Consider the following 288,358-nt stretch of genomic DNA (forward strand, 5'->3'; position numbering starts at 1 on the left):
CTATGAATATCCAGATTGAATTGAGACACAACAATATCTCATCGAATTTTGAGTGTCTGACTTCTCGCCGGTAGCGAATAGGATGATTTTCGCTTAGTGTAACGACTATATAATGTTCAAATACTGCGTCAGTGCTAGTTATATAATATGGAGGTACTAATGACATGTCGATTATGTTTTAACTTTAATTTTCCATCAACAATAAACTATCGAGTTTCTAAAGTTATGTAGTGCTATTCCCAGCCTTTGGTTGATTTCCTGGGTATGAGTTCCTCCTTGCATTTGACCGTGTGTGTACTTTACTTTCGTCTTCGGCACCGTGGCCTTCTGCCTGACATTGTACTGCTAGCCTCCACGGGCTGCTTTCGTCACATCAGCCTCTTAGTAATACGGCGGATGTACGCACATCATATAGGATTTTAAGTCTTACTTACACGGCTATATACAGCTGACGTCTACTGATTCATGTAATGTATCCTATGGGGTGTTATCCGGTAAGCTATTTTTGATGGTTCTTCCATTCTCGACGTTTAGGTTCCATACTGCAGTATTAATTTTTGGATATTTTCTCGTGACATACAGTACTTTCTCTAAACGTTACTTAACTTTTAGGCGTTTTATACCCGTTTTCCAGATGCTGGGACACCGAAACTATCCCTCCACATTATGAAAATATAACCATTGTGAGTACTACTCATTGTTTTTATTGAGTGCCACCACTGTCTATAGTTCCGTACTTCTACCCTTTCATAATATTTCACAGAGTAATTTTTATTCTAGGTGAATAACATGAAGATATGCCTTTACATATGTGAAACCTGTAGTTGCGAATAAAGCATCATCATACGTCTATGCAGCTATTGGAAACATCTAATTATTCTTGAAGTTTTTAATTATTATGATTTTTACTATAATTAAAATGGTTGAGTGTTGAGTATTTTTGATTGTTATTCATAGTGTCTGTGAGCTGTGTTTGCCGCCCTCAGAAAGTTATTTGTACTAATATACACGGTGATTCACGAAGATATGCAAATATTTTAATATGTTGTTCTGCAAGTATAACTAAAGAAAAAAGTTCATATAAACATAGGTCCGCAAATGTTTAGTTACGGAGTTACGGCTAATAAAAGATTTGGCCTGAAATTTAGCAATTTCGCTAATATGAAGCCATCGCAAAACTGTAGTAAAGCACGATTTTCATTTATTTTGTTGTTATTTATCTGGTGAATCTAATAAAACATGTTTCAAAAGTGTATCTGCAGTAATTTTCCAGAACATCCACAGAAGCAAAGACGTAATTTTGTAAAATTTTAAATTTATTAACTACTTGGCCCAATTTGTTTTTTAAATTCCAGACAACTGCACAATGTTGTACACAGAAGTTGTAGAGAATTTAATTTTGGAAAACTGATAGTAATAACGTTAACTGAAACTGTATGAATGTGTCAGATAATCTGCTTTCATTAGTACAATAGCACGCGTGAATTCGCATTAAACCGGAGAAAACAAAGCTTACTGTTAAGAAATTTATACAGTGTACATACAATTTCACAATAAATGTTCAAAAATGTCTCCACTGAGTTCAATACATTTACCTGCACGTGTACGAACAGATTTTGTTGCTCGTTTCGGTTTCACAGGGTTGTTCTTAATTCCGTCCATTGCTTCTCTGGATGTTCTGGAAAACTACTGCAGATACACGGCTGGGACATGTTTTATTAGATTCACCAGACTAATAACAACAAAATAAACGGAAACCTTGCTTTATTTAAACCTCGTACTGTCTGTCGACGGCTTCATATTGGTGAAGTTGCTAAATTTCAGGCCAAATCCTTTATTAGCCGTAACTCCGTAACTAAACATTTGCGGACCTATGTTTATATGAACTTTTTTCTTTAGTTTTACTTCTAGAATAACATATTAAAATGTATGAATATCTGCGTAAATCACCCTTCCCTCTGGCACTCCTGAAATTACTTCTACGTCGGCCGATAAATCTCCACCCCAGCTAACAGGCTTGCCGAGACAAATGTTATTCGGAAGTCAAGAAATACTCCAGCTGTTTCACTACGTTCAGTAATAAAATTGTTCGTTGTTTAATTTCGTTCATACTCCTGCTTTTACGGTACAGTGTGTCGCACTTATCTTGACCACCACAAACAGTTTATTTCTCCAGTAGCAAAATGAAAAGAGCTATCAAGCAAAAGTTGTTTGGCTACCAGTGACACGTTAACCAGCATGACTGCCTATCTTGTGCCATTGTTCGTTACGAAGAGATAAACAGCAGCACGTCTATTTAAATACATCCTATTCATAATGCCATGGCTGACAATTCGCAAATAGAATCACACTGTTCCGTTACCTTACATTCTCCAAAGACAAGTGGCATTTCTACCTTATTTTCGTTGGCATACACTGTAGTTACACAACTCTCCAACTGAAGACATTTTAGTGAATGATCAGTGTGCATTTTCCTTGTGTTTCCATTTGTTTTCTCGGCAACTCTAGCTAATGGACGAGTGACTTCATCCCGCGTACCTGCGCTGTGCACTGGTAAAGCAAAGTTATGTTACTTTTACATCTACGTCTATACTCTGCAAGCCACTTTGTTTGTGTGTGGGGGAGGAAACTTTTTCTACCACTGTGACTTCCTCCTTTTCTATTCCTCGCGAACAGTTCGTTGCAAGAACGATCGCCGGCAAACCACTGTGTTGACTCGAAGCTTTCTAATTTTATCTTCAAGATTTTTTTTTTGCGGTATATACGATGAAGGAGGCAATATATTGGTTGACTGTTCTAGGAGTGTACGCTCTCAAAAATGTAACAGATAAGTACACTGTGATGCAGCGTCTGCCACTGGTGTTGGTTGATCATCTTAGTGATGCTTCCGCATTTATTAAACGAACGTGCTGCTCTTCTTTGGATCTTCTCTGTTTCCTCTATCACTCCTATCTGGTACAGATCCCGTACTGACGAGCTATATTCAAGTATTTGTGGAATGATCGTTTTTTGTAAAATATCTTCCTCTTTGATGGATTACATTTCCTGAGTATTCTTCCAATAGATCTGTCTTGTACATGTCTGACTGTTGTCTGATCACATTTCTCAAAAAAAGAAAAAAGAGAGGCGGAAGGCTGATCGACTTTTGTTTCAATGCGAATGCACAAATATCGTCCGATCTCCTAAGGGAATCAGAATTTCCGAGTAGTGAATTTCATGGACGACGGTCGCTGGAAATTTGTGTCGATCAGGAACCGTATCCGGATAGCTTAAGCGGTTAAGGCAACCGCTCTTGAGAAGCGGTAAATTCAGGTTCTAGTCTCGATCCGGCACAAATATTCTTCTTTCCCCATTGCATTAACACAATACCTTGTGCTGCTGGCCGTCATGATTTCCCACCCACCCTGTCCCTTTCCTGCACTACATGTTTCCATGGATCTAAGTCTGGCATCTGTCTTTCCTGCAATCAGTTTTATGTGGTCGCTCCACTGTAAATCGCTCTGTAGGAATACTCCTGGATATATTAGGGATACGTCTGCTTCCAGAGATATTTCTGCACTCGTGTAATCATACAGTGATGGGTCTCTTTGTCTATGTACACGCAGCAAGTTATATTTATTTACGTTAAGAGTTATTTGCCACTTCCTGCACGAAGGGCCGACCCCCTTCAGGTCTTCCTGCATTTCGCTACCATGTTATACCGTTGCGACTTATCTGTATACAACAGCATCATCTGTGAAAATACCGTTGGAACTTCCGATGTTGTCTCCTATGCCATGTACGTTTTTAGCAATGGTATGATATGTGTCTGTTGAGGTCTTGGGAAGAGGAAGTGGAACTCCGAATAAACATACAGAGTACTGTTTAAAAAAGACTGTCCGCAGCTCGTGGTCATGGGGTAGCGTTCTCGCTTCCCGCGCCCGGGTTCCCGGGTTCGATTCCCGGCGGGGTCAGGGATTTTCTCTGCCTCGTGATGACTGGGTGTTGTGTGATGTCCTTAGGTTAGTTAGGTTTAAGTAGTTCTAAGTTCTAGGGGACTGATGACCATAGATGTTAAGTTCCATAGTGCTCAGAGCCAAAATAGACTGTTATTCTCTTCGTAACGAACAAATTTTCGAGAAAGGCAACCACACTGGTAGCTAAATAACATTTTCAAAATTTCTTCAACTCCATTAGAACGTATGGCACAGCAACAATTTAGCCGAGCAGTGTAGGGCGCTGCAGTCATGGACTGTGCGACTGATCCCGGCGGAGGTTCGAGTCCTTCCTCGGGCATGGGTGTGTGTGTTTGTCCTTAGAATAATTTAGGTGTGTGTAAGCTTAGGGACTGATGACCTTAGCAGTTAAGTCCCATAAGATTCCACACACATTTGAACATTTTTGAACAGCAACAATGTGTAGAATATTTCAGTAAAAAATCTTGTTTGCAACTTATTCCTTTAAGAACTCCGCGTTTCGCCTTCGTGGCCATCTTCAGATTATCTGAAAATATTATCTTAAAATGAGACGTAAATTGAAAATTTTAAAGTAATCTGAAGATGTCCCAGGAAGGCGAAACGCGTTGTTAATAAAAGAGCCAATTGCAAGCAATTCTGTTTTTAATTAGAACAACACTTGCTTCATGTATTTTTTGTTTTGCTTCTGGGCAATAAGTTATTTGGAGTATTCGAGGTAAGTGGGACAGCCTATATACGGCTTCAGATCCTTTGCCAGTGTCGGAAGCGTACGTTACGGGTAGACCAAGCGTTCGACTAAACCCACATCGTCCGTTTGACCTGCAGGCCGGCGGGCGGAGTACTGCTGGTGTATAGGAGTGGCAGCGAAGAGAGGCTGGTGAACCTTGGAGGGCGAGGTGGCCGTACATCGCTGCCGCCCGCGGCGACCACCGCCCACCCGCAACGCCGCGCACACACACACACACACACACACACACACATTCCTTATTAATTGCGCTTACTAATTACGCCGTCATTTTTCACCTGCTAATGAAGTTTATCGTTCGAGTCCACATCGATCTCGGTCCCACGCTCCCGCGGCGGAGTCATCAGTTGAACGTGATGGCCCTCCAGCCAGCCCACGGACTCTGAGTAGCGTAACAAGTTAGTGGGTGGTTCCACAGGACCAAATACACGTGCAGCGCCGTGCCTCTTAACTGTCTGGACTAACTGCGTGAAGCATTATTCTGCCTTCCACCGTTACGTTCGTACTAATTTACGGAAAGTCGTCTAGACCAGATGATATATCTGCTTATATATTAGGTTCCCAAGCGAAGTCTTACACGTCTTCCGCAGTTCTTAATCCATATAAACGATTCATAAGACAATCTGAGCAGCTTTCTTAGGCTGTTGGCGGATAATGCTGTCCTTTGCCGTCTAGTAAAATCACCAGAAGATCAAATCGAGTTACGAAATGACTTAGACATGACATCCGTGCGGCGAAAACAGTGGCAATTTGCCCGTATGGAATAAAAATCGTGAATTCCTCCACATGATTACTAAAATAATCCGTTAAAAATAAAATTGTATGGATGACTGGCTTGGAGACCCAGAGGCGTGTAATTGGAAAGCTTTATCCTTTGCTTCCCAAAGTGTGAAATTTGTGTGTAAAGAGCATCTGTAGATGAGTGTAACGGATTTGTGTGTAGCGTGCTGTCATAATGTGTTGTGCGATGATAACAGAAAGGAGAGAGTGAAACCAGTTGTCAGTAAAGTAGTCCCCTCCTTTATGTTAGGACTCTCTTTCACCTTATACCGAAGACTATGTATAGCTTAGAGTTATCTGTTACATAAATACCGTGCTTATCTTTGACAACGCCATGCACAAAAACATAACTGAAGTGTTTATAAACATGTGTGTGCAAATGTACATCCTGAATGAAGTGACTTGTACTAAAACGACGGAGGAAAGAATTTTTGCCGGTACAAAAACGTTAAAAATGCTTTCCTTGGATGACTTGGTAAGTTTATACTGTTCATCTTCCGCTATGTTGCACATATTTTCCGCGTTCGACTTACGAAGTTCATAATCTAGCATTAAACCTTTTCGTGACAGGAATATGCATTTCACCTCATTCAGTAGAAGAAATAAAACATGTATTAAGACAAATTGCATCTGACGATGGACCGACAGGGTCCGAAACGGATCGTGTAGTTAATAAAACACGAAAAAGATGTGACTGAAGGTGTTGTTTAATTCACACCTCCACTCTTTTGAATACAGTCACGTTTTAAGCTGCAAAATATGGATAAAATAAAAAAAGTTTTCATTTCAGATGTGTAACGCGTCCACGTCTGCTGAGGGAAAGAGAAAAGTATCATAGTTGCTTGTCCCGGTATACAATAGGATAGACAGGATTCCGTGGACTGTGTCAGACGATCACCTGATGTTGTAATGCATTAGCACTGTTCTGTGCATGCAGTATACTTGGTTCTATTTTGTTTTGGAATAATGTAAACACGTAATCTTTAAGTGATAATACAAACAAATGTGCTTAAGCGATAAATGGATATTTCGTTATGTTTCCTTTCGAATTGTTACCTAATAACTCAAGTGGGTCATGGCTAATTCAGTTCTTCAAGCAGAAGTGGATGGGTTAAACGTCTGAATAGAAACCGTTCTAGGGTTGCTACTTAGAATATTACGTTTATGTACTCACTACCGTCTACAAGTCCCAGAAGTTTGTAACGGGGATTTCCGAACACCTTGTATGTATGACACCTATAGATAAATCCAGCTGTAATTTTACAGTTAATATAATTCCATTGTATCCTGTAATTATATAAGAAACATTCGGGTTGTAACTTTCTACGGGAATGGACTGATAAATGAAAACATTAAAAATGAAATAAAATAAAATAAATAAAAAATAATCTGATTTCGAACAGGGGGCGCAAAATTAAGATGTCGTGACACTTTTTTTTGGGCAGGGAGGTGGGAGATGGGGGAATGGTTGCAGGGGTAAACTGGGCAGAGGTCATTTTACGAGACCTGGCCGCAGTGTCTCCGTCGCCAAACAGGAAGAATCGGAGGGTTTAAATGGTCACAGGTTAATGCTCATTTATTTATTGACAAAAAATTAATTCGCGTGTCCGTGACGTGTGTCTCTCGCCAAGAATTTAAATTCCACGAATGCCGCCGCCCCCCCCCCCACCCTCATCTTCATGGTACGTTTTCTCGTAATGTCGTGTAGCTACCGTTATCTGTTCAATGTTCTACATGTGAATGTATCAAACTCATCTCCTGCCACGACTGATACAGCTGCGAGGCGGATCGCAAGAAGTTCGAAAAGTATTGGTTGTACTCAGGGTTATTCACAGTAGGACAACGGCGATCGTTTAAAAAGTTCCAAAAGATCATGAGACCTATGACACCACCTCCAGACAAATAATAAATCGTATGGCCTCTGATCCACGTGACGGAGTTTTGTTTCGTAGCAGTTCACACATAAATCCTAGGATAACAACCAGCGTCCGGGAAGAGGAAAGTGCCTGTATCGATATATGCGGCAAAAATTTGACGCACAATATACGACATCTGCTCTTCCCGCCAACAATATAGCTGGTGTTCGTTTCTATCCTGAACGCTGCAATTCACAATTAACCCACTGCGCCACCATTTCGTCTGAGGATAAAGCGCGGTAAAAGGCACCTGCAGTGCCTCGAAAATTTTGACCGTCGTTTTCGAGATAGCCTCCTCACACAGTATGTAGGCTCAATTTTCACGATCACACCAGTGTCAATGGACGTACAGTTTAGGCCAAACTTGTTCTTGCATTCCTCAGAAAGGTGTCGTGTATTATATCTAATATAGAGGAAACGAAACTATTAATTCAAATATACACTCCTGGAAATTGAATTCATTGTCCCAGGAGGGGGAAACTTTATTGACACATTCCTGGGGTCAGATACATCACATGATCACACTGACAGAACCACAGGCACATAGACACAGGCAACAGAGCATGCACAATGTCGGCACTAGTACAGTGTATATCCACCTTTCGCAGCAATGCAGGCTGCTATTCTCCCATGGAGACGATCGTAGAAATGCTGGATGTAGTGCTGTGGAACGGCTTGCCATGCCATTTCCACCTGGCGCCTCAGTTGGACCAGCGTTCGTGCTGGACGTGCAGACCGCGTGAGACGACGCTTCATCCAGTCCCAAACATGCTCAATGGGGGACAGATCCAGAGATCTTGCTGGCCAGGGTAGTTGACTTACACCTTCTAGAGCACGTTGGGTGGCATGGGATACATGCGGACGTGCATTGTCCTGTTGGAACAGCAAGTTCCCTTGCCGGTCTAGGAATGGTACAACGATGGGTTCGATGACGGTTTGGATGTACCGTGCACTATTCAGTGTCCCCTCGACGATCACCAGTGGTGTACGGCCAGTGTAGGAGATCGCTCCCCACACCATGATGCCGGGTGTTGGCCCTGTGTGCCTCGGTCGTATGCAGTCCTGATTGTGGCGCTCACCTGCACGGCGCCAAACACGCATACGACCATCATTGGCACCAAGGCAGAAGCGACTCTCATCGCTGAAGACGACACGTCTCCATTCGTCCCTCCATTCACGCCTGTCGCGACACCACTGGAGGCGGGCTGCACGATGTTGGGGCGTGAGCGGAAGACGGCCTAACGGTGTGCGGGACCGTAGCCCAGCTTCATGGAGACGGTTGCGAATGGTCCTCGCCGATACCCCAGGAGCAACAGTGTCCCTAATTTGCTGGGAAGTGGCGGTGCGGTCCCCTACGGCACTGCGTAGGATCCTACGGTCTTGGCGTGCATCCGTGCGTCGCTGCGGTCCGGTCCCAGGTCGACGGGCACGTGCACCTTCCGCCGACCACTGGCGACAACATCGATGAACTGTGGAGACCTCACGCCCCACGTGTTGAGCAATTCGGCGGTACGTCCACCCGGCCTCCCGCATGCCCACTATACGCCCTCGCTCAAAGTCCGTCAACTGCACATACGGTTCACGTCCACGCTGTCGCGGCATGCTACCAGTGTTAAAGACTGCGATGGAGCTCCGTATGCCACGGCAAACTGGCTGACACTGACGGCGGCGGTGCACAAATGCTGCGCAGCTAGCGCCATTCGACGGCCAACACCGCGGTTCCTGGTGTGTCCGCTGTGCCGTGCGTGTGATCATTGCTTGTACAGCCCTCTCGCAGTGTCCGGAGCAAGTATGGTGGGTCTGACACACCGGTGTCAATGTGTTCTTTTTTCCATTTCCAGGAGTGTATGTATTTAACAAAGATGTTCAGTTTGTGGTGGTGGTATGTAACGTAGGTCCAATTTCGGTTCAGAGACATCTCCATTAGTTCCTCACACTAATCGAAGCATTTCTGCAAAACGTTCTGCTTGGTGTAGCGCAAGTACTGCTCAGTTTCTGCCTTGTGTTTGTCACAGTCTCTGATCTGTTCGATTTATATAAAACTTTATACTGCGTAAAGTCCTTGTACAAGATCGTAAAGCAGTAGGATGAATTGTTCCTTATTAATGCGAGGAGATTCACTTCATTTTTATTAGTCCTTGTGTGATGTTCATAAAAATCTCCTGTAGAGTGGAATCATCTCGTCGTAATGGACCTAGTCAATTTTTTTTAGTAAGTTTTGCTTAATTTAATATTTCTTGGCATCCATTACTCTTTCTCTACTGCTCCCCTATATTATTTCTTTCAACTACTCCTGCCGGCCGGAGTGGCCGAGCGGCTTTAGGCGCTACAGTCTGGAACTGCTCGACCGCTACGGTCGCAGGTTCGAATCCTGCCTCGGGCATGGGTGTGTGTGATGTCCTTAGGTTAGTTAGGTTTAAGTAGCTCTAAGTTCTAGGGGACTGATGACCTCAGAAGTTACGTCCCATAGTGCTGAGAGCCATTTGAACCATTTCAACTACTCCTGTCTGTCTGCTAATAACGTCTTATATCTGGAACACGGATTTTTACATTGTGTAAGCAGCAGGAATAAAATACTGGGAGCAAGTGGGTATCCAAACTTGTACAGAAACCAAACTGCAGTTATCAGAGTCAAAAGAAATTAAAGAGAAGGAGAAACTGAGAACTGACTGAGACGGCGTTGTAGCCTATTCCAAATCGTCTTCGAGCTGTACAATGAGCAAGCGGCAAGGGAAAACAAGAAAAATTTAGAAAATAAATTAAAGGTCAAGGATCAGAAGTAAAACCATTAAGACTGATGATATTGTAATTCTGTCGTAGATGGAAAAGTACTTAAGAGGAAAAGCTTAATTGAATTTACAGTGTAATGTCTTGAAAGGAGGCTATAAGATGAACATCATTAAAAAATAGAATATGGGTAATTCAATATAGTCAAATTAAAACAGTCGCTGCTGACGGAATTATTTTAGGAAATGAGAAGCTGAATGTATTAGATACTTCTTGCTGTTTGGGGATCAAAATAACTGACGATGGTAGAAGTAAAGAAACGAGGAACAGCCAGAAAATCTTTTCTCAAAAAGAGAAGTATTTTAACATCTAATATAAATTTAAGTGGTAAGATATGATTTTCAAAATTGTTTTGCCCTTTACAGAAGTGAACCCCGCACTTCCAGCAGTTCAGACAATCCGAGAATAGAAGCTACTCAAATGTGGTGCTGCAGATAACTGCTGGAGATTATATGGTTGGATCGGGCAACTAATAGAGACATAATGATGCGAATTGGAGAACAGAAAATTATGGCAAAAGCTGACTAACATAAGGGATCAGTTGATAGCACACTTGCTGAAACACCAAGGAATAGTCAATTTGGTAACGGAGAGAAGTGCGAGGAGTTAACATTGTAGAGGAAGCCCAAGGGTTGAATACATTAAGCAGGTTCAAACCGACGTAGGTTGAAATAGTTGCACTGACAAGGAGAGGCTTACACGCGATAGACCAGCGTGGTGAGTCGCAATTCGCAAGTCTTCAGACTGAAGACTGCAATAAGACCAACATCAATAAATACGTTTGGCTGTCAAAGTCTCTCCTTCCTCAATTGGAAGAAGGAATTTCTCGAAAATAAATAAATAAATAAAAAGTATGCAATACGTAGTCGTGGTTGGTTCAGTCTCCCACACATGCCTGATCGGAAAGACGAAAAGTTGTTAAAAACTTTCACTACACGACTTGTTCATGACTTTATCACCCGTAAATGAAGTTCGAAAGTTTTTACTAACGTTCCATCTATGAGTTAATATGAAGGGCGATCAAAAATTTCCGTCTTACGGTGTTACTACAGCACATACACAAAGTGGCGTGATTGCGATTTGGGTGTATGGGCACAGACATATTGGTACGAGATTAATGTGGCATTAGTGTCTTTCCTTGGCTGCCGAAGGACAAGCTGTGATAGACATCTATTCAAGAATGAAGAATGTACATGGGGTACCAAGTGTGCCGAAAGCCGCCATTGTGCAATGGTGCCCCAAGTTCTGTGCAGGTCGCGATTCGACCAAGGCGCCGATCGATCTGGACGGGGAGTCACATCCATCTTTCCGTGCGAGCTTTGATTTCCCTCATTTTATTATGATGACTTTTTCTCTCTCTGTAGGTCGCAATCGGAGGAGAAAGTTGGTGACTGAAATTTCGTGGCCGGTCGCTGTGGTCGAGCGCTTCTAGGTCCTTCAGTCCGGAACCACGCGGCTGCTACGGTCGCAGGCTCGAATACTGCCTCGGGCATGGATGTGTGTGATGTCCTTAGGTTAGTTAGGTTTAAGTAGTTCTAAGTCTAGGCAACTGATGACCTCAGATGTTAAGTCCCATAGTGCTTAGAGCCATTTGAATCTTTTTTTTTTTTTTTTTTTAATTTCTTGAGAAGATTCCGCAGCAACGAAAAACGCCAGTATCATGTCAGTGACATTCCATCCCCTACTTCGCGATAGTACAAAACGTGCTGCTATTATTTGAACTTTCTCGATGTACTCAGTTAACCATATCTGGTAAGGACTTCACATCGCCGGCCGAAGTGGCCGAGCGGTTCTAGGCGCTTCAGTCTGGAACCGCGCGACCGCTCCGGTCGCAGGTTCGAATCCTGCCTCGGGCATGGATGTGTGTGATGTACTTAGGCTAGTTAGGCTTAAGTAGTTCTAAGTTCTAGGGGACTGATGACCTCAGATGTTAAGACCCATAGTGCTTAGAGCCATTTGAATCTTTGTTGTTTTTTTTTTTTTTTTAATTTCTTGAGAAGATTCCGCAGCAACGAAAAACGCCAGTATCATGTCAGTAACATTCTATTCCCTACTTCGCGATAATACAAAACGTGCTGCTATTATCTGAACTTTTTCGATGTACTCAGTTAACCATATCTGGTAAGGACTTCACATCGCGCTGCAGCACTCCAAAGGAGGACGGACAAGCGTGTGTAGGCAGTCTTATTAGTAGATCTGTTATATTTTCTAAGTCTTCTGCCAATAAGAAACAGTCTTTGCTTTCCAGAATGAGATTTTCACCCTGCAGTGGAGTGTGCGCTAATATGAAAATTCCTGGCAGATTAAAACTGTGTGCTGGACCGAGACTCGAACTAGGGACGCGTGTCCCGAGTTCGAGTCTCGGTCGGGCACACAGTTTTAATCTGTGAGGAAGTTTCAGTCTTTTCTTTGCCTTCCTCACTACATTTTCTGCGTTCTTTCCCATTTAAGTTGTTCGTAACTGTAATTCCTAGGTATTTAGTTGAATTTAAGGCCTTTATATTTGACTGATTTATGGTGTAAACGAAGTTTAACAGTTGATGCCAACTCAAGTGCGAGGCACTCGAGCACACTCCCTATAGTCCTGATCTCTCTCCATGCGATTATCACGCGTTCAGTCCCTTGAAAAAGGTCTTCAAGGGTCGACGATTCCTGCCGAACGAGGAATTGTAGCCGGCAGTTACGGACTTCTTCACGCGGCAAAACACGATGCTTTACCATAACGGAGACGTTCAACCTGCTTGCGTCGGGGAGATGATTGCCTCAGCGCTCACGGCGATTTTGCCAGAGTGGTATACCGATTTTAGTTTGCACAGCCCGCAAACGGAAACTATTTGATTGCCCCTTACACAAGTGCAATACTGTAGCATATAGGTACCAGAGTAGCAGTATACAGTATATGAAATAAGATGCCTCTTTATCGTACAAGGTGCGATCAAAGAAGAGTACAACCAATTTCATATAGCAGTGCGGTTGGAAATAGTACATGGTCACATGCAGTACAAACTGCAAACATTTTGCAGAAGAAATTCTGATATTATTGACCTAGGTCGTCAGCATAAGTGTTAGAAAGATTGAAAACACACACACGCGCCCACTCACACGCCACTCACACATTTACATACACACATTTCAAAGTCTCATCGGAAACACCCACTCTCCATGTAGCCACACAGAAGCTCACTTGTGAAGGTGACAGTAATGCAAATGGAATCTAAGACAGGAATCTTTCTCTAGAGTAAAATGAGTCTTTAAGTTCCCCCTTCTCGAACGTGCGTGGTAGATGTCTGTAGGCGGTGGCGGTAAACATTCCATTCTAAGCTTTTGTAATTTCTTTGAGCTCTTCTTTAGTTCCTGCCTGCAGTGTACTTAAACTAAAATGGTTTAGTTTATTGCTCGTATTTTGGCCTCCAGAGTACATATTGTTTGAGAGTCTCTGTCTACCTAGGTGTCGAACTTAACCATTTCTTTTACGACAACCTTTTCTGTTAATTCAGAGGAAGGTAACATACTAACAAAATTCCTCAAATAAGTTCATTAATCAACTGCTACATACGATAAATTATGAAAATTTCTGAATAACCATGATTACCGTCATACGCCATCGTTGTTTTGCAGGTTCGTTCTCAGCAAACGCAGAAAATTAGACTCCTCCGTTATAGATTTCCAGATAATATTTTGCTTCTAATTAAAGAAGTATTAAATTTAGTTAATTATGAATAGAACTTTGCGGGCAGTAATTATGGAGATGCAACTACTTACTTGGAGAAAAATTTGGAAATTTGTGGTAAGTTCTATGGGACCAAACTGCTAAGGTCATCAGTCTATAGGCTTACACACTACTTAATCTCATTCAAACAAACTTACGCTAAGGACAACACTCACACCCATGCCCAAGGGATGACTCCAGCCTCCGACGGGGGGAGCCGCGCGATCCGTGGCAAGGCGCCCCAAGACCGCTCGGCTATTCCACACGGTTTAGTTGGAGAAATACGAGCGACAAATTGGTCAGTACTTTGAAGTGCATTTCCCCGTAACACGTTTTCGATTTTCACGAACTTTCAGATGGTAGAGTGTAATCACTTTGCTACTCTCGTTTCAGTGGCTGCAGTTCTGCATCCCAGTTTCGTCGAGCCAGGGAGGCGTAGTTGTTAAGGCTCGTTTCCGGAGGTAGAAACGTTATCAGACATCCATAAAGTAATTTCAAGGAAATTTTTCTTTATTTATCTCAGTCCTATGAAGTTTTTAATTTCCTTTGTCATCTTTCTGCGTATCAGATTTGCCGTCCGTCTCTACTCACTTCAACGGCGATAAAACATTAAATCGTGCAGCATTCTGTGCAAGTAGTGCCCTTCAGATCGTAAATATTTGAAGACAGTAAATTTTTGTGTACCACAACATGCAGAAAAAAAATACCTCTATGCATTAACAGCATGGATCGAACGTTTTTCGTTCAGACAACCTGCACACCAACGAAGAAAATACAAGCTCACCGACCCGGCACAATGTAAGTCCAACTTACATACGTAAAGTAGTTATAGCAGACTTTATAGCATCACTCCTACTGTGACCATAACATAATTAAAATTATAAAATGTAATTTTGCTGTAGAATAAGTAGTTTGAAGTAATGGAACCGATAGCCCGCCCGTCTAGCCGCGCGGTCGGCGCGCTGCTTCCCGAGGTATGGGTGCCGTTCCCCGGCACGAATCCGCCCGGTGGATTAGTTTCGAGGTCCAGTGTTCCGGCCAGCCTGTGGATGGTTTTTAAGGCTCTTTTCCATCTGCCTCGGCGAATGAGGGCTGGTACCTCTTATTCCGCCTTAGTTACACTATGTGGACAATTGCTGCGCTAACACTGTCTTCCACTGGGGTACTGAACCGCACAGTAACCCTGGATTCGGTGTGTGGTGGGTGGACTGTGGGGTGAGTGGACTGCTGTTACCTGTTGTGGGGTTGTGAACTACTGTGGGCTACGGCGGGATGAAGCCTCTCCGTCGTTTCTAGGTGTCCGGTTCAATGCAAAATACACACAATGGAACCGATAGTTTTCATACATGCAGTACCTGGCAAAAGAGGTGAAGCACCCAGAAGGGAAGGAGCAAACGAAATGAAATCTCACGGGTTGAAGGTGTACGTGATGCTATTTCTGCGTTTACGAAATCGAGTCAAATTTGCAAAGAACTTGGCATTAGGAGCCCAATTACCAGTGCGACGTTTCACCACATCAGACCTGGATGCATGCACCAACTTGGTTGGGAAAGGCGTTATAAATCGTTGTATCCTGTTCTGAGGCAAGATGGCCCACAACTGTTGTAACTGGTTTCTGACATCCTAGGTATTAACAATATAACGATGTAACAGAGTTGACCCCCGAGCTAAGTACACACACGTTCTGTAGGAAACTGGTCTGGGGGTCTTATTGGCCACGGAAGAGCCTCATCATCCCGCAGACAGTTAATAGAGACGTGTGTCATGTGAGCATTCTCCTGTTCGCCCCACTATACTGTCGCATGAGAGGTGATACAAGAAAACACAGGATGTCCATAACGTACCGTTATGGCGTTCGAGTTCCATCAGTCACTACAAGCCGTACTTGAACTCATACCCGGTGGCTGCCCATAGCTGATGCCAGGAGTAACACCACTGTGCCTCTCCAAAACATTGGGACAGTGGGATCTTTTGCCAGGTCGCCACCATACTAGCCAGCGATGGTGATCTGAGACGTCATTGATCAGTAGCCCATGCTCGTTGGTCATGCCAGTCCAAACGCAGCCACTTTTTCACGGATGGTGGCCTAGCATGAGACGGTGTATGCCTAGACTGGCTTCTATAATCTCGGACCAGTGGTGCAGGATAACACCGATTGTTACAGGGGGTCCATTAGTTATTCTCGAATGGCAGGTGCAGATGTGAAGGGGTTCCGATGTGCTTGGTGCTGAATGTATAGATCCCTCCTCGAGGTGGCCAGAGGGGATCGACCGGCGCCTTTCCGGAGAGCATAGCTGCCCAACATCGGCCCAATGTCACATCAGAAATCGCGAAGAACCAGGATATTGCACGATTCAGCCAGCTGGCCAAATCGAGACCCATAATGAGACAGCTTTCAAACTCTGCCAGGTGCTGATAATGCTGTCTCACACGTATACGTGCGTCTCCGTGTCCTTCACTTATTGGACTGAACACACAACTGAAGGCTGTAAGAAGGTGACAGCATCACTTCATTCATTAGAGAAAAACAGAAAACTATTTCCTCTCGAACTTAAAAAGACACCAGTAGAGCCACTAACACTCCCAATCATTGATTATGGTGATCCTGTTCTCCAAGGACTCTCATATGAGAACTCATGCCGTCTGGAAATTGTGATAAGTGCTTCTGTGCGATACATTTGCGATGTACTCTGTTTCGACCATACCACTCCTGTCTATTAACAGTTACCATGACAACGTGTCGCTAATCGTAGAGACTATCATACTCTGCGATTACTGCATTGTCTTCTCAGTCATTTCATACGTTCCTATCTATCTTCAACCCCTACACTACTTTCTGGACAGTACAGCACAAATACTCGTTCTCAACAACACTCCTATGTTATGTAAATCATTTTCTGTAGCATGAAGCCGGCTTTGGAACAATGTTGCTCAGAAGATGAGAGAAATTAAAATCATTTCAAACATCAAAAGACAGCTAATAGCCCACTTTCTGTCACTACAGCTATCTCTTCTTGCAGTTCACTCTCATCAACCGTATCTCTCCCTCCACTTTTCCCTCTCCTAGTCTACAGAGTTCACTATTGAAATTCTTTTCTTTACTAGCAGCCATAGTTATTTTAATTTCAAACCTCTCCCCTCTTCTCTTAATACCAAACAAGGCTTCAGAACTACATAACTAATCAATATCGTTCTTAATGTCTCCATTGCTTTATTGTTATCGTTAGTGTTGCTATTATTACTATTGTCACTGTAAATAATTACTTTTTATTGATAATGCAAATTGAAGTCTATGTATTAACTAATTAATATCACCCATTATTTTATCATCATTATTAACGTCACTGTTATTATTATTGCCAGTTATTCTTTTTATTAATAACAAATTGGTGTTATTGTCACTGTTATGTAATATTTTCCGAATGTGTTGCTCCTGGTCAGGTGTAACACAGGGCCTTAAGGACCGAACCTGGTCAGGATAAATAAGCAACAAATAATAAATAATGTATACCCTACCAGGTAACAACAGTAAGCTTTAAGAACATTAACTCACTCTGGTGAAAATTCTACCGGCTCAGAGAACTGAAACAAGTTATTTAATACCTGCCAGTGTTGTGTACATGTAAGAACTTACAGTGACGCCCGATCATGTCCTCTGCCTGCTTTACTTTGTCAGGTCGTGTACGAACGAGATAGTTGACTGTTGCACATTTGAACCGTGCTGCATCTAGTCGAATTAAATCAGCTGGTACTGAGGGAGTTAAATTGGGCTAGTAGGTGAGTTTTGCTATTTCGGCAGCAAAGTAACTAATGATGGTCGAAGCAGGGAGAATACAAAGTACATACTGCCATAGCAGGAAAAGCGTTTTTGAAAAAGACTAATCTGTTAACATGGAAATAAGTTAAAATGTTAGGAAGTCTTTTTTGAAAGTAGCTGTCTCGAGTGTAGTCTTGTATAATCGTGAAATGTGCACAAGAAACAGTTTCCTTAGGAAGAGAATAAAAGCTTTTGAGATCTGAAGCTACAGAGGAATACTGAAGATTACATGTGTAAATGGAATAATGAATGATGTACAGAACCATGCGAGAATTGCTGACTAATGCTATGAGTGATTCAATGGTTAGAAGATGAGTCAGCCTGTTCAACATGATCAAGTGCACGATGAAGAACTAAGTGGACGCCCGTCTGTGGTTACTGATGAAATGGTTCACACAATTGAAGAGAAGATTAAGCGCAACAGTAAGTTTACACTCCGTGCCCTTGCTGTGGAAGTTGCACATATCTTACGATCACTAATTCATGAAATAGTTACTGAAAAACTGAAATTTCGAAAACTTTGCTCACGTTGGGTACCCAAAATTCTTACTGAATAACACAAAAAACAACGGATGGGCACTGCACTTCAGTTTTTGACACGCTACAGTGAATAAGTTGATGGTTTTCTTTCTCAGAGACACGGGTGATGAAGCTGGGGTGTCGTACAACACCCCTGAAACAAAAGGCAATGGAATGGAAGCACCCTTTATCCCCACGAAGGTTCAGCCTAAACAAATCTTGACACCTCGAAAAATCACATGCCCCGTTTTTTGGGACAGAAAAGGCATTTTGCAGATTGATTACTTACCACGAGGCCAAACAATCAATGCACATGGTTACTGAGAGACCATTAAGAAATTGCGCCGTGCAATACACAACAAGCGCCGAGGATTACTGTCAAAAGGTCTTGTTTTTTCCACGATGATGCCCGACCTCACACGGTGAATGTGACCAAACAACTCTTATGGGAATTTCACTGGGACGCGTTTGATCATCCTTCATACAACCCGGACCTCGCTCCTAGCGACTTTCATCTCTTCTTACACCTAAAATCTGTCCTTGGTGGTCAACACTTCAACGATGACGAGATGGTTGAATACACAGGCGACAACCTTTTGGCAGACTGTTAGGTTCTTCGCAAACATTTCGGCTGAACTTATATCCATCCAGCTTTAGCCAGCTTTCAGTTCCTATAATGATTTGAGCATCAGTGCTTCGTATTAGCGCTTGGAGCTCTGGTAATTTCCCAACACAGCTACGACAATTTACAACTGTTATACTGATGGTTCCTGCATCTACGTTCTTCCTGTGTTCGGCCTGCACCCTTTGTGACTGAAGCCCTGCTTGTGTTTTCCCGAGACCCTCTAACCTAAATAACCACTCAGTACACTCCACACAGCCCCTGCCATCCGTGCAGCCGCCTTATGCGTATAGTGGACACCTGACCAATTCAGCGAAACCCGAAACCCAACCACCCTTTGGCGCAAGTCGAGTAATCTGCAGCCTACACGGTCGCAGAACTGTCTGAGCCTCTGATTCAGACTTTTCACTCCGCAATCGGTCCTGTCGGCTATGCTGCAAATGGTCAGCTATGCTTTCATCTTGCAAGCAAGACTGGCGGCCTTTACCACTTCTGTTAGCCGCTCGAAACCAGAGAGTTGCAAAGTGACACAAAAACTGGTACCGACGTGAGCAACCTCCTGCAGTTGGCTGCATCCTGCACTCTTCACGGCATCCGGGAAGGCCCGTTACACATCTGGAATGACACCACCTGGTATGCACACGGAGTGCACAATGGTTTCTTTCCCTTCTTGGCAGCCATGTCCCTAAGGGGCTCCATAACGCGCCAAACGTTGGAGCTCCCAATTACCAATAATCCCACCCTCTGTGAGTGTCCGGATCTTACAGGCTGAGATATTTCCTCTGAAACAGGACAGGCGACAGCATCTGGCTCAGTGTCAGCCACAGACAGCACCTGGAACCTGTTTGTCAGACAAACCCGGGGGGGGGGGGGGGGGGGGGGGACTTACGTGTTGCCGCCTGGGAAGTCTTTCGCCCCCTGGTACCTCCCGGGGCGACCTGGCGACATCCCACTCGACCACAGGTGAGGGGTCAACCTCAGTGCGAGCAGTAACTGGGTTGGCCACCTGTGAGGACCGATTGGAGGACTCGGCCGTGCTGGACGTCCTTTGGATCCGCATGGCCGGCCTACAACAGTGGTGCCCATCCACTGCAGCCTCAAGCTGGGTCACCGAAGCCATCACAGCCTGAAGCTGAGAGCGAAGTGTCACCAACTCGGCTCGATCCACACACAACAATCGCAGTCCCTGTCCATACTAAAGACTGTGGAAAACTAAACTATACAGATAAACGGACTATGGGCACGTGCTGCGGAACTCTGCTGTAGAGCCTGACAAAACGTAGGAACTGTGTCTAATAAATTAGATCAATACGTAACGATTCAAAACCTACCTGCCGAAGCACTCAGGTGAAACTAAATAATTCGCTCCTGATTAGGAACTTGTAATATGTCACAAAATCAGTTTACTTTCCGACGCCAAAGGAAACGCGAGAACTGTGGCTATTAGATATTACATGAGCACGCAGAAACTCAAGAAGCTAAACGCTTAAAGCAGACAGATGATATTATAAAATTCGTTACTCGTTAGGAACTCGTGAAAGTCACACAATCGGTTACTTCCCTGTTGCTGCTTGTGTCTCCGCCGGCTGCTGCTGCCTGATTGAAATGGCGTTGTGGCTGAACAGATGGGAACCTCGTAAATCCTCGAAAACTAGATGTGATTAATTCCTTCCGCTGATGAATGAATTTAAACACCATTACGAGAATGGTGTTATGGCTGAATAGATGGGAACCTCGTTAATCCTCGAAAACAAGATGCGATTAATTCCTTCCACTGATGAATGAACGCCTGCTCATCCAGTCTCCAGTCAGGAAGGGCCCAGCATTCTTCCGACATCAGCTTCAGAGAGAAGCGTAAATCAACAATACATGTAAACGACGATGTACTCACACGCGAAGGAGCCGAGCGAAGGGGCGAGCTATCTTTACGACTGCACTTTCCGTCGATATTTCTTTTTTGCTTTCACGAATAATGGCAGGAAACGCCGATCGCCGTAATTGATTTCATCAATTATGCGGCATCGGCGAGGAGCCACGGAGCATGCCCGGGCCCTGTTTACAGGCCCGTTATGGCGACCGCGCGCAGTTAGCCCGCGCTCGTATTAAGCCATTCCGATCCCTGGGAACACTCGGCTACCGACGCGTGCGGCGAGGACGCGGCTACACCCTGGCCAGCTGCAGGTCGGCTAGCGAGCCACGGCGATGTCGTCAGCGCGGACTCCTTCGTCAGGCGGCGCACGTACCGCGACTTCCTCGCACGGGCGCGCTGACACCTTGCAGAACCGGTACGCCGCGGGACCGCAGCTGCGACGCGCCGACACCCCGAGCGGATAATTAGGCGAGACATTCCCGGCGCGGCAACAGGTTGAGGGACAGCTGGCCGGGTGCGGAGCTGCGCTGTCGCCGCTCTGTCGACGTACCTTTTTCTGCAAGTATTAACTCGTTCGACTGCATTCTTTTCAACTATTAACTGTGCTGCCAACATCAAATTGCTCCGAAACGATCCGCTACAAACTACAAGACCCCTATATTAAATCACTCAACAAATATCACTCAACAACCTCCGCAAGTTTGTCAGTAGCCTTTCGTTTCCTTTTCTTTTTCCTTACACACTACTTTAAAAATCAGTAGAAGACGCTGGGAACCTACACTGAAGCAGCTGCAGCAAAAATTTTGGAAGGAATCAATATAAGTAAGAGTGCCAAAGGAAACCTACTGATAAACGCAGAGTGGACGGATCGAAATACAGGGTGATTCAAAAAGAATACCACAACTTTAAAAATGTGTATTTAATGAAAGAAACATAATATAACCTTCTGTTATACATCATTACAAATAGTATTTAAAAAGGTTTTTTTTTCACTCAAAAACAAGTTCAGAGATGTTCAATATGGCCCCCTCCAGACACTCAAGCAATATCAACCCGATACTCCAACTCGTTCCACACTCTCTGTAGCATATCAGGCGTAACAGTTTGGATAGCTGCTGTTATTTCTCATTTCAAATCATCAATGGTGGCTGGGAGAGGTGGCCGAAACACCATATCCTTAACATACCCCCATAAGAAAAAATCGCAGGGGGTAAGATCAGGGCTTCTTGGAGGCCAGTGATGAAGTGCTCTGTCACGGGCTGCCTGGCGGCCGATCCATCGCCTCGGGTAGTTGACGTTCAGGTACTTACGGACAGATAAGTGCCAATGTGGTGGCGCTCCATCCTTCTGAAATATGAATTGTTGTGCTTCTTGTTCGAGCTGAGGGAACAACCAATTCTCTAACATCTCCAGATACTGTAGTCCAGTTACAGTAGCACCTTCGAAGAAAAAGGGACCAAAAACTTTATTGGCTGAAATGGCACAGAAAACGTTCACCTTAGGCGAGTCACGTTCATACTGAGTTGTTTCCCGCGGATTCTCAGTGCCCCATATACAGACATTGTGACGGTTGACTTTCCCGTTAGTGTGGAAAGTTGCTTCATCACTAAACACAATCTTTGAAACGAAAGATTCATCTGTTTCCATTTGAGCAAGGATAAAATCACAGAAATCGATTCTTTTAATCTTATCAGCTGCAGACAGTGCTTGAACCAATTTCAGACGATAATGTTTCATAACTAACCTTTTACGTAGGACTCTCCATACAGTTGATTGTGGAATTTGCAGCTCTCTGCTAGCTCTGCGAGTCGATTTTCCTGGGCTGCGAACAAATGCTTGCTGGATGCGTGCTACATTTTCATCACTCGTTCTCGGCCGTCCAGAACTTTTCCCTTTACACAAACACCCATCCTCTGTAAACTGTTTATACCAACGTTTAATACACCTATCGAAATGCACGCTGAACAACTGTCGTCGATTCACTTCTGCCGTACTCAGTAACACAAAAAGCTTTCTGTTGAGCGGTCGCCATCTTAGCATCAACTGACGCTGACGCCTAGTCAACAGCGACTCAAGCGAACAAATATACTACTAAATGAAACTTTATAGCTCCCTTAATTCGCCGACAGATAGTGCTTAGCTCTGCCTTTTGTCGTTGCAGAGTTTTAAATTCCTAAAGTTGTGGTATTCTTTTTGAATCACCCTGTACACTGAGGTGGGATACCTCCTGATTTGGTGTCGGATCTCCTTTTGCTCGGTATACTGCGACGCGACAGCCCTCGCCCCAAGAACCGTAGACCTTGCCGTTGGTGGGGAGGCTTGCGTGCCTCAGCGATACAGACAGCCGTACCGTAGGTACAATCACAACGGAGGGGTATCTGTTGAGAGGCCAGACAAACGTGTGGTTCCTGAAGTGGGGCAGCAGTCTTTTCAGTAGTTGGAGGGGGCAACAGTCTGGATGATTGACTGATCTGGCCTTGTAACACTAACCAAAACGGCCTTGCTGTGCTGGTACTGCGAACGGCTGAAAGCAAGGGGAAACTACGGCCGTAATTTTTCGCGAGGGCATGCAGGTTTACTGCATGGATAAATGATGATGGCGTCCTCTTGCTTAAAATATTCCGGAGGTAAAATAATCCCCTATTCGCATCTCCGGGTTGGGACTACTCAGGAGGTCGTCGTTATCAGGAGAAAGAAGAGAAATTTGTTAACATCGAGTATAGATTTAAGCATCAGGAAGTCGTTTCTGAAAGTATTTGTATGGAGTGTAGCCATGTATGGAAGTGAAACATGGATGATAAATAGTTTGGACAAGAAGAGAATAGAAGCATTCGAAATGTGGTGTTACAGAGGAACGCTGAAGATTAGATGGGTAGATCACATAACTAATGAGGAGGTATTGAATATAATTGGGGAGAAGAGGGGTTTGTGGCACAACGTGACTAGAAGAAGGGATCAGTTGGTAGGACATGTTCTGAGGCATCAAGAGATCACCAATTTCGTATTGGAGGGCAGCGTGGAGGGTAAAAATCGTAGACGGAGACCAAGAGATGAATACACTAAGCAGATTCAGAAGGATGTAGGCTGCAGTACGTACTGAGAGATAAAGAAGCTTGCACAGGATAGAATAGCATGGAGAGCTGCATCAAACCAGTCTCAGGACTGAAGACCACAACAACAACAGTGCGACAGCTTGACGTGGCCATGATGCAATAAGTCGTTGGAAGTCCCTTGCAGACATACTGACCCATACTGGCTCTATAGCCCGTAATCACGAAGCTGTTGTCGGTGCAGGATTTTGTGCACGAACTGACCTCTCGATTACGCCCCATAAATGTTCAATGGGGCTTACGTCAGGCCATCTGGGTGGCCAAATCATTTGCTCGAAATCTCCAGAATGTTCTTCAAACAAATAGGGAACAGTTGTGGCCCGGAGACATTGCGCATTGTCATCCATAAAAATTCCATCGTTGTTTGTGAGTATTAAGCTCCCAAATCGCTGAATATAGTCTCCAAGTGGCCAAACATAACCATCTCCAGTCAATCATCAGTCGGTCCAGAGGACCCAGTCTATTCCTTGTAAGCACAGTTCACACCGTTATGGAACCACTACCACCTTATACAGAGCCTAGTTGACAACTTGGGTCCATTGCTTCGTGGGGTCCGCACCACACTTGAACCTACCATTAGCTTTTACCAACTGAAAGCTGGACTCATCTGACAAGGCAACAGTTTTCCGGTCATGTAGGTTCCAACTGAATTCGTCACGAGCCCGGAAGAGGACCTGTAGACGATGCTGTGCTTATACGAAAGCGTGCTGTCTGTTCTTTCAGACACCACGCAGAATCCGCATCTGTGATACATATTATGTAAATTTAAGATGGATGGGAGGGAAAGGAAAGGAAAAGGAAGGAACTGTTGATGTCAATTGCATCGATATTTTATGCAGAGTCAGCGGCGACGAGTGAAAATGTGTGCCTGGCCGGGCCCCCAAGGTAGTTGGTAATTGCCTTAACCAATTGTCGGAATGGCGCAGTGGTCGACGGCACTACCTAGTACATCGGAAAGGGGATTACTGAAGATGGGGATACAACCCGCCGGCTTTCATCAATGACGTCAGAAGTTACCAGAGATATTACATTGCACAGATTTAACAGCACAGCCGAATGTCAAATTAAATACCTTTCAGCCACCTAGTTTCCAAACTTATGTTATTTGGCTACCAGTTTCGGCGATTTACTACGCTATCTTCAGGCCCCTGACCGACGTGTAGCAAGACTCAACCTTGGTTCTGATCAAAACAGGAGCCACCATTACTGGCGTTAGTACATTTCTGCTTGCTATAGCGATACCTTCAACTGTCGGCAGATGATGATTGAGCATATCCAACATAAGAAAATGAAGAATGGTGCGCCGACCACAAAAACACCAAATCAGTACCTTAACCACCCTGACCAAACCCACCCTTTTCATTATCAAATAACCCCGCACCCCCCCCCCCCCCCAATCACGTTTAAGGAAACACGTGAACAGGCAATATGTACCGGGTACACTACGCCTCCAAGAACAGTAATCTATATGGCTCTGTGGTGTCGAGATGCGTCTTCCTCCTCCTCAGAACAGATTTTATGGCTGACCAATACTCTTTGCACTGTGGTACAAACCTTCGTAGTTGAACTTCGGAATTCAGTGTTGTGATTCACGACAAAATGCTGAAAACCCTATTCCCCAAATCCCTATAAGAAGAAAACCCATATGAAATAGATGCAAAACCCTTCACCAGTACTTTCTTCGTCCGATTAGGAACTACTTTAAAAACTACATCATCATACTCTCGGCCTGAAATTACAGTACTCCCAAACCCACAATCCCACCGCAGGTTCCCCCTTTTTGTACCTGGTTTTGGCACAAGCAGACACATTAATTTCGACGATAGCACCCCCCCCCCCCCCCCCCCGCCCAAAGGCCTCTGTATTTTTATATATTCCCCACATACTTCTCCACAAAAAGAATACCCGTCTAGAACGGTACGCTCACTCACACGACATGCATGTATACACAAAGACACAGTGCAAGAAGTCCATGATTACATCGAGCAGATGTAATTTCGATGGATTGTTCACGCGCTGCCTGCGATATGTAAGCTATAAGAGAATCTGAGACCAAAGAGCAGTGTTGACTGCAGTAGGAACTGTGTAACAGTAAGTAGCAGCTTGTAGTCTGGTGTATCGTGTTTCTGGGCCGGTCGTGATGGAGCGATGGCGGATCCTGAGCGTTGTAGTATAAGGTAAAAGCAGCCACGCGCATATGTAGTATTGTTATATCAAGTCCCATGTAAATGTTTAAAAAAAATCTCTAAATAATAATTTTTCTCATAAAAAATAACTTTTGACAACCATTCATTTCAATTTAAAGAATTTACTAATTTCTCCAATCCTTGATCATCCCGATTATAGAAAGGAAAAATCAGTTGTTTCGTTTTATACATGACAAATCTATCGGGCAGCATTGCACAGAGCTGCGCCAGAAAAATTTCTTATAGGAGGAGATATACACGCGTTATCCAGCGACCTAATTGAGGTAAGATTTTTCAATTTATTCAGAATGAATTTTCAGGGCCATGACGCAGCACTGCTGACGTCCAAAATTTACCAGGTTAAATTCACAGTCAATTATTGAAAGGTTATAAGTGAGTGGCAATTTTATTGAGAGATTAGTCGCATTTTATTATTGATAGATTACGCAATTTTTCTGTTAGTAGGTCACGCTAAATGTCAATGCTATACATACACTGTTGGGTAGTTACGCTAAATGAGAATATTATTTATATTATTTTTTGCTGTTGGGAGGTTACGGAATAAATCTGCTGGAAGCTTACACTAAATGTGTATGATATAAATAATTATTGCTTTTACTGTTGGGAGGTTACGGAATTTATTTTGTGGGGAGGTTACACTTGTCGACAACCGGCCAGGATCGTATTTTCTTTGTGAATTTCTGAGTAGTAGTCAGATATATATCTGCTCTTATTTACCTAATATTGAACGTAGTTTACATCTGGCGCAACACATTTACTAACTTGTCACTCTTTCTTTCACAGATCATCGGCAATTTATTGCTCTTTATTGTTATTGTATTTGTTCCATTTTTGCCTTGTCCTTGTTTGATTTTGTGCTTAACTTTGATTTGTGAAAATGCCGCGAAGAACTGCTACCAGTACATCGCGATGTGCAGTGAGTGAAAAACCCGACTCGAATAATTTGACCGATAATACTAGCGACACTCAGTGAAATAGCGTTAATCCTCTAATTACTGATAATCAGTGCGTGTCGATCACTAGTAATGATTTTGATCCTAATGATGAACAAACAAATTCAATTATGTCCACAGTAAATGTAACAATTGATGACGGGGCACGTTCCGTTACAATGAACGCTGTCCAGTTTGACACGCCTGATTTGCAAAATTTACGTAGCGAACAGATAATTGTTTCTAACGAAGGTGACCAATATACACAAAACACGTCAGATTTATTTGATTCCGATGTAGTGGCCAACAGTGCACATCCGATTAGCGAACCTTTTCGTGAATCAGACAATGACCAAATGGTTATTCAAAACGTGTCACATGCAGATACACCATCACACATCATAGAAAATAGAGTCGCTACTTTTGGCATGGATCAAGTTATGGCAGTATTGCTACAACTTTATGTAAAACTCAGACAGTCGAATGAAAAACAAGATAACAATTTCAAACAACTTAATGAAAAACTAGACAACAATTCCAAACAGTCGAATGATAAACAAGACAACAATTTCAAACAACTTAGTGAACAGATTACAGCCGTTGCCGTGCAATGTCATGATACTAAAGAACAATTACGTGAGGAAATTAAGGCTTGTGCTAGGAACAGTAGTGAAGAAATTAGATCTGTGACGCAAGAATTAAGTAATACACATGCAGCCACAACCAAATTACTTAGAGATGAAATTAGTGCAGTCGCTAAACAATGTTCTGAAAACGCAACACAGTTACGCGACGAATTTAAATTAATGTCATCAGAACTTTCACGCACACTGGATGGGAAAGTAGACACGAAATTTGAACAACAAAACAGCCAAATGGACGAACGTTTTAATCATCACCTACAAAACAGTGAAACGCGTTACCGTAAATTCATACAGGAACAGAACAAAGTAAAGAAACAAGTCATGGAAACAATTACTGCACAGAGACAGGAAGATACGCGTAAGTTATTTACGAAAGCAAAAATATACGTAGACAACAACATTGCTACAATACCAGACGAAATCAATACTATTAAACAGTTGAACACTGAATTGCATGGTGAAATATCCGATCTAAAAACAAAAACAGATAATAATATTCAGACTTTGGAAAATAAATATACAGTAGACTTTCAGACAATGACCAACAGACTAGAACAATAAGAATTAATACAGGATCCCGATGCCACTAAAGCAGACGTTAAGAAATTGAACCAAACCACCCGTAAAATCCAAAAACAAATTAATGTTTGTGACACTAAAAATGACGATCAGGTAGAAGCACTGACTGAAAAATTTGATGAATTGGCCAGTCGTATTGACGTTATCGAAAACAACAATGATACCAAATCAGACGATACGTCACCAATTTCTTTCAATCAGACACCCGAATTCCAAAATTTACAGCAGACAATCAGTGAGATAAGTTCGTCCAATAATACATTGCGTAGAAAAGTGTCGCCTTTACAGCAAGAGGTGACAGAAATGAGAAATGTCTCAGCCTGTAACACGACACAGCATACGCCACTCTCCGAACATTTCTCACACTCACACAGCCAATATAATTTAGGTAATTTACAGAGTACGTGACTTAGATTCCGAACAGTCACAGACAAACAGATTAGCATACAATCCTGAACCTGTTCAGACATTCAGAGACGAAAATTTTGATTACAAGCACTTTCTATCCGTTAAGAAATTTGAAGTATTTAAGAATGACAGAACACAGATATACTTTTTGGACTGGATACATCAATTTGCTTTTGAATTTTCACCGGCATTGCCTGTAATGCAGAAACTAAAATTTATTTGCAGCGCGTAAGACACCTCAGGGGATTCATTACACTTCGATGAATATGTGCCGTAGCGTGCACAGGGCCCTGAGCCGTAGTAGTGCTATTTCTTCTTTAGTTTTCTGCACTGCTGCCTACCCTTTCACTATCCTTTATATCTATCAAAACAGCTCTTCAACTATCGATCTATCTAGGATTAAGAATGAGTAAAGAAAACCTGATATGACAAGTATTACCCGAAGTGACAGTTTTAATTTGACACTCCCGAAATGACAAGAAATACCAGCATAATTTTAATAACAGACAAAATTTTAATCATCAGTATGCACAAAATTTTCAGCAATCGCAGACACATTTTGGCAACAATAGAGGCTTTTCCCCACAACATCAACAAAACCAGTAGGTTAGCATAGCTAACCAACAATGTAGTCTGCAAGGTCAACCAAGCTTTAACGTTTCGCCGCCTAAACGTATAGCGTCGGCTCCACCAAATAGTAACGCACAGCAACAAGGAAATCACTACGTACAGAAAACACATCATTTCAACTCCTATCGCGATGCGCCGTAAAGCAATGGTTATCATGACAGACGTAAAAGTAATGAGCACAGTTTTCTGCGCAATAGTCGGTCTTACCAGCAGCAGAATCGTCCGCAACAACAGATTATCATGAATGAACCAGACAGTCGGTATCATCTCGAACCTACTACGTTAGGAAGGAATAACAGAACAGTACAAATAGTCGAAATGCCACAGCATCCTCCCGGTAGTAACAGCACGGCAGAAAAATTTGACTAGATACAGTACAGATTGCGTCTTCCAGCAACGTAAGCAATACTTTTGACACACAGACTCTTGTTCACGAAAATGTTATTACTTTTGACGACATCCGAGACACTCTTTTGCATAAAAAACCAGTTACTCAAAAAAACGTTTCCCACCCTGTCATTGAAGTAAAGATTGGATCATCCACATTTTCAGCAGTAATCGATTCTGGATCACCTATGTCAGTTATAAATGAAAAAACCTACAACGAATGCAACAAAGAGAATATTTATACTAAGTTACCATTAGGCAAAACTAAAGCAAAAGGAGCAGTATCTGGTAAAGGAGTAGATGTAAAATTACAGACACACTTCTCATTTTGTATTGCAGGTCATACGTTCCACTCAAATTTTTGGATTGTTCCCTTATTGACAACAGACGTTATTTTAGGTACGAATTTTCTGGTATAACATGGCGGAATTATTGACTTTCAAAATTCCTGTTTAATGTTGAGAATGTACAACTGGCATTAGAATTTCAGCACGCTTTATCTGCAGATGAACAGGCAATTAACCGAACACAGGTCTTTTCTAAATCGGGTAACACGGACTGTCATTCCACATTGTTCACAGATACGTAAGTACACAACTATAATACACCAGACGAAGCGGACTATGACGCTATGCAATAATTTCTGATTAAGTAAAACAAAGCAGTACAAATACAGACGACGAACGCACTCAACTACGCAATATCCTTTTACAGCAAGCTCCAGTTTTTGACAACTTCCCTGGTACTATGTCCGGTTTTATGTATGAATTTCAAGTTAAACAGCACGACACGTTTAAAGCCAAACATTATCCCATTCCATATATTCACAGAGAACAAGTTAAGAAAGAATTGCAAGCTATGCTTGACCAAGGAATTATTGAACCGGCAGTTAGTCCGTACATAAACCCGCTCCATATTGTTAAGAAAAGGGATGGCTCACTTCGGCTCGTACTTGATTCGCGTCACATCAATGACATTATTATTAATGAAACAGATCGCCCTCAAACACTAGAAGAACTTCTACAGAAATTTCATGGTACTGCTGTTTATTCCACATTAGATTTAAAATCGGGATTTTGGCAAATTCAGCTCCATCCGAACTGCAGAAAGTACACAGCATTTCTCTGTTTTGATGATTGTTATCAGTTTTGCAAATTACCGTTCGGTTTAACAATTTCTTCAGCAGCGTTTATTCGCGGTTTGAATACTATACTTCCGACAGAATTAAAAGACAGAATCACAACATATGTAGATGACATTCTTATTGCAGAAGCTAACTGGTCTGAACACAGTCTGATTCTTGAACAACTGCTGCAAACTTTTCGTGCACAAGGACTCACCGTTAATCTTAGCAAATCGCACTTTGGCAAAACTTTCATAAAATTTCTTGGACATGTAATTTCAGCAGAAGGCATTGCGCCTGACCCGGAAAAACTTCAAGCTTTACGTGACATTACTGTTACAACGACGAAGAAACAACTACGCAGCTTTTTGGGATTAATTAACTATTTCCGTAAATTTATTCATTACTCTGCTTTAGACACCCCTAGATTATGCCAATTGACGGGTAAAAACGCTATTTGGTCCTGGGATAGACAAGCACAGTCTGAATTTGTCGATCTAAAACAAGCTTTGTTGAACGCACCACTTTTATCACACCCAGATCCTACCAGAAATTTTTCCATTGACACCGACAGTTCTAACACAGCTTTAGGCGTACACACTTTTTAGAAAATTGAAGAAGACGGTCATACAGTAATTAAAAACATCGCCTTTGCAAGTCGGATTCTGTTACCTGCTGAACGCAATTATTCTGTTACAGAGCTCGAAACATTACGTGTTGTATGGGCATTTACCAGATTTAGGCATTTTCTTTATGGAAGACATACTACCGTTTACACAGAGCTATACAGTTTTTACTTTCAGCTAAATTTACACATGACAGGTTAAGCAGATGGAAACTTTATTTACAGGAATTTAATTTTACAATTGTTTACATTCCCGGTACACAAAATGTTGTAGCAGACGCACTATCCCGTTCTCTCAGCAACAACTTCTGCCAAGCAAATTTTAGCGTCATGTATATGCAACAAGTTGCATTCGAAAATTTTATTTCGGCATCATTACGAGACATAGCACAAGAGCAGAGCAAAACAACGTGTGGAAAGAAATTAAACACCTATGGCAAGATAGGAATAATGTTACCATCAGAAACCATTACACTGTACGCAATAACATTCTGTTTCGCCGCTCTCACCCTGACAGCAACAATTGGTTACTATGCATTCCTGACGAACTTGTTAACAAATGAATTTGGTATACTCATTTAAGTTACGCACATTATGGAGCCAGAAAATGTTTTCTTATACTGAGACAGAACTGTTATTTTGCGAACATGGAGAAACGTATTCGACGAGTTTTAACGTCGTGTGAAATCTGCCAGAAAGCTAAATCAGACACGACTTCACATATTCCTCCGTTACATCCCATTGTACCCGTTAAATTGAGACACATCGCCACCGTAGACATTTTTGGTCCGATTCCCAGATCTAATAGAGGTTTTTGTTACAATTTTGTCGCTGTTGAACTCACTTCGAAATTTGTTACCTTCACTCCGTTACGCAAAGCTACTGCTAAATCTGTTTCGAATGCATTCGTAAAACATTTTCTATTTCATGTAGGGCATGTATTGAAAGTAATTTCCGACAATGGAGCACAGTTTCGATCTGCGATATGGACACGTATGTTACGAGCTAGAAGCATTTCTCCGATCTACACTCCTGGAAATTGAAATAAGAACACCGTGAATTCATTGTCCCAGGAAGGGGAAACTTTATTGACACATTCCTGGGGTCAGATACATCACATGATCACACTGACAGAACCACAGGCACATAGACACAGGCAACAGAGCATGCACAATCTCGGCACTAGTACAGTGTATGTCCACCTTTCGCAGCAATGCAGGCTGCTATTCTCCCATGGAGACGATCGTAGAGATGCTGGATGTAGTCCTGTGGAACGGCTTGCCATGCCATTTCCACCTGGCGCCTCAGTTGGACCAGCGTTCGTGCTGGACGTGCAGACCGCGTGAGACGACGCTTCATCCAGTCCCAAACATGCTCAATGGGGGACAGATCCGGAGATCTTGCTGGCCAGGGTAGTTGACTTACACCTTCTAGAGCACGTTGCGTGGCACGGGATACATGCGGACGTGCATTGTCCTGTTGGAACTTGCTGGCAAGTGCCCGGCAAGGTAAGGTTAGCAGGTCGCTTTTGTTGTCGTCTTATATCAGACAGTGCTCATTTTCTATTTTTTGGTGTATGAATGATTGTTTTCCTATCGAAAGTAGAATTTTTGTCTGTATGCACTATGTAATCTTTAAGATATAACAAACACCAGTTGACTTTGAGATTTTTCCTTATGATAACTCAATATCTTGACTATTCTACATTTTTGCTGCTACATTATGATACTGTGTGTACATTTCTTTGCACTAGAAAACTGTCTATGTTTTTGACATAATACGTTTTCTGTCATGCTATGCTGTATGCTTAGTTATATCACTAGAAACAAGTTTTTGTTTAATGGGTATACGATTTAAATGCAAGATATTAATTCATATTCATTATTTTCAGAAAACAATAACGTGTAAAAGAAATAAATTAAATAACCACAGTGGTTTACTATGAAATGGAAATTTCACCTTCGGAATGAACGAAAAAAAATGTAATACCTCGTCATGAAGAGTAAATGGATCAGAATTAACAAGCATTAACAAGAATATACTATACACACTGTATAATAGCAGTCTTAACTAATTATTTTTCTTTCAGAATACGAGGCGATTGATGCAGGCTGTCAGACAGAACGACACATGTTAATTTTAGTAATGAAATATGCTATAAGTAAGAAACTCTATAATATATGAAGTAATGAATGGTAATGAATAGTTTTATGAAGTGAATGGTAATATGAATATGGATAATGAAGTGTCTATTTTTTGCAGATGATGATAAATGATGATGAATAGTTATATGAAGAATATGGTAATATGGATAATGAAGTTTTTCTTTGCAGATGATGATAATGATGAAGCTTATATATTCTGTATTAGTTAAGAGATGCTATGTAGCTATTTAAGTGTTTGTTGCAGTTCCTTTTGACAGTATGTCTTATGTCGCATAGTATAATGACTGAAAGTTTTGGGAAAGACAGCTAGAGTAGATACATATTAAGTACACGTTTCATTACCTGTTAATTGGAAGTTTACTATTTTTCAGCATAATATACATTTTTTCTTTCAGGTCAATAATCCATTTTGTATTTTTTCCAGGAGAAGCTTTTCATGATATTAATATGCTATAAGCATTTACTTATTAAACCTGTTCTAGTACTTATATTGTTTTGCCCAGTTGTATGTATCATTCATGAATGTGATCACATATACTCTATTTGTTTCATTACCTTGCTACAGCTGACTCATGACGAATGACGTTATTAATCCATATTTCCAGCAATAAGTCAAAAGCAAATATTTTCATGACCCAGCAATTAATTATCGATCCCATCGCAATGCATTGCTAGCAAAAAAATTATTACCAGTCACAATTATTACTAGTATACAACTAAATAATGGTACAAGTTTAAGATATATTTCTAGTCCTAAAGATAAAGCAAATTTCTCTGATGTATTGATTCCATTATTTCTATGTATTATTGGACTAAACACCTTAAATACTAGTTCCAATGTCTTACATTTTAAATATGTCTTATGTCACTTACATTATATCGTATATAAACACCAGTAACTCGATGCTGCACTCAATAACTCCTATTTTAAATGATGACTTGTGAATAACACTGAATAATGTTTTGTAACACTATATGAAGACTTTGTAATTGGCCAATGAATGCCAATAATTGCTGTAATGAGTTGTCTTATGAATGCTAATGATTACTGTAATGTGATGACTTATGCATAAATGCTGTGTCAATAATTAACTCATTTTGAATGATGAGTAATGCATAAAAATGCTTTGTAAATGGCCAATGAGTGCCAATAATTACTGCAATCAGATGAGTTATGAATAGTGTTTTGTAATACTCAATACTTGCTACATGTTTAGTAACTGGCAAATGAATGCCACTGATTGCTGTAACAAGATGACATATGCATAAATGAATGCCACTGCTTACTGTAATGAGATGACTTATGCATAAATGCTATGCCAATAATTACTGTAATAAGATGACTTATGAATACTGTTCTGTAATACTCCACACATACATAGAAATGTTTAGTAACTAGCCAATGAGTGCCAACAATTACTCAAATCGGTTGATACGCTAGTGTAATTCTGAATGATGACTAGCATAAGACTTAATGTCCTTCACCATCTGACCCAATTACCAGCAATTACTGCAATATCCGTATGTCCTGTCCAACCTCATGATCATGGAGCACTATATTTGGTTTTTGCACTAACTCTACGTTGATGTAAGAGTATGGATTCTACAAGAATGTGGTGTTGACGTACCAAGCTGTCCACCACCTTGAACAATGGAGATGTTATTATGGGCCTACTGTTTGGTGTTCCTAATGTACTACCAAAATGATAACAAACAATACTGATGCAACATTTCAGTGTCTTGGCTACACTGATAAATGCTTCATGAGGAGAACTTCACATTGTCGCACTTGGTGTTGTGCTTCTGTAGAAAGATATGGACTTTCAGTGGAGCTATGTACAATCCACTGTGCGACAATTATGATGCTATCCTACCCATTCCTTTCCTAGTTATTGTAAACTGTTAGAGACTTATACAGTGCGTATGCACTTTATTTCATTTCCTGATGTATTCAGTTCTTGCAAAAATGCTAAAGACTTACACAGTGCATGTGCACTTCATTTCATTTGTTAATATGATCAGTTGTACAAAATACGCTAAAGATATTTACAGTGCGTGTGCACTTTATTTCTTTTCTTAATGTATCCAGTTCTTGTAAACTGCTAAAGACTTTTATAGTGCGTGTGCACTTCATTTCATTTGTTAATATGATCAGTTGTCCTAAATATGCTAAAGATTTTTACAGTGTGTGTGCACTTTATGTCATTTGTTAATATATTTTGTACTCATTGTGTATACATTTTGACATTTCTTAATATGTTCTGAACTTAGTGTGTGTGCACTCTATTTCATTTCTTAATATATTCTGCACTTATCAGTAATGTATATACTCTGTGACTGTAGACTTAGTAACTAAATAGATTATAGAAAAATTTTTTGCTCTTGGCAAGTCCAATTGACTCACCATCGCTGACAAATTTTTGACCCCCCCTCCCCCCATTTGGGGGTTATGTAAGAGGTCCATGATTAAGGAATTCTTTGCTAGCGCACTCGAGCAGATGTAATTTCGATGGATTGCTCACGTGTTGCCTGCGATATGTAAGCTATAAGAGAATCTGAGACCAAATAGCAGTGTTGACTGCAGTAGGAACTGTGTAGCAGTAAGTAGCAGCTTGTAGTCTGGTGTATCGTGTTGGCTGGGCCAGTCGTGGTGGAGCGATGGCGGTTCCTGAGCGTTGTAGTATAAGGTAAAAGTAGAATCGCGCATATGTAGTATTGTTATATCAAGTCCCATGTAAATGTTTAAAAAAATCTCTAAATAATAATTTTTCTCATAAAAAATAACTTTTGACAACCATTCATTTCAATTTAAAGAATTTACTAATTTCTCCAATCCTTGATCATCCCGATTATTGAAAGGAAAAATCAGTTGTTTCGTTTTATACATGGCAAATCTATCGGGCATCATTGCACAGAGCTGCGCCAGAAAAATTTCTTATAGGGGCAGACATACACGCGTTATCCAGCGACCTAATTGAGGTAAGATTTTTCAATTTATTCAGAATGAATTTTTAGGGCCATGACGCAGCACTGCTGACGTCCAAAATTTACCAGTTTAAATTCACAGTCAATTATTGAAAGGTTATAAGTGAGTCGCAATTTTATTGAGAGATTAGTCGCATTTTATTATTGATAGGTTACGCAATTTTTTTGTTAGTAGGTCACGCTAAATGTCAATGCTATACGTATTTTCACTGTTGGGTAGTTACGCTAAATGAGAATATTATTTATATTATTTTTGCTGTTGGGAGGTTACGAAATAAATCTGCTGGAAGCTTACACTGAATGTGTCTGATATAAATAATTATTGTTTTTACGGTTGGAAGGTTACGGAATTTATTTTGTAGGGAGGTTACAACAGGATACCTCAAACATAACAGTACGTAGTTATCATCGTATTCCTCAAGGCCAGCCTCGATTACTCAAACTCGAATTCTCGTCGAACTGGACGCCATACTCGACCTTTGGTACACCTCCATATGAATAAATCATGAGTACAACGCTGTGACATTCTTATCAGGCTCATATGTTCGCCGCACTCACGACATCGAACCTAATCAACAATAAGACCACATAATTTAAAAAACCGAGTGGTTGTCATCGTATGCCTGCTTTAAGTCTCCATATTCACAGTAACAGATAATTCTATACCTACAAAAAAAATCAAAAAGAATAAAATGTCCAGAATGAAAATCAATCCTTCCAGTTTATCTCAAACTCACTAAGAATGGAAATAACTACCGAATGAATTGCAACGAGCAAATGATTTAAATTAATACAAGGTTCAAAAATCTTACACAATGTCTAGCCCAGTCTTTTTAAAAACACATTTATTTAATTTAATTTACATTGATAAGGCTTAGCCATAAAAGATAACCGATTTATTATCTATGGCTCGAAAATAAAAACATAAATGGCAGCGAGTAAACTATGACGCCATTGGTCAAAACCGACGTGTTGTATCCCATTCGTCAGCTGACCCTAGAAAAGATGAGAGGTTCCTGTTGTGTCTTAAGGTCAGGACGTAGACGAAGAAGTCAGACTTGTACTTTGTCAGTGTAGCGGTCATTTTAGATTGCCTGTAACGGACGTCACATCTATGCTCTTTGTGTTGTTTAGTGACGGCGGCATCCATGATGCCTTTTGATATTGTGGACGAGTCAGTGAAGTTCCTCGCGGACCGAGCTGGGGTCAGTTCTATGCGGTCAAGCAGTACATATCGCATCAATGTCAAATTTTTGTAGTTCATTTACGTATTCGTTGTATTTAATATATTTAATGTCTTAACATAGCTACTTCTGTATTGTTTCTTATATTTTATACGTCTATTGATAAGACTTATTAGTATAACTGGTTTAGCCGTTGAAGAATTTACGCAAACATTTACTGGAACAAACTTTGCAGCTCATTTCTTACAATTGGACCGGTTACGAAGTACATTATTTCAAATTCAGTTGCACACTATCGTACGTGTGCCGTAACAAAACTAATATGTCAAACCTCCATCAATAAATCGTCTTCTGGGATACATCTGTTGGAAGCAGATTTGTACAGATCTCTGATAGAGGTTATGCGGAAACACATACTTGACTGAGTGCTGGAGAAAGTTATATTGCAAACATACGATGGCTTGTACTGGAAAAAAAAAAGTTACGTGTTTCTAAACCGGCCGCACTCTACGGATGGAGTAAATGAACCAACTTATCGTAAAGCAAGTAAGTTCTGTATACTAAATATAATATCTTCGTCAGACGTATCTGGTCAGGTTACTTACTGGAGCAGAAATTTCTTGCCACACTTAATACAGTACACCATTCCCGATGAACAGTTCTCCACACATAGAAAAGTAACTTTAGAGGTGCTCCCGCGAACAGTGATAGCATCATTATCGTTCTTGTTATACTGTAGTGGCACCCCGAACAGTTTTATGACGTCGTTACCTATGAGGAAGTACTGCACGATAGCCTGGTGGCACTCAGCTCTTAACGGAGAGGAACGTAAAGTTATGTCCTCGGAGGAACATAATAATGTAATATAGTACTAGGCGATTAGTGAGTGACAAATTGAGACCGTCACGTCATTCAGGCGCCTATAAAGTACATTTGAAAGGTTGTTACAGCATGAGAAGTGGCAGTTTTGTATGCGATATTGGCAACAGATAACAGTTTTCCTAACTGCTTGTGTGAGGGAGGTTCTCTGGATTCTAAAGTTTATGTTGTCTAGTAGTCAGTCCACGGTCGAGAGGAAGACTAGGTCGTCGAATGTGGTTGGAAGCAGACGTGTGCACTGGTGCAGGGGCCTAATTTCGTAATGCTGTTGCTGCAATTTGGAATTTATCAAAGAAGGTAATATCTAGATGCATGCGCTAGCTTTGCATAAAATGGGATGTCGTGATTATGGGGCATTTTCTGCTTTATTTTGTAAATTTTCGTAACTCGCGTTGTTTGAATATTGCGATATTGTTTCATTGTCTCATAGATGGGAACTCAGGAAAAGGATATATCGCTCTTTACCGTTTTGCATGATTAAATGCTGATAATAAATTTTGTTTGAAGAACAAAGTTTAATTCATAGTTTTGTTGAAGATCTAATATTGTAAATTTACTTTTTTTCCAAATTTCAACTGTTTTGTTAATAACAATGTCCAACAATTCAGATATTTTCAAATTTTGTTTCTGCCAAGCAATACAAATTTGAAACGAAATTAGTTTTCAAGTTATTCGACACTGATACTCCAGATTTCATTTGCCATTCAAAAGTTTTAGAAGAATAGTGATTCGGAATCGCACTGCAGTTCACGAGATCCAGCTGTTAACTGTAAGCTGGCACGTAATATCTTGCGTAGCACATGGCAAGATTATTTTAACAACGGCAAAGCAGCGTGATTTATTTCAGCCAGACAGTCGCAAGGCACAGAATAGATATGCGTTGTCACACAGGTAAGCCGAAGTGATTATTACGGCCAAAATTGAACAAAAATGGTTCAAATGGCTCTGAGCACTATGCGACGTCTGAGGTCATCAGTCGCCTAAGATTTAGAACTAATTAAACCTAACTAACCTAAGGACATCACTCACAGCCGTGCCCGAGGCAGGATTCGACCTGCGACCGGAGCGGTCGCACGGCACCAGACTGTAGCACCTAGAACCGCACGGCCACTCCGGCCCGCAAAATTGAACATTGTTGAGGTACGTGGGGTACAGTGATTGTATTTTCGGATTACATTGACAGTTCAGTGTTGATTATCTCAGTGGCTGTATAACTGTTTTTCATTCGAAATGTAAGCATTGAGCGTACATATAAAGTTTGCACAGCAATATAGTTACCATATGTGGTAGGTCAGATACGCATTTTTCTTGAGAACTGCGTACAGTGTATGTAACTATGCACGTAGGTACTTTAAACACAGAACATCCATATGAATGGAAGCACTAGTGAAGTTACATTACGTACACAGTCAGATTGAAGATCAAAGGTTTCATTGAGATGCAAAACTAAAAACCCTCTGAGGAAAAATTAGACTTAGACACGCACATTGAATATTAGTCGCAACATAGAACTTATACATTGTGTAAGGAATGAAATAGAACGACCACATGATCTTGGTAACATGTAACACACATGAGAGTTTTCTAAACACTGGTAAGACCAGTAGTAATTGGCATACATAGAAGACAGGACTAACAGGGAGCATCAAGCGTATGTAACAGAAGGAGGAAGGAAGATTAGGATTTATCACGAGATCAATAGAGACGGTGCACTGCCTCGGATTAGGGAAGAATGAAGAGGGAAACAAGCTGTCTTCTGACCTGAGGAACCATCTCGACATTGAAGAAAATGGCAAACGAGTTCATGGCTCATTCTCAAGGGACTATTTCTCTTGAAGGAGGATGAAACAGAAATTTTGCTAAATCTCACTCCAAAGACAGACGTTGGACATCTCGCGAAGAACTAGAGCCCTTATGGAGACTTCCCAACAGTAGTTTCTCCCACGCAACATTCGCGAACAGAACACCGAAAGGAATGGACTGGATAATTTTGGTACCAGATTTACCCACACACCACTCCGTAATCTGCATTGCGGAGTAAAGATGTAAATGTAGAAACTAATTTTACAGTTTTAAGGAACTGTTTTTCAGAACAGACTACTAATCGTTATCTTGAGGCTGGCGATGAAAATATATGACTAATAACAGCACGCATAGAACCATAGAAACAATTATTCTGCAAGGCTCCCATCTGAGAATAGTTAGGAAGAAGGTTTCTTCTTCTCGTGACTAATTTGGCCAACTGTGAACCATGTAAAATTGTCACTCAGATGAATCGTTCTTTCGAGTGATGTACTTCTTCAAATCTTTCCCATACGTTTCATTCTATCGCTCTGCTGTTGTTTTTGTTCCACGGTGAAGACTCTATCACGTTCCCTCTCTTTTTCTCAAAAAACCCTTCAACCCTTTGTATTTTATTCAGAATTTTTCTCTGTTTTGAAAGTGTTCTTCAGTTATGTTCATATCTTCCAAACCCTTTTGAGAATCTCTGCTCCACTGATTTCTGTTCTTTTAGGAAAATTACTGATGTTAATTTGTTGTCCTTTAATCTTTTCGGATGTCCAAAGAAACTCACCCGCCTTCTCACCATTTTATCTTAGCCTCTGCGTCGTCAATATTCCGGTCTGCTACGGCTGAGCATCACAAGAGAGGATGTCTGGAAGGTAGGAGACGAGGTACTGGCAGAAGTAAAGCTGTGCTGGCGGGAGTTGTGCTTGGGTAGCTCAGTTGGTAGAGTACTAGCCCGCGACTGTTCATACTTTGCTCAAAACACATCGTAGCCCCTTCACGTCTGCACCTGCTAGCTGACAACAAGTAATGGACTCCATGCAGTATTCTGTGTCGTCTTGCAAAGTTGTTCAGTAATTAGCAACAACAGGATTTAGAAATTGAAGTCCCATACGTAGGCTGCCGTTAACCTCACAACACAAACTGCTACGATCTGAGTGTTGCCGTGTCCAGAAAGCATGGGCTGCTGGTGTTCAGTGATGAATCGCGATTGTGCACTATCCCGGATGACTGTTCACGAAGGTACGAGCAAATGGAATATGTTCCCAGATATTTGAGTGGTTCGAAGAACCCAGTATGTTGTCCTCAACGGCGAGTGTTCACCAGAGACAAGCATATCGCTAGAAGCCCCTCAGGAAAGTGTGAAGGACCACTATTATTTATACACAACTGATCTGGTGGGCACTGTGGGCAACAGTCTGCTGTTGTTTGCTGATGATGCTGTGATGTACAGGGAGGTGTGAAAGTAGAATGACTCTTAAGACGATAAATTTCTATTTGGTGCGATGAATGACAGCTAGCTCTAATCGTGGAAAAATGTAAGTTTAGGCAGATGAATAGGAAAATCAAACCTATAATATTAGTAGTTAGTGCGGGTTGCATACATTAGGGGCAAGTATACACTCAGGGGCAAACCTATTTTTCTCTTTTGATTGACAGGTAATGATCCCCTGGAGATAATCTACCCATTTGATTGACAGGTCCTTATCCTACTGTTCCCCCCTCCCTCCCACTCAGCCCCCCCCCCCAACCCCTCAGGAAACGTCCAACCCACGCCCTTCCCTTCGCTGATTCAGGTACACTTTCAGGTCTGAGTTATTCGAATAGTTCTCACTCTTATCAATTTGATTGACTACTTACTTAAATTGTTCAATTAATTAACTCCTCCCATCTGGTAACCCCCAACCCCTCTCCCCCTCCTCCCCTCTATCTGAAAATTGGTGGCAGTGTGTTGGAGAGGATTTTCTCAGGCGTCAAGTATGAATGAGATGTCGTGCCTCATCCTTTTGTTCGAGGATTAGTGTCACAACAAATCTGTCAGTTACAGGATCCGAACGGACACCAGTGCACCCCAACTCCTGGCAGCATATACATTGGCGTTCTGTGTGGTCTAGTGGATGGCACATGCTTCATGATGGAAAGATTTTTAACTGTGTAATGAGGTGTGATAGGTGTTTCATGACTGTATTCCTTGTGTGATTGGAACAAAAGGAAATACTGGTGATTTGATTACTTCTTACAAGACCTGCATCTTCCCAAAAAGCAGAGAATGATGAGCAAGAGGAATCCAACTTCTGCATAGTGAATTTTTTATAAGTAAACATTATAGCCTTGAATTTCCTGTCATGAGATCCTTCCTCTCCACCACAGAGCCGCCAATTTCGAAGTAAAGGAGGGGAGGGGAGAGGAGCGAGGTTTACCAGAGGGCAAGGGTTAATTAGTTGATCAGTTTAATTAATCAAACTGATGAGAGTGAGAGGGGGCTATTCGAATAACTCTGACCTGAAAGTACCTGTATCAGCGAGGGGGAGAGTATGGGTTGGAGGTTTCCTGAGGGTTTGGGGTTGAGGGTAGGGGTGGGGAAACAATAGGTTAAGGACATGTCAATCAAGAGGGTAGATTATCCACAGGGGGTTATTACCTGTCAATCAAAGGAGAACAATAAGTTTGCCCCTCAGTGCATACTTGCCCCTGATGTAGGCCACCCACACTAACAAAATGCACTGAAACAAAGCTTGCCCTATTACTAATATTCGGATACAGTATTAGTAGTGTCCTGCTTCACTGAGTCTTGTCGTTTAAGTATCGGGGTGTAACGTTGCAAAACAAAATCAAATGGAGCGAGCATATGAGGACTGTGGTAGGACAGGCAAATGGTCAACTTCGGTTTGTTGGGAGAATATTAGGGGAGAGTGGTGTATCTGATCTGATCAGGAGATCGCATATAAGACGCTAGTACGACCTGTTCTTGAGTACTGCTCGAATGTTTGGGATCTGTAGCAGGTTGAATTAAAGGCAGGCATCGAAGCAGTTCGTAGGGGGGCTGCTAGATTTGTTACCAGTAGGTTGGAACAACATGTAAGTGTTATGGAGACCCTTCAGGAACTGAAATGGAAATCACTGGAGGGAAGGCGACGTTCTTTTCGAGGAACACTATTGAGAAAATTTAGAGAATCGGCATCTGAAGCTGACTGTAGAACTATTCTACTGCCACCGACATACATTTCGCACAAGAACCACAAAGATAAGATACGAGAAATAAGGGCTCATACGGATGCATATAGACAGTCGATTCTCACTCGCTCTGTTTGCCAGTGGAACAGGAAGGGAAATGACTAGTGCTGCTACAGGACACACTCCACCACGCACGTACAATGGCTTGCGGATTGTGTATGTAGATGTAGATGATCATCGACAGCGAGTGTGGCCGTCTGTGAGAGGTCACATTCTTCCAATGTTTTGGAAAGGCACAGCGAGGTTACTCTTGATGTCACGATGTAGGAAGCAATCGTCTACAGCTTCAGGTGAAGACTTTTAGTGATTGAGGGGACTCCTGACGAAACAACGGCAGGTCACGGACATCCTGCGTCCTACTGTGTTACCTCTCGTGCCACAGCATCGTGGTGCCATTTTTCAACCGAGCAATGCTCGTCCATAAATGGCAAGCATCTCTGTCAACTATCTGTGTTCAGCCAGCTAGATCCTTAGATTGGCCGCAGATAGCACATGTGTGTAAGCAACTCTGGCTTCAACTCCGACAGAGTGGTAGAATCAGGGACGTCAAGGATCAGTGATAGCGGTTGGGGCCAGCTGGTCTCATGAAAGGTTGGTTGGTTGGTTGATTTGGGGGAGTGCACCAAACAGCCAGGTCATCGGTTCCCTTATATGCAGTCTGTTCAGTAAAGAGCGGTCGGCATCACGTACAAATGGCAAAAGATCTCGCCTTAGTTCTTTCACAGCCCAACAGAGGGGACCTTTGTCTTTCATGCTGTCTCCATAAAACATTAGTTTACTTTAAATTCTTGACTGAGATACACAAAAAGAGACATGAGTGCAGCGTATGCCTCGCGTTTATTAAGGATATTTGATGCCAGCTGCCAAACGTTGATTCATCTACAAAAATGAATATTGGATATTGCAGGGGAACAATGATCCGAAGCACCACAGCAAGCTTTGCAGTGACTGGAAAAGGGAGAAAGGTGTGCGGGTACTGGATTGGCCCTCATAGTCCCCTGATGCTAATCCTGCTGAAAATGTACGGTCTTACATTAAAGAAAAGCTGCAAGGGAAAGAAAGATCTTCACTTTGAAACAATTATTGTCAACGCAAATTCGAAACATCTGGAGATTTCTTCCACGGGAATACGCGTAAAAGCGTGCCTCGAAGATGCGGTGCAATTATCGATGCTGCGGGTGATGGGACATGTTATTAATTGTAATATATGATGTGTGCATATGTTTTAGTTTGTTGTCAAATACATTTTTCTCCTGATTAACTGGACCACGATCTAACTTAACAGACTGTAATAAACCGGTGCGGCGGTTTTTCCAATCTTGGAAGCACTTTCCGTTATGTTCAGCTGCTTCACCAATTCTGTTTTCAATCTTTTGTATGTCCATCCTTTTAGCAGGAGGTCTCTGGGACGACTGCCGTTTACTATCATGACAAGTAAATAAAAACACCTACAGCCGTCCTTATGATTTTATTTTGTCGCTACCAGTTTCAACGCTTCAGTGCGTCATTTTCAGGCTGTTTTTGATGCCATACAGGTTGATATGATCCTCATGCATAACATATCTATTGTCAGCATTACTGGATACCCAGATAATGCGTCAGCATTCCGACCTGTATCGCATCAAAAACAGCCTGAAGATGACGCACTAAAGCGTTGAAACTGGTAGCGACAAAATAAAATAAAATCATAAGGACGGCTGTAGGTGTTTTTATTTACTTGTCATTCTGTTTTCACGTCACCAGTGATGGCAAAACAACGTCTTTCACGGTTCTCTCCGGCCTCACGAATAGAAGTCACAAGGGACCATTTCCGATGAATACGATGATTTAAGCGACATAACGGTTTTGTTTTCTGGCAACAGTATTATGAGCAAGCACTGAGGTGTGAGCGGGAACAAGTTCCGCGACTAGTTTTCGCACAATTCTGGTCATTTTCTTCGGACTGCTTCACAGAAACAGCACATAACCGCCAGGTAATACTCCTTATTGGCCGTACGATCATAAGGGAGTAACTCATGATGATTATCCCATTATTATCGAAGAAAACGATGATAAGAAACTTCACATGTGATTGAACTTGTCGATCATTTTCCGTCTTGGCTCTTCAGGCAGTTTCCACTGGGGCGATTAGGCCTTGGTTTCGACGTTGTCCCCTTACACCCATGTTTCGTCATCTGTTATTACCTTCTTTAGAAGTTCTGAATCGTTGTCGACTTCATACAGCAACTCGTGAGGGATGTCTACGCGACGTCGTTTTTGGTCGATATCTAACAATTTTGGGGAAAAAAAACTTTGCTACTATTCGTTTCATGGCCAAAACAGCCGAAAAATTGCTTAGTATGAGCCAAAGGTAGTACCGACATCGTCATAAACCTTTCTGATGATGACTCGGCGATTTGCCAGAATGATTTTCTTTACTTCTTCCACATTGTTGTCAGTAAGTGATGTGCTAGGGCGTTCAGGGCGGTCGTTGTCTTCATCACTTTTTCGACCCTCTTCGAAATGTTTGTACCTCTGGTAAACTCTTGTCTTACTCATAGTAGATTCGTTAAAAGCCACAGTCAACATTTGGAATGCAGGGCTACACTTTATCCCACTTTCCAGCAAAATGTAATGGAAATTCTTTGATCCGCCTTTTTTGGAAGTAAAAATTCGCCGAGCACTCGAAAACAAGTAGGGCCTATTAAATTTTCGACTGTCGACAATGAACTAAATGCTGAAAACAGCTGAAAACGCAAAACATAAATCAGGAACACGTGTACCAACAACCCAAAAAGTTTTTTGAAAATCGGATGTATAAAGCTCGCGAAATTAAAAGATTCCCGTTACTTTATGACCACACCACGTATCCTCTTAAACCCTACAATTTTCATTTCGTTTCCTCGTTCTATTGTGGGTGCTTTAGCCACCTTCTTTTTCAGGGAGTGTATTTCTTCTACTTAAGGGGCAGTTTGCCATCTTTGGCCCGAAAAAAGCATGTTCTTTGAGAATTTTTTTCTCAGTATAGATATCAATGTCAGATTTGGTCAAAATGTTTATAATATTTCTTTTACGAACTGAAATTTTGTTCGACCGGAAATGTCGAGGAACAAAGGCGAAGCCGGCCGGAGTGGACGTGCGGTTCTAGGCGCTACAGTCTGGAGCCGTGCGACCGCTACGGTCGCAGGTTCGAATCCTGACTCGGGCATGGATGTGTGTGATATCCTTAGGTTAGTTAGGTTTAATTAGTTCTAAGTTCTAGGCGACTGATGACCTCAGAAGTTAAGTCGCATAGTGCTCAGAGCCATTTGAACCATTTTTGAACAAAGGCGGACGTGCCGTCGGAACGAAACAAAATTTCGATGTAGACCTCCACGAGCGGTATGTCACACTTCAGCTGGCTCTTCTGAAATCAAAATTGAGTTGACGTTAGTGAAGTATATAAGACTCTTTAGGAGTTGTACCTCACTTAAGTTATTTGGACCATAGGAAACAAAATGGCGGCCACTTGAAAAAATAGCGTTGTTTTCATCGATTTTTCGAATTCGTCGGCCAAGTAAAACTATTTATAGTTGATGGATCAGAATAAAAATGGTACTCCTCGTAGATAATTTAGTTAGCTTCGTCGGAAATAAAGAATCCTGCCAATTGGTTCAGTAGATTTGAAGTTACCATACCGCACGACAAAAAAAAGTAATTTCGAGAAATCTGCGTTTGAAGTTTTGACTACATATTAATGCAATATTGTGCAACTTACGTTCAATCTGATATTTCGGGTCTCTAAACTAGTCCTTCCTCTTCCTCATAAAGGACGTTCTGCTCGATCTGGGCCATCCTGCGCTGCTCCAGAGCCGCTCGTACGGCCGGTGACAAGCGGTTTTCGGCCGTTCGAATCCGGTGGTCGTCCGAATGCTTGGCGAACTGCGTCGAATAGAGTCCCAGGGTGACATCCATCGTTGTCATGGTCTTCAGAATTGCTGAATACCCTTCGTTGAAGCTGCTCCCTGCCAGGAAAGTCGCAATCTCCACAGTCTTCGCACCAGAATGCAAATGCTTGGGGGCTAACTTACAAACACTCGCGTTCAGGCTTTCATTTGAGTTTTGTATGTTTCCTCCCAAGCACCGGTACAATAACTCGTCCTCAGAAAGAAAAAAAAACTGGTGCGTGAAAAAGAGCGATTTCAGGTTGTTGTTGTTGTTGTGGTCTTCAGTCCTGAGACTGGTTTGATGCAGCTGTCCATGTTACTCTATCCTGTGCAAGCTTCTTCATCTCCCAGTACCTACTGCAGCCTACATCCTTCTGAATCTGCTTAGTGTATTCATCTCTTGGTCTCCCTCTACGATTTTTACCCTCCACGCTGCCCTCCAATACTAAATTGGTGATCCCTCGATGTCTCAGAACATGTCCTACCAACCGATCCCTTCTTCTAGTCAAGTTGTGCCACAAGCTCCTCTTCTCCCCAATTCTATTCAATACCTCCTCGTCAGTTATGTGATCTACCCATCTAATCTTCAGCATTCTTCTGTAGCACCACATTTCGAAAGCCTCTATTCTCTTCTTCTCTAGACTATTTATCGTCGAACGATTTCAGGTAGGGGCATTTTTTTTTTTTTTTTTTTTTTTTTTTTTTTTTTTTTTTTTTTTTTTTTGTGCTCAACATTTCCGTTCCGTATTCGGAATAGCCTTTGCAGGGGTGGATTCTAAACACTTTTATGGATCAAAATACGCAATTTTTAAAAAAAATCGATTTTTGAACCAAAAGATAGTAAACCTCCCCTTAAACGTGGGAATGCACTCTGCTGCTTAGGGCGCTTGCAGTTTTGTAAATGTGGAAAAAGAGTTAACACAGAGCAAAGTAAAAGAAAAAAGTACTCTGCAGTGATTTGCGCCGTATATATTTAGGTGTACACGTGGGCGCAGACAGGATGTTTGTCGTGGTTTTTGGGCCTGTAATGTAGTAGACAAGAATACGGAGAAGCGTGGGTGGAGCTACAGCTAACTACACGGGAGAGGCGCGTGACAGCACTAATGACACATCCGTCGACTAATTGTAAACATAAGTCTCGCCAAGGCCGGGTGCCCGGTTCCCGCGTCCACCTCCGGCCGCAGTTGGCGTGAGTTACGCTCGCCATCCATCACACCCGCTGTTGTCGCGTTCGCCGGCGTCCCCTATTACAAGCGCGTCCTTTTAGCACCGCGGCGACGCTCCGTGCGGGCTTGACGCTCGGCCCGCACCTAGTAAGATCCTCAGTCTGCACGACGTGCGCGGAGGAGTTGGGGGGGGGGGGCAGGGGGAGAGCGCATGTTAATGGATTGTAAGTGAAACGTCCGAACATAAATCCGGCACCTTTGAACCGGTGGGAAGAGACGCCATAAGTCTCGCCGGCCCGTATCGCCACCGCGGGCCCGGCGTTGGCGGCGATAACTCAGGCGCATAACTGGCTCCGCGAAAGCCGGCGCCGAGAGCTCCATTCAGCGACGCCTTATCACCGCACCGCACCTCACCTCGCTGCACGCTGTGTACGCCAGATTTACGCCGGCTGGCACCGCCGCAATTAGACTCAGGCGCTGTAGTGCGGCTGGATGCAAGAGTGTCAGATAGCGCCGCGTCTCCTTTACGTATTTTCCGCGCGCCGGCTCCGTCCGCTCCGACTGCGAGGCGGGCGTTCAACTAGCGACTCAATCAGCAGCGGCTGTGTCCCGCAGCGTCAGGGAGGCGCTAACGGTAACCGTGTTCCTACCAGAGGTGTATAAATTCTGCTTTCAGCCTGCCTGCCCCTATCTCCGCCGCAAGCAGCTCGACCTGTCGCCGCCGAGACACAAGAGTACGTGTGCACTGAGGCACAGTGGTCAAAGTAGGCCAACTCGGCTTTCCGCTAGCCTAGCAAGTTTGCCGGGACCCGTTCAGCAAGGTGTACCTGACAACAGGTACAACGCAACTGCAGAATGGCCACGTATATCAAATTTGTTTGTGTGGCCATCCTCCGCAGCAAGCATATAAATACTTGAATGAGAACTTCAGTCTGCAGCGGAATGTGCCCTGATATGAAACTTCCTGGCAGATTAAAACTGTGTGCCGGACCGAGACTCGAACTCGGGACCTTTGCCATTCGCAGGCAAGTGGTAGAGCACTTGCCCGCGAATGGCAAAGGACCCGAGTTCGAGTCTCGGTCCGGCACACAGTTTTAATCTGCCAGGAAGTTTCATAGAAATACTTGTTTTGCAAATAAAACTGCCCGTAATGGAGTCGCAATATTTACGTTGTGAAAAACAGTCTACGACGAAATAGTTGTATAGAGTGACAAAATGTCTCAAATGGCTCTGAGCACTATGGGACTTTAACTGCTGAGATCATCAGTCCCCTAGAACTTAGAACTACTTAAACCTAACTAACCTAAGCACATCACACACATCCATGCCCGAGGCAGGATTCGAACCTGCAACCGTAGCGGTCGCGCGGTTCCAGACTGTAGCGCCTAGAACCGCTCGGCCGCAACGGCCGGCGAGAGACAAAAGAACAACAGTCTACCAAAAAAAGAGTGAGAAACATGGGGAACAGTGTGTGGAAGGTGAGAACACAAAGATGTGATTATATGGCAGTGATAAAAGCGGTAGTGCGACCTCCAGACCAGATGTAAGGAAACGCAGATCAGCAAATCTTAAGTAATTACTGTTTTTACAAAAAAAAAAAAAATGCGAAGTGAACTGTTTAATAATCTAAAAATAACAAAACTGTATCGATATAGATCCCACCGATGATCCCTTATAACCGGAGAAGGCGAAACGTATATGAGATAAATAAAGTAACTAGCAGGAGGAAAAGGCAGTTTTATTTACAAAACAAGCAGCCAGGTATATGTTTGCGTAGGTAGTTTCACTGCAGCTCACTTACCATAACGGTGGGAGCAACAAAATTAACAAACCAAACGTAGACCAGATTGAAGATAAATTAAGAATTGAGGACTATATACCAGCCACGAAATCCAACGCAAGTCTAGCAAGGAAAAAGTTGTAATGTGTATATGAGGCAGCTTCAGATAAATCGACCGTTGTCTCGCAGTACAAATTGCGTAAAAAGTTACTAAACACTTATTCGGGAACCTCGAGTAAATTCGACCAGCAGTTTCCTCGCTCCATAAATATTTCGAAAGAGGACAAAGACGGAGTGGCTGACAAGTGTTTGGAAATGTGTGCTGCCGGCCGAAGTGGCCGAGCGGTTCTACAGTCTGGAACCGCGAGACCGGTACGGTCGCAGGTTCGAATCCTGCCTCGGGCAAGGATGTGTGTGATGTCCTTAGGTTAGTTAGGTTTAAGTAGTTCTAAGTTATAGGGGGCTGATGACCCCAGCAGCTAAGTCCCATAGTGCTCAGAGCTAATTGAACCATTTATTTGAAATGTGTGCTAAGTACGTGACGCTATTTAGCAGTAAATACGCCTTCTAAATTTAGGACTAACATTGATCGAAATAGGAAAAAAGTGTGGCTCAGTGGATATTAAAAACCACGTTATCGTGGTATGGAACGTAATGCTAAGAAAGCTTATTATGAAAGCAAAGCTTCTTCTTTCAGACATTTACTTTTTAGATTAACGTAACATGAAGAACGTGTTTGCTAAAATGCATTTGGGGAATTGAGAATGAACTATTTTGGACATTTAGAAGGAATGCAGCGAACCTGTGATACACATCCTGGAAAAAGAATTAAAATTGATGTAACAGGTGTCATATTTAGCTGGAACAGACTAAGCTTGAAGAAAATAGACTTTCAAGACATTATTCAATTGGCGTTGGATTATGATATCTTCAGGTTCTTAGATGCAAAGGATCTCGACTTTCAAAGATGTTTCTCAATACTAGAGGTGACCTGATGATGGACCGAATCGAGAATAGCTTGTTTACTGTTCGAAAGAGGATGAAGTTGCAGAGAAAACCGTTCATATCGAAATAAATAAATAAGCCCGAAATACTCCGGAAAGGTTATAAAATCTGCCACTTTCTGTCCTACAATAATCCAAAATGAATATACATTTCATTGAGCCTTGTCTTGTGATACTTGGATAATTTCATCAACTTCTGAACCCTACTGATAACACTTCAATGAAAGCGTACAGAATAAACTGCTACGTAGCGTAGCACCGTGGGAATACGGACAGACAAGCGAGACTCGTATAGCCTTCTTGGGTTGGGCGTAACTTTGCTTGAACTGGAGTAGAGCAGTTTGTTCTGTTCTGCTCATAACTTGCGGCAGTTGGTGTATGTAGCTACCAGGTAAGCATGGTCAGGTTAAAGCAATGTCAAACCTGTTGCTGTTGCATGGTGCCTGCAACCTATATGGGCTACGCACTGGGTTCAAAAAATGGCTCTGAGCACTATGGGACTCAACTGCTGTGGTCATTAGTCCCCTAGAACTTAGAACTACTTAAACCTAACTAACCTAAGGACATCACACACACCCATGCCCGAGGCAGGATTCGAACCTGGGACCGTAGCAGCAGCGCGGCTCCGGACTGGAGCGCCTAGAACCGCACGGCCACCGCGGCCGGCGCTACGCACTGGGAATGCAACGCCCACATGATTCGTCACTTTGCATGTTTGAATAATTAATTAGAGCAGTAATGACAAGTATCAGCATGGATTTGAACAAATTTGCAGTTCATCGCGCTGTGCTAACAGAGATGGCTAAGGGATGAGCAATGAGAATATGCTGCACTGCGTGAAGTGCGACTGATTGTCGTGCGGTTTGCACTCAGGGTGCCGGTATCGGGAAGCCAGCAGCACGTCAATCCGGAGGTCGAACTTTACAACCTCCAGCACACCAGGGATGTTGGCACCGCCAGTTCGATCTCCAGCGGCAGAACACTTCCAGGCAAGCAGGGTGTCTCCCCAAAATGAATAACGCAGGAAGACGCTGTTTCCCCCTCGGCCGTGTCGCCCTGGAATCACAAAAGTGGCGCAGGCGACACTACCAGCAAGGACTGTATATCGGAGAATCCCCCACTCCGTAATTTTTTAGCGTGGGGCAGGCGAGCGAAATGTGTCCGTTTGGACGCTGGCGCCAAGGAAGCGTCTGGAAAGTTCTTCTGACGAGCGACGACTCCCACAGGCGACCGCGATTGGCCACGTCGACGTGACGTAAGCGGTGTTCCCCGCACATTCACAGTCGAGTGGGAGTAGCGCTCAATGGTGAAAAATTGGTTAAAATCTTGCGTTTGGACAGCCACACCAGCGGAGCGGCATGCCGCACTTGGTTTCTGGTAGACAAAGGACACTTGCATTTCAGCATCCGTCCAACAAGGACGCCGTACTCTGTACCGGACGATGCAGAGTGATTACGGAGTAGCTATGTACCTAATCCAGAAACTCGGCTAATTTCGCAGGATTATGTCGCTTATGCACGCCACTGTGGTTGCAGAGACATCACACGTGATCGGCATAACACGACGAGAACAGCCCGCTGGGGACCCTGCCGTGTAGCAGAGGAGTAGAATAGGTAATATACGCATCTTCGTCCGTAACATGGTCAGCCTTGGAGTTTACAGAAGTTCAAAAAATGTTCAAATGTGTGTGAAATCTTATGGGACTTAACTGCTAAGGTCATCAGTCCCTAAGCTTACGCATTAATTAGCCTAAATTATCCTAAGGACAAACACGCACACCCATGCCCGAGGGAGGACTCAAACCTCCACCTCCACTCCATGACTGCAGCGCCTAGACCGCTCGGCTAAGCCCGCGCGGCTTCACAGAAGTTAAACGGGTGACTATGTACATAAGCTGACATGCTCATGGTGCATGGAGGGAGTAGGAAGAATGCAGTTAGTTCTTCTACGGTGTATAGGACAGGATACAAGTGTCGGCGTGCGAACTTTTCAGAATACGATATCTCGTGAACGACTCGCACTAGAATACTTCAATAAACACTATTGTCATTTTAATTTAGTCTGTTAGTGTCAGCAGGCTTCGTTCAACTTAAGAAATGTATGCACGCACAGGAAATATACTTTCTATATGTTATTACAGTCTGTTTATTGGCTAAAAATACGAGCCAGTGACTACCAATCCATCCTGTAAAAACACACATCAACAGCACTTTCCATTTCCGCAATATCTGCGGTGATTCTGTGGTATCAAGCAGGCCTGAGTGTCCGAGCGGTTCTAGGCGCTGCAGTCTGGAACCGCGCGACCGCTACGTCGCAGGTTCGAATCCTGCCTTGAGCATAGATGTGTGTGATGTCCTTAGGTTAGTAATGTTTTAACTAGTTCTACGTTCTAGACGACTGATGACCTCAGAAGTTAAGTCCCATAGTGCTCAGAGCCATTTGAACCATTTGTGGTATCAACGTTCGATACCAGACTTGTTAGGGGTTTCAGTTATCGACCGCGATCCGTATTAGATCCGCTGGATCCGCTAGCTGAGACTAGCGCCTCTCCGCGGCTTACAAGACGTCTCTAGCGTGCGCTAAGCCACTCTTGCTCGGGACGCCAAGCTGATAGGAAGCAACCTCTAATAAGGCGCTTAGTTAAAGTACGCCCTATGTGATGCCTCTATAGCTCTCGGTTTGTAATTATATCCCTCCTGACTGTTAAGACTCCTGTACCACCTGCTAAGTACGTTATATTATTTTTTACCAATGACTTCTAATTATTTTAGTCGTTGTAGACCCAGACCATGCAGCCAGGTCCTTACCGACTTCACTGACAAACCTGCTGCATATGCAAAGAAGATTTTTGTATGTTTCTATTTAGCATTGGCCATCAGTTATTCACATTGGCAACGATTCGTTCGTCGTCATCACAATAGATTCACTCCGCATATCCGATGTTTACATAGCCCACCGCGCACTTGTCTTCTGTGTCGGTCCGTGCGACTCCCCCCGTCGGAGGTTCGACTCCTCCTTAGGGCATGGGGGTACGTGTTGTCCTTAGGAATAAGTTTGTGTTAGATTAAGTAGTGTGTAGGCTTAGGGACCGATGTCCTCAGCAGTGTTGTCCCATGACACCTTACCACAAATTTCCAAATTTTGTCTTCTGTGCAGCAAGTGGATAGTGGTCACTCTCAATGTTATCAGTAGCGGTATGCGCTGATGCGGTCGTCCGCAGGAATATCTGTGAATATGCGTAATAATGATTAATTTTTTTGTTATAAGTTAACGGAAAATGTCAGCATTACGATTTCCGTGTATTTGAATTACGTGGTTTCGACAGTAATTGTTATTGTTTTGTGTCACTAGCATCACTCACGCGGGACGGAATGCTACTACTTCTATGTGCAATCCTCAAGAGGGCAGACGCGTAGTTTACTTCGGTAGGGGATAAAAATAACGTGCTTTTCCTGCTGGTTTTCCGCAACTTTTATACGTATATCCTGCTTCTGTTGTGACACTAGCTAACTTAACTGCGATTCCTTCCTGTTTCGTTTGTGGTAAAGATGGCACTTACGTAATTCCCGAAAACTGGCACGAAGCTATATGTAGGCTATCCCTGACACTCCATCTACTGGAGTCACCTCCTCTGCTCTGACTTCTGTTTGTGTATCGCATTCGCATATGAAAGAAATAAGTTTATGTGTATAATCAATGAATCTATCAAATCTTCTCCTAAATACATGCAATGCTTAATACACTAAAAACTGTAGCACGTCAATATGATTTAACGACGTGATAAGTTATTGTACATTTAATAAACGAACTGCTTGATTAACATTTAACAGTATGCAAAATCTGCCGATAACTTGTAACGCAACTTCATTTGACTTCCAGATGTTGCTCAGATGCTCCACAGGAAACTACAAGAAATCAGTTACAGTAATTACCACAAAGAGTTGTAACTTATGATACGCATAAGGGCTGTGACAGGCTATGGTGCATTTGGATGTGGTTGTATTCGGCCTCTTCATTCTTAGTCTATAAGATGTAAATTACGAGATCTGACATCAGCAGACGAAACTGCAAGCCACGAGCACGTCTATCGTCAGAAGACCGGAGTACATAAAAATAAGTTGTTTTGTTATTGTTGCGATTTTCAGCCTGAGTACTGGTGTATGGCAACCCTCCTCGTTAATTTATCCTGTGCTCTTCATCTCTGCGTGTGTGGTCTTTCAGCCGATCCGTTCTTTTAGTCAAGATGTGCGGATAATTTTTTGCCCTCCCATTTCGATTCAATACTTCAGCATAAGATATGCAATCTGCCTATCTAACCTCGCCTATCTACACTCGCTGTAGCACACCATTTAAAAAACTTCCGTTTTTCCCTTGTGAACTGTTTATTGTCCACATGTCACTTCCATACAAGGCTACATTCCATACAAAATGTTCCACAAAAGACTTACAGAATTTAAATTTATATTCGATGTTTACAAATTTCTCTTTTTGTTAAAAAATGATTTCCTTTCAGTTCTTTCTACTGCGGCCATCGTCACTTAATTTGCTACGCAAATAAGAAAACTCATCTACTTTTTTGTGTTTCATTTCCTAATTTAATTCCCTCATTATTGCTTGATTTAATTCGACTACATTACGTTACCCTTGTGTTACTTTCGTTGATGTTCATCTTATTACCTCTTTTCAAGACACTGTCCATCCCATTCGACTGCTGTTCCAAGTCGTTTGACGTCTCTAACTGAATTACAATGTTATGGGCAGACCTTAATTTATTTTCCATGATCTTTATTTACTTTATAAATTTTTATTCGGTTTTCTCCATAGCTTGCTCAGTGTACAGATTGAATAACGTCGGGGGTAGGTATGAGCTCTACCTCGCTTCCTTCACAACTACCATCTGTCTAACATATCCTTCGACTGTCATAACTGTACAGTTGTTTCTGTACCAGCTGTAACCTTTCGATCCCTGTATTACTGCATTTTTCCCTTCAGATTTTCAAAGGGAATATTTCAGTCACCGTTGTCAAAAGCTTACTTTAAATCTATGAATAGTGGAAACGTAAGGCTTTCTTCTTCCAACTTTTCTTCTGACGTAACTCGTAGGGGAAATATTGTCTCTCGTGTTTTTCCGAAATCAGCCTCTACCAGTTTTTCCATTCTTCCGCAGTTAATTCATTTCAGTAATTTGCAAGCATGATTTATTAAACTTATGGTTCCTTAATATGCACATTTAACATATGTCTCATTAATAATTGACTATTGCATTCCTCTTTAAATCTGAAGATATTTCGCTTGTGTCATATATATTCGTATCTTGCGCACCAGGTGGATTAGTATTGACTGACTCTTCCACGGATCTTAATAATTCTGTTGGAATGTCACCTGCTCCAGGTACCTTACTTTCACTTACCTGTTGCAGAGCTCTGTCGAAGTCTTCTCACAGTATCACATCCATCATCTTATTTTCATTTACTTCCTCTTCACCTTTCCATGACATTGTCTTCAAGTTCGTTTTCCTGTTTTTAGTCCTTCTAAATATTCCTTGCACGATTCAGTCTTAGGAATGGGTTGCTATCTGGGTTTCTACTATTCGTGCAGTTGTTTTTATTTTCTGCGAAGTTTACTATTTTTAGTATATAGGTGATATCTATCTTTTCGAAAATCATGGTGCTTTTTCAGCTTTGCATCTTTCGCCTAGCCGTTTCTGTTTTCTCACGTTGCACTTCATGCCAATCCAATTTTTGAGGCAACTGTATCCCTATTTGCCTGCTCCCTTTGTCAATGTTATTATATTTTCTCCTCTCGTAAATTAAATTCAATATCTCGAGTTGTATTTCTACAAAATAGTGATATCCTCGGATGCGGACGTAGATAACAGTCTTTCAGATGTGTCTGCGAGTAAGAAAAGTACGGATGCGATACGGATAACATACCTTTTATCCGGGCAGCTATCATGTAGCCTCAACCACGTGACTGAATAATGAACATGGTGGAGCGCTAGGCGAGTAAAAATGAATCGTTCCTTTAATTAGTACTACACACCGCTAGCGGTCGGAAGGCGTACAGCAATGCGCGGACCCGAGACAAACTAAGTGTCGTAGATACTGTTTGCAGATTTAACCCTAGATTACTAAACCCTTGTACAATTTTCAATTGCAGTTGGTACCAAATTCGCGGTTCCCGACAGTCTGGTGTTGTCAGTATAGGGTGTAAAAATGGACACTTTGTACTTGTTTTGTACGTGACATACCACTGGAGTACTTACAGATGTAATTACCTAGTCAAAATTGTGTTCTGCCTTACCACAGGTCTTGTCGTGGGTGAAGCCCGTCAGAGAGGTCACCACATGAGCGTCTAGGGAAGTGATTCCAGTGGTGGTTTCCAATTGCCTTCCACTGATGACGATGAAATGATAATGAGGATAACACAACACCCAGCCCCTGAGCGGAGAAAATCTCCGACCCAGCCGGGAATCGAACCCGGGCCCCTTGGCGTGACAGACCGCCTCGCTGACCACTCAGCTGACGGGGTGGACAATTAACTATAGCATAAACTATAAATTACGACTTGCTTTGAATAAAATAGCGGCCAGTAAAATTTACGATGGATTAGTAACTATGTAAAATTTTGTCCCTGTTGGTGTTCTAAGGTCATTAGGAAAAGGTTTTTTTTTTTTTTGGGGGGGGGGGGGGTCAATTTTCTGCGCTGCCACGGCTTCCAACCACTCATCATTAGGGTTGACTGACTCGCTGTGTTCAGTGAGAAGGAATTAAACTTATCACCACTCCGAAGTCAATAATTAAAGCCCTACAGAAGCCCATCAATTTCAGAAAGTTCCCGTCGTGCGACGGCTAACAGTTCATACACCGAATCCACCTGCGTCTTCGCATCCTCTGCCGATCATTTGCGAAACAGCAGAACAGGATAAGTGTTCAACGCCATTAGTTTCCAAGACACGAAAATAGATACACTCAAATTTCGAATGGAAATTACTGGCCTCAGTTAAGCCACGACAAGGCTGTCTCTTTCTTTCAACTCCTCCTCCTGTTTGCTAATGTCTAAGAACAAATTTAGTCCCGTGTACGGGAAAGCATTTTCGAATGTCATGTAGGCTCTTCGTAAAGTAACATAAAGATGCACGATATGAATGGCTGAGAGACCCGAAGGCCAGGTTCAGCAGCCTGAACTTGAAAGGTTTTTTCCATCCTTTCCGGTCGCAGGCACCTTTCCTTTGCGAAGTGTGAACGTTGTGTTGTTTAAATGTAACTGTTAATAGTAGGTGACTGTAGTGGGTGTGTTTATAGTAGTATCATATACAGGGTGTTACAAAAAGGTACGGCCAAACTTTCAGGAAACATTCTTCACACACAAAGAAAGAAAATTTTTACTTTCCATGTTAGAGCTCATTTTATTACTTCTCTTCAAATCACATTAATCATGGATTGGAAACACACAGCAACAGAACGTACCAGCGTGACTTCAAACACTTTGTTACAGGAAATGTTCAAAATGTCCTCCTTTAGCGAGGATACATGCATCCACCCTCCATCGCATGGAATCCCTGATGTGCTGATGCAGCCCTGGAGAATGGCGTATGCTATCACGGCCGTCCACAATACGAGCACGAAGAGTCTCTACATTTGGTACCGGGGTTGCGTAGACAAGAGCTTTCAAATGCCCCCATAAATGAAAGTCAAGAGGGTTGAGTTCAGGAGAGCGAGGAGGCCATGGAATTGGTCCCCCTCTACCAATCCATCGGTCACCGAATCTGTTGTTGTTGAGAAGCGTACGAACACTTCGACTGAAATGTGCAGGAGCTCCATCGTGCGTGAACCACATGTTGTGTCGTACTTGTAAAGGCACATGTTCTAGCAGCACAGGTAGAGTATCCCGTATGAAATCATGATAACGTGTTCCATTGAGTGTAGGTGAAAGAACAAACTAAAATGAACTCTAACATGGAAAGTAAGCGTTTCCGGACAGATGTCCACATAACATCTTTTCTTTATTTGTGTGTGAGGAATGTTTCCTGAAAGTTTGGCCGTACCTTTCTGTAACACCCTGTATGTGTTGGATACTGATGACAGAAGGGAGACCCTGAAACCTGGTGCCCACTCTTCTGGAATAGCACCAAAGGGGCCTGCTAAGGTTAACATTCCCATTCGCCGTATGGATCACAGACAATAGTGTAGCTTGCCTTCATGTCATGAGACACTGAAGATGGCTTTGGAATTTAATCCAGAGTACTGGCGCCAAGACTAATGGTCTCTCGTCTGCCGTGAGGACAAAGGGACAACTGCCAACAGTGCGTGGCGTACCCGGACGCTCACCTGTCTTAAGTTCAGGCCACTCCCGACGGTCCTTTACTTCTGTGACCTGACGCGATACGGTGTACCCAAAGCGGCCCGACCGTTGACTAGGCTCGTCGTAACGAAAAGATAACCACGTTGTTGACGAAGGATCACTTACCCCCTATTTTATCAAACACTATAAAACATTAACTCACCGTACAGCGCCCGCGGCTTGCCAACTCATCTCACCAGACTGCAGGACGACTTTCGACTTGAGCTCCAAAGCTACTCCACGAAATTATTTTAATACACTACTGTCCATTAAAATTGCTACACCACGACGATGACGTGTTACAGACGCTAAATTTAACCGATAGGAAGAAGACGCTGTGATATGCAAATGATTAGCTTTTCAGAGCATTCAGACAAGGTTGGCGCCGGCAGCGACACCTACAACGTGCTGACATGAGGAAAGTTTCCAACCAATTTCTCATACACAAACAGCAGTTGACCGGCATTTCCTGCTGAAACGTTGCTGTAATGCCTCGTGTAAGGAGGAGAAATGCGTACAATCACGTTTCCGACTTTGATAAGGGTCGGGTTGTAGTCTATCGCGATTGCGGTTTATCGTATCGCGGCACTGCTGCTCGCGTTGGTCGAGATCCAATGGCTGTTAGTAAAATATGGAAGCGGTAGGTTCAGGAGGGAAATACGGAACGCCTTGCTGAATCCTAACGGCGCCGGCCAGTGTGGCCGAGCGGTTCTAGGCGCGTCAGTCTGGAACCGCGCGACCGCTACGGTCGCAGGTTCGAATCCTGCCTCGGGCATGGAGGTGTGCGATGTCCTTAGGTTAGGTTTAAGTACTTCTACTTCTAGGGGACTGATGACTTCAGATGTTAAGTCCCATGGTGCTCAGAGCCTCATTCTCCTCAAAAGAGAAAATGTTCCCGTTGGGAGCAGCACCTTACGAACGCTATAACAGCTTGAGCAGGGAACTGCCAATGTAAATGCATACAGTCTGCACCTGATTCTGACAGGCTGGAATGCCTGAAAATAATTTGGTGGAGGTTTTGGGACGACGTGGAATCGGGGAGTGACCTATCAGCAGAAGTGGTGTTTTCGCAGTATAGCTAGGAAGTCTGCAGTGGAAAAAATGGGAGTTTACCGCTCCTGGTTGTCACCGAAGAAAAGCCGACGGAACGATGCGACGGATGGGACATGGTGTAAGTGGGCTGCTTCTGTGTTGGCAGCGCTGTGTAGCGCTTTGCATTGGATCTCTGACTGCGCTTTCCTTGCAAGAGACTCTGTGGCTGGTCGGACTCGTTGTTGGAAGTTAATCGCCAGTAGTGGTGGGCAGTTGGAAGTTAGTCGCCAGCAGTGATGGAAGTACTGTTGAGCAGTTGGAGGTGAACAGCCAGCAGTGATGGATGTTAAATGTGAGAAGTTACTATTGATGGATGGTAGAGGTCTGAAGTGTTAGCGTAGTCTAACGATCTGGAAGTATCCGACTTGGAGACTGAAAATTATTCATGATTATATATCTTTGTACTGGATGTCAATGACGATTTATATTCGTGTTTGAACTGGATGTCACATTATTAAGGTAAAAAATACATTATTTGGTTTGCAACAAAATCTTTCCTTCGCTAACCACGTTCCTATTAGTAGTTAGTGGCTTTAGTAGTTAGAGTCTTTTGTTTAGCTGGCAGTATAGACGCTCGCTGTATTGCAGGAGTTCCCATAGTGAAGATTTTTATGAGGTAAGTGCTTCATGAAATGTATAGGTTATTGTTAAGATTTGTTTTTAGTCAGGGCCATTCTCTTGAATTAATTATTTGAAGTCAGGTTATAATTTTTTGAGCAGTCAGATTGCGTTGCACTAGAATATTGTGGGTCAGTGGTGACATGATAAGAGAAAGTAAAGAGAAAGTAGGCTCAGTAAGTTCAGTTTTATTCAGCTGTTTCAGAATCAAATTACGTAGAAGTTTCATCTTCTCAGTCACTGAGCAATTTAAGTACAGACACACACACATTAAAAAGAATGCAATGGTATCTATCGCAAACAAGTTCACACAGACTTACATCTGCAGGCCAAAAGCACGATAGTGTCTTTCCCTCCCTGGTACACCGAGTCTCACGTCCCGACGGATTGTGAAGTTAGCTGCAACGCCTAAGAACGGTGTTCCCACAGAATAGGCTTTTTTTCTAAGAAACAAGATACAATTCCGAGTGCAGGGGTGTAAATGAAGATGTGGAGGCACCCACTGAAACGGCATTCTTGCCGTATTTTGGAGGCTTATCTTCAGGATTAGAAAGAACCATCCAGGGACACGGCACTATGTTCGTTTTTCATCCATAAGCAAAATTTGGAATGTTGTGTTCGGTCAAGGTTGATCTTGGCTTAGAAAATACGGCGTGTATAAGATCTCACACCAGTGTGAGATATGTTGTACTGGACAGACATGTCCCACGGTGAGCACCATGGACATACACACCTGGGCCAGCCTGATAAATCACCGGTAGCGGAGCATTGCCTGAACACGGCACAACACATGTTTTACGACAGGACTCAAGTTTTATCTGCAACATCATCGTTCCGGGATTGTTTCTTGGCAAGCCATACATGTTCTTGCGAGAGATAAGCTTATCAACAGTGATGCGGGATTTGAACTAATTTCTGCCTGCAATTCAGCACTGGCTGCCATTAAATTAAAACAGGAGAAATAAGAACCTCCAACTCATGACCCGACGCAGCCCATTGCAGGGGGTAAATTCAGCTTTTAAACACAAGACTGTACGGAGGCACAACGAGTGGCAACTGCGCACGAGCGGCTCACCTCCCATCGGCTGCCGTTTTCATCCAACTGTAAGCGCCTTCCAGTGCATGTTAATTCCTGCTCATAGCGTAATAAATTTCCACCCCTCCGCTCGATTATCGCCAGTCGCGGCTCGCAGCAGACAGCACTAGTTGCCACCACTTGAAGACGTTGGCCAGATGTTTCGATGAACTGTTGTGAGTTCAGTACAAATTTATCAGGCGGAAAACCCGAGAAGCGTATTTGCATAATATGAATCCAGGATGGGCCCACCTTTTTGCAAATACAGAACTGCGATTTTGCTTTAATACCCAAACATGCTTCACCACAGTTGTGGCACCGTCAGTGAGTTATTTTATTTTCCTGAAATTCATACATACAGATTATATTTAGGCTAGAAAATATGACACATCAGGTTTTCTTGATCTTGGCTTAGAAACTAAATATGAAAACACCAATGGAAAAACAGGATTAGTCCATTTAATCAGGAAATAAGCTTATGGCACATTCTTATGGCCAGCCGTCGGTACTAAAAGGCAGATAAAATGGCTTTCACATACCGTGCCAAGTTATCGAGGTACAAAGGCTACACTTTTAGTGGCAACGGAAAGAAATTTCTAACTCGATTTTCTCACGGAAAGAACGGGGCAAGTACAAGGTTTGCTTCCGCTGTTTCCATTACACCTGGTAGATTAGCTGGTTTGCGACTGTTAACGTGATAGATCGAGTTTCGTACTCTGTGTTGTGTCCTTATAGTAAAATTGTTTAGATTGATGTGCGATTATAGTGTGGTCCTCTTAGGATCTTAAAAATGTGTGGGTCATCGTAAGAAAAAGGTGAGAAGCCATCTGTTAATCAGTCAGTTAAAAATAGAAATCGGTGTGGCAGAATGAGCAATGATTGTAGGGACCTTAGGAGAATGTCTCATGAGTTAGGCAGTGACTGCAAATATTCATTGTTTGAGTTTTTCAAATAAATCATACCCCACGAAAGGGAACAGCTAATCAAGAATTTAAATTTGTTAGGTAACTGGAATGAGCTATCCTCCTATATAACCAGCTTAATTTAGGTGATATTACATGCTCGTAGAAAGCCTAGGTATGACGATTCCACAGGCAGAGATTGCTCATTCCGATGCACTGTAAGAATCAAATGGCTCTGAGCACTATGGGACTTAACTTCTGAGGTCATCAGTCGCCTAAAACTCAGAACTACCGGTACTTAAACCTAACTAACCTAAGGACATCCCACACGTCCATGCCCGAGGCAGGATGCGAACCTGCGACCGTAGCAGTGGCGCGGCTCCGGACTGAAGCGCCACCGCGGCCGGCTTTGAAACTATCCAAAGAAAGAAAGGTAGCCGTCATGAACCACACAGATGAATTTAAGGGAAGAAACAGACGCTAAGGCACGGGAAAGACAGACGGAATTTTGCCTCCCAGAAGAGATATCGATAACAAAATGCCATGAATTATAAAGGGTGAGGCAGGAGGAAAGGTACATGCTTTGAGGAGTGATAGTATTAGTAGTTCTGAACAAAAAATTTACTATGGAAATATGCCCTATTCCGAATGGTTTGCGAGATAGAACACATTAAAATCTCTTTTGTACATTTTTCTTGAATAACTCGAAAATCGCACACTGCAGCGAAGACGAGTCACAGTAAAAAGTTTAACTATGAAGATGCCTAAATAAGGCGAAACGCGTCGTTGAAAAATAAAAAAACTAAAATTGCAACCAAGACGTTTTTTAACCAATACTGTTAAGCACTGGTTTGCTGTATACCACACATGGATTGGAAGAATTTCTAACTACATTAAATTTCCCACAAAAAAGGTCATAATCATTTTTTTCTGTAGAACTAACGGTTTGTGTGAAGACTGCGCGAGAATGTTGAAAAACTCGCTCCATGAGCATGCGCTGTAGCTTACGTAGGTTTTGTAGTCCATTTTCAGGTAGTAAGCTGAGACGAACAGTTTTATCCCGGCCACTTGTGGTCTGTCAAGTCGGGGCACTACCTCAGATTGGCCTACAAAAACTACGTAAGCTACAGCGCATGCGCGTCGAGCGATTTTTTCGATATTCTCGCGCACTCTTCGCACAAACCATTAGTTCTAGAGAAAAAAATGACTAGCACCTTTTTCGGAGGAAATTTAATATAGTTTAATTTTGTACTGCGACACGTTTACGCTGGAGGGTGCGGTTTCCGAGTTATTCAAGCAAAACTTACAAAAGAGATATTAAATGTGTTCTACCTCGGGAACCATTCGGAATAGGGCATACGTCCATATGAAGTTTTTTGTTCAGAATCACTAATACTATACCCTCAAAGCATGTACCTTTCCTCCTGACTCACCCTGCATGAAGAGAAATAACCTGAACTTCCTGTTGCATATGAGACATGACAGAAAATATACTACTGGCCATTAAAATTGCTACACCAAGAAGAAATGCAGATGATAAACGGGTATTCATTGAACAAATATATTATACTAGAACTGACATGTGATTACATTTTCAAGCAATGTGGGTGCGTAGATCCTAAGAAATCAGTACCCAGAATAACAACCTCTGGCCGTAATAACGGCCTTCATACGCCTGGGCATTGAGTCAAACAGAGCTTGGATAACGTGTACAGGTACAGCTGCCCATGCAGCTTCAACACGATACCACAGTCCATCAAGAGTAGTGACTGGCGTATTGTGACGAGCCAGTTGCTCGGCCACCATTGACCAGACCTTTTCAATTGGTGAGAGATCTGGAGAATGTGCTGGCCAGGGCAGTAGTTGAACATTTTCTGTATCCAGAAAGGCCCGTACAGGACCGGCAACATGCGGTCGTGCATTATCCTGCTGAAATGTAGGGTTTCGCAGAGATCGAATGAAGGGTAGAGCAACGGGTTGTAACACATCTAAAATGTAACGTCCACTGTTCAAAGTGCCGTCAATGCGAACAAGAGGTGACCGAGACGTGTAACCAGTGGCATCCCATACCACCACGCCGGGTGATACGCCAGTATCACGATGACGAATACACGCTTCCAATGTGCGTTCACCGCTATGTCGCCAGACACGGATGCGACCATCATGATGCTGTAAACAGAACCTGGATTCATCCGAAAAAATGACGTTTTGCCATTCGTGCACCCAGGTTCGTAGTTCAGTACACCATCGCAGGCGCTCCTGTCAGTGATGCAGCATCAAAGGTAACCGTAGCCACAGTCGCCGAGCTGATAGTCCACGCTGCTGCAAACGTCGTCTAACTGTTCGTGCAGATGGTTGTTGCCTTGCAAACGTCCCCATCTGTTGACTCAGGGATCGAGACGTGGCTGCACGATCTGTTACAGCCATGCGGATAAGATGCCTGTCATCTCGACTGCTAGTGATACAATGCCGTTGGGATCGAGCACGGCATTCCGTATTACGCTCCTGAAGCCACCGATTCCATATTCTGATAACAGTCATTGGATCTCGACCATCGCGAGCAGCAATATCGCGATACGATAAACTGCAGTCGCGATAGGCTACAATTCGACCTTTATCAAAGTCGGAAACGTAATGGTACGCATTTCTCCTCCTTACACGAGGCATCACAACAACGTTTCACCAGGCAACGCTGGCCAACTGCTGTTTGTGTATGACAAATCGGTTGGAAATGTTCCTCATGTCAGCACGTTGTAGGTGTCGCCACCGGCGCCAACCTTGTGTGAATGCTCTGAAAAGCTAATCATTTGCGTATCACAGCATCTTTTTCCTGTCGGTTAAATTTCGCGTCTGTAGCACGTCATTTTCGTGGTATAGCAATTTTAATGGCCAGTAGTGTATTTGAGTATAAATTCGACTTTGGTTTGAGGAAAAATCTGTTTCAAAGTTAGGTAAACGAAGACTGTTTCGTAAATAATTAATTCTTCGGGTATATTTTCAGACTTCCTGCCAATATATTATGAAAAAATGCAGATGTTCAAGAACTTAACAGTTTCGTGGTCACGACACAAGAAATTTCTATTACCGTCTACTACATGACGTACCAAATTCCAAGACTAATAAAAGGTATCGCCAAAGCTAAACGACAGAAAGATGGTTAGTACGAAAATGCAACAAAAAGTGATGAGTTTTTCCACATTCTTTTCGTGGTTATAATATGCCTCCTTCGCGTGTTTTACCTTTCTCTTCATATAATTTCAGTTGTTGTTTCTTCTCTTATAGTTCTTCTACACTCATTAAATTTGGCATCTTAATTATATTGCTTACACTCGACTGGAGTGTCATAAGCATTTTTCTGTAGTCCTGAAAGTTTAAATTTCCAGTACCGAAAAACAAATAAAGTTTCACTTTTCCCGTTTTTCCACGGGGTCTAAATATGTACTTTGCCTTTAATTTTACATTGTGTGTGCCCTGTGGCTGCCAACCGAAAAAGCACAAGCCTAAAATAGCACTCCATGTCATCTGCAAACATATGCGATTTTAGGATATCAGTTGCGTTGAGTTTTTGTTTATAATCCATCCTTTAAAATATATAATCCGAAAAATCGTGGTGTGTGCCCCTTTTTAGGCTTACTATTGCTGCATATGGCTTGCCTTAAGGTGTGGCTGGTTTTTATTTGCATGTTTTTTGTTTTCTTTGTGTAGTTGGACTGACCTGTGGACATCGGTGATAATTTTGTAAAGCTTTAGTACGGAGAAACCGTATCATGTAGTGAACAAAATCTTATCGTTTTTGAAGCCACATCAGCTCGAATAAAATTCTCCAGTTTTCGATGATGGAGACAGCCGTACAAGAGAATTTTAATCGAATTGGCACTACAGAGATATGTAAACAGGCAGAATACAGTGCTGAGGTCGGCAAAGCCTATATTAGACAACAGGTGTCTGGCGCAGATGTTAGGTCGGTTACTGCTGTTACAATGGCAGGTTATAGAGTTTAAGTGAGTTTGAACATGGTGTTATAGTCAGCACACGAGCAATGGGGACACAGCGTCTCCGGGATAGTTTCAAATTGTATCGAGCAAATGGACGTGCTCGCGTATGATAACAATTTCATGAATCCATGTACCCTGCATGTCATCAGGGGACTGTTCAAGTCCGCAGCTCGTGGTCGTGCGGTAGCGTTCTCGCTTCCCACGCCCGGGTTCCCGGGTTCGATTACCGGCGGGGTCTGGGATTTTCTCTGCCTCGTGATGACTGGGTGTTGTGTGCTCTCCTTCGGTTAGTTAGGTTTCAGTAGTTCTAAGTTCTAGGGGACTGATGACCATAGATGTTAAGTCCCATAGTGCTCAGAGCCATTCGAACCATTCGACTGTTCAAGCTGGTGGAGACTCTGTAATGGTGTGGAGCGTGTGCACGTCATCGGGGGACTGTTCCAGCTGGTGGAGACTCTGTAATGGTGTGGAGCGTGTTCAGTTGGAGTGACATGGAATCCGTGGTAGTCTAGATACGTCCGACACGTGACACGTACGTAAGCATCCTGTCTGATTTTCCCGTACGACAATTCACGAGTGTACTGCGACGATCAGGAGTTCGGTGAAAGATCAAATCTCCAATAACGCCACGGCTTGAAAAACATCTTGCAAGAACGGGACCAACAACGACAGAAGAGAACTGTTAAACGTGACAGAAGTGCAGCCCTTCCGCAGATTGCTGCAGATTTCAATGCTGGGCCATCAGTACGTGTGTGTGGAAACCATTCAACGAAACATCATCGATATAGGCTTTCGGAGCCGACGGCGCACTCGTGTACCCTTAATGTCTACACGACACAGAGCTTTACGCTTCGCCTGGACCCGTCAGCACCGACATTGGACTGTTGATGACTGGAAACATGTCGCCTGGTCGGACTAATGCGTTTCAAATTGTATTGAGCAAATGGACGTGCATGCGTATGATGACAATTTCATGAATCCATGTACCCTGCATGTCATCAGGGGACTGTTCAAGCTGGTGGAGACTCTGTAATGGTGTGGACCGTGTGCAGTTGGAGTGACATGGAACCTGTGATAGTCTAGATACATCCTACAGGTGACACGTACGTAAGCATCCTGTCTGATCACCTGCTTCCATTCATGCCCATTGTGCATTCCAGCAGAACAATGAGACCCCCTACATGTCCAGATTTGCTACAGAGTGGCTTCAGGAACACTCTTCTGAGCTTAAACACTTCCGCTGGCCACCAAAGTCCCCAGACACGAACATTATAGGACATATCTGGGATGCCTTGCAACGTGGTGTTCAGAAGAGATGTCTACCTCCCAGTACTCTTACGGATTTATGAACAGTTCTGCAGGATTCATGGTGTCATTTCCCTCCAACACTATTTCAGACATTAGTCGTCTTCATGCCACGTCGTGTTGCGCACTTCTTCGTGCTCGTGAGGGCTCTACACTATATTAGGCATGTGACCCAGTTCCTTTGACTCTTCAGTGTCCGATGAAGCGTACCTTCTAAGACACACACAGACATTCATACAATATATATACATATACAGGGTGGTCCATTGATCGTGACCGGACCAAATATTTCACGAAATAAGCATCAAACGAAAGAACTACAAAGAACGAAACTCGTCTAGCTTGAAGGAGCAAACCAGATGGCGTTATGGTTAGCTCGCTAGATGGCGCTGCCATAGGTCAAAGGATATCAATTGCGTTTTTTTTAAATAGCAACCCCCATTTTTATTACATATTCGTGTAGTACGTAAATAAATATGAATGTTTTAGTTGGACCACTTTTTTCGCTTTGTGATAGATGGCGCTGTAATTGTCACAAACGTATAAGTACGTGGTATCACGTAACATTCCGCAAGTGCGGACGGTATTTGCTTCGTGATACATTACCCCTGTTACAGTGGACCGATTACCAATTGCGGAAAAGGTCGATATCGTGTTGATGTATGGCTATTATGATCAAAATGCCCAACGGGTGTGTGCTATGTATGCTGCTCTGTATTCTGGTCGACATCATCCAAGTGTCGGGACCGTTCTCCGAATGGTTACGTTATTTAAGGAAACAGGAAGTATTCAGCCACACGTGAAACGTCAACCACGACCTGCAACAAATTATGATGCCCAAGTAAGTGTTTTACCTGCTGTTGCGGCTAATCCTCACATCAGTAGCAGACAAATTGCGCGAGGATCGGGAACCTCAAAAATGGCGACGACTTTTAACGTCGTGTACAGTTCTGTCACTGGGCACAAGAGAAAGTATGGGACGATGACATTTTTTGCACGCGTTCTATTTAGCAACGAAGCGTCATTCACCAACAGTGGTAACGTAAACCGGCATAATATGCAGTATTGGGCAACGGAAAATCCACGATGGCTGCGACAAGTGGAACATCAGCGACCTTGGCGGGTTAATGTATGGTGCGACACTATGGGAGGAAGGATAGTTGGCCTCCATTTTATCGATGGCAATCTAAATGGTGAAATGTATGCTGATTTTCTACGTAATGTTCTACTGATGTTACTACAAGATGTTTCACTGCATGACAGAATGGCGATGTACTTCCAACATGATGGATGTCCGGCACATAGCTCGCGTGCGGTTGAAGCGGTATTGAATAGCATATTTCATGACAGGTGGATTGGTCGTCGAAGCACCGTATCATGGCCCGCTTGTTCACCGGATCTGACTTCCCCGGATTGCTTTCTGTGGGGAAAGTTGAAGGATATTTGCTATCGTGGTCCACCGACAACGCCTGACAACATGCGTCAGCGCATTGACAATGCATGTGCGAACATTACGAAGGCGAACTACTCGCTGTTGAGAGGAATGTCGTTACAGGTATTGCCAAATGCATTGAGGTTGACGGACATAATTTTGAGCATTTATTCCATTAATGTGGTATTTACAGGTAATCATGCTGTAACAGCATGCGTTCTCAGGAATGATAAGTTCACAAAGGTACATGTATCACACTGGAACAACCGAAATAAATTGTTCAAACGTACCTATGTTCTGTATTTTGATTTGAATAACCTACCTGTTACCAACTGTTCGTCTAAAATTGTGAGCCATATGTTTGTGACTATTACAACGCCGTCTATCACAAAGCGAAAAAAGTAGTGCAACTAAAACATTCGTATTTCTTTACGTACTGCACGAATGTGTAATAAAAAATGGGGGTTCCTATTTTAAAAAAACGCAGTTGATATCCGTTTGACCTATGGCAGCGCCATCTAGCGGGCCAACCATAGCGCTATCTGGTTTCCCTCTACAAGCTAGACGAGTTTCGTTCTTTGCAGTTTTTTCGTTTGACGCTTATTTCGATAGATATTTGGCCCAGTCACGATCAATGGACAAGGTAAGGAACAGAAAAGGGCCTATAACACTACCTTGGGGAACGCCAGAAATCACTTGTCTTTTACTCGATGACTTTACGTCAGTTACTGCGAACTGTGACCTCTCTGACAGGAAATCACGATTCCAGTCTTATAACTGAGGCTTATTTCGTGAGATATTTGGCCCAGTGACGATTAATGGAGCACCTTCTATAATCAGAAAAATATAAGGAAAAATCCCAGTAAGGATGCCACAACTTTGGTGAAACATATTTGGGTATTAAAGCAAAACAAAATTGTGTACTTGGAAGAAAATGTCCCCATCCTTAATTCATGTTATTTTCGGCAAACACGGTAACTGAGCGTCCCGCCTGGATATCTGCCCCCCCCCCCCCCCAAAGTTCTGTAAGTCCCTCCAGATCCTTGAGCTTCATGCACTCCGCCTCACCTTCTGTATACGCCTCTCATCCCCTGCGCAGATCATCCTCTACGACCTGATTCCTTTCCCCCATCTGCTCCTATTCATCGAACATGTCCGCATACTCTACAGCTCCCACCGCCTTGATCCCCCTCACCCCCTGGTTGCTCCTCTCCTCTCCCATCCCCGCCCCCTGCCACGTCTTCACTGTTGTGTGCCCCCTACCCTCCATCTCTACACCCGTCATCAACTTTCCCAAGGTGGCTTCCATCAACTCCCCCTCCTGGATGATGCCCTCTCTCCCTTCATTTATCCCTTCTATCAACTCTGATCCTCACCCCCCCCCCCTTCCTTTCCTCCGTCCCTTCCTGGGCTCCCTCTCCCCAGCCTTCCATCCTCTTTTTTCTCCGCCTAGAATCTCTCTGCCCCCCTTCTCTCCACCGAGTGCTTTTGCATTTCCCTCCTCTGCCTTTTCCCATTCCCTCTCGCGTCTGCCCTGCCCCGCCCCCCCCCCACCCCCTATGAGTCCTCTACCTCCTTTGGTTCCCCCCCCCCTTTCGTTTTTCCTCTCCTTGTTTTCCCCCTCATCTGTCCAGGTCACCCCCCCCCCCCAACTGCCCTTGGCTATGGTGTGTCATCTTTGTGCCGACATTTTAGTGCAGTGTTTACAGTGAGTGTTCAGTGTTGTGTCTTTTCCGAAGTGTTGTGAACGGAAATCATACTATAGCTGGATGTGATTTTCATATCTCTTGCGAACAGAAACCAGACTGTCGCCATGTTTTTTAATTGTCTGCCCACTATTTTACCTGTCTGCTTCCTGTGTATTTTATTGGCATTGCCAACCCTATGTTTTATGTTTTAACTTCCTACAATTTTCCGCCGTTTTACAATTTAAGTCACCGTTTTATCGCCTGCTTTTATTGTTTCTTATCTTCTTCTCACGTTTTAAAAAGTCTGTAGGCTGAAGAGCAGCGTACTAAGCTGCTGCCATCCCGCCCCCTTAGGGGGAATCGAAATTCGATAAAGGAAAAAAACACGGTAACTGAGCTCAAGATTCCAATATGGTGGTAGGGTTGGGGTTGATTTCGGGGGAAGAGAGCAAACTGCGAGGTCATCGGTCTCATCAGATTAGACAAGGATGGGGAAGGAAGTCGGCCGTGCCCTTTCAAAGGAACCATCCCGGCATTTGCCTGAAGCGATTTAGGGAAATCACGGAAAACCTAAATCAGGATGGCCGGACGCGGGATTGAACCGTCGTCCTCCCGAATGCGAGTCCAGTGTGCTAACCACTGAGCCACTTCGCTCGGTCAATATGGTGGTGTCCTCGCAGTTGGTGTGTGAGTTTTGTTGCTGGTACCCGCTGTTTTGGAGCCGCAGCCGCTTAGAGGCAGTAGCTGAAGGTCAGGCTGGCGGTTCGTTAACTCTGTTGCGCACGTGTCGGTCCGGCCGGAGGCGGCGCCGCGACGCGAGACAAAGGCGCTCTGCGGCCGGCGCCCGTGGATGAGGCCGCTCGCCCGCTCGGCCGCTCCCCTCGCCTTGCTGTCCGGTCCGGTCCTCGCCGTGGTGGGTGCGGCCGGGGCCCGCGCCTCAGCGCGGCGGCGCCACCGCGGCCTCAGTGCCGCCTTTATTTGAGCAGTGACTGTGCCTGCCTGCCTGCCTGCCATGTGTCAACAGCCGCGCGAGCTGAGCTCGGCTGCCCGCTGCTGCTACCTGCGTAGCCCGAGGCGCAGCCGCCGCGAGATAAGGCCGCGTGGGAGTGCGGCGCCGTTAAATCGTCTGCACCCGTCCTACAAACACACAGTAAGCTCACACCGACACAAACATTTAGTCAGCTCCGTCCTGCCAGAGTGTTACACCACCACCAGCATCGGTAACAGATGTGCCACAGGCAGAATGAGATTTTCACTCTGCAGCGGAGTGTGCGCTGTTAAGAAACTTCTTGGCAGATTAAAACTGTGTGCCGGACCGAGACTCGAACTAGGGGGCTTTGCCTTTCGCGGGCAAGTGCTCTACCAACTGAGCTACCCAAGCACGACTCACCCCCCGTCCTCACGGCTTTACTTCTGCCAGTACCTCGTCTCTGCAGGGTTCGCAGGAGAGCTTCTGTAAAGTTTGGAAAGTAGGAGACGAGGTACTGGCAGAAGTAAAGCTGTGAGGACGGGGCGTGACTCGTGCATGGGTAGTTCAGATGATAGAGCACTTGCCCGCGAAAGACAAAGGTCCCGAGTTCGAGTCTCGGTCGGGCACACAGTTTTAATCTGCCAGTAAGTTTTTTAACAGATGTGCCATAGATGGACACACCGAGCGACGTGACGCGGTGTTTAGCACACTGGACTCGCATTCGGGAGTCATTTCCATCCGTCATTTCCTTAAATCGCTTCAGCCAAATGCCGGGATGGTTCCTTTGACAGGGCACGGCCGACTTCCTTTCCCAACCTTCCTTAATCCTGTGGAACCGATGACCTAGCTGTTTGGTCCTCTGCCCTCAAATCAACCAACCAACCAACCAACAACCATAGATGGACACACTTCACTATGCATCATCAACAGTAACGGCAGGCAAACTCTGCAGGCAACCATATGGTGCAGGTGGAGGGTACCTTCTACATGTACATCTACATACATACTTCGCAATCCACCAAACGGTGCGTGTCAGAAGGTACCTCGTACCACAACTAGCATCTTCTCTCCCTGTTCCACTCCCAAACAGAACGAGGGAAAAATGACTGCCTATATGCCTCTGTACGAGCCCTAATCTCTCTTATCTTATCTTTGTGGTCTTTCCGCGAGATATAAGTTGGCAGCAGTAAAATTGTACTGCAGTCAGCCTCAAATGCTGGTTCTCTAAATTTCCTCACTAGCGATTCACGAAAAGAACGCCTCCTTTCCTCCAGACACTCCCACCCGAGTTCCTGAAGCATTTCCGTAACACTCGCGTGATGATCAAACCTACCAGTAACAAATCTAGCAGCCCGCGTCTGAATTGCTTCTATGTCCTCCCTCTGACCTGATAGGGATCCCAAACGCTCGAGCAGTACTCAAGAATACGTCGTATTAGCGTTTTATTAGCGGTTTCCTTTACAGATGAACCACATCTTCCCAAAATTCTACCAATGAACCGAAGACGACTATCCGCCTTCCCCACAACTGCCATTACATGCTTGTCCCACTTCATATCGCTCTGCATTGTTACGCCCAAATATTTAATCGACGTGACTGTGTGAAGCGCTACACTACTAATGGAGGACAACCTACTGGGTTCTATTACTTAAGAAGTCTTCGAGCCACTCACATATTTGGGAACCGATCACATATGTTCGTACCTTAGTTAGGAGTCTGCAGTGGGGCATCGAGTCAAACGCTTTCCGGAAGTCAAGGAACATGGCATCCATGTGATACCCTTCATCCATGGTTCGCAAGATACCATGTGAAAAAAGGGCTAGTTGCGTTTCGCAGGAGCAATGCTTTCTAAAGCCGTGCTGATGCATGGACAGCAACTTATCTGTCTCAAGGAAATTCATTATATTCGAACTGAGAATATGTTCGAGAATCCTGCAACAAACCGATGTTAAGGATATTGGTCTGTAATTTTGAGGATCGGTCCTTCTACCCCTCTTATATACAGCGTCACCTGCGCTATTTTCCAGTCGCTCGGGACCTTACGTTGGGCAAGAGATTCGCGATAAATGCAAGCTAAGTAAGGAGCCAATGCAGTAGAGTACTCTCTGTAAAACCGAATTGAAATCCCATCAGGACCTGGCGATTTATTTATTTTCAACCCATTCAGCTGCTTCACAACCGCAAGGATGTCTATCACTATGTCCTCCATACGGGAATCTGTACGAGACTCAAACGGCGCTATGTTTGTACGATCCTCCTGCTTGAAAGATTTCTCAAATGCTAAATTTAAAATTTCAGCTTTCTTTTTGATGTCTTCCGTTGCCAGGCCAGACTGATCAGTGAGTGACTGGATGGAAGCCTTCGTCCCGCTTACCGATTTTACGTAAGACCAGAATTTCCTTGGGTTTTCAGCAAGAATTTTTGCTAAGGTATGACGGTGGTAGTGGTTGAATGCTTCGCGCATCGCTCTTTTTACAGCTGCACCAATCTCTACTAACTTTTGCCTGTCCTCATTCTCCCGATGTTTCTTGTACCGCGAGTGCAACTGCCTTTGCTTCCTGAGCATTCTCCGAATTGCGCTGTTAAACCACGGTGGATCTTTTCCGTCCGTAACCCTCTTTTTCTGCACCTTGTACCACTACTGGTCATTTTATATCCTGCTTCACATGAAAACTGAGGGAAGGAAAAACAACTGTCTGAATGCCTCTGTATGAGCCCTAATTACCTTGTCCTCACGGCCTTATGCGAAATGTATGTCGACATAACCGCAAATGTCGGTTCTGTAAACGTTCTCAACTGAGTTGCCAGAAAAGGACGTCGTCTCCCCTCCACAGATTACCATTTGAGTTCCAAGCGTTTCTGTGATGCTCACGTGTTGTTCCAACCTGCCGGTAATGAATATGGCAGCTCGCTCTGAATTTCTGTGATGTTTTCCTTTAATTCGACCTGCTGGCGATCCCAAGTGCTTGAACAGTACTTGCGAAAGGGTCGGACTAGTGTTCTATACACCGTCTCCTTTATTCACTGGCTACACATTCTTTCCTCTTCTCTGTTACCTACTCGAGTTCGCTTTCGGCTCTTGTTAACTTCACGCTACCTGCCACATTCCCGATGGCTGTGACCCTTCACCACCTTGGCTTCCTGAGCGTCCTGTGTTCACCTTGGCCTTCATTCGCTTGCTGAGGACACTACTCCTGCCTCGCTCTGTCGGCTGCAGTTTCACGACTTTCGCACGAAACTTCGCGACAGTAACTTTGTTTAGACTGATAGCTCTCGGAGAGTCCGTGTTGTCGAGTTTGCCTTTGTCATTGGTACCGACGTTTTTCGGAACCGGCTTCCGGGACGCTGCTGAATATTTACAGCAGAGTTCCTCGTCCTCTATCAGGCCACGCAATACATCCGGCGACATAGGCTTTTTAGTTGCGTCATCTACTCCGACTCTCTCAGTGCCCTTCAAAGCCCCTGTGTACTGTACACCATCCATCCCTTAGTGCAACGCATTCAAGAAAGCTCTCACTTGCTTATTCTTGATGGAGTCATTGTGATGTTTATGTGGGTTCGTGGTCACGTCGGTCTGAGATGAAACGAGGCCGCTGACGCTGCTGCCATGGCTGCAGTCCTCGTACCTCGGCTTGCTAGTTCTTACACTCCCTCCGATTACCTCTGTGTTGCCGCCTGTCAGCAGGTGGTGTGCCACTTTGGCATCACCACTGGTCCTCCTTTCATGAGAACAAGCTCCGAGCTATTAAGCCGCTCCCAGCGGCTTGGACGACCTGCTCTCGGCCCTCTCGCCTTGAGATCATTTTAGCTAGTTTGCATATCGGTACTCTTCCTTTTAGCCATCGCCATTTATTAAGCGGTGCTCCCCCACCACTTTGAGCTCATTGCCCTTAACGTTTGACGGTCCGACATTTCCTGATGGAGTGTCCTTTCTTCCAACGACTTACGTTCTGCTTTGTGTTTGCCGTCTGAGTTACCGGCCATTTTAGCGAACGATGAGCAGCCTGTCGACAGCGTTTTACTTTTTAGTAGGCCGTTATGACCGAGCGGTTCTAGGCGCTTCAGTCCGGAACCGCGCGACCGCTACGTCGCAGATTCGAATCCTGCCTCGGGCATGTATGTGTGTGATGTCCTTAGGTTAGTTAGGTTTAAGTAGTTCTAAGTTCTAGTGGACTAATGACCTCAGATGTTAAGTCCTACAGTGCTCAGAGCCATTTGAACAATTTTTGAACCTCCGTTTCTCTATGGCGTATTTTATAGACCTTTCTCCACGTCCTTTTTTTCAGCTGTCTTCTCATCCGTTGACTGGGATTAACGTGTTGTCGATTTTAACTCCTCTTTTTGTCTTCGTGTTCTACAGTCCTGACATGGGCGCGTATGACCCTAGTAGTTTTTGCGCCCTACTAGAAAACAAAACAAAACACATGTTTCTCTCTCAAAAAACTGAAATCGACCATTAGCCTTACCTACTACTGGCCGTATGTGCTCGTTTCATTTCGTAGCGCTTAGCAAGGTTACTCCTAGATATGAGGGTTGGAACTTAAATAGTGGCAACTATTTATTCACAACCGACGCAAAAGAGTTACATGTTTGCACTTGTTACTGCCCTTCAAAGTAGTCACCAGCGATGTGTAGAACCCGTAATTGCTATGTGGAAGGCGTAGTATTCCTTCTTATTCGGAATCACATCAAAGTCACAAGGACTTAAGTCCGGGTTCGAACCCTGCCTCGGGCATGGATGTGTGTGATATCTTTAGGTTAGTTAGGTTTAAGTAGTTCTAAGTTTTAGGGGACTGATGACCTCAGAAGTTAAGTCCCATAGTGCTCAGAGCTATTGTGAACTTAAGTCCGTGGAGTATGGTGGGTGGTACAGTACTTCCCAGTCCCATCGCCCGAACAGAGCAGCCACAGCTTGCGCTGTATGCCCGCCCATTGTTGTGCAAAATGGTGGGTGGGTTGCGCGGGAAGTGTCGCCGCTTCTTTCGCAAAGCGGCCGCGGACGGGTTTCTAGTAAGATGTGTCTTCCGCTAGAGAGGAGGGGGTCCAGGATCGGCGCCGGCGCCCGCCGCGCCAGGGAGTGCCAGCGGGTCCGCATGAATCACGTGGCCAGCGCCGCCGCCGCCGCCGCCGCCGCCGCCGCCGCCAGCGCTCATGCATATGGATAGGCCGCGGGCGCCCGCCAGGTAACGACCCGGGGTAATTCTCCTAAACCAACAGCACGTCGTTAAACTAACGCCAAACTGCCAGCCCGATTGGTCGCAACTCCATATTCGGCCGGCGTGTGTCCCTCCCATGCCGTCCGCAGCGGATTCCCGCCGCGGGTTACCTCCCGTCCGCTCGCAGGTAAACGCAGGCTGCATCAACAGTCGAGAAACGTCAGGTCGCATCACCAACCGCACGCGCCTGTGTGCGGGTCCAAGTTGCTCTTAAGCCGAGCGACGTGGTTTCACGAGCACACACGTAAAATGGAAATCTGTGGTAAAGTCTTATGGGACCGAACTGCTGAGGTCATCGGTCCCTAAGCTTACACACTACTTAAACTAACTTACGCTAAGGACGACACACACACACACACACACCCATGCCCGAGGGAGGACTCGAACCTCCGACGGGGAAGCTGCGCGGACCTTGAGAAAACGCCCCAGACCGCTCGGCTACCCCGCACGGCGCACACATGTATCTTCATGCTCATGAAGAGGAAGAACAGCCATGTTATATTCGAGTAAGTGTTAGTGGTGGGCTGCTTGACACAGCCAGTTCGATTTGACATCTAGGAGATGTGAAATAGGACGAGTTATAGGGAAGGCGAACGGTCGACTTCAGTTTGTTGGGAGAATTCTAGGAACGTGCAGTTCATTTATAAGCGAGACCACGCACAGAACACTTATGTGACCCTTTGTTTGGGCACTACTTGAATGTCTGGGAACCCCACAGGTTGCGTAAAAAAGAAAGACCCTGAATCAACTCGGAGGCCCGTCGCTAGGTTTATTACTAGTAGGTTAGATCGACACGCGAGTGTTACGGAAATGCTGCAAGAACTCAAATACTCTTCAGAAAGTGTCGACAACCCGCATTTTCGACAGACTTCACAAGGATCGTACTACCACAAACATACCGCAAGGACGAGCTAAGACAAATCAGGGATAGTGCGGAAGCATATTCCTTCAGACAGTCGTTTCCCCCCTCACCCCAGCTGCGATTGGAACACGAAAGGGAATGACTAGCAAGGGTACAGAGTATCTTCAATCATGCATCCTACGTGATGGACGTATGCAAAATGACGTGGCGATGTTGTCCTTTGTCCCAGACAACAATTAAAAATCTTGTACTGCCAGTGTGTATTAGGAAAGAATAAATAATGAGAACGGACTGCGTAATAACAACTGCGTTTTATTGGCAGGACATTTAGAAAATGTAACAGGCCTACTAAGGAGACTGCCTACTCTACGGTTGTCCGTCCTCTTTCAGAATATTGCTGCGCGGTGTGGGATCCTTACAAGACAGAACTGACGGAGTACATCGAAAAAGTTCAAAGAAATGCAGAACGTTTTGTATTATCGCGAAATATGGGAGAGAGTGTCACAGAAATGATACAGACTTTTTGGGCTGGAAATCATTAAAAGAAAGGCATTTTTCGTTGCGACGGAATCTTCTCACGAAATTCCAATCACCAACTTTCTCCTCCGAATACAAAAATATTTTGTTGACACCGACTTACATAGGGGGGAACGATCACCAAGATAAAATAACGGAAATAAGAGCTCGTACGGAAAGATATATGTGTTCGTTTTTTCCGCGCGCTATACGAGATTGGAATAATAGAGAATTGTGAAGGTGGTTCGATGAACCCTCTGCCAGGCACTTAAATGTGCTTTGCAGAGTGTCCATGTAGATGTAGATGCATAACTCGTGAAAAGCATCCATGAATTTAGAAATGCATGGCATGAATCATTCATGCAAAAGTAACCACAAACTAAGAAAAGCAAAATAGCTGTCACATGTCATTATGAATTATGCAAAAGAGTCAAGGATAGCTGCGTATTAGACCAGAGAAGTGAAAGTGAGACCGTGGAAAGATGTTAAAAAGACATGTACGAGACACTAATTACATTCAAAAGAAAACCAATGCAGCATTTTGGGCGGAAAGATCTCTGAAGTACGGGACATGGCGAGGTAATGAGAGAAATACTCAATGAAATAAGACGTCATGAAAAAATTACGTGGCTATGTAAGTGCAGTATTTGAAGTAAGAAAGATACTGAAATTAGACAATCATTGTAGTGTGTGCCAGTTTCAACAAGAAGCGTACATTCAGTCATATTCGCCAGTCACTTCTGGAACGTATTTCCAAAGCAATAAAACTAAAGCATGGCAATATATTTCCCCGTTTGATACATTAAGTGAAACGTGTTGAGTGGATGGCAAGGCTTTAGAAAGTTATAAAAATTACAGCGATTGGGAGGAACCATTTTCACACAAAAATATTGCCCAAAGAATCTTCATATGACCGAGAAGTATTCACTGCTTATACTAGCCCCGTGTACGAGAAGAGACGCCAAGATCGACGATTTTATTGAAAGTCACTGAGACCGTAATCTGTATTAAGACGATCCAGTGAAGAGTAGTGAGTTAATCGAAATTTGTTCAGTAGACTCCAAATCACAGTGGTAAATACTGCTAGCTTCAGGCCACGATATATGCACTGTTTGGTAGATAAAGTGAAGTACCGAGAAGTTAGGGGTCGTTTACCAATTCATGTTAATAAGCATACAACAACTACTATAATTCAGAATAAAATCTGATTAATAGGATAGAATTGAATACCTCGGAATGGTGTTTTATTATAAAATGGTAAAATTATTAAGATTCTAATTTATAAGAATATTACGACCACCTACCTGATAGCCGGTCGCTGGAGGAAACTGGGACCGCATCTGCTCACCCAAGTTACCTAATTCTCGTAAATTCCGGGGAGGGGAGCGATGGGCTCTGAAGCCACATTCAATTACATCCCAGATGAATTCTATCGGGTTCAGATCTGGCAGGTTTGGGGGCCAGCGTATCAACTGGAACTCGCCTCTGTGTTCATCAAAACACCCCATTGTGACACGGCGCATTACCTTGCTGAAAAATGTCTCTGCAGTAAGGAAACCTGACCCTCATGAAGGGGTGAACATGGTCTGCAACTAACCGCTTTGGTCGTCATGGTGCGTTGTACGCGGTCCGCTGGACCCATGGATGGCCACGTGAATGTTCCCCACAGCATAATGGAGTCGCCGCCAGCTTGCCTCCGTCCCGCGGAACAGGTGTCAACAAGCGGTTCCCCTGGAACGGATTCGTGCCCTCCCACCAACGTTCAGTGCCGATGGTGACGTGCGCATTTCAGCCGTAATTGCCGATGTCGTGTTAATATTGACACACTCATGGGTCGTCGGCTATGGAGGCGCATCGTTGGAAGTGTTCGATGCACTGTGTATTCAGACACACATGTGCTCCTCCCAGCATAGTTTCGCTATATTTCACCCCCTATCCTATTTTACCAATCTGCCCAGCCTTCGGCGCCCAACATCTGTAATGAAGTGTTGCCGCCTGTACCGTTCAAAAAATGGTTCAAATGGCTCTGAGCACAATGGGACTCAACTGCTGAGGTCATTAGTCCCCTAGAACTTAGAACTAGTTAAACCTAACTAACCTAAGGACATCACAAACATCCATGCCCGAGGCAGGATTCGAACCTGCGACCGTAGCGGTCCTGCGGTTCCAGACTGCAGCGCCTTTAACCGCACGGCCACTTCGGCCGGCCCCTGTAACGTTCCCTGGCAGCACACACACTATTAATAAACTAAAATTTAATTGTACTATATACGCCGCTATGAAGCAATTTGTATATGCTGTAATTATTTAACAAAAAATATTATTTAATTTTGTGTAAAGGACATTCGTTATTATTGTAATATTTTCTGTAGTAATATTCTCGATGTATTTATGATTGTAATTTTTCTATACCCATAATGTAATTACCAAATGTGTCAATATCTGCGATAGCAAAAATGTAAAATACAGCCGCAGATTGCAAAGAGACATTAACGGTTGATAGTGATATAAATAGGAATGTCCATTATAATTATCCGGGCTGTTATGCCGTGGTCGGTTGACGAATTCTGTGTCGATTCCCAACGTTTCGTCTCCGACTGCGGGAGACATCTTCAAGGGGTCCGTAGCTCAATGGAAGGTCCAACACACCCACTGGCTCGCTACTAACTGCCGCTAAATTCCGTGTCCGCGCGCTCCCACGCCGCGGCGTGACGTCACGTGTTTTGAAAACGTCAGTGCAATTGGCCGCTGTCCGTCGCCGTCGATCGCCGTTGCCATCACCCAGCAGTGGGCGGGTGGTACACATCTTCTTTAACACCGGCATCCATATGCCGTTTAATTTCACACCCTCCTCCTTACGGTTGAAATTATTAGGGTGTTTAGCGATTTCGATTGCCTCCCTGTAGAGCCTTTCGTAATATACGCTTGTGGCCGCTAGTACTTGCGTCTCCTCGAAACGTTGTGAATCGACACAGAATTCGTCAACCGACCACGGCATAACAGCCCGGATAATTATAATGGACATGATATTTCCGGCCGTGAAAGTCTACATTTTAGTCTAAATAGGAATACATAGTGTGCATTCTTTGTCTTCTTCCTCGATAGCTGAGAGAGAGAGGAACCTGTGACGTAGCATTTTATGAATGGGTAGACTTCATCTGTCTGTATCTAGATTTAGCCGCCATTAGAGGAGAAATTACAAATTAATGTAAGTTGAATTATTGTTGTGGTCTAAATACATTATAATTTATCAAAAGTGCGTATTAATAATGTAAATTAGCTTGCCCATGTCATCTATAATATTTCTTTAAAGAATTTTCAGCATTTTTAGCAATTATCGCTGGTGTTGCTGGGCTGTGCCGCGACCGAACGATTTGCAGCGGCGGCACATTTAAAAAATTGTTCCGGTAAGAAAAATTAACCAAACCCGTAAATCGGGAGCAGATAAAAATTAGCAGTGAATTAAGAAAATGTTTTTCTTTTACGGCGATCCTGAGACTGACGGAATTTATTACTAGTTTCACATTTGTGCATTCATAGGCGGATAGTTAACGTTGAAATTTAACAGTTTGTTGGTTCTTTCAAATAACTTAAATGTATAGTGAAGTGTGTTTTATCAATGATAATTAAACGTCGGCTTGGCAATATTTAACCATTTTCTGCTAATAGAGACAGTCTTGTGTTCCATAGCTAACGCCGGGAAAGAATTCAGTAAATATTAAAAAAAAAAACACTGCATTTAGAAAATGTGTGCCAAGGCCGAATTATGTAAAAGATTTAATTCTCAACTAAATATTCTTAATCAGTTAATATGAATTCATCAGCATGAGAGAGTTGACTAAGTTCACGTAATTTTAAATGTACTTAATTCTGTCTAAATGAATTTTTATTACCACACGTAAATAAGAGGTTCTACAACAAAGTTCGTACTGACTGAAAGAAAGATAAAAATAACAAAAAACAATGAAAAAGGGTAAATATTTTTTTATTTAATTTCATTAAACGCCCAATAGCACGAAGTCTGTACTTGGTTTCACCATGGTTTCGCCACGTGTTGAAGACACGCACCACAGCACTCCTCCAACACCAGGAATACGTGCGGTTTCCGAAATGCTCATGCCGAGCTCCCAGCCCATCACAATCTGCCCTCGTTCAAACTCAGATAGATCGCGCGCCTTGCCCAATCTACGCACGGGCAGAACGCTCATTGATACTATACGCCCGTGCGTGTGTCTGACTAGCAGTCATTCCGCGTCAGGTGACGCTGCTATCGCCTGGGCGGGTTTAAATCGAAACTTGTTCGGTGGTCATAATTTTCTGGCTGATGTATGGTTGGATGCCAATATAACTTCGTACACATACACGCCATCGGCGTATGTCAGTGATTAAAGTTGCACTTCCTTGTGAAAGACAGAACAGAGATCAGAATACAGTAGTACTGTTCGTGGTTAATGTTTTCACCAGGCCTTGCATGGTTGAGATTTTTAGAATGGGGATTTTCGCAAGCACACAGCGCCAGAAGTATTAGCACAGTATGTGCTGGTATGTTTCAAAACCAAGTAGAATGGCCTAATTACTAATGTCTTCAGTACTTGGTGTGATAATATGAAGTACAGCATGCAACAAATCAACCACTGCTGGGTCAGAAACTGCAGAGATTCACAACGCAACAATATGAGTGTGAGGGAAATTATATAGTTGTACAACCTCTACGTACCAGCCTTATTCTGAGAGTCGATTGATTAAGGGTGCACGAAGTAGAAGATGATTTTCTTGAGAGTGGTACAATGGAGGCTAGAGGGTAACAAGTTAAAAGCCCATGAAATGACGTACAGGCATCATAGTGACGAATGTGAAACGAAAAGAAACAATTCTATTTGACAGAGTCCGATCAGTATTGAGGAATCCAGGTATATACTACAACATCCTACGTATCGCCCCCACAAGGACTGTGTACAGAATATTTGACTGATTATAGCACCCACAGAGGCATCTGAGAAGTCACTCTTACCACGCTTCGTATATGAATGGAATGGTAACAAAGTGGAAAACAAACTAATCCGTGCAGCTTCACAGTGGTTTGCAGAGTATAAATATAGTGTTGACAGGCGGATACTGGTAATTTTATAGCAGAAGAGGACATAAATTGCAACATACGAAGAAAGATACTGAGGACGCACTCAACAACAAATAATTACGTTCACAACTCCTGCCGTAATCGAACTATTACCTCAAAATAGTTGTTGACGGTAATGACCTATGAAACAGTTCATTCTAAACAGAAACCAGTACGTTTTATGTAACGGAAAACATATCACAGACACAAGCCGTTTAAAATCCTTTGGTTTCATACACTTCCGACAAATGTCAGATTTTGCCGTCCTTGTTCCAGCTAAGTTGCCGGTTTCACTGTTGAAGATATTACTGATGCACTTCCAGCTTTTCTTGTGCTAATGTCAACCTAATTTCAGGGAAACGTAACAAATTTGGTATCAGTGTTCTAGTCGCCAATTATACTGGAATAACAAGTTGTACTTAACTATTGCCACAATTTCATTACATTTATATCTTTGTCTAATGAAATGTGAGTATGTAGCTTGATAACGCGAAAATCTTATCGTTGTATTCCACATTCATGAAACGCTGCCAACAATGGCTGTTAATTCAGTAGTGCATGACTACGCGTACAATGGATATTACCAACAGACCAAACTCGTTTTTCTATATCACCACAATAAACGAATAGAGTACATAGTTGTTTTTTCTCACAATTACATGTGAAAAAAGTTTACAAAAACGCAAATAGTACGTTAGAGTAGTAGGACAAAGCCGCCACCACCCCACATAGCAATGTTCCCAAATTTATTCACGATGGCGGATCCAAGATGGTGGCTATAGATAAGGCAACGTCGCAATGACATCATGGCGAGAAGTTCAAATTTTGGCGAGAAAACAGGTCAACTTGGCTACCTCTACTAACCTAACCCCCTCCCCTCCCCCCTCCTCAAGAAAATGGCGGAAAGCTCAGATTTTGATGGGGAAGATAGGACACTTGGGCTACCTCCACTAACCTAAGAAAATGGCGGGAAAAAAGTTCACTTGGGCTACCTCCACTAACCTAACTCATCCGACTGCCACCTCTTCCTTGGAATTGGTGGGAAAAGGACTCAGCCTGTGCTCGGCTGCTGGACAGGATGGGTGTAAGTCTTTATTTTGCATGCTGTATTAATTTCAACAATGGGAGTTGTCATACACAGTAGCTCCATCCAGTGTGTTCACCATGAGGTCTGGAGTCCAACTGACCTAGTACACAGCAGCATTACTAGAGGGAATTGTCGTCCCTTCCAAGATGGCGGTCTGCGGGAAAAATGACAGGGACCAATAGTAACCCTTAATCCAGTCATATGTTAGACTTCAGCCAGTAGAATGACAGTATCTGGTAAAATCATTGGAGGGGGGTATAGGGCAGGCTCAGCAGCTCTGGGACCTCAGTCTCACTCAGTCAACCATCAGTAGCAACAGGAGAAGAAGAACCATGAAGCGTCAACAGCAGTCGCAATCCAACACAGCCCTGCAGATCAGGAAGAAGCGGAAAGATAAGTACACCTTTACACATCTTTGTCTGTGGTTAGCATTATTATTATTATTATTATTATTATTATTGGTTGTTTTTGCGTCTTGGTCCATAAGTAATGATTCCTCGTCTTTGTTCAGCTGTAGCCGTCGACGCGCGCAAGCCTGCAGTGTCTAGCACCGACATACCGACCTCTGCCACGTCCGGACCTGTAGCAACCTTGGCTTCCATCTTGTCGAGACAATGCCTGGAATGTCCTGTGGAGAAAAAATGCATTATGTCAAAGTAATCTTCTGTCCACCTACAAAGACTTGTGCTCTTCTCGGTTTGGCAAAGGATGATTTGGGATTACAGAGGACTGGAGCCTAAGCGTCGTACATGAGCGCCACATTCGCCTTTCGCAGCTGAAAAGTCAGCCATAGCCGAGCAATGTCTCTCTACAGGACATTCCATGAATTATTCAGCCACGGAAATTTTGGCATCGTCGAGATGCTGCTGGATTGAGTGGAAATATGATTGGCGGAAGATTTTATTAATCGCGTTGGCGGCTATTCAACTGTATAAGGCATGGGTCCTGTTGATTTTCTTAAATTTATTGAGAAAGCAAACATCTTATGACTGATGACAGGTCTAACGACAGATGGTTCAAATGGCTCTGAGCACTATGGGACCTAACATCTATGGTCATCAGTCCCCTAGAACTTAGAACTACTTAAACCTAACTAACCTAAGGACATCACACAACACCCAGCGATCACGAGGCAGAGAAAATCCCTGACCCCGCCGGGAATCGAACCCGGGAACCCGGGCGTGGGAAGCGAGAACGCTACCGCACGACCACGAGATGCGGGCTAACGACAGATAATGTTATTAACATTGACATGCGAATTTTAACTCCACGAGTGCGCATTCCGACAGATAGTATTATGGATGCGCCTGCGCAGCGTAGATGGAGCAATAATCGAAGATAGCATAAGCTTGTCATAGGTCGCTCATATACCGGCTGCCTTTGCGCAAGCGTCTCCACGCCAGTTTTTGGTATAAAGTTAGCGATGTGAATTAACGGTCTCCAGTGACAAACACCCTTCTGGAGATGGTTAATGGTTGGCAGCCGAAATATCGTGGCTGCAGTCCCGAAACTTCATTGAATACTCTTTACGCCGGGAAAATTTCAAGAATCGAAATAGTTAAGCCGTCTACATCGAATGCTGTCTACGATAATGTGGTCTAGATGCGAAAGGACATGTGCACCACTTGGTGTTGTCGACACCGAGCAGACGTCAGAAGAGAACAAGTACCAGCTGAAGCGCAAAAGGCTGTGTCAACAACTGGCCTCTATCGAGCGGGCGCGCTGACGCCACGACCACAAGTGTTGAGCTGACAGGACGCTCAGCGGAGGATCAGAGAGATGCGGTGAGAGGACGGCCGTGGATGGAGGCTTCAGTGGGGGTGGAGGTGTGGGTGGGTAGCGGGGGAGGGGAGGGGGGGCGGTGCCCATTGAGGCTGCGGAGTGAATAGCGGCGGCCGCGCCGGTAATAAAGTTTTCCTTTGTGCCCGTCGCCGGGGATGAGTTGCGGCCGCGGCGGCCGTCCTGATTCATGTTCACCTCCAGCTCGGGGATAAATCACGGCCGCCCGTGAAGACAGCGACGTGCCGGCCACAGTCCGAGCGCTGTTCTCCTGCGTCTCCCGAGGCGCCGGGAAGGGGGTGGAGAAGGAGGGGGGGGGGGGGGCAGTGCCGGCCACGGCAGCCGGGCCTGGCCATCCCGAGGCCAGGGGCGGCACGCAGGCAAATCGCCCACTCACCGAGCGCGCGCGCTCCGACGAGTAGAAGGGTTCCCGTCCCACTCAGTTCAGACTATTAAGTGTTTGTTCGCTTCTACCAGTTAACCCTCACCCCCGATTCTCTGAAAAATCGAACTTCCACGTAAAATAAATAGCTTCAAACGCCTACATCTACGCACCACAAACCACCTTACGCTGTGTCGCGAAGGGTACCAATGTCAGGTGACTTATTCCTGCTGCAGTCGCTCATAGTTCTCAGAAAGAACGCTTGCTGGTAAGCCTGCGTGTAGCTCGAATCTCTCTAATTTTATCTTGGTGTTCTTATCGCTAGATATACGCAGGATCAATCAGTGTATTGCTTGACTCTTCTATGAACGCACCCTATCGGAACTTTGATGGTAGACCATAACATGATGCAGAACGCCTCTCTTGCATCATCTGCCACTGTAGTTGGCTGAGCATTTCTTTGACGCGCTCGCGCTTACTTTAAATCTGTAAAGAAACATGCTGTTCTTCTTTGGATCTTATCTCTAGGTCTCCATCACACCTATCTGGTCCAGTCCCATACTGACGAGCAATATTCACGTATTGGTCGAACGAGTGTTTTGTAAGCTACTCGCCGGCCGGAGTGGCCGAGCGGTTCTAGGCGCTACAGTCTGGAACCGCGGGACCGCTACAGTCGCAGGTTCGAATCCTGTCTCGGGCATGGACGTGTGTGATGTCCTTAGGTTAGTTGAGTTTAAGTAGTTCTAAGTTCTGGGGGACTGATGACCTCAGAGCCATTTGAACCATTTTTTTAAGCTACTTTCTTTGTTGACGAACTGCATTACCTGAGGATTCCTTCAATGAATTTCAGTTTGCCATCTCCCTTACTCGCGATTAATTTTATAAGGTAGTTCCATTTCACATCGCCAATAATACATTAAAGGGTTTTTCTGTTTATGTATTCGCAATACGTTGCATTGATTTACGTTGACGGTCAATTTCCTTTATATAACGTGTGGTTATAATTTAAAAAAATGGCTCTGAGCACTATGGGACTTAACATCTGAGGTCATCAGTCCCCTAGAACTTAGAACTATTTAAACCTAACTAACCTAAGGACATCATACACATCCATGCCCGAGGCAGGATTCAAACCTGCGACCGTAGCAGTCGCGCGGTTCCGGACTGAAGCGCCTAGAACCGCTCGGCCACTTCGGCCGGCGGTTATAATTGAAGTTTCCCTATTTAACACATTATAACACAGAAGCTAATTACTATACGTCAAGTAGAAAAAGTTTTATAAATGTTTGAAATTATGTGTAAAGTTTACCAGAAGGCCTTAAGTGTCTTGTTCTCAAATACTGGATGGATAGAGACTCGTTAATTTTCTCGCTGTGAATTGAACTGGCTCAAGAAATATGCACAGTTCTAACTATAGTAGTTGATTCATATTATTAAACGTTCAACGCAGAATTACACCTCGTAATGAGTAGATTGAGATATCATTTTAAATTTTTAAACTGGCCGGTGATTACGTGAAATATTGATAATCAAAATTTTACTACCCCTCGAAGCTATTAGATAGGCAACCTGCAACTAGCAGCCTGCACTGTCCATCGGATTAGCCAGTTAGACTGGAGTACTCACACGGTGGTGTTGCCGAGTTTGTGCCTCAGGAGGGAAGCGTACACTGTAACGAATCTTTGATTTTATTCTTATTTCTTACGTATTTGATACATACCTAGTATAATAAACGCTGCTCTAGTACCATCCGTTTCCGAGAAATCAACGTTCAAATACTTAGGAGCCTGCTGAATGCCGTACGGAAAATGGCCGTGGGGGTGAAAAAGCAGTATATCTCACGACTTGAGAATACCCATACGTTAGTTATTCAGTATCCGAGAATGAGAGTCGTCAGAGACTTGCAGTGAGAGACTTGCAACAAACTTTACAAATAATTTTAAGTTTTTACGAATATTTTTCTCGCTGATGTCCACCTCGAAATGATAAAAGGAGAAAAGTTGTCGCTTATTATATTTTCGCTGTTTACGCACTAAAGCTCCCACATGAAGCATGACCTTTTAATTTACTACTTTTTTACTACTAACTGTATTCGTGATTCGCTTTGCAGACAGTATGAACCAGGAAAATTACATTACTGTGTGGCAATTAGGTAAGGGGATATGACGTCATAAAATTGAATGCGAGAGAAACTACTGCACATACAAGACGTTAAGTTTATTACTTCGTTGTTACTAATTCTATTCGCAACATATTTCGCAGATAGTATCCACATATACTGATAAGCCAAAACATACACTATGTGGTCAAAAGTATCCGGACACCCCCAAAAACATGCGTTTTTCATGTTAGGTGCATTGTGCTCCCACCCGCTGCCAGGTGCTCAATATAAGCGACCTTAGTAGGCGGTATACATCGTGTGAGAGCAGAATGGGGCGCTCTGCGGAACTCACTGACTTCGAACGTGGTCAGGTGATTTGGTGTCACTTGCTTCATACGTCTGTACGGGAGGTATCCACTCCCCTAACGTCCCTAGATCCACTGTTTCCGATGTGATAGTGAAGTGGAAATGTGAAGGGACACGTACAGAACAAAAGCGTACAGACCGACCTCGTCTGTTGACTGACAGAGAGCGCCGACAGTTGAAGAGGGTCGTAATGTTTAATAGGCAGACATCTATCCAGATCGTCACACAGGAATTCCAAACTGCATCATGATCCACTGCACGTACTATGACAGTTAGGCGGGAGGTGAGAAAACTTGGAATTCATGGTCGAGCGGCTGCTCATAAGCCACACATCACACCGGCAAATGCCAAACGACTCCTCGCGTGGTGCAAGGAGTATAAACATTGGATGATTGTACAGTGGAAAAACGTTGTGTGGAGTGACTAATCACGGTACACAGTGTGGCGATCCGATTGCAGGGTGTGGGTATGGCGAATGCCTGGGGAACGTCATCTGCCAGCGTGTGTAGTGCCAACAGTAAAATTCAAAGGCAGTAGTGTTATTTTGTGGTCGCGTTTTTCAGTGTTCTTTAAATCAATTAACGCCTGTGTCAATTATTCAATCCAGAAGGCTACGGCTGATTTCCTCGACCATGTTTGTCAAAATCAAGCTTGTGCTGCGTACCTAATGGCTGCAATGTAGATGGGACGTTAAGGACTACTATTTGTTCGTTTTCGGGGGCATTATGCCCTATTATTGAAAAGGTACGTGCCTCATGCACTAAACGGATAGCTAAACATGGAATCTAAATCATGGCGCAAATTTATTTTTGTGGTGCCGAGTTTCAAACTGCGAAAGATAAAATGTCGAAAGACTAATATGGAAACTCATTTCAAAATTTTAGATAAGGCCGCCTGACAGGTAGCTAAGGTCAGACCACCTCTAATATTTCTATCCTTTTTTACCAGCTCCCAGTGCCTGAATACGTAGTCAACTCTGACGTGAAAAAAACCTTAGAACTTTTCTATCATTGAAGATTTAACATTGATCAATGTAAATTACGAGAAATGAGAATTAATTTTTCTTTCTTTACGCCGTTAGAGTCAGCAAGTGGATCTATAAGAGATTCAAATTAATTGCGCTGCATCTCCGCCGTAGCAGACGTACGTTACCATACCAGAGACACTATTTATTGTCTTTCATAAAACATCGTATTTAAAGACTATTATACTGAGGCGCTACAGATTTATGCAATCAAGAAAACTCAATTCTATCAGTATCTGGTACGCTGCTGTTCTCTTGTTGAACAAAATAATGGGTTTATGGAAGTAAACTGACGTAACAGATCCAGTCAGGCCAAGGAGGAAGATGGCAAAGGACTGCTACAGAGATGTTCTGTGAAAACGTTGTCTATGGAACTGTGCGTATGGCCGGCCCGCGTGCACGACAGTTGATGTCGTCATAAATTAGAAGGCTCCCGCTATGAAGCGGCGCTTGGCCGCGGCAACCATGTCAGGAAAGACAGCTACATAAATGTCCCGCGGCTTTATAGCGATCGTTAATGCATTAGGATCGCTTAATGAAGCTCTTTAAGTCTGCTGAAATTGAGTGAAAGTGCCCGACGACGCACGCGCGTAACGCTAATGGGTTTCATTTCGATAGTCCTCACATTCTTACCAAGCGAAGTCATTTAATGTGAAGTTGGCTATCACAGCACATCCTTCGGACGAAAAAAATTATAACCACGTGAAGATAGTTGCAACCGCTAAGTGTCAAATGTCCAAAGAAAAACGAAATATGGATTATAATGGTGGACTGAGAGAATAACATTTATATCGCGCTGTCAGCATGAGGTAGGTGTATCTAACTTAAGCCAAATAACTTAAAAGGCATTGTAGTGCCATTATGAAATCACTTCTGTATCGGTATTTTTTCTGTAGCAAATTTATCGTAATAAAACATATTAAGATGGCATACAGTCTTTTTTATTTGTTTTATGTTTTATTCCATAGGGTCGTTGTTACCCAGACAAACGATAAACGAGATTGTCTCGTAGATAAATGAATAATGATAAGAAATATTGAAAAAATAATTAGAACAGTGGTTTGGTTGTACAATATTTACGATATTGACTCCGACCAATAATAACGCCCAGGAAAAGTGAAAGGGGAATGCCATTGACAGCATTAAGAACTACTCCATCATTTGGCTGGAACGGTTCAGAAGAATCGTGGGAAACAATAATCAGATAGGCTTCACCAGGTAGACATCTCGAGTGCTCGTTACAAGAGCAGTACTCCGTATCCAGATAAACAAGTTAGTCATATATTACCCGTAGGTGTTCTGTTTCTAGCGGCTGGTCCCGGCGGAGATTCGAGTCCTCCCTCTGGCATGGGTGTGTGTGTTTATCCTTAGGATAATTTAGGTTAAGTAGAGTGTAAGCTTATGGACTGATGACCTTGGCAGTTAAGTCCTATAAGATTTCACAAACATATTTTTTCGGTACTGTTTCCAACTTATTCCAGTCTCTTACTAAACAGGAAAACTAATCAAATTCATCTATAGTGCAATATCAAAGTAATTTCATTTACATGGATGAAGGTATGGGCGCAAAGTATTAAATGTAAAACAATATTTTTGTGACAAATTCATTGTAATAGTACCCACAGAAATTGACTATAAGCATTTTTAGTTTCCTTTTTCATGCGTAAACTGAATACATTCTTGGATGAACCTATTCGTTATCAGTTAACAAAGCTGTACGTGAGAGAAACATGGCAATCTCAGATTCACTCCTCAGCATTTAACAGAATGACACTCTGTCATGTTGACGATGCTCCAGATGCCAAGCATCACTTGTTCAAATAAAGATATCGCTCTTATTATCTTTCTTGTAAAGGGTCCTGGCAATAGCATATTTCAGTCTCCCTACAGACATCCGTTATGGTGTTGATGTTTGGCGTATACAACTAAATACATTGCGCTGCAGGGGATGATTAAAATTTTGCAGGAGAATGAAATGAAGAGTGAGGTTGACAACAAGTTCCCAAATATAGCATGGAAAAAAGTTTGGGAAAATACGAATCTCCAGATACATTCAAGCAAAGTACAATATCTTGTTACAAGGCTGTAAATAACGTAACAAAAAAAAAGGAGAGACTTGATCGGATTGGACCCAGTGGAACAGACAAATGTCACAGACGTTTATTAAACGATACTGCAATTCACAGATTCAGGTCTGGATGTCATTTGGAAAATTGGATATGAATGAGGAGGACAGCACTCCTAAGACGAATATCTGAAACCCAGACACAGTCATCTGAAGTACTTTGGCCTCACAAATTGTTTTTTTTACAAAGGACAAGAACATCACAATAATGTGGCTGATCGGGCAGTATGCATCTTATATAGTTAATCATTATGAAAAGTTCAGTTTCATCGATTTCAAGTTATACATCGAACACGAGTATTACAAACTTAAATATATTAAGGGTCATAAGAAAACATTTGGTAACATGATGAATATGGCTTGTAACAAAACGGAAATAGGATGCAGAACTGTCTTAACCTTATCTTATGACATCATGTTGACAAGCAGGAGACTATTGAGTGAGGTGAAGCACGATGGGTGCTTCGAAGGCCCCATGGCCGCTACGGGAGCCATGAAAGCACATACAATGCTTTGAAAATGCCAACGAGGAACTGAGCAAATGCAGATTGATGAAGCCAAACTTAAGTCAATGAAAATAGCAAACTTAAGAGATTTGTGTGTACTTTAAGTTTTATTTTACGTTAAATATTCGTTCTAATTTAAAATGTTCCTACTAAAAATATCAGAGAAGATGAACCGCCTAAAGCGTACAGCCACTGAAAGTTTATATCCTCGCTTAAACCACACCACTTAGAGTGAAGTGTCGGAAAAGGCATAAAGATATAAGACAGAGCGTAACAGACTTCACCATCTGTACGGACATAACCGCCTACACAGAGACTGGAGCTAAGAGAAATCTTCCTGAGATGTAAATATAATTTGCATACAATATATAATGCTTATAGACTCCGGATATGGCGTGCTAGACTCAACAACCTACAGAACATGGGCTGTCTTAAAGAAACTGTAGTATCTGGTAAAAATCAGGATTCGAAAATTGGAAAACCCTCTAGATTAAGGAGTGGAGTAAAAGGAAAGAAAGAACAGAAGTATGTATGGCAAGATGGAACGTCCCTCGAGACCAAATTGACCCGTGAGTCTTTAGAGGGGCAGAGGGCCACAAACTATGCAACACTTGTTCTCTTGCTATTTTGTTTCTGACAAGATGTACACTGGAAGATCTTGGTTTCGCCACAGACAATGCTGTCGAACTTACAAATTTCTCGACTGGAAAAAATTGAATAGGTTTTCGCATATTAATACCGAACGCTTAGATGTTTATTTACTGTCTCTGTTCCTAAAATGCTACAATCGCCCGCTCCTATTATGGGTTGCCTAGCTACCGGCATCTAGGGGCAAGAAACATTTCAATTGTAGTATTTCATATAATTATTGACCGAACTTAAAAATTTAAAATGCTCTCACAATGTACTCAGTAAGAAGCACAATCTTACAAAAAATCTTTAACACATTAAGGCAATTAATAAAAGTTACAAACTTCGTATATGTCTTAAGGCAGAGTAACCCACAGTGGTCAAATTATCCACACCAGACAGCATTTATCCAGTATTTTAAAATTAGAGATCTTAGCGACTTCCAGAAAACCTTAAACATAATTTCAAACATTCTCTAAACATTTTCTTGCCTGCATTCCCAAAAAATAATGAAAAAATGTTCAAATGTGTGTGAAATCTTATGGGACTTAAGTGCTAAGGTCATCCAGTCCCTAAGCTTACACACTACTTAACCTAAATTATCCTAAGGACAAACACACACACCCATGCCCGAGGGAGAACTCGAACCTCCGCCGGGACCAGCCGCAGTCTATGACTGCAGCGCCCTAGACGGCTCGGCTAATAGCGCGCGGCCAAAATAATGAAAGGGCAACCGTTTACCGGTTATTGAATGTTCGTTGTTCTTGCGGTAAAACTTCATCACCGGATATTAATTTTTACTAACTCTAGCATTCCGAGAGGCATGACGTCATCAATTGTACCGTTTGCCAAATTATGCAATAAATTGGAGAGAACCGTCGAAGTTGCAATATTAATTTCCTTTATTGCTTGATGACTACTTTCGAGTCTAATCTCAATATCAAATCATTCTGAAAAACAGAACCCTATAGTAAGGGCTGTGTACTTTACAAATCTGTGTCACAGTACAAAGATAACTGATAACAACTGGTATGTACCAATAAGCTAAGCAATAACATACGTTACGACAGCCACGTGACTGTTCATTCTAGTTAGACGCTTGTTGTAAAGCAGTACAGGGCTGAACTTCACTCACCTAACTGAGACACCGAAGTGAGGAAGATATTAGGAAGACTAGGACAGGGAGCGCGTATCGGAACTGCACCATCTAGCAGCAACTTATTTTACATATATTTTTCTCTTTTTTCAGATTTGTACTAAGTGTAGAACGCCTTTTTGCTTCCGTTTGTCCGCCCCCGGTAGCTCAGTTGGACAGTCTGCGTTCGGCAGGGCAGCAGTGCGCACCGCGCTCGGCCGTCCACGCCGCTGCGCGCGCGGGGTGTTTTGTTTACTTCCTCGTCACAGCGCTTCTCAGTCGAACAAGCTCTAATGGCCAACTCTTACAGGAAGAACACTCTTAAGTTCACCTTCTCAAATGAATACGAACGACCCAAAGCACTGGCCGTCGAACGCTTCCTACGCGAAGACGTGAAGATCCCCCGTGACGAACTCATCGGCATACAACTATCGATCATTACCAGCGTCGTTTATGTTAAGATGACTTCCGACGCTGCCTGCAACGAGATTATTCAAAGGACGCGACATGGACTAAAATTTCGGCACTCCGACGGAAACATCGGGCCGGTGGGTGTCGACCATGCAGGACTTGGCCTTCGGACGATCCGTGTATTCGAACTGCCTTTCGAGGTGAATGAAGATGAAGTCATCGCGGCGCTAAGCCCGTTCGGAAAAGTCCAGAGCCACGTAGCCGAGACATGGGCACAGTTTACGACGTATCCGGTGTTTAATGGTGTGAGACAAGTCCGAATCGATCTCAAACGGCACGTTCCATCGTACATTTCTATCGACGGCTGCCGTGCGGTGGTCATTTTCGACGGACAACCTCGAACATGTTCCGGTTGTGGCAAAGAAGGCCACGTCCGTAATGAATGCCTGCAACGCCGCATCACACAACTAAGGCCCGACGATACGAACACCGACAGAACCACGACCACCCTTCCAGTCACCTATGCGGCGACACTGCACGTCCAGCCCACACAAGACGCCGTTCATGACCGTTTCTCTGGTCCGATACACCCGGAGGCGTCCCAGCACCCTGACACCGGCGATGCCGCCCGTGAACATGTCCAACAGCCGGACACACCCACGCTAGAAGATCACAAGAATACCAATGAGAGTGTTCTGGAGAATGACGACCGCATCATAGCACCCGCGGCTTTTGTACCGGAACGACGTGAATCTCTTCCTTCCTCAGACACCGAAACTCATTGCCGAAAGCAGAAGTCGCCCAAAAGACGAAAAAAACGCCGCAAGACATCAGAATCGACCATTGAGCCCCCTCCGCAGGACGAAGAGATGGCACATCACTCTGACGGAGAACACGATAACACTTTCTCCTCTGCCACGGAGACGCGTCTTCCACAAGACGGTGAACCGTCCAACAGAGATCGTGCGCAAGCCCCGCGCCCAGAAGCCATGGACCATAGCACGCCTGTTGTCACCGACGCAATTGAGCCGACTCTGCCAGCGCTGCCACCTCTCGCCGATGTCAAACCTGTCGGACACTTTTCATGGGCGGATGACACGGGTTCTCACCTCCATCTGATGCGGAAATGAGATCTGTTCCTCCGTTAGACCAACACTAAAATGGGGGAAGTTTCTACGGCGACTCCTGCGACTTCTATGGACTTCCAGCATCCACCACAATAATCTTCACCAGCTACGAACCTATCGGCAGCACGGATCTCCGTACCGAATAGCTACTATCAATATTAATAATATCGGCTCCCACGCTAAACTTCAACTGCTCCGTGACACGCTAAGAGCAGCGGACATCGACATCGCCCTGTTACAAGAACTGAGGACAGCAACTTGGACTGGGTGTTATGGATATGAGAAGTACGCCGCCCCTGCAGCTATGGAACACACAGACGCAGCCATCCTCCTCCGAGAAGGGATTGCAGTTTCCGATGTTGCATACCTCCCAACAGCGCGAGGGGTGGCCATAACAGTTGAAGGACTCAAAATCATAAATCTCTACGCCCCATCGGGCACTGATACGCGGAGGGATCGCTCCCAGATCTACGCAGAAGATATCACGCCTTTATTCCTCCGCCGATACGATCATCTCATCGTAGGTGGAGATTTAAACTGTGTTCTCGAGCGCACAGACCAAAACCCCCATTTCACCACATGTCCGGAACTTCGCTTCCTCGTCCGCCGCCTTCGCCTCCTCGACACTTGGCGAGTGGTACACGGCGACCGCCCGGGGTATACACACATCACGAGCCACTCCGCCAGCCGACTTGATAGAATATACAACTCTAATGCTCTAAAATCAGTTCTCCTCGACGCGGAACGTTGGCCGTCTGCCTTTTCGGATCATGACATCTACATCTGTACCATGAACCTACGTCGACAATCTATATGGCGCAGTGCAGGACTTTGGAAACTCAATGTCGCGCTACTGCGGGACTCTGAATGTCGACAACAGGTCACCGACACGTGGCACACCTGTGTTCAAGGCATTATGCGTTACGAGACCACACTGCAGTGGTGGTTGCTGTGCGCCAAACCGGCCATCCGACGCACATTGACACACTATGGCAGAGCCAAAGCCAGGTGGAATCACCATACAACTGATTTCTACTATAGCGCTCTACGTGAACTCATGGATCAACCTCCATCCCCGGATCGTCTAAAAGAAGCTCAACGCATCAAGGCAAAGATTTTAACCTTGACCAGATGCCGTCTAGAGGGAGCTATTGTACGAGCACGCAGCCAAGATAGGATTAACGGTGAAGAACCTTCTATGCATCATATTATTCAAAATGTTCGTCGACGCCGACAGGCTTTAATGATAACTTTAGACTTACATGATGGACGACGGCTGACTTCGCAAGCTACCATTGCGGATGCATTTACAACACACTATAGACTTTCCTATCAAGAAGTACCTGCCGGTGCAGAGGCCATTGCTGAGGTTGCCCAGGAGACACTTGGTACTCTAAACGCAGCAGCTGCAACCCTCCTGACTTCTGATGTGACCACCGACGACGTCCAAGGCGCTGTGGCCAAAGGGTCTCTGAATCGATCTCCCGGCCCGGATGGTTTACCTCTCGAATTTTACAGAACCTTCCAAGATTTGATGATGCCACGATGGAGGGACATGTACTGGGAACTTTCGTCCGGCGCGGCGAACCCGCCACCAATGTTCATGGAAGGCTTACTTGTACCAGTCCCGAAACCCGCAGGAGGAACACGACTCGACAGTTATCGGCCGATCACGTTACTCAATTCCGACTTCAAGATTTTCACACGCCTTCTAGCAGTGCGACTCAAACATGTCTTACGAGACATTGTTTCCCACGAACAAACATCATTAGGCGGCGATCGTAATATACAGACAGCCCTCAGTGAATATCGAGATGTGATCGCTGTGGCAACACACTCGCGACTGCCAGGCGCTTTAATCTCCATCGACTTCAAACAAGTGTTTGACCGCGTCAATCATGCATTCCTCAACGCAGTGATGGACCGAATGGCAATTACCCCGACGTTCACACAAGTGATTATGCGGCTCCTTCGTGGAGCAACTTCCAGACTTCTCGTCAACGGCAGACTTACAGAACCTATACGGATTGAACGCTCAGTACGGTAGGGTTGCCCTTTGTCGACGGTGCTTTATGCCATTGCGACGGAACCACTCATTTGCGGATTACGGCGACGTTTGACAGGTATTTCACTCCGGGATCATATGTTCCGCTGCCGAGCTTACGCGGACGACTTGGCCCTCGTCGTACGTTCAGCGGCCGACGTACAAGCTGCGATGCAGTGGATTACCCGTTACAGTGCAGGGGCAGGGAGCACTTTGAACGTGGCAAAATCATGCGCCATGAAGATCGGCCGCGGCCTTCCCGCAGACAGCGTAGTCCCATTTCAACTGGTGGACACCCTTCGTTGTCTCGGGTTGGTGTACACGCGAGACATTCGCCGCACCTCGGCGATCAATTTCCGGGCGCTGCTGCAACGCATCCGGGCCAACATACAAAATCACATACTACGCCAGCTGACTATGTGCCAGAGAGTCACCTTCGTCAATACCCATCTGGCAGCCCGGATACCCCATATAGCGCAGATTCTGCACATCACTGCGACAATGGCGGCCAGATTACAGGCGGCTTTCGGCTATTTCATTTGTTCTGGACACATCTTCAAAGTCCAGTATGAAGCTCTCACCTTACCGAAGCGGGATGGTGGCCTCGATCTGGTTAATGTGAGAGCCAGGACTACGGCACTTTACACCAATACTATGCTCCGGTTATGGAAAAGCCAAAATGCTAGTTTTACTGGAATGTTGACCACCGAGCTCGCACCTGTTTCGAGATGCCCACCGACGTCTTTGGCACACATCCCACCTCCGATGTCACATATCGGCCGTTTCTTTTTGGAGTACAGCTACATATGCACCGAGCTCCCCAGGACCAGGAAGACGACCACCCGCGACATCTACCGCCTTCTCCGAAAGTCTCCACCCCGCAACCCCGTCGAAACACGTCACCCCCAGGTTTCATGACCTACAGTTTGGAAAACGATCCACCAACCATATCACACCACTGACAGCACCTCTATGTGGTATCTTCTTGTCAACGGCAAGTATACTACAAGACAGAAACTGCATCGCATCGCACTGGTGGACTCACCTCTGTGCCTCAAGTGCAATGTCGAAGATACAGATTTACATCGTTTTGAGTGTGGGCCAGCAGCAGCTGTCTGGACCCTCGTACAGAAGATTGTGGCTTTCTACCTCCGAGTACCACCACATCACGTTTCTCCTACCATGATGATATATCCCGACACGACCTACTTTCGATCGGCTAAGTGGCACGCCATCACATGGATCAGTGACATGGCTGTCAACTACCTCTTCCGAGACGACATCGTCGATCCGCCGGACTTTTGGACACGCCTCCAAGTACATCACCACACCCTTCGCCGACATCGACACTATCCGGCCACTTTCGCGAACTATTTACATAGTATTTTCACCAACCCGCCTCAAAGCTGGAATCTCAACGAACCGTGCCAGTCAAGACTGGACGATCCCACGTTCCCCTTCAATGGTCAATGATAGAATGCATTTTGTTCTGATGGCGCGCCAAAATGGAGCATGAAAGTATTCTTATTTTATTTCACTTCTCTTTTCTCCTCCTCTCTCCTCTTCTAAGTTTCTTTTTTTCTCCTTACACATGTTTATCCTTTTCACACATAGCTCTCTATCTGCAACCTATTTGTTTTCTTTCTCCTGTGCTCCCAAACAAACAAAAAACAAAAAAAAACAAAAAAAAGTTATTGCTGACGGTGAGACGATATACTCATTTATGTTAACAAAAAAAAATAAAAATAAAAAAGGATAAAAAAAGAAGGCCGTTACGGAAATATAGCTACCTTTTACGTTTTCCGTTTTCAAAGGATATTGTGTTATTTTATGAAGAACGTCGTTTTTTATTTTCATGCACAAGAGGTTTTTATTTGTTTTCTTATAAGCTGCAAAAAAAAATAATAAAAGTGGTCAGTGCGTCAGAATGTCAGTCCTAAGGGCCCGGGCTCGATTCCCGGATGGGTCGGAGATTTTCTACGCTCAAGGAGTGGGTGTTGTGTTGTCCCAATCATCATCATTTCATCCCCATCGACGAGCAACTCGCCGAAGTGGCGTCAAATAGAAAGACTTGCACCCGGCGAACGGTTTACCCGACGGAAGGCCCTAGTCACGTTACCACATTTGCGGGCAATCGCTTAGTAAAAATTTGAAAAAACAGAAATATTTATGTAAAATAAAGTTGCTGCTAGACGGCGCAGTTCAGATAAGCACTCCCTGTCCTGGTCTTCCTAATACCTTCCTCACTTCGGTGTCTCAGGTGAGTGAAGTTCAGCCCTGTACCGGTTTACAACAAGCGTCCAACAAAAATGAACAGTCATTTGGGTGGCGTAATGTATGTTATTGCTTAGCTTACTGGTATGTACCAGTTGTCACCTATTATGTTTGTACTGTGTGACAGTTTTGTGATATACAAAGTGCTTACTACTTGGTTCCTGTTTTATGAGACAATTTGTTAATGAGCTTAGACCAGAAAGTAGTCACCAAGTAATAAGTAAAATTAATATTGCAACTTCGATGGTTCTCTGCAATTTAATGCATAATTTCGTAAATCAAACATTAAGTTTTATACGGGGAGGTCGATTCTTTGAAGAATCAGGGGTGTGTTTAGGCTTTCTGATTGTTGCTAACAACTTTCTTTAACACTTTCTGGATGTTGTTTAATCATTCTGGTACATCTATAATTTACAGTTGCATTGACATTGTCTTGCTTTATCATGAAAATATAATTTATCTGAATGTTGGATGCAAAATGAAATAAATAAATGTAAAAGCAGGCCGAGTAACATTCCTCGTAACGGAATCAGAGGCAGGGGTTCCTGCTTTCTGGAGAAAAGAAGCGACGTCTGGAGAGAGGACTCGAACGTCCGCCGGTCCCAGCCGTACAGTCCATGACTGCAGCGCCTTAGACCGCTCGGCTAATCCCGCGCGGCGTGGGTCCAATATACATTGAGATGACAGAAGACGTGGGATACCTCGTAATATCGTGTTGGATCTCCTTTTGCCAGACGTAGAGCAGCAACTTGACGTGGCGTGGTCTGAACATGTCGCAGAAGTTCCCTGCAGAAGTACTCAGCCATGCTGCCTCTGCAGTCACCCGTAATTGCGATAGCGTTGTCGGCGCAGTATTCTGTTCTCATAATGACCTCTCAATTACGTACTTCAAATGTTCGATGTGGATTCATGTCAGGCGATCGCAATGGCCCAATCATTCGCTCGAACTGACCAGAATGTTGTCCAAACCAATCGCGAACAGTTGTGCGCTGGTGACATGGCGCATTGTCATCCATCGTTATTTGCGAATCTGATTCTATTCCATGTAAACGCAGCCCACACCACTGTGGAGCCACCACCGGCTTGCACAGTGCCTTGCTGACAAATTGGGTCCATGGCTTCGTGCGGTAAGCACCACCTTCGAACCCTACCATCTGAACCACTAGCAACTGAAATCGGGACTCATCTGACCAGGCCACTGTTTCCCAGTCGTCTAGGGTTCAATCGATACGGTCACGAGCCGAAGAAAGGCGCTGCAGGTGATATCGTGCTGTTAGCAAAGCCACTCGCATCGGTCGTCTGCTGCTGTAGTCCATTAACGCCAAATTTCGCCGCGCTCTCCTAAAAGATACGTTAGTCGTAGTCCCACACTGATTCACCACTGCCTACTCTACACAAATGCCGTTGCTCTGGGTCGTTAAGTGAACACCGTCGGTCACTTCGTTGTGCTGAGAGGTACTACTTGAAATTTGGTACTCTACATCTACATTTATACTCCGTAAGCCACCCAACGGTGTGTGGCGGAGGCCAATGTCATTACCTCCCTTTCCTGTTCCAGTCGCGTATGGTTCGCGGGAAGAATGACTGCTGGAAAGCGTCCGTGCGCACTCGAATCTCTCTAATTTTACATTCGTGATCTCCTCGGGAGGTATAAGTAGGGGGAAGAAATATATTCGATAACTCATCCAGAAACGCACCCTCTAGAAACCTGGACAGCAAGCTACACCGCGATGCAGGGCGCCGCTCTTGCAGAGTCTGCCACTTGAGCTTGCTAAACATCTCCGTAACGCTATCACGCTTACCAAATAAGCCTATGACGAAACGCCCCGCTCTTCTTTGGATCTTCTCTATCTCCTCTGTCAATCCGACCTGGCACGGATCCCACACTGATGAGCAATACTCAAGAATAGGTAGAACGAATATTTTGTAAGTCACCTCCCTTGTTGATGGACTACACTTTCTAAGGACTCTTCCAATGCATCTCAACCTGGCACCCGCCTTACCAACACTTAATTTTATATGATCATTCCACTTCAAATCGTTCCGTACGCACACTCCAAGAAGATTCAGAAGTAACTGCTACCAGTATTTGTTCCGCTATCATATAATCATACAGTAAAGGATCCTTCTTTCAATGTATTCGCAATACAATACATTTGTCTATGTTGAGGGTCAGATGCCACTCCCTGCACCAAGTGCCTATCCGCTGCAGATCTTCCTGCATTTCGCTGTAATTTTCTAATGCTGAAACTTCTCTGTACACTACACCATCATCCGCGAAAAGCCGCATGGAACTTCCGACACCATCAACTAGGTCATTTATATATATTGTGAAAAGCAATGGTCCCATAACACTCCCCTGTGGGACGCCTGAGGTTACTTTAACGTCTGTAGACGTCTCTCCATTCAGAACAACATGCTGTGTTCTGTTTGCTAAAAACTCTTCAATCCAGCTGGTCTGTTATTCCGTAGGCTCTTACTTTGTTTATCAGGCGACAGTGCGGAACTGTATCGAACGCCTTCCGGAAGTCAAGGAAAATGGCATCTTCCTGGGAGCCTGTGTCTAACATTTTCTGGGTCTCATGAACAAATAAAGTGAGTTGGGTCTCACACGATCGCTGTTTTCGGAATCCATGTTGATTCCTACAGAGTAGATTCTGGGTTTCCAGAAATGACATGATACGCGAGCAAAAAACATGTTCTAAAATTGTGTAAGAGATCGATGTCAGAAATGTAGGTCTATAGTTTTGCGCATCTGCTCGACGACCCTTCTTGAAAAGCGGAACTACCTGTGCTCTTTTCCAAGCATTTGGAACCTTCCGTTCCTCTAGAGACTTGCGGTACACGGCTGTTAGAAGGGGGGCAAGTTCTTTCGGCACACCCTCGTGAATGTGGATTTCGGAATATTGACCTTACTAATGATTTTCGATGTGGAATGTTCTACGTCTCTATCTCGAAATACCACTCCGCGTGCAATGTCTGTTAATTCCCGTCTTGCGGCCCTAATCACTTCGGGCAACTTCTCACATGAAACACCTGAGTACGACAGCTTCTCCGATGCATTGCCCTTTTATACCTAGTATGCGCGATACTACATCATCTGAATATGTGCAAATCTCTATTTCATGAATTCTGTCGCCTCAAGGTAATACGGTACGGCTCGATTTACGGCGGCACGGTGGACGCACTCTCTGTGAAAAGCTACGTGCACCGCCGACGGCCGCGGGGGGATAAAGCGGCGCCGGACCAGCGGCCGCTGCCAGATTACATATAATGGTCCGAGAGTCGTACAAAGGGCGTAAATTGTAGACGAGGCAGGGGTACGCGGTCAGCGGTCAGTGGTCAACGGTCCGGCCGTGGCGCCGCTAAACGCTCCCCTGGCTGGACCGTCGCTGGAGCCACAACTGGCGGTGGAAGAGGGGGTGCCAGGGGGACGGCCGGGACAGCGGCGGGGGAAGGTCTGGCGTCCGCCGCAGGCCCCAATTACTCGCGCGCTATCTGATCGGCAGGCGCGCCGTGATGGATGGCGGCTATCTAGCAGATGTGTCAGCGTGTTAAACGGGCTGCGCCCGCGCCCGCGCCGCATGCCTCCGACCGGCCGTCACCGCCGGCTGTCGGCACAGCACACCGCCTGCACTTGCCGGCCCGGCCGCTCTCTCTGGCCAACGCCGGCCCCACTGTCGCCGAGACGGGTTCACGCCAAATAACGTCACGCCGGCGCGGAAACGTGTATTCGTCCTCAGCTCTGGTCGATTCCTTCTCGATCTCCCGAAGGGGCGACGGTTTGAACAGACTACGAACTTTCTCGCTGCTGTCTCTGTACTGTAGACCACGCTACTGGCCGTGACCTGTCAAAAGCCTTTGACTGTGCGAATCACAGCATTCTCTTAAGTGAATTAGAATATTATGGTGTCACCGGTAATGCTGCAAAGTGGTTTGAGTCTTATCTAACTAACAGGGAACACAAGATGCTGTTGCGAAATACCTACGCAGTAATCAGTCAGTCAGCATCTCATTTGAAATAAATTACATGTGGTGTTCCTCAAGGTTCCTTCTTGGGTCCGTTGCTTTCGCTTCTGTACATTAATGACCTCTTGTCTGTTACATTGCCAGATGATAAGTCTGTTTGTTTGCAGATGGTACAAACATTGCAATAAGTAGCAAATCACGTAAACATTTAGAATTAGCTGCTAATCAAATTTTCACTGGCGTTAATAAATGATTTAAAGCTAATTCACAGTCATTGAACTTTGAACAGACTCGCACTCGCTTAGCCATCTCCTAAAGAGTCCTGCTATAGAGCCACGACCTTGGCCTGCACAGTTGTCGTAATAGTGACGATAAGTAAATGTCGAACTCCCGAAGGCGCTAAATAGACATTGTTATGAGAACACACAATTATTGATCAGAAGTCCGCGCCGGCCGGAGTGGCCGTGAGGCGCTGCAGTCTACAACCGAGCGACCGCTACGGTCGCAGGTTCGAATCCTGCCTCGGGCATGGATGTGTGTGATGTCCTTAGGTTAGATAGGTTTAATTAGTTCTAAGTTCTAGGCGACTGATGACCTCAGAAGTTAAGTCACATAGTGCTCAGAGCCATTTGAGCAATTTTTTTTTTTTTTTTGTTTTTTTTTTTTTTTTCAGAAGTGCGCTGTCGCCTGCCTTCGCGGCTGCCAGCAGTGCAGCGGGCAGAAGGTTGGTAAGTGCTGACACCAGCGCATCTCACAGTCTCAGCTGTCATGGCGAGGGAGGCGCGCGCTCACCAGCTCGTGACGTCATGGCTAGCTAGCCCCAGCACGGACGCTGTTACCTGCGCTGTCTCGACAGTCAACAGCATGGCCACCAGATTACCAAGACGCTCTTACAAAGGCAGCCAACAGTTCTGCGCGAGATGGCTGTAGTCGTAGCGGGTCCCACTAGAAATGCAGATCTCCCAGCCAACTTGTGACGTCACACTAGTCGCCTTGTCAGCCACACTTCTTAAATGCTCTGCCCTGTGCAGGGACCACGGGGAATCAATATATAACTGAAATGGTACCTACTAAAGTTCTTTGTCGTGTGCTATCGAGAGCGTGCATGTATTTAAATGTGCAGTCAAGAGTTATTGAATTTGTCTGAAACTCTTACACACTCCCTGCTGGAGATGGCTGCTGGCACTCGTAAGACCTGCAGTGTTATGTGCTTTGACATATCCACCATGGCCTGTCTTTCTCGTAGGACTCGTAGCCGTGGAGGATTACATCACAGTCTCTCTGAGAGTACTGGCCAATAGCGTCGGTTTGTTTGTACGGTCTGGGACAAAACGAGGGAGACACCTCGTTTTTTCGTTATGCTGATCCGCACAGCTTTAAAGTCTGCTACACAGCATAACAGGCAAGGCGACGAAGTGCTGCCAACATACTATGCACAGGCTTGAAATTGAAAAACTATCCGAAATTTGTCAGACTGTTTTCAATCGTGTGTAAGACTTCATTAATGCTGATTGGTGTGCTAACCACAAGGCCTAAATATAAGATATAAATGAAAGAAGAAACGCTAATTAGTATGAACTGTACTAATAAAAATGAATTTCAGCTTATAGAGATTACATAACTGTTTTAGTAACACAAAGTACCCCAGATCGTTACGAATTAGCAAAATATTGTGCCCATTCGGCCGCGAAATGGTCTGTGTCAACGCTCAGACCAATCATACTGGATTACCGTTGCTGACCTACCATGAAAGTGTGCAAATTTAGCAATGCGGGAAGATTCATAACGAAATTCAGTTAAAAATCATTCAGAGCCACACTTAAGTCAATTCAATTATTGACAGAAGCGGAAAAGCAGGCAGTAACAAGTATGAAATTCTACAAGAGTTTCATATCGACATCCACAGGGCGTCGGTACAGAATAAAGGTAGCAATAAAACGTATTGGAGGCGCGAGAATTTCTTAAAATTCCTTTACTCATACTCTATCTACCTCTATCGAGATTAGAACTGAAAACAAACCAGACCTCCCTTGCAGTAGCAAACACCTTTCATTAGGCTAGCAGACAACCCAGGCAAACAGCCCTCTATTATTATCCCAGACATGAATAATCCGGCAATTTTGCAATGAAAATGGCAAAATGATCTGCAGGTTCTGTTGCATAGAGCTTTCTGGACTCAAAAACATAAAGTGTCTACCTTTACGTCACCGCTTATGTGACAATCATTCGGGATGTTTATCGAAATAACAAAAAACTGTTATTATCGAGTAAGTTTAGTAGGATAATTCGGCACCACCCCAGGAAATAAACGGCGATGTAGCTGCCAAACGTATTCTACAATGTTTCCAATTCTCCATTAGACGTGCCACAGCCAGAAAACGTTCATTAGCCGAAGTGTTCCTTAAGGTAGCTAGCAATGGGAATGCTCGCACATCTAAAACGCGGTGGCATTAATAGTAGGATCTGAATTACCACGTATATAGGCAAATGGATTTTATTTGCATTCCTGAAAACGTGATTTGGATCGAAAGCGTAGCTACGATTAATATGCTGATGTATCGACTGCAACTGGAACATTACGAATAAAGAGTAGGGTAAATTATTATGCGGCCCTCATCTTGAGTAACTGTGGTAACTATTCTCGTTGTTAGGATTTCGAAATGTAAATAGGTATGGAACCCTACTAGTCTCACTTTCCTGACCGTCTATTTGTCTACCCAACCCTTAAAACCCGTTTACCTCGAGTACGGGTGGACATAATAAGCGGAAATGTATCGCACTTTCTGCGGTATACGGTCCCTTGGTGGTGTAAAAAAGTGAGCTATGTCCACGCAATCTAAAGATACGGCCGTTTATGTAAAGAAAATTTACGCGAAAGGTCAAAGAATGGCTCTAAGAACAATGCCACCAAACTGTTTAGGTCATCAGTCCCCTAGATCTAGAACTACATCAACCTACCTAACCTAACACACATCTATGCCCGGGGAAGGATTCCAACTGTCGGCGCAAAGAGCCGCGCGGTCCGCCATACGACGCCATTGAGCGCACGGCTAACCCGCGCCGGCAAACTGTTTACATCACCTGGTGTTACTAAAAAGTTATTCACTTCTGGTGAATGATTTTCTGTGCAGTCCATTTAAGAAAGAATAACTAAAATATATTTGATACTACGGAAGAGGAAGGACGCCTAATTCATTTCCCCTTCTCTTTATTCATGATGTCAGATTCGCAATCTGAGCATACATGCTATCCATAACCACACTTTAGATGAAAGTCATAGTCACAGATATGCGAATACAACACATTGACTTACACTTCAGGTATTTCGTTTCCCACGAAGTGGTGGCAGACGATGCTGTGGCGTCTTCGAAGCGCGAGCTTCTCCAGTGAGCGAACTTGCATAGTATGTTGGTAGCACTTCGTCGCCTTGCCTCTTATGCTGTATAGCAGACTTTAAAGCTGTGCGGATCAGCATAACGAAAAGGCGAGGGGTCTCGTTCGTTTTGCCCACGACTGTAGCTGCGAATCAGGAGGCAGAACGATGGTGATTGATCTGCTCGCCAAGGACGATCAGTGAAACATGCAGAAGCCTGATGTTGGAAGGTGCCAAAGCCGGTCCGTCAGTGAAGGCGAGAATGAGGCAGCAGGAGTTCTTGGTAGTAGCAGAGTCCATCAGATCTAGTTGGCAGCGGCATCACCGGTTGTAATCATCTCAGCAGGCCATAGATGGAGTCTCACAGGTTCCTTCTAAGTACCGTTTAGCTGGAACACTCAGCTACAACTGAGAACTAATCTGCAGAAGTCGCAATATACGTATTTGCCAGGCTACATTGATGACACCGTCCTTGTGCAGGGATGACCAAATGTGCCATAGTTTTCTGAGCTTGTCACAGCTCTTGGCTGCTTCAAGATATCGCATCTTCGCTTTTTAGACGCTTTTTTCCGCCCTGTCAGTAACTGAAGAGATACTCTTGCGTTCGATCTGAGCTTTCTTGAGACAGGTTGGGCATCACTATCACGACAATATCCCTCTGCTGCCATGATGTCATTTTGCTATATAGCTTCCTTCAGTGCTCAGCCTATTAAGGATGATGCAATAGCTTATGTGTTTGTTGCTGCTTCATCAGCGTTTCTCTCCCGCTGGCGATGTGCCTCGCTGTCGACCCATTCTCTTCTGCATCTGGCATTGCCAGGGATCAACTTCAGCAATTTTTTAAAGTCTCCCAGAATATTATTCTGGTACACAGTAGTAATATGTGGCGTGGTACTGCAGTCTTTGCTTACCATATGTGCAGAAAACTTCATTATCTGACAAGTGCGATTATGTACAATGCCATTCAACTTTTGTTGGAAGAGAAACGAGGAAGACAAAAATCTGATTGAAAACTATGATTTACAGGTGTAGCAACCAATAGCTATTACAGTCGCACAATAAAGCGAATAGAACGTAGCTACAAGTACACTCCAAGGCTGCTGCACTACTTCGGAAAGATGTGGAAGACGGAAAAGATAATTTAATCGTTAGGTAATATTGCGACTGACATATTTTCCACATTTTACCAGTATGACGCTTATATAAGCCCACGATGGCTTGCCATGAAGAATAACAACATCGGTAATGGAATATTGTCGACGTACACTGAGCTACAAGGGTGCCGCAGTTGACAACCATTGGGGTCTGCTGGGAAATGAAATGGCAGCCACGACCATCATTCATCATCCTGGTTGAAGAGCCGTATAGCGGGCGACAGTCAGGTTCGTATCCCAAGCTGTCCAGGGCGTCTTCAGACACGTCTTCGGCGTGGAATCTCATTAATTGGCGTAGAAATGTCTTCGTGGAGAGTCTCGCTTCGAACTGAGGCCCGATAATCAGCGAAGACATCTGCAGACGCTCCAAACAGCAGTGGGATACTAACCAGACTGTCGCCCGCCAGATGGCCCGTCAACAAGATGCGATGGTATGGGTTGCCATTCATTTCATAGCAGAACCCCTTTGGATGTCATCTGCGGCCCCCTTACAGCACAGCGAAACGTCGACGATACTCTCCGCCTCGTTTTGTTGTCCTTCGTGGCGAGCTATCCTGGGCTTACATTTCAGCAAGATAGTGCTCGCCCGCATATGGCGACAGTTTCACTGTTTGTCATCGTGCATGCCGAATCCTACCTTGAAGAGTAGGGTCGCCATAACTCTCCCCAGTTGAGAATGTTTGAAGAATTATGGGCGAGGCCCTCAAACCAGCTCGGAATTTTGATGATACAATGCGCCAGTTGGACAGAATGTGGAACGATATCCCATAGGGGAACATCCAACAACTCTTTCAAACAATACCAACCCGAATAACTACTTGTGTACGGGCCAGAGGTGGACCAACGCGTTATTATTGACTTCCTCAGTTGCTGAAGCTCTTTCTATTCAATAAATCATCCAGTCTTTCTGAAATTGTAGTCCTTTGTTTCCATATATATGTACATCATATTTACCGATTTCCGTCCAGACCGGGTAATTCCTTCGTGGAGCATCCTTTTTTTCTGTTAAAGTGTAATAAATTAGCAATAGCCGCCCACATGAAGGACACTGTCCATCCATTACTCGATATCGTAAACGATGTTCAAATATTGCATAAAATGGACAAGGGACACCAAATGCGACTCATAAGAAGAATTATAAATTTTCATTCACGGAGCAGTACATGGCAACATATTACTAAAGGATGAGTCAGAAAGTAGCAAATTAATTACTTCAAAAATTTCCCCACAGTTTATTTTAGTGAAAATATTGTCTTTAACGATAAAATTTGTCTTTACCATGTAATTATATTATGTAACACTTCCAATGCCATAAATGCTTCTAGACAGAAAAAGTTTCGTCTTCACTGGGTATTACTATCTCAACAATTGAAACCAGATTATCTTAGCAGTTAAGACTGTTTCGAATGAGGGTTGAATAACACTTATGCGGTTTTCTGTTATACTGATTTTTGTTTGTATGAACTATTTTTCGGCTTATTAGGCCACCTTCAGATAACTGCTGCATATTGTTTACAAGAAGCTTGTGTTCTTACGAACCAAACATTCTGGACTAAGATACAACGCACTTACATACGGTCTTTAGTTGTGGTACTGTCTTTGGAATTGACAAACGGGTCTTTTGACTTTTTCTTCTGTAAAACTGTTCTTTAAGATAATAAATCACATTTTATGGTTTGTCAGTACCATGTATGACAACAATTAGAATTATTTAGAATACACATTATTACAAAATTACAATTTTGTGCTATTTGTTGTGAACAGTTGTACTGGACATTAATTGTTGGTTGTACAACAGCGATGTTTTCTTTGGGGGTTACATTTTGTTATTAGAAAACTGTCCATTAATGTATACCAAAAATTACATTGTTACAGTTGAGTTACTGTTAGGAATGTAAACACTTAATGGATATCACATTATATTGGGGTGTGAATTTGTTTACTATTGGGACGCTTTGTGGTTAGTAGCAGGTTTACTTTATTGAGTAAAGTTTAAGAGTGGTGATGTGCTCAGTTGTAATTGGTCATTTAGAACCAGCTGGGGATTTAGGGCTAAGTGTTTGTTCATTTCAAGTGCTTCTAGTGTAGGGTTACCAAATTATTTTCGGTGAAAACCGGGACACATTCACCTGGGTGCCAATGGACAACTCATTCCACATGTACCCTGGTTCCTTAATTTTATATACACTCCTGGAAATGGAAAAAAGAACACATTGACACCGGTGTGTCAGACGCACCATACTTGCACCGGACACTGCGAGAGGGCTGTACAAGCAATGATCACACGCACGGCACAGCGGACACACCAGGAACCGCGGTGTTGGCCGTCGAATGGCGCTAGCTGCGCAGCATTTGTGCACCACCGCCGTCAGTGTCAGCCAGTTTGCCGTGGCATACGGAGCTCCATCGCAGTCTTTAACACTGGTAGCATGCCGCGACAGCGTGGACGTGAGCCGTATGTGCAGTTGACGGACTTTGAGCGAGGGCGTACAGTGGGCATGCGGGAGGCCGGGTGGACGTACCGCCGAATTGCTCAACACGTGGGGCATGAGGTCTCCACAGTACATCGATGTTGTCGCCAGTGGTCGGCGGAAGGTGCACGTGCCCGTCGACCTGGGACCGGACCGCAGCGACGCACGGATGCACGCCAAGACCGTAGGATCCTACGCAGTGCCGTAGGGGACCGCACCGCCACTTCCCAGCAAATTAGGGACACTGTTGCTCCTGGGGTATCGGCGAGGACCATTCGCAACCGTCTCCATGAAGCTGGGCTACGGCCCCGCACACCGTTAGGCCGTCTTCCGCTCACGCCCCAACATCGTGCAGCCCGCCTCCAGTGGTGTCGCGACAGGCGTGAATGGAGGGACGAATGGAGACGTGTCGTCTTCAGTGATGAGAGTCGCTTCTGCCTTGGTGCCAATGATGGTCGTATGCGTGTTTGGCGCCGTGCAGGTGAGCGCCACAATCAGGACTGCATACGACCGAGGCACACAGGGCCAACACCCGGCATCATGGTGTGGGGAGCGATCTCCTACACTGGCCGTACACCACTGGTGATCGTCGAGGGGACACTGAATAGTGCACGGTACATCCAAACCGTCATCGAACCCATCGTTCTACCATTCCTAGACCGGCAAGGGAACTTGCTGTTCCAACAGGACAATGCACGTCCGCATGTATCCCGTGCCACCCAACGTGCTCTAGAAGGTGTAAGTCAGCTACCCTGGCCAGCAAGATCTCCGGATCTGTCCCCCATTGAGCATGTTTGGGACTGGATGAAGCGTCGTCTCACGCGGTCTGCACGTCCAGCACGAACGCTGGTCCAACTGAGGCGCCAGGTGGAAATGGCATGGCAAGCCGTTCCACAGGACTACATCCAGCATCTCTACGATCGTCTCCATGGGAGAATAGCAGCCTGCATTGCTGCGAAAGGTGGATATACACTGTACTAGTGCCGACATTGTGCATGCTCTGTTGCCTGTGTCTATGTGCCTGTGGTTCTGTCAGTGTGATCATGTGATGTATCTGACCCCAGGAATGTGTCAATAAAGTTTCTCCTTCCTGGGACAATGAATTCACGGTGTTCTTATTTCAATTTCCAGGAGTGTATTAATGTTTTGTTGATACATTTTGTTAACCCGATTATTATAACTAAATGGAGGATACAAAAGATTGATATAATCTAGATTATCTGTATAATTAATGACATTTAATAAACGTATACAGTAATAATGGAATGTATTACGATTTTATAAAATTTTAGAGCCATTCAACTTTTAATCAATTAATATTAACATGAGCTTTAATATTACTGAGCACTTGTAGATGGAATTGACTGTCCTTGGAGAAAAGGGTATTTTTCACTGCCTCCAGCCTTCTTGATCATGTCTTCGTTCTTTGGGACACAGTGATAAAACTCGGCACAATCCATTTTGTAGTTGTACAGGATCTGCATGATTGCTTCAAGAGAGTTCACCTCCATTCTGTTTCTTTCATCAGTCCACTGGATATTCATGAACGAAAATATTCTTTCCACATTGGAATTATGGGCTGGGATTGCAAATAAATACCTTGCAATTATTACCAACCCAGAGTAATGCTGAAGACAGTCACACCTTTTAAAAAAACTCACCCACTTCTCATGACATTCCAATGGTGTTGTTTTTTTCTTCATTCCACTTGTGAAGACTTTCTTCAACAAAATTTGTCAGTATGCCGAACTGATCAAAGAGATTGGAATCATCGATTTCAATCGCTTTACTCTTCAAATAGGAAACTGTCTCTTCAACACTTTTCCATTTTGACACTCTCTTCAGTAACATCCAATCAAACACCGGCGATGAGGGTCAATATGAGGCACTCCACTTGCTGAGATATTCTACACAAGTGTCATAAAACTTGTTAACATCTTCTCTAAAACTCCATTCCGCTGCTTCTGATACTTTTGCTCTTTTAAGGACAGATTTAACATCAAAAGAAATGAACCGCTGTTCTCTCCTCTTAGTAACAGTTTCCAGAGAATTTTTCAAAACATCATTTACCTCTATTACACTTTTCGTGCTTCCCTCAATTTCCTTTATCCCACGCTGCAAAGTGCTAAGCTGACGCTGAATCAACCATAAGTAGGCTTCACTTAAAGGGTTACTGAAAAACTGAACCAATATTTTGGGGGCTTTGTCTTCATTTAGGAAAAAATCTTTTAACGGTTCAAACAGGCGGATTACTCTTTCAACTGCTGGAAACAGTGATAACCAGCGAGTTTTCGAGTGACACATTACATTCATATATTCAATTCCCACATAATCAAAGAACTCCTTAAGCCTCTCTGTTCTAACAGTATATATGTAAAAGTGTGAGTATACCTTCAATGTTTTCTTGCAATGTTGCCTTTAATTTGGTAAATACGTTGCATTTGCCTTGTCTTTTTAAGCCACCAAAGTTTGTGTTGGTGTTGTCTCCACAAAATGCCACACATTTATTTTTCTCAAGGTCAAACATTTCGATAGTATTCATACAAAATCTTGAAATTTCGTCAGATGGTTCATTAGGTAGGGAACTCACCTTCAAAAGTTTGGTCTGAATTCCCTGATTAATATCGAAAAACTGAACAACAAACGGAAATATTTTAGTGGCCTTATGATTGCTGGCATCAGTGGATATCCCGTAGAAAGAAGACTTTTTCATGTATTCATGGCTTTCCTTTACACTATGGGGAGCAATAACACCTTTCACTAAGACTGACACTTCAGTTATTGCTGAACTAAACTTTTTTGCAATGGAAGAATCATCAAACATAATGCTGTTAAGCTTATTAGTACAATCACTAGATCTATAAGTTTGGTGATGTTTTACCGTGTGGTAGGCTAGTGCAAACTCGGCTGCTCGACTCTTCACTTGACTGATGTTTCACAAAATAATTTTGCAGAGTTTTACTGCAGCTCGGTGCACTGTATCTGTTAATGTGTTTCTTTGACCTGATGTGATCAACTATGTCGGAACGTCCATCATGATTTATACTAATAAAACAGTTACATACGGAACACTCTGCTTCGTAATAAAAACGACCTTTCTTAATGAAATTCCATTCCTTGGAATAACAGTCACTGAACTTGCAGGCACGTTTCGGCATTGCGTTTCACAGTACTGTAGTAATAATACCACTGATATGAGAAATGACTATTGCAGTTTGTCTGACAAAACATCAACTGCTACACTGTTCTGTCAATGAGTGTGTGAGTAAGCGGCGCGACAATCGGACGGTTTCATAGCTCTGTTACTATAATACAACTTACTACTTGTTGGCGAAAGTACCGCTCAAAGTAAATTATTGCCTGAGTTTATCAATACTGATACTATGATTACTAGTATGGGACAATGGAGGTTTTAGACAAATAAGCTAAAATATATTAATTTCTTGTATTTCCTTTAATATAGCGAAATCCCAAAAATTTGAGGACGTTTCACGAAATGTATTTAAAAACTGAATTCCGGGACTTTTGAGCGTCCCGAAAGAAATTTTCGGGACACCGGAACACAGGGATGAAAACCGGGAGAATCCCGGTTTTCCGGGACGTTTGGTCACCCTATTCTAGTGGGCTGAGTTTTCTGCCTTTGTTGCCTATATGTAGCACTTCTGTGTGTGTTAGACATTTGTTCTTTGAGCACATGTTCAGCAAAGGTGGAGTCTGATTTATTTAATCTCCATCCGCGTTAATGTTCAGTCAGCCTTGTTGATATGGCCGGGCCTGTTTGACCAATGTACAGTTTATTGCTGTCAGTGCAGGTTATTTTGTAGACCCCACTGTTTGGAATGATGTAAAAATCTAATTATGAAAGTGTTAAACTGTGATGTGTTTGTCACTGAGCTCTGTGTGTCAGACAGCTAAGTATTCAAAAAAAAGTAAGTAAATGCACTAATGAAATTTTCTAAACATGAAAATCACTAGATGTATACATTAAAGTAGATGTATCTGTTCCGTCTTAGTTAAGTGCACTGTTGTAGGCACTTGTTACAATAGTAGTCGCACCCCCTCCCCCCCTACACCGTCCCCCAGACCCCCCCCCCCCCCGCCCCTCCGCGCTCCAACGAACACACGTGTTGGTAATGAGCCGTGCAGATTCAGTGGAAGTTGGAAGTGGTACCAAGGGGTCACTCTTCACTGCTGACGTAGTTGATGGCAAGTGATGTGGTGTAATGAGCTAGTCTGATGTATGTAATCAGCGCAGTAACACCGATCGGCATAAAGGCGTGACAGAATGACAGAAAGCAGCTGTCGTGTTTTGACGTGCCTATGACCACAACATGAACGAAGTTGTCCTATTTGTTGGTGTATCAACGCAGAATGTCCAATCTGTCAACAAAGAACGTTGTACTAGTCTTAGGAAAATTTCTGCACAAATACGCGCGAGTGCACTTCGGGTCAGAGGACTTCTTTCTCGAGAGTGTATTCCCTTTTGTTCCAGTCAGTTTGACGTTGATAACCGGTTTCATTCTTAACTGAAAATCTTCAGACCCATTGTAGTCACTAACACACATGTATGGATGCTGTACTTAGCAACCTGTCTGCTAAAGAGGGTGCTTACACTACGCGTGTTCGTCTTCTGCTAGAGTATTCCTGTGCAGTACTGGAGTCTTACCAGACAGGGTTGGCATAGGACATCGAAAACGTTGAAACAGCTCGTTTTGTATTGTCGTGAAGTACGGGGGGGAGGGGGGGAGGAGTATCACGGATACCATATTCCCGAAATTTCAATCTCCAATATTCTCCTCCGAATGTGAGAATATTTTTCTGACACCCACCTACAAAGAGAGAAATGATCGTTGTAATAAAATAACAGAAATCAGAGCTCACATCGCAAGATTTAAGTGTTTGTTTTTCTCGCCAGCTGTTTGAGTGGAACGGTGGAGAAATAGCGTGAAAGTGGTTCGATGAACCCTCTAGCTGTGAATGTTGATGTCGATGTAGAATTGGTCACATTTGTTATTTCTCTGAATAGGTATACACTGAATTTGAATAGACTAATTTAGGATATTACGCCACGTAATTATAAAACAATAAAGCAATTAACCCATAGATGATTCGACCGTCTTCGCTCCGGTTCCCTTCTAGACTTTCTTTCGCGCTCTATTTGACTATATCTGTGCCCCTGGACCAATCAGAAAATGTTAGTGTAGAGATGGATTTTATTGCCTGGTGTCCGGCCGCCTGCAGCCTGGAACAATTTTCGGCTAGAATCCGAGCTGGTGATCGACAGTGCAGATAGATGCAGCCAGTTTGAGACGTCGCCCCGGGAGACCTACCGGTAAAAGCGAGCCATTCTTCCTATCGCCTGCCTCCATCTAATTGAAGGGTATACTCGAGAGAGAAATATATATGTGAAAAACGTTATAAAATGCTCCGACCAGGATAAGATTCTGTTGGGTGTGGGACAGCAAAATAGATTTCCTGGAAATCTGACGCGTAGATCATACGAATATAGAGGCTGCTTAAGGCCCGGAGAAAAGGGACGAGTGTAAGTTATAATAGTCGCTCCTTTGAGGACACTGCTGTAGCGGTCTGTGATGCTGCGATGTGCCCCACGCCCGAGTGTTTGTAGGGCAAAATTTAACACACAGCGGTGACGCAGAGAGCCTGTTGCCGACTCTAGTTTCAATAAGTAAGCAGAGCGTACCGAATGAAAATAACCAGAAAGTTTTCTAAATTTTACATGGGGCTGTAGTTCCAAAAATGTTTGAACTGGATAACGAAATCTTATCTATCACTGAAGACATGTGGTGGCTTTCGTGAGGGTACAAAGATGAGTGATGCATCAAATACTCACAGAAATATCATCTCGAAAACAGAAATTCTTTTTAAAGGCGGACACTTTACTGAATTAGGGGTCTACTATGTCTTCAGGTAGGTAATATCTAAGGACATGTGTATCTATAGTTTTCTTTCTCTGACCTTCACGATACTTCATAACTTTTGTTAGTGTACTGTACTAGAAATATTATATTTAGAGCACGTTATTGTTTGTAAGTGCTTAACATTAATGAACTTTGTAATCTGCCTACTTGGCTCTCTGAGCGAGATCACAATGACTTGGTTTCCGATCCACAAATAAACAATACGAAGAAACGCACATCGCACATCGCACATCGCCACAATTAGGCCGATAAAGCTCCTCATTCAAATTGCGTGCTAAATTCGAAACATATTGGTCATATCTATCGTAATAATGGTTGTGGTATGATTTCGTCAGAAGTATAAAGGACAGTCAAATGAAACCAAGACAGGTGGAAAAAATAGGTAAACAGTTAATAATTTTAAAATTAATCGCAATAAATTTTAATACATTTATACCACTGTGAGCCGGCCGGTGTGGCCGAGCGGCTCTAGGCGCTACAGTCTGGAACCGCGCGACCGCTACGGTCGCAGGTTTGAATCCTGCGTCGGGCATGGATGTGTGTGATGTCCTTAGGTTACTTAGGTTTAAGTAGTTCTAAGTTTTAGGGGACTGATGACCTCAGAAGTTAAGTCCCATAGTGCTCAGAGCCATTTAATATTTTTAAAGAAGTATGGTCATAAAGGAAGCCAATTCCTAACTGTAAGTACTTTGTGTATTCCTAATGGGCTCATTCGAAAATAATAATAATAATAATAATTTATTTAAAAAACTCATATCAAATTTCGATTATGAAAGAACATGACTGAAACTAACAAAAGTAATGGAAGTCTCTACAGAGAGTCAGTCACAAGTAGTGTTTATTTCATTCAGACGATGTTTTCGGACTCAGTATTTCACCGTCATGTAGGGTAAGTATTACTGACCATTATGTGACATTTAATAAGAATTATGCAAAGCAATCAGGAGAGCGGTAAAAGATACGCAACGACCTTCAGAAACATTCTGTATCAACAGGAAATAAATCTTCAGAGATGATTTTCAGTGTTGTTAAGCACGCGACACTTGCGATGCACGGTTAACGCATTTCCTGGATGAGCCGTGAAGAATATATCCAGAGTCGTATAACGAAGGCTACACGGAATAGCTGTCACAAGCGTGAGTGATGGAAATTCCCCGGCATCCAACGATCTTGAGAATTTACGAGTCGAATAAATTGTGTACGAACTTGCGACGAGGCTATTTCAGGGACTTTGATTTACTACTATTGTAACGATATTAATTATTTCCAAGTAGTAATTTATGACCTATAATGTTTTGTTTAACTGTCTGCTGGGCCGACTATAAATAAAGGGACGAGTAAGGAACTTAATTTCTATAGCGTCTCTTGTTTCTCTCCCCATCTCGTCCATCACTATTGGGAAGGATCCCGCGAAATAAGTCATTCGGCGTTTTTAGTTAATGTCGTCAGAGAACCTGAAACGACGTGTGGAGATTCACGGCACGGGAACAGAAGATCTCGCTGAGGCACGGAGGAGGCTGGTAAGATGTGGCGGCGATAGTGAACCGTAATCCTTTACGGCGTTCCCTGTGGATTCCGGTCCTCAGTCACTGTACCTTGGACTGCTGTCTTAACAATCCTAAACCCTTCTTTTCATACGTAACTTTGTATCTACATACACACCAATACTACGCAAGCCATCTAATCGTGTGTGGCGGAGTGTACTTATGGTACCAGTAACAAATCCCCTCTACCCTGTTCCATTTGGCACGTGAGGAGAATGACTGTCGGTATCTCTCTAATTTTCACGTCGTGGTCATTTCGCGAAACTATGTGGGAGGAAGCAGTGTGTTTTCCAATTCTTTTTGAAATATATGCTCTCTTAATACCAACAAAAACCTCTCCGTGATTCATAACACCTCTCTTGCAGCGTTTGAGCACCTCCGCGAAGACTCTCAGGCTTACCAAACGATCCCGCGAAGAAACATGCAGATCTTCTTAGTATCTTCTCTACAAACTTGCTTGGTAATTATCTCTGATTGACGAACGATACTCAAGAATAGATCGAACACCTATTTCGTTAGCCACTTCTTTCGTGTGTGAATTATATTTCCACGAGATTCTCCCAATGAATATCAGCGTGGCCCCTGTTTATCGTACTGTTTGTTTTATGTGGCCAATCCGGTTAAGGTCGCTCTGGATGATTGCTCCTAGGTATTTTGCGGTAGTTACTGTTTCCTGTCATTTGGCACAAATATGTAAATATGTCTCTTCGTTTCCGGAAGACGACAGAAAAGGAGTGAAGTTTCGAAAAACACATCATAACAGATGACGTCAAAACTTTTTTTGCCTCAGAAACTGAAAACTCACGTCTTCACATCAGATTCGGAACCAAGAGGGAGTTCGTAATCGGACTAGAAGCATTTTCGACAAAGCGTGGAGCGTGTGTCGGAAGACGGTAGATTACCTATGAGCTTAAGCGGCTATAGTAGCAAAAAGAAACATTACGTCTAATGAGGTTTAGAATGGATTATTAAACCACGAACTCGCAGGCACAAGAGATCCCGTGGTCGATAAACCAGACTAATCGATATCGTACGATCAGCCAGCAGGTTAAAACATATTGGTCGGAGAGTTAGACAAAGACAACCCAAACTCGATCGCGCTCAAATATTCCGAGCATACGGAAGCGGTAATAGCAGGTTAACCAATTTGCCTATGCATACGCTTTGGTGGCAATCACGAGCAGTTCTGAGAACAGTCAGAACAACTAGTCTGACAGCACACAAGGGAAAGAAACATTTTAGGCCCCCTAGCCACAAATACATGCGATTTTTTCGTGTGTGTCATCGATGAAAGAGGGATTAGCGACTATGGTAAGGTTGTAGGAACAATGATCACCAAACACCAAAAGATAATGAACAGAACTAGGAGAGTATGTGTATACTGAACTAACAGGCAATCGCTACCAACCTACTTAAAAGACGAACTTCGATCATTTAACTTAAACCCGACAAACTCAGGATTGCGGCTAAAGTTGAAAGATATCATAAAGCGCGGTCTACTTAAACACATATCAAATAAGACAATTAAAAGCAGCCAAAACTTACTTTGGTGTAATGACATTAGTCGGAATATGTTGCGAGAAAAAAAGAGTACAACATTCTCACTGCAAAACCGAATTTGGGGATAATGGTAGAAAAAACTCGTGGAAAAAATTTGTGGGTCCGTAACGAACCAACAACAATTTTCACAGACGGATCCTGTTGACAGATCCATCGGAAAATTGCAGAAAATTCTCGTACATTTATGTAAAGGCTATAAACGAAACCAAATTTTTCCATCCAGTCTCTGGTGGTTCAGGTTGCTTTTGAAACTGAAGACAACGGGCTTAAAGCCGACATATTAAATTCAGAAATTGAAATTGTTCTCACACATGAGGATATTACCATAAACATGACGCGCGAATTGAACAGCTTCCCAAATAAGGACTTTTCTGACAGTTTCACGTCGTTATATAAACATTCTGTGCATAGTGTTCAAGTTGAGGGCGGGGAAGACTATTACCTGAAGAAGTGAAACACCATTTTAAATTCTGTCTATTTTATAATTAATCTAGTTTCGAAACTTTTTGGACTGATGATTAGTTACAGAAACGGCAAGACGGAAAAAAATGAACCACGACATGAAGGCGCATATTAAATCTTGTCTTGAGTATGTTACGCATTTTAAGTGACTTGGACACTCCTGCTCAATTGCATTGATTTTTCCCCGTTATATAGCCTTAGTGTATTCAGTTGTTTGGCGTCGGAGCATTTTGTTGTTTGTATTTAGGACGCTTGACAGCATGGTTCGTTAGCGGCCAAGTTCGAATGAACGTAAACATTTGACCTAAAAATTGCTTAAATAACTCAAAATACTGTGATACTAGTAAACAAAATAAAATGATAAAAATGAGAAGTGTGCGAGAAGGAGTGCGTTAACATATAAACAGGCCGAAAACTGGAAATAAGTAGTAACTTATTGGTTCCTCACTGATGAACAAACTATATTAGCGGAAATAACGGAAAACGGCAACTGTAAAGAAAGAAGTTGAATAATATCTTCAGCTGACCAAGATTTTTTCACAAATTGGAATCCCTGTCTTCAAAACTCTGCTCTCATGAAAGGACTCCTCGGAAGAGACTGAATCTACGAGATGGTAGTTCCGCGAGGCTTGCGGATCTGAATTTTGGTATCATGTTTGGGATGTTTTGTAAAGACAAACAGTCGCCAACTAGCCGCCACTTAGAACGTTTTGAATCCTCTGCTCAGCTCTTCCTAATGCGTAAGATCTTCCAGTCAATACAGTATTTGAACCATGGCACAGAGAGATAGACCACACCATGTCTCTACCCAGTCTTCGTGGTATCTAGCATTAACAGGCCAATCGGCTGTTCCGATTGTTTTGTTTTCTTTTAATTTTCAAACGTGAATATCTCTTTCGTACGTACTCTGATCAACAGTTGTGGTTAATACAACATGCTAAAACTTTCTGAATAACATTTACCATGGACTGTAACACTCGTGATGTCTTATTCAGGAAATATGGTCACATGACTACGCTAACTCAATTATTATTATCTTCTTGGAGACGTGGTCCCTCTATGTAACAAAATGAAAAGCTATTTCTTTTTATGTTATATATTAATTTCCCTTTCTTTTATTTACCAAGGATAGTCAGTGGTCTGTAATACACGTTTTTTGCATTCGTATAATAAATCTGTTGTCTGTTGCTCCAGAAATATTAATATATTACAGTTTTTTCAGTATTACAGGCTAAGGTGAATGCCTCGTAAATAAAAGAAGCGAAACATATGTAACATAAAAAAATAGCCTCTTATTTAGTTGCTTAGGCAGTACGCATCTCCTAGAAAAAATGATAATATTAACAGCAACAAAAATAATAACATAGGAGCAACTAAGGAGTGACAGAAAACATAAAAAAATGGTTGTTTAAAACACTGAATGTCGTCAACCGAACTAGCTCACCAAGCCAAGGATAGTATTCTCACGAACAGGGGAGATAGTCTCTGCCAAACTGCGGCTTACTGAAGTTGGAACGTTACACTATACGCGGTGGTCCAAACCTTATATCAAAACTGCACTGATTGTAGACGATCCTGAACTGCATATATTGACCTACGTAACCGACAGTCAGCACTGAATGTCCAGTTTTTGTGGACACAAATTAGCTTGCAGCAACTGTTGAAAGTGACGACCGCCGGTATCATTTTCTGCTTTATAACATAAACCGTTGGCAAGTCTACAGTGTTCGTCTAAAGTAATTTGATACGTGTCTGTGATAGGACATAATTTCTCTCTCCCGGACAGCAGTTAGTGTCCTGAACGACCCAGATTCTCGTAGATTCCTATTGTAGTACAACTGGTTATGGTGAGAATACCGACCTTGGATCATATGAAGTGAACGATACCGCACCGAAGACAAATGGTTCAAATGGCTCTGAGCACTATGCGACTTAACTGCAGACGTCATCAGTCGCCTAGAACTTAGAACTAATTAAACCTAACTAACCTAAGGACATCACACACATCCATGCCCGAGGCAGGATCGAACCTGCGACCGTAGAGGTCACTCGGTTCCAGGCTGTAGCGCCTAGAACTGCACGGCCACTCCGGCCGGCTAACCGAAGACAAAAACCAAAAACACAGCACCATATAGCTGTGCGAAAATGTTTAAAAGTCATCGATTATAAATACTTAATGTTATTACAATGACGATTCTGCCCTTCTCAAAAAAGAAAGACATTTAATTGTATTTTATTTATGAAATGTATGTTCCGAAGTTTGTTTTGCATAAATAGATCTCTATTTGATAGTAATTTCTTTGCTACGTGTTATAAGAGATACGTCTTTGTTCTTTTGTGTCGTTGGTTGTACGAGTTTGAAGTGTTATATTGATATGTATTGTGTAGTGAAATGACTGAAAATATATGCGTAATCCTTCAAAAAATCCACCATAATTCATATTATATTATTATTAAAACATCAACCCTATCATCCTCAAGACGATTATTAAAAGATAAACAATAGAAAGCAAAGAGCAGAACGAGCCATCAATATAAAAGAAAGAAAAGCAACAAAATAGATGAGTATTTTATCATTAACAGAACTGATTATTTAAATTCGTCTGTCGATGTCACTCGCTGCAGTGTGTCACTATCTCAGCGTGGCAAGTTACTAACTTATTCCAAACATTAATAAATCGTTTTGGCAACAAGAAGGTGGGGACAGTCAGACTACCCACAGCGACAAATTTCTTTTTCTGAGTGTAAAGCCTGTAGTGAAGCTTTTTTCTGTTCGGTCTTTCAGTTTTTCGGTTACTAAACCCTTCTATACCATACGTTACGTGCAAGTCTGGTCTTTTCCATCGTGATTAATGGTCCGTATTTGACGGTCAGTCAAAATCTGGAAACATCGGTAAACACAATGTGCATATCACAGACAAATGGACGTTTTTTCAAGTTGGGCCTACCAAGGTGTTTGTTACGAATCAGAAATAACTTACCAACACCTTTCTCGCATGAAGATTACGTTGGTTTACGACTATTGACCCATTATCTCAAAATACTTCGTCAGGATTCCTCTATCGTCTCACTGATATTGGCCTCAATTGTGCAGGACACCTTGCACCTACATCTGCCAGCCACTTTATAGTGTGTGGCGGAGCGTGCTTTGTATAACAGTCATTTCCCCCCGTTCTCTCATTTCCTGTTCCAGTCACGAATGGTCCGCGGGAAGAAAAATTGTTGGTAAGCTTCCGTATGGGATCGAATTTCTCTAATTCTACGTGCATAGCCTTCTTGCAAGATATACGTAGGGGAAACAATATATCGGCTGACTTTCCTAGGAAGTGCACTCTAAAAACTTTAACAGTAAGCGTCACCACATCTCTTGCAGTGTCAGCCACCAAAGTTGGTTGAGTATCTTCGTGACGCCGTCACCCTTACTAAGTGAACATGTGCCAAAAAGTGCTGCTCTTCTTCGGATCGTCTCTATTTCTTCTGTCAGTCCTATCAGGTACGAATCCGAGACTAAGACGAATATTCAAGTATTGGTAGAACGAGGGTTTGGTGAGTTACTTCTTCATGGATGGCCTACACTTCGTGAGAATTTTCAGTCTGACAACCGTCTTACCTGTGATAATTTTGTGTGGTCATTCCCCTTTATCTCTCTCCGTACACATAACCCTAGTATTTAATAGCGTTGACTGTTTAAAGTGTCTCTTCGGCAAAAGTGTAATTATACAACAATGGGATTTTTATCTGTTTACACGCAGTGCGGTAGATGTGTTTACGCTGAGTGTCAACTGCCAATCATTGCGCAAAGCATCATTCCTCTGCAGGTCGTCCAGAATTTCGGTAAAATTTTCTAGCATTGAAACCTCTTAGTATATGACAGCATCATTCACGAAAAGCCTCATGCTTCTTTCGACTTTATCGACCAGATCCTTTACTTGTAAATGCATTAAGCGGTAATGGACCAAGTTTTGCAGATGGGAAATCGTCAGAGTTTCATTATGTAGGGTGCCTCTTACGTGAGGAAGACATTTTTACCAGTTTTAATAAATTATTGTCTCTCATTGATGTATTCACGATAGTTAGGAAGTGCTATAGTCCGTAGCCGGCCATGAATCGGAGACCATTTCCCACGCTGGCTGGCTAGGTGACGAAGCGACCATAGGTCGCGCATAGTGGGGTGGGGCTCGGTGCTGGACCGTAGCAACAAGCGTCAGCCTGGGAAATATACATGACGGGAAGTACCGCCATCTTGGCGCCAAAGTCACCGATTTTGTCTACTTAGATTTAATAATTAAAGTCATTTATGACAACATGAATACTAGGAGGAGCCTCTGGATGTTTAAAACTATTTGTCATAATTTTACCTCTTTAAAATTCACACTCGTTCATTAACAAATGCATATCTTAGTAAGTACGAACTTGATCGGAAATCTACGAACTATGACGAAACTAGTAAGAGATACGGACTGCGCGCCGAAGTCGGCAGTCGGCGTTAAGAGCTCTTTCTGTCTTGTTTGATGGTAGCCATGCTCTCGGTTACGAGTAGTTTGTGACATGAGTGTTTCATTATTGATCTAATAGGAATAAAAGTGATATTACGGCATTCTGAATGTTAATTTCGAGTAAATAGATACACCAAAGTTGACCGACAGCGATTTCAGATACTTAGCTTCCAGCGACAGAGACATCCAATGCGCCAATGGAGGATCTGCACGGGACGACATCTACGAGAGCTGCACCGCGCACAGGTAGGAGGAAATCCGACCCACCAAGGCGGATCAAGGAAGGTCAGACTTACACTCGCAAATTCCGGGTTGAAATGCTGACCAGTCATACTGTACGTTACATATACCACCCTCTACGGACTCGCAGCTAAGCTGAGTAATAACAGTATCAGTTTAGAAGCGAGGGGGTCTTGCAACTATCATAAGACACTATTTATATAAAAATATTATGGTTGTTGGGTAAAGAGAGTGCGAGAAATGAAGAGATTGGAAGAGCGTAGGATGAACCGCAGCACGGCATCGTGTCATTCCACGGACACTATAGCATGAGTGGGAAATGTAAATGTCGTGTGACTAGGGCCTCCCGTCGGGTAGACCGTTCGCCGGGTGCAAGTCTTTCGATTTGACGCCATTTCTGCGACTTGCGAGTCGATGTGTATGAAAAGATGATGATTAGGACAACACAACACCCAGTCCCTGAGCGGAGAAAATCTCCGACCCAGCAGGGAATCGAAACCGGGCCCTTAGGATTGACATTCTATGGCGCTGACCACTTTTTTTTTGTTTCTTTATTAAAATAACCATATAAGTACATAAGCACAAAAACAAAATAATGAAGTCCTGGAACTGTTTCAACACGAATTGTGTCATACAATAGACTGAAGAACACATTTCAATATAGTGCCATTTGTAAGCTTACAAAATAGAACAAAAATATTAAACAGACAATAGCATCTTCAGTCCAGACAGAGACCTAGAACCAAAACGCAAACATATTAAAGAGAATTGCTTGACTGTCTTAACTAGAATGGCAGTTCTGTCAATTGATTCACAACCGTCCAAACTCAAAGGCATTTGGAGCATACAAACGGATAACAAGACATGCACAGGCAACACAAATTAATGAAAACGTCATAATGAAGTTAATAACACCATTGAGAAGTCGGGAGCAGTCCTAGGAACAGGTGTAACCCCTTATTCGTTGTGTATTTTGTTCGCTACATAGTCTTACATGTGATTTGTGTTCTTACCGGCGTCGAGAATTACCCTACGCCTTGTTTTTCAAAAATTATGTCTAACATGTTAGCAAACATCTTCCTGAAATTTGGGTAACGTTTCATCTTCTAACGTGCCGTTCTCGTGTAAGCCTCGAAACTAATGATATTATCTTCACTATTGTGGATGATGATATATGTCATAAACTGTCCTAATAGCCACATCACGGTGTTGTTCTTGGTAGCGGGAAAATGTTTCGTGTCCGACCAGAGCAGGATGTCGGTGCAGTGGCTGGCTGGGCTGCTGCGGGTAATCAGGCCCAGCCTCTGCTGCACCCATTTCCAGTTAATGAGATGGCCGCCACAAGTGAAGCGATGGCGTAACGTGTCGACCAGACCACAGCGGTCGCATCACTGTCACATAAGCCGATTCTATGCAACCTTTCATTAGTGGGTATAACATCGTTTACCAGTTTATACCATGTGGGCGCCACTTCAGCAGTGTGGACGGTTAAACTTTATGTTGTCCCAAACTGCCTTTCAATGAACACTCGGGTAACCACTCAGCTACTGGGGTCGGACATGAAAGGGTAGTGAGCTGATGCCAGACTGTCTCAGGCTACGAGAAACAATATGATTAAAAGTTGTACTTGGAATAGAAAGAACCTGTCGTGAAATTACTCATTTTTGGTGTGGTAAGGTACATGCAGGCACAAACGGACAGCTTCCTCGGGCGTCGGCTGCAGCCGCAGCGAAACGCCGGTCCACGTAGCGGGAGTGGTTTGTTGTTGGTGCTGGTAGTGGGCCACTGTGCGCACGACGGCAGCCGGTACTCGCTGAGCGGGGCGTGGCGGGCCCAGAGCGACAGATACCATCGGCTGGTATTTATTATCCCGCCGGACGGGATGCTTAGAGTTACGGTAGCGGAAAGCATTACTTACTGGCACGGCGAGAGATAGCCGGCACCCGCAGCCGGGAGGAAGCCCCTACGTTGTCCCAGGGTACCGGTCTCATCCTGCGTCCTCATATACATCCACACTGCAGCATCCTCACCTACATCTGCCTCTGCTTTCCTCCTATGCAAAGTACCGTGCTGTGTGTGACTCATAGCAGTATGTGTAATGATGGCCATTAAAAATGGAACACCAGACAAAATAGCTTCTTTACTAATTTAGTTACTGAGCATATAAAGTACAGCAGGAAGCATACACTATTAAATTGGGATGTGATTTGGGTGAAAACACTGTGCGAGAATACCTCTGGTGGCATCGACTTCTCTAATCCGTCTCCCAACCATTTCAAACTGTAAATAAGTTATACAGAACTGCAACCAGTCAGTTTTTGGAATAATTTTGTTTTATTCCATGAACCGGTTTTCGAATCTTTTCAGATTCATCTTCAGATGGTTTCAGGAAGTTACATCATTACTGGTAGTAGCATAATGGTGGGTGCTGCGTTGTCAAAGTGTAAATTAATATAGTTTGTGTGGAAGTGTGTCCTTATATAACTAGTGACCTTCAAAATGGAGGAAGACAGATGGACACTAACCGAAAAAAGCCGCCTATACTGTTGCAGTAAGTAAAAACTAAATTTACATCCATATCGACAGATAAGCTATAGTCATGGCGATACATTAAAGTGTGACCCATCTTTCTGCCATAGAGCCAGCACCCAGCGTTATGCTACTACCAGTAATGATGTAACTTCCTGAAAACATCTGAAGATGAACCTGAAAAGGTTCGAAAACCGGTTCATGGAATAAAACATAATTATTCAAAAAAGTGACTGGTTGCAGTTCTGTATAACGTATTTACATTCAATATAGAGTCACGGTTCTAAAATATCCGCAATGGATAAGCATAATCGATTCAAACTGAGCTAGAACGCTGTTGCAGTTCTATACAGGACGGGCAAGTCTCCGAGCTCCACTTTTTTCTGATGAAGTACGCGCCATCTTGCCGCCTGATTGTGGATTCATCGTCTTTCAATCACTTTCCATTGAAGCTTACGACAAAATGGCTCTGAGCATTATGGGACTTAATTTCTAAGGTCATCAGTCCCCTAGAACTTAGAACTACTTAAACCTAACTAACCTAAGGACATCACACACACCCATGCCCGAGGCAGAATTCGAACCTGCGATCGTAGCGGTCACGCGGTTCCAGACTGTAGCGCCTAGAACCGCTCGGTCATCCCGGCCGGCAGCTAACGACAGTAGCACACAATAGACGACCAGTTTCGACATTTCCCAGATGCCCATTCCCAAGCGTCGGTTCGTAACGACCTACTCCACTTACGCAAGGTGATTCCAAGGTGATGATGGGGAAGGGTAAATGTATCAGTTTGCTGTAACGGACTGCGCTTCGAAAATGACCGAGTCTAAAGTTATAAGCGAAAAAATTGGAAGTTTCTGGTAAGGTCGTATGGGACCAAACTGCTGAGGTCATCGTTCCCTAAGCTTACGCACTACTTAATGTAACTTAAACTAACTCAAGCTAAGGACAACACACACACACCCGTGCCCGAGGGAGGACTCGAACCTCCGACGGGGGAAGCCGCACGGACCGTGACAAGGCTCCGTAGACCGCGCTGAGTTATAAGCGAAAATCGTTCCAGTACCTCTGACGGTGAAATACAAGTACCATTTGATTTTGCTTCGGTTCTAAGGTACGCAACTTTAAGAGGTGGTAGTGTGGACCAATACGAGGAAAAAGGTCCAGCAAATGTAATCAGTAATGTGCGTACCTTAAGAGCTATGAACACTTGTTCATCTTCCCTAATAAAGAACACACCTGTTGCAAATTCTTTGTTTTCTACATCTTTGGAGGTGGTAGTGTGAGAAACAGCAAGGAAAAATGGTCCAGTAAATTTGGGCTTTAAAATGCATACCTTAAAAACTATGGGCCCTTATTCAGCAGGTGTGGCCCAGATGTTCTAGGAGCTTCAGTCTGGAACCGCGCGACCGCTACGCTCGCAGGTTCGAATCCTGCCTCGGACATGGATTTGATGTGTGTGGTGTCCTTATTTTAGTTAGGTTTAAGTAGTCCTAAGTTCTAGGGGACTGGTGATCTCTTAAGTCCCATAGTGCTCAGAGCCATTTGAACCCTATTCGGTAGAAGAGTTGTGTCGCTCCAAATACCTCAAAAAATATGGAAACCAACAAGCTTGCAGTAGAAGAAATGTGTTTCACAGTATCGTAGATGAAAAAGTGCACAGAGTTCTTAAGATATGCGTTTTGCAACCCATGTATACCAGACATATTTTTCTTGTTTTGGTCCATACTACCACCTTTGAAAGCTACCTATCCTAGAATCTTAGCAACAGCAGTACCGATACATTGTTCCACTGTCAGAGATATCAGAACGACTTCCGCTTGTAACTTTCGACACGGTCGTTTCCAGACCACGGCATCTTACCTCAAACTTTTCTCCATAATCCCTGAAAATTTCTGACATCATCACGGGATCAGCCTGTATACTTACTGCGTCACGTGTCCACGTAGCCATCGGGCGACATTCGATCTCGCGGTCGGCACTGGTCATAATTTTTTGGTCTATCAGTGTATGTAAATGTACACTACCTGAAGTACGATGGGGAGTTGGAAAATAAGTTTCTCCTGTTGACTGTGGGCAGAGTTGTGTGATGTGGGTGGAAGACGACACGGCAGGTGAAGGCGCACGCTCAGCCTGGAACAGCTCGTGCATTACCATGAATCTGGCAATGACCTGTTTCGGATTGTGACGGGGGATGAAACGTGGGTCCACCATTACACGCCCGAATCGAAGGCCGCATCCATGTAGTGGAACCATCCGTCATCACTTGTCCAAAAGAATTTCAAAAGCACTCCGTCTGCAGGTAAAGTGCTACTCACCGTTTTCTGTGACGCCAAAGGAGTTTTGCTGCTGGACTTTCTGGTGGATGAAACCATCAATGCTGCGCGGTACTTTGCCACTATGTCGAAATTGAAAGAGGTGATTCGGAAAAAGCGGCCTGGCCTTCTCAGATCTGGCGTTCTGCTGTTGGATGACAATGCGAGACCACACACAGTGATGGCAACGCAAAACCATATTGCAGCTCTTGGTTGGGAACGCCTACACCATCCGCCTTACAGTCCGGATCTCGCACCAAGCGACTTCCATCTGTTTCCTGCTTTGAAGGAGACTCTCGGCGGAAGGCACTTTGGCAGCAATGCTGATGCCAAAGAAGCCGTTCAACGCTTCTTTCGTATGAAACACCCTGATTTTTTTCCTGGAAGGCTTTTTGAAGCTTATAAATCGCTATGACAAAGGTCTCAATGTACTTGTAAATTATGTAGAAAAATAAAGATATGTGTTATCTTTACTGCTCTTTACTGAAATAGATTTGGTTCAAAAATGGTTCAAATGGCTCTGAGCACTATGGGACTTAACATCTTAGGTCATCAGTCCCCTAGAACTTAGAACTACTTAAACCTAACTAACCTAAGGACATAACACACATCCATGCCCGAGGCAGGATTCGAACCTGCGACCGTAGCAGTCCCGCGGTTCCGGACGGCAGTGCCTAGAACCGCACGGCCACCGCGGCCGGCAATAGATTTGGTGTTACAACTTTCGTACATCTGTAAAATGTTATAACGGCAACTTCCATTTCGCTGTGGTGCCATTATACAAATGTTTACAAAGCGGGAGTTTTTCCATTACAGTTATTTACAAGGTAAAATCGCAGCAAGAAAACGCTGGAATTAACAACCTCGCTTTGCAGAAAAAATCCGGAAATAACACATTCTGTGAGTACTAGTGCCGCTACATAAAAGATGACCGATTTAAGAAGTTATCAGTGGTAAAAATTACTAAAAAACAGGTGAGGTAGTATTAAATCTGTCACTTTTTTTTTTTTTTTTTTTTTTTGACAAGGGAGAGGGCAGGACCCCGCGGAGAATTTTAAGCAGAAACCCCTTTCTCCATTTATCATGGTACTGGATCATCTAATTTCAGCTGCTTCCTTAATAACACTATCCCAACAGCTGGAAGAGCATGCCAGAATCTCCGTATTGTTATATTCCATAGGACAACTGGTGCCAAAGCAATGTTCTGCAATAGACGATTTGCTAGGTTGTTGTAAGCGTGTCTGACGCTTATGGTCACTACATCGGTACTCCACGGTCATGATAGTATCATTAACACATAATACCAATATAAATTCCCATGCACAGCACTTTCTTGGTGAAGTTTTGCCTCGAAAATGACTGGATGGTCACCTGTCGAAATATGAGCTGTTGTTGACGACGTCACTCAGTTGCATTCTCGTAAGTCATTTGAACATTGCATACGCCTGGAGAAACTTAGGTCTAAAAAATTTCCGCTGTTTTGCCATATCATTATAATATTCAAAAGATTATAATGTTTACGATACGTCGAATTCTGAATTATTTTACACTGCTCCTCAGATAGTTTAGTTAGGATTTATCACCTTGATTTTCAACGGCGATTGTCTCAGTAGTTGAACTTGCAGTTGAACAGTAACTATTAGCCATTGTATTTCTACATAAATTATTAGTTTTTTATATGCTGTTCAGTCAATGAACTGTCTGTATAGGGCGTGTAGCATTTTTGTGGAATATTAGCAGTTACTATTCCGTTTTTGTACTCTGTCTAGATATACTGGACCGGAACCTTCATGTATTGCGGCCGTATCCCTTATCGACTGCCCTTTCGGACAGCAGCTGTCAGCCAGGAAACAGAAATGCTGAATTCTGGAAACAGTGGTTCAGTGAAACGGTCAGTCCGACCGGTCTCTCTGACAAGGGCCATTTTTCCCAACGACAGCTGAAATTACACAGCGACGCGTATTTCATATCTCGCTATCCGCGTCAACGCGCGCACGGCTTAAACGGATTATGCCATTGTATTGGCAGTCCTGTGACACTGTTTAGTTTGCGATAGGCGCTAATATTGCAGAGACAGGTAAAAATAGAAAAAAGTAATTTCGTGTTGAAATAATACTACAGGCGCGCATTCGTTGTCCTTAGAAGCAATTGGTTTTCGTCAGACACAACGAAAGGAAAATAGCCTGTTTTGTTTGCTTGAGACTTATACTGCCAGCCTACAGCTGTGATCTGTAAATGCTAGTGAAGTCTGTAATGTAATTATATATATATATATATATATATATATATATATATATATATATATATATATACTCCTGGAAATTGAAATAAGAACACCGTGAATTCATTGTCCCAGGAAGGGGAAACTTTATTGACACATTCCTGGGGTCCGATACATCACATGATCACACTGACAGAACCACAGGCACATAGACACAGGCAACAGAGCATGCACAATGTCGGCACTAGTACAGTGTATATCCACCTTTCGCAGCAATGCAGGCTGCTATTCTCCCATGGAGACGATCGTAGAGATGCTGGATGTAGTCCTGTGGAACGGCTTGCCATGCCATTTCCACCTGGCGCCTCAGTTGGACCAGCGTTCGTGCTGGACGTGCGGACCGCGTGAGACGACGCTTCATCCAGTCCCAAACATGCTCAATGGGGGACAGATCCGGAGATCTTGCTGGCCAGGGTAGTTGACTTACGCCTTCTAGAGCACGTTGGGTGGCACGGGATACATGCGGACGTGCATTGTCCTGTTGGAACAGCAAGTTCCCTTGCCGGTCTAGGAATGGTAGAACGATGGGTTCGATGACGGTTTGGATGTACCGTGCACTATTCAGTGTCCCCTCGACGATCACCAGTGGTGTACGGCCAGTGTAGGAGATCGCTCCCCACACCATGATGCCGGGTGTTGGCCCTGTGTGCCTCGGTCGTATGCAGTCCTGATTGTGGCGCTCACGTGCACGGCGCCAAACACGCATACGACCATCATTGGCACCAAGGCAGAAGCGACTCTCATCGCTGAAGACGACACGTCTCCATTCGTCCCTCCATTCACGCTTGTCGCGACACCACTGGAGGCGGGCTGCACGATGTTGGGGCGTGAGCGGAAGACGGCCTAACGGTGTGCGGGACCGTAGCCCAGCTTCGTGGAGACGGTTGCGAATGGTCCTCGCCGATACCCCAGGAGCAACAGTGTCCCTAATTTGCTGGGAAGTGGCGGTGCGGTCCCCTAGGGCACTGCGTAGGATCCTACGGTCTTGGCGTGCATCCGTGCGTCGCTGCGGTCCGGTCCCAGGTCGACGGGCACGTGCACCTTCCGCCGACCACTGGCGACAACATCGATGTACTGTGGAGACCTCACGCCCCACGTGTTGAGCAATTCGGCGGTACGTCCACCCGGCCTCCCGCATGCCCACTATACGCCCTCGCTCAAAGTCCGTCAACTGCACATACGGCTCACGTCCACGCTGTAGCGGCATGCTACCAGTGTTAAAGACTGCGATGGAGCTCCGTATGCCACAGCAAACTGGCTGACACTGACGGCGGCGGTGCACAAATGCTGCGCAGCTAGCGCCATTCGACGGCCAACACCGCGGTTCCTGGTGTGTCCGCTGTGCCGTGCGTGTGATCATTGCTTGTACAGCCCTCTCGCAGTGTCCGGAGCAAGTATGGTGGGTCTGACACACCGGTGTCAATGTGTTCTTTTTTCCATTTCCAGGAGTGTGTGTATATATATATATATATATATATATATATATATATATATATATATATATTGAAATGCATATGTGAATATATATATTACAATTGCTTCTACAAAAATTGTCTGTGCTTAACTTAATCTCCTTTGACGCTCGGACTTCGCCGAAATATTTGAAGGTGCAGCCAGCTAAAGGACTCCTTCAGCGCTGGCACTTCTCTTAATTACAAAACAATTCACTTCACATACTTCCATAAATGAAAATGCTTTATGTTGGCCTCCTATATTGTATTATTCACGCACATTATAATGCACTTAGACTGCGGTACTTTTTGCTTTACAAAATGTACATCCTTCTCTCACGAGAAAAAACTTCGACTCTCGTCCACTACTAAAAACAAATAACAGTATCAAAAGATGAATGTGAAAAAATTAATTCGTTGGTTTGCTCTTACTGTCTCTGCCGACGTTTTGCTTTCAATCGGTATTTTATCGGTTAGCGGCATCCTCGAGGGTCTTGCTTTAAGTTTCCTGTACAGGTCCCCATAAAAATGATGTATAGAGATTACAGGCTATTGATCGGCTATTTCCAGAAAACATCTTCTTCAAAGTTGTCAATGTACATTTTCAAGATATGTTAGGTGTTTTTCTAATGTTGTATGCCAGATCAGGCTTTTTAACGGTTTTTTTTTAATCTGCCTTGAAGGAAAACACATACATCTGATTGTTTTCATTGCCCTTCGTTTTTCGCACTCGATGTTCCCCGTGAATCCAACTTGATGAGGATACCACACGCTTTCGGCATAAATCGTACTTGAGTTTTACAAGCAACATCGTTTGGCGGCTATTGCTGCTTCCTTTTATATTACTTAATGATAGAACGCTTTCACTTCAGTGCACACGACTTACTGTGTACACTAGCTCCAATTTACGTCACACGACTCATTTACTCCATTTCCATGGCACTTGATTTACAATCAAAGGCCGGCCGTTGTGGCACAGCAGTTCTAGGCGCTTCAGTCCGGAACCGCGCTGCTGCAACGGTCGCAGGTTCGAATCCTGCCTCGAGTATGGATGTTGTTATGCCCTTTTAAGTCCCATAGTGCTTGGAGCCTTATGAACCATTTTTTACAATCAAAGGCAATGACTTCTCTTGTGTCCTGTGAAATGCATTACATTTCTCTACTTTAGAACCAGATGTCGTTCTCCCGCCATGTCTCATACAGATCGCTGCTTGTGCTACTTACTTAATGAGGGAATAACAGGGTTACCTTTGTGTTTAAAATCTCATCTTAAATGCCTTTTTACGGTTTTCTCTTCTGCCTTGGGCATGGATGTGGGTGATGTCCTTAGGTTAGTTAGGGTTAAGTAGTTCTAAGTTCTAGGGGACTGATGACCTCAGATGTTAAGTCCCATAGTGCTCAGAGCCATTTGAACCATTTGAACGGTTTTCTCACTCTCACTGTGATTCTGTAGATAAATTACATTACTGGAGTGTCCCAAGATTTATAATACTTTATTCCACCTCATTTTGCCTACAGTGTTCCCTAAGACGACAAACTGCGTGGATTGCTCCAACTTCTTTTGTTGTTGTTGTTGATGCACGAAATTAGTGCCCTCGTATTTCTGAGGTGATTGAAGAAATTCTCATATACTAGCTGCACCTCTGCAGTCATTCTTTCTGTTCTTTTGTGTGTTACTATCAAACGCCACTTACAAGCATGAAACAACAGAGCCGCCCGACCGGATGATTTTCAGATTTACCGGACAAGCCTTCTTCGATAGCTTTACTGAAACTCCGACTACAGAAGATCTCCTGCATAGTTTTTAATAACTCTTAAGATACATCATCTACGCTTTTCAGTTTGATGGATACATCGTCTACGCTTTTCAATTTGATGGACCCAAACCACTCGCTGCTCTCTCTCTCAAACTACGGCTTCGTTACTGAATTATTCTCCCCTGGAGACCGACTTCCTTCCCATCTTCCTTCTCTGATCGAGGTGGCCTATATCCGCATATCCGAATTTGCTGTTTAGATCAACGTCTGGCTATCCAAGCTTAAGTTTCAGGTGTACCTCTAAATCATTTAACGCAGTTAGGAATATTCTGAAAGAGGCACGGTCGTTCTACGTGTACATTCTAAGTTTGTGCTCCGTTACTAATGACATACTTGTCGACTGGTCACCAACTCTAAATTTTCATCCTTTTCTCTCTTCTGCCACGCTATGTGACAAGTCTCTTAAAACAAGCTGTCCACATTCTCCTCGCTACTTATTTTCCCTTTTTCTTGCACTTCATAGGTCCTTCTGCACTACGTAGATCAAGTGCTTTACTTTTTATTTTACTATAAAACTGTTAATAATGACGCCACCATTCTCTTCGGAAATTCCAAGGGCCAAATCAAAAGTCCTATAATAACCAATCAAGCTGTTAGAGAAAGTTGTTGCCAGTTCCCAGTGTTATTCACCGTAGATTTACACAAAAATGTGATTAGTGAGAATCAGTACCTTCGGCAGTTATTTGCAAAATCACGAAGCTATTAACATATCACCCCCACATGCCGCTGATGCATTCTGAAAAGTTAACGTACAGAAAATAGAACTTCTGCTGCTGACCACAACCAAAACATACAACTACGAAATCTCAAACTCCAAAAACAAAGAAATACACTGTAAGATCACAAATACACTTAGATTGCAACTGTCTCCGTATGCTACTTATATCTTAAAAATCGAACTTTGACATGAGCTCGATAAATACCAGATGTGCTACAAAAAAGGGGAATTTTTCTTTTATTCGTCTGCATCAATGTTATGCCTTCAAAATAGTCCGCTTTAGAAATCACACGTTTACGCCAGCGTTTTCTCCAATCGCAGAGACACTTCTGGAATTCAATCGTTGGGGCAGCTTTTAACTCTCTCAGCGATGTATTTTTAATTTCATAAATTCATATGTTGCTATGTCTTGCGAACTTGGAGGCTAGGCCATCATTCCAGCATTGCTTTGAACAAAAATAATGAACAATAACAAAGTGTGAGCAAGTGCATTATCGCGGTGCAAAAGGCATAAATTGTTTCGTCATATAACAAGAAATTTGTTTCGGATAGCTTCACACTTACGACGTTGAAATTATAAGAAGTACTTTTTGTTGATTGGTGTTGTAGCAAGAACTAATAGTGAACTAACACATTGAAATCGAAGAATATTCGCTTGTGGAGCTGTTTTCGGCCTTTCTTCAACTGAGACGATTGACCCTTAATCATGAAACCCGTGTTTCATCACCTGTTATGATACGTTTCAGTAGTTCTACGTCTTTATTGACGTCGCCTACCGACTCATCAACAACTTGCATTCGCCGCTGTTTTTGTTCGAAGAAATGGTTCAAATGGCTCTAAGCACTATGGGACTTAACATCTGAGATCATCAGTCCCCTAGGCATAGAACTACTTAAACCTAACTAACCTAAGGACATCACACACATCCATGCCAGAGGCAGGATTCGAACCTGCGATCGTAGCAGGAGCGCGGTTCCGGATGGAAGCGCCTAGAACTGCTCGCTAATTCTGTAGGGAACCTCCTCATTGCATACCTTACCAAACCACGTAACTTTCAACAGTCTTGCGTAGCACCACATCTCAAATGCTTCTATTCTCTTGTGTTCCAGTTTTCCCAAAATCCATGTTTCATTGCCACACAATGCTGTGTCCCAGACGTACATTCTTAACAACCTCTTACTCAGATTAAGACCTATGTTTGATACTGGTAGACTTCTTTTGGTCAGGAATGCCTTTTTTGCCAATGTTAGTGTGCTCTTTATGTCCTTGTTGCTCCTTGCGTCATGAGTTATTATGTTTCCTTGGTAACAGAACTCTTAACTTCATCTACGTCGTAAGCCGGATTTTTGTTAGAAATTTAAAGATTTTGGAATAGACTGTGGTGTCACAAGTTTCATGGGAAAAATATCCGAAAAATTTCATGACATTAGTCATTTGATATGTCAACATCATCAGCGACTTCTCTGATTGTGATTCGGCAATAACCATTAATTTCATTCGTCCCGTGATTTCATTGGTTGGTGACGGATTACTGTGCCCAAGGTGCACGCAATCTTCAACTTCTTAACAGCCTCATTCGAAACGCTTATACCAGTCGTAAACCTTTGTTTTACTCATAACAGATGTACCAAAAGCAATATTTAACATTTCTAAAACTTTAATGCACTTTATTTTGGTATTATAGCAAAATTTAATGTAAAGTCTCTGATCCACTTTTATACAAAATTGATAACTGACTCACGGTAAACATCACTAATTCTCACTATATTTACGTAACGGGTACAAAAACGTGATACATAGGCACACAGTCAAACACACAAATAACCCAAAAAAGCGGTCTCTGTACCTCTGAGTTCGCTGCATAACTCTCAGATGGCAGCACTGTAAAAGGAACTGCAAAGTGCGCCAAATGCATATTTTACTGTGCAAGTTAGCCTGTGTGCTTTCTTCCGTTATCAGTCCTCTAACTGGTTTGATGCGGCCTACCAAGACTTCCTCTCCTTGGCCGACCATTTCATCTCAGAGTACCACTTGCAACCTACGTCCTCTTTAATTTGCTGTATGTATTCCAATCACTGTCTTCTTCTACAGTTTTTACCCTCTGCAGTTCCCCCTGTTACATGGTAATTATTCCCTGATGTCTCAACAGGTGTCCTGTCATCCTGTCCCTTCTTCTTGTCAGTGTTTTTCACGTATTCCTTTCCTCGCTATCCTCGCCGATTCTGCAGGAAACCTCCTCATTGCATGCCTTACCAGTCCACATAACTTTCAACAGTCTTCCGTAGCACCACATCTCAAATGCTTCTGTTCTGTTGTGTTCCGGTTTTCCCACAATCCATGTTTCATTGCCATACAATGCTGTGTCCCAGACGTACATTCTTAACAACCTCTTCCTCAGATTAAGACCTATGTTTGATACTGGTAGACTTCTCTTGGTCAGGAATGCCTTTTTTGTCAATGTTAGTCTGCTCTTTATGTCCTCCTTGCTCCTTCCGTCATGGGTTATTATGTTTCCTTGGTAACAGAACTCTTAACTTAATCTACTCCGTGAGCACCAATTACTATGTAAAGATTCTCGCTGTTCTCATTTCTGCTACTTCTCATTATTTTCGTCGTTTTTCAATTTACTCTCAATCCAATTCTGTACTCATTAGACAGTTCATTCCATCCAAAAGGTCCTGTAACCCTTCTTTCCTTCTTCACTTTCAGTGACGATAGCAATGTCATAAGCGAACCTTAACATTGACATCATTCTACTCGAAATTTTAATTCCACTCCTGAACCTTTCTCTATTTTTCGTCAGTGTTTCTTCGACAAATAGATTGAACACCAGGGGTGAAAGACTACATCTATGTTTTTAATCCGTATACTTCATTCTTGGTGTTCCACTCTTATTGTCTCTCTTGGCTCTTGTACATATCGTTTACTACCAGTCTTTTCCTATAACTTACCCCTTTTTTTCAGGATTTCGAACATCTTGCACCGTTTTATATTGGCGAACGCTTTCTTCATGTCGACAAATACTATGACCGTGTATTGATTTTTTTTTCATTCTTGTTTCCATTAGCGACCACAACGACAGAACGGCCTCTCTGGTACCTTTACATTCTCCTAAAGCCAAATTGATCGTCGTGTAACATCTTCTCAATTTTCTTTTTCGTTCGTCTGTATATTATTCTTATCAGCAACTTGGATTCATGAGCTGTTAAGTTGAATATGAGATAATTTTCGCACTTGTCGGCCCTTGCTGTCTTCGGAATTGTGTAGATGATGTTTTTCAGAAAATCTGATGGTTTATCGCCAGAGTCAAACATTCTACACACCAACGTGAATAGGTGTTTTGTTGCCACTTACCTCAATGATTTTAGAAATTCCGATGGAATGTTACCTATCCCTTCTGCCTTACTTGATTTTAAGTCTTCTCAGTCTCTTCTGAATTCTGATTCTAATAGTGCCCCTATCTCTTTCCTATCGACTGCTGCTTCTTCTTCTATCACATCATCAGATAAGTCCTCTCTCTCATAGGGGTCCTACATACACTTTTACGATCCATCCGCTCTTTCCTCTACATTTAACTGCGGAATTCCAATGTCACTCTTAACATTGGCGCCCTTTTTTTTAAATTTCACTGAGAATTGTTCCGACTTTTGTGTATGCTGCGTCAATCCTTCCTATGACCATTCCTTTTTCCATTTCTTCGCATTTTTGATGTAGCCATTTCGCCTCAGCTTCCCTGCACTTACTTTCCTGTCCTGTCTTGTATTTCTGTGTTCCTCAACTTCCCTAACATTTTTTACTTCGTTCCTGAGTGGATCAGCTGAAGTATTTCTTCTATTACCTATGTTTTCTTCACAGTTGCCTTCCTGGTACTTATGTGTTTCTCTCCAGCTAATGTGAGTGCCTTTTTTAGAGCAGTTCATTCCTCTTCAACTAGACTGCCTACTGAGCTATTCATCACGGCAGTATCTATAGCCTCAGAGAACTTCAAGTATACCCCTTCTTTCCTTAGTATTTCCATATACCAGTTCTCTGCGCATTGATTCTTCCTGACTAGCTTCTTATACTTCATCCTGATCTTCACCATTACCAAATTGTTATCTGAGGCTATATCTGCCCCTGGATATCTCTTACAATCAAATATCTGATTTCAGAATCTGTGCTCGACCACGATGTAATCCAACTGAAATCGCCCTGTGCCTCCGGTCTTTTCCAAGTATGCCTCCTCCTCTTATGATTCTTGCACAGAGTATTCGCTACTACCATCTGACACTTATTGCAGAACTCAATCAGTTTTCCTCCTCCCTCGTTCGTAGTACTAAACCCATAATCTGCTGCAACCCGTGCTACTAGTTCTTCCCCTACAACCGAATTTCCAGTCCCCCATGACTACTATATTTTCATCTCCCTTTACGTACTGAATTATCCGTTCAGTATCCTCATATACTTTCTCTGTCTCTTTATCTTGTGCTTGTGACGTCGGCATATATACCTGAACTATTGTTATCGGTGTTCGTTTGCTGTTGATACTGATGAGAAAATCCTTTCACTGAACTATTCATAGTAACTAACTTCTGTCCTCCCTTCCTTTTTATAACGAATCCTTCTATCGTTGCACCATTTTCCGCTGCCGTTGAGATTACTCTATACTCATCTGACCAGAAATCCTTGTCTTCTTTCCATTTCACTTCATTAACGTCCACTATATCTAGATTGAGCCTTGGCATTTCCCTTTTCCGATTTTTTAGCTACCTTACCACGTTCAAACTTCTGACATTCCACGCCCCATTCGTAGAAAGTTATCCTTTCGTTGGTAATTCAGTCTTTTTTTTATGATTACTGAAATGAGATGGGTTGCTATTACTCTGTGCCACAATGGCAAGTATGAGCAGAACTTAAATTAGTACTGTTACAATACTACCCACGAATACGACCGAAACATCAAGAGGAGGTTATCTATTTTGTCAGAGATGGACGCACCACCATGGCAACGCAGGCTAAGACTTTCCACGCGGAGGCCAGCGGGAATTCTACAAGATATTGGTAACATCTTCCGTTCAGCAAAGAACTATCGACCCCGAAGGCCATTGACAGAAGCGTGGTTGAGGCCAACGAAATAAAATCTCTGAGAGGTGTATGAGAATATAACAGACCGAATCACGTCCTCAGTGGAGTCATAAGATACATTTTTATTGGCTGGGGTTCAGAGTTATACTAAACTTTTTGAATTGCATCGTCGTCTCTTTTGACTGTTAAAAATTGTTTACCTATAAAATTCAGTATTTCAATTCCCCCGTTCAGTCATTTTCTACTGGAACACAGCAAAACGGCAGTAACAAATTGTACATACAACATTCAAGCAATTCACATGCATAGCGCCATGCACTACACCCGTATACAATAAAACAACTCATTACTCAGACTTCACCGCTTCAGCACATGCAAAAAATTTTAAACATCAGACTTTTTTCGCATACCTGTATATATGTCTAATGTTTTTAAAATGTTCACTTGTGCTGATGTTCCAATTGTGAGTCATGTGTGACTTTATGATGAGCTAATCGGATAAAACATTAGTTACCCCTTTAAAACAACACAGCGCAAGCTGTGAAACATTATAAGTGGTGTAGAACTAGAGCGAGGCAGTTACGAGACCATTCATCCCTGACGTATATCACGGCAGCAAAGTGGTGTACAAGTGCAAGTCGATTGTATTGAACTAGTGCACTGAGATAGGTTGACGCAGAAACGTGGGACAAAGGGGCTATCATGTATAGGCGTGCTCATAACCACACCGTCAAAGAAGCTGCCCGCAGGAAATGGAATTCATCAAGAAATTCGTAGATTATCCCCGCCGTGTCTAGCGAACCAACTGACGCTAATATGTCCCATGAATCATTTTCACGATAAATCGTAATTATGTGGTACGAGTCATTTTATATTCACATCATAAATTATTTTGTAAATATGGCTGCATGCTGATTATTTACAAGCTTTTATTTTTTATTTTATTTTTGTTTTTAACATACTTAGTAAATGGCTCTGAGCACTATGGGACTTAACATCTGAGGTCATCAGTCCCCTAGAACTTAGAACTACTTAAACCTAACTAACCTAAGGACATCACACACATCCATGCCCGAGGCAGGATTCGAACCTGCGACCGTAGCGGTCGCGCGGTTCCAAACTGAAGCGCCTAGAACCACTCGGCCACACCAGCCGGCATACTTAGTACACGGCTGTGAGTTAGTTAATTTCCCCTCCACCACCTTTTACACAGTACCCCCCATAGAAATTCTTCTGCGGAACAGAAGGATTCGTCAGGGAGAAACTTTTTCAGATTGTTTGCAAATTTTACTTTGCTGTCTGTCAGACATTTCATATGACAGTTTACATTATCAAAAATTTTGGTTGCACCATTGTGTACCGCTTTTGTATCCTAAAGACAACCTTAATCTGAAGTAATGAACGTCATTTTTTTTCTAATATTGTAATTATGTACATCATTGTTACTTTTGAGCTACAGTGAATTATTTATAAGAAACTTAATGAGGGAATAAATAAAGCGTGAATCAGAAGTCGAAATGCCTAAACGTATACCTAAAAATGATCGTGGGTGAACAGTACATAGTATTCTTCCAGAATTTTTGTAAGAAATTAAGACTTCCTTTCTTAAAAATGAGTTATCTGACTCTTCACTCTACTGAAGGTCTGACGACGCCCGCTACGAATTTCTCTCCTGTGCCAGCCTCTTCGTCTCCCAGTAGCACTTGCAATCCACGTCGTCAATTATTTGCTGAATGTATTCCAGTCTCTTTCCTCCTCTACAGTTTTTACCCTCTTTGACTCCCTCCACACTATCATGGAAGTTATTCCCTGACGTCTTAAGACATGTCGTATCATCCTGTTCCTTTTTCTTGCGTCTTGTCAGTATTTTCCACGTGTTTCTTTCCTCGCCAATAGAACCTCCTGATTTCTTACCTTATCAGTTCACCTAATTCTCAACATTCTTCAGTAGTGCCGCATCCCAAATGCTTCGGTTCTCTGCTGTGCTGCTTTTCCCCACAGTCCATGTCTCACTAGTATACAATGCTGTGATTAAGGCCTTTGTATGATGCTAGTAGGCTTTTCTTGTGCAGGACATCAGTGAATGAAAATATGCAAAGTATATCAGCTTACTGATTTGTCTTTCCCCAATATTTGTAATGATTCCACTTGCAAATGTGACTGAACTAAGTTGTTTTAGGAGTTCCAAAATAATTTTTTTCCAGTTTAAGTTCTCATCAATATGGACAAGTAAGAACTCGGAAGTTCCACACTTTTTTATTTTTTCACAATGTGTTACACTTATCGTTGGAGTAGTATCTTATCATTGGTGTAATACTTCTAATTGATCAGAACTGAGTCTGTTCTGTCTTTTTGAACTTGAGAGTGAGACCATTCGAAGAAAACTAGTCAATGATACTTTTAAGAAAGTTGCTTGCCATTTCGTCTGTTGCTGTTTGTGTGTTTCGACTGATTACAATGCTAGTGTCATACGCAAAAAGAACTGATTCAGCCTGTTGTGTATTAGATATAAGGTCGTTTGTTTACATCAAGGACAATAGCGGACATAAAATGGAGACTTGGGGAACCCCATAAGTGATTTGTCCCCACTTAGAATAATATCCCCTGACATCATTGATTGGTCTCTTGGGAGATGATAGTTTTTTGTCCAGTATGCTTATAACTGACAGATGGATAGCACCAATAAGTGAAATGATTCAATTATACATGCAATCCCTTATTACTGATTCAATGTATTCCACTTCAAAATGGCAGCAGTGGTTCTTTTAAATAATCCTTAACAGTTCAATAGCGACGATGACGTCTTTCAGGAAAATTGAAGATCGTCTCAATACTACAAAAAATCGAATGATAGAGGCATTCAACCATATCTTTAGAACAACCAAACCAAACTGCTAAATACTACCAAAATATATTTGAGAAGGATAAGCAAGAAGTGGGCTAATTTATCGGGTCAGAATCACAGACGTAATCCGGAAAGTAGAAACTACTGATGGTGTCTGTTCTTTCACCATTTTTTGCTATATACTCATTTACCTCGTGTCGAAGTTACCAGCTGTTAAGTGACTGAACCCATCGTAGCTTACGTAATATGATGTGCGTATCTATTACGTCCGGGGGGGATAATATTTGGCGAGCCACGGACGGACGAGAATTACGGGGACACAATGCTCGCTTGCGTAACCGCCTCCGACGACAGGAGCGCCGCATACGTGTTTCGGCAAACAACCGTGACGTCATAACGCACCTGACGCTTGTTTTTACTGCTTGCGTCAGCGCGGTCGCAGCGGCTGTTGCTTTTAGAACGGGGCGATCGATCGCGCTCCCCCTTCTGTTTGTAAGAATCGATAGACCGCTGTCACAAAGCGAATCGAGACAGCGTGCGCGCTTCGAGCGAGAAGGGAAAATAGCCGTGCGGACAGCTGTTGGCTATGCTGCCCGCGTGACACGGGCTGGTGAGCGACTAACTCGTCCGTTTCCAAAGCGTGACTGTCGCCAGTCGACGGAAGTTAATAACGCGACGCGACTGGTATCGTGCTGTCTCTGATTGTCTTCGCTGATGCCCGGGATTACACGAGATACAATGTGTCGAAATTCCAATGATGTGGCCCTTTGAGCAGTCACTCTGATAACAATACAGACTGACTGATTCATTCGATGCATTCAGCCAATCTCGACTCAATAGTCACAGACGGACGTGAAATGGGTGAACACATTGATGCGGGAAGGTCTGATGCAGGCTCAAGCTTAAAATGTGGCAAGGTGCTGGTTTGAAAATAAGAGACTTGAAGCCTTTGTGGTGATACAGTACTGTACTGAAAATTAAGTAAATTGATAAAATGAGAAATGAAGAATCCTGAGCAGAACAGCGAAGAAAGGAATATGAGAAGATACTGAAACTTCCCCTTTGAATGTAAAGAAAGACTGTGCTGGTAAACTTCTACGTTATTAGAAACTGAAACAGCTGAGTAAAACTGAACGTACTCAGACAGCTTTCTCTTTACTTATTCTGATCGTTAATTCTAAACTGACACACAATATTTTAGCGTAACGCAGTCTAACTATTAATAATCCCTACAAAAGAATAGCCCTGACTAACAATAACCTATATACTTCATGAATCACTTACCTCACAAAACTCTTCGTTACTCGAATTAATGCAATACAGCGAGCGCCAATACTGCCAGTTAAATAAAAGATTCAAACTACTGAAGGCACTAACTACTGATAGGCATATAGTTAGCAAATGAAAGATTTTGATAGAGAACAAACAATGTATTTGCCTTAATAGTGTTCAAAAGTCGTAATATAGATATAAATTCTTGGCATCTATTTTAACAAATTTCCTTTTTCTGACTGACACTCTGGTATCTCTCACACCACATCCACCACTGCTAGCGGCTCACCTCCAACTGCCCAACGCTACGGGCTGTTCACATCCAACTGCCCAACACTACACTAGCGAATAATCCAACAGTGAGTCCAACCAGCCACAGACAGCACACAGCGTATTCAGCGATTTTAATGCAGAGCGCTACGTGACGTAACCAACATAAAAACCTAGACAGCCTACTTACAATACCATCTCGAAGAAGGGACAGGGCGACGGAAAATGTCCTAAGACATTAGCGTATAACTAGCATTGTAGATACTCAAGGGAGCCATAGAGCTCAAAAATTGCCTCTAAGCACTATGGGACTTAGCATCTGAGGTCATCAGTCACCTAGACTTAGAACTACTTAAACCTAACTAACATAAGGACATCACACACATCCATGCCCGAGGCAGGATTCGTTCCTGCGACCGTAGAAGCACTGCGGCTCAGGAATGAAGCGCCCACAACCGCTCGGTCATAGCGGCCGGCAACTCAAAAATTCTGGAGCTTTATATATATTTTGCATGACACAATTTCAGAGGCTTTACTGGTCTCATACAGATATGATTTCATATATCAAGACTGAAGTGGCGAGTGAAAATTCGTACCAAGGCCGGAAATCGAATTCGAGTCTCCTCCTTACTTGGTAGATGCGTTAGCCACTAATCCACCTTGGCACAGCAGATCGCAGCACTGTACATAATACACTGGCACGCCTCCCTTCTCCATTCAAATTCTCACTGCCGCACCAGTCTGCTTTAAATTCTCTATTACACACGAATTCCATGTTCTGGAATAGCGTCTCGGTATTGAACGTAAATGGGGGATCTAGTCTGAAACCCAGGTGCAGGTACTTATACAAATGACATGACACAATTTTAGAGACTTTACTGCTCTCATGGACGTATGATTTGTAAGTAGGCTGTTTATGTCTTATTGGCAACGTTACGTAGCGCTCTGTATGAAAATCAAAGACTGCACTGCAAGACTCTTCGATGGTGATTGTGCACCTGCACAGTCGCAGCAGATGGCTGCTGGCCATCTCTACAAGGACTACAGTGGGTCTACACCTTTGCTGACTCACCGGTACCATTATTTCTACAAGGACTGCAGTGGGTCTGAACCTCTGGTGGCCCACCAATACCACAATCTCTACCAGGACTACAGTGGGTCTGCACCTCTGGTGGCCCACCAATACCGTTATCTCTACCAGGACTACAGTGGGTCTGCACCTCTGGTGGCCCACCAATACCGTTATCTCTACCAGGACTACAGTGGGTCTGCTCTGTGATGGCCTACCTACCAATATTCTTCAAAACTTCGACTGACTCTACTGTGGGTTTGCTCTGTTGTGGCCCATTACCTGTGTGCATGTCAAGAGTCAGCACTGTCTTTCCGTTGGAAGGACAACACTACTTCTTCAAGATGGCATGGAAATCCACTACTTCCGTGTGCATTCTCTTTTACTACTCAGACTTTGAGAAAAATAAACACTGTAATTTTACTGTGATGAATGATCAGGACTGTCTTCATGGGACTGTGAGAAAATTTTAGCTTTTGACCAACATTGTATCAATAAGTGTGTGCATTTGATATCTTTGTTATTGTAATTACGAAAAATTTTATCAAATCATTATTGGCCATTGCCCAAAAAAATTTGTAAAATTTTTTGTGAGGAGCATGGGGGCTATGTAAGCAGACTGTTTATGTTTTCTTATTGGCAACGTTACGTAGCGCTCTGTATGAAAATCACTGGCTGTGCTGTTTGCAGTCTGTGGCTAGTTTGCATTGTTGTCTGCCATTGTAGTGTTGGGCAGCTGGATGTGAACAGCGCGTAGCGTTGCGCAGTTGGAGGTGAGCCGCCAGCAGTGGTGGATGTGGGGAGAGAGATGGCGGAGTTTTGAAATTTGTAAGACTGGATGTCATGAACTGCTATATATATTATGCCTATTAAGGTAAATACATTGTTTGTTCTCTATTAAAATCTTTCATTTGCTATCTATGCCTATCAGTAGTAAGTGCCTTCTGTAGTTTGAGTCTTTTATTTAGCTGGCAGTAGTGGTGCTCGCTGTATTGCAGTATTTCGAGTAACGAAGATTTTTGTGAGGTAAGTGATTTGTGAAAGGTATAGGTTAATGTTAGACAGGGCCATTCTTTTGTAGGGATTATTGAAAGTCAGATTGCGTTGCGCTAAAAATATTGTGTGTCAGTTTAAGCACAGTCTTTTATAATTTTTCTAAGGGGATGTTTCATAGATTTTATGTATATAGACTGAAATGGTGAGCGTTCGTGTGCAGGGAGGAATTTAGAGCAGACTGGGGGTGCAATAAGAATTTGGATTGAGGAGGGATGCGTGCCAGGGTAATCCGTGCAGTTGCTTGAACCGTTGTGCCGATGTTGCTTAGTGGCTAACGTATCTGTCTCATAATCAGGAGACCCGTGTATTATTTCCGCTTCTGGTACAAATTTTCACTTGCCGCTTCAGTCTCTATACATAAAATACATATTTGGATATATACAACAAATAATTCAGGCTTTTGAAATGAACATTTTGGCACAGGAAAGAAAACTGTGGTGGGCTGCATGAAAACAATAAGGAGACTCATGATTGCTTCTCTCCCCACTCCCGCCAAAAAAATGACGGATGCTTAAGGGGCGTCGAGATCATTTGACACGAAGCATAAAGTCGTGCTGAGCATGAACATAAGATATGCATGGTCTCAGGAACTATCCCGGCATTCATCTGCACTAATTCAGGCAAACCACGTGAAACCTAAATATCACTGGTCAGACTGGGATGTGGACACCGTTCCTTTCGAATACATTTACCACTTTTCTCCGTATGCCGATCGAGTGTGTACGTCCTGACAGTTGTGCGTCATGAAAATGCGGGATGTTGTAAAAGTTTCTAAGTATATCTTGGATGTTTACATAAGTAAGTCGTGCAGTTGTTGCGTAAACGACTGATGTACATTTATTGCAGTGAAGCCAATGTCAAAACCGATGACGTAAGCAGTCGGGTGGGATTTGTTTGGAAAACGGTTAGTTATGTGTCCCCAGTTAAATTAGCAGACGAATAGCTTTCGCTACAGTAGACTGGTTCAGAACAGACCGGTTCTCATATGCATCTTAATGTTCTATCGGGAGTATATGACAAATACTTTAGCTTATAACATCTTCAGGAACAAGAGGTTTTTTTGAATAAAAACTTTTGTTTGGAAAACCGAAACCCGTAATACGCTGTAAGACAAATAAAAAAATTAAAGACACACCAGGAAGGAATTTTCCGAATGGGACGAAAATCAGTAGATATGAAGTACTTGTGCAGGTAAACAAATGATTACAATTTCATAAAATTGGGGTGATTTATTCAAGAGAAAGAGCTCCACAAACTGAACAAGTCAATAACGCGTTAGTCCACTTCTGGCCGTATTGCACGCGGTTATTCGGCTTGGCACTGATTGATGGAGTTGTTGTATGTCCTCCTGAGGGATATCAGGTAAATTCTATCCAACTGGTGCGTTAGATCCTCAAAATTCAGAGCTGGTTGGAGGGGCCTGTACATAATGCCTTAACATTCTCAACTGGAGAGAGATCTGGCGATTTTGCTGGCCAAGGTAGGGTTTTGGAAGAACGAATACATGCAGCAGAAACTCTCGCCGTGTGCGGGCGGGCATTATCTTGCTGAAATGTAAGCCCAGATGGATTTTCTTGAAGAGCAACAAAAAGAGGCGTAGAACATCGTCAACGTGCCGTTGTGCTGTAATGATGGCAACCAGAGAGGTCCTTCTATGAAATGAAATGGCGGGCGACACTCAGGTCGGTATCCGACCGCTCACCAGAGCGTTTCTAGACACGTCTTCGCTGATGATTGGGACTCAGATTGAAGCGGGACTCATCACTGAAGACAATTCTACTCCAGTCAATTCTAAGGGGATGTTTCATAGATTTTATATATATAAACTGAAATGGTGAGTGTTCGTGTGCAGGGAGGAATTTAGAGCAGAGTGGGGGTGCAATAAGAATTTGGATTGAGGAGGGAGGCGTGCCAGGGTAATCCGTGCAGTTGCTTGAACCGTTGTGTGCAGAGGGCAAGGGGCGGCGTGAGCTCATTCCCCAATCTGTGGTCCCCTTATTAATGGTCCATATGGCTAATGAAGAACCAGTTGAACGTCGGATCGATGATTATGATGACTCCACGGCTCTGAGTGGCTACCTGACAACTGCTCGGTCCTCACATTCTGTCGTGTTTCTACATCTACATCAACATCTACATGGTTACTGTGCAATTCACACTTAAGTGCCTGGCAGAGGGTTCATGAAACCATTTTCATACTACTTCGCTACCATTCCACTCTCGAATGGCACATGGGAAAATGGAACACCTAAATCTTTCCGTTCGAGCTCTGACTTCTCTTATTTTATTATGATGAGCGTTTCTCCCTACGAAGGTGGGTGTCAACAAAATATTTCGGAAGAGAAAGGTGGTGATTGAAATTTCGTAAACAGATCTCGCCGCAAAGAAAACCGCCTTTGTTTCAATGACTGCCACCCCAACTCATCATATCAGTGACACTCTCAAACGAATTGCGCGATAACACGAAACGGGTTGCCCTTCTTTGCACTTTTTCCATGTCCTCCGTCAATCCTACCTGGTAAGGATCCCACACCGCGCAGCAATATTCCAGAAGAGGACGGACAAATGTAATGGAGGCTGTCTCTTTAGTGGGTTTGTCGCATCTTCTAAATGTTCTGCCAACAAAGCGCAGCCTTTGTGGTCTTTCCAATTTAAGTTGCTCGTAATTGTAATTCCTAGGTATTTAGTCGAATTGACAGCCCTTAGATTTGTGCAATTTATCATATACCCAAAATTTATCGGATTTATTTTAGTACCAATGTGGATGACCTCGCACTTTTATTTGTTTAGTGCTAATTGCCACTTTTCGCACCATGCAGAAATTCTCTCTAGATCATTTTGTAATTGTAATTGATCGTCTGATGATTTTACTAGACGGTAAATTACAGCATCATCTGCAGACAATCTAAGGGGGCTGCTCAGATTATCACCTAGATCATTTATGTAAATCAGGAACAGCAGAGGGCCTATGACACTACCTTGCGGAACGCCAGATATCACTTCTGTTCTACTCGATATTTACCGTCTATCTCTATGAACTGTGACCTCTCTGAGAGGAAATCACGAATCCAGTCACACAACTGAGACGATACTCCATATGTACGCAATTTGATTAATAGTCGCTTGTGAGGAACGGTATCAAAAGCCTTCTGGAAATCTAGGAATATGGAATCGATCTGAGATTCCATGTCGACAGCACTGTAGATCGACAGCTTCTCGTGATGCTGTGTCCGGGTATCGTTCGTCCATTTCTGCCGACATCGTCGAACAGGGGCATCACTCCTATTCAAATTTCGAGCATTTCGCTCATTACTCCAACGACTTCTTTGAGGCCAAGTACACGCCCTGTCTCACATGTTGACATCTGCGTACACGCGCCTGGGTGTGAGGCATAACTTCTGTCCAACTGATCACACAGAATTAAATTCGCAAAGACTTTGTGCCCTGTTACAGAAATGTCCCTTGTTTACTATCCTTGCCAGCTGCGTAGTGAAACTACGCTACAGCGTCACACATTCGTCCATAGGCCCATAGGCCACCAAAGTGTACAGTTTTGCGTTTTCCGTCGACACCTGTATGACTTTCAGTTTGTGTGTATACACAACAAAAATGGGATGAACAAAAGTGGAAGGTCGAGAATAACAAGTCTGTCTTAATATTGGTGTGAAGTGTGCGTCTTGTGGCCGTTGTTGTTAAACCTGTACGCCGAAGAAACAGAGAAGGTAGCGAAAAGAGTATTGAAAGAGAAATAGAATAGCATTGAGACCAGATGTCGATGCTTGGGTTTGCACAAGACCTTCCACGGATGTAAGGAAAACATAGAGCATGCACCGAAAGAAATGGACGGTACGCTTAACACAGAAATGGATGAAGAATAAATAGAGCAAAAAAAAAAAAATGACGAATTGCTTATTAAGATTGCGGAAGTGGAAAACGTGTAAGAATTCTCCTACGCAGCAAGTAAGATTACCCAAGATGATTGAGGCAACAAAGATATTTGAAGTTAAAATCGTCTGGGTTATTAGGCCGCGTCATGTTTCTTCTAAAATGTTCGACATTTCGACCACTCTGCTGGGATCTTCCTCAGGATCTTTTGGTGTCCACTACTGCTAGAACACTGTTCTAGCAGTATTCTAGCTGGACACCAAAAGATCCTGAGGAAGATCCCAGCAGAAGGGTCGAAACGTCGAACATTTTAGAAGAAACATGACGCGGCCTAATAACCCAGAAGATTTTAACTTCAGTGACAACGGCCACGAAAGCCTGCAGACTTACATAAACAAGATATCTGCTGTGTTCACGAAAGATACGTGCCAACATGAAGGCAACAGGAAGCGAACCCCCATGCCACAGATATCCATAGCTGAATGGAAATGGTCGCTTCCACGCTAACTACAAGCTCTTCACACGCCAATGTATCTGAAACATAATCTCTAGGCAACACTTGAGAAACAATAACAGTCGTTTATTGAAATAATGTACGTCAAAATCTACTCATCTCTTGCTAGCAGAGAAGACGCAGCACTCATATAAGGTTTTAAACCCAATCTGACCTAATGCTGTAGATGATTACTAACTAATCCAACTCAATTTCAGTATGGACTGCGGTTAAGAGAATTTCTAATGTCTGTCTCTGAACAAGTAAAACCTTTGGCTATCAAGGTTCGATACTGGGTCTAAAATGATCGGCGACTGGAAGTTAATCGGCACTGAAGATAACTGGGATGAAAACTGTTGCTGTTGAACTATAACTGCAGGAAGTCGAAAAAACTGCCGGAAACGGTGAGAACTGGCCGAGTGTAGGCATGGGGTCGCTTAAGTCATGCGCTTGGCGTATAAATATCATAATGTGAACTGTTTGGTGCATGCGTGTGGCAGACGTAACAATTGACAGATGAGTGGCCTATGTGAATGTCTTGAGCGGAAGTATGAAGTAGTTCTTGGTATGAGCGCCATGTAGGAAGCGACTAACCATGCAGTATGTGATGTGCCATGCTCTTACTGCATGGAGTGAGGTGATTTCTGAAGATAACGATGGGTACTGCGTTTGGCGGAGGCAGAGCAATACCAATAGTAAGCTGACAAAGGCAAAAATGGTTACTACACTAAAAGAGATCTATTTGTATCATTGTTGTGGAAGTGAAGACGTTCTCTAAAACCGACACAGCTAGAGTTGTAAAACTACAGTAGGCAAATATAGGCTATCATAAGTAACCGTATATTACGTTAGCTTTTCTGGTAGCTTTGGTCAGTTAAGATTGTACCCATGTTACCTGTATATTATGCACGTTGCATACCTATCGGGCGTTACCTCATTACGGCTGCTTTCTTTACATATACGATTAGTATCTTCCTAGATTCTCGTAAAAACCGGAAATGGTGAACCATATAGAAACTAAGGATGCATAAAGGTCCAGGTAACCTACGGAGCATTTCTATTTTACTTACTTATCCTACTGTATGTTACTTAAAAGTAAAGGGTATTTATAAATAAATTGAAATTGTGAATGCTAATTTAGCTTTTATTCAAATATCGGTGATTTTTAACGTGAAACAGAGGGTGTTGCAATAAAAATAAAGAAAATTATTTATCATAAAGCACTAAGAAACGTGATTTTTTCAATACAAAGGTAAAAAAATAAGGCAAAATAAAAATCGCTTCAGTACTTCGTCTCGAAGTTTCTCTTATTCATAAAAAATTTTCACATTGATCAAAAATAACAGGAATCTCTTGCCTTCGATCAGCATTAAGAACGTTCTATTGAATGCAAATTAACAACGATAATTATACGTATGTATTGTTTTTGTTTGTGCATGTAAACAGTGCTTGCATCAAGATTAGATGCTTCGGTTATAGGCAAGCGCAAAAGTAATGCGATAAACTAATTTCTATTACTTATAAAATGTAAATTGTGTTCTGTAAGTACATAAAATACGTCGTAGACTAACAGTGAATGAAATGCACACATGCATTCATGTTTCTTTCCCTACCAATGAACCCCACTGCCTAATCAGAGTGTAGGCTGACTCCGCCAATGCCACTTCACCTAAATGAAGAAGCGCAACGACCTATCGTGCCGTGTGCAAGAAGAAAATTTAGCGTTTCTTGGTGACGTACACCAGACAGTACGTTCAAATGGCGTCAGCTCCCTGATTTCTACAGTATGCAGGATACTTTGAGTGTCAATAAAGTAACCATAGTTGCAAAAGCCAGAAATTTCACAAGAAGTGCTGGAGAAAAATAACGGGAACAGGCAAAGACTAGAGTGGCTAAAAAGAGATCATAGTGCGTGGTGGGTGTAATACATAAAAATATTAGAACAAGATAGGAAAAAAATGGGGTGTTAACATCAAGTCAGTCAAAGCACTGCCCCGACCAGTTGTGAGAGATATGGAAATTCCCGCGCAATGTCCGCAGCGTAATCCACTCTGCACCTCACTTAGCTGTGCTTACAAAAACATCTCAGCCACTAAAACACTCGAAACGCCTCTGATTGCCCCTTCGCAGGACTCCATTCATGATTCCGTGGAACTACTTTCGTCTCCGGTCACGGCCAGCGTATCGTTTCCTAAGCGGAGCTGGGTTATCGTGCAGGTGCGGTCTTGCACGCTCTTTACACCGACGCCAAAGCATTTTAAGACTCGCTGAGTCGTTACTCCAAAGTTTGCAAATCACTAAGGGAGACTACCTCATACGCTAATAACCTGAAATACATAAAGTATTCAACGGAGCAGGAAACAAAATTGCTGAGACATATGACTGACGTCTGGAGGAGTGATACTCAAACTTCCATCCCACCACAAATTGATTTTCCATGGTTCCCAAAGTCGCAGTTCTTTGAGAACTTTTATTAAAACCTTCCTTTTTCATTCTTTTTATTTATGAAACATTCCTTGAAGAGTGCTAAAAACAATTATTTAATAGTTATTTAACGCTTTTAATACTTAGTGAACAGCCTGTATCATGCAGAATATTTATTTACCACATCTTGCCAAAAGACAGCAATTTCGATCAAACTTTTATTGGCACAGGTATACGTATAGAACTCTTGAAAGTTGATTCCGAGACAATTACGTAATGGCAGATACAGGACACTACAAAGGTGAAACTGAATTAGTTATTACGTCTACATTTACATGTACATATGCACGAATATTCAGCAAATTACAGTGAAAGCCTGGCACAGGTTTCAACGAAACATCTTCACAGTAATTCTCTGTTTTTTCACTCACGAATATCACGCGGAAAAACACCTACATCTTTCCGTGCGAGCTCTGATTTCCCTTAGTTTATTATCATGATCGTTTCTCCTTAGGCAGATCGGCGTCAATAAAATATTTTCGCATTCAGGCGAGGAAGTTGGTGATTGAAATTTCATGAGACAAAAAAAAATAAATAAATAAATAAATAAATAAATTAAAAATATGGTTCAAATGGCTCTGAGCACTATGGGACTTAACATCTGAGGTCATCAGCCCTCTAGAACTAAGAACTACTTAAACCTTACTAACCTAAGGATACCATACACATCCATGCCCGAGGAAGGATTCGAACCTGCTACCGTAGCGGTCGCGCGGTTCCAGACTGAAGCGCCTAGATCCCCTCGGTCACACCGGCGGGCCCATGAGAACATCCTGCCGCGACGAGAAACGCCTTTAATGATGTCCACCCCAAATCCTGTATCATGTCCGTGACACTCTCTCCCCAATTTATGGATAACACAAAACGTGCTGCACTCCTTTGAACTTTCTCGATGTTCTCCGTTAATCCCATGTGGTAAGCATCCCACGCTACGCAGTAGTATTCCAAAAGAGAGCGGACAAGCGTAGAGAAGGCAGTCTCTTTAGTAGATCTGTTGCGTCTTTTAAATGTTCTGCCAATAAGACGCAGTCTTTGGTTCGCCTTCTCCACAACATTTTATATGTGTTCATTCCAGTTTAATCTGTTCTTAATTGTAATTCCTAGGTAGGGAGACCAAGAGATGAATACACTAAGCAGATTCAGAAGGATGTAGGCTGCAGTAGGTACTGGGAGATGAAGAAGCTTGCACAGGATAGAGTAACATGGAGAGCTGCATCAAACCAGTCTCAGGACTGAAGACCACAACAACAACAGCAGGTATTTAGTCGAATTTACGGCCATTAGATTTAACCGCTTTATCGTCTAACCGAAGTATTAAAAGTTCCTTTTAGCTCTCATGTGGATGACGTCACACTTTTCATTATTTAGGGTCAATTGCCAAATTTCGCACCGCACAATATCTTTTCTAAATCGTTTTGGTCTTCTGGTGAATTTACTAGGTGGTAAACGACAGTGTCACCCGCAACCAATCAGAGACTACTGCTCACATTGTCTCCCAAATCGTTTACATAGATAAGAAACAGCTGAGAGCCTAGAAAATTACATTGGCGAGCGCCAGAAATCACTTCTGTTTTACTCGATGACTTTCCGTCAGTTACTACGAACTATGACCTCCCTGACCGAAAATAATGAATCCAGTCGCATAACTGAGATGATATTCCTTAAGCACGCAATTTGACTGCAAGCCGCTTGTGAGGTACGGTGTCGAAAGCCTACTGGAAATCTAGAAACACAGAGTCAGTTTGAAATCACTTGTCGATAGCACTCATCAATTCGTGAAATAGCTAGTTGTGTTTAACAAGAACAATGTTTTCTAAATCCGTGCTGACTGTGTTTCAATAGACCGTTCCCCTCAAGGTAATTCATAATGTTCGAACACAGTATGCTCCAAAATCCTGTTGCATATAGACGTTAATGATATGGACCAGTAATTTAGTGGATTACTTTTACTGCCTTTCTTGATTATTGGTGTGACCTGCGCAACTTTCCAGTCTTTGGGTAAGGGTCTATTATCGAGTATATATAACTGTATGGCTCTGCTGCGTCAGTGTACTCCGAAAGGAACCTAATTGGTATACAGTTAGGAATGGGATATTTGCTTTTATTAATTGATTTCAGCTGCTTCACTACTCCGAGGATATCACCTTCTAAGCTACTCAAGTTGGCAGTTGTTAATGATTCGGATTCTGGAATATTTACATCGTTTTCTCTGGTGAAGGAATTTCGAAACGCTTTGTTTAGGAACTTTGCTTTCCACTGCTATCGTGCAGAGAAATCATTGCTTGTCTTGCTGCTAGCACATTTTACATAAGACAAGAGACCCCTGGGATTTTCAGCCGGGGTTCGAGACAAGGTTTCGTTGTGGAAACTGTTATAAGCATCACCCATTGAAGTCTGCGCTAAATTTCAAGCTTCAGTAAAAGATTGCTAGCTTTGGAGTTTTGCGTTCGTTTAAATATGGATTGCGTTTTTTGTCGTTTCCGCAACAGTGTTTTGAACTGTTTTGTGTGGCATGAGAGGGGGGGGCGGGGGAGGGGGGGGGGGGGGGTCAGCTCAGTCATTTGGTAATCTATTTGGTGTAAATCTCTCATTTGCTGTCGATACTATTCTTTCGAAATTAAGCCACATCTGGTCTACACTTACATTGTTAATTTGAAAGGAGTGGAGCTTGTCTCTCAGGAAGGTGTCAGGCAAATTTTTGTCTGCTTTTTTGAATAGATATATTTTTCGTTTCCTTCTGTAGGATTTGAGATTTACGGCATTCAGTCTCGCTACGAGTCCTCTGTGTTCACTAATCCCTGTATCCGTTATGGTACTCATTATTAGCTTAGGAGTTTTGATGCTAAGAGGTCGAGTGTGTTTTCACAACAGTTTACTATTCGAGTGGGCTCATGAACTAACCGCTCGAAGTAATTTTCAGAGAATGCGTTTATTACAATTTCGGATGATGTTTTATGAGAACCTCAGGATGTAAACATGTATTTTCGCCAACAAGTCGAGGGTAAATTGAAGTCATCACAACTGTAATTGTATGAGGCGCGTACATGTTTGGGTTGGGTTGATTGGGGAAGGAGACCAGACAGCGAGGTCATCGGTCTCATCGGATTAGGGAAGGATGGGGAAGGAAGTCGGCCGTGTCATTTCAAAGGAACCATCCCGGCATTTGCCTGGAGCGATTTAGGGAAATCACGGAAAACCTAAATCAGGATGGCCGGACGCGGGATTGAACCGTCGTCCTCCCGAATGCGAGTCCAGTGTCTAACCATTGCATCACCTCACTCGGTCCGAGTACATGTTTAAAATTAGACCCAAGAGTTCTTTGAACCTTTCATCAACTGCAACATCTAAGTTGGGAGTTAGGGAAAAGGATTCAACTATTATTTTGTTGAGATAGTCAAGAATAGCCTCTACCCATACTAACTCACAGGAAGTATCTACTTCAATTTCGCTACAACATAAACTACTTCTAAGAGCAACAAACCCAACGCCGCCGCCAACTGTATTTAGCCTATCCTCTCTGAACACACTCAGGTCCTTCGCAAAAATTTCGGCTCAATATATCCCTGGCCTTAACCAGCTTTCGGTGCCTATATCGATTTGAATATTAGTGCTTTCTATTGGCGCTTGGAACTCTGGTACTTTCCCAACACAGCTACGACATTTTACAACTGTCACACCGATAGTCTCTAGATCTACGTTCTTCCTGTGGTCAACCTGCACTCTTTGAGACTTAAGTCCGTTTTGTGTTTCACTGAGACGCTCTAACCTAAAAAAAGCCGCCCAGCCCACGCCACACAGCCCCCGCTACCTGCATAGCCGCCCCTGCGTAATGGACTGCTGAGGTATTTAGCGGAACCCGAAACCCATGGTGCAACTAGAGGAATCTGCAGCCTACGTGGTCGCAGAACCGTATGAGCCTCTGATCCAGACCCTCCACTTGGTTCTATAATCGGTTGTGTCAACCATGCTGCAAATGGTGAGCTTTGCTTTCATCTCGCAAGCAAGACTGCAGCCTTTACACCCACTTCTGATAGCTGCTGGAAACCATAGCGGCACATATGGTTGGTAGCAATGTGAGACACCGCCTGCAGATGGCTGCACCCTGTGGTCTTCATGGCATCCGGAAGAACCCGTTCCACATCTGGAATGACTCTACCCACTCCTCCTTAGCAGTCATTTCCCTTAGGTGCCCCATAACGTGCCTAACATTGGACCTCCCAACTACCAATAATCCCACCCTCTATGACTTCCCAGGTTTTTGAGGCTGAGAGGTTTCGTCTAGAACAGGACAAGCGACTACATCTAGTGAATGGACAGTGTCAGCCATATACAGCACCTGGAACGTGTTTGTTCAAGCCAACCGGCGATGCCTTATGTTTGGCACCATGGGAAATTTTTTCGCCGTCTGCCAAGCCCCGAGGTGACCTCTCACTCGATCACGGGTGAGGGTTCAAACTCAATGCGAGCAGTAACTGGGCTAGCCATTGGTGTGGTTCAATCGGTGGACTCTTGGGTTGTGTTGGGTGTCCGTTGGATCCCCATGGCCGGTCCACAACAGCGATGCCCATCCACTGCAACGTCAAGTTGTGTAACCGAAGCCAATATAGTGAATTGTCACCAACTCTGCTCGCATCCGCACACAACAACCACAGTGCCCATCCACACTAAAGCCGCGGAAAACTAAACTGCACAGACAAAAAAAGACTACCGACACGTGCTACGGAACTCTACTGTAGACGCCGACGAAAACGCAAGAACTGTGTATAATAAATTAGATCTACACGCAGAGATTCTAAAAGTAAACTATAAAAGCACACAGAGGAAACTAAATAATTCGCTCCTCGTTAGGTACTTGTAAAATTTCACAAAATCGGTTTATTTTCCGACGCAAACGAAAACGTAAGTAAATATTAAATTAACACTTAGAAATTCAAAAGCTAAACCACCAAAGTACAGAGATGAAAATATAATTCGCTCCTGGTTAGGAACATGGAAAATGTCGGAAAATCGGTTACTCCTCTGTTGCTGCTTGTGTCTTGGCCAGTGGTTGCTGACTGACTAGAAAGACCGACTGACATCATTAAAGGGTTAAGGTTTCAATGGGCATGGCAAAATTTCAAGTAGGACTGTAAAGGTCAGTGGACGATATATTAGTTCTGTACTCACTCATCTGCGCAGTGCGTCTTTCAGACGTGTTCAGTTTCTTGATAGACTGAAGGTTAGATAGTGCAACGACTTCAGAATAAGGGTAAAGGAGATAATGTAGACAATTCCTCTGCTACCAACGTTTTCAAACATTTTTGGGAATGCAGTCCTTACGAGAGTAGTGGCACTCCTCAGTCACATAATGTGCTGTCAGTCTCGCAATTTGGCAATTTATTCTTTTGTTTGTTACACATTAGCAGGGCTCAACGATAGGCTGAGGACATCAGATATTAATTTAATGAAAGCATTTGATTATGTGGACCTTGCAATACTTACGTATTGGTTGAGACATTATGCTGTTAACCACAAGGATCATCATATTGAGTCTGAGTGAGGACATGCAAAGTAAGGGGTGCCACAAGTTACTGTTCTTAGTTCGTTCCTTTTATTGATTCAGACCAATGATCCCCCATTAAAAATAACATGTAGCTAATGCGATAGTCAGCAACATCAGCAAATGGTTTTTAGATGACAGATTAGCGCTTAACTGCAAAAAAATACTGCCTATAAAGTTCATGGAGAAAATTCTTGCAAAAGTGAAATTGTATTGTCCCTTAGGATGGTCAAACAGTCGGTGACGTCGCCGTTTTTAAATTCTTAGGACTGTGGGTAGATATAAGGCTTACTTGGAAGGTCACCAACTGTATCTTGGGCAGAAATTGGGTGCTGTTATCTTCGCTATAAAATTAATCTCCACTGCCTCTGACACTGAAACATCAACGTTTGTTTACTTTGTTTACTTCCACCCTATCGTATCTCGTCCATCTACATCTACATCTACATACATACTCCGCAATCCACCATACGGTGCGTCGCGGAAGGTACCTTGTACCACAACTAGCATCTTCTCTCCCTGTTCCACTCCCAAATAGAACGAGGGAAAAATGACTTCCTATATGCCCCTGTACGAGCCCTAATCTCTCTTATCTTATCTTTGTGGTGTGCGAAATGTAAGTTGGAGGCAGTAAAATTGTACTGCAGTCAGCCTCAAATGCTGGTTCTCTAAATTTCCTCAGTAGCGTTTCACGAAAAGAACGCCTCCTTTCCTTTAGAGGCTCCCACCCGAGTTCCTGAAGCATTTTCGTACACTCGCGTGATGATCAAACCTAACAGTAACAAATCTAGCAGCCCACCTCTGAATTGCTTCTATGTCCTCCCTCAACCCGACCTGATAGGGATCCCAAACGCTCGAGCAGTATTCAAGAATAGGTCGTATTAGTGTTTTATAAGCGGTCTCCTTTACAAATGAACCACATCTTCCCAAAATTCTACCAATGAACCGAAGACGACTATCCACATTCCCCACAACTACCATTACATGCTTATCCCACTTAATAGCGCTCTGCAATGTTACGCCCAAATATTTAATCGACGTGATTGTGTCAAGTGCTACACTACTGATGGAGTATTCAGACATTACAGGATTCTTTTTCCCATTCATCTGCATTAATTTACATTTATCTATATTTAGAGTTAGCTGCCATTCTTTACATCAATCACAAATCCTGTACAAGTCATCTTGTATCCTCCTACAGTCACTCAACGACGACACCTTCCCGTACACCATAGCATCTTCAGCAAACAGCCGCACATTGCTATCCACCCTATCCAAAATATCATTTATGTAGATAGAACACAACATCGGACCTACCACGCTTCCCTGGGGCACTCCAGATGATACTCTCACCTCCGATGAACACTCACATACTTGGGAACCAATCCCATATGCTCGTACCTTAGTAAGGAGTCTGCAGTGGGGCACCGAGTCAAGCGCTTTCCGGAAGTCAAGAAATATGGCATCCTTCTGATACCTTTCATCCATGGTTTGCAAGACATCATGTGAAAAAAGGGCGAGTTGCGTTTCGCAGGGGCGATGCTTTCTAAAGCCGTGTTGATGCATGGACAGCAACTTTTCTGTCTCAAGGAAATGCATTATATTCGAACTGAGAATATGTTCGAGACTCCTGCAACAAACCGATGTTAAGGATATTGGTCTGTAATTTTGAGGATCCGTTCTTCTACCATTCTTATATACAGGCGTCACCTGCGCTTTTTTCCAGTCGCTCGGGACTTTACGTTGGGCAAGAGATTCGCGATAAATGCAAGCTAAGTAAAGAGTCAATGCAGTAGAGTACTGTCTGTAATCCCATCAGGACCCGGCGATTTATTTATTTTCAACCCATTCAGCTGCTTCACAACCCCAGGGATGTCTATCACTATGTCTTCCATCCGCCTGCGTGAAAGATTTCTCAAATGTTAAAATTAAAATTTCAGCTTTCGTTTTGCTGTCTTCCGTTGCCAGGCCAGACTGATCAGTGAGTCGATGGAAGCCTTCAACACGTTTACCGATTTTACGTAAGACCAGAATTTCCATGGGTTTTCAGCAAGATCTTTTGCTTTTCTTTCCAAAGAAAAGTATCAAGGCCTGGTCATGTAAGAAACTTCAGAACGATTTAAACATAATATTTATACTTAGTGTAATAAAATTTAGGTGTCTTTAAATGTCGATAAACGTAATATAATGCCTATAATAAAGAGAAAAAGCCTGAGAGTACCCTATCACAATACCGTTTCAATATCTAGCGGTAAGACTATCGTACGTGAAGTGAAATCGATACGTGGCATCGGTAAACCGGTACTGGGGAATGTGGATTAAATAGTTTTGTTATACAGTTTTGGAAAATAAAGTTTATCTGTTAAGGATGTGGCATATAGGACTCTAATACGACCTGTTACAGACCACAAATCCAATATTTTGCGTCCCGATTAAGTAGGCCTCACAGCAAATATGAAACGATACTGTGAAACACATCTACTCTAATGAACAAGCGTTCATAGCACTTAAAATATGCATTTTAGAGCCCTTGTTTACTGGACATTTTGGCTTGTTTTGGTCCGCACTACCTTCTCTCAAAAGATTGAATGCAAAGAGCTTGCAAGTAGAAGAGATCTTTTCCATAGTAGCGTAGATGAACACGTGACCATAGCTCTTAAGGTATGCGTCGTTTTAGAGCCCATGTGTACTGAACTTCCTTTCTTTCTTTTTTTTTTAAAAAAAAACATCCTATACGAGCCATGTGTGTACAAGCATTGTTCCTTCAGTCCCTACCAACCGTGACCTGAAATCTTACTCGATGGTTTCCCACACCATGGCGCCAGGTGACACTGCTCTGGCTCCGTAGGTCGCTGAAGTACTTGCCGACGATGGTCACTGAACACATTGTGACGGTATTCGTCTACAGTCCATCTTTCCTGATCAAGGCATTACTGTACTTCATCCGTTTGTGTTTAGATGTTAATGGTAGCATACACAGAGGTCAGTAATTCCTTGGTCCGACTGCTGCGGCGTGACAAAAAATGTTGCAGATAGCAGGAGCAGACGTGAAGTGGTCCCAATATGTTTGGTGCACAGTACGGCAGTCCTCCTTTGTGGTGGTCAGATGTAATCGACTGGCACCTTGACGACGAGTATGTTCCCATAGACCCTAACGTCACTCAACATGTGAGGTTGTTTACTCCCCTTATCTGTCCTACTATGCCTCGAAACGAAATTAAACACAAATCACAGTAATGGATTGTGGTGTCTGTTCTACCTGGCACAGACAACTCCGACTCTGAACATTTACAAACCCGCCAGCTGTGTGTACATGTACGAAGTTACGTTGAGATCCGATCATGTCTTTCGGGTGCTACAGGTTTCTATCACGCAGTGTGTGAATGAAACAGATTACCATTAATATTGGTACGATGTTCCCTCCACCGTACACTGTACACTGTCGTGCGTAGTTCACACGTGGAAGTAATAGGAACGGTTGAAAATCGTTATCTCTTGAGGGCAACCGCAGCTGAAATAATTCATGTTTCAGCTTATATGAGCTTTTTTATTTACTGCAGCACGATAGACTCGGTGATGTCAAATCACTTCTTCAGATGTACATACGTCAGTATAACATTCAAGCCGTAATATGGGAAGAAGTACTGTTACCCTCAAGATGTAGGGAATCATGGTTCAGATTGACCATTTGAAATTCTAGCATGTTAACAGTGCGTTCACTTCATACGAGGAAGCGGCAGATAGCAAACCTCCAACTGCCTCGCAGCGGAGCGCCACACTGCATGTCAGTGTTCTCATTTTTGTCATGGAGAGCACTAGTGCCACAATACACATAGCAAAGAAAGTTACAAACATTTCCGCTCTTATCCAAATATCGTGGGAATTGTTGAAGTCCCCATTACACAGCACAACCAAATAAACTATAAAATACTTAAGTATAAAAACACATAGACTGAGTATGACATTTTTAGAAAGGCTACCGTTATGCTCCGCAATTCTAATCATCCCCTTGCGTACAAGATGGCAGGTTTTAGATCAGTGTTCTATCACATTCACAGTATACGCTAGGAAGAACATGATCGAGAATTTCAGTATATTCTGAATACGATTCTAATGACGCTGCAAGCATCTACTCTTTCAATTGCAATCAAGACGTTAATAAAATTGCAAAGGCAATATTAATCAGAACACTAAGAGGAGCTGTGGTCTATATACCAACAGGTATATTCGTTCATAAAGTCACATGACAAAAAAATGGCTACAGAAACGCCACACAAACATTTTTATCTGACAAATGCTTTCAATGATAAGCGGTCTATGGTGAAAAAAGCGATCGGCTGGGGACCAACACACCACACTAACCAGAACTAATCGCTTTATCTGACTACATAAATATGAATCCGTGGTATGACCCAAAAGCTACGCTACTATCGAGCATCTATACTATTCCATAACGAAAAATATGGTTCCGAAGAACAGGGTGATGAGAAGCATATATTGAAGCCCTGCCCCATAGCAGTGAATACTTTACCCTTCTGCATGTCAGGGCGGCACACCACGATACGCTCGGCGACTGTAGTCATGGATGGAGGCAATCTGTTATTAACAGTGCGGCCGGAAACATGCGAGTATGGGTTCTCGCGTTCAGCTGATTCGGAATGGAGATATTTCCCTATGAGACTCTGAAACCCTGGTGGATTCTAACGTGCAGGTGGACCTGTTTACTGGTGTGGTTCTGAGCACTATGGGACTTAACATCTGTGGTCATCAGTCCCATAGAACTTAGAACTACTTAAACCTAACTAACCTAAGGACATCACACACATCCATGCCCGAGGCAGGATTCGATCCTGCGACCGTAGCAGTCGCGCGGTTCCGGACTGAGCGCCTGAACCGCTAGATACTGGTCTGTCAAACCAATTTGACTCCATGGCACGACTATGCATGACAGAATAAGCCAAATGTATAGATGGCTGACTCAAAACAAATAAGTATACCCACGCATAACTCGTGGTGTGCATGGATACGAGAAGCAGTACCACTGACAGCTCAGATGGTGACTGACAGGCTCTAAGTGGCACACTAGCAAAGGACACAAGTGTAACCGTTAAGGTAAAGACCTGCCATTCTTTCCCAGTGAAGTGCCGGTACAAGAGTGGTCTCCTCTTTCTCTACAGCTTTCCTCTCCAGCATGGTAGCATACCACATTTACATGCTTAGACTACACTCACTTTAGCAGAAGCCAATCACAAGCTGGAGCTCGGCATTCGAAGCTGGGAGACCGCCCCCTGCTCTGAAAACACAGATTTGACCAACCAGCGACTATAAAAATTAATTGAAAGAAACGGAAAAAAGATTCAGCTTCACTGCCTATTTACCATGTGTGTTACGCCCTGTCTTTGCTAAAAGCATGACTTGGATGGAACCGCAGCCCTCCATAAAAGGATAGTTATCTCCCCTGATGCGTCCATTTAGAACTTACCAAAGAATGGCCATGAACTCACTAAAAGCCTCGTGCCTTCACAAATATATTTTGTAGCAGAGTCTGGACGCCTTGGCTCACTGCCCTGTCCCACAGAGATTCATACGCAGAAACTTACAGCCATCTCATCAGCTTCCTACCTAACAAGGGCCCATCCTCAGCTTTATTGCCAGTCATCAGTTCATACAAAGCTCTGCTCATAGCTGCAGCGACTCCTCGGCGGTAGTCAGCCTACCTGGACGCGGCCGCCGACCGACCGGCTCCACACAATGTGTCTGCACAATGAGACCGGCGGACTTGACTGTTCCCAAACGTTTCCACCTAGGTTCCACAGAAAAACGCTCCACTCGGCTCTCAGCTGCCATACGCTTTTACTGGAGTCAATTAACTCAGCACTCTCTTTCTTTGAATGCAGGTAAAGGTTACTGCTACGTCTTCACTAGAGCGCACAAGCAAGAGCGTTAACTACTGCCAACCATTTCATCATATGAATGGAGTCAGATCGTATCAAATATAGCAACCAAGTAATAAAGATCGTCTTCCCTAAGAACAGTAAACAGCATGACACCGTATCGAAAGTGAGAGTGCCCTACAATCTCTCAATTCAATGAATATTAGTAATGGTACACTGCATAAAGAAGAAAATTCGCTAGGAATACACAGAGGTCAAATGGTAATGAAATTATACTGTGGAGGTTTGACGAGAGGAAGACGATTTTATTGGTTACCATAGGATACCATACTTTAACATGGTTACACAGTAAGCGGACAAAAAGGTAAGGACAAAAAAAAACAAAGCCAGAACTCTTAATACCACAGAATCCTGGCCAAAAATTTGTACATACAGAGAGGGTAGCATGTGAAAAGTACATTGGTACTGGTGCACATGAATGAGGGGCAAACTAGCAGAAGGGTTGGCATTGGTTTCCAAGAACACCAAAGTGTGCAAAATTCAAAGTCCACTTCAGGTTGCCATGTGTGTGACTCTGGGCACTCCGTAGCAGGGAGAAGTGAAGGGGCTAAAGCTATACCACCAACACACCCTTAATAATCAGGCGAAGTTAAGACATTACAATATAGTGTCGAACTTTGATTTCCTTTCAAGGACATGTCATAGTTATTCGACTGCTTGGGTACTTATCCTGGGTTTGTTGTTGTATGCTGTTACGTCTGGTCTATTTGGTTTTATCTATTTTTACGCTGAATCATTTTATAGTTTACTTGGTTGTGCCTCAGTCATTCCCATGATATCTGGATACGAGCGGGAATGAAACTTCCTAGCAGATTAAAACTTTGTGCCGGACCGAGACTCGAACTCAGGACCTTTGCCTTTCGCGGGCAAGTGCTCCACCAACTGAGCTACCCAAGCAAGACTCACGCCCTGTCCTCACAGCTTTACTTCTGCCAGTACCTTGTCTCCTACCTTCCAAACCTTACAGAAGCTCTCCTGCGAACCTTATAGAACCAACACTCCTGAAAGAAAGGATGTTGCGGAGACCTGGTTCGAGTCTCTGTCCGGCACACATTTTTAATCTGCCAGGAAGTTTCATATCAGCGCACACTCCGCTGTAGAGTGAAAATCTCATTGTGGAAACATCCCCCAGGCTGTGGCTAAGCCATGTCTCCGCAATATCCTTTCTTCTACGAGCGAGAATGTTTGTAACTTTTCAAATTGCGTGAACGGTGGCGCTAGTGTCCTCTGTGAGACACAGGAGCACATGACATGTGACCCTGTATGGCGAGGCAGTTGGAGGGTTGCTGGCCGCCGTTTCCTAGTACGAAGCAAACGCGCTTTTACCATGTCAGTTTTCCAGCTGGTCGATTTGAACCATGACGCCCCGCTTGTTGCGGGTCACAGTATTTTATTTTGAGAAGGTTGAGTCCCTATCCATCCCGTATCAGGGCATAAATGTTTTGCTGATGTATGTACACTTGAAGATGTTATATGACATCACGAAACCGGTCGTACTCCTGCAAAGAAAAAAAAAATTCACATGCAGCTGAAATCGGTATATTTCTGAAAGAAAGTATTGCCAGCAATTAAAGGTCTTTACATAGATAGTCAGGCAGCAGTTAGAGTTGACGGTAAATTTTCATGGTTCAGAGTAGTTTCAGGGGTAATACAAGGCTGCAACCTGTCTCCACTGTTGTTCATATTATTTATGGATCGTATGTTGAAAACAATAGACTGGCCGGGTGAGATTGAGACATGTGAACACAAAATAAGCAGTCTCGCATATGCGGATGACTTAGTTGTGGTGGCATATTTCAGAGCTAGATCAGAAATGTAAGGACTATGGTATGAAGGTTAGCATCTCCAAAACGAAAGTAATGTCAGTGGGAAAGAGATATAAACGGATTGAGTGCCAAATAGGAGGAACAAAGTTAGAACAGGTGGACGGTTTCAAGTACTCAGGATGCATATTCTCACAGGACGGCAACATAGTGAAATAACTGCAAGCGAGGTGTAGCAAAGCTAATGCAGTGGGCGCTCAGCTACGATCTACTCTCTTCTGCAAGAAGGAAATCAAATTGGCTCAAATGGCTCTGAGCAGTATGGTACTTAACTGCTGAGGTCATCAGTCTCCTAGAACTTAGAACTAGTTAAACCTAACTAACCTAAGGACATCACACACATCCATGCCAGAGGCAGGATTCGAACCTACGACCGAAGCGGTCGCGCGGTTCCAGACTGTAGCGCCTAGAACCGCTCGGCCACTCCGGCCGGCCAAGAGGGAAGTCAGTACCAAGATTAAGTTATCTGTGCACCGTTCAATCTGTCAACCAACTTTGTTGTATGGGGAGCGAAAGCTGGGTGGATTCAGGTTACCTTATCAATATGGTTGAGGTTACGGATATGAAAGTAGCTAGGATGATTGCAGGTACTAGTAGATGGGAACAATGACAGGAGGGTGTCCACAACGAGGAAATCAAACAAAAACTGGGAATGACCTCTGTAGTCAATACATTCGCTGCGCAGTGCCGATGGTACTGTTACCGACGATTGCGCCGCTAAAGCGGAGTTATTGAACGCAGTTTTCCGAAATTCCTGCACCAGGGAAGACGAATGGAATATTCTAGAATTTGAAACACGAACAGCTGCTAGCATGAGTTTCTTAGAAGTAGATACCTTAGGGGATGCGAAGCAACTCAAATCGCTTGATACGGGCAAGTCTTCAGGTCCAGATTGTATACGGATTAGGTTCCTTTCCGATTACGCTGATACAATAGCTCCCTACTTAGCAATGATATACAACCGCTCGCTCACCGATAGATCTGTACCTACAGATCGGAAAATTGCGCAGGTCGCACCAGTGTTTAAGAAGGGTAGCAGGAGTAATCCATCGAACTACAGACCTATATCATTGACGTCGGTTTGCAGTAGGGTTTTGGAGCATATACTGTATTCAAACATTATGAATCATCTCGAAGGGAACGATCTATTGATACGTAATCAGCATGGTTTCAGAAAACACCGTTCTTGTGCAACGCAGCTAGCTCTTTATTCGCACGAAGTAATGGCCGCTATGGACAGGGGATCTCAAGTTGATTCCGTATTTCTAGATTTCCGGAAAGCTTTTGACACCGTTTCTCACAAGCGACTTCTAATCAAGCTGCGGGCCTATGGGGTATCGTCTCAGTTGTGCGACTGGATTCGTGATTTCCTGCCAGGAAGGTCGCAGTTCGTAGTAATAGACGGCAAATCATCGAGTACAACTGAAGTGATATCAGATGCTCCCCAGGGAAGCGTCCTGGGACCTCTGCTGTTCCTGATCTATATAAATGACCTGGGTGACAATCCGAGTAGTTCCCTTAGGTTCGCAGATGATGCTGTAATTTACCGTCTAGTAAGGTCATCCGAAGACAGTATCAGTTGCAAAGCGATTTAGAAAAGATTGCTGTATGGTGTGGCAGGTGGCAGTTGACGCTAAATAACGAAAAGAGTGAGGTGATCCACATGAGTTCCAAAAGAAATCCGTTGGAATTCGATTACTCGATAAATAGTACAATTCTCAAGGCAGTCAATTCAACTAAGTACCTGGGTGTAAAAATTACGAACAACTTCAGTTGGAAAGACCACATACATAATATTGCGGGGAAGGCGAGCCAAAGGTTGCGTTTCATTGGCAGGACACTTAGAAGATGCAATAAGTCCACTAAAGAGACAGCTTAAACTACACTCGTTCGTCCTCTGTTTGAATATTGCTGCGCGGTGTGGGATCCTTACCAGGTGGGATTGACGGAGGACATCGAAAGGGTGCAAAAAAGGGCAGCTCGTTTTGTATTGTCACGTAATAGGGGAGAGAGTGTGTCAGATATGATACGCGAGTTGGGACGGAAGTCATTAAAGCAAAGACGTTTTTCGTCGCGGCGAAATCTATTTACGAAATTTCAGTCACCAACTTTCTCTTCCGAATGCGAAAGGACCTGGTAGGAATGATCATCAAAATAAAATAAAAGAAATCTGAGCTCGAACAGGAAGGTTTAGGTGTTCGTTTTTCCCGCGCGCTGTTGGGGAGTGGAATGGTAGGGTGATAGTATGATTGTGGTTCGATGAACCCTCTGCCAAGCACTTAAATGTGAATTGCAGAGCAATCATGTAGATGTAGATGTAGATGTAGCAGTCGGGGCGAACAGGCTTAGATGGTGGGGTCATGTCACACGCATTGGAGAAACAAGGTTACCCAAGAGACTCATGGGTTCAGCAGTAGAGGGTAGGAGGAGTCGGGATAGACCAAGGAGAAGGTATCTGGATCCGGTTAAGAATGATTTTGAAGTAATAGGCTTAACATCAGAAGAGGCACCAATGTTAGCACTGAATAGGGAATCATGGAGGAATTATACCAGGGGGACTATGCTCCAGACTGAACGCTGGAAGGCATAATCAGTCTTAAATGATGATGGTGATGATGATGAGTATTGCCAGAGTCACGTCGATTTCGGCGCTGTCCCATTCGATGAGGTGGAGGAGGGGCCTGCAGCTGGCAGGACGCCTCGCGGTCTGCGGTGGCGACCAGTGTGACGGGGAATTAGATCCATAAGCGGCTATGAGAGCGGGTCAGGGGCCACGGCGCCCAGAATAGCCGCGAGTGCGGCCCGTGGCCGCGCCCTGGACACGGCGAGCGTCGCCTGCGCCGACCCCGCGACCTCTGCCGCCAAGGACACGGCCGCTCCCGCTGCCTCTGCCGGCCGCTCCACTCCACTGCGGCTGCGACAGCGCCTCGTCAGCTAGCAGGAGGTGCCCGCAGCAGGGCAGCGTACCGGCAATCAGCTCGGCAGTCCAGTCACAAGTTAAATTACGTCCTCGTACGTGAAAACTCGCCTCCAAAATTGTAATCTGTATTCTATATCTACACTGGTGTCCCATATTAAAGCAGCAATCGCTGATTCCCAGTCTTGTGTCTAATTCATACAAATTCATACAAAGTGCCAACAGATGTCCTTACAATCGCTTTCTGCACGAAGATAGCATTCCGGTTAACGGACATCACGTCAACAATGACATAAGGGCACTTATCAAACAGGGTAATGTTTTTCGGGTAGTCCCACATTCACAGTTGCTGTGTATGCAGTCACAGACGGTGCAGTATGCCACAAAGAAGACACCTACCAAACTCTCTGCGGTGGAGGGCCATAAGAAGAATGGAAGTAGGGCAATCAAACTGATGTGGCACGAAGGCTTAATGTTCTGATACAATTGAAATCTCACCCACTTCTCCCTCTGAAATTAGGAAAATAATAAACTTGTTTAAAAGCAAAAACTCACATGGAATTGATGGCATTTCCAGCAAAATACTAAAAGCTTGTTCTCAACAGATAAGTAAGATTCTCAGCCACCTGTGTAATAGCTCTCTGGAACAGGGCATTTTCCCTGATAGACTGAAATATGCTATTGTTATACATTTGCATAAAAAGGGGGATAGATCTGATGTCAACAATTACCGTCCAATCTCCCTTCTAACAGCTTTATCCAAAATTTTTGAGAAAGTAATGTATTCAAGAGTAGCTTCACATATCTGTAACAAGGAAGTAGTAACAAAATGTCAGTTTGGTTTCCAGAAAGGTTTTTCAACAGAAAATGCCATATATGCTTTCACCACTCAAATTTTGAATGATCTGAATAGCCGAACAGCACCCATTGGGATTTTTGGTGATCTCTCAAAGGCTTTTGATTGTGTAAATCATGAAATTCTGCTAGACAAGCTCAAGTATTGTGGCATGAGTGGGACAGTGCACAAATGGTTTAATTCATACCTAACTGGAAGAGTGCAGAAAGTTGAAATAAGTAGCTCTCATAATATGCAAAGATCAGCACATTCCTCAAACTGGGGAACTATCAGGAATGGGGTTCCACAAGGGTCAGTCTTGGGTCCTTTGTTGTTCTTAATATATATTAATGACTTGCCATTCTATATTCATGAAGAGGCAAAGTTAGTTCTCTTTGATGATGATGCAAGTATAGTAATCACACCTGAAAAACAAGAATTAACTGATGAAATTGTCAATACTGTCTTTCAGAAAATTACTAAGTGGTTCCTTGTAAACGGACTCTCACTGAATTTTGATAAGACACAGTACATACAGTTCCGTACAGTGAATGGTATGACGCCATTAATAAATATAGACCTTAATCAGAAGCATATAGCTAAGGTAGAATATTCCAAATTTTTAGGTGTGTCCATTGATGAGAGATTGAATTGGAAGAAACACATTGATGATCTGTTGAAACGTTTGAATTCAGCTACTTATGCAATAAGTGTCATTGCAAATTTTGGTGATAAACATCTTAGTAAATTAGCTTACTACGCCTATTTTCACTCGTTGCTTTCATATGGCATCATATTTTGGGGTAATTCATCACTGAGGAATAAAGTATTTATTGCACAAAAGCGTGTAATCAGAATAATAGCTGGAGTCCACCAAGATCATCCTGCAGACATTTATTTAAGGATCTAGGGATATTCACAGTAGCTTCTCAGTATATATACTCTCTTATGAAATTTGTTATTAACAACCAAACCCAATTCAAAAGTAATAGCAGTGTGCATAACTACAATACTAGGAGAAAGGATGATCTTCACTATTCAAGATTAAATCTAACTTTGGCACAGAAAGGGGTGAATTATACTGGCACTAAAGTCTTTGGTCACTTACCAAATAGAATCAAAAGTCTGACAGATAACCAACAAGTATATAAGAAGAAATTAAAAGAATTTCTGAATGACAACTCCTTCTACTCCATAGAGGAATTTTTAGATATAAATTAAAAAACAAAAAAACAAAAAAATATTAAAAAATAAAAAATGAAAAAAATGAAAATTGTTATATTAAGTATGTTGTTAAATTAACTTAATTATGTCATGTACTGGAAAATTTGACTCGTTCCACATCATTACGAAATATCGTATTCATGATTCATGGAACTAGTATTAATCTAATCTAATCTCGGATGAGGTGACAATGTATTGAGACCGAAACAGTATCCCGAAGACCAGGGAAGAGCCGACCACATGTGATATCAAAAAGAGAAGACCGTTATGGCACGGCGGTACAGCCTTACTAACAACAACGAGCGTATGGCATTGGTGGCCGGGAGACCCTCGCGGGGCGGGTCGGCCGCCGCTCCACAAGTTCTTTAACGCCACTACGGCGACTAGCGAGGGAATGAGGATGAAATCATGATGAAAGACACACAACACCCAGTCATCTCGAGCCACAGAAAATCTTTGACCCCGCCGGGAATCGAACCCGGGACCCCGTGAGCGGGAAGCGAGAATGCTACCGCAAGACCACAAGCCGCGGACACAGCCTTACTACTGCACGGCAACTGGCATCTGACCTCTGAGCGTCCACTGCACATCTTGTATCTAGACAATCGAGGTACAGAAGACTTCGGCAGAGTAGCCTTTATTGTCGGAGACCTTCTGCATGTGTACCTCTGATGCATCTTCACAGAAAGGAACGTCTAGATTAGAGTCGTCAACATGCCACCTGGACAGTCGAACAATGGGCTAACGTTGTTTTCTCAGATGAGTCCCGATTTGGTCTGGAGAGTGATTCTCGACGCATTCGCACGTGGAGGGCACGTGGAACACGATTTTGGGACCCGAACACTGTGGAAAGAGACCAACATCGAGGAAGATCCTTAATGGTGTGGGCAGAGATTATGTTGACCACTCGAAAGCCTCTTCATGAAACCGTATGGGTCAATAGACAAGGTTTAACCGCTGTCAGGTATGGCGGTGAAATCTTGGGACCTCGTGTGCGGTTGTTGCGAGGTGGTGTGGGCCCGGACTTGGAATTGGTGGTCGACAATGCTCGACCTCATTGAGCATTGGTGGTTGATGTTTTCTTAGAAACGGAAGGTACTGCATGCATGGTGTGGCCTGCTCGCCGTCCCGACTTGAATGCCATACAAAATGTCTAGGATGCGCTACAGAGACAGTTTGCATCACGTCAGCATTCACCAACCAATCTCTAAGACTTGCGAGCAGCTCTGTAGGAAGAATGGGCATTATTGCCTGAACATGAGACTGATGACATCACTCACAGCAACAGTGGCAACTCGGCCTTCGCAGCAGTAGCGAACTGGCGACGAGGGTTTACAAAATAAATACTCTTAGTAAAAGTTAGATACTCTGAGACTTATGAATTTTACCGTGCATGTGAAAACGCGCTTATTGTTTCATTCATCCGTCACAACACGATTCTTGCGTGGTTTCGTCATTCAGACTGTAATATCGAACACATCAGTTTTTAATCTCTCAGCGCGTTTTCGTCAGACTCACTTTACCGACGATCAACAGAGACACAAAGCAAAAAATCCAAATAGACTGAAAGTTAAAAATACTTGCTACGATAGACTGCAGTGATTTCTGATACGCTTATTCTTCATGAGTATAATCCCTTTTCATAATTTAGCGAGTTTCTGTCATTCACTTTGCTTATTCCTCTTTTGCATAATACTTATCATCGAGTACATCTATTAGTTACTATGGGTAATTTATTATTAGTCGTTAATGTACATAATTTCGTTTTCCAGACAAGATGCCGAAGTGTAAAACTGTGTTCACACACACTTATGGGTATATGCGATGAGAAGAAATGCCTAATGAAATAAACTAACATCTATTCCTTTCCACCTTCATTTAAATACTATTACGTTAAGACAATATTACTAATTTAGTAGTGGCTCCGATGTGTTACCGGTGGTTAAAAACGTAAAGTTAATGCCAGTACACATGGTACAGGTTAATGATTGTAAAAGCAAGGATATTCACTAGTACGACAAAGTTCAAAACTCATAGATAATATAGCTTATTCTAAGAGAAGTAAATGTTCCACATCGCCCATTGTTCAGATATCTGCCAACCACAATCACCAACTTCCACCCACCGCAGTACGGATGAAACACGTGGTGGACTCTATCACCGTTACATTACATCGTGAATGAAACAATAAAAACATTTTCACATAGACGATCAAGTTTGGAAGTCATGTATCATTTGCCTTTACCTAGAAATATTTATTGCTACATATTTTGCGTATTTTTGTCTTACACACTCAACCACCTGCCACACACTGCAGGCAAACTACCTTACTAACAGAGCAACTGTATTCATAATATCCTTAATCAGATATACGTCTGCATGCATCTCATATCTAGAACGGTACTAGCTACACCAGGATCGAGCCTCGCGGTGGATTAACGACCTTGGTTGAAGCACCGGCCATTCTGACTGTGGCTTTAGGCGGTTTCCTACCCTCAGTTACACAAATGCTTGGCTGGTCCTCACGTTTTGCCTCGCAAACAGTTGAAACAGGAGTCAATTTCGGCCGGAACGCACGAAACGGCATTGTGGCGCCTTCCAGGGAATGTTTTTATTTCACTGGAACAAGTCGGCACCGGAGATTTAAAATAGTACACTGGTACTGAATTGCAACGTAACTATAATTTGCCGCTGCGCCAGCACAAGTGAAAGAGATAATGGGTGACTAACATGATGCGATGGGTAGTGGCAAGGAATGCAAAAGGATCAAGCAATTTTTATAAAAATTAGCTGCAGCTAATGTTCAAAAATATTAATCTTGAGTCCAGAGAAAGATTCAGTGAGCAGCCTTTCAGCACAGGAATCACACGGCCAATCGGTTGCAAATAACTGTTTGGTACATTGACCTAGGTTTGGACACTTCTAACGATGTCTTCACCAGAATAAAATTTTGACCATTGCTTACTCGCAATGTAACTTTACAGTTTCTTAAAATTTCATTCTGGTGAAGACATCCTTAGATGCGTCGAAACTTAGATCAATGAAGCAAACAGTTATTTGCAACCGACTGGCTGTATGATTTCTATGCTGAAACGCATATGCGGTTTCTGAGAGATAGCCGTGTTTCAAACAGGCCGACGAGCAGCCTTTGAGAGAGACGGATGGAGAATAGATGGTCTGATTGTGTAAGGAAGGAAAAAGAACATAGTAAATCGAAGAGATACATTTGAGTACATATTTGCTGAAAACTGTAACTGAAGGGATAGTGGAAGAAAATACTCACTGGGAGGTTTTATGAAGTGACGCAACGAAGGACCGGGAAAAAAAGAAAAAGAAAAAGGTGGGCACTCAAAGTACTAAAGGAAGAGCTACTGCGCAGCATTAAATAAGGAAGAAGTCCGTGGAATATAGTACGTTACCGGAAGAAGGGACGGGTTAGTCGGATAACTGATAAATCATCAAGCAGATAATGAAAGGAAGATTGGACTTCATTGTCTCACAACATTTACACTGGCCACAAATGAGCGAATACGGGTAAAGAAACAGGATGAGGAATTTTTGAAGAAATCACATCGCCATTCATCGTTATCGGAAACTAAATCGGAATGTCTGGACGATATGTTGACTTCCACTCCTTCCGATTACATATCCTGCACCGAAATCACTGAGATTCACCTCCAGATGCACCCAGGATAGATTCAATTGTCACTGGAGGGGCAGTAGATGGAAAATTTGTGTAAGCAGGCAAAATAAGCCTTTCGCTGCTACAGACGAGCTCCTTGCATTCCGCGCTCAGGCTGCTTTTGTTATGGCTGTACCACTCGCCCAATGCTGGCGTCTGTGCTGACAAACGGCCCAGAAGAAATACATATCACCCGTTTTTTGGAAAACTATTGGGCGAAAAAATCTTATTTCTGCACATCTTACACTGTGATTGCCTTCACTCCGTAAGGAAATGAATTTCTCTTCGTTATCCGCCACACTTAGTGCGCTGCATCAAAATATCTAAAACACTACACAAAATTGTGAAGATTCGTTGAAGTGTATACATTGCGAATGGTTGACATTAGCTCACACACTGTAGTGAATGAAATGTAGACAAGTTACCGAAATTTTATTTAAAATTGAAAAAAAACGATAACTCATTTCGTTCATGAGTTATTCTGTTTTACATCCGATGGACGGTCGGGCACGACGCGCTCTTTTACGCCCCTGCGGATTGCCAGCTGCTTTTAAACCGCTTTCCATCCCTTTTTAAAACAACTATTAGGTGAAAAAAGTTTATTTTTTTGCATCGTGCAATTGATATATTTCCTTCATAAAGGACTGAATTTCTTTTTATTGAACGCCATAGTAACTGTGCTGCATCAAATTAAGAAAAACATTGCACGAAATTTTAAAGATTTTGCAGAGGTAAAAACGCATTGCAAAAACTTTAGGTGCGGTTCACTTTAGCTAATACATCGCAGTCCATGTAATGCAGATAAGATATCGGAATTTTATTTAAAATTGGAAGTAGAAGAATATCTCATTTCCTTCTCGAGTTATTGGGTCTTGTATCCGAAGGACGGCCACGCGCTACACGCCCATTGACGCGATCGAAACAATCGTCATATCACATACATGATCCAAGATATGGAAACGAGGATTTTTGAAAAATCACCCGCAGCCTTGAGAGGTCGGCGGGTTAGGAGCAATCAGACATTCGTAGCACTTATGGAACACCCAAGCGGCGGGAATATACACGTCCGTAACACCTGCGGAACGGTGTAGCGAGACGTGCATACAAGTCCACAACAGCGAAAAGGATAATTATAAAACAGATCTTAGGGGTGTTTGAGCAGAGTCAAACTTGACGATGAACTGGCGATCGTATGGTTCAAATGGTTCAAGTGGCTCTGAGCACTATGGGACTTAACATCTGTGGTCATCAGTCGCCTAGAACTTAGAGCTACTTAAACCTAACTAACCTAAGGACATCACACACATCCAAGCCCGAGGCAGGATTCGAACCTGCGACAGTAGCGGTTACGCGGTTCCGGACCGAAGCGCCTAGAACCGCACGGCCACACCGGCCGGCTGGCGATCGTAAAGAAAAACAATGTAAGCTAACAGTGCATCCATCAAAATGGCTTCGTTGCAGTGGATGATCAGATTTTAATAAATGCCTCAGATATGGTGCAGTTTTTCGCCATATTTGTCTGGTTGCGTGACACGCGGGTACTGAGTTCCTCCGGGAGGAGGCAGAGCGGAGAGCGAGTAGAGCCCGCACGCCCCGGCAGGACAGCTGGGCCGTGAGGTGGAAGCGCCGTGGCGCTGGCGTGACGCTTGCGCCACTTGACCGGCTGGCCTCTGCACTCGGCGGGCTCTCCTTGTCCCCCAGTTCCCCTGCCCGCTCTTCCTCTCTGTCTACTTCGCTGCTGCGTGTCCCGGCAGTCTTACCGCTACTAGCATGACACTTGCTGCTCCAGTAAACTTCTTCCACCGGTATTTACTTATTTATTTATTTATTTATACACATCAAAATTTTTTTTTGCATCACCCCGTTTCTTAGAACTCTTGAAGACAGACGTTGACTGTGGGTATTGTATTACAGACACAGTCCCTTTGACTGTACAGAGATGTGACTAAACCTGCCCAAATATGTAAACAACCATGCATGAGCAGCGCCTATTAGACGGAGGGGGTCCGACAGCCGATCAGTTCCAGTCATTCCACCAGGAAGGAGCTGCACGGCTGGTCTTGTCTGTAGTTCAATCATGCCTAGACGGTCAATACCGCGGGCCTATCGCATCCGCTATGTTACTTTGTGCCAGGAAGGGCTCTCAACAGGGGAAGTGTACAGGCGTCTCAAGAGTGAACCAAAGCGATGTTGTTCGGACATGGAGGAGATACAGAGAGATAGGAACTCTCGATGATATGCCTCGCTCAGGCCGACGAAGGGCTTCTGCTGCTGTGGATTACCGCTATCTACGGATTATGGCTCGGAGGAACCCTGACAGCAACGCCACCATATTGAATAATGCTTTTCGTGCAGCCACAGGACGTCGTGTTACGACTCACATTGTGCACAATAGGCTGCATGATACGCACCTTCACTCCCGACGTCCAAGGCGAGGTGCATCTGCCGGCCGGCGCTACAGTCTGGAACCGCGCGACCGCTACGGTCGAAGGTTCGAATCCTGCCTCGGATATGGTGTGTGATGTTCTTAGGTTAGTTAGGTTTAAGTAGTTCTAGGGGACTGATGACCTCAGAAGTTAAGTCCCATAGTGCTCCGAGCCATTTCAACCATTTTTGAGGTCCATCTTTGCAACCATGACACCATGCAGCGCGGTACAGATGGTCCCAACTACATGCCGAATAGACCGCTCAGGATTGGCATCACGTTCTCTTCACCCATGAGTGTCGCATATGCCTTCAACCAGACAATCGCTGAAGACGTGTTTGGAGGCAACCCGATCAGGCTGAACGTCTTAGACACAATGTCCAGCGAGTGCAGCAGGGTGGAGGTTCCCTGCTGTTTTGAGGTGGCATTATGTGGGGTCGACGTACGCCGCTGGTGGTCATGGAAGGCGCCGTAATGGCTGTATGATACGTGATTGCCATCCTCCGACCAGTGCAGCCATATCGGCAGCATATTGGCAGGGCATTCGTCTTCATGGACGACAATTCCCGCTCCCATCGTGCACATCTTGAGAATTACTTCCTTCAGGATAATGGCATGGCTCGACTAGAGTGGCTAGCATGTTCTCCAGACATGAATCCTATCGAACATGCCTGGGATAGATTGAAAAGGACTGCTTATGGACGACGTGACCCACCAACCACTCTGAGGGATCTACGCCGAACCGCCGTTGAGGAGTGGGACAACCTGGACCAACAGTGCCTTGATGAACTTGTGGATAGTATGCCACGACGAATACAGGCGTGCATCAGTGCAAGAGGACGTGCTACTGGGTATTAGAGGTATCGGTGTGTACACTGATCTGGACCACCACCTCTGAAGGTCTCGCTGTATTGTGGTATAACATCCAATGTGGCGTTCCCATGAGCAATAAAAAGGGTGGAAATGATATGTTGATCTCTATTCCAATTTTCTGTACAGGTTTCGTAACTCTCGGAACCGAGGCGATGCAAAACTTTTTTTTGGAAGTGTGTGTTTTTAAGTTCTAGCCCCCTTATTCATGAAACGAACTTGTAGTAATACAGGACGAGCGAGTGCAATGCTCGTTCCTGACACAAAATAATAAGTAAATTATTTTTGTGATTGACAACTGTGCTCAAGGACAATCCCGACACCCGGCGGGGTCAGGGATTTTCTCTGCCTCGTGATGACTGGGTGTTGTGTGGTGTCTTTAGGTTAGTTAGGTTTAAGTAGTTCTAAGTTCTAGGGGACTGATGACCATAGATGTTAAGTCCCATAGTGCTCAGAGCCATTTGAACCATTTGAACAATCCCGACACAATTGCTAACACAACAGCTTACATTTATTTTTAATGAGTCGCCTACCAGGCCAAGCTCTACGACCACTTAAAAGATCTTGAAATGTAAGTCAAGACTGGGATTAGTAGTTATTTATGTTCCCCAATGCTTGTCAAAGGTAACGACGAAACTAGCAGACAGAAAAGTTTGTACAACTCAAGTCAAATAATAAATTGACGCTAACACAGTGGGGAAGATCCCAAAAGTATGGAAGATTGTATGGAATAAGTGCAACAAGACCCACTTATCTGGGAAACTCTAAAATCACACTTAACCTGACTACAAGAAGCCACAAATCAAGCTACACAAATTGTGTATCAAAGTAAGCAAGTAACGAACTGTACACAATACGGACTGCGGTGCTGCAATTGTGACACTTACGCTACCCTAAACACATAGCATGCGCTGATCAGCACCACACGGTGATCAAAATGATCCCTGTCTGTGACAGCCCAGAGCAGAATCCTAGAAACTAAGTTCACAGACTTCAACTCTCTACTTGCAAAACACTCTAGTTGAAGGGGACGCCTCCCTGCTGTTGTCAGTGTCGTGGGAAAGAACTCTAGCTAAATTCTTGATAGACCAGGGAAAATCACTTGTAACTCCCCTTCTTTATAAGACACACATTTTTAAACATGAAGTCGAAACTGGGCTGAAGCAGTGTTTTATGACTGGTTAACCTTATGTACCCGGAACTGTGACCAAAGTGAAGCAATCTATTGACTGAACCAAGTTTTTAGAAGGAATGTAGCTGACTCTTACACAATGTATGGCTGGTGCCACTGTGTCTGGCGATTTGAAGTATATGAGAAACGCAAAAATGTCATGCTCAGTTATTCTATGTGGGCTGTGGGTCATCTGCGGCATTCACTATCCAAACGGGGTGGAGTCACCTGCCAGCACTGTATCAGAATGTCGCTTCCCGACTTCCATGGAGGTGCCCATATCCCTAAAGGAGGCCCTCTCGACCAAATGAGATCCACATACTACCTTCTGCCGACAAAAGTGGCCACAGTGACGTTTCCGTTGTCACACCACCCAGTGTGCGAGTGCAAGGCTGTCTTTCCAAGCATACTGCTCCAATATACTCAATACGATAATTGCAAAATAGTTGCAGAATATGAATTAATATTGCTTGGTAACATAATGTGACAGTAATGTCACATTATGACAGTAACGCCACAATTTACTTTACATTATAGTGTGTCACCTAATGTGGAGGCCAACAGGTAACCACAACCGAAGTTTCTCGCATGAGAAACCTGTGGTTTTGCTCACTTCTAAATTACCTAGAGCTAGAAGTTTCTCAGTCGAATCTCCAAGAGAGGACGGAATTGAGACTGACGCATTTAAACTTTGATGCTGGCACACGATGCTGCACATAAAATTGGTCGAAAGAAGAACTAATGTGTCCATTACTGAGCTAGTCTGTTTCTCCAGGAGCCTTTCTTCTCGTGTATTCCAAACGAAGTTTCTCGCATGAGAAACCTGTGGTTTTGCTCACTTCTAAATTACCTAGAGCTAGAAGTTTCTCAGTCGAATCTCCAAGAGAGGACGGAATTGAGACTGACGCATTTAAACTTTGATGCTGGCACACGATGCTGCACATAAAATTGGTCGAAAGAAGAACTAATGTGTCCATTACTGAGCTAGTCTGTTTCTCCAGGAGTCTTTCTTCTCGCGTATTCAAAAAAAAAAAAAAAAAAAAAAAAAAAAAAAAAAAAAAAAAAAAAAATAACGGGTGTATGAGACCGAGAGAGCGAAAGCAGGGGGACAGAGCAAATCAACAAGATTTCCTGTCTGTCTCTTCAGCAAACTCTAAGAGAAGCTGGTGACCGTTCAGGATGGAGGCGCTTGGTTCATGCGTTTACGACACTCAGCGGTGAACGTGATGATGACCTAATGTTTTAGATAGGCATAATCTTCTCCCGACAGTTGTATTTCTACGCTTACTTTATGGAAAATTATAATGACTCTATCGTTATCAATACAGAAAAAATTACTACAGCTACTACTACTACTACTGCTGCTGTTAAAGTTACTACTATTACTATTCCAATATTACTACCATAGTCATCACAATATTACTCCTACCAATACTACATATGTCTCCACCATTATTGACTCTGCTATCACTACGAGGAATAACAATAGTTTCAACAGTTTCTGCAAGGAGGATTCGTCGTACAACATTTTGAAAATGACAAACGTCGCAGCAAGTCGGTTTCCATGACAGGCCGAATCGAGGCAACAGCAAAAATGTTGCAACTGTATCAGGCCAATCCTGATGACTTCTTTAGCTGGCTGATCACTCTGGACGACTGCTGGGTGAATCACGGTAACCCCAAGACAGACATCTTCAGCTTGCAGGAAAAAATAATTCTAGCTATCTGAAAGAACTACTGGAAAGAAAGAGAGGAAAAACAAAGAGCACTTAAGTTATTTGATGTGGCTCTTAATATGCCAAACAAACAACAATTATGTTCAACGAACGAAACCTGTTCTTGCAATAATACGGCTGAGGGGATTTTCTTTAGTCATTAACATTAGTGTCAGTTGTGATCCAAAAAGAGATAGTAAAAGTGTCAACTAAAATGGATGTTTATCTAGTCGGTGACCGGTTTCGGGCTAGGACCATTCTCAAACCAACCAATGTTTGCCAAGTAAAATGTCCGTCCATAGTAGCAGTAAATAAGGTGGGTACATAAGTGTATGGTACCAACTAGTGTTCGTTAACCGAACACATTATTTGCTAAGGACGTTTTACTTGGCAAACACTGGATGGTTTGAGAATGGGAGAAGCCCTAAACTGGTCGCCGACTAAATAAACATCCATCTTAGTTGCAACTCTGGCTGTCTCTTTAATGCATCAGAATTCAAAATGAGTTGCTGTTTCACAAAAGTCAGCAGGCTGGAGTTATGCACGATCAAGATAGTTACCTACACTTGCGTACAATGCCAACAGCGAATTACAGAAGAAATGATATTATTCTATGGCTGTGTTTTCCGAGGTTGGAAAATTTGGAAATTTGTTGTAAGATCTTATGGGACCAAACTGCTGAGGTCATCGGTCCCTAAGATTACACACTACTTTTTCTTTAATTTTTTATTTTTTAATTCGTTATTTACAACTTTATAATAATTATACAATCTTAAACCACTTCCTTAAGTGATTAGTGGATCTTAATTTTATACAACATTAAATGCAGCTAATTACAAATTTGATAAGTGACTACAGCCATAACTAGATTAACAATGGGCAACTAATTTATTATTAATATTAAATGTATACTACATACGCTTAACTAGACTCTATTGCCTGCAGCGTCACAGGTGTGTCAGTAGTTTACAAACCTACTTACAGAGCCTTGCTCAATGAGCTAATCCCGATGAGCGTCCCCCTGACACTGGGCAGGCTAAGGATGTTATTCGCCGCAGATTCCTAACTAAATTTCCTAATTCTAAGTCCTACTAACTAATTTTATTCTAAGTCATATCCGGTGCTTGTCCTATATCGGTGGTGTTGTACCCCACTCCCCCTAGTCCTGTATGAGGCGGATTCCAGACTGTGAGGAAAGTCGGCCTGTCCACGCACAGGCGGTACGGGAATAGGGCACTGGAATCAGCTAGTATTAGGTATGTCTCAGGTTGTTAGTTAATCAATGTTCCTCAGGTATTCTTTTAACACTTTTCGTGATACCTCGTTAGCCAATTTGTTGAGAGTTTCAAAAGTGTCTTCTCATCTAAGTAAGTGGTAGGTGTCATGGTCGAGTAATTGGTCACGTAATGTAGATGCTACATCATTGAAAAGGGGGCACTCGTAGACCACACGATAGGGGGTACCCTCTGATACACCACATTCACACGCGGACGTAGCCCTCTTCCCAAACCGACATAAATATGTCGGGTAGGCCGCAAGACCAGTGAGAAAGTGGAACATTCCTCGGATAGGTTCAAAGCACTTCATGCCCAGTCGTTTCCTGGCATTCGGAAGAAGTTCAAAAATGGAGATGAGGTTGTTTAGTGCTTGGAGGGCTTTCTGGGTTATGGTGTCAATGCATTTCCCGAAGTTCCACCTTTCGTCAATGATGATTCCCAGGTACCGTGTCTCACGTCGCCGAAGAACCGGTGAGCCCTCGATTATCACTGTTGGATTTCTGATCAGCTGTCGTTTTAACAGAAGGTACGTTGATTTACTTGGTGATATTTTCATCTTTGTGTCTTGGCACCACAGTTGCAGTTTATCTATAACCCTTTATATTGTGGGCTCTTCTTAATCTAACTTAAACTATTTTGCCCAAAAGTCGACTAATACACCCATACACGGGGGAGGACTTGAACCTCAGACGGGGGGAGCCGCACGGACCGTGACAAGACGCCCCCCTAGACCGCGCGACCGTGGTTGGGGCGTGGTACCATTGTCCTGATTATGACAACGCTAAATACAGGAAGACATGAACGTATTTTACTGCACTGTTTACTGTGTACTGAACATCAGAGACAATGGTTGTTTGTATCAGTTTAACAAGGCACTCGGTCATAAACAGCACCAGGGAGGCAATGGTTTGTGGACAGTAACATTCCTGAAACGGACTGGCTTGCCTAGAGCCCCGAGTTGAACGAAATGGAGTCCATCTGGCATGAGCTGCAACATCAACTTCGCTCCAGACCCCAGATCCTAACATTACTACCTTCCCTGGTTTCGGTTCGTGAGGAAGGACGGGATGGTATTCCACCACAGACATTCAGACACCTTGTTGAAAGTGTCCCAGCACAATTCAAGCCGTCATAAAGGGGAAGGACGGACACATCCCGTGTTAACGTTCACCAGTAGGTGTCCGGATACTTTTGACCAGGCTTCGGCTGTGAGCGCTTGGCGCCGCCGGGCGACACCTGGGCACGGCGGCGGCCTCCTCTCGGTGTCGGAGTGCCCCTCAATTGGAGCAATTACCGCCGCGCCGTCTGCGCCGCCGCCTCAATGATGTCACTGGCGTGCCGGAAGTGTGCGTCAGACCACGCAGCCGCAGCCGCAGCCGCAGCCGCAGCCGCGAGGCCAGTTAGCGCCGAATTGCGCTGGCGCCGTCTCCTGCCCCAATCTGCACCGGAATATGTGACACCCGCCGCCTCCTGGCCACGTGACACAATTCTGCCCAAATTCCTCCACTTCCCGTGCTTAGGTCCAGAGGCTCCTTAAGAGCGAGACTCTCTGACTCACTCAGCAAACGACCTTGCCTGCAGCGTGCACGGAGCACATTCTGAGGGGAAAAATGCCTTCGGACATCTATTTTATTTTAATTTTTTAAGCGAAAAAAAGATTGAATAATCAACGAAAGGATAACGTTCTACGAGTCGGGGCGTGGAATGTCAGAAGCTTGAACGTGGTAGGGAAACTAGAAAATCTGAAAAGGGAAATGCAAAGGCTCAATCTAGATATAGTAGGGGTCAGTGAAGTGAAGTGGAAGGAAGACAAGGATTTCTGGTCAGATGAGTATCGGGTAATATCAACAGCAGCAGAAAATGGTATAACAGGTGTAGGATTAATTATGAATAGGAAGGTAGGGCAGAGGGTGTGTTACTGTGAACAGTTCAGTGACCGGGTTGTTCTAATCAGAATCGACAGCAGACCAACACCGACAACGATAGTTCAGGTATACATGCCGACGTCGCAAGCTGAAGATGAACAGATAGAGAAAGTGTATGAGGATATTGAAAGGGTAATGCAGTATGTAAAGGGGGACGAAAATCTAATAGTCATGGGCGACTGGAATGCAGTTGTAGGGGAAGGAGTAGAAGAAAAGGTTACAGGAGAATATGGGCTTGGGACAAGGAATGAAAGAGGAGAAAGACTAATTGAGTTCTGTAACAAGTTTCAGCTAGTAATAGCGAATACCCTGTTCAAGAATCACAAGAGGAGGAGGTATACTTGGAAAAGGCCGGGAGATACGGGAAGATTTCAATTAGATTACATCATGGTCAGACAGAGATTCCGAAATCAGATACTGGATTGTAAGGCGTACCCAGGAGCAGATATAGACTCAGATCACAATATAGTAGTGATGAAGAGTAGGCTGAAGTTCAAGACATTAGTCAGGAAGAATCAATACGCAAAGAAGTGGGATACGGAAGTACTAAGGAATGACGAGATACGTTTGAAGTTCTCTAACGCTGTAGATACAGCAATAAGGAATAGCGCGGTAGGCAGTACAGTTGAAGAGGAATGGACATCTCTAAAAAGGGCCATCACAGAAGTTGGGAAGGAAAACATAGGTACAAAGAAGGTAGCTGCGAAGAAACCATGGGTAACAGAAGAAATACTTCAGTTGATAGATGAAAGGAGGAAGTACAAACATGTTCCGGGAAAATCAGGAATACAGAAATACAAGTCGCTCAGGAATGAAATAAACAGGAAGTGCAGGGAAGCTAAGACGAAATGGCTGCAGGAAAAATGTAAAGACATCGAAAAATATATGATTGTCGGAAGGACAGACTCAGCATACAGGAAAGTCAAAACAACCTTTGGTGACATTAAATGCAACGGTGGTAATATTAAGAGTGCAAAGGGAATTCCACTGTTAAATGCAGAGGAGAGAGAGCAGATAGGTGGAAAGAATACACTGAAAGCCTCTATGAGGGTGAAGATTTATCTGATGTGATAGAAGAAGAAACATGAGTCGATTTAGAAGAGATAGGGGATCCAGTATTAGAATCGGAATTTAAAAGAGCTTTGGAGGACTTACGGTCAAATAAGGCAGAAGAGATAGATAACATTCCATCAGAATTTCTAAAATCATTGAGGGAAGTGGAAACAAAACGACTATTCACGTTGGTGTGTAGAATATATGAGTCTGGCGACATACCACACAATTCCGAAGACGGCAAGAGCTGACAAGTGCGAGAATTATCGCACAATCAGCTTAACAGCTCATGCATTGAAGCTGCTTACAAGAATAATATACAGAAGAATGGAAAAGAAAATTGAGAATGCGCTAGGTGACGATCAGTTTGCTTTAGGAAAAGTAAAGGGACGAGAGAGGCAATTCTGACGTTACGGCTAATAATGGAAGCAAGGCTAAAGAAAAATCAAGACACTTTCATAGGATTTGTCGACCTGGAAAAAGCGTTCGACAATATAAAATGGTGCAAGCTGTTCGAGATTCTGAAGAAAGTAGGGGTAAGCTATAGGGAGAGACGGGTCATATACAATATGTACAACAACCAAGAGGGAATAATAAGAGTGGACGATCAGAAACAAAGTGCTCGTATTAAGAAGGGTGTAAGACAAGGCTGTAGCCTTTCGCCCCTACTCTTCAATCTGTACATCGAGGAAGCAATGATGGAAATAAAAGAAAGGTTCAGGAGTGGAATTAAAATACAAGGTGAAAGGATATCAATGATACGATTCGCTGATGACATTGCTATCCTGAGTGAAAGTGAAGAAGAATTTAATGATCTGCTGAACGGAATGAACAGTCTAATAAACACAGTATGGTTCGAGAGTAAATCGAAGAAAGACGAAGGTAATGAGAAGTAGTAGAAATGAGAACAGCGAGAAACTTAACATCAGGATTGATGGTCACGAAGTCAATGAAGTTACGGAATTCTGCTACCTAAGCAGTAAAATAACCAATGACGGACGGAGCAAGGAGGACATCAAAAGCAGACTCGCTATGGCAAAAAAGGCATTTCTGGCCAAGAGAAGTCTACTAATATCAAATACCGGCCTTAATTTGAGGAAGAAATTTCTGAGGATATACGTCTGGAGTACAGCATTGTATGGTAGTGAAACATGGACTGAGGGAAAACCGGAAGAGGAGAGAATCGAAGCATTTGAGATGTGGTGCTATAGACGAATGTTGAAAATTAGGTGGACTGATAAGGTTAGGAATGAGGAGGTTCTACGCAGAATCGGAGAGGAAAGGAATATGTGGAAAACACTGATAAGGAGAAGGGACAGGATGATAGGACATCTGCTAAGACATGAGGGAATGACTTCCATGGTACTAGAGGGAGCTGTAGAGGGCAAAAACTGTAGAGGAGGACAGAGATTGGAATACGTCAAGCAAATAATTGAGGACGTAGGTTGCAAGTGCTACTCTGAAATGAAGAGGTTAGCACAGGAAAGGAATTCGTGGCGTGCCGCATCAAAGCAGTCAGTAGACTGATGACCAAAAAAAAATAAAAAAAAAAACAAAAAAAAAAGCGAGAACAACTTTACAGCCTTCGAGTATTTCCAAATCTTAGAATGAAAATTTAACGAGGTCGAAGATGACATCCCAGTTTTAACACTCAAGAGGCTTCTTTGGACTAAGACTCTCTCCCACAGCTCAACAACACCCTCGGGGCCACCTGCGCACCTTTGTTGCGCACTTTAAAATTGTTCCTGTACGGAGACTTTGATACCCAATCATCTGAGTGGTGCTTAAGCGCCAGAGAGCAGGTAACCCCTTCTACACCCGTTCGAATTGGTTGCCTGCCTCAGGCGCTAAAGCACCATTCAGATGATTAGAATTATGTTTTAATACCTTCAGCTGCTGACGGGCGTTGATATATATCAACGCGGACAGGTGAAAATGTGTGCCCCGATCGGGACTCTAACCCGGGATCTTCTGCTTACATGGCAGACGCTCTATCCATCTGTGCCACCAAGGGCACAGAGGATAGTGCGATTGCAGGGACTATCTCGCGCACGCCTCCCGCGGGACCCTCATTCTCACTTTATATGTCCACACACTACATTTGTCGTGTCCCTACCCAATACACTCACTACTCGTGGAAGACATTCTTACCAAGTCCCGTAAGAGTTCGGATAATATGTGTGCATCCGTACAGAAGAGGAAGGTCATAGCCGGTATTCCCAGAACTATATACTTATATGGATATGGTGTCTGTTCTTTCAGACATGTCCGAAAGAACAGACACCAAATCCACATACGTATACTCAGATGATTGGTTACAAAGTCTCTGTATAGGTACGTTCTTAAAGTTTGCAACAAAGGCTCCACGGATATGACTGAACTGAAGGGTATTTGAGGAAGGGTTTGCCGTTTTATTCATGCATGTGAATTTTCAGTCCGTATGATCTGCCACGGGAGGGCTCGCAAAACGAGGGCTGAAGAAGCATAAACATACTTTCTTACTTTGGATATGGTCCCTAGTATCTCTACACTACTTTTTTAATCAGTCATCAATCTGGCTGGACGCTCGCCACTGTGGCCCAGCGGCTCTAGGCGCTTCAGTCCGCAACCGCGCGCCAGCTACGGTCGCAGGTTCGAATCCTGCCGCCAGCATGGAAGTGTGTGATGTCCTTACGTTAGGCAGGTTTAAGGACAGTTCTAAGTTTAGGGGACTAATGACCTCAGATGCTAAGTCCGATAGTGCTTAGAGCCAATCTGGCTGTTTTGATGCGCCCTGCCACGAATCACAAATTCCTCTCTCCCGTGCCAACCTCTTCATCTCGGAGTAACAATCGCAACCTATGTCTTCAATTATTTGCTGGATTTATCTCCTCTACAGCTCCCTCTACCACCATGGAAGTTATTCCCTGATGTGTTAACTGATATCCTATCATCCTGTCCCTTCTTCTTGTTAACGTTTACCATACTCTCCTTTCCCCGCCGATTCTGCCGAGAACTTCTTCATTCTTTACCTTATGAGTACACCTAACTTCCAACACTCTTCTGTGGTACCACATCTCAAATGCTTCGATTCGCTACTGTTTCGGTTTCCCACCATCCATGTTTCGCTACCATGCAATGCTGTTTTTTTTTTTTTTTTTTTTTTTTTGTGTAACTATGGGACTTAACATCTATGGTCATCAGTCCCCTAGATTTTAGAACTACATAAACCTAACTAACCTAAGGACATCACACAACACCCAGTCATCACGAGGCAGAGAAAATCCCTACCCCGCCGGGTTTCGAACCCGGGAACCAGGGCGCGGGAAGCGAGAACGCTACCGCACGACCACGAGCTGCGGACAATGCTATGCTCCAAACGCACATTCCCAGTAATTTCTTCCACAAATTAAGGTCCATGTTTGATACTAATAAACTTCTATTGGCCAGGAATATCCTTTTTTGCTAGTGGCAGTCTGCTTTTTATGTCCTTCTTACTGCGTCCAGCATGGGTCATTTTGCTACCTAGGTAGTAGAATTCCTTAACTTCATCTACTTCTTGATCACTAGTCTTGATGTTCAGGTTTTCACTTTCTCATTTCTGCTACTCCTCTTACTTTCGTCTTTCGTCAATTTACTTGGTTCAAATGGCTCTGAGCACTATGCGACTTAACTTCTGAGGTCATCAGTCGCCTAGAACTTAGAACTAATTAAACCTAACTAACCTAAGGACATCACACACATCAATGCCCGAGGCAGGATTCGAACCTACGACCGTAGCGGTCGCTCGGATGCAGACTGTAGCGCCTAGAACCGCACGGCCACTCCGGCCGGCGTCAATTTACTCTTAATCCATATTTTGTGCTCCTTAGACTAGTCATTCCATTCTGCAGATCTTGTAATTCTCCTTCACTTTCACTGATGATAGCAATGTCTTCACTCGCTCTTATCATTGATATCATTTCACCTTGAATTTTAATTCCACGCTTGAACCTTTCTTTTCTTTCCCTCACTGCTTCTTCAATGTGTAAATTGACAGTAGGGGTGGAAGAGTACATTACCATCTTACTTCTTTTTAATCTGAGCACTTCGTACTTGATCTTCCATTCTTGTTATTCCCTCTTGGTTCTTGTACACATTGTATATTACCCATCTTCCCCTACAGATTTCCCATACTTTTCTCAGAATTTCGAACATGTTTACAGTATTTTACATTGTCGAACGCTTTTCCAGGTCGACAAATCCTATGAATACGTCTTGTATATCAGAGCAAAAATTACTGTCGCGCTGCACCCCAAAGGGCCAGATGACGTTCAGTGGGGTTGCAGTCTCATTACGCCCATAGAGTAGGGTTGAAACGTCTGGGGTGTGTCAGCAGTGTTGAATGTTGTCGAGAACGTCGTCGTGGTGCTCACTACACTTCAACTATCGTTTTCAACGACGAAATGTGTTGGAATCAACGCCACAAGCGAAAGGTGGTTCCACCTGAATTCCACCGTCTGAGGCCATTTCGTGTCAGTTCTGGTAGGGGGTGTGTCTGAAATGTTTTCCTCAGCCACTCACAAGAAAACTACATGAGTTAAACGCTGGACCCCGCGGGTCTGACTGCCATCGCAGTCGACAAAAGAATGGATGTGACTAAGAGTGCATGTGACGACCTTCCCATCGTGTGACTCGTCCAAGATGGCGTTGGGCATAATTGTGATGAAATTTTCTGCCAATGTGACATCAGTAACGCACCGACCATACACCACACATGAACTTCTGGGCTTTGACGCTTTTTTCGCATATTTCGACGCCTTGCGTCGCCGAAACCGTCCGAGGATGCTTTTGCAGCATTATAGTGGAATGTTGCAGGCACCTTTTAGCAAAATTTCAAACTGATGCGTAGCAATGGAGGACAATTAGGAGGTTTCTAAAGAGTGATTCTTTGCGTTGCGTAATGTAGTACTGTCTATCATGCGCTCGTAATGTCAAGTGACGTTGTACTTAACTATAGTGTCAATAGTGTAAGACGCAACACTACTTTTATGTCGCCAACGGCTTAATATATTGAAACAAGATAACCGGTTGGTGATAGCAGATGATGGAAATGTGGTTTTCTTATATGGTTAATACTCGCAAGTCTCGTATGAACGGAGGCACTGAAGCAAATATGTTCGTTTTAAATGGACTGGTATGTCTTTTTTACGGCATTAAAAAACTCTTGAAAAGAGCTTTCTCCTCGTAATTCAGTGCAATATTGATTGAGAGTACAAACCTTGTTAGGAGTACTCTGTTGTAGATAGTTCCAGTAGTGGATATGGCGTCGATAGTGGGAAAATCGCAATGTACCGGCATAAGTACATTTGTCAAAAGGTCAGTACTGTGGAATCTCGCTTGTACGGACTAGGTAGGGCTGTAGGTCATCCGCTAATCCATAATCCAGGTAATCCGGAAGGTCAGAAACATATAGAATCAAATGGCTTAAATGTTGTAGAGACAAGTTATACGCTGCCAGGAACAAAAATTAATACTCCACTCAAGTACAGGTGGAGTACATGAAATGCTTATATTTACAAATCAATAGCACAAGCAGTTCTGATGTATCAAGTACCGTGCTGAAACACACATATTAATTCGTGGTATAGCGTCCACAGGTAGCAATGCAGGTGATGGCTCGGGCATTCAGTCGATCGGACAGATGGGGAATACTGTCTTGGGATACACTATGCCATGCTCGCTCGACTCCTTGACGTAGTTCTCTAAGACTTGTTGGCTGACAAGTCGCACGAGTCACTTCTCGCTGCATCATATCTCACACGTTCTCGATGGGAGACCAATCCGGAGATTGTGCTGGCCAGAGAATTTGCTGCATGTCTTCCAGAGCACCTTGAGTTTCACGGGCAGTGTGCGGGCGAACAATATCCTGTTGGAATAACACTTCACCATCCTGTTGCAAAACAACGGGTCTAACAACATTCTGCTCCTACCGAGCGCTGGTTAGTGTCCCCTCTACAAACACCAAAGGTGAATGATTTTTTTTAATCTCATTTTGTTCTTTTTCGTTCATTGTATCTGCTCGGGGCGGACGTCGCAAGACACCCGTTTCAGTTCGTCGTTGATCCATCAACTCAGTTTTTTATTACAGAGGGCTGCTAACCCTCTGACCGGACACGCTGAGTTACCGTGCCGGCGTGATTCGTGAAACACGGGCTAGAGGTGTGTCTGCCCGCAGTCCCACAACTAATAACCGTCAAGTTCGTGCTGACACGTCGGGGACTCACAAGCCCTCTTACTTGCGCTTTGGTAGCTGTACGATCTGTCTCTGCTGCCTTTACAATACGACGATCCTGGTGGATGTCCGCGATACTTGGAAGTCCAGAACCTTATCTAAGGGTGTGAGGATGCTCAAGTGACCACTTATACCCAGTATCGCCGTACAACTGACACAGCACGTCCAACTTGTGTGGCAATTGTCCGAAAGGACCATCACGCCACTCGGAAAGCCACAGTTTGACTCCTTTCAAACTTGCTCATTCTACTGTAGGAAGTACGAATGCGTCTCTGTGGAATGGTTGTCTGCTTGCTTCATGCGTTTGCACCACACCGAGCTGTCTCGCTATCAGCATTCCCAATTAAAGTGTACACACAGGTGCCTCTCTGGTAGCTATGCCACTACGCTATCTCTTGGCGGACGACATAGAAACAATTATCAGTACATATCTATCTAGCAGGTGGCATATGCCGTTACTGGATCAAAATCGACGTTATTTTTCCAGATGCACTTTTTTCCGGCAGTGAATTTATTTTACATAAAGACACAAATCATACCTTGTTTCCAAGGAAGTATTGACCACATATTTAAGGCAAGTAATTTTTGGAAATTTGTGGTAAGGTCCTATGGGACCAAACAACTGAGGTTTTCGGTCCCTAGGCCTACACACTACCTAATCTAACTTAAACTAATTTACGGGACTACCCCAAATGGTTCAAATGGCTCTGAGCACTATGGGACTCAACTGCTGTGGTCATAAGTCCCCTAGAACTTAGAACTACTTAAACCTAACTAACCTAAGGACATCACACACATCCATGCCCGAGGCAGGATTCGAACCTGCGACCGTAGCAGCCCCGCGGTTCCGGACTGCGCGCGTAGAACCACTAGACCAGGGACTACCCCGCTTGGCTTTAAGACAAGTCTTGAGTTTTGTGTACCGAAATAATCACAAAGTTTCATTTGAACCAGTTCCGCATGTTATTTATGTGCAGCACGAACACGCAGGCGTCTCAGCACTAATATATTGATAGAAGTTATTTCGACCTTGCGTTCCAAGACACATGTGCAGATGGCTCTGAGCACTATAGGACTTAACATCTGAGGTCATCAGTCCCCCTAGACTTAGAACTATCTAAACCTAACTAACTTAAGGACATCACACACATCCATGTCCGAGGCAGGATTCGAAACTGCGCCCGTAGCAGCAGCGCGGTTCCGGACTGAAGCGCCTAGATACGCTCGGCCCCAACGGCCGGCCTGTGCAGAAATGGATTGTGTTGACATTTCTGGAGCCCAAGACACTACAGGTACTTTTCTGTTTTCACTTTCCTTGGTTTCACTAACTCACAACCAAACAGCCTATACCCACCTAACCAAGACCTTGGGCTAAGCTATTGATCACTCTGTCACCACAGCTACGTATTTTTCTTTAAATATGTCTCTAGTGGATGTGTCACTCTACAGTAGTGTTCCAAGAACCATTATTTTGTCCAGGTGCCTTGTCTCCTCTGAAAGTGTCGTAAATTCTTCAGATTGAGCGAAAATTTCGTCATCGCCACTATCTTTATTTTCTGCAGACGAATGAACGGCAGTACTTCACCAGCAATGATAGTGAAGTCAGTGTCATTGTTACTTCCCAGATAGCCATCTTTGTCTGTAACATCTTTGCTTGAGCATTCCGGGACATTCGCAAATGCTTCAACACCATATTCAGCAGTCATGTTTTTCAAGAACTCTCCTTTATCCATCCTTATACACTACTTTTTTCTTTTTTATGTATAGTTCGGCGTGCATAATGAAACATGTCATAATATGAAGTTTTTCATTGAATCTTCCAAGTTAGCTACTAATAGGCCTCTTTCAGCGGTATTGCCATTGTCAGGTACACATTAAGCTGGGAGAGACGTACGTATTGTATCACTGATGATTCATCATGGAAACAGCGACAGTTGGCAAACGGATTCATCAATGATGCTTAATATGTACGTATCGCACTGATAGATGTGTACTTGACAATGGCAACACCTCAGTAATAGGCCTATTGTACGATATGTTATAAAACTATTAGCAGCGAACTTGCAAGGTTCAATTTAAAGTATCTTTATACAGTTCTGTCCGCGGACGCTATTGCCTTCTTTCTCTTTGCCGTCAGTTTCCACTCGCAGTAAACGTGGGCCATACAATACTGGATAGTTAAGTGTAGCTTGTCAGCTCACTCCGTGGCAGGATCCGTGTGTGGAAGTTGGCTGAATTTAAATTTAGAGATCCTCGTAGTAGATTGTTGCCACTATTATGTCTGGGATATGAAATACCGTACAACAACTGTTTATAAAAAATAAATAAAATTATAAAATTTAAAAAAATCCGATCCGATGAACAGAGATCCGGAATAATCAGCCGGCCGATGTGGCCGAGCAGTTCTAGGCACTTCAGTCCGGAACCGCGCTGCTGCAACGGTCACAGGTTCGAATCCTGCCTCGGGCACGGATGTGTGCGATGTCCTTAGGTTAGTTAGGTTTAAGTAGTCCTAATTCTAGGGAACTGATGACCTCAGATGTTAAGTCTCATAGTGCTTAGAGCCATTTGAACCGGATTAATCAGGACTGATAAATAGGGTTCCACTTTACTGTCATTTTCCGGAAACTAGTGTGATATCTACGGCTAATTGGCGTGGTGACGATTGAAGTGGTGTGCAATCTGGCTTCCGTTCTACTATTGCGTAGTCTACTGCGTCGTGACCACTACCTAAGTCACGGTTGTTCACGTCAGAAATATTTTCTCCCTTTCATTAGCCTTCTACGGCAGCGTACCTCTCCTGACCGCTGTCTGACCATAGCTAAGAGATGGAGCCTCTATTGAAGTTTAACAAAGTTTGGGTGGAGTCAGTCGCCACCAGGAATCTTGAGCAAGGACTCGCTGGTGAGACTCCCTGAGGGGAAGTTCTTATCTACATTTACAATCATAACCTGCAAACCACCGTGAGGTGCATGTCAGAGGGTATGTTCCATTGTACCAGTTATTAGGGTTTCTCACCGTTCCGTCTACGTATGGTGAGCGGGAAGAAATTGTTTGAATGCCTCTATGCGTGCTGCTATCATTCCAATTATGTCGTCACGATCCATATGTGAGCTGTATGTACAGGATTGTAGCAGGTTCCCAGAGTCATTATTTAAAGCCATTGCCAGTCTAGATACTATCATGAACGAATAAGTTAAAGACAGACTGCTTTAACATAAACATTTCTAGAATCAGCGTCGTTAATATTTGGCAAAATAGCATTTACGATGAAATAACATTACACCAGTTTCATCTTGATAGCTATAGACATGCAGAAGTCATATAGAGCGGATATCTGATAAATGAAGCGTTCCCGGATATTCATTTATTTGAACACTTTTACTTGTATTGATTTAGGGAACCATTCCTAGGTTCCTGAAGGTCTATTCTTGAACAGCCAGTATAACAATACAGTCAATAAGTACCACGGCTTATAAAATTATGGATACAGCTATATTATGGAAGTTTAATGGCAATTGCCCGAGTTCAAGAACGATTACTTTCAAACATAACTTTTTTCTCTATGTAAATTAGTGTTATAAAACTACTTTTTCTGATTCCTTGAATTGTGGATATTCTGGTAAATATGTTCTGCGAAGGCGTTAAAAACTGTAGTCACTGCAGCCAACAAACCGTCTATCGTCTCAAGTCCTGTGGTCCAGTAAGTATATATTCCAATCACACTGACCTTTACTCGTACAGACTAATTAGACGGACAACCGAGTCCCATTTCTTGGCAACTTTCTCCGTTACTTTTTTTGCCGACACATCGCTGACGTTCACTTACAGTGTACATCTATCTCGACTGTGGTCTCAACTGCCCCGTCAGTGCCGCTACACGTTTATAGTTGATGGGGCATAGTGGGTAGCGTGCTAGACTTTTGTTGTTTTTTCTGTATTGAAGTGGGACTGAGTTGTTAATTCTATATAGTATATATGCTGCTAAGCACTGCTTAAATCAATAATTTTCGAAATAGAGTAACTGGTCATGCTGTTTGTTTAGGAGGTGCAACGGGCGATGTCTTCACTCAGAGCCGGCCGGTGTGGCTGAGCGGTTCTAGGCGCTTCAGTCTGGAACCGCGCGACCGCTCCGGTCGCAGGTTCGAATCCCGCCTCGGGCATGGATGTGTGTGATGTCCTTAGGTTAGTTAGGTTTAAGTACTGCTAAATTCTAGGGGACTGATGACCTCAGATGTTGAGTTCCATAGTGGTCAAAGCCATTTGAACCATTTTTTTTCTTTACTCAGAAACGGGCACATTTTATGGCTCAAATCACGCAGTTTCGTGGGTACTTTTACTTAATGTGTGCACGAGTACGGCAAAATGTATTAACAAAATGTGGTCGTGTAAAAACTGCGAAATTCGGCGCAAATACGGGACGCATTATGTCAGCTCTCTCTACAAAGCCGATATAGTTTTTCTTAGTCGGTAAATTGAAGGGAGAGGGGATGGAAAAAGAAAGGGAAAGGGAAGGAACTAATGATATCAACTGCGTCAGGACTCGCTGCAGAATGAGCAGCTGCAAGTGAAAATGTGCTTCGAACTCGGGACCTCCTGCTTACTGGGCAATTCCAGTAAATGTGTGGGCATCATTTTACTCGATCTGTAACAAAGGAGTTCAACCCTTGCGGCTATGCCTTCACTATTTTGCGTTAACCACTGCGCCACCGGGACACAATGTTTGTTGCAAATGTGTGTACTATCTTTGGCAGAGACACAAGCCGATTTACACTCCCACCTGGCTCCATCTATACACAGTCCTCGTCCATGGTCTCCAAGCTCGCTAATTTCAGACTGCCGCGGGAGGTCAATCGTGAATGTGCGTCCGCACTAATGGTTGTGGGTTCATTGCCCATCGAGGCGAATCATTTATATGAATGCGTGTTTTCTGTTCTTCCGGACATGACAACAGTTTTTCTTGTCTGGGAGCGACAGCGAGCAGCTCTCGGGGGATGGAAGTTACCGTCTACACGAGAGGTCTAAACTCGCGTAATGTAAATAGCTGACATCTCTCGAACACTGCCTGAGAGTTGACTCTTGGCACTACTCACACGACACATTTTACTCGCAAAACCTCTTAGAGAGTGAAAAACTCTCAAATTTGTGATTAGCTTTAAATTCTTATAACCAGCAACGCCCTCACGTTCTTGAGCGGCTACACCTGGTTTCGGTATCTTGTGCCGCTCGTGAAACGGTGCGGCGGTCCGATCTCGGAATAGGGGGATTCCCTCGCGGGGAACGGAAGCGAGTGGCGGCGGCGGACGTGTGGAGCGGATACGGACGGCGCGGCAAAGGCGGGCACGCGCTCGCGGCGTTGCGTTTGCATGCGAGGCGGCGGCCAGAGCGCTCGTAAAGCGTCCGCAGGAAGCCCTGCTAGCCAGGCACAGGTGTCGGCCGCCGCCACCTGTGTGGGCCCCCCGTGCCGCCACACTGTCTGGCAGCCGTCCTCGCTGCCAGTGCTGACCTCACTGACATCGCAGAGGAGTATACTGGTTACACTCAGGTGCTCGCAGGAATGACGTTATACTCATAGTACTGTATTGAAGTGCTGTAGAATTCATAGTTTTCCAATGTGTCAGGAAGATATGGGCAGAGTCTTTCTTACTCGTACATCTTACCAGACGATGTCAACAACAAAAACAAAACAATGACATTTTAAGAAAAATACTACGTAAGAACTAAGGCAATCAAAAGAAACATAAGAATGGAACGGGTGTCACATTTCTACCATGACATAACTTTTGAAGAAGACAAAGGCATAAATAAAAAATGAACACCAATTACCACGCACTGGTGCCCAAAATTAAAGCAACAAGCGGAAATTTTGCACAATTGTGTTTATTTTGCCACAAACAGTATAAACAGCAGATAGTAAAGTACACTACTGGCCATTAAAATTGCTACACCAAGAGGAAATGCAGATGATGAACAGGTATTCATTGCACAAATATATTATACTAGAACTGACATGTGATTACATTTTCACGCAATTTGGGTGCATAGATCCTGAGAAATCAGTACCCAAAACAAACACCTCTGGCCGTAATAACGGCCTTCATACGCCTGGGCATTGAGTTAAACAGAGCTTGGATGGCCTTTATTTTTTTCTGGTACAGCTGCCCATGCAGCTTCAACACGATACCACAGTTCATCAAGAGTAGTGAATGGCGTGCTGTGACGAGCCAGTTGCTCGGCCACCATTGACCAGACGTTTTCGATTGGTGAAAGATCTGGAGAATGTGCTGGCCAGGGCAGCAGTCGAACATTTTCTGTATCCAGAAAGGCCCGTACAGGACCTGCAACATGCGGTCGTCCAATTATCCTGCTGCAATGTGGGGTTTCGCAGGGATCGAATGAAGGGTAGAGTCACGGATCGTAACACATCTTAAATGTAACATCCACTGTTCAAAGTGCCGTCAATGCGAACAAGAGGTGACCTAGACGTGTAACAAATGGCACTCCATACCATCACGCAGTGTGATACGCGAGTATGGCGATAGCGAATACACGCTTCCAATGTGCGTTCACCACGATGTCGCCAAACACGGATGCGACCATCATGATGCTCTAAACAGAACCTGGATTCATCCGAAAAAAAGACGTTTTGCCATTCGTGCACCCAGGTTCATCGTCGAGTACACCATCGCAGGCGCTCCTGTCTGGGATGCAGCGTCAAGGGCAACCGCAGCCATGTTCTCCGAGCTTGTAGTCCATGGTGCTGCAAACGTCGTCGAACTGTTCGTGCAGATGGTTGTTGTCTTGCAAACGTCCCCATCTGTTGACTCAGGGATGGAGACGTGGCTGCGCGATCCGTTACAGCCATGCGGATAAGATGCCTGTCATCTCGACTGCAAGTGATACGAGGCCGTTGGGATCCAGCACGGCGTTCCGTATTACCCTCCTGAACTCACCGATTTCATATTCTGCTAACAATCATTGGATTTCGACCAACGCGAGCAGCAATGTCGCGATACGATAAACCGCAATCGCGACAGGCTACAATCCGACCTTTATCAAAGTCGGAAACGTGATGGTACGCATTTCTCCTCCTTACACGAGGCATCACTACAACGTTTCACCAGGCAACGCCGGTCAGCTGCTGTTTGTGTATGAGAAATCGGTTGGTAACTTTCCTCATGTCAGCACGTTGTAGGTGTCGCCACCGGCGCCAACCTTGTGTGAATGCTCTGAAAAGCTAATCATTTGCATATCACAGCATCTTCTTGTCGGATGAATTTCGCGTCTGTAGCACATCTTCGTGGTGCAGCAATTTTAACGGCCAGTAGTGTAGAAACAATATAAAGAATACGCGATGTTGTCAGCTTCAATATGCGTAACGGTAGACAAAACAGTCTTCGTTCTTTTTTTTTTCAAATTAACGGATTTGCACACACATTCTGACAACTGTTTAAGGAGCTCAGCATGGAGTGTGACCACATTTGGCACCAATACAGGCCTGACAACGACGGAACATGCTGTGAGTGATGTCATCAATATCATGTTGAGGCAATAACGCCCATTCTTCCTGCAGAGCTGCTCACAAGTCTTGGAGAGTGGATGGTGGATATTGACGCGATGCAACCCGTCTCCCTAGTGCATCCCAGACGTGCTCTGTGGCATTCAAATCAGGAGAGCGAGCAGCCCACGCCATGCGTGCAGTATTTTCCGTTTCGAAAGAAACATCAACCACCCGTGCTCAAAAGCATTATCGTCCACAGTACGAAGTCTGCGCCCAAAGCACCTCGCAACAACCGCGCAAGAGTCCCAAGATCTCCTCACGGTACCTGACAGCAGTTAAACCTTGCTGTTCACCTGTACAATTTCATGAAGAGGTTATCGAGTGGTCAACATAATCCCTGTCCACACCATTAGGTTTTCTCCTCGATAGCGGTTCTTTCTGCAATGTTTGGGTCCCGAAATCGTGTTCTACGTGCCCTCCAGATTTGAATCCGTCGACAATTAATGTCCAGACCAAATCGGGACTTATCTGTGAAAAGAACATTGGCCCACCTTCCGACTGCCTAGGTGACATGTTTTGAAGTTCAAGTGCAGAAGTTGTACTTTAGATTACATGCTGAACTTTTCAACTCTGATCCCGATTTATTGGCCAACTCTATTGTACCGCTTAAGCATTCTGCACGTATTTACAAATGCTGAATATGACTGCCTGCGTTTGTGTACGGATTTTGTAATGGAATCATTGTAGATGTTGTTAGTAGAGAATACGGTATACTGATTTCAGACCGCAGAGTACCACATTCAAGGGTGTTTACTCGTGGATCTGCTGAGCTGTATGAGACTTATTCTGACCAAACAGAAATATTTCATCTGAACATGCTAATAAATAGAATGTGGATGAAGTACAAGACATTATTCAGTAAATTAGAATGTAGTCCTTCAACAAGCACACTCAAAATTTCTTCACTTGTTGTTGCTCCAATGCAAAAATATGGAGGGCAATCGTATGCACCGGCTCTATCCTTATCACTTACATCGGATTCAGCACCTTCGAGGGGGAGAGCTTGTAGAATTTTGTCGTTGGATAACTGAAAGTTGCCAAGTACTCTCGTTAATACTTTTACTGATGAAGCCTCTTCCACTCGTGACGGTGTCAACAACACTCTTAACTCACGTCGGTGGTCCAACGAAAGCCCACACGCTTTTGTGGAGACTCATTTTCAAGGATGCTCCACAGTAAATGCCTGGTGTAGTGTCGTACACACAACAAACACTAGTTTGGGGCTGTCGTGTCACCACATCTTCTTACAGCACCCCGTCATCTACACTTCCTTGAAAACTAGGTTACATCATTATTGGAAGATGTTTCTTTGCCTGCACGGATCGGTATGTGCTTCTAACATGACAGGGCTTCTGCACGTTCAAGTCCCCAGGTGACAGACACATCATCTGAACCTGGAAGATGGATCCACCAAAATGTTTACATTTCTCAGACTCCAAGGTCCAAGAACCTTACGTCTTTGGATTTTGATCTGTGGTAACAACGCCGGCTGAAATGGCCGAGCGGTTCTAGACGCTACAGTCTGGAACCGAGCGACCACTACGGTCGCAGGCTCGAATCCTGCCTCCGTGGACGTGTGTGATGTCCTTAGGTTAGTTAGGTTTAAGTAGTTCTAAGTTCTAGGGGACTGATGACCTCAGAAGTTAAGTCCCATAGTGCTTAGAGCCATCTGACCCGTTTTTTTTTTTTTTTTTTTTTTTTTTTTGGTAACAACGCTCGAAGACAATAATAATTTGTAGAAGGGCCCACAGAGGGCTGGTGAATGATGCAGGAACTAGCAGATGATCCTGAAGCATATTGCGCTTATATAGGAAAATAAATCCACCACTATGCAACTACACTATTGCCCGCATCTCGTGGTCGTGCGGTAGCGTTCTCGCCTCCCACGCCCGGGTTCCCGGGTTCGATTCCCGGCGGGGTCAGGGATTTTCTCTGCCTCGTGATGGCTGGGTGTTGTGTGCTGTCCTTAGGTTAGTTAGGTGTAAGTAGTTCTAAGTTCTAGGGGACTTATGACCACAGCAGTTGAGTCCCATAGTGCTCAGAGCCATTTGAACCAACTACACTATTGATGCTGAATTGCTATAAACAGTAACTACCGTAAAAAAATGATGTCTATCCGGAGTGACCTTAAGTGGAATGACCACGTAAAACAAGTAGTAGGAAAAACAGATGCGATACTGAGATGTATAGTAAAAATATAAACGAAATGTAATTCATCCAATAAAGTAGCGGCTAACGGGGCACTTGTACCGATTGTTGACCAGTTTGAACCCTTTCCAAGTAGTGCTGCTAGAAGAGGTAGAGACGATCCAACGAAGAGGGGCTCATTTTGTCGCGGGATAGTTTAGTCGATGTGAGAGCGTAACAGAGATGCTCAACAAATTCCAGTGGCAGAGGCTACAAGACAGGCGTTGTGTTTCATGAAGACGTTTACTATTGACACTTAGAGAGAGAGCAAGTTCAGGAAGAGTCGGGCAACATATTATGTAGAATGAAATTTTCACTCTACAGCGGAATGTGCGCTGATATGAAACTTCCTGGCAGATTAATACTGTGTGGTGGACGGAGACTCGAACTCGGGACCTTTGCCTTTCGCGGGCAAGGTTCGCAGGAGAGCTTCTGTAAAGTTTGGAAGGTAGGAGACGAGGTACTGGGAAAGTAAAGCTGTGAGGACCGGGGGTGAGTCGTGCTTTGGTAACTCAGTCGGTAGAGCACTTGCCCGCGAAAGACAAATGTCCCGAGTTCGAGTCTCGGTCCGGCACATAATTTTAATCTGCCAGGAAGTTTCAACATATTACGTCTTCCTAAACACGTCCGACGAAATGACGACAGCAAGAAAATTCGAGAAATTAGAGCTAATACGGCGGCTCACCGACGATCATCTACCCACGCTCCACTCGCGAGGTCCCGGCGGAGGTTCGAGTCCTCCCTCGGGCATGGATGTGTGTGTTTATCCTTAGGATAATCTAGCTTAAGTAGTGTGTATGCTTAGGGACTGATGACCTTAGCAGTTAAGTCCCATAAGATTTCACAAACATTTGATTTTTTTTTTTTTTTCCATTCGCGAATGGAACAGGTAAGGTGGGATCAATTGGTGGTACCAGAAGTACCCTCGCTACAGAGACGGAAGGCGAAGTCTATAAAGGAAAAGTAAACAAAAGGGACGAAGCGATTGTTCGGATTAGGACTAGTGCTGCCCTCATAAGAGGATACCAAGACGACGCCAGAAGAGTTACGGTGCAGTGCATGTGGTGTTGTCAAGAGAATTCGGAACTGCATTGAATTCGGAAGTGAAATTTACGAATATCAACTCTGAACTTATTTTACACTTGCTTAGCAGCATCTATATTTTTTTGGGTTACATTGCAAAAGACGTACATCTGTAAGCAATAAAAATTGGAGGTTGTTGTATGGAATGTTTTATTCCACACCCTGCATTTTACGTAGACGAAACGGCTACAAACCACATTTTAAGTATTAATAGAAGGATGTAGTGTAATACGCAGTCCTCAGCGGCTGCTGTTGGCCGCGGCCCGACATTCCGCGCAGCTGCGATGCCCTCCAGTGAACCCAGGGGCCCGGATGCGTCACCAGGAAGCCGTGCCAGCCAACACGCCCTCCCGGCGATCAAACACGGAGGCCGCCACGTGAGTCGCAGCACGCGCCCCTCTGCCACACACCCGTCCACCAGCATCGCCACTGGCTACCGCCTTCACTTCGTTTGGAATCACACCAAGCAATCTAATGTTTTAGTGAAATTTCTTCGGGTAACATTGCGACAGTGAGAAGAGCGGTTCCTGATTCTACAGTAATGAGTGTAGTTTACCGTAGCACGAAACTTCCTGGCAGATTAAGTTTCCAGAATGAGATTTTCACTCTGCAGCAGAGTGTGCGCTGATATGAAACTTCCTGGCAGATTAAGACTGTGTGCCGGGCCGAGACTCGAACTCGGGACCTTTGCCTTTCGCGGGAAAGTGCTCTACCAACTGAGCTACCCAAGCACGACTCACGCCCCGTCCTCAAAGCTTTACTTCTGCCAGTACCTCGTCTCCTACCTTCCAAACTTTACAGAAGCTCTCCAGCGAACCTTGCAGAACCAGCACTCCTGAAAGAAAGGATGTTGCGGAGACATGACTCAGCTACAGCCTGGGGGATGTTTCTAGAATGAGATTTTCAGTCTGCAGCGGAGTAGGAGACGAGGACGGGGCGTGAGTCGTGCTTGGGTAGCTCAGTTGGTAGAGCACTTGCCCGCGAAAGGCAAAGGTCCCGAGTTCGAGTCTCGGCCCGGCACACAGTTTTAATCTGCCAGGAAGTTTCATATCAGCGCACACTCCGCTGCAGAATGAAAATCTCATTCTGGAAGCATCCCCCAGGCTGTGGCTAAGCCATGTCTCCGCAATATCCTTTCTTTCAGAAGTACTAGTTCTGCAAGGTTCACAGGAGAGCTTCTATAAAGTTTGGAAGATAGGAGACGAGGTACTGGCAGAAGTAAAGCTGTGAGGACGGGGCGTGAGTCGTGCTTGGGTAGCTCAGTTGGTAGAGCACTTTCCCGCGAAAGGCAAAGGTCCCGAGTTCGAGTCTCGGCCCGGCACACAGTCTTAATCTGCCAGAAAGTTTCATATCAGCGCACACTCTGCTGCAGAGTGAAAATCTCATTCTGGAAACTTACCGTAGCACGTTTGGTCCTTCCTGTAGCAGTCACACGCGGCAGCTCGGTCGGAGAAAGATCTTTAGCTGAAGATTGGAAAGTTGCGGAAGTCACGCCAATATACTCGTACATCAAAGGAAACAGAAGTAATTCGCTGAATTATAGATGTATATCAATGACAATGGTAGTAAGATTTTGGAACATATCTTGTGTTTCAACATTCTGAAATTCCTCGAAGAAAACCATTTATTCACCCTTAACTAGACCCTAATCAGAAAACACCGTGCTTGTGAAACACAAATGGCTCTTTATTGGCGCGAAATGAAGAATACTATCGGTAGGGGACATCAAGTTGAAACCAAATTTCTAGTCCATATTTCTATATTCCCGAAGGCTTTTGACACGGTTCCTTACAAGCGCCTTCTAAAGAAAATTTGTGGTACGTTCCTATGGGACCAAAATGTCATCGGCCCCTAGGCATACATACTACTTAGTCTAACTTAAATTAACTTACGCTAATGACAAAACACACACCCATGCCCGAGGGAGGATTCGAACCTCCGACGGGAGCAGCGGCGTGAAACGTGGCAAGCCGCCTGAGACCGCGCGGCTACCCCGCGCGGCGCCTTCTAAGACATAGCCTGTCTATGGGGTATTGTCTCGGCAGTGCTACAGGATTCGCGATTTCCTGAAGGTCAGAGTTGTGAAACACAAATGGCTCTTTATTGGCGCGAAATGAAGAATACTATCGGTAGGGGACATCAAGTTAAAACCAAATTTCTAGTCCATATTTCTATATTCCCGAAGGCTTTTGACACGGTTTCTCCAAGGAAACACTGTAGACTCTCTTACGCCATATTCTTTTCTTACTCAATTAGGAGACAATCTGAAAAGCCCTCAGAGATTATTTGCAGATAATGGTGTCGTTTACCGTTTAGTAACATCATCGAAAGATCAAATCAAATTAGAAAATGGTTTACACAAGATATCTGCATGCTGCGCAAGGTGGCAATTGAGCCTGAAACAATAAAAGCGTGAAGTTCTCCTCATGAGAACTAAAAAAAAAAATTCTCTTAAAATTTGATCGCAAACAATTTAAACTGGAACCGTCACAGAAAATATTATGTAGAACGCAAATCAGACTGCTTTTTAAAGGCAGAAAACGTAACAAAGCTCTGAAAGAGACTGCCTACACTAATGCATTTCTGCTATCAGGTCGTAAGAGGTACATGAATAAGCAATTTATTGCTAGGGCACTCGAGCAGATGTAATTCCTGGGCTTACCTTATACTACATTGCTCAGGCATCGCCATCTCTCTCCACGACCGGCCCAACCGCCCGACCGCGAGCTGCACCCACTACTGCTGCCAACACTGCTCTCTGGTCTGCGATTCTATTGTAGCTTACATATCGCAGGCAGTGCCTGAGCATTCCATCGAAGTTACATCTGCTCGAGTGCGCTAGCAATAAATTTATTATTCATAGACCTCTTACAACGTGTTTTATTTAATCTATACAGAGTGTTTGTAAATCCACGTTACAGACTTCAAGGAATCGCAGAGAGGCGCGAGTACGTATTATTTTGAGTAGGGACTCATGTCCGCAAACGTTCTATGACGATTTCAATCCAGTTGTTTAACTTATCCATTTCTGCCTCAGGATTTTATCTAGGCGTGACGCAATATAATTATTAAATAACAATTCGAAAGGAAGCATAACGAAACATCTACTTATCAGTTAAGCACATTTACTTGTATTAAAACTAACTTTGCGTGTTTACGTCATTCCAAAACAAACAGAACCTAGCACGCTGTACGTAGAGAATAGTACTGATACATTTCATCATCAGGTGACCATCTGACTAAGTACACGTCATCTTATCTATCCTATTGCATACCAGGAGAAGCAACTCCGAATGTCTTCTCTTTCGCTCAGGAGACGTGGACACATAATTGAATTGAAAACGTCATAGAAGTGGTACCTACTCGTGTCTAGGCTTGAAGTTTTGTGATATATGTTCACTAATATTTTAAGGATGGGTTACGATAGTTGTTTGGGTGGATTCACTGTGACAGTCTTCTTGTTGTATTGGCTTCAAAGAAAAATATTGATATGTTTTTAACTAATCTGTTTTACCTTGTATCCAGTGACGGTGGTCTGTGACCGAAACCGGTACACGATATATAGCTTAAATGAAACAGCTGATGGTTAAAATGTATTTTCCAATACGTAATGGCTGTTGGCTCTCACCTAATAAAAACATTAAATGCCTACTCTAAGCTTTTCCGTCCTCTTCTGGACTGTTGTAGCAGATATTGGACCCTTACCCGTCAGAACTGGTAAGAGGGCATCGAGAGACTGCAAATTCGGGAGGCTCACGTCGTTACATAACAGGGGAGACTGTGTCATGGATAAGACCAGCAAGTTTCAAGTACGGTAATTGAAACAAAGATGGTTTTTGCGGCGGCAAGATGTTTTCACGAAATTACACTGACCAGCTTCCACCTCTAAGTGCCAAAACACTTTGTTGGCTCCCACTTACTTCGGAGAAATGAAGATCATGATAAAATCAGATAAAGCAGGTCTTGCACGAAACAGATTATGTGTACATTTTCTCCACGTGTTTTCAGAGACTGGAGTGGTGGATAAATAGTCTGAAAATAGTGTTATCAACCGTCTGGTAAACACTTAAATTTTGAACTGCAGAGCAGTCATGCGGATTTAGACGTCCTTTTACTGGATTTTAAATTCAACAAGTGAAGCGTAAGTAGACTTGTTTACTTACCATATTTGTTTTGTTTCCCTCCTCTTCAGAGTCATCGTCAGCACCATTCAGCACTTAACCGAAAACTGGAATCAAAAGCCATTCCCATTTTCAGTGTAACTGAAAATTGCGTCACAGGTAACTGGAACGCTGTTAGATCCCTCACCTAGAACTTATCAGTATGCTTCTCTACTGAGTTTTTGCCACTTCAGGTAATTCTTGTGATTTGCAGTCGCTGCAACAAAATTTGCAAGCTTTGCAACTGGCCATTTAAGGACTCAACTCTTTCTTTTTACTTTTCTTGCCTTGACATTTGTTGACAGAATAAGGAATAATTCTCTAAAAACAAGTAATTCGCCAGTTAGTAAAAACCTTTTCATTGTTTAAGTGAAGCGATTTTGAAGGTCCTTCTAGGGGTCGACTGATTCTTAGATATTGTAATTTATAATTCCGATCAGAGCTAATAATTTCATGTTTATGGTCAGTGTTTCGATGACTGAACCAATCGTCTTCGGCAGATTGCTTCATGGTTTTAGCTGAGCTCTCTGCCTGATTCAATCCCTATAGATAACATAACTAAAGACATTCGATGCAGTACCTAATGAAGACCAACAGTTTAGTCGTCTAAATATTGATTCTACAGTGAGGCGGTATTTTATATCACGCTAACAAATGTAAGATGGAATCCGTGAGGACTTGCTGCAGATCGACATGGAGGGTGACTGGAGACTGGAAGCGCAAAGCAGAACCCAGTGGAAGTGTAACCCGCCCGTTCCTCTGGGCCTAATCGCATAAAGCAAAGTAAGTATGCAAACTAACACATTTGTAAGCCAAATAACCTATACGTTTATGCAGGTTTAGTACGGTTTTCGGACACCTCCGTCTAACAAAGTGACTGCGATAGTTTTCTGCAAATAATTTGTTGAAAGTAACAGGATCTCCGTGGTGGACTTAGAATCTTAACTCTATTATTACATGGAAAAGTTCGTGATATTTTTATCCATTTAATTCGAGGATCATAAATGTGATTGAGTAAAGTGTGTATTTTACCTACTTTCGAAACTGAATTCTATTAGTGATTATGACTACCTTCCATTTACATGGCGACAGTCTTCACAGCTAAATAAAAGGCTTAGTGGCGTATAAAATCCTTTTCCTTAGATGCCATGACGGATCACAAATACAAATACGTTAATCGGAAGCAATTCAATGAGTAAGTAATGGCGGAAGACATACAAAACGATGCCATTAATAATTTGAACTATTTACGAGCATGTTTCCTGGACGCACCTTTATTCATAAGAATCCCACTGTCGACAACGTTCGCCTCTCCGTGTGTACATAATTTCGTAAATGTGAATACTGTTAGCAATAACACGCAAACAACAACATATATGTATTACTCGCATAGCCGATATCAACGATGTTATTGTTGCTTGCAGCTAAATATGTACAGGCAGCTTGTGTTGAGTACTAGATAGACATTGGTAAAGTTGTACTGAAAAGATTTTTGATAGTATGTTTCATTGAATTACTGCAGTCCATAGGTGTAGGGGAAGTTCGACAAGAAACATTCAGTGGCACTGTGTAAAATCTCTCACGGATCAGAAGCCGTGAGCAGACAAGCGAAGGCTAACAAGCTACTACTTTATTGCATTAACCTGTGTCCTAACTGTCCAATACACACTTTTCTTTATATTTTGCACACAACTTTGTACCCAAACTGTTATCAGATGAAAACCTCTCTGCGTCCTTTTCCAAACTCTTCGCGCCCGGCGGCAATTCTCAAAGACTTTCGCCAGGCCACAAGCGTCCGGCAAGTAATGTGACACTTCTGAAATAAAACCAGCGGCTTTACTGGTGTTATAATCAGGCAGACCTCGAAGCACAGGAGGAAGACTGTTAGATCCTCTGCTTGAAATAAATGAAAGAGCGCTTCCCTTTGTGAGCTTCTTTACCCTGTGATCTTTCCAGTATACTCAGAGATATGTGAACTGCTGACATAGCCTAGGTTCGCCGTTGTAAAACAGAGAAGTACTGACATTCTCCTCAAAAAACCCGTTAATGACTTTACACCTCTCGTAGTAGGCTTTCCCGTTTATAGGGAAAAAAGGCAGAAGAGCAAGACCTTGCTGAGACGGTTTTTTACAAAAATAAACTTGACGTTGCAGTAACGTGCGATGAGTTCGGAAGTGGACTCGATTAGGAGTACTTACTTCTGTAGTCGTACACCGGCCGCTGGTACCCGCGGTTCCTCCTGGAAAATAGAAAACATACATATCATATCCTACTATAAAATAATGCTTTATAAATTTCGTATTTTGTAAATATTCATTGCAATGTTAGCTAATAATTTAGAATCAACACATTAACTGCTATCTGTTATCCGCTGCTTCGCTCGCTTATCAGTAGTTTTGTTATGATAACTGATGGCCAGTAAGCAAGCTAGTCAAAATGATTCAAATGGCCCTAAGCACTATGGGACTTAACGTCTGAGGTCATCAGTTCCCTAGACTTGGAACTACTTAAACCTAACTAACCTAAAGACTTCACACACATCCATGCCCGAGGCAGGATTCGGTATGTATATAGTGGTGTAGAGACGGATGTATAAAAATGTATGCAGTGCCGGCATATAGGCATATAATGAATGTGTTGCTGCTATTTTGCTTCATGTCGTATCTGAAGCATCCATTATATTTTCTAGTTGTATTTAAAAATGCCTCGAGTCATTACATTCGCGCAGAGGTAGAGTTTTTAGTGGTTTCTCTTTCTCACCTAGTACTGAATGTGAGATTTTGCCACCAGAGCAACAAAACAACAACCATTTCTTCCTTCCATTTTAATGCATAATGCTGCCTACATTTTTGATCCATCCCTGTATGATGACTGCTTTATGATTAACGTAGTAAATTAATTGATCAGATTCAATTGTATCCTCAGCAAAACCCTCTCATGTTCCAAATGTAAAGGCATGACTCTCCGTTTGTCGTACGGCCTTCAAATGATGCCGTCGTTTTGAGTCTTCAAGCGTCTTGGCAGCTATGAGAGACGCGTGGCGCTCAGCGGCTAAAATGAGACGGCCTTGTGATGAACGCAGTTAAGCAACAATGGGCCCGGTTAGTACTTGGATGGGTGACCGCTTGGGAACACCGGGTGGAACGACGCCAACGGGCTTGTTACTGACAATAGTACGGAAGTATGGATGAAACACGTAGAGGAGTGTACAAACATTGTATTCACTACCAGAAGCGTACTATGTAGAACTTAGGAGACAATAAAAGTATTTTCACGAATTTGATCAAGTTCAAACATTAAAGAGCAAATAGCTTTTTCGAAGAGTAATTATTGTTCTATACTTCGCGTTATATTTTTCAAATCATTAAAAATGTGCTACTCACTTTCTAAAATAGTCTATGTTCCTTCTCAGCGTTCAACCTACCTCCATACCGGATTTCATGCGTATCGGTTCAGCTGTTTAGTCGTGAAAGCGTAACAGAGGTACTTCCGCATTTATAACGGTAGTATAGATAAGACCAAGAAAGTCATTTTATGTCTTTAGACAGTTGCTACTGAAGTGTGATCTGCAGCCGCGCAGGATTAGCCGAGCGGTCTACGGCGCTGCAGTCATGGACTGTGCGGCTGGTCCCGGCGGAGGTTCGAGTCCTCCCTGGGGCATGTGTGTGTGTGTATTTGTCCTTATGATAATTTAGGTTAAGTAGAGTGTAAGCTTAGGGAGTGATGACCTTAGCAGTTAAGTCCCATAAGATTTAACACATATTTGAAATTTCTTTTGTTATCTGCATTCCAAGGCAAAAGCCTCCCTTATCACGAGAAAGAGCCATATTTAGAATAATTTCTAAATAACTGAATCTTACGCAGAGGTGTTAGGATTTTCTACAGGTTGGGTCACTGCCGTTCGTTTCTGAGAATGAACTGCGAAACTTTCCTTCAGTAAGGTCAAGATCTTTTGTTTAAGAACACAACAAGAAGGATGGTTGTGAAGTGGATGTAAAATATTAAAACACGTAAAACGGCCCTTCTGACTCTTATAAACAGGTACAGCAATGAATGTAAACCATTTTTCATTAAACAAAATTTGTGTTACATGCATCACAGAGTTGCGAAATAACGAGCTTAATAAGATTAATTCTATTCTTTATGGCGTCTCTGTTTCAAAATTGTTACTTGTGCAAATTTATGCATGATCAATTGGTGTGATGAATTCCATACTAGCGTATTTACCAATCTGATGCAATATGTTTGTTTCTACTTCGAAGACTGATATTTCGAAATTGATAACCAGATTTTGATGACATTGATATTTGACCTGATGAATAGCAGTGGATCTGAAAAACAGGAAAATGATAATTCACATAAGCGAAGAAATTGTGATACCTTCACGGACTAAATCAAATTATTCTCGTCCATCATCCCCTAAAGTACAGGAGGGAATACAAATTTGGTTCTCAAATTTTAAAGCACACAGGTATTTACGAAAGAATGGTGCGGAGACACATAATTTTACGTGACTGCGAAGAAGCGTATACTCAAGGTATGTGAAGAATCAATAAAATGACAGTTCCTTAAAACTGTTCGCCGACCAGGACTCGTACCTCGAAACTTTGCTTTTAGTGAGAAACTGTTCTACATTCTGAGTTTCCCAGGCTCGTTTCAAGACCTAAACTCAAAGCTTTACTTCCACCAGTACTTGATCGCCTATCTTCAAAACTTCACAGGATTTCTCCTGAATGCGTTGCGGAACCAGCAGTCCTGGACAAACGGAGAAATGGCTTAGGTCATCCTTGGGAATTGTTTCTGGAATGCAATCAACACGATTCTCAGTACTCTGCCGAGGATGCTTCACAAACTATTCTACTCATAAACTACACGATCGTATAGATTTGATTTTTGCGGGTCTTACACCGTAAGTGACCCTCTGCAATCTCAAAACACGACACTTATGTCATCATCATAGTACAATACAATTTTTGCGGATGTGATACAAGATGTGATTACTGATATACCGAGCGATGCTGTGTAGGGGTCACAGCTTTTGTATTAGTATGTAGGTTGGTTGGCTAAATTGGGGGAGGGGACCAAATAGCGAGGTTATCGGTCTCATCGGATTAGGGAACGATGGGGAAGGAAGTTGGCCGCGCTCTTTCAAAGGAACCATCCCGGCAATCGCTTGAACCGATTTAGGGAAATCAAGGAAAACCTAAATCAGGATAGCCGGACGCGGGTTTGAACCGTCGCCCTCCCGAATGCGAGTCCAGTGTACTAACCACTGCGCCACCTGGGTCGGTATTTTGTGTGTAATAGGGTAGGGAACGGCATATATCACCAGGCAACTACGGCCCTAGCGGTGTACATGAGGGACTGGACCGGACAGGTGATGTCACAAAATGTGTGTCCAGAACACGGCCTCTAATAGAGTGGTTCCCAACTGGGGCGTAATTACCACCTCATATGTGGTAAATGTAATTTTCTGAGGGTAAAATGAAAATGTTTCAACCGCATTTCAGTAATGACACTAACAAACAATGGAAGCTCAGATACGAATATCAACAATGTAGGAAGAGACGGATTTCTACTTACCCTAAAGAAGACACGTAAAGTTGCAGACAGGCACAATTATAATACACTCACATATAGCTTTCGGTCACAGTCTTCGCCAGTAAAAGACACACACACACACACACACACACACACACACACACACACACACACACGACCGCCAACTCTAGCATGTCGGGCCGTAATCCGCCACCGAGATACTGGAGTTGGCGGTCGTGTGTGCGTGTGAAGTGTGCTTGCTTCCGTGTGTGTGTATATGTGTGTGTGAATAGTGCGTGGGTGTGTCTCTTTTACTGGCGAAGACTGTGGCTGAAAGCTATTTGTGTCCTTTAATTGTATCTGTCTGCAACTTTACGTGCCTTTACGGCAAATAGCACTCCGTCTTTTCCTGCATTGTTGTTAGTCATGAAACTATTTGTTTAATATATCGCAGTTATTATCACTATTTCATAAGATTTTAAGGCCGATTAGAAAAGTTACCAAAAATACTAGCACTAACATGTGACACATTGTGGTGGGGCTTACAGTTTTTGCAACAAGTGTATGAGCAACATCTTCCTCTCGTAGTACGCCCCCCATCCACATACTTTGTACCTTGCACCTATAACTGTAAAACTGAGACATATACGTCACATATGCTTAAACATCTGCTTCTCCAAGTTGTACGTAGTTCCTGCAATTGATCAGAAATTGCTTCAGTATTCGTTTCTCAACAATAAACGAACTAATTGACAGCACAACAGTAACTCTGTAAGAGGCCCTACGCCGCTGTAGGATCAACGCAATATATTATTATTAGTAGTAGTAGAAGTAGCAATAGTAGTAGTAGTGGTCAGACACAAAGTATTGACAGCAAAAAGTCTTCCAGTTACTGCCAGTTCAGAAATAAGCAGTCCAACGATCAAGTGATCGTCAGAGAGCAAGCTTAATTATTGTGCACACATTTTAATTTGGTTGGTTTCAAATGTGTTGCCAAGTGGGGATGAAACAGAATTTGGTAGCGAGAGAAGTGGTGTTTTGTTACAAGTGTCTACCCTCGGTGTGGATAGCCTTCCGTTCTGGTGAAGGAGAGGCAACCAGCACTCTTGATGGATTGAGAACATCGTCATCGTTCCATAAACGAAAAAGATTGTTAGAAATAAACAGCACAAATTTTCTCATTTACTCGTCAGGCATTAGTAAAACATTTAGAAAAACTAAACACCATTTATTTTCTTCATTTTAAACATGAATGTGTTCAAAGAAAACTGTTTTTCATTCTAAAGATTGATTATGACGGTGCTGGGTCTGGGTATAGAGAAGGGGGGAGGAGGGGGTTAACAGTTCAAATCTGATTATACCCTAGAGTAACGGTCTCAGAAAGGTTTCAGCCTTTACATTTTTGGTTGCGGCAGCATTGTCTTGTTACAGAAAGCCACTTTGCCTCTTGCAATCTTGGTTACTACGTCTTTCTGGTAATGTCCTTTTTTATATATGAGCTGCAAGTCTGCACTAGATAAATGAAACAGTAGTGGGATATGTCCATTTGACAGCCTTCTTTACTTGAAAACTGTTACAATGGTGCAGTATTCAATTATAGGACTGTTACTTTAAACTTATTATTATCTAGAGCATTTTCACGGAAAATGAAAAGCTGACACTGTTCGCGGAGTAGAAAACCTGTTGCAGATACAAAGCAGACATCTCTCTTGCACTAAGCTGTGGCGCTCTGACGTCTGGACTCACTTCATCAAACGTCCGCCCTCGTTAACGTCGCCTGCAGTACCAGAGTGCATTCACCCTTTGCAAAAAAGTGACTTTCTTCTTAGTGCCACATAATGTTCGACTGTTCTCAGACAGATCAAGTACCATCTCCGTGGAGCAGCGGAGTCGTCAGAACACGCCAACGGCCCGCTCTGAAAGAATTACTGTTGCACGAACAACGGCCGTGTCTTGTAGACAGGTACTTGAGCCGCTGCGCTTGAGAGGGGGAGAGCGTCGCCACATCCGAGAGAGGACCTCCGCCTGTTCCCCGTGGACGCTGATATGCGGCAACTCACTGGACAGGCGCATTCTGGTGGAATAAAAGGAAATGCCTCTGTGGCAAGGCTGTTTCGGAAATAATTGAACAAACTCGTTCCAAGTCACCAGTTTTGAGACATGAAGGTGTAACCAGAAATACTGTATCACATTAGTTTCAGTATTTACTGTTGTGTGTAATAATTTAGGAACAAATGCAAGTCTGTTTGAGCAGGAAATGAAAATGGTAGTTAGTCTCCATGCGCTACGCACTGTTAGGCATGACAGTAAAGCAAACTGCAGGTCGTACGCAACAGAACTTCGTCTTTCGCTTCATTGTTTCATGCACACTCGTATGGCGCGGAGCAACATACGCTCACAAGGGTCCCGTGCCTGCTATTCATCATCGATTTCGTTCGGATTTATGGTATATGCAGGGCTTATCCAGAAATGAAAGTGACAGGAATGGGATCTCCAGAGGGCTAAACGTTGGGAAAAAATAGCATTTTCGGCGCGGGTCAAGGGAGACACGAGCCGTTTATGTTTGCGTAGATTCTAGGCAGCTGTTCGCGTAGTGGAAAGAGTACAGAACGGTAAACCGCAGATCACACATTGAGTCAGAATGCCGAAAAAGCGGAGATAAATAAAAGAAAGTTCAGGGCTAAGAAGTTAAGTTTAACATGTTGGTTACAATAATGTCGGGACTACTGAATCCCGGTCTTAGGAGCGTCCAGCTGTTTCTCCGGAAGGTTGCATTTAGTTCGGATGTAATATTTTTGTCTAGCGAAATCAGACCCACTTTAAAAAATATATATATAGACTATTTCACAAGGTATATACGAAAGTACGAACACTTCTTTCTTTATTTAATCATTAATTAATAAGTGATTTTTGTTAATTAACGTCGTACCGAGTGCAAGCAATATATATATATATATATATATATATATATATATATATATATATATAGTTACGGTATGTTGCATCTGTCAGTCAAAAAAGATTCAAAATCGGAGTTGGGGCTAGTAACTTCATTTTAAGGCTGATTCTATATATATATATATATATATATATATATATATATATATATATATATATATATATATATATATATATATATACCGCCTCAATAGTAACTGAATTTTAAGGCTGATTCGATATATATATATATATATATATATATATATATATATATATCGAATCAGCCTTAAAATGCAGTTATATACCGCCTCAATAGTAACTGCATTTTAAGGCTGATATATATATATATCGAATCAGCCTTAAAATGCAGTTACTAGCCCCAACTCCGATTTTGAATCTTTTTTGACTGACAGATGCAACATACCGTAACTACGAAAATCGGATTGAACATTGCACTAAATCACGAATAAAACAAATATACCCACATAATCATACAATTTCTAACAAGTAATAAAAATAAAACTATAATTACTAAATGTAAAAATATATATTAAAGTATATTAAAAATATATAAAGTATTCTCTATAAAATAATTACATTATTTCATATCCATAAGCTATTCATCGATAAATCAATTTTGTTGAATTTTATTTTACTGTTACATATTTCTTCTTTGCTGAAATCATCTCTGAGGAAAGTGCAAACTTTGTCATTGGAAGCAGTAGCCCTCTTGACACTTGCTGCAAAGGATAGGGGGAATAAGATTATGAAGAGATGATGAAGAAGGAAATGAAGATAAAGAACAAGAACTGCAAGAGGAAGAACGTTAAGAAGACTTACAACACTTCCGATTTCTGTTATTAATGTATATCTTCTGTAATGAAGACAGCAGTAGAGAGTTACGTAATAATGTTTAAAACCAAATTTTTGTCCATGTCACTAATTTTTCCCAGATTCTTTTCGCCGTATTGGGTTGCTTTTGTTGTGGTCTTCAGTCCTGAGACTGGTTTGATGCAGCCGTCCATGCTACTCTACCCTGTGCAAGTTTCTTCATCTCCCAGTACCTACGGCAACGTACATCCTTCTGAATCTGCTTAGTGTATTCATCTCTTCGTCTCCCTCTACGATTTTTACCCTCCAAGCTGCCCTCCAATGCTAAATTTGTGATCCCCTAATGCCTCAGAACAAGTCCTACCAATGGGACCCTTCTTCTTGTCAAGTTGTGCCACAAACTCCTCTTCTCCCCAATCCTGTTCAATACCTCCTCATTAGTTATATGATCTACCCATCTAATCTTCAGCATTCTTCTGTAGCACCACATTTCGAAAGCTTCTATTCTCTTCTTGTCCAAACTATTTATCGTCCACGTTCCACTTCCATACATGGCTACACTCCATACAAATACTTTCAGAAACGACTTCCTGACACTTAAATCTATACTCGATGTTAACAAATTTCTCTTCTTCAGAAACGCTGTCCTTGCCATTGCCAGTCTACATTTTATATCCTCTCTACTTCGACCATCATAAGTTATTTTGCTCCCCAAATAGCAAAACTCCTTTACTACTTTAAGTGTCTCATTTCCTAATCTAATTCCCTCAGCATCACCCGACTTAATTCGACTACATTCCATTATCCTCGTTTTGCTTTTGTTGATGTTCATCTTATATCCTCCGTTCAAGACACTGTCCATTCCGTTCAACTGCTCTTGCAAGTCCTCTGCTGTCTCTGACAGAATTACAATGTTATCGGCAAACCTCAAAGTTTTTATTACTTCTCCATTGATTTTAATACCTACTCCGAATTTTTCTTTGGTTTCCTTCACTGCTTGCTCAATATAAAGATTGAATAACATCGGGGAAAGGCTACAACCCTGTCTCACTCCCTTTCCAACCACTGCTTCCCTTTCATGTCCCTCGACTCTTATAACTGCCATCTGGTTTCTGTAAAAATTGTAAATAGCCTTTCGCTCCCTGTATTTTACCCCTGCCACCTTCAGAATTTGAAAGAGAGTATTCCAGTCAACATTGTCGAACGCTATCTCTAAGTCTATGAATGTTACAAACGTAGGTTTGCCTTTCCTTAATCTAACTTCTAAGATAAGTCGTAGGGTCAGTATTGCCTCAGGTGTTCCAACATTTCCACGGAATCCAAACTGATCTTCTCCGAGGTCAGCTTCTACCAGTTTTTCCATTCGCCTGTAAAGAATACGCGTTAGTATTTTGCATCCGTGACTTATTAAACTGATTGTTCGGTAATTTTCACATCTGTCAGCACTTGCTTTCTTTGGGATCGGAATTATTACATACTTCTTGAAGTCTGAGGGTATTTCACCTGTCTCATATATCTTGCTCACCAGATAGTAGAGTTTTGTCAGGACTGGCTCTCCCAAGGCTGTCAGTAGTTCTAATGGAATGTTGTCTACTCCCGAGGCCTTGTTCCGACTCAGGTCTTTCAGTGCTCTGTCAAACTCTTCACCAGTATCATATCTCCCATTTCATCTTCATCTACATCCTCTTCCATTTCCATAATATTGTCCTCAAGTACATCGCCCTTGTATAGACCCTCTATATACTCCTTCCACCTTTCTGCTTTCCCTTATTTGCTTAGAACTGGGTTTCCATCTGAGCTCTTGATATTCATACAAGTGGTTCTCTTTTCTCCAAAGGTCTCTTTAATTTTCCTGTAGGCAGTATCTATCTTACCCCTAGTGAGATAAGCTTCTACATACTTACATTTGTCCTCTATCCATCCCTGCTTAGCCATTTTGCACTTCCTATCGATCTCACTTTTGAGACTTTTGTATTCCTTTGTGCCTGCTTCATTTACCGCATTTTTATACTTTCTCCTTTCATCTATTAAATTCAATATTTCTTTTGTTACCCAAGAATTTCTACTAGCCCTCGTCTTTTTACCTACTTGATCCTCTGCTGCCTTCACTACTTCGTCCGTCAAAGCTACCCATTCTTCTTCTACTGTATTTCTTTCTCCCCTCCTTGTCAATTGTTGCCTTATGCTCTCCCTGAAACTCTCTACAGCCTCTGCTTTAGTCAGTTTATCCAGGTCCCATCTCCTTAAATTACCACCTTTTTGCAGTTTCTTCAGCTTTAATCTACAGTTCATAACCAATAGATTGTGGTCAGACTCCACATCTGCCCCTGGAAATGTCTTACAATTTAAAACCTGGTTCCTAAATCTCTGTCTTACCATTATATAATCTGTCTGAAACCTGTCACTATCTGTAGGCTCCTTCCATGTATACAACCTTCTTTTATGATTCTTGAACCAAGCGTTAGCTATGATTAAGCTGAGCTCTGTGCAAACTTCTACCAGACGGCTTCCTCTTTAATTTCTTAGCCCCAGTCCATATTCACCTACTACGTTTCCTTCTCTCCCTTTTCCTACTACAGAATTACAGTTACCAATTACTATTAAATTTTCGTCTCCCTTCAGTATCTTAATAATTTCTTTGATTTCATCATACATTTCTTCAATTTCTTCGTCATCTGCAGAGCTAGTCGGCATATGAACTTGTACTACTGTGGTAGGCGTGAGCTACGTATCTACACACAATAGTGCGTTCACTATGCTGCTTGTAGTAGCTTACCCGCATTCCTATTTTCCTATTCATTATTAAACCTACTCCTGCATTACCCCTATTTGATTTGTGTTTATAACCCTGTAGTCACCTGATCAGAAGTCTTGTTCCTCCTACCATCGAACTTCACTAATTCCCACTATATCTAACTTTAACCTATCCATTTCCCTTTTTAAATTTTCTAACGTACCTGCCCGATTAAGAGATCTGACATTCCACGCTCCGATCCGTAGAACGCCAGTTTTCTTTCTCCTGATAATGACGTCCTCTTGAGTAGTCCCCGCCCGGAGATCCGAATGGGGGTCTATTTTACCTCCGGAATATTTTACCCAAGAGGACGCCATCATCATTTAACCATACAGTAAAGCTGCATGCCCTCGGGAAAAATTACGGCTGTAGTTTCCCCTTGCTTTCAGCCATTCGCAGTACCAGCACAGCAAGGCCGTTTTTGTTAGTGTTACAAGGCCAGATCAGTCAGTCGTCCAGACTGTTGCCCCTGCAACTACTGAAAAGGCTACTGCCCCTCTTCAGGAACCACGCGTTTGTCTGGCCTCTCAACAGATACCCCTCCGTTGTGGTTGCACCTACGGTACAGCTTTCTGTATCGCTGAGGAACGCAAGCCTCCCCACCAACGGCAAGGTACATGTTTCATGGGATGGCCATATTGGATACGAATACAAAAATCGTTGTCAGAAGGGTCGGAAAGCCCACTATACCAATTTTTGGCATATTGGATCAGAATAATCGGTTTTGACCAGGTTTTCATGATTCTGGCCCAGTGTGGATCGTGAGGTCGAGTCCGTATGCGCAGTTCTTTTCTGTTTTCAGTTGTTACGTTACTTACACTGCAAATAAAACGAAATGACGCTCACTATACGTACTTATTCACAATTTCATAAAAAGCATGAAAATGAAAGGCAAAGGAAAGTTTGGGATTTCCAATAAATTCCCGAGAAAGAATTGTAAGGCTAATAAGAGAACTTAGTGTATAAAATTAGATACCTTTGTTGTTTTAGAGTTGACGATTTACATGTTGTGGGGTTCTATTCGTGGCTAAAACAGGGGAAGCAGTAATTTTCTCGGCATCTTGAGCAGTTTTCCCGGTCTTCCGATTAATTATCCACTGAGCATATTTCTTATGCGATATTAAGGCGTATACCTTCATACATTTGCGTCTGTTACGATTGCATCTATACTACGAAAGCATCGTAAGGTGTGAGGGAAAACGATCTATTGACATATAGCAAGGATTCAGAAAATATCCTTGTGTAGCACAACTGCAAAATGGTTCAAATGGCTCTGAGCACTATGTGACTTAACATCTGAGGTCATCAGTCGGCTAGAACTTAAAACTACTTAAACCTAACCAACCTAAGGACATCACACACATCCATGCCCGAGGCAGGATTAGAACCTGCGACCGTAGCGGTAGCGCGGTTCCACACTGTAGCGTCTAGAACCGCTTGGCCACACTGGTCGGCAGCACAACTGCATTTTATTCTCATGAAGTAATGAGCGTTATCGACGGGGGATCTCAGATTGACTCAGTACTTTTAGATTTCCTTAAGGTTTTTGATACCGTCCCTCATAAGCGACCTCTAATCACCTTGCATGCCTATGGAGCATCGTCTCAATTGTTCGGCTGGATACGCGTTTTCCTGTCAGAAAGATGACAGCTCGTGGTAACTGACAGGAAGTCATCTAGTGAAGTCGAAGTTATACCTGGAGGTGCCCGAAGTAACACTGTAGGCTCTCTTCTCTTCTTCATCAATATAAATGAAAAGAAACAATCAGGGCAGATTTCTTAGATTTTTTGCGGATGATGGTATCGTTTAACGTGTCGTAAGATCATCAGAAGATCAAAATCAATTGCAAAATGATTTAGAGGAGCTGTCTCTATGGTGCGAAGAGTGGCAATTGACCCTAAATAACGAAACGTGTGAGGTCATCCAAATGAATAAGAGAAGTTAGGCGTTTTGGCGCCTAGCACCCAAAATGTACCGACCAATCAGAAGTAAGTGCAGTACAATTGCTGGACTCTCCCTAGGGAATGGTACATACTGCACCATCTGCTGCTTGTACCTCACTTCACTTTTGTGCAATATGCTGCTTCACGTTTATCATGATGCATCAAGGTGATCTTTTTTACTTACTTTACTTTACATGTGGCATGGGCCCTATCGACCGTACGCCTGCTCTATGAGCCTCTTCCACTTCTGCCTGTCCAATGCGCTGTTTGTCCAGTTGCTGTTGCTGTTCATCCTAGTTGTGTCCTCCCGAATGTTATCCCTCCATCTGATTCTGGGTCTCCCTATTCCTCTCGTTCCATCTATTGTTCTGCTGAATGCCATTGTAGGTAGTCAATTCCCTGTCATTCTTGCTATATGGCCTGCCCAATTCAACCTTCTCCTCTTGAGCACTTCGACGATGTTACGGTTTTTGTACAGCCCTCTTAATTCTTCATTTCTTCTTATTCCCCATTCCATGTTATTTTCGTCGTATACAGATCCAAAAATTTTCCTTAGTACTTTTCTTTCGAATATTAACAGTTTTTCTTCATCTTTCTTTCTGAATATTAATGTTTCACATCCATATAACATTACAGGTATACTGGTCGATTGATATAAGCGGATTTTGAAGTTACTGCTAAGTGGTCTTTTTCTTAGAATTTTGATGAAACTGAAAAGCGTCTTGTTTGGTGTTGATAAACGCGCATCTATTTCTATATCTGTTCTGTTGTTATTACTAAAAAGACTTCCTAGGTACTTGAAGTGGTCAACAGTCTTGAAATTAAATCCATCTACAGTCAGAGGTGCATCTTTTCTGGTTTTCTTACTTATGGACAGGTATTCTGTCTTTTCTTCATTAACATGTAATTCTGTTTTCTCAGCAATTTTATAGTAATTTTACATCATTTTGATTAATTCTCTTTTGGAACTACTTATTAGTCCTACATCATCTGCACAGGCAAGTCTTGTAATGTTCACATCCTGTAGCTGGATCCCTTGTGGACTGGTTTTAGAAAATTCTCTATCGATCTTCTCTAGGACAAGGTTAAATAAAATATGTGAAATGGCATCCCCTTGTCTCAGTCCAGTGTACACCTTAAAATCTTCAGTTTCTCCTACTGGTGTCTTTATGCGACATAAAGTTTCATCTACACACATTTTAACTAATCTGATTAATTTTTATGGTATTTTAAATTCCTGCATTATATTTAGTAGTGTCTGTCGGTGTATGCTATCATAGGCCTTTTTAAAATCTAGCAAGATAAAATACTGGTCGCCACAGCCAGAAATATCGCAATTTACTTCGTCTTCCTTAGTGAAGCAATTTCGGATAACCGTATTTAGTAACTCAGCTTTAGCGTCACTGTCATAGGCAACATTACGATCGCTATCGAGCAGTGAAGATAGTGATTGTGTCTTGCCGCTAGTATATTTCACATACGACCAAAATCGCTTAGGATTTTCTGCCAGATTTCGAGACAGCGTTTAGTTGTGGAATACATCGATTCATCGATGTCATCTTGCACAAAGCCCGATATTTCGGAGAAATTTATCGATGTACATATATCGACAGCATTGTATTGAAGTGTGCGTATCAGTGTTCTAAGACGTTTGCACTTTTCGTGGCCACCTTAAGGGGAGTCGTACCGACCAAAATAACAAAATTTGAAATTTTTACTTTTATGCAAACTATGAAAATATGGATATTTATGCTTAATTTGGTGTTGGTTTCATTGAAATATTCGATTATTTACTATTTTAAATAAATATTTGAAAATAATCATGCAATGACATTTCAGAGAATTTTGTTTTCCATCATTTCGCATATTGACATTTTTCTCTGAAACTATATAGTCTAGAAGGCTGTGGTTTCTTTTGTTTCGTAAAGAACTGTCCGTTACACAAGTTACCTAAACTGGCAGTACTTCGCAGTAAACTCTTTGAGCCGTACATCTGTTTGTGTTTGACAGCCGGCCGGTGTGGCCGAGCGGTTCTAGGCGCTACAGTCTGGAACCGCACGACCGCTACGGTCGCAGGTTCGAATCCTGCCGCGGGGGTGGCTATGTATGATGTCCTTAGGTTAGTCAGGTTTAAGTAGTTGTAAGTTCTAGGGGACTGATGACCTCAGAAGTTAAGTCCCATAGTGCTCAGAGCCATTTGAACCATTTGTGTTTGACAACAACAGTTATCCACTAGCCGCGTTTTAGTTTCTGTGTTTCCTGTGATAGTTTTCGTCATGACTAAACCAAAAGGAGTGTTTAAAAAAATACGAAACGAAGGACACAGATACAACAGAACAAATATAGCAGCAGTAAAAAGAGTGGTTAGCGCCGAAGGGCGTGATAATTTGGTTGTAAATAGTGGCAGTCCTTCTACTCTTACGAGTGCTTCCAAGAAAAAATTTCTGGGTAATGATGTAAAATACAACGCAGCTTCAGACAGTGAAACAAACTGCAATATCATTATTAATCTCCATATGCTTATTTCAGCTTTGTGTGAAACAGTGTGTTGTCGCATATGTGGAGGGGAAATTGAAATTTCTGAAAAGCTATCTCAACGCAATGGTCTGTTGTGCACTTTACAAATAATGTGTTTGAATTGTAAAAGCCAAAAGACTTTCAAGACTTCAGAAGTAAGTGTAAAGAATGGACTTTTTGACACTAATCTAAGATACTTTTATGGACTTAGATGCATAGAAAAAGGCCATTACGCTGGTAAGGTTCTTTGTGGCTTGCTGAACCTCCCTAGCCCCCCTGCAAAATCTATCAAATACAGCTCCATAGTAAGAAGTAGTGTCAAGGCGTGTGCTATGGAGTCAATGACTACAGCAGTAGAGCAGGCTGTAGCAGAAAATGGTAGTTCTGACACAGCAAATCATTCGACGGATCCTGGCAAAAAAGAGGTTTCCGGTCAAAGAATTCATGTGCATCTATTATCAGCATCGACAATGGGAAAGTGTTGGGCGTAGATATGTTGACCATGTACTGTCAGGGTGGTAGGCAAGCAGGCAAGAGTACAGAAAAGCAGACTAAGCATGAAATGAATTGTCAGAGAAACTATGAAGGAACTAGTGGAGGGATGGATGTTGATTCTGTAGTGAAAATGTTCCAAGGTTCCCAGCATGACTGTGCTGTTCGCTACATGAGTTTTCGTGGGTATGGAGACTCACGATGGTATAAGGCAGTGGTGCAGAATAAACCCTATGGTAATTTGTCAATTACAAAACTAGAGTGCATTGATCATGTGCAAAAGAGGATGGGCACAAGACTGTGTAGACTCAAACAGCAGTTGGGAAGTACCAAGTTATCCGATGGTCTAAGTATAAGACATCGACTGACGTATAAACAAATTGATCAGATTACCCAATATTATGGTACGGCTATTAGAAGTAACAGAGATAATTTAGATGGTATGAAGAGAGCTGTTTGAGCAATTTATTTTCACAAGCTGTCTACAGATGCTGAACCAATACACATCCTGTGTTCCACTGAATGGTGTATATACTTGAAGGCAAAAGAAGAGGGCAAAGTAGACGCTTTCTCGCTCAAAATTACTATACCAAATGCTGTTATGCTTGCCATGAAACCTGTGTTTCAGAATCTTGCCCAACCAGAGCTGTTGAAGAAATGTATGAAGGGCAAAACCTAAAATGCGAATGAATCATTTAACAATGTTGTATGGTCAAGGATACCAAACAATGTGTTTGTTGGAAGGTCAGTCTTTGAACTTGATGTTTTGGATACTGTTCATCTTTTGATGATGGCTAATCTGGAAGACTACAGGTTCTGGAATATCTTGGAATTCATAAAGGTTACAACACCACTAAAAGTGTGATGGACTTGGACCAACTACGAATCATGAAGGCAGAGATTGAACAAACAATATGTAAAAACAAGCCAGATCCAAGAGAAGGAGGGCAGCACTGGGTGAGGAAGATGAAGGACGAGATGAGGACTACCATCCAGGAGGATTCTAACATATTTTTTATGTATCAGTTGGCTGTATATTAATATTTTTTCTTTAAACGCAATTTTATCAACATGGCATTTTTCAGTATAAAAGCCCGTTTTTCTCAGAAACTTCTGAAGCTACATCAATGAATTATTTACCACATAACATAGATAGTACAATGATGTTGTAGCTCTACTTTAGTAGTATTTACTGTAATAGTTAAAATTCAAGAAATTAAAATTGTGAAAATTTACACCAAAAAATTATATGTTTATGGAAAAAAATCATAATTTTTTTCCAGTTGTTATTTTAAAGTGATTGTAGAGCAATACAGTCACAAAACATGGGAGAACATGTGATACAAACACCACGTTTATAGGGCGGGGGGGGGGGGGGCTTACGGGCGCTCAACATCGAGGTCATCAGCGCCCACATTTATATACTCAACAGTTCCTGAGAAAACGGGGCTTTTATATAGCCTATTTAACATTGCCGAGATAGGGCGGTCCGACTGCCCTTAAGCACACCCTCGCGGACTACTGCGTGTGAATGGAGGTAGTCCGGCGTCGTCCGGCAGCAGCGCGGCCTTGGTCGACCCCTGCTCGGGCACGCGCGCGCCGCTCGCCGTGAGCTACCGGCCGGCAATTACCGGCGAGTCGCGCCGCATCTGACGCAGCCGCCGCCACCGCGGCCGGTGGTGGGGGTCGCGGCAAACGCGCCGACCGCCGATGCTATCGCCGCGGGGACAAGAGGGCCCTATTAATTAACCCCCGGCGATGTGGCCGGGGATACCGCCATTACCGCGCCCTCCGCGCCCGCCGCGTCTTAATACGCTTTAAACGCATTACGGAGACAAAATCTATCGACGCCGCGCCGCACCGCTGCGCCGCACCGCCGCGCGCGGCAGCTTCGACAAACGGCTCGACATTTCGAAATTATCTGTCGAACATGTAAGAAAATTACTCGCGGAACAATATAAAGAAGCAATAAAAGAAAAACGGGGATTTAATTAATCGCAGCACTCGTATCGGACAGCGTACGCTACAGGCCGCAATAAATGCTTTCTCAGAATACACGATCTCGCGAGGGAGTATGAGCGAGCCCGCAGCAGCCAGTACCCTGGAAACAAAAAGAAGGCAACAATAAGAGACGTCGATGTCCGGGATAACACACGGCCCACGGCAGCGGCCGGCTCGTTCTGCGCTGGGAGCGTACCGGGTTTAGCAAGTGGAGGTCGTCCGATGGCGAGATAAATCGCCAAGTGCGAAACGACGGCGAGTCCGCGCAGACCCGAGGCATAATTCAGGCTGAGCGTTAACGATCTGAGGCGATCGTTATAAAGGGGCGTAGCTCGACTCCCGCCGGAGCCGGTGGTGCTGCGGGCTCGACGGTGCCTTCCCGTTGCACAAAGAACTCGGCAGTCGGGAAACATCTCCGGTGTAGCAGCTGTGGAAGCAGTTCAGTGAGAACGACATGCACGTGCGAGCCACAAAGCTGTAGCGAATGCTAATGAACTGAACCAGCAGCTCCCGTTTCCAGCGGGCAGTTATGCTTTTCGTTTCCCGCAAGTCACGTTTGTTGTTATGTACCACAGTAGGAAGCGAAATTTGTGCCAAATAATTTCTCACTACATATCAATAAAATTTCTGATATATAGGAAGTAAGGTTTTAGCTTCATCTTCTGTCAGTGTAGCAATCATTGGAACCGAGGGACTACTCCAATTGGCCAAAGATGAAGGAAAGAAATTGGTTATGGGCTTATCAAAGGAACACAAAATCTAAAGCGCAGACTGGACAGGGCTTAGAACCACAAACCGACTCCTCCCTCTTGTCTTTGTGGCACAAATCCATTGAATAATTGGCTCTGAGCACTATGGGACTTAACATCTGAGGTCATCAGTCCCCTAGAACTTAGAACTACTTAAACCTAACTAACCTAAGGACATCACACACATCCATGCCCGAGGCAGGATTCGAACCTGCGACCGTAGCAGTCAAGCAGTTCCGCACTGAAGCGCCTAGAACCGCTCGGCCACCGCGGCCGGCATTGAATAGAACTACTTAAACCTAACTAACCTAAGGACATCACACACATCCATGCCCGAGGCAGGATTCGAACCTGCGACCGTAGCAGTCAAGCAGTTCCGCACTGAAGCGCCTAGAACCGCTCGGCCACCGCGGCCGGCATTGAATAGTTAACGACGATTCTGAACAAGACATCTCAGATGTTGGACACCAGACATAATTGGTATTCATCTTATTAGAAATCTGGACACTTGTCTAATCTTCATGAGACATAATGATATCGAATGAAGCTGTTGCAAATTAAAAATAAATGGAATATTTGACAGTTTGAAATAAGCACTACCCGATCAAAAGTAGCAGGACACCTAATAGTTAACAATAAAACGATGAGTGCCAGCCGGGACAGTTTCAGTAAGGTGTCTCGATGTATCAACCTATGTGAATAAATGACATCCCATATTCCTTCCTCAACCAGAAGCAGAGAAGGTAACGATGTGGGATGCTAGGGTCTGGAGCGAAGTTCTAACTCATCCCGAAGGTATTTAGTTGGATTCAAGTTGGGACTCTGGGCACGCCAGACCATTTCACAAACGTGTTGCCCACAAACTAATGTCTCACAGATGCTGCTGTATGACTGGGCGCTTGGTCATGCAGATATAGCCATCGTCTTCGGATGTTTACTCTACAGTACACAATCTGCAAGAGACTTCATATCCTACCGCATTTAGCGTTTTTTCTAGCACACTAACGGGACCACACCCTAACCAAGACAATGTCATACCGTAACACCACCTCCTCCATATTCCACTGTTGGTATTGCAAATGATGGCAGGCCTTCGTCAAATCCAAACCCTTCCGTCTCATGGTCAGGCGGTATATCAAGATTAACAATCCAAATCACTCGTTTCCAGTCATCCGCAGTTCAGTGGAGTCTCTTCTTACACAGCCTGTAGTGTCGTTCACTCTTCACTATAGAAATGTGTGGTTTATGAGGAGTTACTCAACCATTGTACCCCGTTCTTTCTAGCTCCCAACTCGCATCCATTGTGCCACGTGGACTGCTGGTAGCATTGTGGAACTCAAGTATGAGTCCTTCCGCTGATTTCATGTCACTTTTCTACAACCACCCTCTGCAATGCTGTCCGTCAGTGCAAAAGGGCTACTTGGTCTTGGATTAGGTGTGGTTGTTCATTCGCGTTTCTATTTCACAATCGCAACAGTCGGCGCGGACAGCTTTAGAAGAATTGAAATGTCCGTGATGGATTTTTTACTCCAGTGGCACTGAGCGACTAGTCCACGTATGAAGTCACTGAGCTCTCTTGACGACCCATTCTGCTGTTTTATGCTTCTCTACCGACGTCACAATACTTCCTGCCTCTTCTTATATTGCCGGGCACGCCTCTCCTAACATCTAGCGGTAGATTCAACGTTATGTAGGGGTGTAAGGATACCTTTGATCAGGTGGCATATATTCACTCAAAAAATATGCCAAACAACTATATCTGATGAATTTCTCCGACTCTAACTAGACTATACGTCTCATGTGGTCTCCTGAGACGGACAAGAGAATGTCACGTATATACTAGCAAACAGATGACCCATAACTCAAGGTCTTCCTTTTGCAGACGAACAGGTGATATTCACGGCTGTTTCTGATGTTACGACACAAAAACTTGAAGTAGGATACAAAAAATGTAGCTTAGAGATGAATGTTAAAATACGGATCACACAATCATTAGATACGATCTGATGAACGTACTGTGAAGAACTGCTAGGAATTATATTCATAGAGAAGTGCGTAGCTAGATCAGAAATAGTCTTCAGTTTTGCCTGTGATAGAAAGAGATTACAGATGTATGTCTGCGCATCAAAATCAGTTGATGATGATGCATATAAACATAGGTAATAAATATAAATTAGTTTAATTCACAAAAATATTTTAACTGTCAAACTAATAACACGGTTATTCAATAAAATACTACATGGAGCTTCAGTATCCAAGGAAATGAAGCTGGGCTATATAAATACTATTTTTAAGAAAGAAGATCGCAAAAGCTGCTCGAACTGTCGAGAAATTTGTGTTATAAACACTCTCTTATAAAACTGTTTCAATATTTCAAACCATAAGTCGCTAATCTTTGGTTTAACTATTCTCAATTCAGTTGTGTATATCTAATCTCTGACTTGTGCGTGCTGAGGCTACTTGCTAAATATCAGAACTGTAACTTTTGCTTTCCTCTTAAATTCTTTTCTTTTCAAAATTAGTTATTGAAAGATTGTTATGAGTAAATGATAACTCTGGGACTAAAATTTATTTTTGATTAATGAAAGTTTATTTTATTTCCTTTTTAAATGTAAGCGCTTTATAATGATCAAACGTCGACTGTGAATGAGTGACTGGCAAAAAGCTAATAGCCCCCCCCACCCCACTAAGGGAGTTTAAAAATACAAAAAAGACCCAAAAAAAATCCTAGGTGCCACCATCTCATTATATCTCAACTTCAGGTGTTGTCCTCTCGCATGGTCAATAGCAAATCCAAAACTAGTCACTCATCACCTTTATTACAAAAATAATAGTAGCAGCTGGAATTTACGCTTTGAAACGGTTCGACTGCGGTAGTGCGATCTCAGTGGTTATGTCACTAACAGTTGGTACGGGCAAAATACGTTGTGTACAATAATTCACCTCCGAACGGTTTTTCCTGTGCTTGATTCGCCGACCCACAAAAGCTTAGAAAATATGCTCGATAAACAAATACTCCAGTTAAAAAAAAATACAATCGTGGCTGACACTCACCTATCTTAGAGTGTGCCTCCATAAATATCCCCTAATCCATTGCAACACCCAAATCCACAGGCGTGTGCACTAACTAGTATTACAGGTTACAGAACGCGGACCATTTCAGACAAAATAACTGAAGTCAAAACTTTTGTATAGTCATATTTTAACGATCGAATTCTGCTAGCACATGCTGACACAGCGTACAAGCCATTCTTGACTAAACCCATACCAACTTAAAATTGCTCGACCTTTCGTCAAATTTCATACAAAATACGAGGAGCCCGACTCCGACAAAGTTCAGAAAATATTTACATTCGTCATGTCATAGACCGGTCACTGCACCCTTCATACCTTGCACGTTAAACACAACACAGCCAAGAACAGCTTCCTATACTCCTCCATTAAATTGGTGAAAATTCCATACTGACGAAATAATCGATACAGTTTGCGCCACGTACATGTCAATCACAACTCTTGTAAATGTGTCCCAACTCAAACGCAGTAACACATATGTCATCTTACCGACCCAAGCTCGCTGTCTCCTCAGCTAATCAATACTGACTGACTGAAACTCCCTTCGGTACCATAGCTGAACCGTCAATTCAGACAAACATAGAGCCCCACCATTATTTCTAAACAATTAAAACAGAAAATCTCATGCCCATCGGTTGCTCTTCTAGCGGACATCTTGCCCAGGTTGATCTCTGGCGCGCCCAAGCTCTGTTGTCGGCTAACGATGCAAAGATGATCCTTTTCTAGAACACATGCATCAACATATGCTATAGTTACAATGAAATGATAAATGTCACGGCTTTTTCCTTGTCTTATCTTCCTGCTTGGCTGCTATTATAATAGACTGAAACGATGAAATTATAGCACGACACGGAATTTCGATCCTTCACAGTTGCTGCTCTATTCCTGGAAAAAGGAGGTCCGATACGATATTAGGATGTATCTGACGACTTTTGTCACCTCAGTGTAATACATATTTCAGGATTGTCAGTAAGATTTGTCGCCCGCTATACCTTGTAATGGTACTTGAATAACGTAACCATTACGGCACCTCACCCGAACCTCTCGATACCAGTAATATTCTACTGTGTTTCTGTTAATTACTTAACATATTTCTGAGACAACATTCAGATTTGATTTCATTTGTGATACATCGATATGTTTATATTGCAATGATATTATTCTTATGTGTATTCTTTCTTTTGTCATTATGATCTTTGATGTACCTGTAACTCTGATTTTTGTGCGCGTTAGCGATTATTAGTTAGTTAGTTGTTAGAGAGTCGGACCTTGAAAAGGTCAAGTCTTGGACGTCATGTGGGAAAGACGTATATTGTAGTCAACTTATAAAATGTGAACTTTAACTGTGAGGAAGATGTTTTCAAGTATGTTTTGTATTGTGAAGTGATGTTTTGTGTGTTACGTGATATTACAATAAAAGCAATTAAAAGGAAGTGTAACTTAAATTCGGAGTGCTGTTGCCCAAAAATGCAGTATTTAGCAGCGTGAGCAACACCACAGTCATTATTAAATTTTGACCTTTGTTGTGGTAGGGTTGTTAGAACCTCCACGACAAATTCTTTGGGCTCTTCTTGTTGAGAAAACGCAGCTTCTGTCATAGTCTCACCAGTAAGGAATCGACAACCAGCATTCTTCTGAGATCTGACTGTGATATTAAAACCAGACTCAAGGAAAACTATTTACAGAGGCAAGGACCATAAAGAAGTGGTTACAATCTTTCAGTCGTCTGAGTACGCAGTAATACAAAGCAAAAATAAGGAAACGCATCACACGATATTACAGGTCGCATGAATATAACACAACAATGAAATTTCATGTCTGTAGAATTTAAATGAACATAATAAGCAGTGACGAGGCACTATTTTAAAGATTTATTTATTTGGTTAATAACACCGTAACGATTTCGAGCACTCACGCCTCATCTTCAGTGGCAATACATCCATTGAATGCAGACGACTTCAGAGTCCTAACTATCAGATCACGTCTGACTTGCTGCGAGTTACTTTGCAGAATGAAATGTAAAAAAGAAATACCTATAGTATATCAGCACAATGAAATGATACTGTTTCTATCGAATCGTGTCTATCAGCAAAATGAAATGACATTATTTCTGTTGATAGCCTCACTGATTCTGTTTTAATTGAAACTTCTTAATTTCGAAGAACAAAAATAAAACTGTTATCTACATCTAATGAAATATCTTCGTAACTAAATTGTGTTTTGTGGTGCCATCAGAACAACCACCAAAACGTATTTATCCTTATAAAATTTTTTCTCTTCAGTCTGTCAGGTGACGTGCTTTCAAGTGTCCTAACAGTTGAGGTATGAGGACGACGAACAAAGTTAAAAGCAAATTTAGTAATCACTTCATTTTATTTTACTAGGGAATGAACAGATTGTTGACTGTAACAAACGTGTATGTGTGAAAGACAAACGACCGTCAGAATGAAAAAAAAGCTGTTGAAGTAGTGTAGCTGAATATTGCTTCACTTCCATATTTGGGTATGAAAACGCTACAAATGCGCAGTGAATGCCTTACTCTTCATATATTGTGCTTTACATTTACAAAATCTATTTACTATTACTATTAAACAACAATACTTTTCGCTGATACATATAATTATATCTAAATGGACAGTACACACCCACATGTAATAATGAATTATATTGGCAGTAATCTTTCATTGTGATATGCCAAGCAAATCATCTAAGGACGGGTAAGTTAGAATGAAAGTCAACCATCTCGAAAAAAGGTGCCAACAGCGTGGGTATGTATGTGTTGTACATACTTCATAAATTTTGTTAGGAATGTTCATGTCATCTAATGGGCAAGTTAGATTAGAATTAGACAGAAGAATCTTGTTTACACAAAGTTGATTTAGGTATGTTATTCAGACTGGACTTTTTTTTTTATTTTTCCCTGAGTATACAACTGGTCGTTAAACGTGGTACTGAAATATACGATCTGCTGAGAGTTCAAAGGACTTCAGGCGAATGGGGCTGGAGTTGCCATCGTGTTCTCCTGCAACACTGCTACACCGTTAGCGAAGAGAAGGGTTACGTGTGGCGCCGTGCCAAGTAACACACCGGACACCAATGTAGCGTAACGTCCACTTCCTTAGGTCAAGGAGCACATCTCAGTGGCCGGGCGCTAAACAAACGTATTCTGGGAACCGATAGTTAAAAGAGCGGCAAGGCCGACTTATAGAGCTCATATGACTGCGTAAATTACGGTCATCGTATATTGCTAAGTTTGAGAACAGATACCTGACGTTTTACCGCCTTTACTACCGAGTGGGTGCCTAGCCACCGTCAAAATCATGTTTGTAGGCCATAAACAGGTATTCAAAATCGTTTTTCCTTGACCGCAAGAAAAAGTCGCTCACCAAATCAGGTCCTTCCCATCATTTACTCAAAACGACTCAATCGCTATAATTGTGTAATGAAAGACAATGGGGACCAGTTCATCTTCATCTACATCTACGTCAATACTCTGCTATTCACAATAAAGTGCCTGGCAGAGGGTTCAATGAACCACATTCAAGCTGTCTCTCTAGCGTTCCACTCTCGAACGGCACGCGGGAAATAAGAGCACTTAATTTTTTCTGTGTGAGCCCTGATTATCGTGATGATCATTTCTCCCTATGTAGGTGGGTGGCAACAGAATGTTTTCGCAATTGGAGGAGAAAACTGGTGATTGAAATTTCATGAAGAGATCCCGTCGCAACGAAACACCCCTTTGTTTTAATGATTGCGACTCCAATTCACGTATCATGTCTGTGACAGTGTCTCCCCTATTTCGCGAGAATACAAAACGAGCCGACCTTCTTTGTATTTTTTCGATGTCATCCGTCAGTCCCACCTGACGCGGATCCCACACCGCACAGCAATACTCCAGAATAGGGCGGACAAGCGTAGTGTAAGCAGTCTCTTTAGTAGACCTGTTGCACCTTCTAGCTGTTCTGCCAAGGAATCGCAGTCTTTGGTTTGCTCTACCCATAATATTATTCATTTCAAAACACTCTCATTAGCTGCACAGTAGCGACTTTGCTGTTAAATCAATTTTAAAAAAGTCTGCGTGCAGTAATCGCTCCTGAATGTCTGATGATGGATAAATTCCAACAGGTATCGTGTGAGCAATGAGCTCTTTCCTTGCCCGTTGTGTGACTTTTACCATTGCGACCCACTCAGCCTGAATGCAGAACTACTGACTGTATTAATTTCAAGTTTGGTGTGGGATAAAAATAGCTCAATTGGCTCTAAGCACTATAGGTCTTAACATCTGACGTCATCAGTCCCCTAGAACTTAGAACTACTTAAAACTAACTAACCTAAGGACAATACACACATCCATGACGGAGGCAGGATTCGGACCTGCGACCGTAGCAGCAGCGCCATTCGGGACTGAAGCGCCTAGAGCCGCTCGGCCACAGCGGCCGGCGGATAAAAATGACAAGGAAAATATTTTTTTCATGTCATATAATTACAGATGAACCATTTTTAATTTTTTTTCTTTACCTGCGCTGTGAAAACTTGCTTATCGCCAGATTTCATTATTCCAGGTCAACGTGAAGTATCCTATAGCTTTTAATGAGTGAGTTTGCGAGTAGCAAAATATGTGACATTAATGGCCGTTTCATTTTGATTGCGCTGACTTTGGAGCTAACGCTTATTACACCGCCAAGGGACCATAGACCTTAGTATGTGACCTAAATTTCAACTTGATACGTCTAGTATTCTCAGGAAAAAGCGGTCTTAACAGACGGACAGACAGACTGACTTTCTGATAACAAATGATAATTTTTTTTCGTGTGATATAATTACTATAATTACAAGTTTACAGTTTTGGGATTTTTTCCTTTGGTTTTGCAGTGAAATCTTCCTTTTTTTCCAAATTTCACGATTCTAGGCCAGCGTGAAATACCCTACAGGTTTCGATGAGAGAGTTTGCGAGTGTTAAAATATGTGATGTAAATGGCCGTGTCTTTTGACTGCCTTGCCTTAAAGGCTTCAATTTGTTACACCGCCAAGGGACCACAGACCTCAATATGTGTCATAAATTTCAATTTTTTTGAGAAAAAGCGTTTTTTAAAAGTCTGACAGACAAACAGACAGCAAAGTTATCCCGTAAGGGTTCCGTTTTTACCGACTGAGGTACGGAACCGTGAAAACGAGAGACTGTAAAACAAACGATAAAAGTTGTCTTTACTTGCTTTCCGTTGTGACCTGCCTCTTACTAAAGCCACACACAAAGGTGTTTCCCCAAACCTATCCGACCTTTCTCTCCTCATCAGTTATTTTCAACAGGTGTTGACAAACTAGGGAAGAGACCTGGAAATGATTACTTTCCGCACAAAACTGCACAACTTCTCACCGCACTCGTTTATAAGATTTTAGCTCTGGACTGGAACTAAGATCTAAACGTAGGAAAGTCTAAAATTAACAGTTTCACTAAGCACATATGTTATCTCAGCTAGCAAGTTCCAAGTTTTTGTGATATTATTTAAAGATATTGTCCTGTACGATAAGTAGTGAGGAAACGATGTGTTTTTGCTCTTGGATGTTCTGTTGTCTTCCTCTTTACGGAGACGAAGACGACTCGAGAGAGAACAGTTTGCTTTCGTCAGCTCGTTAAAATACACGCTTCTTTGACGAGCTCCGCTACATAGTATTAGCCGCCATTACAAGAGGCATAAGAATTTGAATGTTATTTCGGAAAAATAAACTAAAGCCGAATGTGTTTCAATTTTTAACATGAAAGCATTCTTGGAGCTTTGTGATCTTACATACTCGAAACAATAATAAACCAAAAATGTAAAAGAAATTCTTCTCCTGGTAGTTATATATGTGAACTAATCCATTTAGAAAATTGTGCTTCTAGACTAATTTCCTACTTATCGACGGAATCAGTAATGTGTTCTGTATCTGACTCACCCGGTGCGAAGAGGCTACACGATGACGAAATTGATTGTAATACGGTGGAGTTGTAGCACTGTATAATCCTAGACAGATATTACTATCGTATCACAGACAATTCATGTTGCCAGGAGAAGGAAGAGATGTAGAAGACATAAAACTGCAGTAGCCATTAACTAAACGATTACTTACCTAGTCCCATAATCATTCATGAATTAAGACCGTAAAGCACGGTGATGGAACATACGAGGTGCGGCTAGAAAAAAACCGGACTGATGCTGGAAAAAACATTTATTTACAATTATTTACAATTTCATGTTATCTCCTTCAATGTACTCTCCTCCTCGGTCTCTACACCGCTCCATACGAATTTTCCACTGTTCATAGCAATGCTGCAGATCGTTTTCGGTAAGTCCATACATTACTTCCGTCGCTTTTTCTTCTACTGCTTCAAGAGTCTCAAATCTAGTTCCTTTCAAAGCTGACTTGACTTTAGGGAAAAGAAAAAAGTCACAGGGGGCCAAATCAGGTGAGTAGGGTGGATGATCTAAGATGGGAATGTTGTGTTTTGCCAAAAACGTCTTCACTGACAACGCACTGTGAGCTGGGGCATTGTCTTGGTGAAGGATCCATGACTTTTTTCTCCACAAATCGTTCCGTTTTCTCCGTACTCGCTCACGTAGGGTAGCCAGGACGCTAATGTAGTAATGCTGATTCACTGTTTGCCCCTCTGGTACCCAATCAATGTGCACAATCTCTTTGATGTCAAAAAAAAAAAAATGATCATTGCCTTGAATTTCGATTTTGACATTCGTGCTTTTTTTTTGTCGTGGAGAACCAGGAGTTTTCCAATGCATCGATTGGCGTTTAGTTTCGGGATCGTAAGTAAAAAACCACGATTCATCGCAAGTAATAACATTTTGTAAGAAGGTGGGATCACTTTCAATGTTTTCCAGGATATCAGAACAAATCATTCTTCGGCGTTCCTTCTGTTCAATTGTGAGACACTTTGGAACCATTTTTGAACACACTTTGTTCATGTTGAAACTTTCATGCAGAATCTGCCTAACACTTTCCTTGTCAACTCCTGTTAACTCAGACACTTCTCTGATTGTTAAACGGCGATCTTGTCGAACAAGTTTACCGATTTTTTCAACGTTTGCATCAGTTTTTGCTGACAATGGTCTGCCAGTGCGAGAGTCATCACTGGTGTCTTCGCGGCCATCTTTAAATCGTTTAAACCACTCAAACACTTGTGTTCGCGATAAACAATCATCGCCGTACACTTGTTGTAACATTACAAACGTTTCACTTGCAGATTTTCCTCGTTTGAAACAAAATTTGATGTTAACACGCTGTTCTTTCTGTACACTCAACATTTTCCGACGCACAGACTACTAAAACAGACGCCACGGGCAGAGTGAGTGCAGGAGGCAGATGAAACTCGAGCAGTAGGCGGAGCGAGAGTCACGTGACAGGCCACGCGACTTTCAGCCTTATTGCATTCGTTTTATTGTTTCACCAGTACTAGTTCGTTTTTTTTCTAGCCACACCTCGTACTCTTAAATTGAAATGCAGGCATTATAAGTCTGCTGCATGAACGCTGCACTTCACCTGCGCGTTCCGGTAAAGGTCCTCCGACAATACCGACACGTGCTCCTTTTCCTCAAAGTAATTAATAGCCAACATCCAGGAAAGTGACTCTGAGATTCATCACCGTCAGCATCATGATCATTATCATCAAGAACCGTTTCCAGCCAGTGGCCTGGTTCGCTCCACACAAACCTCTTCCCTTTCTTCTGACCTTCTGCCACCACTCTAATCATCACCCCCAGCCAGTCATCTCCTTTTCTTTGAAAACTTATCTCCACTCCTTTCAGCCAACTATCTCTTGGACTTTCTGTCAGTCTGTTGCCTTGAAACCTCAGTTCATGTATCTTCCTAGGTATTTTATCACATGTTGTCACGTAAGGGTCCCCTCCTCCCCCCTGTAAGGATGCCTTTATTTGTCATCATAACTTTTTGTTCTGCCCATCCTTGTTACTGCAAATCTGCCTCTGCGTAATTTTATTTACATGCCTGTATCCTGCTTAAGTCCCTTCCTTACATTTTCCAGATTTTAGAAACATACCTCAGGATCGAAGGTTGACGTTTCTAACCGAGATCAATACCAATTTTCATAGATGTAGCTTTAAAATGTTTATTAGTTATTTAATAATGATTTATTTTTTAAAAGAAGCTTTGACCCACTATTTTACTCCATTATTGGTTGAATTTTCAAAAATGCTGAAACAGTCACATTGTTTATTTTCTGACTGAGCAATCATATACCAATTTTTGTAGTTCTTACTTCAAAATTGCCTTAATAGTGACATGGTTTCAAAGTACGTTACATCGCTTATTTCATCCCCTTTGGAGGGGAATTGCGAAAAATCTCTTCTTAAACAACCACTACAGTGTCAATACCCGCTCCTAATTTCAAGTTTCTGTACTTGCGGTTTCGGCTGGGCGATGATGTGTCAGTCGGGACATTGCTTCATACAGGGTGTAACAAAATTGGACGGCGTAAATTGTAGGACACATTCCTCACACGTAGATGATGAAATTATGCTTTACGAATACAGGTCTGCAAACGCTTTGTTTCCGTGTTACAACTCATTTTTTCTCACTCACTCATCTTGGGAAACACACAGGAACAGAACGCATCAGCATACCACATGCAACTCTTTCTCACAGGAGATGTTCAATACGCCCTCCGTGGGCATTGATACATGCATCAATCCACTGCGCTGATGTACCCGTGGTTTATAACGTGTAGTTTCAAATACTGACACAGAGACTTTGCACATCTTGTACTGGCGTTCTATACACAAGAGCTTTCAAATGTCCACACGAATAAAAGTCCAGCGGACTTAGGTCCGGAGAGCGTGGAGGCCAGGCAGTTGATCCATATCTACCGATCCAACCGTCACCGAATCTATTATTTAGAAGCAGACGGAGATTAACACTAAAATGAGAATGTGCTCAATCGTGTTTTGTCGCACAGCTAAAGGCACATCTGCTCACAGATGAGGTACAACATTCGGTACAAAATTATGATAACATACAGTCACCAACAATGCCGGCCAAAACACTGACAGAAAGCTGCGCGGGGTAGCTGCGCGGTCTGGGGCGCCTTGCCACGGTTCGCGTGGCTCCTCCCCTCGGTGGTTCGAGTCCTCCCTCGGGCATGAGTGTGTGTTTTGTCCCTAGCGTAGGTTAGATTAAGTAGTGAGTAAGCCTAGGGACCAATGACCTCAGCAGTTTGATCCCATAGGAACTTACCACCACTGACTGATGATATTTGTTGATGACTTGCTTGAACAGTTACGTAAGGATTGACGTCTGTTGATACATGCCGATTATGTGTTTCCTATCATTAATGAGGTGGAGAGAATGTGCTGCAACACGAAAACAAAGTTTTTCCAGACCCAAAAAACAATTACATTTCTTTGTATACGTGTGGAAAATGTATCCTGCAATTTGTGCCATAAATTTTTGTTACATCCTATACATATTGCGGCACCCAACAATGGGAAATTGTAGGACAGTAAAGGATCTTGAAATCTAAGACTGACAGTAACAGATTTTTATGTGCTCTCAGTGAATGACATCATTCACATAAAGTGAGCACAGAACAAAGCCCTCTAAAGTTCAAATCAAATATCAAAATGGCACAAATTGTACAGAAGACTCTGCAGAAAAAACGCAAGAAGACTTCCTCATCTTGGCAGCTCTTGAAGTCATTGTTAATGAAGGAGGCCACAAATTAAAGCCAACTACGTAACAAAGTTGCTGAGCTGCTCAGAATATGGGTCAGTCTGTCGCAATTGCGACACTTACATTTCCCCAAAAGTCAGCTAGCATGTATTGATCAGCACCAGACAGCGGTCGGGAGACGTGTTACCCAGAATGTTAGTTCAAAGCCCTCAAGTGATGATTTTAAAAAAATAAAAATAAACAAATAAAAATAACCAAAGACACGCCATGGGGGGGACCAGTCAACTTTTCTTTTTGGAGTGAAAGCAACCGACGTTCCCACACTGTTCGGGTGGCGCCACGGCGTCCAGTCATTTCATGTACGTACAGGTGAACGGCGTCCTTTGCCCTGAGTCAGGATGGGCGCCGGCTCTGCCAACAAGAGCACAGAGCAACTGCAGCCCAGTTTCCGCGAAAACTGCACACCTCTCTGTGGAAGCGCTTGTCCTTTCTAATGATACTCACTAATTGGTTCCTGCCGACAAACAGGAACTGAGGCCACACAGGAAGTACACCTTTCTAGTGAAATAAATTTGCTTCCCAGACATACGCATCCAGTACACCCAACGAAATAATCACGAAATTATGTCAGAAAGTGAAAGAATAAAGCACAGTTTCTCACACTGGACTTTGCCGCACTTAAATACATTATTCGTAAAAAACAAATGAAATACCAATAATTAGCTCTACAATAGATACTAATCGCCCACCATATAAATGACTTGCCTAGAGCCATCTGATTAACGGCTTAAACGACATCCTTATTTTCCTTTCACACTTCTCAGACACATGGTGGATTGAGTGTTGACAATACATTAAGGTAATTTAAACTTTTTTCAGTTGTACGATCAATAGTATTTTTGATATCTTAGTTTGCAGTGTTCATCTGTATGGCTAATTTTGGAAGTTATTCGAATTCTTCCACGATTTATACTTCTGAAAACCTTACATAGGTTCTTAAATTTTCCTGATGTACTTGACAAGTGATCCTGTGGTTGTTGCGTTGCATATTCCAGTCAAGTTGTTATCCCCACTATGCGAAATATCTCAATCCAAGTTCCATCGTTTATATGTATCCTTATAAACGTTATTTTTTACCCCTTTACTTTTTGGAATTACCGTTCATAATCATGAATATAACACCTGATAACTGACCCTAATTGAGTAACATAAAAACCACCGCAAAATGAACGGCATCCACTGTCTCAGGGAAATAATCCAGGCTGAAGGCAGCTATCCATAGATCAAACACTCTCACTGAGGAGAATGAACGTATTTCTTCCGCCTTTATCTATCACTTTGGATACTATGATGAAAGTGTCGACATGCGCACAACGACAAACGTTTGCTCTATTACTTTTACTTATTCCTACTACTATTATTTCCACAGTTATTATTATCATTACTATTATATTATGGCTGTTTTAAATATTTAATATAAAACTATGAGAACTGTACAGTAAGAAATAAAAAATTAATACATTCGCAGGACAAACCTTGACACCTTTCCTATTCTTTGCCCATTAGCAAAATTTGTTAAATATTGTAAATTCTTGTACTATACGTCTATTACGTCCTATTTTTAGTTTCAATGTTATTTTCAGTTTCGTAATGTGGTTCAAATGGCTCTGAGCACTATGGGACTTAACATCTGAGGTCATCAGTCCCCTAGAACTTATAACTACTTAAACCTAACTAACCTAAGGACATCACACACAGCCATGTCCGAGGTAGGATTCGAACCTGCGACCGTAGCGGTCGCGGGGTTCCAGACTGATGCGCCTAGAACCGCTCGGCCACACCGGCCGGCTTTCGTACTGTGTAATCCATGTCTGAGTATTCTGTTTTATTGTCTTTCAGTAAGTCCTATATATCTTATCAAACAGTCTTAGAAATTCAGTCACTGACACAGGTTTCCGGTAAAAAACATCCAATAAATAAATAATCATGGACTCACTTGTGATGTTCACCCCCCCCCCCCCCCCTCCTCCGTGAAACATGGACCTTGCCGTTGGTGGGGAGGCTTGCGTGCCTCAGCGATACAGATAGCCGTACCGTACGTGCAACCACAACGGAGGGGTATCTGTTGAATCTGTTGAGAGGCCAGACAAACGCGTGCTTCCTGAAGAGGGGCAGCAGCCTTTTCAGTAGTTGCAGGGGCAACAGTCTGGATGATTGACTGTTCTGGCCTTCTAACAATAACCAAAACGGCCTTGCTGTGCTGGTACTGCGAACGGCTGAAAGCAAGGGGAAACTACGGCCGTAATTTTTCCCGAGGGCATGCAGCTTTACTGTATGGTTAAATGATGATGGCGTCCTCTTGGGTAAAATATTCCGGAGGTAAAATAGTCCCCCATTGGGATATCCGGGCGGGGACTACTCAGGAGGACGTCGTCATCAGGAGAAAGAAAACTGGCGTTCTACGAATCGGAGCGTGGAATGTCAGGTACCTTAATCGGGCAGGTAGGTTAGAAAATTTAAAAAGGGAAATGGATAGGTTAAAGTTAGATATAGTGGGAATAAGTGAAGTTCGAACAACAAGACTTTTGGTTAGGCGAACACAGGACTATAAATACAAAATCAAATAGGGGTAATGCAGGAGTAGGTTTAATAATGAATAAAAAAATAGGAGTGCGGGTAAGCTACTACGAACAGCATAGTGAACGCATTATTGTGGCCTAGATAGACACGAAGCCCACGCCTACTACAGTAGTACAAGTTTATATGCCGACTAGCTCTGCAGATGACGAAGAAATTGAAGAAATGTATAATGAAATCAAAGAAATTATTAAGATAGTGAAGGGAGAAGAAAATTTAATAGTCATGGGTGACTGGAATTCGGTAGTAGGAAAAGGGAGAGGAGGAAACATAGTAGGTGAATATGGAGTGGGGCTAAGAAATGAAAGAGGAAGGCGCTTGGTAGAATTTTGCACAGAGCACAACTTAATCATAGCTAACACATGGTTCAAGAATCATAAAAGAAGGCAGTATACATGGAAGAAGCCTGGAGATACTGACAGGTTTCAGATAGATTATCTAATGGTAAGACAGAGATTTAGGAACAAGATTTTAAATTGTAGGACATTTCCAAGGGGCAGATGTGGACTATCTATTGGTTATGAACTCTAGACTAAAACTGAAGAAACTGCAAAAAGGTAGGAATTTAAGGAGATGGGACCTGAATAAACCAGAGGTTGTACAGAGTTTCAGGGAGAGCATAAGGGAACAATTGACAAGAATGGGGGAAAGAAATACAGTAGAAGAAGAATGGGTAGCTTTGAGGGATGAAGTAGTGAAGGCTGCAGAGGATCAATTAGGTAAAAAGACGAGGGCTAGCAGTAATCCTTGGGTAATAGAAGAAATATTGAATTTAATTGATGAAAGGAGAAAATATAAAAATGCGGTAAATGAAGCAGGCACAAAGCAATACAAAAGTCTCAAAAATGAGATCGACAGGAAGTGCAAAATGGCTAAGTGGGGATGGATAGAGGACAAATGTAAGGATGTAGAAGCTTATCTCACTAGGGTTAAGATAGATACAGCCTACAGGAAAATTAAAGAGATCTTTCGAGAATAGAGAACCACTTGTATGAATATCAAGAGCTCAGATGGAAACCCAGTTCCAAGCAAAGAAGGGAAAGCAGAAAGGTGGAAGGAGTATATAGAGGGTCTATACAAGGGCGATGTACTTGAGGACAATATCATGGAAATAGGAGATGAATTAGATGAAGATGAAATGGGAGATATGATACTGGTGAAGAGTTTGACAGAGCACTGAAAGACCTGAGTCGAAACAAGGCCCCGGGAGTAGACAACATTCCATTAGAACTACTGACGGCCTTGGGAGAGCCAGTCCTGACAAAACTCTACCATCTGGTGAGCAAGAAGTATGAGACAGGTGAAATACCCTCAGACTTCAAGAACAATATAATAATTCCGATCGCAAAGAAAGCAGGTGTTGACAGATGCGAAAATTACCGAACAATCAGTTTAATAAGCCACAGCTGCAAAATACTAACGCGAATTCGTTACAGACGAATTGAAAAACCAGTAGAAGCCGACCTCGGGGAAGATCAGTTTGGATTCCGTAGAAATGTTGGAACACGTGAGGCAATACTGACCCTAAGACTTATCTTAGAAGCTAGATTAAGGAAAGGCAAACCTACGTTTCTAGCATTTGTAGACTTAGAGAAAGCTTTTGACAATGTTGACTGGAATACTCTCTTTCAAATTCTGAAGGTGGCAGGGGTAAAATACAGGGAGCGAAAGGGTATTTGCAATTTTTACAGAAACCAGATAGCAGTTATAAGAGTCGAGGGACATGAAAGGGAAGCAGTGGTTGGGAAGGGAGTGAGACGGGGTTGTAGCCTTTCCCCGATGTTATTCAATCTGTATATTGAGCAAGCAGCGAAGGAAACAAAAGAAAAATTTGGAGTAGGTATTAAAATCCATGGAGAAGAAATAAAAACTTTGAGGTTTGCCGATGACATTGTAATTCTGTCAGGGACAGCAAAGGACTTGGAAGAGCAGTTGAACGGAATGGATAGTGTCTTGAAGGGAGGATATAAGATGAACATCAACAAAAGCAAAACGAGGATAATGGAATGCAGTCGAATTAAGTCGGGTGATGCTGAGGGAATTAGATTAGGAAATGAAACACTTAAAGTAATAAAGGAGTTTTGCTATTTGGGGAGCAAAATAAGTGATGATGGTCGAAGTAGAGAGGATATAAAATGTAGACTGGCAATGGCAAGGAAAACGTTTCTGAAGAAGAGAAATTTGTTAACATCGAGTATAGATTTAAGTGCCAGGAAGTCGTTTCTGAAAGTATTTGTATGGAGTGTAGCCATGTATGGAAGTGAAACAAGGACGATAAATAGTTTGGATAAGAAGAGAATAGAAGCTTTCGAAACGTAGAGAGCGTATAAAATGTAGACTGGGAATGGCAAGGAAAGCGTTTCTGAAGAAGAGAAATTTGTTAACATCGAGTATAGATTTAAGTGTCAGGAAGTCGTTTCTGAAAATATTTGTATGGAGCCTACGCACACACGGACGATAAATAGTTTGGACAAGAAGAGAATAGAAGCTTTTGAAATGTGGTGCTACAGAAGAATGCTGAAGATTAGGTGGGTAGATCACATAACTAATGAGGAGGTATTGAATAGAATTGGGGAGAAGAGGAGTTTGTGACACAACTTGACTAGAAGAAGGGATCGGTTGGTAGGACATGTTCTGAGGCATCAAGGGATCACCCATTTAGTATTGGAGGGCAGCGTGGAGGGTAAAAATCGTAGAGGGAGACCAAGAGATGAATACACTAAGCAGATTCAGAAGGATGTAGGCTGCAGTAGGTACTGGGAGATGAAGCAGCTTGCACAGGATAGAATAGAATGGAGAGCTGCATCAAACCAGTCTCAGGACTGAAGACCACAACAACAACATCTATGTTCACCTATAAGTTCTGTCAGCTGTCAAGACTGGATGATTTGCTTTGGATCCTAAAACGCGAATTCATTGCATTTACAGGATGATTGGGTTCGATATTAGGTGCGGTTCTTCGGCTGAATTCTAAAGTTATTATCAGGAACAGAAACATGGATGTTTTACATTTCGCTCTCTTGGGCTCTTCACGTTCTGTATCGCGCGTAAAGCTCAGCTTTGATCAGCTATTAACAGTTTGCATTAGGCCTACTCCTCGAGCTTCTAACGTTTGATTTGAGAACACGTACGTATTTCAATGATGCCTTGAAAACATGGTATCACCAGAAAAACCTCTCGACTTAAGCTTTTGAAGCCGTTCTCAGAATTCCAATTGTTAGTCCTCTAGGAAATACTTTCATTCGTAGGGTTCATACTTGATATGGAAGAATATCTGGACTTTCGCTCTTTTTTTTTTTCAAAAGAAAGTGGCTACAGAAATGTTAATAAGGTCCACAGAAAATATATTGTAAACTATTGTAGACTTATTGTGGGGTGTTTCAACATATTATAAACAGTTGTAAAATTTTGACTTGAGAACTAAATAAAGATACTTATAGTATAAAAATGAAACTAAAATCTAAACTCCTCCCGAACGGGTCAAGAAGGCCCAACTGTACTGACCGGCCGTCGTGTCATCCTCAAGTCATACGAGTCACTGGATGCGGATATGGAGGGGCATGTGGTCAGCACATCGCTCTGCCGGCCGTATGTCAGTTACCGAGACCGGAGCCGCTACTTCTCAATCAAGTAGTTCCTCGGTTTACTTCACAAGGACTGAGTGCACCCCGCTTGCCAACAGCACTCGGCAGACTGGATGGTCACCCATCCGAGTGCTAGCCTAGTCCGGCAGCGCTTAACTTCGGTGATCTGACGGGAACCGGTGTTACCACTGCGGCAAGGCCGTTGGCAGTATAAAAATGAATACAAACGTAAAACCATTTAAATGTGAGATAATTAACTTTTACAACTGTTTTTCTTCTGTGAAAATCGGGTAAACGTCATTTAAAGAAGAGTGTGTAATGTTAAATTCTTCCTTTTGAATATCTGGCACAGTTATCATCAGAATAAAATGAGAAATTAGAGCATGCACTGAGTCCTACAGTTACTTTGCCCTCGATTCATTCGCAAATGGATAGGACAGGGTGTCGTTACTAGTAGTGCAAAGTACCTACTGCCATGCAGTCTGTAGTGGCTTGCGGAGTATATATGTCGATGTAGACCTACAGCCAGCAGTGTTAGCATACGAGGAATCTAAGAGCCAGAACATACTTTTAAGGCTTTAATACGCTCCTCTAATCTTGGACATAACTGGTCATGAGGAAACGCGCAACATATTTTGAGAAAGACTGCCCACACGGGAAGGATAAAAATAGGGTTAACGAGGGCTCCGCGGAAATATACTGAAAAAAAAAATCACAACACCGTAAAGAAGTTTCTACATCTGAAGATGATGTGTACTCAAATTTCGCGCCAGTCGCATACGAGTAGCGTTAACAGGGCTACTAAGAGGATGCAAATCATGTTTGCTTCAAATACACGCTCGAACGGTAGTGAGCATTAGTTCAAAAAATGGTTCAAATGGCTCTGAGCACTATGGGGCTTAACATCAGAGGTCATCAGTCCCCTTGAACTTAGAATTACTTAAACCTAACTAACCTAAGGACATCACACACATGCATGCCCGAGGCAGGATTCGAACCTGCGACCCTAGCAGTCGCGCGGTTCCGGACTGAAGCGCCTAGAACCGCTCGGCCACGGTGGCCGGCGTTGTTTTAAGAATCATATCTAGGACACTACTAAACTGCTCGACCCCCTTATTGGATTTATCGGCTTTGTGTGCGTGTATGCGTATTACACTGAAGTTGTCGTTCTGTGAACTGTACCAAAACAATCTGTTGAGGGAGTCATACTAACTGTACAATTTATTTACGTCTATGTTTCGTTTTACAAATATACTTACTTTGCACCTATGATGCAAATCATTAGTTCCGGTGTAATGAAATGTGCTGCCCTGAAAGTGAGTCTCCCTTGTTCTGTCACTGGGTCTCGCTGTTGCCATGTACGTCTATGCCCAGTCGTGTCATTTCCTTAATAATGTAGCCAAATTTACCTGCTCATAACATATTTTGTGCATTCAAAGCAGCTAATTGGTAACGAAACACAGGGATTCTCAGCACCTTCCGATCATTGACGGCTTGCCGTGGACTAGAAGTTACCTTTGAGACTGGACGTAGTATGTTGACGCTAGTCAAGAATTTCTTTAAGGCGACATAGACGCTATTATTCTCACTGACTTTTAACGAGGTCGTCTAATAGGGCTACGAGAAATTACATGTTCCTTCTGCGATATTGCAGAAATACTTGGCAGGAATTTAGTTACAGTACATTATTACTGGCAGCGGTGGTGACGACAATGTACGGTTGCAAGAAGACTAGGCTGCGGACGGCCACGTGAGACTACCGAGGAGGAAGACAATGGGTTTCGGGGTAGTTTGAATCAGCAGCAGTTTGAAGAGTTGTTGGCACCACAGTGACACAGCGAACTATTACAAGTCGGGTACTAGGACAGCTCCGAGCTAGACGCCCTGTAGCGTGCGCTCCGCTGACCTCAAACCACCGCCATTTGCGACTTCAATGGTGTCAAGCGAGAGGGCATTAGAGGGCAGGGCGGAGGTCTGTTGTGTTTTCTGCTTAAAGCTGGTTCTGCCTAGGTGCCAGCGGCGGCCGCACCCTGACTGCAAATTTGTACGTCAATCTGCTGATTCGACCTGTTGAGCTGACATTCATGAACAACAAATTTTTGGAAATTTGTGGTAAGATCTTACGCGACCCAAACTTACTCACTACTTAATCTAGCTTAAACTAACTTAGGCTAAGGACAACACACACACCCACGCCCGAGGGAGAACTCGAACCTCCGACGGGGGGAGCCGCGCGGACCGTGACAAGACGCCTGAGACCGCACGGCTATGAACAACATCCCAGGGTAGTTTTCCAGTAGGATAACGCTCGCCCACATACTGCTGTTGTAACCCAACATGCTGTACAGTGTGTCGACATGTTGCCTTGGCCTGCTCGATCACCAGGTCGAGGACATATGGGACAACAACTACATCGTCATCCACAACTGGCATTAACCGTCCCTGAATTGATCGACTGGGTGCAACAGCCATGGATCTCCATCCCACAAACTGACATCCCGTGCATGTACAACACAATGCATGCACTTTCGCATGCTTGCATTAGATAGTCTGGTGATTATATCTGTTATTAATGTTCGAGCATTTCACGTTGTGACCTTGCAGTATTAATCACTGAAACATGCTACCTGGAAAAACGTATTTAGGAAATTTCGTTGCTCTACAGTAATTATTTTTTGGTGCTGCGATTTTTACCGTCATTGTATTATGAACTGCTGTACATTTTTCACTTGAGAAATAAATAATCATAACCTTAACATAAAAATTAAGACCAACATAAAACCAGTTCAGGGTGAAAATACTCAACTTTTACAAATGTTGTTTTGCTCCGGAACGTTATTCAAAGTAGACTGCGTAACGTTATTCACTTCCTACCGAATATCTCTCATAGTTGTCATGAGAATAAGGTAAGAAATTGGAGCACGCACAGAGGATTACAATAACTCTTCTCTCGCTGCATTTGCAGATGGAATAGAACAGGGAGTGGCTGGTAGTAGCGTTAAGTACCTACCCCTATGCACCCTACAGTGTCTTGTGGAGGATATAAGTAAATACAGACATGAGCAACAGGGCTAACATACGAAGGATGGGAGAGACAAAAACATACTCCTCCAATCATTTGGTAATCATTTGAACACAACTGGCCATGCGGAAACGCGTATTATCTTCTTGAGAAAGACTGTCTTCACCAGGGAAGATAAGAAAGGGGTTAAGGAGGTCTCCGTGGAAATGTTATTAACCAACGCGAATAACAGTTCACTCTTTGGAATTATCGCTAGACAATGATAGTGGCATGGGATACGAAATCAGATGGAGGTATCGATATGGCCGTCACAGATAATGCTAATGGGGTGAGACGTTTGACTGGCAGACCTCGCGCTGGCAAAGACCTTAGGCGTAGGCAACAACTATATAGGCAGAGACTCCCGTCCGCTATGCATAACAAAGCGGCGCTGCAGGCTACAATCAGTTCGCTGTTCATAAAACCTTTAGCCACACTCTATAAGCCCTTCTGTGTTTCTGAATATCTCTTCGCTTACGACTCGACATTACTTTCAAGTTTCCGTCGAACTTTTCTTTCGTCTCTGAACGTGAGTTCGGAAAACTTGCTTGCTCACGACAACCTTGCCCGGACCGGACCTGTGACTGATCACTTACCTAAAGAGATCACTTACGTAAGGAGATCACAAGTATGTGGCGAGTAATTTGGTTAGTTACTCGCCACATACTTGTACTTCTCCAATACGATTCATTTAAATTTTCCTCATAATTCGTCTACATTCATCATAGTGGAATTAAATGTTCGGCATTCATTGTCTAAGTTGGATTCCAAAAACTGCTTATCTGCTCTTTCTAACAAAAATACCCTCTTGGCCTTCTTGATTAATTTAGTAACCTTAGTAACCGTAGTCGGTATGATGACATCATGATCACTAATCCCTGTATCTATACTGGCGTCTGCGGCTCGTGGTATAGTGACTGGCGTTGCTACATATGGATCACGGGGTCCCGTGTTCGATTCCCGGCCTTGTCTGCGACATTCTCCACCCATGGACTGGGTGTTTGCGTAGTCCTTATCATTTCACCATCCTTCGGGAAACTGGAGAGTCTGGACAGTGAAAAGATTGGGAATTTGTACGGGTGCTGAAAACCGCGCAGTTGAGCGCCCCTCAAAACAAATATCATCATCTATACTGACACGGTCGGTAAGGTCAGGCGTGTCTGAAGCTGCAAGGTCTAAACTATTTCCGTCACGTGTGGGCTCTTGATGATCAATAGTGCTTCACAAGACCCTTGCAATGAATCCATAGACGTCCCGGTCAATACTCGGTAAGTTAAAGCCGCCTTCAACTAATATTGCTTGATGTGGATATTTTCGCGCTACTGGGAGCAAATTTTCTTTGATTGACATAAAACTGTGACATTGGAATCGCGTCACCGGAGAAAACATCCAACAATTAACTTGATTTCACCTAGACGTGTTATTTGCTTCTACATAACTTCAAAGCAAACACTCAAATTCGACATCAATAGAGACAATATTTTTTCCGGCAGTAATAAACCCTCCCGCTGCTATGCCGTCTAATCTGTTTATCCGATAAACGTTCGATTGCTCGATAAATATTTGAGAGCTACCTACTTCGGGGTTCAACCAGCTCTCGGTCCGGAAAGTAGCTTGAGCATGACAGATCTCCTGGAGGGCAATCAAGTCGCGAAATTTGTTATGAACCACTTCGACAACTTACTGAGAAAATTTTGTAAGTCGAAGTGTCTTAAGCCTGAAAGCGGTCTGATTTCTCTAGCTGCGAGTGGACTGGCGAGTGTTCATCAAAGTAACTCAAACTACCGCCAAGTTAAAAAAAATTATGTGCATTCCACAAGCACTCTGCTACCCGAGTAACTGCTTCATGCGTGTGGTGCACACCTAATCTATAGAGAAGAGCCCTACAATTATCTAAAAGATTAAGCAGGTCCAGAAATCTGCAGCCAAGAGCGTCACAGAGTCGATGAATCCTTAGTCTGAAGCCTCCACTCGGTTCCAAACCCAAGGACACCAATCATTCCTGGGAACAATGCTACAAATTATGAGCTCTGCTTGCACTCCGTGCGCGAGGCCAGCAGCCTTCACCACTTCCGTCAGCCTCCGTTATGAACTGATGGACTCAGAAACTAAGTGGCAGTCGTCGCTGGTGCCGACATGAGCTGAAACTTGCAGATGACACCACCCTGCACGCTCAGTAGTTGCAGCTACGGCCTCCTCCACATATCGGATGAGTCCCCCTGGCGGACATACCGAGTGCACATTGGTTCTCTTTCCGCCCCTGAACGCTGTTTGCCTAAGGGATCCATAACGCGCCTAACATTGGAGCTCTCGGTAACTAGCAAATACCACCTCCCTTGTGTCTGCTGGGACCCTGCTGAAGGAGCTTCCATCTGTCCACTCACAGGGTGAATGGATGAGGACAGACAGCCAGCCTCCACATCGGCACTCTGGCTCGAGCAACGCGAACTCGTTACCACTTGCTACTCAGCATGCAGTGAGGGCAGTTCCATCGCATTTGGCACACTGGAAAGTGCCTCGGTAGCATACCCAGCTGGCCGCTCTAGGCGCTTCAGTCTGGAACCACGCGGCTGCTGCGGTCGCAGGTTCGAATCCTGCCTCGGGCATGGGTGTGTGTGATGTCCTTAGGTTAGTTAGGTTTAAGTAGTTCTAAGTCTAGGGAACTGATGACCTCAGATGTTAAGTCCCATAGCCATTTTGAGCATACCCAGGGGGTGAACAAAAGACACCTGAGGTGTCCCACGCGACACACGAGATTCTCCGGCACCGCAACACCCCGATGCAGCAACCTGAAGAGGGCTCACTATAATCGAAAGTTCCTTAAGCTGTTCGCGAAATGTGGCCTGTTCCTCCTGCGTTCACTCACAGCATGCACGTATCCTTTACGTCCCAGTACGACCAACTTAAGAAGTAAATTATAAAACCACACGCAGAGAAACCTAAGATGCAACCTGCTATCCTCTTGACTTGCCATCAGTGGAGGCTGAGTTACGTGGCTGAACTACAAAGAGAAACTACAACTGTGTTACATACTCCCTGAATCTACACTTTAGAGTTACAAAACCGCACGATTACACTTCTTAAATAAAAAATCAACCACAGAATTAAAGAATAAACTACAAATAACGTAACATGCTGCTGTGCTAGAGCGTCACTGGCGACAGCTGGAAACTGAACGTCAGTGTGCGTTCATGACGCTAGCGTCTATAACACACGCAGGTGGCCGGCTAAGTCGCAAGGAGCTGACGTCTCATAGTCTTTGTCCTAGAGGTAAATATTTATATTTGCGCGCCACCATATGTGTTGACACATCACACACGTCTGTTGTAATACTACGTTACTTTGTGATGACTTCTTTCAAATACCGATAATAGCTGCTGGTTCATTGTAATCTTGCAGGACGATGACTTTACGTCACTTTTATTAAACCTTTACACAATTTAGTGTAGTGCTCTTGGTACTAATCTGTATGTAAACTATATCTCATGTCTGTATGAAAGCTCATCATATCTGTTTCGTTCTATGCTGTCTCAACATTAAAACTGAAAACCACCAACTTTCTAAATAGCTGGGATTATATTATCTGCCCATAGGACAGTTGTTTCGAGAGTTCGTGAAGTCAAATAATAATCTACAATATCTACCAAATTTGTCTGCAAAAACACAGCAAGTACTGCAATTAACCGGAAACCTTGCTGGAAGTATCCTGTATACAGCATTTAGTAACATCGAATCTACTAATGTTCCATCGTATTCTTGGTATTTAGTAGAGGCTGCTGTATGGCGTTGAAATTCTCCATCTCGACAAGATCATTTAAATTTCTTTTTGCTTCGGAGAATAAATACCATTCATTTACTGCTTTTCTCCAGTGAGTTTTGTATCCAGCCTGGAAGGCGACGCGTGGATCTACTCCTGTTAAGTGAAGGGTAGGCCGAATGTAGGAAGTGAGCAGGAGCAGGACAAGGTAAAACACGTCGGTACTGCGTGTCAATTTATAGATGTTTACTACAGGAAAAAACAAGTTAATAAATGGATACATAACGTTGCATTGAGGTGTGAAGTGTCCCGGCCGTCTGCTCTTGATCAAAATGGCTGAATCTGATCACAGCGCCGGCTAGAGGGCGCTGTCGTCGGTCTCGGTGTCGTAGTGCCAATTTGTTAATGAGCTCTGAAAAGAACTGTTTCTGCTATTTAGTTGATATGTCATTGCCAGGAGATCCTATGGATAGTCTGGCTGCCTGTAATCACTGTTGCTCAATTAGCACCACCCAGGAGGCACGTGTAGGGTATTTTAAGGTTAAACCTACGGACGTGAGCAACGCAGTGGGAAGCAGTGACAGATGTGCACCTGCATAACATCTTCTAAGGTGCTAAACTTCCAAGTGGACTCGACTTACCACGCAAGACGTGGTCTACTCTCAACAGAATCCGCACCAGCCATGGGCGATGCAGGGATGCTCTCTTTAAGTGGAAGAAGCTGCCTGATCCAGCTTGTGACTGCGGGGCTCCATACCAGACTGTTCACCACATTGTCAGCGAATGCAGGATTCGAGCCTATCACGGCGCCAAAGAGGACTTCCTGCTAGCAACTCCAGATGCAGTGCGCTGGATTGAAGGACTGGATATTCAGTTGTAAAGACAAACTTAAGTTTCTTGTGTGTCAATATGTACATATGTATATGTAATTTCATGATATGTCTGTATTAGCCATACGCTAAATAATAATAATAAGTGCCAATCTAAGAACTTGCACCTACGCCGTGGCATCGTAGCTATTGATACCATGGTGAGTAGTGTTTATTGTTCTTTATTTAATTATTATCTCTTCTGAAGTAGCTACTGCTTCACTTTCATGCAATTTATCACTGTGATCGACGTGAAAGAATTGTGATCAATATGATGTACAATGGCAAATGTATCCTGTTAAATGTACTTTGCCGCACTCCGTGGTACTAACGGCAAGACCGAATACTGTACACGTTGATAGTGTACCTAAAGATGACTCTGTAGTTCCTCCGAAATCGATAGCAACGAAAAAAGGACAGTTGTATAGAAGAAAAAAGTAAGAGTATAGCCTTTATTCTTCGTAAAAAAATATTTCACCGATGACGTCACCTATTTCGAGCGCTATGGAAGCATTTTCGCTTTATCGTAACCAAGATAGACACAAAATCAACACCTACCACAACAGTACAAATTTACATGCCAACTAGGTCAGCGATGATGATGGTAAGACTGAAAGAATATACGATGAGAGGAAGTAAATTATTGAGATAGATAAGAGTGACGAAAACTTAATTGTGTTGGGGAACTGAAATTCGATAGTTTTAAAAGAAGGGAAAATAGTAGGAGGACGAGGACTAGTAGAATTTGACACAGAACATACGAGTAATTTACTCATCGCTAATACTTAGTTTCAAAATCATGAAAGAAGGTTGTATATGTGGAAGAAACCTGGAGACATAGGAAGGTTTCAAACAAATTATGAAACGGTAAGACAAACATTTCAATAGCAGATTTCAAACTGCAAAACTTTTCCAAGGGCATATGTCAACTCTGCTTGCAATTTGTTGGTCATGAGCTGCTTATTAAAACCGAAGAGATCGCAAAAAGGTAGGAAATTGAGAAGATGGGACCTGGACAAACTGAACGAACCGAAGGTTATTGAGAGTGTCAGAAGCAGCACTAGACAACGATTGTAACAAGGGAATGGAAGACGACAGAAGAAGGAGGGACAAGTTTGAAAATTGACGTAGTGAAGGCAGCAGGGGATAAAAAGACAAAGTCCAGTATAAATCCTTTGATAACGCCTATTTTGGACCTAATTCACAAAAAGAGAAATACAAAAATGCAACAAATGACGCAGGCAAAATGGAATACAGACGTCTAAAAAATGAGGTTATCAGGAAGCAGAAAATGGCAAAGCAAGAAGCGCTGAAAGAGAAATGCAACAATGCAGAAGCATGGATGATTAGGATAAAGATAGGAGCTACCACTATGAAATTTAAAGAAACCTTTGAAGGAATATGAAGCAGCTATGTGAACATTAAGGGCTCATTGGTAAAACAGTACTAAGCAAAAATGGGAAAGCTGAAGGGAGTATAAAGAAGGGGTGCGCAAGTGATGCAACTCGAAAGTAATATTATACAAGGGGAAGGGAAAGAAGATGAAGATGAGTTAAGAGATATATTAGTGCGAGAAGAATTCTAAGACGAAACCAGACCTCAGGAGTATATGACACTCCTTAGAAGTACCGATGTCCTTGGGTGGGCCAACCACGACAAAACTACTTCATCTTGTTTACAAGTTCTATGAGACAGGAGAAATACCTCAAACGGTAAGAAGAATGTAACAATGCCGATTTCAAAGAAGACTGATGCTGACAAGTGTGAATATTACCGACTCATCTGTTTAGCAAGACATGCTTACAAAATACTAACACGCATTATTTACAGAAGAAGGTGTAGCGGAACAGATTTACATTAACATTTCCGTAGTGTGTTGTCACCAACTAAGATAACTTCTTAATTATTATTTCAAAGTGAATGTGGGGGAGAGATGTCACAAGATGATTGTAAAAGTATATTATAATTAGCAATTGAACAGTTTATTTCATGTTATGAATTTATGTATTTAAATCAGTCATATATGCGACGATTGGTCTCTCCCTGAGGAAGGACTAATTTATAATAATGAAAAGAGTGGTAGTCAGCTAACGCAACTGGGAATTCATTAGGTCTGTGAACGTCCAACCCTTTTCTCTTGCGGTTTCCGCCTCTGGAACGCTTTTTCTAATGGAGAAATGCGCAGTTAGCTGACTCAGTGGACAGTGTTGGTGCAGGCTTAACAGGTGGCATTGTCATTTTCTTTCCAAGAAAAAGTTTCTTTGGAACGAGGACTATAGCAGAGAGACTGAAGAGGAGGCAGTAGCCACCTAACAGCGGTTGAGTGAGGCCACTTAACGGTGCACTCTTCAGGTCTTTTAATTTTTTGGGTTAAAATTGGCGGATTTGATGAATGAGGGTGCCGATTAGTACTTTTGTGGTAATAATTCAGCTCTTGTCAGTTGTAGCAGCGGATGCAAGATACTTCCAGACAGCATTATGGTGCGGCAAGAATTGCACCATGTTATTCAAGAATCTTCCAAAAGGTAGACAACTGCTCTGACAGTGATTTTGAGGTTGATACAGTAATAGTTCATTCTAATATGTATTACCTTCTTATTTCAAGTGCCCTCTATTTATTTTGCTTAAATCCTGTCTTAGAATTATTTGTGGTTCGTTTACTTAAGAAAGTGGAGACATGCAAATTCTGTGGGTCGCATTTTAGTAGTACTCGATTAAATTCACTTGCTTAGTTTCTCAAGGCTAAAGTAAATTCAGTCTGGAAAAAATAATTTTTATTTGAAAAGTTTCGTAAAGTGATTACTGGAAATGAAGGTGTTAAAGCTCTTGTGAGTTTTCTTCAGTTACTAAAAGGTAAAATTACAATTACTCAAAGATAAATTCATTAAGTGTTTCAAGTTTGGTGAACAGGATTATTTGCAAAATACGTCCCATTAGGACTGTCGACGATATAACAAGCCATAATTCTTTCTTTTCGGGAGGAAAGCTCTCAAAATCAATTGGTTTTGTTTACTGGCTAAGAGGTGAATACTGGCACTGTGTTTTAGTGAGACACTTATCAAAACGATAACTTAAGCTTAGGAGTGGAGTGAAGGGTTAAACGTTGTTTCTGGATAATACGACCCCCCACTTTCCCAATTTTCTATTAAACGTTCCGGAATTAATACGAAAGCCAAAATAACATTCAAAATGGTTTTTACGCGGTTAACATTTGTAAGAGAGTTCAGTTCAAGTCAAACAGTTCTCAGTGTGTAATTTTTTTACTCTTTACGAGTCCTTGAGACACAGCAAAATAAAGTAAAGGTTGCAGCAAGGTCGAACAGTTTAGCTGCCACAGCCAGCCACTCGTAACCACTCGTAATAAAAGACGATAAAAGTTCCGGTATTTCTGGATAGAGTGGAGGTGTAAGGTCGTTATAAATAAAAAGATTGGTAAAGTCCATCTCGGGGAAGATCAGTTTGGTTTCCAGAGAAAGGTAGGGACATGCGAGGCAATACCGACTCTTCACATTATGTTCAAATATTGACACAAGAAAGACAGTTCTCCGTTTATACCATTTGTAGATTTAGAGAAAGCTTTTTATAGCGTTGTCTGGAATACATATGTTGAAATTCTGAAAGTAGCAAGGATAAAATACAGGGAGCAAAAATTTATTTGCAACTTGTGCAGAAAACGGACTGCAGCTGCAAGGATATGAAAGGTAAGCAGTGGTTGCAAATGGAGTGACCAAAGTGTTGTACCATACGCTACATGTTATTCAAGAGGCGGGAGTGAAACAGGGTTCTCGACAGTCCCCTATGTTATTCAGTACTTATATCGACCGAGCAGTAAAAGAAACCAAGGACACATCTGGAATGGGAATTGAAGATCAAGAAAAAAAAGTAAGAACTTTGAGGTCTGCGTGTGACATTGAAATTCAGACAGAGACAACAAAGGTCTTGGAAGAGCACCTTAATGGAGATAGTGATTTGAGAAGATCTTATACGGCAAACATCAACAAAAATTGATTAAAGTCAGGCGTTGCTGAAGTATTTGGAGCAGGAAAAGAGACACTAAAAGTAGTAGATGGATTTTGCTGTTTAGCAGAAAAATAACTGACGAAAGCCGAAGTAGAGTGGATATGAAATGCGGACTTTCTATAGCATGAAACTCATTTTTTGAAGAGCAGTTTATGAATTTGTTAATATGTACTATAAATTAAAGTTTTAATACCCCTTTTTGGAAAGTTTTCGTCTGGAGCGTAACCTTGCACGTAAGTGAAACGTGGATGATAAACTGGTCATGCAAGAAGAGAATCGACGCTTTTGAAACTTGGTGCTACGGAAGAATACTGATGGGTGGATAGTGTAATTAAGGACGAGGTATTGAATAGTACTGGGTAAAAAAGAGATTTGTGGTATTTGACTAAAAGATGGAATCGGGTAATAGGACATGCAAAGAAATCGTCAGTTTGTTCATCGAAGAAAGTTGTGTGTGTGTGTGTGTGTGTGTGTGTGTGTGTGTGTGTGTGTGTGTGTGCTTGTGTGTGTGTGGAGGTGGAAGGAGTATTAAAGATGGAGACCAAGATATGAATACAGTATGCAGATTTACTCAGAAATGAGGAGACTGGCACAGTAATCTAGGAGTAATGTTGCAAAGTGAAATAAAATGTGACCCGCAGTCGGGACGGTAGTAGGGAACTCTAATTGTCGCCTTCGGATTAATGAGAGAAAAGCAGGCCGCGTATAGAACACTAGTGTAACCAGTTTTAGAGTACTTCTCGAGTGTTTGGGACCCACACCAGGTTGCATTAAAGAATGACAGCGAAGCAGTTTAGGAGGGTGTTGCTAGATTATTAACCGAAAATATGACAATCACGCGAGTGTTACAGAGATCATTTCTGAACTCTGCTTTCCCTGGAGAGAACACTCGGAACACTCGTGGGACATTAAAGAGAAAATTTATTGCACTGTCATTTGCTGTTGACTGCAGAACGATTCTACAGCCGCCAACGCACATTTCACGTAAGGTCTACGAAGACATGGCAAAAGAAAGTAGGACTCATACAGTAGGAGTCATACGGAGGCTCATGGAAAATCGCTTTTCCCTCGTTGTAGTGGAACAGGAAAGGAAATGTCTAGTGGTGACAGAAGGTACACTCCGCCAAGAACCACACGGTTGCTTAAGAAGTATGTGTATGGATGTAGATACTCATAACACATGAGTCTGACATTTCACGAAGGGAAGATGCCAGTGTGCGCGACAGATAGGAAAAATCTTCAGAATTAGGCGTCTGAACCTGCCACTCGTGGTCTCTCAGCCAACAACACCACACAACTTCACTTTTTTACGGACACTGGAGTGCCGTTTGTGTCGGAATGGACTCAGGCCCTCGGTCCGATTTCCCGCGATTAAACGTCTGCTATAAAAACTATGGAGGGGTTTGTGGCGTAAGTTGTCTTTCACACCGCAAATTGCTAATGGTGCGTGACTACTGGCCGTAGCCGCAAATAGGGCTTCGTTTGACGCAACGGGATCTCAGAAGTACCGACTAATGAAGCGATTCCGTGTTATTCTAGAACAAGTTATAGTTCAAATCTGCATTGAAACGACAGCAGAATGAGCAGGTTCCAACCAAAGTAGTTACTATTGTGTCGCAACGACGTTATTGCATTCTAGAACAAGCTATCGTTCAATTATATATAGAAACGAAGGCACAATAAGTAAGTTCCAACCAAGTGAAGTTAATATTGTGTCGCAACGAAGCTGCTGCAGTCATATTGACTGTGTTAACATATTATTTTACTATTATTATTATTATTATTATTATTTGCATACCACGATACCAAAACTAACAAAATTGTCACATGCAGCTTCCTGGAAAGGAGTTAGGTCAATAAATTACGTATACACTGCTCTCAATAGCATGGTTGCTTATATTAATTCAGGCAGTTTCGTCTTGGACTACAATATCAGGTATTAAACGCCTAGAAGAATTTTATCATCTTTCGGAAAGAGTAACAGAGGTATTTAGACATGACATTCGAATGCCCCAGCGAAGGAAAAGTTCCCAACACACAGCTCATCTGGCGGTGGCTTACCACTGCCCAGAAATGGAAGAAGGGCACTATGAAGTATTAGTCCCGGTTCTGCAATAAAATAGCGCTTCGTAACGGTCAGATTAAATTATTCGTGACAGGCCGCTGCTGATGAGCGGCGGCCTCTGTGGTATTACGGATAATGCGTGGCCGACGGTAGATCTGGTGAGACCGCCCACTGTCACATGGTCGAACGCCCTGGCTAAGTTGGTAGCACTGCACTCTTGTTCCCTTGAGGAATATTGGTAGAACAGAAGTATTGCTTCACAATCGAGATTTATCTGTTGACAACACATATCGCAACCAACATTAGCAACTGTAAGTGAACGTAGTAAACATGGAAATTAGAGATTACACTGACGTGATAGAAGTCATAGTATAGCGATAAGTACGTATACAGATGGCGGTAGCATCGAGAGCACAAGGAACGAAAGGGCATCGCATTGATGGAGTTTTCATTTGTACTGAGATAACTAATGTGAAAGGTTTCCGACACGATTATGGCCGCACGACGGGAGTTAATCAGATTTGAACTCTAAACGGTAGTTGCAACTAGACGCATGGCACATTCCATTTCAGAAATCGTTAGGGAATTCAGTATTCCGAGGTCCACGATGTCAGGAGTGTGCCGAGAATATCGAATTTCAGGCATTACCTCACACAACATACAACGCAGTGGCCACCGGTCATCACTTAAGGGGAGGTTTACTCTCTTTTGGTACAAAAATCGATTTTGTAAATTGCATTTTTGGATCAATAAAAGTGTTTAGAATGCACCTCTGAAACGGTATTTCCCAATACGGAAAGGAAATGTTCCTTATTCGAGGTTGAACCAACAAATGCACCTGCCTGAAATCGGCTTTTTTCAGGCACCAGTTCTTTTCTTTCGTAGGACGAGTTATTGTACCGATGCTTGGGAGGAAACACACAAAATTCAAATGAAAGTTTCAACGTGTGTGCTTGGAAGTTAGCCCCCAAGCATTTGCATTCTGGTGCGAAAACTGTGGAGATTGCGACTTTCCTGGCTATGAGCAGCTTCAGCGACGCGAATTCAGCAATTCTGAAGACCATGACAACGATGGACGTCAGCCTGGGACTCATTCGATGTAGTTCGCAACGCATTCGGACGACCACCGGATTCAAGCGGCCGAAAACCGCTTGTCACCGGCCGTACGAGTGGCTCTGGAGCAGCGCAGGATGGCCCAGATCGAGCAGAACGCCCTCTATGAGGAAGAGGAAGGACTAGTTTATGGACCCGTAATAGCAGATTGAACGTAAGTTGCATAATATTGCATTTATTTGTAGTCAAAACTTCAAACGCGTTTTTCTCGAAATGATTTTTTCTTATCGCGCGGTATGGTAACTTCAAATCTACTGAACCGGTTGGCATGAATCTTTGTTTCCGACGAAGCTAACTAAATTATCTAGGAGTTGCGCCACTTTTATCCTGATCCATCAACTATAAATACTTTTACTTGGCCGACGAAGTCGAAAAATCGATGAAAAAACCTTTTTTTTTCAAATGCCTGCCATTTTGTTTCCTATGGTCCAAATAACTAAAGCGAGGTACAACTCCTAATGAATCTTCTACACTTCGATAACGTAAGCTCAATTTTGATTTCAGACGAGCCGGCTGACCTGTGACATACCGCACGTGGAGGTCTACATCGAAATTTTGTTTCGTTCTGACGGCACTTCCGTCTTTGATCTTCGACATTTCCGGTCAAAAAAATCTCAGTTTGTAGAGGAAATATCAATAAACATTTTGACCAAATTTGACGCTGATATCTATAACACATCTCGAGAAAAAATTTGTCAAAGAACATGCATTTTTCGGGCCAAAGACAGCAAACCTCCCCTTAACGACCGAGAGCAGTGGAATTTCCAGTTGTCAGTTGTCAGTGCTAAGAGACAATCAACAGTGCGTTAAACAACCGCAGAAATAAATTTGGGAAGTACAAGGAACGTATCCGTTGGAACAGTGTGGCGAAATCTGACGTTAATGTGCTATGACAGCAGGCGACAGACGCAAGCGCCTGCAGCGCCTTTCCTGGGCTCGTGGTCATATGAGCTGGTTCCTTGACGAGTGGAAAACCGCATCCTGATCAAATAAGTCTCGATTTCAGTTTCTGAGAGCTGATGGTAGGGTTAGAGTCTGGCTCAGACCCCACGAAGCCTTGGACCCAAGTTGTCAACAAGGCACTATGGGAGCTGTTGGTGGCTCCATAAAGCTGTGTGGGCTGTGCTTCCATGGAATGGACTGGGTCCTCTGGTCAACTGAGGCGATCGTTGACTGGAAATGGTTATGTTCGGCTGCTTGGAGACCATCTTCAGCCATTCATATTCCACATGTTCCCAAACAATGATGGAATTTTTGCAGATGACAGTGTGCCATGTCACTGGCTACACAGGGTTTGAAGAACATTCTGGACGATTCGATCGAATGATTTGGCCACCGAGTTCGCTCGACTTGAATCCTATCGAACATTTATGGGACCTAATCGACAGGTCAGTTCGTGCACAAAATTCTGCACTGGCAAGACTTTCGCTGTTATGAGCGGCTATAGAGAAAGTATTGGATAATATTTCTGCAGGGACTTCCGACGTCTTGTTGAGTGCATGCGAGGCCGAGTTGCTCAGCTACACGGGGCAAGTGGAACTCCGACACGGTATTACGTAGTATCCCATGGCTTTGTCTCCTAACTATATACTACACAACGTCAAGAGGAGTTCTGCTGAAGAAGCTCCCAAACGATCCAACCGAAACGTTGAGTTGAGAAAATGCGATCTGTTTGTCCAATCCGAAAGCATACAAATGGAGTGCTGATTTGCAAATTAATAAACAAGCCCTTATAGTTGGAAAAAATGCATTTGTGGTATGCGTGTTGCAATGGCTGTCAAAGGGACTTGCACACTCTCTTCTTCCATTTGAGGTGTCGTGGACACTGGTCGCTGAACCGTGTGAGGTACAGATCGATGTTGTTCATATTCGGAATTCACGTCGTCTCCACTGCAACTTCATTTCATAGGCTGGATCAAATATCTCCCCATACCACCACTTCACGAGTTTGGGACATACAGGTCTTGAAAAACGTTGCTTCTAGTAACCATTTACCATGCCATCTATGGACCGTTGGCATCGTCCTGACCGCCACAAACAGGAGTGATATGCATCGCTGAACACCACAGAAGCCCCTCGAAGTACCTCTTGACTTTGGCTCTGCACTACGTACACTGATGTGACGAAAGGCTTGAGATACCTCTTAATATCCTGTAGGATCTCCTGCCACGTCTAGTCAACTAGACGTGGCATGGACTCAACAAGTCGCTGGAAGTTCCCTGCAGAAATACTGAGCTGCGCTGCATCTATAGATGTCTATAATAGCGAATGTGTTGCCGGTGCAGGATTTTGTAGACGAACTGACCTCTAGACTATCTGCTGTAAATGTTCGACGCAATCAAGTCGGGTAGTCCGGGTGGCCAAGTCTTTCACTGGAAATCTTCAAAGCAATAGTCCGTAGAAAGGGGTAATTCCTGAAATTTAGAAACCTCGGTACACTCTTTACGCTGTGGGTCTCGGAATATTGAATTCACCAGGGGAAAGCATAAAGGTGGAAGGAGTATATAGAGGGTCTATACAAGGGCGATGTTCTTGAGGACAATATTATGGGAATGGAAGAGGATGTAGATGAAGATGAAATGGGAAATATGATACTGCTTGAAGAGTTTGACAGAGCGCTGAAAGACCTAAGTCGAAACAAGGCCCCGAGAGTAGACAACATTCCGTTAGAACTACTGACGGCCTTGGGAGAGCCGACCCTGACAAAACTCTACCATCTGGTGAGCAAGATGTATGACACAGGCGAAATACCCTCAGACTTCAAGAAGAATATAGTAATTCCAATCCCAAAGAAAGCAGGTGCTGTCAGATGTGAAAATAACCGATGAATCAGTTTAATAAGCCACGGATGAAAACTATAACGCGAATTCTTTACAGACGTATAAAAAAACTGGTAGAAGCCGACCTCGGGGAAGATCAGTTTGGATTACGTAGAAATGTTGGAACACGGGAGGTAATACTGACCCTACGAAATATATTAAGCAAAGGCAAACCTACGTTTCTAGCAATTGTATACTTAGAGAAAGCTTTGGATAATGTTGATTGCAATACTCTCTTTCAAATTCTGAAGGTGGCAGGGGTAAAATACAGGGAGCGAAAGGCTATTTACAATTTGTACAGAAACCAGAAGGCAGTTATAAAGAGTCGAGGGACATGAAAGGGAAGCAGTGGTTGGGAAGGGAGTGAGGGTTGTAGCCTCTCCCCAACGTTATTCAATCTGTATATTTAGCAAACAGTAACGGAAACAAAAGAAAGATTCAGAGTAGGTATTAAAATCCATGAAGAAGAAATTAAAACTTTAAAGTTCGCCGATGACATTGTAATTCTGTCAGAGATAGATAAGGACTTGGAAGAGCAGTGTCTTGAAAGGAGGATATAAGATGAATATCAACAAAGGCAAAACGATGATAATGGAATGTAGTTGAGTTAACTCGGGTGATGCTGAGGGAATTAGATTAGGAAATGAGACACTTAAAGTAGTAAATGAGTTTTGCTATTTGAGGAGCAAAATAACTGATGATGGTCGAAGTAGAGAGGATATAAAATGTAGACTGGCAGTGGCAAGGAAAGCGTTTCTGAAGAAGAGAAATTTGTTAACATCGAGTAGATTTAAGTGTCAGGAAGTCGTTTTTGAAAGTATTTGTATGGAGTGAGGCCATGTATGGAAGTGAAACATGGACGATAAATAGTGTGGATAAGAAGAGAATAGAAGCTTTCGAAATATGGCGCTACAGAAGAATGCTGAAGATTAGATGAGTAGATCACATAACTAATGGAGAGGTATTGAATAGAATTGGGGAGAAGAGAAATTCGTGACACAACTTGACCAGAAGAAGGGATCGGTTGGTAGGACAAATTCTGAGGCATCAAGGGATCACCAATTTAGTATTGGAGGGCAGCGTGGAGGGTAAAAGTAGAGGGAGACCAAGAGATTCAGAAGATTCAGAAGGATGTAGGTTTCAGTAGATACTGGGAGATGAAAAAGCTTGCACAGAGCTAGTGGTATGAAGAGCTGCAGCAAACCAGTCTCTGGAATGAAGAGCACAACAACAACAACAACAACAACAACGATTTTCGAAATGGAATGTCCAACGACCATTCCGCGTTCAGAGTCTGTTAATTCCCGTCGTAGGGCCATTATCACGTCGGACAGTTTTTCACATGAATCACCTGAGTACAAAAGACTGCTCCGCAAATGCACTGCCCTTTTATACCTTGTGTACGAGATACTATAGCCCTTTCTGTGTGTACATATCACTATCCCCCCTCAGTTGTTGCCTGTGTTGCCTCTTAAAGGGTGCCATTGGTAAATTAAGTATGAAAACTCGAGATCTCAGTTCAGCTTCCAGCAATCTCTTCCCAATGGAGAAACTCTACCCGTAAGATTTTCCCGGCTTATAGCTGTTGTCATTCATCCATTCGTGAGAGCCTACCGAATAGTCCTACTATATTGTCGCGGAGTAAAAAGAAGAAAGCAGGATGAGGCGTGTTTTTGCATCGGACAGATGATGTCTGTTGAGATTTCACATCAGTCACATAAGAGTGTCGCTTGTAGCGATCTTGTGAGAATGCAAATCAGGTTTGCTTTAAATACACGCTGTAACGGTCATTAGCGTTAGTTACTATTGAGAATGGACGCGGTGGGTTAATGCTTGCCAAGAATACCTTTAAGGCGACAAAGAGGCCATTATCAACACCTCACTGAGTTTGAACAGGGTCGTGTTATAGGGCTAAGTGAAGCTGGATCTTCCTTCTGCGATACTGCAGAAATATTGGGAAGGAATGTAGCCACTGTATATGAGTGCTGGCAGCGGTGGTCACGAGAATGTACTGTGGCAAGAAGAACATGCTCCGAACGGCCGTGTGCCACTAGCGGCAGGGAAGACCATCGTGTTCGGCGTATGGCTCTAGAGCATCGTATGCATCTGCAGCAGCAATGTGGGCAGCAGTTGATACCACAGCGACACAACGAGCACCGGTTACTCCACGGACAGCTCCGAGCTAGACGTCCTTCTGCATTCCACTGACCCCAAACCGCCTCCATTTTTGACTTGTCAAGCGACAGCTCATTGGAGGGCAGGGTGGAGGCCTGTTATGTTTTCTTATGATTGGTCAATAAGCAATAAAGTGGCATTGAACATAAAGAACACTAATGCCACGAATTTCAGTTTGAAGAGGAAAAATGACAATGTTAAATTAAATGTAGATGGCACCTCTATAGACTGTGTAACAAATGCAAAATCTCTTGGAATGAATATTGATTCTCAGTTGAAGTGGTGTTAACACTCAAAGGTACTTGCAAACAGAATGTCATCAGCATATTATGTCCTTAGAATCCTATCATCAGTGCGTAACATGCAGTGTCTTTTAGTTACATATTATTCATATGTACACTCCATTCTTAGCTATGGCATTCTTTTTTGCGGAACAAATTCACAAAATAGGAACACAGTTTTCAAACTCGAGAAAAGAGCCATAAGAATAATAACCAAAACTACTAGTCGAGTTCATTGTAAAGATCTATTCAAAACACTGGGGATTTTAACTACTCCATGTGAATGCATTTACCAGTCACTTGTACACATCAAAAATTACATTGGCAATTACTGCACAAACAACTCTGTCCATGTCCATGCAACATGATATAGACTCAACTTATATTTACCAAGAAAAAATAAACATAAAACTCAATACAGCATTTTCTACCAAGGAATAAAACTGTACAATAAATTACCAAAAGAGATTAAAGAAATCGCAAAAATACACTTATTTAAAAAGGCAGGTAAAAAGTACCTGTCATGCAATACATTTTATACACTGAAGGATTACTTAGATAAAACAGAGTAGGGGTTTGGCAAAAAAGTTGTACAAATAAATAATAATAATGATTATAAAACATCCAACATTTCACATAACACCTTCTTTTTTCCTTTCTAGAAATACTTATCCCCAAGCTATGCATAGCACAATACCATCACCTCTTCCTGTTTCTGAGCTCAACATTTCACTCATTGTAGAGGGATGCTGGCTCAGTTTATCAGGATATCAAATGATCCAAGAGATCACCAGTGTGTGTGTGTGTGTGTGTGTGTGTGTGTGTGTGTGTGTGTGTGTGTTTAGTGAGTGAAGTGTTATGGAACAATGTGTGTATAGTGTGTGCAGTGACTGATAGTGAGATATGAGAGAACAGTGTGGCATTACATTATTAAATAAATTATTTGTAAAAAAATTATTGTATACCAGGAGTAAATCTAATGATTGTCTCTAACTATAAATCTGTAAATATATGTGTATACGAATTAGCTTATTTTAAATTGATCCAAATTTGTAAATACTTTGACATGTCCTATATCCTCGTAAAAAGAGATCTACGGATGAATAAAGCTACTACTACTACTAATGAAAGTTGGTTCTGCGTCGGTGCCAGTAATGACCGTGTGTTGGTTAGAAGGAGGGAAGTTGAGGGCTTGTAACCAACCTGTCTGCGTGCAGGAACCACCGGAACTACGGCTACAGTTAAGGTCGAGGATGCGATTCTGTATGGCAACAGGAGCGCTCTCGTGGTTATTTCACGCACCACGACTGATAAACTCTTCGTCAGTCTGGCGATTCGATCTGTTAGGCTGGTAGTCATGTACAGCAATCCAGGAGGTGTTTTCCTTATCTCGCGCTTACATTAACCTGTGATCTTGCAAATGTATTCCCAAAATTTCATTATTTTACGCTACTGGTCATTAAAATTGCTACACCACGAAGATTACGTGCTACAGACGCCAAATTTAACCGACATGAAGAAGATGTTGTGATATGCAAATGATTAGCTTTTCAGAGCATTCACACAAGGTTGGCGCCGGTGGCGACACCTTCAACGTGCTAACATGAGGAAAGTTTCCAACCGATTTCTCATACGCAAACAGCAATTGACCGGCGTTGCCTGGTGAAACATTGTTGTGATGCCTCGTGTAAGGAGGAGAAATGCGTACCATCACGTTTCCGACTTCAAATACCGGATTGTAGCCTATCGCGATTGCGGTTTATCGTATCGTGACATTGCTGCTCGCGTTGGTCGAGATCCAACGACTGTTAGCAGAATATGGAATCTGTGGGTTCAGGAGGGTAACGCCGGACTGGATCCCAACGGCCTAGTATCACTTGCAGTCGAGATGACAGGCATCTTATCCGCATGGCTGTAACGGATCGTGCAGCTGCGTCTCGATCCCTGAGTCAACAGGTGGGGACGTTTGCAAGACAACAACCATCTGCACGAACATTTCGACGACGTTTGCAGCAGCATGGACTATCAGCTCAGAGACCATGGATACGGTTACCCTCGACGCTGCATCACAGACAGGAGCGCCTGAGATGGTGTACTCAACGACGAACCTGGGTGGACGAATGGCAAAACGTCATTTTTTCAGATGAATCCAGATTCTGTTTACAGTATGATGATGGTCGGATGCGTGTTTGGCGACATCGTGGTGAATTCACATTGGAAGCGTGTATTCGTCATCGCCATACTGGCGTATCACCCGGCGTGATGGTGTGGGGTGCCATTGGTTACACGTCTCGGTCACCTCTTGTTCGCATTGACTGCACTTTGAACAGTGGTAGTTACATTTCAGATGTGTTAGGACCCATGGCTCTACCCTTCAATCGATCCGTGCGAAACCCTACACATCAACAGGATAATGCACGACCGCATGTTGCAGGTCCTGTACGGGCCTTTCTGGGTACAGAAAATGTTCGACTGCTGCCCTGGACAGCACATCCTCCAGATGTCTCGCCAATTGAAAACGTCTGGTCAATGGTGGCCGAGCAACTGGTTCGTCACAATACGCCAGTCACTAGTCTTGATGAACTGTGGTATTGTGTTGAAGCACACCTGTACACGCCATCCAAGCTCTGCTTGACTCAGTGCCCAGGCGTATCAAGGCCGTTATTACGGCCAGAGGTGGTTGTTCTGGGTGCCGATTTTTCAGGATCTATTCGGTGAAAATGTAATCACATGTCAGTTCTAGTATAATATATTTGTCCAATGAATATCCGTTTATCATCTGCATTTCTTCTTGGTGTAGCAATTTTAATGGCCATTAGTGTATATTAATTACGTTTTGGTGTTGCGATTTCTTTTGTCGCATTATTTCGTATAAACCACTCCATGCGAATGATAGTGCCCCCGAGCGTGATGTAATCGATGACAGAAAGAGGGTCATCATCGATGGTAATGTCATCCGTCTTTATTTACTGCATTGCAGATCTAGATTTTAAGTGACACTGCAGCTATCATTAGTGCATTATAATTAGTAGCCTAGAATGAACGTAATTGCAAAGACACCCATTCCAATCTAACTTAGACATGAATGTGGAGTCTCTCAGCTCCTGAGCACATTACATGTTGATGCGGCGAGAACGCTTTCAGAAGCGCTGCAGCGCGGGACGCGGACAAGTGGGTGTTGTATCGATGGCCCAAATGAGAGGCCCGTGTACAGGCGGAGCTCTGGGCCGAACATGGGCGGACGCGCTGCGGCGGCGATTACTGCTTAATGGCCGGCGGCTGACGGGAGCACGGCCGGGCCGCGCCGCGCCGCCCCCGCAGGTGTCGCCGCGTGTCGCCGTCGCGCCGGCGCTGCGTGCCACCGGCCGGCAGCTGCGCGTCACGCGGGCGGCGTGGGAGGCACCGCAATTGCCGACACGGCCGCTGCGCCTGCACTTCTCTTCTGCGGCGGCCTTGTCTGCCGACTGACGCTCCAGAGACTTGGCCACTCAGCCAATTTACCCACATACAATGCTAGCCATTAAAATTGCTACAACAAGAAGAAATGCAGATGATAAACGGGTATTCATTGGACAAATATATATTACTAGAACTGACATTTGATTACATTTTCACGCAATTTGGGTGCATAGATCCTGAGAAATCAGTACCCAGAACAACCACCTCTGGCCGTAATAACGGCCTTGATACGCCTGGGCATTGAGTCAAACAGCATGTATGGCGTGTACAGGTACAGCTGCCCATGCAGCTTCAGCACGATACCACAGTCCATCAAGAGTAGTGACTGGCGTATCGTGACGAGCCAGTTGCTCGGCCACCATTGACCAGACGTTTTCAATTGGTGAAAGATCTGGAGAATGTGCTCGCGAGGGCAGCACTCGAACATTTTCCAGAAAGGCCCGTGCGGGACCTGCAACATGCGCTCGTGCATTATCCTGCGGAAATGTAGGGTTTTGCAGCGATCGAATGAAGGGTAGAACCACGGGTCGTAACACATCTGAAATGAAACCTCCACTGTTCAAAGTGCCGTTAATGTGAACAAGCGGTGACCGAGACGTGTAACCAATGGCACCCCATACCATCACGCCGGGTGATACGCCAGTGTGGCGATGACGAATACGCGCTTCCAATGTGCGTTCAGCGCGATGTCGCCAAACACGGAGGCGACCATCATGATGCTGTAAACAGAACCTGGATTCATCCGAAAAAATTGACGTTTTTCCATTCGTACACCTAGGTTCGTCGTTGATTACACCATCGCAAGCGCTCCTGTCTGTGATGCAGCGTCAAGGGTAACCACAGCCATGGTCTCCGAGCTGACAATCCATGCTCCTGCAAACGTCGTCGAACTGTTCGTGCACATGGTTGTTGTCTTGCAAATGTCCCCATCTGTTGACTCAGGGATCGAGTCGTGGCTGCTACAATCCGACCTTTATCAAAGTGGGAAACGTGATGGTACGCATTTCTCCTCCTTACATGAGGTTCAAAAATGGTTCAAATGGCTCTGAGCACTATGGGACTCTACTTCCGAGGTCATCAGTCCCCTAGAACTTAGAACTACTTAAACCTAACTGACCTAAGGACATCACACACATCCATGCCCGAGGCAGGATTCGAACCTGCAACCGTAGCGGTCCCGCGATTCCAGACTGTAGTGCCTAGAACCCCACGGCCACCGCGGCCGGCATTACACGAGGAATCACAACAACGTTTCACCAGGCGACGCCGGTCAACTGCCGTTTGTGTATGAGAAATCGGTTGGAAACTTTCTTCATGTCAGCACGTTGTAGGTGTCGTCACCGGCGCCAGCCTTATGTGAATGTTCTGAAAAGCTCATCATTTGCATATCACAGCATCTTCTTTCCGTCGGTTAAATTGGTCGTCTGTAGCACGTCATCTTCGTGGTGTAGCAATTTTAATGGCCAGAAATGTACATGGGTTGACCCGTATTCATGGGTTACCAGTTCCTACGGAATGATTTTTTTAATTTTATTTTGGACATTATCCTTTGCCCAAACAATGAAACCCGCTCATTAACCCATCTAAGAAGACACAGGGGCGTATTCTCTGAACTCAAGAAATTCAGTGTTCCCTCTTGCAGACCTAGAGTTGCATGCAGATAAACTGCCGTGTATATCGCAGTGGAATAGTATAGGACTCTGTCGAGGAGGGCGTGCGCGAAGAACCACTGACACAGGTGTTCACCTGTGAGACCTTAACTTTTCCCGGCGAATCGAATGTTCAAATAACTTACGGGTTTGCTGCAGGGTGGCGTCGTCGAACACCGCCGATATTTCGACAGGAGCACACCCTGCCATTCTCAAGGCACAAATGCAAGGAAGAAAAAATGTGCAAGCAAATTTAATTCCTCGGTTCACAGAGGAGAAACAAGGAAGGCACCACACAAAGAACAAGTGTCAACACAACCAAAGATAGCCAACATCATACATATCGATAGTTACCGTTAATCAACAGGTGAGGTAGCACTAATTCTGTCCCTCTGTTTCTTGATGAGAGACAGAGCCGGATTCCAAGCAGGATCTAAACAAAATCCACTATCTCTGTTAATAAGGTTGCCTGATAGTCTGATTTCAACAGCTTCCTTAATAACACTATCCCAATAGCTGGACGTGCAAGTCAGAATCTCCGTGTTGTTGTATTCCATAGGATGACTGGTGTCAAGGCAATGTTCTGCAATAGCGGATTTGCTCGGCTGTTGTACGCGTGTGTGACGCTTATGTTCAATACACCGGTCTTACACAGTCCTGATTGTCTGACCAATATATGAGATGCCACAACTGCAAGGAATACGATAGACCCCAGCCTTACGCAAACCAAGATAATCTTTTACACGGACGCCAACAGGGCCTTAATCTTAGAAGGTGAACTGAGGAATTAAATTTGCTTGCACATTTTTTCTTCCTTGCATTTGTGCCTTGAGAATGGCAGGGTGTGCTCCTGTCGAAATGTTGGCTGTGTTCGACGACGTCACCCGGCAGCAAACCCCTAAGTTATTTGAGGTTTTCACCTGTTGGTGACGATAGGCCTGGCCTGGCAGTACTTCTGTGTGTTCCGACTGAATTCAGCTTGATAAGCACACTTCCTTTTTTTTTGTATCGGCTTGTTCACTGTAAATAAGCTTCTCTGGTACCCAAATCGTCTTTTTTTTTTTTTTTTTTTTTTTTTTGTCATCAGTCTACTGACTGGTTTGATGCGGCCCGCCACGAATTTCTGTCCTGTGCTAACCCCTTCATCTCAGAGTAGCACTTGCAACCTACGTCCTCAATTATTTGCATGACGTATTCCAATCTCTGTCTTCCTCTACAGTTTTTGCCCTCTACAGCTCCCTCTAGTACCACGGAAGTCATTCCCTCATGTCTTAGCAGATGTCCTATCATCCTGTACCTTCTCCTTATCAGTGTTTTCCACATATTCCTTTTCTCTCCGATTCTGCGTAGAACCTCCTCATTCCTTACCTTATCAGTCCACCTAATTTTCAACATTCGTCTATAGCACCACATCTCAAATGCTTCGATTCTCTTCTGTTCCGGTTTTCCCTCAGTCCATGTTTCACTACCATACAATGGCAGTACTTACGGGCCCTAAAAACGCACCAATTGGCCAACCGACCGACCGACAAATTGGGTGTGTGTTGACCAACCGATCGGCCAACTTTTCTTGTCGGGCGATGCGGCTGGGTACGACAACCCGACAGCCGACCTCCCACCCCCCCTAACCCCGTCCCCCGTCCACCCAACGACTTACCCGATTGCACCACTACTTATCCCAAACAGCTGCGCCGGGCGTAACGCCGTCGTGCCAAAAGATCGTCTTTCGTCACTTCGGCGCTGCAGTCGCTAAATTTCTCGGCACTTGTGAAGGCTGCTCACCGAATTGGATGGTCGCTCGGTTTCTCTCTCGGTTGGTGCATGTGTAGAGCCCTTTAGGCTGATTTCAACTATCTGATCAGCCCTTCGCATCTGATAGTTCTATGTTTTCAGCGTGCTAGTGACAGTCGTTGGTGTTGATAGAGTTTGTTTTTACGTCCATGTTTCGTCTCTGCGGGGTGTTCGGACTCTCTGTTATCTCATACTCTAACTCATCGTGTTTCCTTCCTTTTTCCAGGGTTCAACCCCCGGTTTTGTTACCTAACCACCGTCTGCTCGTGTATTTTACATTCGTGCCGATAGTGACGATTCGCGGCGTTGTCACGCCTTGTACGGAAAGTAGCTCTCAGCATCCATGTCGCGGGGATGGCCCTGACTCCTAATGGGCTTGCTCTGAGCAGTATGGGATTTTACTTCTGAGGTCATCAGTCCCCTAGAACTTAGAACTACTTAAACCTAACTAACCTAAGTACATCACACACATCCATGCCCGAGGCAGGATTAGAACCTGCGACCGTAGCGGTCGCGCAGTTCCAGACTGAACCGCTTGGCAACTCCGGCCGGCTGACTCCTAATGACTAGGTGGCTAAGTGATCCTGGGGACCAATTGTTTCGGGTTGTAGCGCATGAACCCTGCCCTTGGAATTGTATGAAGACCGCGCCGGCGGTGAAGGTCTTGCTTTTAAGGCGTGGTATAAAAGCATGTACCGAAGAACAGCAGCGATGACCAGTACCGGTCCGAAGCACGTAAGAATTGATCTTGGACCGCTCCATGCATGAAATTTTGCAGACGTGACTCTCACAGTTCAAATAGCTGCATTACTGCGGTGGAGAAGTAAGGGGAAGTACAAATCACTACGGCAAAAGTAAACACAAATCCGGCTTTCAGTCCGCGGCAATCCATCAATGATCGGAATGTACAAAATATGTTATCAGCAGGTAAATTTAAGGAAATGACACGACTAGGCACAGACGTACATGGCATCAGCGAGACCCAGTAGCAGAACAAGGGAGACCCACTTTCAGGGCAGCACATTTCATTACACCGGAACTAATCATGTTCGTCATAAGTGAAGAGTAAGTATATTTGTAAAACGAAACATATACGTAAATAAATAAGTTGTACAGTTAGTATGACTCCCTCAACAGATTATTTTGGTACAGTTCACTAAACGACAACTTCAGTGTAATACGCATACACGCACACAAAGCCGATAAATCCAATAAGAAGGATGAGCAGTTTAATAGTGTCCTAGATAGGATTCTTAAAACAACGAAGAAGGTAGATATTACAGCCACTTTCGGTGACTATAATGCCTACGTTTGATAAGGAAAAGTTAGTGAATGTGTAGGGAGCCATGGACTAAGTGCCACAAATGAACCTGGCGAAAGACAGAGTTCTCTCAACAACACAGATCTGTAACAACGAATACGACGTACAAACTGCCAAAAAGTATTTTATATAAATGGACATCACCAAGACGTACCACCAGAAATATTATCAGTAATCGTACTGCCTTCAGCCGGCCGCGCCCGCATCTCGTGGTCGTGCGGTAGCGTTCTCGCTTCCCACGCCCGGGTTCCCGGGTTCGATTCCCGGCGGGGTCTGGGATTTTCTCTGCTTCGTGATGGCTGGGTGTTCTGTGATGTCCTTAGGTTAGTTAGGTTTAAGTAGTTCTACGTTCTAGGGGACTGATGACCTCAGATGTTAAGTCCCATAGTGCTAAGAGCCATTTGAACCATTTTTTCAGCCGGCCGCTGTGGCCGAGCGGTTCTAGGCGCTTCATTCTAAAACCACGCTGCTGCTATGGTCGCAGGTTCGAAACGTGCCTCGGGCATTGAAGTGTGTGATGTCCTTTGGTTAGTTACGTTTAAGTAGTTCTAAGTTCTAGGAGACTGATGACCTCAGATGTTAAGTCCCATAGTGCTCAGAGCCATTTGAACCAAACTGCCTTCGTCCTCATTAAATGCCATAAAATCGGTTGCAACATACCTAGGCCCGACATAAGGTCGCACCATAATCCTGTCGTAGAAACGTTTAGAGTAAGGTTTTAAAGATCTGAGAAAGAAAATTCCTAATTAGAAGATCATAAAAACAAAGGTCATGGATAGTATGTAACCAAAACTCACTTACAGAGGAATCGGTAGTAGCGGATACAACGAGTGAAAAACAATAAAGAGGCTCTAAATGAACCCAGCAAAGGAAACATCAGTAACACAAAATGAACTGGAAAACAAAAATGGATAAAACATGAGATCCTATCTATGAAAGACGGAAGAAGGAAACATAAGGTAATCAGAAAACAAAAAAAGTGCTTTACGTAAATCAAGTGCTCAGATGGAAGACAATTCAGACTACGGAAAATATGAAATACATATGGGAGGAAATAGAAGCGCTAAATAAAGATGTGATACTTTTGGAGTCCACAAAAAGATTAAAGAAGACAAACAAACGGCAAGAAGGTAAAACCACAGTTTAATCAAAGACAAACAAGGAAACTTAATCTTGGATACTTCCCAGAAACGTTATAAGATTCCCACCAAGATTGTTGCTTATTACTGGCTACCACTCTGATTTTCATAGTTTGCACCGTACTGATGTTCAGATACCTCTCTACAGATTCAGATGTAAAATGAAAGCGTCACGCAATGGAAATGTCAGAAAATAAATGGTCCTGACAAATGAGTCCAAGGTATGCCCCCCCCCCCCCCCAAGAATCATAACAACAACGGGGTGATCGATTCATCTAGCTACTTAAGTGAAAGAGTTTTCTAAACTGATGATCATGATTTATTATAATCACAAGTGCAAGGAAGAACAGTTAAGATTTGATAATAGCCTAGTGTTAATCCCGAATAAATCGGAGATAAAAGAAAATGTAAACATAAAATCTTTCAATGGGCTGAGTTATATGCAACTGTAGCACAACAAATACGCAAAGTCTGAGTAATGAAAATGAGCAGAATAATAGGTCGTAATTCATTGAAAAAAAAAGAAAGAAGCGATTCCACTGACGAATGACAATTGCTTCGATCTGTTGCCTGATGGGGGATATCACGTGCAAAACCCCAAAGTGCCTGAATTATTAGTAATCCACCAATTACTTAATGAAATTCTGAGCCAGTATCCCATTAAGTTATAAAAATACGCCTACATTCTCCTAACCATTCCCATCTCCCCTTCGTCTTTGCAAAGAGATCTTACCATGTTTCCTCTCCGCAGCAACGGGGGCTGCTTATGACATGTTGCCTCTCACGCCCCTTGTCAAATGTTGTGTACGCCATCTGAAGACTACAGTCTCCTAATGTGTCTATCAAGCATCTAAATACCTCCTAGCCTCCACTCCCACTCCAAGTTCCAAGTGTCACCTCGCAACCTCGCAAAATCCTCTGTGCTCCAGTTCTTCACGGAACCCCCTCCCCAAAACACACTCTCTTATGAGGGGAATTAGTATGCGCGTGCATGGTTTGTTTCAGTGACGAAGCCCACTTTCATTTGGATGGCATCGTCAATAAGCAAAATTGCCGAGTTTGGGGGACTGAGAATCCGCATTTCGCGATCGAGAATTTAAAAGGTGACTGTGTGGTGTGCAAAGTCCAGTCACGGAATAATCGGTGCGATATTCCTTGATAGTACGATGACTACCAAACGGTATATGAAGGTTTTGGAAGATGCTTTCATCCCCATTATCCAAAGTGACCCTGATATTGACAAGATGTGGTTCATGCAAGACAGGGCACGACCCCATCGAAGCAGGCGAGCGTTTGATGTCCTGGAGGAGCACTTTGTGTACTGCATCCTGGTTCTGGGGTACCTAGAGGCCACTGGATGGGCCTAGATTGGCCATCATATTCTCCGAATCTCAACACATGCGACTTCTTTTTGTGAGGTTTGTGGTGCTACAGTAAAGAGAGGGTGTTCAAATGTGTGTCAAATCTTATGGGACTTAACTGCTAAGGTCATCACTCCCTAATACTACACACTACTTGACCTAAATTATCCTAAGGACAAACACACACACATGCCCGAGGGAGGACTCGAACCTCCGCCGGGACCAGCCGCACAGTCCGTGACTGCAGCGCTTTAGACCGCTCGGCTAATCCCGCGTGGCTTACAGCGATAACCCCAAAACCATTACTGGGATTAAACCAGCCATTCAGGAAGTCATCGACAGCATCGATATTCCGACACTTCAGCGGGTCATGCAGAATTTCACTATTCGTCTGCGCCACATCATCGCCAATTATGGCAGGTATATCGAACATGTCATAACCTAAATCCGAATATCTATAGTGACGTTTACATGTTGAATAAAGTGTGTGCATACTGTAGTTTGTGACTGATTTATGTTTTTTTTTTTCATATGGTTCAATACTTGTCACCTTGTTCAATCAAAAGGTTTGTCAGTCATTCTCTGAATGGGAAACCTCGTAGCACAACTTGCCATCTCTGCTCTGAAAGTTTTTTATTGGTAGGAAACGTTCTTATTTTTCCAACTTGACAAAATACTAACAATGTAGCAACAGTGTCCCACTCGTGAGAAAAGTTTCTTCGATAACTAATGCGAGTAGCACCTGTATTTGCTTTTCTCAGAAAATGTCGCGCGATCCCTACGCGGGCTCCTCTTTTTAGACAGTGCCCAGTCGTCATTCTTCCTCTACTTGGTGCAGTCTGTACTAGGGTCAACAAACTCCGTATCCTGGCGACATGCTGTCGGCACGCAGGCTCTTTCCAAAGTGCAGCTGACATTCCAGTCCCAAACACGAGTTTTGTACTCTCACGACCCAAATAAGATCTTATCTACCTCTGCGGCCACCTTCACACTATTCTTTTACGACCAGCGTCCTGCCTGCGGCCAACAACCACGTGTGAGATCGATAAAATTCTCTCAAGCTTCCAGCCGCGTCAAGTGGTTTAAAACCCACGGATCGTTTTAGATGAACAGACCACCACGTAAAGAAATGCACAGATCTCACACAGTCCCGACCTCTCTTTATCGTTCAGTGCTAAGATCCATTCTGCGTCGCCTGTCCAGCAGATGCCTGCCCAGTTTTTCCGAAAAAACACCAGGCAGCGCCACTGCGGACCTACGTGTACGGCCGCTATTCTGGGCATTGCCCCATTGCCCTGCGCGGCGAATGTTGTCCGTTGGGGGCACTTCCCCGATATATGGCTACCGAGTTGTTCCTATGCGGATGGCTCCCAAGATTCTACTAAATTCTCGAACCTAGTACTAAATGCAAACTAAATACTTGGAGTTAATTATAGTTACTTAACAAAAGCTTGATATCTACAGTCAGCTATATCACCTATGTTCATACCAAAGCGTGAATTAAACGAGAAAAAGGAAAAATGAAGCTATTACATGATTGATGATTAATAAGTAATAATTAAAATGAAACGACTGTCTGGGACGAGCCTGATGCTTTTCAGCGTAGATGGGAAGCATACGCAAAAGAACTTTTTGAATTCCACAGAGACGAGCTAAGAAAGGTATAGCAGCATACAGTCCATCAGCTCCGGAAAGTGAAGTGCAACATCGGGGAAATTACCTGGTTCGAATGACATAGCAGAGGAACTTCTAAGGCTGACAGACAGTTACTAACTCCAAATATAGTTCATTTATATATTAATAAATAGGGAACAGGACGCATTCCAACAGAATGGCTAAAATCTACTTTTGTTATGATACCAAAAAAAGTTAATGCGAAATAATGCGTCGGGTACAGAATGATAAGTTTAATGTCGCATGTTTTTCCACAAAATTAGCCACAATCGAATATAAAACAAACTAGAATATAGTATGAGAGAATTAATTATGATTCCGTAACGATATGGGTACCAGAGAAGCTTATTTGCAGTGAACAGCCTGATACAAATATGCCTAGATATAAATCAAGATGTAATGTTGTTCATTGATTTCGAATAGTATTTTGACAAAGTGCAGCATTAGAAACTAGTGAGCATATTGGAAGGAAGTGAAAACTACCGACAGGAATACAATAATAAAAATCTACACTGGTAACGTGGAGGAGAAACATCTGATATTAAAATAACGCGAGGAATAAGAGAAGGCTGTGTTCTGTGCCCATTTCTATTTATTATTCGGAGGCGATCTTCAGACACGATATATCAAAGGTAGAAATAGGCATAATGGTCAATAGAAAAATGATTAATAATGTACACTGTATTGATGTCACTTTAGTTGTGACAGTTAATGTAACACAGCTACAGACACTATTTGAAGATCAACGGCTAGAACGATTAGCCCTGAAAATGAATTTTGGCAAAACCAAATATATGATTATTTGCAAAATTCCAAATATCTCATCAGATCTTTTTACCAACTGGAACTTTCTCTCGCAACTAAGACTTCGAATAATTAAATGTTACGTAATCCCACTACTCTTGTATGGATTGGAGGAATGAACAATTAATCAGGCAACAATGAAGAAGACTGAGGCATTAGAAATATTCGGGACACAAAAATTACCAATACCGACGTTCTATGGCGAATCAGTAAGGATGAGGAACTGTGGAACACAATGAAAACCAGAAAACTAAAGTTGGTTGGTTGGTTGGTTTGGGGAAGGAGACCAGACAGCGTGGTCATCGGTCTCATCGGAGTAGGGAAGGATGGGGAAGGAAGTCAGCCGTGCCCTTTCAGAGGAACCATCCCGGCATTTGCCTGGAGTGATTTAGGGAAATCACGGAAGACCTAAATCAGGATGGACGGACGCGGGATTGAACCGTCGTCCTTCCGAATGCGAGTCCAGTGTCTAACCACTGCGCCACCTCGCTCGGTGAAAACTAAAGTATTTTGTCAATATCATGAGGGGAGAAAGATACAGTATTCTAGCGGCGATCCGATTCGCTAAGTTTGGAACAATGACATAAGGTACTATAACAAAGAGCAGATTGTTATGGTCTGGTATCCAGGAACTACCATCTCGGAAACGACGGAGCTGGTCAGCTGTTGCCATGCTACTGTCGTATCTACAGGAAGTGTCTGAAGCACGGTAAAACCATCAGATGGTGACAGGGTGCTGGACGAATGTGCCTCGTCACAGAACGTGGAGGTCGAAGGCTTTCCCTCTCTGTAAGACAGGATAGGCAGAAATATGCGGCAGATCTGACAACATAGTAGTGCCGGTGCAGACGCGAGTGGCTCGCAGCGCTCGGTTCAGCGCATATTGTTCAACATGGCGCTCAGCCGCAGACAACCTCTGTGTGTTTCCATGTCAGGCCACCGATATCGTTAATCGTGACTGTAATGGGCATGAGATGATCGAGATTGGACTGTGCGTCAATGAAACATGTCACCTGGTTGATGCTCGTGCCTGGATATGTCGTCATGTTTGCTATCTTCCCTCAAGGCGATGACAACTGACAGCAGGATACAGGATAGCTATCCGTGTCATAGGGCCAGAATTGTTCTACAGTGGTTTGAAAAGCATGATAGTGAACTCATGTTTATGTCTTGGTCACCAGTTTCGACTTCTCTGAAACCAATGGATTTTACTTTGGACGCTATCGGACGCCAGATCCCTATCCAGAAACCACAAGTGCGATCTAAGCGTAGATATCTCACGCCACATACCTTCGGAAACCCCATCAAGGAGTGTCCGAATTCGTGTAACACAAAATCTTTGCTGTACCGGCATTGCAGCATTCTAAACGTGGACCGACACACTATTAAGCAAGTGGTCATAATGTTTTGAATCATAAGTGTACATAAAAATACACGTACATTCACTGTCATTGTACACACACACACACACACACACACACACACACACACACACAGCCGGCCGGAGTGGCTGAGCGGTTTTAGGAGCTTCAGTCTGGTGCTGCGCAACCGCTACGGACGCAGGTTCGAATCCTGCCTCGGGCATGGATGTGTGTGATGTCCTTAGGTTAGTTGGGTTTAAGTAGTTCTAAGTTCTAGGGGACTGATGACCTCAGATGTTAAGTCCCACAGTGCTCAGAGCCAACACACACACACAAACACATGTGCGTGAAGACAGGCACTCAGACACATACGCACAAATTTACTTACATTACAACAATATGATCGAATTCGTAAATTAGACTATAGACATTTTAAATTAATTAAACCGTTGCTTCATTTGTTCACGGGTGTCGCATCGGGTAATGTTGTGGAGGCTGCGTAATATTTCTATGAGACAGCTGCTCGTCATCTTCATGTGCTTGCTGCAGTGGCTGTCCATTATATACGCTGACTCGCTAGAGAAGCTGAGGCACCAAGGGGTTCATGCTATGTCCCGTGTCAAGACAGCGTTCAGCCACACCAGATTGGGTCAGCCAGAGAAGTCTGCAGTGGCTGAACAGTGTACTGTCGCGACACACAGCATGAATTACGGAGAGACAAACATCCTTTCGTCCGCTTTCATGCACTGGGGCTCCATCATTAAAGAAGCAGTTGAAATACGTTTAAGTACCTTATTAACAGAGACACGGGATTTCAACTCAGCAAGGCATGGAAACCAGTATTTGCGGTACTATGGCGTATCGGCCCCTGACGAACACAGCCGAGTCAACACAGATGGAGCATCGGAGTCCATACACTCAAAATGGGCGCAAACACTCTACCCGCACGCGCGCTTGGCCGCGATTTGCGGCAGCACTGTTCCCACGTCGCGCAAGCGAAGACCACGGCCCGTTTCTCCGGCAGAGGGCACTGGATGTCACCGTGTTCTGTAATTGGTCTACGATGACGTTACAGCCCCATCCCTTGGCGCTTGCGTTTTTGTAGCTAGTCAACGTGTATATTGGCGAGCCACTGCAGCAACATGTCCCACAACCGCCTCCGACTCCTCAAACTCCTCTCTGGCCGGACATCCTCCACACCTACAAATCCTTAATCCGTCCCATCCTATGTTATGCCAGTCCTGCCTGGATATCGCCCCCCCCCCCAATTCTATAAGTCCCTCCATATCCTTGAGCGTCATGCACTCCACCTCGCCTTCCGTATACGCCTCCCCTCCCCCACGCGGATCCTCAATGATCTCATTCCTTCCCCCCATCTGCTCCTATTCCTCGAATATATCCGCATACTCTACACCTCCCGCCGCCTTGATCCCCCTCACACCCTGGTTGCTCCTCTCCTCTCCCATCCCCTGCCCCCTGCCACGTCTTCATTGTTGTGTCCCCCCTACCCTCCATCTCTACACCCTTCATCTCCTTTCCCAAGGTGGCTTCCATTAACTCCCCCTCCTGAATGATGCCCTCTCTCCCTCCATTTATCCCTCCTATCATCTCCGATCCTCACCCCCCCTCCTTTCCTCCATCCTTTTCTTGGGCTCCCTATGCCCCTTTCCATCCTCTTTTTTCCCCACCTACCCTCTCTCTGCCCCCCTTCTCTCCCCCCCCGCCCGAGTCCTTTTGCATTTCCCTCCTCTGCCTTTTCCCATTGCCTCTCGCATTTGCCCTGTCCCTCCCCCCTTATGGGTCCTCTCCCTCCTTTGGTCCCCCCCCCCCTTTTCGTTTTTCCTTTCCTCTATCCCTCTCTCCTTGTTTCCCCCCTCATCTGTCCAGGTTCACCCCCCCCCCCCCCCCAACTGCCCTAGGCTATGGTGTGTCCTCTTTGTCCTGACATTTTAGTGCAGTGTTTACAGTGAGTGTTCAGTGTTGTGTGTCTTTTCCGACATGCTGCGAACGGACATCATATTGTCGCTGGGTGTGATTTTAGATCTCTTGCGAACAGAAACCAGACTGTGGCCATGTTTTTTTAATTGTTTGTCTACTATGTTACCTGTCTGCATCCTGTGTATTTTTATTTGCCTTGCCAACCCTTTGCTTTATGTTTTAACTTTCCCCAATTTTCCGCCATTTTACAATTTAAGTCCCCATTTTATCGCCTGCTTTTTTGTTTCTTAGCTTCTCCTTACATTTTAAAAAGTCTGTAGGCTGCAGAGCATCGTAATAAGGTGCCGCAAGCCCGCCCCCTTGTGGGGGAATCGAAATACAATAAAGAAAAAAAAAACAGCAATATGTCAATAAGCAGATGAAGATGAGGAGCACCAGTCACGTTAAAATATTGTGCATCTTCCACATTATCTGACGCTATGCCTGTGAACCAATGAAGCGATTACAACGTCGGTAAAGTCTTAAACAGCACAATTAAATCGTTACTTGTCCAGCTTCTGACCAGTTAAAACTGTGTTATAAGTGCAAATCCTTCAATTTTAATAAAATTGTTTTTGGCCGCAGGCTAAACATTTTGAAACAAAATCCGCTATTAAAATTGCTGTTTCTGTCGTCTTCGCTACAGTGTTCTTCAATACAATTTCCCCCTAAACCAGCAGTTTATTCGCCCTTAAGAGGACCGCTGCGATAACTGCCGAAATGTCCGTGTTAATAGCGGTTTTAGTAGAAAGTGACGCGACCTTTTATTCAGAATAACTATATGCTGTTGAAGTAACTTACAGGAACTCTGTCGGGTACCTGTCTTTAACAACCACCGACACATACAAATGCAGCGTGAGACAGCTTTGCATGGTGATGTTAGCCCCCAGCTGATGGAGTTGCCTCAACTGCTAGCCGAACTACTGCATATGCCAAGAGACGACACAGCATAAACAGCCAGCGCAGTTACATAACAGTAGATGAAGTAGTCAGAGCCGGCTGCTGTAGCCGGGCTGTTCTATGCGCTTAAGTCCGGAACTGCGCTGCTGCTACGGTCGTAGGTTCGAATCCTGCCTCGGGCATGGATGTGTGTGATGTCCTTAGGTTAGTTCGGTTTAAGTAGTTCTAAGTTCTAGGGGACTGATGACCTCAGAAGTTGAGTCCCATAGTGCTCAGAGCCATTTGAACCATTTTGCAGTGCTGGGCCATCAACAACTGTGAGCGTGCGAACGTTTCAACGAAACATCATCGATATGGGCTTTCGGAGCCGAAGGCCCACTCATGTACCTATGATGACTGCACGACACAAAGCTTTACGCCTCGCCTGGGCCATTGAAGACCGACATTGGAGTTTTGATGACTGGAAACGTGTTGCCTGGTCGGACGAGTCTCGTTTCAAATTGTATCGAGCGGATGGACGTGTCCGGGTACAGAGACAACCTTATGAATCCATGAACCCTGCATGTCAGCAGCGGACTATTCAAGTTGATGAAGGCTCTGTAGTGGTGTGGGGCGTGTGAGCTGGAGTGATATGGGACTCCTGATACCTCTAGATACGATTCTGACAGGTGACACGTACTTAAGCAACCTGTCTCATCTCCTGAATCCATTCATAGCCATTGTGTATTGCGACGGGTGTTTCCAGCAGGACAATGCGACACCTCATACGTCCAGAATTGCTACACAGTGGCTCCAGGAGCACTGTTATGAGTTTAAACACTTTCGCTGGCCACCAGATTACCCAGACGTCAACATTATTGAGAGTATCTTAGATTCCTTGCAACATGCTGTTCAGAAGAGATCTCCACCCCCTCGTACTCTTACGGATTTGTGGAGAGCCCTGCAGGATTCATGGCGTCAGTTCCCTCCAGCACTACTTCAGACATTAGTCGAGTCTATGCCACATCGTGTTGAAGCACTTCTGCGCGTTCGCGGAGGCCCTACGCGATATTAGGTAGGTGCACTACTTTCCTTGTCTTTTCGGTGTACATGTGGATGGAACGGATCGTGAAGCCACATCTCAATCCCTGAGTCAACAGATGGGGGCGTTTGCAAGACAACAACCAGCTGCACGAACAGTTCGACGACGTTGCAGCAGCATCGACTATCAGCTCGGAGACCATGGCTGCATCACAGACAGGGTCGCCTGCGGTGGTGTACTCAACGACGAACATGGGTGCACGAATGGCAAAACGTCATTTTTTTCGGATGAATCAAGGTTCTGTTTACAGCATCATGATGGTGCATCCGTGTTTGGCGACATCGCGGTGAACGCGCATTAGAAGCGTGTATTTGTCATCGCCATACTGGGGTATCACTCGGCGTGAAGGTATGGGGTGCCACTGGTTACACGTCTCAGTCACCTCTTGTTCGCATTGACGGCACTTTGAACAGTGGTAGTTACATTTGTGATGTGTTACGACCCGTGGCTCTACCCTTCATTCGATCCCTGCGAAGCCTTACATTTCAGCAGGATAATGCACGACCGCATGTTGCAGGTCCTGTACGGGCCTTTCTGGTTACAGACAATGTTCGACTCCTGCCCTGGCCAGCACATTCTCCAGATCTCTCACCATTTAAAAACCTCCGGTCAATGGTGGCCGAGCAACTGGCTCGTCACAATACGCCAGTCACATCGCTTGATGAACTGGGGTATCGTGTTGAAAGTGCATGGGCAGCTGTACCTGTTCACGCCACCCAAGCTCTGTTTGACTCAATGCCCAGGCGTATCAAGGCCGTTATTACGGCCAGAGGTGGTTGTTCTGGGTACTGATTTCTCAGGATCTATGCACCCAAATTGCGTGAAAAGTAATCACATGTCAGTTCTAGTATAATATATTTGTTCAATGAATACCCGTTTATCATCTGCATTTCTTCTTGGTGTAGCAATTTTAATG

The 288,358-nt window shown here is 43.4% G+C and overlaps 1 non-coding gene and 1 pseudogene across 1 annotated transcript; one reads left to right on the top strand and one right to left on the bottom strand.

Moving 5' to 3' along the window:
* Window positions 1-206,775: 206,775 nt before the first annotated feature.
* On the top strand, window positions 206,776-206,850 carry Trnas-cga (transfer RNA serine (anticodon CGA)). Its single transcript has one exon. It is a non-coding gene; the product is annotated as a tRNA-Ser (tRNA).
* Window positions 206,851-248,854: 42,004 nt separating this feature from the next.
* Window positions 248,855-248,972, bottom strand: LOC126426702 (5S ribosomal RNA; annotated as a pseudogene).
* Between the last annotated feature and the right edge of the window lie 39,386 nt (window positions 248,973-288,358).

Source organism: Schistocerca serialis, chromosome 1, assembly GCF_023864345.2.
Source record: "Schistocerca serialis cubense isolate TAMUIC-IGC-003099 chromosome 1, iqSchSeri2.2, whole genome shotgun sequence".
NCBI lineage: Eukaryota > Metazoa > Arthropoda > Insecta > Orthoptera > Acrididae > Schistocerca > Schistocerca serialis.